This window comes from Oncorhynchus mykiss, chromosome 18 (genome assembly GCF_013265735.2).
Source record: "Oncorhynchus mykiss isolate Arlee chromosome 18, USDA_OmykA_1.1, whole genome shotgun sequence".
Lineage (NCBI taxonomy): Eukaryota > Metazoa > Chordata > Actinopteri > Salmoniformes > Salmonidae > Oncorhynchus > Oncorhynchus mykiss.
Window position 1 is genome coordinate 43948497 of NC_048582.1, and position 246047 is coordinate 44194543.

The window sequence follows — 246047 nt, forward strand, 5'->3', positions numbered from 1 at the left end:
GCACTTAGGTTGGAGTCATAAAAACTTGATTGCTTGTTTTTCAGATTTCTTGTTAACAAACTATAGTTTTGTCAAGTCGGTTAGGATATCTACTTTGTGCATGACACAAGTAATTTATCCAATAATTGTTTACAGACAGATTACTTCACGTATAATTCACTGTATCACATTTCCAGTGGGTCAGAAGGTCACATACACTAGGTTGACTGTGCCTTTAAAATTCCAGAAAATGATGTGATGGCTTTAGAAGTAAAATAAGAATTTGAATTTGAAAATAAGAATTTGTTCTTAACTGACTTGCCTAGTTAAATAAAGGTAAAATTAAAAAATTAAAATAAAAAGAAGCTTCTGATAGGCTAACTGACATAATTTGAGTCAATTGGAGGTGTACCTGTGGATGAATTTCAAGGCCTACCTTCAAACTCAATACCTCTTTGCTTGACATCATGGGAAAATCAAAAGAAATCAGCCAAGACCTCAGAAAAAAAACTGTAGACCTCCACAAGTCTGGCTCATCCCAGGGAGCAATTTCCAGACACCTGAAGGTACCACGTTCATCTGTAGAAACAATAAGTATAAACGACATCGGACCACAAACCCGTCATACCGTTCAGGAAGGAGACGCGTTCTGTCTCCTTGAGATGAACCTACTTTGGTGCGAAAAGTGCAAATCAATCCCAGAACAACAGCAAAGGACCTTGTGAAGATGCTGGAGGAAAAAGGTACAAAAGTATCTATATCCACAGTAAAACGAGTCCTTTATTGACATAACCTGAAAGGCCGCTCAGTAAGGAAGAAGCCACTGATCCAAAACCGCAATACAAAAGCCAGACTATGGTTTGCAACTGCACATGGGGACAAAGACGGTACTTTTTGGAGAAATCCTCTGGTCTGATGAAACAAAAGTATAACTGTTTGGCTATAATGACCATCGTTATGTTTGGAGGAAAAAGGGGTAGGCTTGCAGCCGAAGACCACCATCCAAAACGTGAAGCACAGGGGTGGCAGCATCATGTTGTGGGGGTGCTTTGCTGCAAGAGGGACTGGTGCACTTCACAAAATAGATGGCATCATGAGGTAGGAAAATTATGTGGATATATTGAAGAAACATCTCAAGACATCAGTCGGGAAGTTAAAGCTTGGTCGCAAATGGGTCTTCCAGATGGACAATGACCCCAAGCATACTTCCAAAGTTGTGGCAATTAAGGACAACAAAGTCACGGTATTGGAGTGGTCATCACAAAGCTCTGAACTCAACCTATCGAAAATTTGTGGGTAGAATTGAAAAAGCGTGTGCGAGCAATGAGGCCTACAAACCTGACTCAGTTACACCAGCTCTGTCAGGAGGAATGGGCCAAAATTCACCCAACTTATTGTGGGAAGCTTGTGGAAGGCTACCCAAAACATTTGACCCAAGTTAAACAATTTAAAGGCAATACTACCAAATATTAATTGAGTGTATGTAAACTTCTGACCCACTGGGAATGTGATGAAAGAAATAAAATCTGAAATAAATCATTCTCTCTACTATTATTCTGACATTTCACATTCTTTAAATAAAGTGCTGATCCTATCTGACCTAAGACATGGAATTGTTATTGTTAAAAACTGAGTTTAAATGTATTTGGCTAAGGTATACGTAAAAGTCAGACTACATCTGTATATTTATACCCTCCTACTAGGCGGAGTGAAATCCTTGCACATCTATACAGCCAATTCATCTCTGTTGATAGTCAGGAGCTTAACTGGTTCCTCTCATTGGTGTAGACTCCTGCTAGAACCGTCATGGGCGCGTAAATATGTGTGTGTGACAGGAGAGACTGTTCCTCCTCAGTAATCTAGTATGGCACTGTAACGGTACAGTGCATTCGTTAAGTATTCAGACACCTTGACTTTTTCCACATTTTGTTACGTTACAACCTTACTCTAGAATTGATTAAATTAAATTTGTTCCTCATCAATCTACATCCAATACCCCATAATGACAAAGCAAAAGCAGGCTTTTAAAAATGTGTATAAATGTAAAAAAAAATATATATATATATATATATATATATATTTATTAAAAAACAGAAACATTAGTTTTCTGACACTTTGCTGTGAGACACAAAATTCAGCTCAGGTGCATCCTGTTTCCATTGATCATCCTTGAGTTGTTTCTACAACTTGATTGGAGTTCACCTGTGGTAAATTCAATTGATTGGACATGATTTGGAAAGGCACACAACTGTATATAAGGTCCCACAGTTGACAGTACATGTCATAGCAAAAACCAAGCCATTAGATCTAACGAATTATCCGTAGAGGGTACCAAAAAATGTCTGCGGCATTGAAGGTCCCAAGAACACAGTGGCTGCCATCATTCTTAAATGGAAAAAATATGGAACGACCAAAACTCTTCCTAGAGGGGCCTTAGTCAGAGAGGTGATGGTCACTCTGACAGAGCTCCAGAAATCCTCTGTGGAGATGGGAGAACCTTCCAGAAGGACAACCATCTCTGCAGCGCTCCACCAATCAGGCTTTTGTGATAGGGTGGCCAGATGGAAGCCACTCCTCAGTAAAAGGCAGTGATGGAAAAAGTACCCAATTGTCATACTTGAGTAAAAGTAAAGATAGTTTAATAGAAAATGACGTGTAAAAGTCTAAAAGTATTTGGTTTTAAATATACTTAAGTATCAAAAGTAAATGTAATTGCTAAAATATACTTAAGTATCAAATGTAAAAGTAGGAATCATTTAAAATTCCTTATATTAAGCAAACGAGACATCACAATTTTGTGTTTTTTTAAATGTATGGATAGCCAGGGGTATACTCCAACACTCAGACAATATACAAACAAAGTATGTGTTGAGTCAGTCTGCCAGATCAGAAGCATTAGGGATGACCAGGAATGTTCTTTTGATAAATGTGTGAAATGGACCACTTTCTATCCTGCGAAGCATTTAAAATGTAACTTTTGGGTGTCAGGGAAAATATATGGAGTAAAAAGTACATTACTATTTATATTAGGAATATAGAGAAGTAAAAGTTAAGTACAGATACCCCAAAAAACTCCTTAAGAGATGGCAGTTTTGATAAATTAGGAAATCAGATTTTACGTGTCCATTTAAATAGTTTGTAAATACACTCCATAAATGGTCTATCAACTTGAAACTGTTTATTCATCAAATACATTACAATAATGAACCATGTTCCGTTTTGCGTTGATATCTTTAAAAAAAAAATGGACTAATTTTGACTATGTAACACTAATGCTTAAAATAAATCATATCAAATCTTCTCATGGACTAAAATTCAGATTCACTCCAAACTTGGTCCCTGGACTAGTCACAATAGTCCCTAAAGAGAAAATAACGTTGATACATTCAAAGATGGCCACACTATACCAGGAGATGCATATTAGCACATACGCCAAAATATTCTCACGAACCATAGGACCAAATTGGAACGTCTTAACTTAGTTTGAGAAAAGCAAAGGGATTGATCAAAAGATGGCTGAGTTATTGACAAAATTCTGACTATCTGTCCATTTAAACCACTGTATATCCACTACACAGTGGCCTACCAATTTTAAACTTGTCATAGCCATTATGAACATCCGTAACATGAACCACACTGCATTTGGTATTGATATCTCAAAAAACAAAACTATTAACAACTCATTCTTTGCAAATGTAATGCTAATATTCAAAGTCATCTGCAATCCTCTTCTCATGACTCATATGTCAGATTCACACTAAGACAGTTGTATGTTAAACGAGAGAATCAAAACTCAAACAGAAACAAACATACTAATGTAAAAACTTCAGAAAATATCAAAGTTGTATTTTAGATGTATTTTATTCCATATACAGTATTTATTTGGTGCAATGGTAAAACAAATACATCTCCAAGTAAAAGAAACACACCACTCCAAACAAAGTTGAAATAAATCATTTACGTCATTTTTAAATTACTCGTATTACTCATGTAATAGGTATATTCAGGTCTGCTGACTTGAATGGAAATAAAATTGACAAAAGCTTTGCCTTCATAACATTTTGTTGAGCATTCATACACAAAATTCATTTGTAAGCATTTGCCTTATGCTTGGGCAGAAAGTTGAAATTCTTGGGTACAGGTCCAAGCAGCATTTCACTGTGGAGAAGGGGAAAAAGACCATTACTAAAACCCCTTTTTCCATGAAACTATTCAGCATGCTGTGTGTAATTGGAACAGATATTCAGCCTGTATAAATACATTAGTATAGAGGTAGTCTATACTAATTCAAACCAACTGAGAAATGCTAATGGAACTATTTTTTAAAGTGCATTAACGCACTCATCTTATTGGCTGGTTAAGCTAAAAGCCACCATATAAAAGCCCTCAAGAATATGGATTGAGACACGAGACATTGCTCTTGCAACCTCCTACTATGCTATTTTTAATTGGAAGCTTCAACTACTGAGAATGATTCAAGAGGTCAGTGTGAATGAAAACCAGCATACATTGGCAGCCATAAGAACCTAGGTTAGGATAAGCAATAGTGATCTTCACCTGATCTTGATCCAGTCCCCTACGTGTTGACTTGCCATGAGAGACTCCAGGTAGTCCCTGCCCATGTAGTAGGGTGGTCGCTCGTTGATCCTCTGGGGCACTTGTTCCAGCAGCCCAACTGGTATGTACCTATAAAGGAGAGAGGGTAAGATTGACATGTCCACATTAAATGTGTTACGGTGTTAATGTTTACAGTTCTAAATGAATAAAGAACATTTTGAATTGGTTGAATTCTAGGTTTGTGAAAGACGGTAAATACAGAGAAAAATGATTTTCGGCAGTCCTGCAGGTTCTCGTTTGTCTTCACCTACATCAACATATTGATCAACCTATAAAGCACTAAAACAACTATTGTGTATGTTTCTAAGCATTATTACAGTGTGAATACCACCTGATACTTCGTGCCTATACGAGTACCCACCTGCACATGAAGGACAGCCATTCCAGCAAGAAGTTCCTGGTCTTCTCCAGGCCTTGGGTGTCCGAGCCCCAGTGCTCCAGGCCGTAGTGGGTGAAGTCCCTAAGGACATCCAGCCGCTCGCTGGACGAGATGTCCCAGTCCCGCCTCTCCTTGATCTCTGTGAAAACCCAGGGCTTGATGAGCGCGCCCCTGCCCGAGAGAAAAAGTATTACAACTAGAGCTGGAGTCGATTAAGGCAGGGGTTCTCAAACCTCCTCGGAGACCCCCAGCTGTTCCATGTATTTGAACTATTCACTGCTAACACACCTGATTCAAATGGTCAACTAATTATCAGCCCTTGACTAGATGAATCAGGTGAGTTCAGGGCTACAACAAGATTGTGAAATGTCATGGGGGTCCCTGAGGAGAGGTTTGAGAACCACTGAGATAAGAGACTGAATCTAAGGTGCTTCCCATCTCAAATCAACCCATAGCCCTTCATCAAGCCTCCCTATGCACTTCATTAGATCTGAAAGGGTTGGATAAAAAGTAAGCTATATGTTATCCACTCATCCTATCAGAGCGCACTACTCTGATCAGTCAAATTGTGTGAAATCAAAAGCATGTCTATTCTTTTCCATTAAGATACCAACCTTGCCAGCATTACACCTGAAACTTCAGTCTCTCTAGCCTTCATGGCGTCATAATAAGACAAAATGTCTCCATTACCTGCATATAAGAGAGAAGAAGTTTAACAGGTGCACACAGACACACAGAAAGAAAAACATGCACACACGCACGAACACACTAACTTTGTGAGATTGAGACGCGACCCGTCCTCCATTACCAAGCATACTACTTGCCAATGTTCAATCATTAAAGAATTAACTTAGTGAACTTAAGATTGAGGACCTCCTTCCAAATGGACATCAGATTCTACAACATACTTTGCTTTCCTCCGGCATACAAACTGATTATATACAATCAGTGGGTTTTACAGTTCATTGAGCGGATAGGAAGCGGGTTCTCTCTGGCAAGAACAAAGGCTTTATGACCAATAACAAGTGGTCCCACGGGGGAAACGCAGGAACTTCCGAGCTTCTGCTCTCCCGACTTGTAATACATGTCGCCCTGTTTAGATTCTGAGAGAGTTCTCTGGGATTATAGCCATGTATGTGTAAGTCCCGACACCAAAAATGCTCTCAAAGTTCTTCATTGGACCCTGAAAAAGATGGCGACCACATAACCGGAGGCAGCATTTGTCGCAGTGGACATGAACTAAATCAAATCAACGTTTGTCACATGCGTGTTTTTTATTGTGTATTGATTACTTACAGGCCCTAACCAACAGTGTGATTTTAAGTTAAAAAAAATAGGTATTAGGTTAACAACAGATGACTAAAGAAATAAATACAACAGTAAAAAGAGTGAAAAATAACCGTAGCGAGGGTATAACAGTAGCGAGGCTATATATAGGCACTGGTTAGTCAGGCTAATTTAGGTAGTATGTACATGTACAGTGGGGAGAACAAGTATTTGATACACTGCCGAATTTGCAGGATTCCCTACTTACAAAGCATGTAGAGGTCTGTCATTTTTAATCATAGGTACAATTTAACTGTGAGAGACGGAATCTAAAACAAAAATCCAGAAAATCACATTGTATGATTTGTAAGTCATTAATTTGCATTTTATTGCATGACATAAGTATTAGACTACAATGGGAAGCACAGCCACAAGCTTCCCAGTGACAGGAGCCTACCAGACAAGCTGAATCACTTATATGCTCGCTTCGAGGCAAGCAACACTGAGGCATGCATGAGAGCATCATGAAGTTCGTGCTCCTGAATAATCACATTGACGGTCCAACACGCGCAAATTCCACACTTGACCACTGCTACACCGCTTTTCGACATGGGTATTAGGCTCTATTCCATCCTCAAATCTAATCGCGACGCCAATTTGCTCCTACCCGCCTACATACAAAGACTCAAGAGGGATGTTCCAGTGGTCAGGTCTGTACAACACTGGTCCGATCAATTAGAATCCATGCTTCAAGACCGTTTTGATAACGTGAACCGAAGTATGTTCCAGATTGCCTCTGGGGATAAAATTAATGAATACACCGACTAAAAATGTGATACCAACAATGTCTTTCAAAACTTATCCAAATTAAACAGTGGATAGATGACACCCGTGTCAGGAAACTGAAGAATGGCCATTTATCGTGTTACAGTTGTCAATATGTATATATAATGTAAGGGATAATTAACGAGGGGCTATGCATTCACTGGAAAATAATGACGTGGAAGGTGTATGCTAGCGGATTGGAAATAACCTTTCACTGAGTTATTATAGAGCCCCAAGTTGATTATCCCTTTATACCATGGCTATAATTGAACACATTTACAGCTAGAAATTCATTAATTTGCAGGTAGAAATGTGTTCAACATCCAATGAAGTAGCTAGCAAGTTTACTAGTGTTGGATTCTGGGTAAACTTTGAACACTGATTTTCTAGAGACATGATAGATCAGAAGTATGGCATCTGAGGGATGATAATGGTTTTTACATCAGAAGTGAATGGTTATCTGTAGGAGTTAGGTGGCTTTGGGGATGTGTAGGGGAGACGGGTGGAGATCTTATAAACTAACAAGGTCACTGAGGGAGAGAGGGTGATGTATAAAGGTTACATTATGTCAGGATATGTTATTGCTAGCCATCAGGGATCCTCTGTGAAGAGAAGAGACACAGTCTGGTATCATTAACCATGACAGCCTTGAGTTGGGTAGCAGTGAGCACTTTTGGGTAGAGGTCAGGTTAGATGAAGTGAGGAATAACAGATATAATTAAGGTTCTGTCTATCAACAGAGGTGCATTGGCTGTTCAGTGTGGAGGAGACTCAACCTAGGAGAAAGTGTTAAATATCAGTGCTTGTGTGAAATGTGATGTCTGAATACAGCTGTGTCGACCCTTTGGGAAGAATTAAACTTGGTTAAGCTTCTCTAGTGTCCGCGAGTTATTTACTCTGAAAAATAAGAACCTAACACTAGATAGCGACAGTAGTTGCCTTAGTAACCAAACCATCAGTCCTAGCTTGCCATTACGGAAATCGAATTCAACGACGCCAATGTTTTCAATTAGACATCTTCTTTCAAAAGCAGCTCAAACATGTAAGAACTATAAGCCACTGAATTCTACCTTGCAAATACACTGTGCTTTATATAGAAATAATGCATGCTCTAGAACACATATGTCAGAGTCAAGGCCCGCGGGCCACATCCGGCCCGCAAGAAGGTTTTTTACGGCCCCTGGGATGATCTTGATTTATTATTAGAACCGGCCCGCAGCAAGCCGGCAGCCCGCAGATCTTTTACACGCACCAATACTACATTTCCCACAATGCAAAGGTGACGCACCGAGCAGTAGGCTGCTTCATTTCAATATTTATTGGCACAGCAGTCGTCAGCATCACAGTAAAATTAACTTTCAGATACCCATCAAAAATGGCAAAACGGAAGGTGGATACTGAGAACCGGGGGTTTCAAACAAGGTGGGAGTCGGAGTATATGTTCACGAAGGTAGCTGGAAAACCTGTGTGTCTTCTGTGTGGAGAAAGTGTGGCGGTACTGAAAGAGTATAATCTGAGACGACATTATGAAACGAAACACGCGGACAAAAACAAGAATATGGACATGGAACAAAGGCTACAAAAGGCAGAGGAATTAAAACGAGGCCTCAAATCTCGACAGGCTCTGTTCAAAAAAGCCAAATCACAAGGCCAGGCTGCTGTCAAGGCCAGTTTTATTTTGGCAGAAGAGATCGCTAAATCAGCCCGGCCATTTACGGAGGGGGATTTCATCAAAAACTGCATGATTAAAGTTTGTGACGAAGTTTGCCCAGAAAAAAGGCAACTCTTTTTAAACGTGAGTCTGAGCAGAAACACCATTGCCGAGAGAGTAGACCAGTTGTCCATCAATCTAAAAGAGCAGCTTGTGAAAAAGGGAAAAGATTTTATTGCATATTCCTTGGCTGTGGATGAGAGCACCGACATTTCTGACATTGCCCAGTTGTCAATTTTCATCCGCGGAGTGGACTCCAACCTAAGCGTGACAGAGGAGTTTTTGGCTTTACGTCCTATGCATGGCACAACTACGGGGCATGATTTGTATGAAGAGGTGTCAAGATGTGTAAATGAGATGGAGCTGCCTTGGGAAAAACTCGTGGGTTTGACAACCGACGGAGCACCTGCGATGTGTGGACACAGGAGCGGACTGGTGGCGAAGATACGGGAAAAGATGCAAGAGGAAAACGCGACAGGTGAGCTGACAGCTTATCATTGTATCATACACCAGGAAGCGTTGTGCGGTAAAGCCTTGAAAATGGAGCATGTAATGAGCATCATCACACGCACAGTTAACTTTATCAGAGCCAAAGGTTTGAATCACCGCCAGTTCAAGGCATTTCTGACGGAGTTAGAAACGGAGCATGGTGATTTGCCTTATCACACAGAGGTGCGATGGCTAAGCCAGGGAAAGGTGCTTCAAAGATGTTTCGAGCTTCGTGAGGAGATTTGTCTGTTCTTGGACAGCAAAGGGAAAGACACAACACAACTCCGAGACGAAATGTTTCTGTGTGAAATGGCTTTTCTGTGTGACATTACGAGTCATCTGAATGCAATAAACTTGCAGCTGCAGGGTCGGGATCGTGTCATCTCTGATATGTACAGTACAGTGAAGGCATTTAAAACCAAACTGACTCTGTGGGAGACGCAGATGCGGAAAGAAAATTTGAGCCACTTTCCCAGCTGCCAGACCATGAAAGAGAAGCTCTCTACCAGTGCGTTCCCGAGCACACAGTTGGCTGATAAAATAGGTATGCTTGCCGCTGACTTTCGACGCCGATTTGCTGACTTTGAAGCACAAAAAAGCAGGTTGGAACTGCTCGGTAACCCATTTGCTGTTGACGTGGAAAGCTCACCACCAAACCTCCAAATGGAGTTGATTGACCTCCAATGCAATGATGCACTGAGGGCAAAATATGCGGCAGTGGGTGCTGCGGAGTTCGCCCGTTTCCTCCCCGGCACAATGCCCCAGCTGCGCATCCAGGCTGCTCAAACGTTGTCTATGTTTGGCAGCACATACCTGTGTGAACAACTGTTTTCTTTGATGAACCTGAACAAAACATCACACAGAAGTCGACTTACTGCTGAACACCTCCACTCAATTCTGAGGATTTCTTCAGCTCAGAGCCTTACCCCGAACATTGATGAACTTGTGGAAAAGATGGGACACCACCAAGTATCACCCTCAACCTCAAACAAGTGAACATTACTGTGCAATCACATATTTAGAGTTTTTACTCAGTTCAAGTTTAAAAGTTAAAATTTAATATTTGTTTTCACTGCATGTTACTTCTCCTTAAACAAAGTGTTGTTTTTGATTAATAGATTTTTGCACTTTATTTTTTTGTATTTCAATCCAATTATATTTTAAAAATATTTCAGTTGAGTGGATGATAGAAAATTGCTATTATTGTTTTTTCTTTGAAGTAAATTTAGCCCACTTTTGCTAAAATAGAAAATATAGTCTACTGATGGTGCCTTGAATACCGGTTTCTTTCATTTAATGTTCATGTTATGGGGATATTTATATAAAGGAAATTTGTCTTTTGTGTCTGTTGAAAATTAAAGATTACTGACAGAGCCATAAGAAAATATTGCTTTATTTATCTGATCATATTGTAATATATTTGTTAGGTTTTCAGTAGGTTCAATTAGGTTCACTAGACTATATGCGTCATTTAAAATTTTTTCAATGAACATTCGAACAGTCCGGCCCTCGTCTTGTAGCTGATTTTTTTATTTGGCCCTCCGTCCATTTGACTTTGACACCCCTGCTCTAGAATGACCTTCAAGCCAATCAGAAATTAGTATTCAACAAAGCCAGTTTTTATTGTTTCATTCACTTCACTTTGACCTGCACTGTTGAATTTCCCTGTACCTTGCTAGATTTCCAACCCTGTGCATGTGACTAATAAACTCTCTAAATCCTACTTACCAAAGAGTGGGATGGGGCTGGCGAGTTGGGAGCAGGTATTGATGTAGTCCCAGTCAGCTGACTTAGTATAGCGCTGTTCCCTGGACCTGCCATGCAACTGCATAGAGACTTGAAATTACTCTTATGCTACACATCCCTGCCTGTGACGAAACCAACACAGAACAGTTTACTTAGGCTAGATCGATTTAGGATCCAGCATTACATTCTGACAGACGTACCGTGATCATGGACACCCCCCACTTCTTCATCTCTGGGATGAGTTTATGTGCGATGTTGGCCTTCTCCTGAACGCCGGTACGAATCTTGACAGTCAAAGGGACATCCAGAACCTGAGGAAAGAACAACAAAGTCCCTTTACATACCAGAGTTCAAGTAGTATTTGTTTTCTTTCAAATGCTTTGAGGGTTTTATTGAGCCTGCATTAGTGCAACATCTCCAATACCATAGCTGAGCAAATAAGGAATTCGCATCACTTACAGAGTTCATTCCTCGGATGATTTGCTCAAACTTGTTGGTGCGCGTCATCAGCCCACATCCTCCGCCCTAAAGAAAGGGAAAGGAAGATCATACTAATCATGTTTTAGAGGGCTGGTTTCCCAGACACATTAAGACAAATCCTGGACTAAAAAGTAAGCTCAATGGAGAATGTCCAGAAGAATACACCTTCTTGTATACAAGGTCAATAGGACACCCAGAGTTGATGTCCACAAAGTCCACGTCGATTTTGTTGTTGAGTAGCTCTGCACATCTGGTCATTGTGTCAGGAAAGCATCCCTCCACCTAAAAATGTAAATTATCAGACTTCAGGTACGGACCAAGCTAGAATCCTTAGTTGATATGTTGATATATATATATATATTATTTTTTTTCTTCTTTTTTTCTTATAAATGAATGATAAACCATTGAATCTTAAATAATATAAATTGTAAAGGCCTCATGAGTTTAGTTCAACTGTCACACCCCATCAGAACCCAAAATATAAGCTTGTTTTACTCCAACGTTTGTAAACCATGTAAATTTAAACAAACACTGTATAGCCCCAAAACATGGTTAAAACTATAAAGATATTATTTTATAATAATTTTGACATCATGGATGGTCAGTGCTTCCATCCATAGCTCTGTCTATGAATTTAGACCCATTCCTCATCATTTTTACCAAACATAGGTGGGGTGATGCTTTGTTATCGCTTCAATTAAGGATTCTACCTTTAAAATTGAACCGTTTCAAAGATCTTTACTTTGGGCTCAAATACCCTGGAGGTTCAATCTAAAATGATGGACTAAGATAATCCCCATCTTCCCCATTAATTCAGGATTGAGGCAAATAGCTAGATCTACGCAAATGAGGGACATAGGACTAAAAAAAGGAATTTAAAAAAATGTCTTGACAAATTTAGGAGTGATCTACTACCACTTCTATCACTTTTAAAACCACCATGGGGTGGAACAAGCTCAAGCACACTGCCCAGAACAGAGTACAATGAAGTGGAGATATCCCTGGGGAGCAATGGGCATAAGTATGTATTCAGATGTAAAAAAAAAAATAAAAATAAAATAAATTCTAGCACTTTCAGCCTGTTCTAACCTGCACGCCGAAAAGGTCCTCGCTCTCATGTCTCTTGAGGAGCGCCCATTCGGACGACTGGCCCTGCAGCAGGTTGGTACACATGGCCATCTCTCCACATGTAATGTCGGCGCCGAATCGTTTGCATATACGACGGAAAGGCAGGTTTCCACACTGAGACAAATGTATTCATTTTATTAGATCATTCTAAAATACATAATGCAGAAAACAACAATTCACACATAAAAAAATCATAGATTATATCTAACAAAGTCACTTATTTTCATTCTGGTCCTCTTTGGTGTATGAAATATCAAGCCATTAGTGTGTGCACATTGGGTCGCTTTCCCGAACCCAAAACAAGCTTATTCCTGGACTAAGAAACCCTATTAAAAATAGATTTTCAGTTGAGCATGGGTTTCAGTCCAGGAGTAGGATTAATCAGTCTGGGAAAGTGACCAATTCTGTTCCAAGGACCGACTTACCGTTGTTAAGGGAGCAAGATACAGCTTGTCTTTGAAGTCCACCTTTAGGAAGAATAAAAACAATTATTTCTATTCATAACGTTACTATTTGGTTTAAACAACTTCTTAATATTAAAAATGGGCAGTTAATATTTAAATGAGCTTAATATACAAAGTGCCACTCAGATGCCCGACATGCAAGACAAAATACCTAGCACTGTGTTTAAGTCAAGCGGCTCAAACATACCTGCTTCTTTTCACATTGTCGTAACTTTATAACATCAGCATCAGTCAACGGCCCAATGGTTTTCACTAGAGCCAGGTTCTCCTGGCTAACCTGCAATTTTCCAAAAGGTAAACAACTTGAGGAAAAACTTCGAGCCACCATACAGTAAATCCCAAAATAGCACAGATCTATTTATTATATTTCCCAGCCAGGCAGTTTTTCCCTTGTCACTGTCAACTCGTTGCTGTTAAGCGCTTTGTGACAAATGTAGTAGTAGTTGTAGAGTAATAGTGTTGCTACAGTACCTCAGTTCCCTGGTTGTCTGTTTGTAGTTTCTCCCCTTCAGAACACTGAGAGATCACCACCGCTGAACAACAGTTATCAACTAAGGGAGATAAAACATTGAACTATCAGAATAATTATCATCAACACCTGATTAGCGTGAAAATCAGATTATATAATAGCTGAATTAATCCATTTAATTTATTCTAACACCATCTCTGCACCTGACAAGTCTTTACAAACAGTAAAGGCACTTGAAATGCAGTTTGGCTTTGAGAGTGGTACACAAAGAAAACTGTCCAAACAAAAAATATGGCCAATTCTGCAACTAAAAACAGTGAAATTCCTGCGAATATCAGTCGCAAAACCACCAGGGATGTATTCACTAGTAACCAAACAGAAGCAAATAGGGAGGGACCTACCGGAATTTGCTAATATAAACTCTTGTTTCGTTGCAAAACTTTTTGCTACAGTGTGTGACTAATGAATATAACCCAGGCGACATATTGCTTCCACAAAATGGCAGACCCCGCAGAGCCTTACCGTTCTCTGCTGTTACAGCCTTTTTCCAGCCCTCTCCTGCTTTGTGTCCGCCTTTGAAAACGGTCTTCATGTAGGCGTCAGACGCTGTAAAGGGGACCACCTTCTTGCGGAGGCGCCACTGCAGGTCCTTGTCCAGGCTATTCCTCACGGGTGTTCTCCCCTCCATGGCTTTCACACGCTCCTCGTTAGCCAGGTTTTTTAGGTCAGCGCTGATGTGGGCCCGGGCGAATCGGCAGCTCAAGCCGTAGTGGCACTTCCCGAAGGTGTCATAGAGGTAGCAGTGCTCTCCAACGTCAGCGGGCTTTAAGGCCATGTACTCAGCAACATCATGGATGAACTTGCATTTGTCGCCGTAGACACATTTGGTCTCACGCTCCTGGGGGAGTTCAATGAGAAAATAGAAAAAACTATTTGGTGTTGATAAACAATTAGGTCTACAGGAAACTCAATTGAGCATGCTCCTGATAGGTAAAGGAAAAACATATTATTGAAATGACTTGGGGGGGATTTCAAACATGGCAAGTCCCAGGTTGCATGAAAAGCAGTTGGCCCTTTCATCTAGTCGCTAAAGTGACAGTCCTACCTGAATTATGGAAGGACACAGTCGTCTGTTGTCGTAGCTCGTGGGTTTCATATGCGGCCTAGACTTGTTCTGTCCTCGCATTCGCTTGCTGTTCCGTTTCTCCGTCCTCTCCTGCTCATCCGGGTCCACTTTAAATTTTTTCTCTTGAGGCTCTTCCAGAGAGTCTTCTGCTGTCTCTTTTGGTGCTGCATCGTCACTGGCCTTGTCATCGTTAGGACCCTTCCCTCCAGAGTCCAGTAACTCATGGAACTTTTCTTTGGTTGTGAGAAACCTGAAAACAGAGAATGCTGATCACATTCATATATAATTGATACAATTCAACAAGTAGGCCTAATACGTATAAATTTGGGCTGTCCCCGAATACAAAAAATATTGGTCGGCCGAGAGTCATCTGTTCTTTTGGTCGAAATTTTTAAATGTGAATTTTTCCATATGCAGACACATCCTATGTGTTTTAATCAAATCAACTATACTGAACAAAAATATAAACTAAATATGAAGGTGTTAGTCCAATTTTTTGGAGTTGTGTTGTATTCTAGCTTGAAATATATATAGTGGAGACAACAAGTATTTGATAACCTGCAAAATCGGCAATGTTTCCTACTTACAAAGCATGTAGAGGTCTATAATTTTTTATCATAGGTACACTTCAACTGTGAGAGACGGAATCTAAAACAACAATCCAGAAAATCATATTGTATGATTTAAGTAATTAATTTGCATTTTATTGCATGACATAAGTATTTGATACATCAGAAATGCAGAACTTAATATTTGGTACAGAAACCTTTGTTTGCAATTATAGAGATCATACGTTTCCTGTAGTTCCTTGACCAGGTTTGCACACACTGCAGCAGGGATTTTGGCCTACACCTCCATACAGATCTTCTCCAGATCCTTCAGGTTTCGGGGCTGTCGCTGGGCAATATGGACTTTCAGCTCCCTCCAAAGATTTTCTATTGGGTTCAGGTCTGGAGACTGGCTAGGCCACTCCATGACCTTGAGATGCTTCTTACGGAGCCACTCCTTAGTTGCCCTGGCTGTGTGTTTCGGGTCATTGTCATGCTGGAAGACCCAGCCACGACCCATCTTAGTGTGTTACTAATGGTTTTTTTTGAGACTGTGGTCCCAGCTCTCTTCAGGTCATTGACCAGGTCCTGCCGTGTAGTTCTGGGCTGATCCCTCACCTTCCTCATGATCATTGATGCCCCACGAGGTGAGATCTTGCATGGAGCCCCAGACAGAGGGTGATGGACCGTCATCTTGAACTTCTTCCATTTTCTAATAATTGCGCCAACAGTTGTTGCCTTCTCACCAAGCTGCTTGCCTATTGTCCTGTAGCCCATCCCAGCCTTTTGCAGGTCTACAATTGTATCCCTGATGTCCTTACACAGCTATGGTCTTGGCCATTGTGGAGAGGTTGGAGTCTGTTTGATTGAGTGTGTGGACAGGTGTCTTTTATACAGGTAACGAGTTCAAACAGGTGCAGTTAATACAGGTAATGAATGGAGAGCGGGAGGGCTTCTTAAAGAAAAACTAACAGGTCTGGGAGAGCTGGAATTCTTACTGGTTGGTAGGTGATCAAATACTTATGTCATGCAATAAAATGCAAATGAATGACTTAAAAATCATACAATGTGATTTTCTGGATTTTTGTTTTAGATTCCGTCTCTCACAGTTGAAGTGTACCAATGATAAAAATGACAGACCTCTACATGCTTTGTAAGTAGGAAACCCTGCAAAATCGGCAGTGTATCAAATACTTGTTCTCCCCACTGTACTTATTAATTTTACCATACTAGAACTACTTTACATGTATAATGTTATTGTTAAATCTCATGAATCCTATTAAGAGGGCCAAAGGGTAAAAGTTTGGTTTCAGTCACTGATAAGGTTGGATAGCCGTGGATTAGGGAGGAGTGAGGAATGTTGGCCGAGGTCAGGTCAGATGAAGTGACAAGAAACCATTCTATTACGCACACACCACCTACATTCCTGCCTAGCAATAGAGATGTATTGGCTGTCTGGATGTCAAATCAAATGCGCCGAATACAACATCTGTAGATGTAACAGTATACCTTCCGTCCTTCTCCTCGCCCCTACCTGGGCTCGAACCAGGGACCATCTGCACGCATCTGAAGCATCATTAACCACCCTCCTTTGTGGCCCTTTGAGAGCAAGGGGAACAACTACTTCAAGGTCTCAGAGCGAGTGACGTCACCGATTGAAACGCTATTAGCGCGCACCCCGCTAACTAGCTAGCCATTTCACATCAGTAACATAGACCTTACCGTGAAATGCTTACTTAAAAGCCCTTTATTCCTTGAACTGCATTGTTGGTTCAGAAAATATTTACTAAATAAAGTGAAGTAAAAGATTAAATATAAAGTAACAATAAAGAGGCTATATACAGGGGATAACGGTACCGAGTTAATGTTGCACACCCAATTTTTCCGTTTTTGATTTGTTAAAAAAGTTTGAAATATCCAATAAATGTCGTTCCACTTCATGATTGTGTCCCACTTGTTGTTGATTCTTCACAAAAAAATACAGTTTTATATCTTTGTTTGAAGCCCGAAATGTGGCAAAAGGTCGCAAAGTTCAAGGGGGCCGAATACTTTCGCAAGGCACTGTACCTCTGCTACAGAGGATAAGTTCATTAGAGTTAACAGCCTCAGAAATTGCTGCCCAAATAAATGCTTCAGAGTTCAAGTAACAGACATCAACTGTTCAGAAGAGACTGCGTGAATCAGGCCTTCATGCTTGAATTTCTGCAAAGAAACTACTACTAAAGGACACCAATAAGAAGGGACTTGATTGGGCCAAGAAACACGAGCAATGGACATGAGACCGGTGGAAATCTGTTCTTTGGTCTGATGAGTCCAAATATGAGATTTTTGGTTCCAAACGCCGTGTCTTCGTGAGATGCAGAGTTGGTGAATGGACGATGTCCGCATGTGCGGTACCCACCGTGAAGCATGGAGGAGGTGGTGTGATGGTGTTTTGCTGGTGACACTGTCAGTGATTTATTTATAATTCAACTCACACTTAACCAGCATGGCTACCACAGCATTCTGCAGCAAAATTCCATCCCATCTGGTTTGCGCTTAGTGGGACTATCATTTGTTTTTCAACAGGACAATGACCCAACACACCTCCAAGATGTGTAAGGGCTATTTGACCAAGAAGGCGAGTGAGGAGTGCTGCATCCAGATGAAATGGCCTCCACAATCACCCAACCTCAACCCAATTGAGATGGTTTGGGATGAGTTGGACCTCAGAGTGAACGAAAAGCAGCCAACAATATGCTCAGGTTATGTGGGACCTCCTTCAAGACTGTTAGAAATTCATTCCAGGTGAAGCTGGTTGAGAGAATGCCAAGAGTGTGCAAAGCAGCCATCAAGGCAAAGGGTGGCTATTTTGAAGAATTTCAAATATAAAATATATTTGAGGATCTGGGGGTTCATGCCAAATCTTTTCAGTCTCCGGAGGGGGAAAAGGTGTAGTCATGCCCTCTTCACGACTGTCTTGGGGTGTTTGGAACATGATAGTTTGTTGGTGAAGTGGACATCAAGGAATTTGAAACACTCGACCCACTCCACTACAGCCCCGTCGATGTGAATGAGAGCATGTTCTGCACCCCTTTTCCTGTAGTCCACCATCAGCTCCTTTGTCTTGCTCACGTTGAGGGTGAGGTTGTTGTCCTTAGCACTACACTCCCAGGGCTCAGACCTCTTCCCTATAGGCGGTCTCATCATTCTCAGTGATCTGGCCTACCACTGTTGTGTTGTCAGCAAACTTAATGATGGTTAAGAGTTGTGCTTGGCCAAGCAGTCGTGGGTGAACAGGGAATACAGAAGGGGACTAAGTATGCACCCCTGAGGGGTACCTCGAGACTTCTGTAATATTAGACATCGCGCACCAGCAGTTATTGACAAAAAGACACCACCACCCATTGTCTTACCAGTCATAGCTGTTCTGTCGATGCACGGAAAACCCAGCCAACTGTACATTATCCGTGTTGTCGTTCAGCCACGACAACCCAGCCAACTGTACATTATCCGTGTTGTCATTCAGCCACGACTCGGTGAAACAGAAGATATTACAGCTTTTAATGTCCCGTTGGTAGGAGTCTTGAATGCCGATCATCCAGTTTATTCTCCAGTGATTGCACTTTGGCCAATAGAACTGATGGTAGAGGAGAGTTACCCACTCGCCGACTAAATCTCACAAGGCACCCCAACCTCCACCCCCTGTATTTCCATATTTTCTTCACGCGAATGACGGGGATTTGGGCCTGGTCTCAGGGAAACAGTATATCCTTCACGTCAGATTCATTAAAGAAAAAATCTTCATCCAGTTTGAGGTGAGTAATCACTGTTCTGATATCCAGAAGCTCTTTAAGGTCATAAGAGATGGTAGCAGCAACACTATGTACGAAATAAGTAACAAAAAATTTGAAAAAAACAAAATAGCACAGTTGGTTAGGAGCCTGTAAAACAGCAGCCATCCCCTCTGGTGCCATTCCTTTATTAGACAGGAGACTCTATATATAAATACTTGTGCTGATGGAAACATGTCTTTGTCTTCTCAGCTCTTTGACCAAGTGGGTGAATAAACTTGGTTTGAGCTTTGACTAATTGTCCATTAGGTTCTGACACAGAGTGAAAAACTAACAGCTGAAATAAAAGGCCATTTTCAATACGCACAAAAAAAAAAAAAAAAACTCAAATTTTATGCACAAATTGTGTTTCTATCACTGTCAGTGGCCATTTCTCCTTGGTCAAGATAACCCATCTAGCTGACAAGTGTGGCATATCAAGACGCTGATTAAACCAATTGATCATTACCCAGGTGTACCTTGTGCTGGGGACACTTAGAAGGCCACAAAAATGTGGTGTGTTGTCACACAACAATGCCACAAGTTTTGAGGGAGTGTGCAATTGGCATGCTGACTGCAGGGATGTCCAACAGAGCTGTTGCCAAATAATTGAATGTTTATTTCTCTACCATAAGCCATTTCCAACATTGTTTTTAGAGAATTTGGCAGTACAACCTACTGGCCTCACAACCGCAGACCACGTTTAACCACGCCAGCTCAGTTGTAGTTCTGTCTGTAATAAAGTCATTTTGTGGGGAAAAACTCATTCTGATTGGCTGGGCCTGGCTCCCAGTGGGTGGACCTGGCTCCCAAGTGGGTGGACCTATGCCCTCCCATGGCTGCGTCCCTGCCCAGTCATGCAAAATCCATAGATTAGGGCCTAATGAATGTACTTGAATGATTTCATTATATTAACTGTTACTCAGTAAAATCTTCTAAATTGTTGCATGTTACGTTTATATTTTTGTTCAGTATATATGCACTAAGTGTGTATGACGCTTTAAGCACACATTTGATTGTGCCAGGCCAAGCTCAGACTTGCTGCCCTGTGTTAAAAATGACAGCGAGTGACTGTGTGACTAGCACCTGTTGTCTCTCGTCCCTGCTGCAGCGACCACCACAGAAAATCTGTGTTTATCGTGGTGTCCGTGTTACTGAAGCTGCAACATAATTACAGCCATTTCTTAATGAAAAGTTATGACCAAAATCCCAAATTTATTTAGGAAAAGCATTCCCTATTACTTCAACCCTTGCTCTCGTCACGTGACACATGTAAGGATGTGACAAATAGAGCCTGACTTTAGCATATCACAATCACATGAATAAATTGGTTATAACCAACTATGAACACCGTAACACATGTGATAGCAAAACGGATGCAAATGACATGACAAATCGGGGGAATGTTTGGTTGCTCAGGAGGTAAAGGGAATGTCAGATATAAGGAATAAATTTGACTAGTTGTGGAAAATACTGGAGCAAGTCCTGCATGCCAAACAAGTGCTGTTAGATTACAATATAATTCTGACTGTATTGGAACAATGTAAACACTAAATGAATGATAACCAGTACCAGCTGGCTGGTGTGTTTACAGACATATTCAATCAATCCCTATCCCAGTCTGGTGTCCCCACATGCTTCAAGATGGCCACCATTGTTCCTTTTCCCAAGAAAGCTAAGGTACCTGAACTAAATGACTATCGCCCCGTAGCACTCACTTCTTTGATCATGAAGTGCTTTGAGAGACTACTTACTTACTTGTCCCCATGGGGAAATGTTGTTGCAGTGTCATGTACACGTTTAAATTGGCATTTATATACAAAACAAAATGGACAATACAACTTTCATAACAGTTACATACCAATTCAATAAAAAATAAAAAAAATTAAAGACTAGTCAAGGATCATATCACCTCCACCCTACCTGTCACCCTAGACCCACTCCAATTTGCTTACCGCCCCAATAGGTCCACAGACGATGCAATCGCCATCACACTTCCCTATCCCATCTGGACAAGAGGAATACTTATGTAAGAACGCTGTTCATTGACTACAGCTCAGCATTCAACACCATAGTACCCGCCACACTCATAATTAAGTTTGAGACCCTGGGTCTCAACCCCGCCCTGTGCAACTGGGTCCTGGACTTCCTGACGGACCACCCCCAGATGGTGAAGGTAGGGAACAACATCTCTACTCCGCTGATCCTCAACACTGGGGCATAACAAGGGTGTGTTCTCAGCCACCTCCTGTGCTCCCTGTTCACCCATGACTGCCTGGCCATGCACGCTTTCAACTCAATCATCAAGTTTGCAGACGACACAACAGTAGTGGACTTGATTACCAACAACAACGAGACAACCTACAGGGAGGAGGTGAGGGCCCTCAGAGTGTGGTGTCAGGAAAATAACCTCTCACTCAATGTCAGCAAAGCAAAAGAGATGATCGTGGACTCCAGGAAACAGCAAAAGGAGCACCCCCTATCCACATCGACGGTACAGCAGTGCAGAAGGTGGAAAGTTAAGTTTCTCGGAGTGCATATCACCGACAAGCTGAAATGGTCCACCCACACAGATAGTGTGGTGAAGGCGCAATAGCGCCTCTTCAACCTCAAGAGGCTGAAAAAAATGTGGCTCGTCACCGAAAACCCTCACTAACTTTTAGAGGTGCACAATTGAGAGCATCCTGTCAGGCTGTATCACCGCCCATTACGGCAACTCCACTGCCCACAACCGCAGGGCTCTCCAGAGGGTGGTGCGGTCTGCACAACGCGTCACTAGGGGCAAACTACCTGCCCTCCAGGACACCCACAACACCCGATGTCACAGGAAGGTTGTAAAGTTGTCTCGCGCACCAATGCTGGTCATAAAAAAATCTAGCTAGCTCATGGATGCAAACAACGTTCTTCCCCAAAAACACAGCAAAAGGACAATCTGTTTCAGTAGCTATACTTAACTAGCTAACTATATAGCTAGGTGTCATCATCTAAAATAACCCTAATTTATAAGACAGTTCTTACTTGATCAACCCATCTATGTGAAGCTAGCCACAATAAGGATTGGCCACAATAGTGGACTTAGCAGTTAGCCTTCAAAATAAAGGTATGACAATTCTACTATTTGTATATATTTGCCCTTACTGTCAATGACATACTTTTATTTTGAAGGCAAACCACAAATTCCGCTATTGTGCCTAATCCTTATTGTGGCTAGCTTCACAATACATAACCGGTCCGGTCGAACCTCACTAGCCAGATGAAGCTAGCTGGATGCTTATAACTTTAGCTTTGGTCAACAGGGTTAAGTAGCAGGCAGGCAATTTATTTTCATGAACTGAAGTTCAATTTCAATAGGCGAACAACAAGTGGCATCCAAGCTAATACTTACAAGGATTCCTAAATCTTTGCTAAGAATAATTTAAATGACTTCAGTTTCTACTGGTCAGTGTTTTCAGGCTGGTTGTATTGGTGCTTTGGTTCTAGCTCGGTACCAAGCTAGCCACCCCAGAAGTTGCAGTCGAGCAAATTATGCTTTATTACCAACGCGGTATTGTAAACACATCGTTTGTGGCCGGTGTTTGCAAACTTTTTTGTACAGATTTGACAGTGCTACTGTATTTATTTTGACACGCAAAGACCCAAACGACGTTCCATAGTATGTATGTCGTGAAGCTAATATCAGTGACGCTATTACTGTGTAACTCCGGTAGGGCAACATCTGAAAAATAGAGCACTTGGTAGTGTGCACCGGTGTTTGACCAGTCGGCAAAAGCCAACATCACCCACGACCGAGAACGGTTGATTGTCAATGGCAATGAATTCCATGATCTTGGCTTTAATGGATTTTGCCTTTAGAGTTGTCTCGCTGAAATGTTCTTACTCTTTCAAATGACTGCTCGACTTTTTGACTGCTCGATCCACACAGCAGACATTGTGGGCTAGGTTAGGAATGCTGTGCTGCACATGTAGCGCAAAATTTACGTGGTGTCATTATATAGGTTAGCAAGTCTGCTTTGACATTAGTTTTGCACATCGGTGTTATACTAGATATCGGTCGATGCCGATGTTGGCATTTTTAGCTAATATCGTCCAATTCCGATATGTTCAAAGATATATCATGCCCCTAAAACTAACACTCAAACAGGCAACACAAGCAGGACCTGTCTTATTTCTGTAGCTAAATATATATGGATGATTTATAGGTCAGGCACAATTAACAGTTAGGCTGTTGATTATAGATCTATTTAAGTTGGTGTTTCCTCTCTCCTCACTTTTCTTAGACAATTAAGGTAAGGGCTGTTTTCTTATCTCATAACTCCACTGCTGCCTCCGCCGCATTGTTCTCAACACAAATATGCTGGGTGACTTTGCTATTACGCACATAGCAACATGTTCATTTAACAGCGCACTGATGTTTCAGAAGCGCAACCGCTATCAAACGTGGGAGGAAGCGCATTTGTTATAAAATAATATTTGTATTAGTGTTGCACCATTTGTTCTTATGTAAAATAACCATTTACAATTTCAGTAGCACGTCTTAAGGGGAGGGTTTCCCAAACTCAGTCCGGGGGCCTATCCTGGGTGCACGTTAAGTTTTTTGCCCTAGCACTACACAGCTGATTCAAATGATCAAAGCTTGATGATGAGTTGGTTATTTGAGTCAGCTGTGTAGTACTATGGCAAAAACCAAAACATGCACCCAGGGGTGGGGCCAGGTCAGGGTTTGGGAAAACCTTTATTAAGAGTGATCCCCACAGCCACCACAATGGATTAGTCCACTCAGACAAGCGCAAATCAAACTGCTCGACTAAAGAAATCTCGGTCGACCAACAGCCTATCGACCAGTCTTTTTTTAAATTGTATAGTTTCTCTCATTGAAGCCTGTTCTATCAGTACATGTCAGACGGGTGATGGTCTGGGGCAGGGGTGGCCAATTGTATCCACAGTTGTGTGTGCAGGATTTTTTTCCAACCAAGTAGCAACAGGAAGCAAACTTACTGGGTTTTAATGGCAGCTCTGCCTTTATCAGTCCCATTCATCCCATGGCTTTCTGTGGGTATATTTGGGGTTGTCTCGGTCTCCATAACTCCCTCTGAAATAAACATTGCAACATTAGTTGGTAAGTTAGCTAGCACAGTTGCTTGCTTGAACACTTAACGTTAGTCGACACTGGACTCGGATTTTGGCTGGCTTGAACAAGGGTGGTAACTTTACTTAATGCATTATGGCTACTGTAGCTAGCTAGAAAACAATGTCAGCAACAAAATACTACTGCAATGTTGCAGTAGCACATTAGGAAAAGCAACATTCATAGCTCTTATGATTAAATGATACACTTAGAGATAAATCCATGGAAACTTCATGACAAGTAAAATTAAGCAAGCAAAGCTACGAAGCTACACTTGGCGAGCTGCATTTTATGACAACCCATGCATGACAGCTAGCCGTGCACTGCAGCTAACTAGCAAATCAAGTTAAGCTGCCCGTAACGTTAGCTAACCATGTCGCTCTCGAATAATTATGCGTTAAGTGGAAGAAAGTCATTATACAAAAGTAAAATATCACTAAAACTATGGTAATATGCTGAGGTGACAAATCCAGTCGATGAAAAACTGAAGAGTACCTGATAATCCAAAACTAACTACCGCGGCAAGACAATCGACCCGTGCAACACCTTATATCGGTCCGTGTGACGCATTTTCTAAATATTTGGATCCAGGCAAATAAATAATTCCGTTAGAGGTTCAGTTGTCTTCAATCTTGCATATTTATTCATTGATACTATAATGTAAAAAATATATATAAAAAATAGTACTGATTAGATTATTAAAACCAACTGTCAAACACTTAGGTCATGTAATTTCAGGTAGAGATACCTTACAAAGCAACTACTCTCCTATCTATTTCGCCTGGTTCTATTTCTTTTATGTAGCAGGCTTGACTTGATGTATCTCTAGGAAACTGTGCATTGAGTCAACAATGCAGTTTTAAGAAAAAAGAGATAAGAATAACAAATAAGTAAAGAGCAGCAGTAAATAACAATAGCAGGGCTATATACAGGGTGTACCGGTACAGAGTCAATGTGCAGGGCGCACCGGTGTCGAGGTACTTATGTACATGTAGGTAGAGTTTTTAAAGTGACCATGCATAGATAATAACAGAGAGTAATAGCAGCATAGAAGAGGGTGGGGGGTGGGGTGCAATGCAAACAGTCTCGGTTGCCATTTGATTAGCTGTTCAGGAGACTTATGGCTTGGGGGTAGAAGCTGTTTAGAAGCCTCTTGGACCTAGACTTGGCGTAAAGTCACACACTGTGCTGGCTACTGTAAAGGCACACATACACTATAGCTGGCTGCTGTAAAGTCACACAAACACACTACACCTGGCTACTGTAAAGTCACACACACACACTTCAGCTGGCTACTGTAAAGTCACACACAAACTATAGCTGGCCTGCTGTAAAGTCACACACAAACTATAGCTGGCCTCTGTAAAGTCACACACACAATATAGCTGGCTACTGTAAAGTCACACACACACTATAGTTGGCCTCTGTAAAGTCACACACACACACACTATAGCTGGCTACTGTAAAGTCACCCACACACTATAGCTGGCTACTGTAAAGTCACACCCACACACTATAGCTGGCTACTGTAAAGTCACACACACACACTATAGCTGGCTACTGTAAAGTCACACACACACACACACACACACACACACACACACACACACACACACACTATAGCTGGGTACTGTAAAGTCTTACATTCACTATAGCTGGCTATTGTAAAGTCACACTATAGTTGGCTACTGTAAAATCACATACACACACTATAGCTGGCTACTGTAAAGTCACTCACACACACAGACACACGCACACACACACTCACATGCACACACACACAGCGTTTTCCTGTTTGCTTATGGCGAAATACAGCTCATTCAGTGCGGTCTTAGTGCCAGCATCAGTCTGTGGTGGAATGTAGACAGCTATGAAAAATACAGATGAAAACTCTCTAGGTAGATGTTGTGGTCTACAGCTTATCATGAGATACTCTACCTCAAGCAAGCAAAACCTCAAGACTTCCTTAGATATCGTGCACCAGCGGTTATTTACAAAAATACATAGATCAACGTTTTTATTTTCCAAAGATTGCACGTTTGCTATCAGAATTGGAAGGAAGTGGGGGTTTATTTGATCGCCGACAAATTCTCTCCAGTTCGTGGTGAGTAATCGCAGTTCTGATGCACAGAAGTTATAGCAGCAACACTATGTACAAAATAAGTTATAAAGAGAATTGCCCTATAACGGTGACAAACGGTGCCCACAACCTGTTATGGCCTACATAAAGCTGTCCCAACAGCAGTCCCAAAACCTTACCACTGCTACACCTGGCTATCAGAGGAACTGTGTCTGGCAGATAAACAATTCTTTCAGCCTCATTTCCTGCCTTTAAAAAACAGCAAAGCTGATATGACTGACTTGCTTAAACACATGTAGTGTCTAGAGACAATTGAGATGTACAAACTATGGGATAAGGGGACGACGAGCGCATAAGAGGCAATCCGTAATTTTGATTAAGACAATGTGCGAGCGAGGACAGATGTAGTCAATAAAACTATTAGTTCAGCACTTTTGAACAGGACACTATGTACAGCACAGTACAGTACAGTATTCTCCCTGTTCACCAAGTCAGAACAGTAGGATAAATAAAAGGGGCATGTAAGCAGACATTGAAAGTCTTACAAAATTTTGATGATGAAATTTCTTTAAAACAGGCTATAGGCTACATGTACACCACCAAGTCAGAACAGTAGTTAGAATTATGAGGGAAAAGGGATCAAATTATTAGGGTGAGGCTAACAGCTTACTACACATACACTTGATATTACTTTCTTAGTTACAGTATACATATCTCCCTGGCATATAACTTCATTTACGCAGCAGCATGCAATACATTTTTGGACTCACCTTGTTGTGCTGTGCTCACTTGAACAGGAAGGTTGTGTGGCTGTCCTTTGAGGGCAAATTTTGTCATCAAACTTTGTCGTCAAAGTCTGGCATTCTCTAGATTTATGGTACTTTCAAGACAACAAAGTTGACTCATGATGACATCAGTGACCTTCAGGCCCGAGTTCCCAACTTGAAATTCCAAGTTGGATGACCATTCAAAACCTATTTTCCCAATCAGAGCAAAACAAAATTGAGTTCCCAGTTGTCTTGAACTCACTGAAGTCTGAGATTTCCCAGTTCCGAGTTTCCATTTTTTTGAGCAAGGCAGAAGTCCTGCTGGATTGACAGCATGAGCACCGATTTGTTTTATCTATAATTTCTCTTCTTATTTTCTCTTCATATGACAAGGATTGAAAAGGATTTTCCAGTAGATTGTTGACTTGATTCATGATGATGAATGCTAGCTTGCTAGTTAACATTTTAAAAATATGATGTTGACATGATCAGTCCAATCAAAGCTACTGTAGATATAACGTAATTAGATTTTGTTTTGCACTTCTTAGCACTTCTAATGTAACTCTATGGCAGCACCTAAGTAGCTTGAATATTCGAGCTCTACCTGTAGATTTTGTGGTGACGTAGTGTCCCTATGAGTGACAGAACACTGAGCCAATCGTGGCGCAACTAGAGAACATTACCAGCCTCTACGCTCTGTATTTTCAGCTGGCTGCCCAACCACCACAGAAAGCACTGAGCTAAGCTGAAACACCTGCATTTTGGAGCTGCCTTACTTAATAAAGGAAAAAAGAGACCAAATTTGTATGCAACTTTATTAACTCAATTATTTAGCTCTTTTTTTTTACATTGTTTGCAAACTGATATGTGACAAGTATTAATGCCAAAATAACATGCAAAACAGGCAAACATATCTTTCTTTTTTTAAGTATAAATTAGTGGGGTTGACCCCCACTGAAGAGAATATACAGTGAATGGCACAAAAAAAGTGTTTTGGACAGAATTGACAACATTTTAAGTATGCATACATTGTGTTTACACAATGACATCGATCAAGTTTTTCTATCCTTACAAAATATTTATTGCTTTTTATAATATTTTAAATGATTTCAGAATCCCCTTTCAACACAGCCAGCCAGAACTTAAAAAGAACAGGAGATGCATTTCTTGCTTATAAAAAAATAAAAAGGCAGAAACTCCCAGTATGATCTGCAATGTTTTTCTCTACAAACTGGTGTGTGTGTTCACCGACAGTCCTTCAGGTGACATCCTTTTAACAAAATAAATGTTTTGAGATCGATTGACTCATCATGCCTGCATAGAAGGGTGGCAATTTTACGCTTGGTTGTTGGGTAACAAGACTCCATGCACAAGCAATTCTCAATTAAATTCTGTCTGATTTGCAAGAGCTACGGGCTAAAATGAGACAACTAAGGTTGCCGCGGAGACCGCCTGAATGGTTGCAGGCCTCCCATTGGTGAGGGGGATTGTTTCCTCCCAGCAGGTGAAGGACAGATCTGAAATGAGGACTAAACCCACTATTCACATGGCGAATAGGTTATACCAACATGGAGCAAGGCAAACTTATAGGGGCCACATACTGCTAACTTGTTAACCCAGTCCTGATTCAAGGATGGTGTGTGTGGGATTTTGATGATACATTCCTGTAAGAAGACTGGCTGTGAGGGTATGAGGGAACCGAGGTTCAACAAACCGCATGCTCCCAACACGGATAATTAGAGGATGAATTTCCAGGCCCCAAAAATATACCCTAATTGTTTGGCTAAGGAGATCTGCTTGGCAGTGAGGCTGTGGATCCAGATTGGGATCAGGAAAAGGAGGAAAGAGGCGTTGTTCCATCCCAGTTTGATCCACGGATTACTCAGTTTGGAGCCCCATGGGTTACGTGGCATAGATATCAGGAACATAAGTCATGGAGAAGAGTGAGAGGAAAAGTGAGGGATGTAAAACGTGTCCGGACATGTGGGTTCAGTGAAGGTACGCAAGTAAAAGCATGCATACAAATGCACACTCACAAACATCTTTTCTCTTTTTCTCTCAACTATCTCTCTCTCTCTCACACACACACACACACACACACACACACACACTGTGTGTGCACACCACAACATGTTTTACTTCATTTTCCACCTGGAATGAGAGAAGTAGCCAACTTAAAACCAAGTATTTTGGCAACTTACCACAAGAATACTAAATGAATATATATTTCCAATCATAGTGGTGGTTGGGCAACCTATTTCCATCCTGTCTCGGTGGTCTGTAAATGCATGCAAGCACATTTCAGAGCTGATATACTTTTCAAGTCTCCTCTTTAATTGTTATGCACACACATACATTCATTAAACTGACTGGGTAATTAGACAAGCACTGAGTAACCTAATTTATACACTAGAGACAATTTATACGGTTTGTACGGTACTCTTTTCTCCAATGGAGGCTGGTGGGAGGAGCTATAGGAGGACGGGCTCATTTCAATGGCTGGGACGGAATTAATGGAACATACCGTCCCATTAATACCACATACCGTTCCATTAATACCACAGTGTTTGACTCCATTCCATTAATTCCATTCAAGCAATTACAATGAACCCGTCCTCCTATAACTCCTTCCACCAGCCTCCTCTGCTAGAGTCATAGTAGTATTAACTAAAAGTTGACAACAAAATAAATAATCAATTTTTCTTCCTATTTCCAACAATAGGGTAAATGAACTGTTTGTTACTTTAAATAAACCCATATCTTATACCTCGGCTACTGTAACACACTCAATTCAACTGGACCTGCATTGCAGTATCTATTCTATGTTGTTCGACATCGTCTGAATTAATCTAAATCTCATAGCTGAGGTATAAGGATACAAGGAGTAAAGTGTCTCCTAAAGTAATTTTAAACCAAGGCACAGGCATAAACATTTGATACTTTGCATATGCAACAGACCCTACACAGTAATTGCTACCATCTATCTTGGCATTTAAATTCAACCAGAAAAATATCCCCTCTTCCAATGAATCTCTGTCCTTTTCTTACCTTCTCCCCCAGGACATGACCTAGTTGAATATAAGGGGAGGCTTTGAAGCAAACCTTTCATGAACCCTCTCTCATAATTCCATATGCTTGGAGTCTGAGTTGGCACTATATGTTTTCTGTAAATATGGCAATTCTTCATTGTAAATATTTCTCAGTTAGAACTGCAGTACATCTCCTCTACAGGGTATGAGATACAGTAGTTACAGTATTCCCATTGCCTTTCTGACATAGTCAAGAGGTGAAACCAGAAACAGTAGATTGTCTCAAACACTTTTCTGTACACTAGTTAGTAGACTGAACAGGGGTACAGTCAAAAATACACTGCCAGCTCAAAACCTTATACACAATACACTGATGAAAACTACTATGCTCTTGTTCACACTCATTAACTCTGATTTAGAACAGCAACCCCATGAGTCTGCTGTACTGCAGCTCTCCTTAACCAGTGTCCTCAAAGACCTGAGGAGATTCAACTTGATACGCGGTGTTCTTTAGAGCTCTATTTGTTGAAAATATCTGCAATGGGGGAGAGGAGAGGAGGGAGGGGAGAGTTTTCATTCTTGTCTGTCAGCTTGTTGCTCCAGGTATGAATGAGCTAAAATACCTTTCCCATGCAGCGTTGGTGGAAGTGGCGCTCACTGGTGGACTCCACTTCACACGCAGAATGCAGACTGGGAGACTACACTTCACACGCAGAATGCAGACTGGGAGACTACACTTCACACGCAGAATGCAGACTGGGTGACTACACTTCACACGCAGAATGCAGACTGGGTGACTACACTTCACACGCAGAATGCAGACTGGGTGACTACACTTCACACGCAGAATGCAGACTGGGTGACTACACTTCACACGCAGAATGCAGACTGGGTGACTACACTTCACATGCAGAATGCAGACTGGGTGACTACACTTCACACGCAGAATGCAGACTGGGTGACTACACTTCACACGCAGAATGCAGACTGGGAGACTACACTTCACACGCAGAATGCAGACTGGGTGACTACACTTCACACGCAGAATGCAGACTGGGTGACTACACTTCACACGCAGAATGCAGACTGGTGGACTACACTTCACACGCAGAATGCAGACTGGGAGACTACATGGTTGTGTTCAATAGGCAGCAAACAGAATAAAACTGAGTAAAATGGGGAATTACCTGGACTTGTCCAATGACAAATTCAAACGTTCTTATTATGTTGAATGCACCCTAATGAACACGCCCCTGAATTACCCCTGACCTTTAACCCCTACATGGGCAATGACCCAACAGGTTCAATAGCACAGATGGTATATGGGGGGAGCACTGTTCCCCGTGCGCCGAAGACGTGGATGTCGATTAAGGAAGCCCGCCGCACCTCTCTGATTCAGAGGAGTTGGGTTAAATGTGGAAGACACATTTCAGTTGAAGGCATTCAGTTGTACAACTGACTAGGTTTCCCCTTTCCCTTTCCCTTTCCCTTGCAGCAACCTAAAATAGTATAGAGGGGAGCCTGCCAATCAGAGTAACTGTTAGAATTTTATATTTGGTTTGGTACCACCACCAGCGTAGCTATGAAAATGTTTTCAAACATTCCCTACAGGCACCCAAATAATGATTCTCAACATTTTACCAGCATGTACCCTCTAATTTTGAAATGCCATTCTCTCTTTATTTCAACTCAAATTGAATTAGGAACTAATCCTTTCACAGCAGAAAATGCCGGGAGCTGAACCTGTGTTAATTTCCTTAGTTTGTGGCATTTTGCTTGCCGGGTCAAGGCCGATAGCCGGGACAAGCTGTGTTTGCACACTGGTATTGCCAGTGCAGCGGGACTAACCTGTGCCCCCGCACATTGACTCGGTACAGGTGTCCCCTGTATATACTGTAGCCTCGTTATTGTTATGCAGTTTTCTTGTGTTACTTTTTTATTTTATTTTATTACTTTAGTTAATTCAGTAAATATTTTCATAACTCTAACTCTTGAACTGCATTGTTGGTTAAGGGCTTGTAAGTAATCATTTCACTGTATAGTCTACACCTGTTTTATTCGGCACACGTGACAAATACATTTAGATTTTATTTGGTTTGTGTAATTAAAATATACTGTTGCTTAGTGTGGAGACAGAGTATAATGTGTCCATTTCAGAGTGAGTTCAAGAAACACAAGATACAAGTCTAGTTTTTGCTCCTCTCTCACTATTTGAGTAATATGCTAGTGGTAAAGGTGAACAGTATGACAAAATCGCACAATGAAGCTGTGAGGTTTGAAAATGGTTAATTAAAAGATCACCTTTAGCAAAAAAGCAGCATTCGAGGTACTGCCTGTACATTATCCGTTTTACACTGCTGCCCATTACAAAACAAAAGATTTGTTCTTATCTGTAGTGCAGAAAATTACTCATTGTTAAAAAAGTGCAAATTTCGGGCTTTTTAAGACCCACATCTGTTGGGAAGTGCTGACTTCCAAAGCCAGGACTGGGAGGGGGGACTGGGAACTATGCATAATTCAGTAGGAGGAGCCATGAGTTCAGCCCATTAAGGCAAGATAATGTGGCCAGATCCGGACTGCTGCTGGGACTGCAGTGACAAACATAGAAGGATAGTGCTTTTTTGCTAATATTCATTAGTGTGTGCTTTCGGTGTGTGTGTGTGTGTGTGTGTGTGTGTGTGTGTGTGTGTGTTAACGTATATGTGAACATGTGCTGCAATATTTCGCTTTCTCCACTTTTAATATTCCTTGGCTGGCATAGCTAAAGTCTCCCTAAACCTCCCTTCCACCAAGGCCACAGCAGCCTGCAGGGTTACTGGGGCCAGCTGTGAATCTGTCACTCCACAATCGGCTTTAATTTCACACCTTCTCTCCATCAGGCGTTAATCCGACCAGGGACAGTGGCGTGGTGCACAGCAGTCTACACTCCCAGCCTCCGAGGAAGAGGGAGGGTGCAACTTTCAGTACCCATATGATACGATAATGACATGGTGATGGTAGAGTAGATACGTAGATATAGTTTTCTCTCGAAAAATGCCAAATAAAATAGAATAGACCAAAAGAATATGCACATTTTTGGACCAAATATTAACAATCTTGTAAAATTGAGATTATTCTAAAAAGTAACCTACAGTCAGTTTCAAGGCTCCTCCCTCCGTGAATAGTGGGGGAGTCTAGAAACCGGACCGCAACCCTCACAGACAGTTGGAGGAGACAGATAATGGCTACACACTGACAACAGATGGATTTAAAACCTCTTCCGAGTATCCGAGGTAAATTGTGGAAGCGACCACACAAGGATATACTGTAATGTATGTAGCCTGTCAGAAAAGTATTGTCGTTTATGATTTTGTTTTATTCGGGAAAATAATCCCGTGGTCTCGAGCCTGCGTGTTTACGCGCAGACATAAAGTCGCGTGTTAGAATTAATTTGGAATGGGGAACAACCAAGTTTGTATTATATCTTCCCATTTGCTGGTTCTGATTATTCTTGCACTTCTACGGGGAGCAGATGGTCAGCATGGCCTCCGTGGAATGTCCGTTCCTGAACATGGCTTTTGCCAACCTATTTCCATTCCTCTCTGTATGGATATTGCCTATAACGAGACTATCATGCCAAATCTATTAGGGCACATGAACCAAGAGGACGCCGGGCTTGAAGTGCACCAGTTCTATCCGCTTGTGAAAGTTCAATGCTCTCCTGACCTGAAGTTTTTCCTCTGCTCCATGTATACCCCCGTTTGTACGGTGCTGGAACAAGCACTGCCTCCGTGTCGCTCGCTCTGCGAGAGAGCGAGGCAGGGCTGCGAGGCACTGATGAATAAATTTGGTTTCCAGTGGCCTGACAGCCTCGCCTGTGAATCTTTCCCTGTTCACGGAGCGGGTGAGTTGTGCGTCGGGCAAAACGTGTCCGATAGAAGCACTCCTATTAATCCTACCTCGGATGTAACAGAATCACCTTATGGGCAGCGTAGGACTGTAAAGGGACAGTTTCGATGCCCAGTTGCATTGAGAGTACCCCCCTATTTGAACTACCGTTTTCTTGGGGAGGAGGATTGTGGTGCACCTTGTGAGCCCTCAAAACCACATGGAATGATGTACTTCAGTGAGGCTGAGTTGAAATTCGCCAAGATCTGGATTGGAATATGGTCTGTGTTATGCTGCGGGTCCACTCTGTTCACATTTTTGACCTACTTGGTGGACATGCAGAGGTTCAGCTACCCAGAGCGACCCATCATTTTCCTATCAGGCTGCTACTCCATAGTATCATTAGCCTACATCGCTGGCTTCTTGTTGGGGGACAAGGTGGTGTGCAACAACCGCTTTGACAGCGACGTCAAAACAGTCATCCAAGGCACCAAAAAGGAGGGCTGCACCATTTTGTTCATGATGCTCTACTTTTTCAGCATGGCCAGCTCCATCTGGTGGGTCATCCTGGCCTTGACGTGGTTCTTGTCAGCCGGGATGAAGTGGGGTCACGAGGCCATCGAAGCCAACTCGCAGTACTTCCACCTGGTGGCATGGGCGGTACCCGCCATCAAGACCTTCACCATCCTGGCGGTGGGGCAGGTGGACGGCGACGTTCTGAGTGGTGTGTGCTACGTGGGCATTAACAGCGTGCACGCTCTCAGAGGCTTTGTTCTGGCGCCGCTCTTCATCTACCTCTTCCTGGGGACCTCATTCCTTCTGGCCGGCTTTGTGTCGCTCTTCCGCATCCGGACCATCATGAAGCATGACAGCATCAAGACGGAGAAGCTGGAGAAGCTCATGGTGCGCATCGGCATCTTCAGCGTGCTCTACACGGTGCCCGCCACCGTCGTCATCGCGTGCTACTTCTATGAGCAGGCGTTCAGGGAACAGTGGGAGAAAAGTTGGGTGAGTCGGACGTGTAAGAACTACGCAGTGCCGTGCCCTGGGCACGACCACCCGCAGATGTCGCCAGACTTTACCGTCTTCATGATCAAGTACCTGATGATGTTGATTGTGGGTATCACCTCTGGCTTCTGGATTTGGTCGAGTAAGACGTTGAATTCGTGGAGGAGATTTTATACGAGACTGGCGAGCAATAAACAGGGTGAGACAACAGTGTAAGACCTAATACTGTTTGTTGTCCCCTGAACACACACACACACACACACACACACAGATGCATGAACTGAAGAAAAAGCTACTGTGACACACTTTAAAAAAAAAAGTTACAAATAAGCTTTTTTGGGGAGACATTTTTACATATTTGTATTTAAAATAGCCCACACATCTGATTCTAATCTATCACACTTTGATATAAAAAGAAGGAAAGCTCTTATCTAGTTCAATGAGGAGAATTAGACTATCTGAACTTTTTCATTAATTCTATTTGTGCTCCATTGAACTTTTTCATGTCATCCTATTAGTGGTGTTTCATGTGAACTATGGGAAGATCTCAATTACGTACTCCTCGCATCCTCATCTCCTTCTCAAAAAGGAATTGGATGAGAGCCAGTGTTCACTCCCCTGTGCAATTTAGATCTTCCCTGTATTTGAGAAACAGTCATCAAGGTTCTGTTGGACTTTTGCTGTATTTTATGGGTCATAATAACCTTTTTCACAATCATTCCATAGACCACTATTTCAAAACTGGTTACTGGCCACTTCATAGTTTATTCTCGTTTTTATTGATGTTTGTTTTACCATGTGTTTTTATGGGATATCTGAGCATTCATTTTTCTTTCACCATGTGTATTTTGTGTTTTGGGGATATTTTACCATTAAAGTGAATGCAGACTTCTCCAAAGAAATATTAGATTAGGGGATGAGATCAATACCCCTATGTGTAAACAAAAGCCTGTCGCTATTGAACTACTTTGAATTTAGCACTCATTCAAAGGCCTTCTACTTACGGGGATAGATCCAAAATGATTACTTTCTGCACACACAAGCTATATGACTGGAATTGACTTTGACAATAATGGAATGCTCAGTCCAGTGCCTTTGTTTTAAGAGAGTATGGGTGGAGTTATTGTCGTTGAAGTCCAATAATCCAGCTGTCTACACAACTATCCATCCTCTTTCTAGTCACCAAGGGATTGTTTTCTGCTGACTCCAAGCACATTATTCTGCTTAAATGGGTGAAAATGGGTGAAAAATGTAGTAATACCGCACTTGAATGAAAAACATGCTCAACTTTAATGAGGAGTCCTCCTTAGAAATCTGTCACACTGTAGTGCATGTTGCGCATAATGTCATATTCGTTATTCTATAATTAAGGAATGAGGCACGGGGGTGTGGTATATGGCCAATATACCACGGCTAAAGGCTTTTCTTTCTGGATACAGGCCTTAGCTATGGTATGTTGGCCATATAGCGCAAAACTCTGAGGTATCTTATTGTTATTATAAACTGGTTACCAACTTACATAGAACAGTAAAAAAATATTTTTGGGTCATACCCGTGATATATGGTCTGATATACCACAGCTTTCAGCCAATCAGCATCCAGGAGCCAAACTTCCCGGGTTAGTAATACAAAACAAAGCTTGCATCTGAATTTTTTAGAGTCACAGCTCTATAATGGATGGTATTTTGAATCTCAATGAAAAATACTGATGAATTTTATAATTTCTTTGACAGAGATCAGTCATTGAGCTCTTGTTGCCCTAATGCACATGGAGTTCATTAGGCACCAAACAGAAGAAAACAGACAAACCGGGAGGGAATATATGGACTTGTCCAATTATCTTTTGCTAAATATTCTCTGTTGCATGGCCTAATGAACACGACCATGTTGTACACTTGTTCTTGATGATTCTTCATATTATGCATTGCTTCACTCCATTTATGCATTTTTGTCAAAGGCATCAACGCTGATATTGATCTTTCTGTTTTAGCGCTGTGGTATATTTTCTTACCCAGGGATTACATTTTCTTAATCAGAGCCATTCATTTTTTTATAGCACTATGTTTGTATTGAGGTCAATGTTGTTTGTATGCCGACCAATGTTTTTAAATTGTATATGACTTTCTAACACCCTTTTTCAGTCTACCAATGTGTATATTAAACAGATAATCCTAGCATACCATCATTTAAATGAAAATAAAAGCTACCTCCAATTTATTCACTATAATTGTGGTTTGGACTTAATCTTCCTTTGTGGTGAGAGTTACGAACCTTTTTAGATTTCGAAGACTTTCCGCTAAAATCTTGCCAATGTGGAAGTGTGCAGTATAGTGCTTTCTACTTTGCTGCAGATCCTGGTTGTCTTTTTAGTACTGTAGCTAGTGTAACACTAATCTATCAAATGTAAGCCAACAAAGGTTAACTCAAAGCTATTAGACTATTTGTAACCGCTGACAGTCTAGTGGATTTACTATTGGGTCGTGTTCATTACATACTAAATGGAAGAAAATAGGCTGAAACAGGGAGGCAAAACCAAGACTTTTCATTTTCTGTTGCAAAATGTTAACTGTTCGCTGTTGTGTGCCCTAATGAACACAACCCTGGTGTTACTGAACAGAAAACTATACATTGAAAAAAGGTAATAAAGTATACGGCCTAGACCAGTGGTTCCCAAACTTGAGGTGAAATTGAAATGGTGTCCCCTGAGAAAATCTGTTTATATTTTCAAACAAAATGTAAGAACTTTCTTCTCTTAAAATGGGTATAGAATACAAACGTTTAGTGTGTTGAAACAGCCTGCTGGACCTAAAATTGAGTGGATATGAAACACACAGTATTAACTAGGGTCTAGTGTCAATTTGGGGTTATGTGCAGAAAAACGTTAGGAACCCCTGGCCTATACTAAAGACCACTGTCATGCTTGTAAATACTGAGTGCAATAATGGCCTTGTATCTACACTGACTATACCAGACATTAGGGCCCCTTTTCCCATCAGAACAGCCTCAATTTGTTGGGGTATGGACTCTACAAGGTGTCAAAAGCATTCCACAGGGATGCTGGCCCATGTTGACTTCAATGCTTCCAAAAGTTGTGTCAAGCTGGCTGGACATCCTCTGGGTGGTGGACCATTCTTGATACGGGAAACTGTTGAGCGTGAAAAACTCTGCTGTGTTTGCAGTACTTGACACAAACCGGTGCCAAGTAAAATCATGCTTTATCCTGTCTCCTCCCTGATTGAAGTGGATTTAAAGGTGCAATATGCAAAAATTCTAATAGTTTGCCTAATTTCAGTTTGCTTGTTTTGTCACAATCGTTCTACCATCTAAATCATTGTTGCCCATGAAAGGAAGTTAGGCTAGCGAGCAAGCATTTTAGCCAGGTAGTTTAGGACAACAAAAACTAAAAGTGTGTACTCTATGACAGTCATAGACCGTTTAGGCAACATGAAAGAGGAGGATGGCATTGGCTATTCTCTACAAGTAGGGTGAGTGTTATTTTCTACTTGCAAGCGCACACAGACACAGAAATCAGTACCATGGACAGCTACATCATATTTCGCTTACGTTGATTGGACTAAGTTGTTTTTGCTCTCTTTAGTCACTGTATTGGACTAAGCATAGGGGATTAGATGATGTTGAAATGGAGCTAGAATTGAGGAGGCAGCGCCTGTTTTCTTTGCGACTTGCTCTGTGGTTCAAAATCAATAGTTGTTTAGTGGTCTGAAAATGGCGGAAGGATTCACTTTCTTCACCATGCTGTACGTCATGTAACTGTTTGTTACGTACAATATGTTTTGTGGAGTTCACCAGACAGATGTTGCTCTCCGGTTTTGTGATGAAACAAAGGTGTGGTTGAATTTATTCTGCCACTGTGTCTTCTTATTGTCTCGGCCTTATGCCTATATACCATGGTGGCAAAGGCATATGAACTAACCGGTTATAGAGCAAACAACGCAATTATCATAACACATAGGTTGCAATATGGAATTTGTTTCCTGGCTTGGCTTACCCCGTGATTTTACACATGCACCGCTACTGCCCAAAGGATATCTGTTACAATTTGTTTTCACTTTGCATATTTAAATGAGTATTATTGCACTTTTATGTAACTTGAATGTTTTGTCTCTATTTAAAACTTCTCCCTTAAACAGCATTGACGCCAGAGACTAAACTAAGAGAGGAAATACTTTGTAAAGCTTTTTTCAGACAAATAAATCGATACCGAGCCATCAGAGATGTGGTTTCAGGTTTTGTTTACTACATGTTTTGAAACTGAAAGTTGAAGGCGTTTTTGTTAACTTTTTGGTAGGTCCCATGTGTTCTGAACAAGAAGATATATCACAGGTTACATGTTTCATATAGATATGGGGATAACTGAGCATGGTTCACAGAAAGTTCCACGTACATCTTCATACTTAGAAATGTTACAGGTTGCTTCATATAGGCCTACTACTACACACCAAGCCTCTGCCTATTAGCCATAACTGTTATTGTAACCATGACCCGGAGAGAACAAGGAACAGACAGTTCCTGATCAGATGTGACTTTTTTTTTGAGAGCACAGCAAAACATACATTTTACATAACATGATGTTAGTAGGCTAGGTTTGTTATAATCTTGTAGTGTGTGTGTGTGTGTGTGTGTGTGTGTGTGTGTGTGTGTGTGTGTGTGTGTGTGTACATTTCCATAGATGTTTCCCATTCATTTACTACTTGTGCTACTGATGAATTAGTGCAATGTATAAGGGGTGTTTGTGTTGCCATGGTTGGTCTATAACCCTGCCACCGTACATCTAACACTCTGGAACACCAATCAGCTCTCTCTCTCTATGTTTGTTTACCTGAAGGTGACATTCCAGATGGCATCAATCATCCCAATTGATGTCTCCTTATGACATGTGACTTAGTATAATTACTTTTTGTCAGAAGATAATGTGCATTTTTGCAAAACTAGTTATGTACTTTCCTCTGTCAGATTCACAATTATTGGTTTTGATAGCATAGGGAAAATGAGAAACAGCACTGCAAATTATAATGTTTAATAATTTATTGACTGTACATACTGAATGATTTCCTGTTTTCCTACTGTATCAATGCCAATGAACCATGGGATTCTTCACCAACATACCTGAGGCATTCTCTGTCTCTCTCTCTATAACGTTGGATTGTGCTCCCTCTAGACAAGACAGCTACACACTGCTGTCTTGGACCAAAATCGGGATTTAGAATTCCCATGTCTCCATCATCTGTCAACTCCAGCATTTGAATTGATGAAATAACAGAGCGATTGTAACATACTGCCCCCTACTGAATCAAATAAAATAAAATAAAATGTATTTATATAGCCCTTCGTACATCAGCTGATATCTCAAAGTGCTGTACAGAAACCCAGCCTAAAACCCCAAACAGCAAGCAATGCAGGTGTAGAAGCACGGTGGCTAGGAAAAACTCCCTAGAAAGGCCAAATCCTAGGAAGAAACCTAGAGGAACTAGGCTATGTGGGGTGGCCAGTCCTCTTCTGGCTGTGCCGGGTGGAGATTATAACAGAACATTGCCAAGATGTTCAAATGTTCATAAATGACCAGCATGGTCCAATAATAATAAGGCAGAACAGTTGAAACTGGAGCAGCAACACGGCCAGGTGGACTGGGGACAGCAAGGAGTCATCATGTCAGGTAGTCCTGAGGCATGGTCCTAGGGCTCAGGTCCTCCGAGAGAGAGAAAGAAAGAGAGAAAGAGAGAATTAGAGAGAGCACACTTAAATTCACACAGGACACCGAATAGGACAGAAGAAGTACTCCAGATATAACAAACTGACCCTAGCCCCCCGACACATAAACTACTGCAGCATAAATACTGGAGGCTGAGACAGGAGGGGTCAGGAGACACTGTGGCCCCATCCGAGGACACCCCCGGACAGAGCCAAACAGGAAGGATATAACCCCACCCACTTTGCCAAAGCACAGCCCCCACACCACTAGAGGGATATCTTCAACCACCAACTTACCATCCTGAGACAAGGCTGAATATAGCCCACAAAGATCTCCGCCACGGCACAACCCAAGGGGGGAGGGGGAGGGGGAGGGGGGGGGGCGCCAACCCAGACAGGATGATCACATCAGTGACTCAACCCACTCAGGTGACGCACCCCTCCCAGGGACGGTATGAGAGAGCCCCAGTAAGTAAGCCAGTGACTCAGCCCCTGTAATAGGGTTAGAGGCAGAGAATCCCAGTGGAAAGAGGGGAACCGGCCAGGCAGAGACAGCAAGGGCGGTTCGTTGCTCCAGAGCCTTTCCGTTCACCTTCCCACTCCTGGGCCAGACTACACTCAATCATATGACCCACTGAAGAGATGAGTCTTCAGTAAAGACTTAAAGGTTGAGACCGAGTTTGCGTCTCTGACATGGGTAGGCAGACCGTTCCATAAAAATGGAGCTCTATAGGAGAAAGCCCTGCCTCCAGCTGTTTGCTTAGAAATTCTAGGGACAATTAGGAGGCCTGCGTCTTGTGACCGTAGCGTACGTGTAGGTATGTACGGCAGGACCAAATCAGAGAGATAGGTAGGAGCAAGCCCATGTAATGCTTTGTAGGTTAGCAGTAAAACCTTGAAATCAGCCCTTGCTTTGACAGGAAGCCAGTGTAGGGAGGCTAGCACTGGAGTAATATGATCAAATCTTTTGGTTCTAGTCAGGATTCTAGTAGCCGTATTTAGCACTAACTGAAGTTTATTTAGTGCTTTATCCGGGTAGCCGGAAAGTAGAGCATTGCAGTAGTCTAACCTAGAAGTGACAAAAGCATGGATTCATTTTTCTGCATCATTTTTGGACAGAAAGTTTCTGATTTTTGCAATGTTACGTAGATGGAAAAAAGCTGTCATTGAAATGGTCTTGATATGTTCTTCAAAAGAGAGATCAGGGTCCAGAGTAATGCCGAGGTCCTTCACAGTTTTATTTGAGACGACTGTACAACCATTAAGATTAATTGTCAGATTCAACAGAAGATCTCTTTGTTTCTTGGGACCTAGAACAAGCATCTCTGTTTTGTCCGAGTTTAAAAGTAGAAAGTTTGCAGCTATCCACTTCCTTATGTCTGAAACACATGATTCTAGCGAGGGCAATTTTGGGGCTTCACCATGTTTCATTGAAATGTACAGCTGTGTGTCATCCGCATAACAGTGAAAGTTAACATTATGTTTTCGAATGACATCCCCAAGAGGTAAAATATATAGTGAAAACAATAGTGGTCCTAAAACGGAACCTTGAGGAACACCAAAATTTACAGTTGATTTGTCAGAGGACAAACCATTCACAAAGACAAACTGATATCTTTCCGACAGATAAGATCTAAACCAGGCCAGAACTTGTCCGTGTAGACCAATTTGGGTTTCCAATCTCTCCAAAAGAATGTGGTGATCGATGGTATCAAAAGCAGCACTAAGGTCTAGGAGCACGAGGACAGATGCAGAGCCTCGGTCTGATGCCATTAAAAGGAAATTTACCACCTTCACAAGTGCAGTCTCAGTGCTATGATGGGGTCTAAAACCAGACTGAAGCATTTCGTATACATTGTTTGTCTTCAGGAAGGCAGTGAGTTGCTGCTCAACAGCCTTTTCAAAATTTGAATGGAAGATTCGAATGGAAGATTCGATATAGGCCGATAGTTTTTTATATTTTCTGGGTCAAGGTTTGGCTTTTTCAAGAGAGGCTTTATTACTGCCACTTTTAGTGAGTTTGGTACACATCCGGTGGATAGAGAGCCGTTTATTATGTTCAACATAGGAGGGCCAAGCACAGGAAGCAGCTCTTTCAGTAGTTTAGTTGGAATAGGGTCCAGTATGCAGCTTGAAGGTTGAGGCCATGATTATTTTCATCATTGTGTCAAGACATATAGTACTAAAACACTTGAGCGTCTCTGTAAGGGTTTTCCTGTGGTGAAATAGAGGCGGACCAAAAAGCAGCGTGATTATATTGATTCATGTTTAATAACAAAAAGGATAAACACGAACACTACAAAACAACAAATGTGGAAAACCAAAAACAGCCCTGTCTGGTGAAAAACACAGAGACAGGAACAATCACCCACAAACACACAGTGAAACCCAGGCTACCTAAGTATGATTCTCAATCAGAGACAACTAATGACACCTGCCTCTGATTGAGAACCATACTAGGCCGAAACATAGAAATGCCCCAAAACATAGAAAAACAAACAGACTGCCCACCCAACTCACGCCCTGACCATACTAAATAAATACAAAACAAAGGAAATAAAGGTCAGAACGTGATAGTCTCTCTTGATCCTAGGTCCTGGCAGAGTTGTGCAGACTCAGGACAACTGAGCTTTGAAGGAATACGCAGATTTAAAGAGGAGTCCGTAATTTGCTTTCTAATAATCATGATCTTTTCCTCAAAGAAGTTCATGAATTTATCACTGCTAAAGTGAAAGCCATCCTCTCTTGGGGAATGCTGCTTTTTAGCTAGCTTTGCGACAGTATCAAAAAGGAATTTCGGATTGTTCTTATTTTCCTCAATTAAGTTAGAAAAATAGGATGTTCGAGCAGCAGTAAGGGCTCTTCGGTACTGCACGGTACTGTCTTTCCAAGCTAGTCGGAAGACTTCCAGTTTGGTGTGGCGCCATTTCCGTTCCAATTTTCTGGAAGCTTGCTTCAGAGCTTGGGTATTTTCTGTGTACCAGGGAGCTAGTTTCTTATGAGAAATGTTTTTAGTTTTTAGGGGTGCAACTGCATCTAGGGTATTGCGCAAGGTTAAATTGAGTTCCTCAGTTAGGTGGTTAACTGATTTTTGTCCTCTGGCGTCCTTGGGTAGACAGAGGGAATATGGAAGGACATCAAGGAATCTTTGTGTTGTCTGTGAATTTATAGCACGACTTCTGATGTTCCTTGGTTGGGGTCTGAGCAGATTATTTGTTGCAATTGCAAACGTAATAAAATGGTGGTCCGATAGTCCAGGATTATGAGGAAAAACAATAAGATCCACAACATTTATTCCATGGGACAAAACTAGGTCCAGAGTATGACTGTGACAGTGAGTGGGTCCAGAGACATGTTGGACAAAACCCACTGAGTCGATGATGGCTCCGAAAGCCTTTTGGAGTGGGTCTGTGGACTTTTCCATGTGAATATTAAAGTCACCAAAGATTAGAATATTATCTGCTATGACTACAAGGTCCGATAGGAATTCAGGGAACTCTATGAGGAACGCTGTATATGGCCCAGGAGGCCTGTAAACAGTAGCTATAAAAAGTGACTGGGCACAGAAGACAAACATCCTAGAGAGCTAAACGGAAGTAACCATACCCACAACGAAAGTTATATTACAGGTTAAAGGTTATTTGAATTGAAGTAGGTATTGAGAATATTCCTTATGAACCAGTTGCAATCCTAACCTGAGTTATGACACATTTCAGAACACCAGGTTTGGAAGGTCTTGGGGATTTTACTGTAAAAGCTTTGAAATTAGAAATGGGCACGGCTATATGAATCAAATTAGAAGCCATGCCTGTACAGCAACAACTTGGAGCCTATTAAACACATGCTTTTGCACACATTGTTCTAAGACTTACATGATGATGGTGGTGATTCTGCACATTGAATCAACAAATCATGACGGATAATGCTTTACACATTACTTTTTCATGTGCAGTATGGGCCTGTGTATAGGAATGAATAGTAGTATTGGACAACATGACATGACCCATAATAAAGCCATGTACATGTCAGATACAGAATAACAAATAGCTGCATCACAAGGTAATTTAAAAAAGTCTAATAAGATTGATTTAAATTGTCAATCTTCAATAAAAAAAAGTAAGACCACAGGAGAGGACTGCAAATAGGGGGCAGTACTTCCTGGAATACACAAACACACACACAGAGAGGATAAAATAAAGTTACCAGGAAATATATAAGCCCCATCATTTCTATTAACAGATTATTGATAATAGTTTTACTTTGGACGCAGAGGGTGTATTAGCAGTTGTGAACTACAGTACCTTATTCCACATTTTGTTGTGTTACAGCCTGAATTCAAAATTGATTAAATATATATTTTTACACCCATCTACACACAATACCCCATAATGAAAAGTGAAAATGTTTGCAAATCTATTGAAAATTAAATACATTTACATAAGTATTCACACCCCTGAGTCAATACATGTTACAATCACCTTTGACAGTGATAACAACTGTGTATTTCTGGGTAAGTCTCTAAGAGCTTTGCAAACCTTGATTGTACAATATTTGAAAATGTATTATTTTTAAAATTCTTGAAGCTCTGTCAAGTTGGCTGTTGATCATTGCTATTCAGCCATTTTCAAGTCATGTCATAGATTTTCAAGCTGATTTAAGTCAAACCTGTAACTAGGCCACTCAGGAATATTCAATGTCGTCTTGCCCTGCTAAAAGGTGAATTTGTCTCCCAGTGTCTGTTGGAAAGCAGACTGAACCAGGTTTTCCTGTAGGATTTTGCCTGTGTTTAGCTCTATTCCGTTTCTTTTAATCCTCCCAAAAAAACTCACTAGTCCTTGCTGATGACATGCAAACCCATAACATGATGCAGCCACCACAATGCTTGAAAATATGAAAAGTGGTCCTCAATGATGTGTTGTGTTGGACCACATTTTTAGCAGTTTTACTTTAGTGCCTTATTGCAAACAGGATGCATGCTTTGGAATATTTGTATTATGTACAACCATTTCAAAGGTTTTACTGAGTTACAGTTCCAAGAAGGAAATCCGTCATTAGGCCGTAATCTATGGACTTCACATGACTGAGAATACAGCTATGCATCTGTTGGCCACAGGTACCTTAAAAGAAAGGTAGGGTGTGGATCAGAAACCCAGTAAGTATCCAGTGTGACCACCATTTTCCTCATGCAGCGTGACACATCTCCTTTGCATAGAGTTGATTAGGCTGTTGATTGTGGCCTGTGGAATGTTGTCCCACACCTCTTCAATGGCTGTGTGAAGTTGCTGGATATTGGCGGGAACTGGAGCACTCTGTCGTACACGTCGATCCAGAGCATCCCAAACAAGGCTCAATGGGTGACATGTCTGGTGAGTATTGTGGCAGATGAATCAGAATTAGTTGGGAAACATAGATAATGAAGATGTTTTATTTGCATAATATGCTTATGTGAGATACTTGTCATTAGAATGTATCCTTTTGAACTATAGTATTGGCAGTTGCACTTTTCCCTCAGCTAGGGCTCAGTCACCTAAACCATGTGGAGGGATGGTGTGATTAATGGGGAACCAATTACTTGTCTCCACAATGTCTGTGCGCCAGTCACTCCCTCCTTTTCCCATTGTGGGGAGGTGTATGGCAGTGTCTGGAAATATTGTATGTCCTCTCTGATGCTGCACTTATGCTGGGACAGTGTATGACCTAGAGGCTCACTCCCCTCAGTGAGCTTGTTCAGGAGTGGGGTCAAGAGGGAGTCTACTTGGGGCTATCTAGAGTTGACAATTGAGTTATGCCTTGGATGAGGTAATGGTTCTGTGCTATGAAGTACCAGGAACGAGATTAGAACCTCGTCTGAGGGACCAAACTCAACGATAATTAATAGTGAATGTTATCTGGCTAAGGGATACTCCTTTCTCAAGAAAAAGTATTTATTTGTGAACAGTTCCTAAGATCTGTGATTCGTCATGTAAGTTGAGAGGGGCGTATCTTGGCTATAAAAGATCTTTGTACATTTCTGTTGGTACTTTTCAATGGTTCATTAGAGATGGCGCATCATTGAAAGTCAATGGCTATTGCAAAGCTCTTATTAAACAATATGTAGTTTAGGTATAACTCTGACTGGTGTGTGAAGTTGGTAACTCTCTCCTCATTTGGTAAAGCAGAAAAATGCCACGACAGTATGCAGGCCATGGGAGAACTGGGACATTTTCAGCTTCCAGGAATTGTATACAGATCCTTGTGACATGAGGCTGTGTGCATTATCATGCTGAAAGATGAGGTGATGGCGGCGGATGAATGCCACAACAATGGGCCTCAGGATCTCGACACGGTATCTCTGTGCATTCAAATTGCCATTGATAAAATGCAATTATATTCGTTGTTCGTAGCTTATGTCTGCCCATACCCTAACCCCACCGCCACCATGGGGAATTCTGTTCACAACGTTGACATCCGCAAACCACTCGCACACAAGACGCCATACACGCTACACTGTCTGCCATCCGCCCGGTAAAGTTGAAACCGGGATGTATCCGTGAAGGGGACAATTCTCTGGCGTGCCAGTGGCCATCGAAGGTGAGCATTTGCCAATTGAAGTCGGTTACGATGCCAAACTGCAGTCAGGTCAAGACCGTGGTGAGGATGAAGAGCACACAGATGAGCTTCCCTGAGACAATTTCTGACAGTGCAGAAATGTTTCGGTTGTGCAAACCCACAGTTTAGTCAGCTGTCCGGGTGGCTAGTCTCAGACGATCCCGGTCCATTTTAAATTCAGTCTGTAACACAACAAAATGTGGAAAAGTCAAGGGGTGTGAATACAGGCACTGTATCTGCTGTGTCCATGCACTCAATTCATAGTATTCGCAGTAACAGTGAACTTAAAGTGACCTTGTGTTTAACCTTACAAATTTTGCCCAAGTCTGCTGTAGTGGTATAAAGCAACTTTTAACACTACTCATGTCAAATAAGGGAATGATCACTTTAATTGTGATATAATTCAGAATTTGCTTGACTAAATAGACTCTTAAACCACGTAAACAGTATATCTTCATATTGGTTACGGTTAAAGTCTGACAGTATTTCAGTCATCTGCACTATTGAACCCGGACGTGATGGCCTTTTATAGATGAACCTTTGAGCTGATGTGCAAGTGATATTGCAATAAACATTTGATCATCTCAAGTTGTTCCGAGAAGAAACGCCATTTCAAGGTGTAGACATGGCAGACTTTCTCCTTGAGAAATATCTTTGCTGCCATGTGTGTTCTGAGATTTATACAGACCCTGTGTCTCTTAGTTGCCTCCACAACTTTTGTTTCGGCTGTATTTCCAAGTTCTGGGATGAAACAAAAAATAGTAACTGTCCGATCTGTAAGAGAAAATCTTCCAAAGGGTGGATGCCTAACTTTGCCCTGAAGGACCTGGCAGACTCATACACAAAGAAGGAGAAAAGGGTATACGTCATTGACTCAATGACCGATGAAGTGATCGGGTCAACAGGCTGTGGCAAGGAAGAGAAGAGGGGTTCCACCAGCTCAGAGAAGGAAGAAATGAGGGCGTCCAAAGATTTACGGATGGAAGAAAAAAGGGAGCCCATAGAATCAGGTGTGGGAAAAAAGAGGGGTTCCAAAGGCTCGAGGAGGGAAGAAATAAGGGGGTCCACAGATTCAAGAACTGAAGAAAAGCACGTTTTTCCTGGCCTGGCTGGACAAGTGTTGTGCAGTAAACATGCAGAGAAGCATAAGTGGTTTTGTATGGACGAGGGGAAAGCTGTGTGTAACGTCTGTGAAAATCCAACTCAACACTCTGGACACAAGGTCATTGATATAGAAAAGGCTGTAGTTGACCTCAAGGTAAATGTGTGCACCTGTTTCAAATTTCTACATGTTACTGGTATAATTTTGACTTGGTTAGATTAAGTCACATACCCTCTAACCTCACCTGGTGTAACCAGGTGTTGCTTGCCAATGCCACCTTAGCTGGCTTTTATAAAATCAAAGATAAGTTTATTGGTTGCCTACACAGATGTGCAGGTATTATGGTTGTGCAGCAAAATGGTTATGTTACTAGCTCCAAGAGTACAGTAGAATGTCTAGCAAATACAATACACATACACAAATATTTTCGAAAGTCCAAATAACAATCCAAAGCAGATATATTAGGCTGAGCAGTGTCTGAATCCAGAATATTCAAATGTAGTATGTATTGAAAATCTATCATTTGGAGAAGAAAATGGTATGTACAGTAGTAGGTATATTAGGACGAGCTACAGTACCGTGCATTAAGAAAGTATTCACACCACTTTTTGTTGTGTTACAGAGTGAATTTAAAATGGATAACATTTAGATATTGTGTCACTGATCTACACACAATATCCCAAAAGGTTGAAGTGGAATTTTGTTTTAAGACAACCCCTTTGTTATGGCAAGCCTAAATAAGTTCAGGAGGACAAATGTGCTTAACAAATCGCTTAATAATTTGCATGAACTCGTTCTGTGTTCAATAATAGTGGGTAAAATGATTTTAGAATGACTACCCCACCTCTGTACCCCACACAATTATCTGTAAGGTCCCTCAATCGAGTAGTGAATTTCAAGCACATAGTCAACCACAAAGACCAGGGATTTTTTCAATGCCTAGCAAAGAAGAGCACCATTTCGTAGATGTAAAAATAAAAAAACGCAGACTGAATATTCCTTTGAGCATGGTTAATTAATCAATTAATAAATTATTAACTAAGCTTTGGATAAATACTCACAGTCACTAAAAAAAACAGGCGTCCTTCCTCACTCAGTTGCTGAACAGGAAGGAATCTGCTCAGGGATTTCACCATGAGGCCGATGGGGATTTTAAAACAGTTACAGAGTATAATGGTTGTCATATGAGAGAACTGAGGATGGATCAACAACATTGTAGTTTCTCCAGAATGCTAAGCTAAATGACAGAGTGAAAAGAAGGGAGCCTGTACAGAATAAAAATATTCCAAAACAAATATCCTGTTTGCAAAAAGACACTTGAGTAATGCTGCCAAAAATGTGGCAAAGAAATGAATGTTATATCCTGAATACAAAGCATTATGTTTTGGGGAAATCCAACACAACACATCACTGGGTACAACTCTTCATACTGTATTTTCAAATACGGTGGATGCTGCATCATGTTATTGGTATGCTTGTCATCAGGCAAGGACTAGGGAGTTTTTTTTTACAATAAAAAGAAACGGAATACAGCTAAGCTATGTTCCCTCTAAGCTGCCCACGATTGCCAATAGACCATTGCCACATAGGGGTCTATGTTATTATTTTTTAACTGCACTGTGTTTACAGCATCAATACAATCTCACACTCAATTCATGCAAATATGTACAAAAAGTATTTCAGCAGATTTTGTGAGTTTTTGTGTGGCTGAATTCGTGTGAAAATACATCAATTTTGTGCAACTTCGAAACAATCTTTTGAAAGTTAATGGAGCAATGCATTCTGGGAAACAATGTTCTACACTGCCTTTTTTATATTTATTTTAAAAATCAAACGCGTCAACAACCCTATATTGTTAATCAACCAGGTTATCACTGAAATACATATAATATACTAGTAGCCTTACAACTTTTTTATTTATTAAAAAAATATTTAACATTTTTTACCCCTTTTACAACTCCCGTACGGCCTCGACGAAGGTTGAAAGTCATGCGTCCTCCGATACACAACCCAACCAAGCCGCACAGCTTCTTAACACAGCGTGCATCCAACCCGGAAGCCAGCCGCACCAATTTGTCTGAGGAAACACCGTGCACCTGGCAACCTTGGTTAGTGCGCACTGCGCCCGGCCCACCACAGGAGTCGCTGGTGCGCGATGAGACAAGGATATCCCTACCGGCCAATCCCTCCCTAACCCGGGCGACGCTAGGCAAATTGTACGTCGCCCCACGGACCTCCCGGTCGCGGCTGGTTACGACAGAGCGCGAACCCAGGGTCTCTGGTGGCACAGCTGGCTTGCCAATGCTATTTTCTATGCTTGTTTTCACTTAGCACCCGTATCCCAAAGTATTATGTCGAAATTTATGAGGTTTGCCAGATTGGAATAAAATCTGTCTTTGTCTTTTTTTGTGTGAAATCGATGAAGGTATTTGATTGGGGAATGGGGATACATGTTCATGATGATCAAGCCTTACATAAAAAAAATGTGTTTGGTTTAAATTCCCCTGGTGCAACTGCAACAGTATTTGCATCTAGAACGAGTCTGGACTCTGATCAATTAAGCCATTCCAATACAGTTCAACAGGTTAATATAAATAATGAATTATGTTGGCTTATACACTAAACACCAAGGCAGTTTAATGATGATTATTATGGTCGTGTCAATAATGTTAAGGTGCCTTCGGAAAGTATTTAGACCCCTTGACTTTTTCCACATTTTGTTACATTACAGCCTTATTCTAAAATGGATTAAATAAATACAAATCTTCAGCAATCTACATACACTACCCTATAATGACAAAGCAAAAACAGGTTTATCGATATTTTGCAAATGTATTAAGAATAAAAACAGATACCTTTGTGCTTAAGTATTGAGACCCTCAGTGCTTTGTTGAAGCACCTTTGGCAACGATTGCAGCCTCGAGGCTTCTGGGGTATGACGCTGCAAGCTTTAAAAAAATATATTTTAGAATAAGGCTGTAATGTAACAAAATTTGGAAAAAGTCAAGGCGTCTGAATACTTTCCGACCGCACCGTATATACTTATGCTAATATAACAAGGCATATGCTACCGCCTCTTCCCAGAGACCTACTAGGCTTTCATGGCAACGACCATTAGAGTTCACTTTGTCCCATATGAGTCCCTGTTGCAGCGTTCACTTTCTTCCGCTACACTGGTGGCAGCATTGGGACCACTTCCTGCTCAAGGCTAGTTATGTGATCTAGTGGTGAGAAGTTTTCTGTTTTTCAACAATGTGTTGGGTGTAATTACATTGATATATCTAGTGAACAATGGATAAGCAACAATGGGTGTGAAGGACATAAGTAGGTGTGATCAAGACTTACGTCAAAGATGCCTGAAGCTGAAACGAAAGTGCTATGCCCTGACCAGTTAGTTATTCAGAAGAAAATCCTCTGACTGTCAAATTTACATAATTTAAGAAGGGACCAAAAACAAAACACATTCTACACATTTACAAACTACCTGTTAAAAGTGTTATTACAACCATGGTGTTCTTTTGTTACTGAAGCTTAAATATCTAATAACCTGACATTGGTCCATCCACATCATGTGGGTAGACAAATAATGTGTGTTATGCAGCAAAACACAACTATCCTTTTTTTTAGGATGCAAACCAATAATATGACTCACTGTTGATCCATCCTGTACTGATCTAATGAGGTGGATGTAAGATTTTCAACGGCCTAGAATCAAGGCCTTTCCCAGTCATGAAAGCTAGGCCCATCTTAGTTCTCATGGGCAAAGACTGAATTCAAGTTAGGGGTTGTATGTCAGACACTCCTATTCCACTTTGCCCAACATGTTATACCCCAGAGGTTGTAAATAAACGCTTTTAAAGGTGATAAATTGTATCATTTTTATAGCGCTGTGAAATCCATAGTTGAATGGCTTCAAACTGAGCATTTCTAACTAGAAATTGCTGCTGAAATTAAACATAGCTTAGGGTTAGGGTACTGACTCTCCTATGCCACTTTTTCCTACTTCTTATACCCCATCGGCTGTAAATAAACAATTTTTTAAGGTGATATAACACACAAAAACGCACAAAATCTGCAGAAAAACTTTTGTACATATTTGCACGAATTGAGTGTGAGATTGTGTTGGCATGAAAGGTCTTAAGTACAGTTGAAGTTGAAAGTTTATATGCACTTAGGTTGGATTCATTAAAACTAGTTTTTCAACCACTCCACAAATTTCTTGTTAACAAACTATAGTTTTGGCAAGTCTGTTAGGACATCTACTTTGTGCATGACACAAGGCATTTTACAGACAGATTATTTCACTTATAATTCACTGTATCACAATTCCAGTGGGTCAGAAGTTTACAAACACTAAATTGACTGTGCCTTTAAATAGCTTGGGAAATTCCAGAAAATGATGTCATGGCTTTAGAAGCTTCTGATAGGCTAATTGACATAATTTGAGTTAATCAAAAGAAGTCAGCCAAGACCTCAGAAAAAACATTGTCGACCTCCACAAGTCTGGTTCATCCTAGGGAGCAATTTCCAAACGCCTGAAGGTACCACGTTCATCTGTACAAACAATAGCACACCAGTATAAACACCATGGAACCACGCAGCCGTCATACCGCTCAGGAAGGAGACGCGTTCTGTCTCCTAGAGATGAACGTACTTTGGTGCGAAAAGTGCAAATCAATCCCAGAACAACAGCAAAGCACCTTGTGAAGATGCTTGAGGAAACAGGTACAAAAGTATCTATATTTGTCACGCCCTGACCTTAGAGATCCTTTTAATTCTCAATTTGGTTAGGTCAGGGTGTGACTAGGGTGGGCAATCTATGTTTTCTATTTCTTTGTTGGCCGGGTATGGTTCCCAATCAGAGGCAGCTGTCTATCGTTGTCTCTGATTGGGGATCATACTTAGGCAGCCTTTTTCCACCTGTAGTTTGTGGGATCTTGTTTTGGTACTGTGCTGTTTAGCCCTACTAAGCTTTACGTTTCATTTGTATTTGTTGTTTTTTCGGTGTTCATTGAATAAAATAAGATGTACGCCTACCACGCTGCACCTTGGTCCGATCTTTCCATCGACGAGCGTAACAATATCCACAGTAAAACGAGTCCTATATCGACATAACCTGAAAGGCCGCTCAGCAAGGAAGAAGTAACTGCTCCAAAATCGCCATAAAAAATTCAGACTACGATTTGCAACTGCAAATGGGGGCAAAGATCGTACTTTTTGGAGAAATGTCCTCTGGTCTGATGAAACAAAAATAGTACTGTAAGGCCATAATGACCATCATTAAGTTTGGAGGAAAAAGGGGGATGCTTGCAAGCCGAAGAACACCATCCAAAATGTGAAGCACGGGGGTGGCAGCATCATGTTGTGGGGTTGCTTTGCTGCAGGAGGGTCTGGTGCACTTCACAAAATAGATGGCATCATGAGGAAGGAAAATGATGTGGATATATTGAAGCAACATCTCAAGACATCAGTCAGGAAGTTAAAGCTTGGTCGCAAATGGGTCTTCCAAATGGACAATGACCCCAAGCATACTTCCAAAGTTGTGTCAAAATGGACAACAAAGTCAAGGTACTGGACAACAAAGTCAAGGTATTGGACTGGCCATCACAGAAAAACTGACCTCAATCCTATAGAAAATTTGTGGGCAGAACAAGCATGTATGAGCAAGGAGGCTTACAAACCTGACTCAGTTACACCAGCTCTGTCAGGAGGAATGGGCCAAAATTCACCCAATTTATTGTGAGAAGCTTGTGGAAGGCTACCCAAAATGTTTGACACAAGTTAAACAATTTAAAGGCAATGCTACCAAATACTAATTGAGTGTATGTACATTTCAACAATTGGGTTGAAGATGGGTGATTGTGGAAGCCAGGTCATCTGATGCAGCACTCAACTTTTTTTTACAAGGATTAAATGTCAGGGATTGTAAAAACTGAGTTAATGTATTTGTCTAAGGTGCATGGAAACTTCCGACTTCAACTGCAGATGCACTTGTTTTGAAATCAAAGCAAAAGCTGCATGTAGCCACGTGTGCACATTTGTTCATATCCTTTGCTAGTTAGTGAGTTATTAACCCAGTTATAGATCATTTGTTGTCAGCACTGGGGGAGTGACTGCTTCCTACAAGAGCAAAGAGCTCTTCAAGTCAAGCAAAGAGCTTTTTTGTCTTTAAGGGGCAGTGTTTTATTTTGAGACAGGCTTGAATAAGCTAAGTAGCCAATGGGCAGAGGGTAGCATAATTTGTCTGATTCTCTGTAATAATGGTACAGTGTGCATTTTATTTTGTAAAGTGGTTTCTTGCATCAAACAACACCTCCTTGTCTGAAGGACAAGTGAATTATCAGGTTAATGTTAAGCCCGGCATGTTTTTTTGAAAGGTCTCATGGAATGTAGGCCTACATTGAACACCACACATTGGCTGCTACTGTAGGCTGAATGATAGAACAGCTATTTCCATGTTGAAATGTTATGGGATGCATTTACTCCATTGTTTTTTATGGTAGGCCTACTTATGACCAAATAGCCACAAGAGCCTACTTTACCACTGAAACTGTAACTTAAAGCAAGTACAGCCTCAGTGTTCACAGTAAACCTGGGCTGGAAGTTGCACAGAATTTTCACAACCTTAAATTTTGCGCTCAGCAGCCTTGAAATGTTTTCAGTGCCTACACTTTTCTTTGAGGAACCATTGCAGCTAAGCGCAGGAAAAGTCCTTTTAGCTAACCCCTCACCTAACCCTGTAACCTATCTCCTAAACTTAACCCTAACCCCTAGTCTTTCTAACATTAGCCACCTAGCTAGAATTCGTAACATGCCATACATTTAGCAAATTCATAATATATACGTTTTTCAAATTCTTAACATATAATACGGATTGTAATTCGTAACATATCATACGAAATGGGTGATCCATTTCCATTTCACATCCCCAAATGAATACATACCATATGAAACAGAACATATACTAAATGGAGTGTCCTGGATTTACCTACAGAATAATATGAAATACTCTGAGACCAGGTTGGGCTATGTTAACAACCTGTACAATGTCACACAGGAAAAGCTGAAGCTGTACATGAAGCCTATGCAGGACAATCTGAAGAAATGTACTGAGACTGAGAGAAAATACAAGCATATTGTGCAACACACAAAGGTATGTGTATTGGCAATGGAAGTAACAAAATAAAATACAAATATAGAATTTTATCTGAATTAAATTGAACATACTTTTTTACTTTAATACTTTTGAAATTGGTTAATTTGTGTTTTCTATTAATTGTTCTGAAATGTTCTAACTATTCTTCAATTTTTCTACGTTTCTAACAAAATCATGACATCATTAGCCCCAACCAGTTATTTTTGCTAATTAAGATGCTTCATTGTCATAGACACAGTTGGTGGACACTGAGAGGCAGATAAAGGAGGCTTTTGAGAAGCTTCACCAGTTTCTGAGAGATGAAGAGAAGGCCAGACTAGGTGAGCTGAGGAAGGAAGAACAGCAGAAGAGAGATACTATGACCACAGAAATGAAGATCATTCACGACCAAATCTCATCTCTTACAACGGGTATCACTACTTTGGAACAAGACTTAAAGAAGCAGGATTTGCGCTTTCTGAAGGTATGAACACAGTAATCCCAAAACTAGACTGCAAACATTGTATGTTGCATCTGTTAGTTAGGATAACGGACATGCAATGCTAGCGGTTTAGCTTGAGGGTACGGATTAGATCATTTTACAATATCACCACCACAATATTGCAGTGCAATCAATGTGATTGTGAGTGACGTATACTCCCCAGGGTGCTGTTGCTGATAAGAATAAAAATACATTACTGCAGCTTTTGGGAAGGTATCCATTATGGTGATGGCTTTGATTCCTTGTCTAAGGTTTAATCAGTTGTTTTCTGCACAGGATATTCCAATGTGTTCTTGACTATATTCTAGCATAATATGATTAACATTCCGTTTTTCTCTGTCTTATCATTGCTAGAGCTACAAAAACATCCAAATGAGGTACGTCCAATATATTTTCTTTCTCAATATTATACGGTATCTGCTTGTTACTGATATAGAGAAATTACTCCTCTTACACATAAACGATATGGCCTAAAAAATAACATCTCAATATTTGAATGGATGGTGTTCATGGATTGCTGGAAGATCCTTGGTGTCAAACTCAACCCAAGTACAATTGTACTGGAACACACCAATGTGCATCATCAATGCATGCAATGATCAAGCAGAAATATGGAATCAAGCTGTCATATTGGATTAGCAATAAATCAAAGCATACTCTTAATTGATGTGCTACTCCTAACTTGACCAAAAACCTTAGAGACAGTAGGCACAATTGTAAAAACATATATGTAATATAACAACAAAACTTTCTGAACGGGATTGTGTAGCTCAATGACTTGGTTTAAAGCATCTCAGATTGTTTGGGCATTAATTTAAAAAAAATTGATATCAGGTTCATTGATTTCCAGTTTTTTTTTATGCTAACATTAGCGGTTACGAGGACTCATTCCTTGTCCATAGACTCCTTACAAGCTAAGGAGAACACTCACCCATTATTGTGATTTACAGTTGTAGGGCCCAGCTGCAGTGCACACCACAAGATCCTAAAATATTATCGGGAGTGCTCATAGATGTGGCCAAACACCTGGGTAACCTCAAGTTCAGAGTCTGGGAGAAGATGCTGGTGATTGCTAACCACAGTGAGTAACAGTTAAAAGAGAATATGTTTGTGATTAATATGTATTGTAGATGATAGAGTAGGTTTAACATAACATTTTATTTGTTGTAAAACTTGTCTTTATAGTCAGTTTTCATGATGTAGCTATACCAAAGAAAAGGTATACACTGTATAGAACTAACAGAGTATCTCCTTATCTTCAAGCTCCTGTGATTATGGACCCCAACACAGCTCCCAGCTTTCTCACTTTGTCTGATGATCTGACCAGTGTGCGAAACTCAGGCATGCAGCAGATGCTGCCAGATAATCCAGAGCGATGCACGTTTAACGCAAAAATTTTGGGTTCTGAAGGGTTCACCTCAGGAAAGCACAGCTGGGAGGTGGAGGTGAGGAACCACCCCAGCTGGAATTTGGGTGTGGCAAAAGATTCAATCAACAGAAAAGATAGGACATTCGCAAATCCTAAATATGGAATCTGGGCAATAGGTTTAGAAAACAGTGAGTATACAGATCCAGAGGCTAGGCTTCTTGCTCTGAAGAGGAGACCCCAAAGGGTTATGGTGCAACTAGACTACAGCGGAGGGGAATTGTCCTTCTATGACCCCCGTGACATGTCAAAAATCTACACTCACAAAGACACATTTAATGAGAGACTCTTCCCATACTTCTCTATTGGAAAATGTAAAGATGCCAGTGAACCTGGATTCATTCAGATCTGCCCCTCAAAGGTGTCTCTAAAAGTGATGTCATCGTAAATTTAACGAGGAATTTTTCATAGATAAAAGCATCATAGAAAGCCTTTATAGTGGGATATGGTACGTCATTCCTCGTAAAGACTGAATAGAAATGTTCATGATAGGTAGTATTTCATATTTAGTAGAAATTCAACAAATACATCATTTAGAGTCATTGAGGAATATATCATGAACATGTGGATATTCAAATATACAGAGTTGGTGTCATATTAGTATGCTAATTCAAATTGAATGACAATCTAATCTACTTTAACGACAATCAAAGGGCATGTTATAAAACCCTTAAATCAATTATTAAAATGTAATAATTAAATTACTGTGGGTAATGATTGACTCTTGTACCCAGCTCAGCTTTTAGCTGTAAAGCTTTTGACACGTAGCGGTAAAGTTATTGTAACCTTTTCTTGATCCAATTCTTCCTTGTGTTCTCAGAAAGGAGGATGTATACGTAAGGAAATCGTAACACATTTATGAAAGCAAGCATAATAAAGCTTTGGGTTGAAATAATCTGAGTTATTGTAGTACCGGATTCTAACACCAGAGGGGGCCTGTCCATCATTGGAAAAAAAATGTGTCCTATTCTCTGGCCTACTATGAATTAGATTTGCTCACCTCCTGCGTCCTCTCTCGCCTCCTTTTGAAAAAGGTCCAAATGAATCGGAGAGTCTGCGAGGAGAGTGAACGTGGATGGAAATCTGATTGCTTGAAATGAGACAGTCCTTCTCAACTCGCAAGTCATTAGGCAAATTACGTTTAAAGGGGTGGATCCCAAAATAAATGTGTAAAGTGATAAAAACTAAAGTTCATTTTTTAGATAAAACAACGTGTGCATATTTTTCTCCTCTGACAAAACAAAAGCTGATTCAAAGTGGGTGTGTCCGATTTAAAAACTTCTACATACAAGTGTATAGTGTTGGATTCGACATTTTGAACATTGACCCATTAAAGACATGATAGATCAGACGCATAGTATATTAAGGGGTGAAAGAGACTAGGTCTCTGTAGAAAGACAGATAGCTGTGGAATGTGTTGGGTGACAAGAAGAGAGCGATGTCCTGATACAGGGGAGACAGATGGACCTCTGTGGATTAGATGAAGGAGGGGTTAAGGTCAAGAGGTGGGGACAGATTCTCTTAAGGAAGTAATAAATGTTTGTTATCCTGTTACCCTCTTTATTATCTTCCTGTAGAGCCATAAAATGTAAGGATTGGAGAGAAGGAGGAGTGTCTTAAGTGGGATATAAATATCTGGATGGGACAAATGTTGGGTTTTCTGATTACAGCTGTCCAGAACTTTTAGGAATAATTAAACTTGGTTAAAGCTTCTCTAGTGTCCGCGAGTTATTTACTCTGAAAAATAAGAACCTAACAATAATCAATAAAAGTTGGCTATGGTGCTGGAGAGTAACTTTTACATTACTACATTCCTAATGAAAATAATCAACTTTTTCCTCAGTACATTTTCCCTGACACCCAAAAGTACTCGTTACATTTTGAATGATTAGCAGGACAGGAAAATTGTCAAAGTTACGCACTTAACATGAGGTCATCCCTCCTGCCTCTGATCTGGCAGACTCTAAACACAAACGCTTAATTTGAAAATGATATCCGAGTGTTAGTCTGCCACTGGCTATCCGTAAATGTAAAAAACAAGAAAATGGTGCCGTCTGGTTTGTTTATTAAGGAATTTTAAATGATTTATACTTTCACTTTTAATACTTATGTATATTTTTGCAATTACATTTACTTTTGATACTTAAGTATATTTAAAACCAAATAATTGAAGACTTTTACTCAAGTAGTATTTTATTGGTTGACTTTCAATTTTACTCAAGTCATTATCTATTAAGGTATCTTTACTTTTATTCAAGTGTGACAATTGGGTACTTTTTCCACCTACCAACAAATTGAAACACTCCTCGATCACATATTGGTCTTACCGAAACGATCATCTCCCGCTTTCATTCTCTTGTGTTAGCAGAATGCCATCCATTCCTCAGTTCAATGAAAATTGCACTGTAGCCTTTCACTGTAGAATATGGATAAAGTTATATTGAATACCATTAATTGCAGGTAGACTCTCTCTGCAGGTTTTCAGATAAACGCACTCAATTCAAGATATAGAACTTTCAAAATACAGAAAATGACATTTTAAATCCATAAGGTTAATTAAAGTATCAACTGTCATTTTATTACAGTTTATTGGCATATATTTGCATCAAACAGAGAACATACATAACTATTACTTATAGTAAACTGAATGCATAATTTTGTGATGCAATTCAAACAACCTTGATTTTTCACATATTCATTCATTCAGGCAGATTCAGTGCATTCAGAAAGAATTCAGACACATTGACTTGTTCCACATTGTGTTACGTTACAGCCTTATTATAAAATGGATTCAATAGTTTCCCCCCCTCACTAATCTACACACAATAACCCATAAAGATAAAGGAGCAACAGGTTTTTAGACATTTTTGCAAAATGTATATATAAAAAAAATGAAATATCACATTTTCTAAGTATTCAGACCCTTTCCTTTGTTAAAGCACCTTTGGCAGCAATTACAGCCTTGAGTCTTCTTGGGTATGATGGTACAAGCTTGGCACACCTGTATTTGGGGAGTTTCTCCCATTCATCTCCGCAGATCCTCAAGCTCTGTCAGGTTAGATGGGGAGCATCGCTGCACAGCTATTTTCAGGTCTCTCTAGAGATGTTCGATCAGGATCAAGTCCGGGCTCTGGCTGGGCCACTCAAGGACATTGAGACTTGTCCCAAAGCCACTCCTGTATTGTCCTGTTGGAAGGTGAACCTTCGCCCCAGTCTGAGGTCCTGAGCGCTCCGGAGCAGGTACTCATTAAGGATCTCTGTACTTTGCCCCATTCATCATTCCCTTGATCCTGACCAGTCTCCCAGTCCCCGCCGTTGAAAAGCATCCCCACAGCATGATGCTGCCACCACCATGCTTCATCAAAGGGATGGTGCCAGGTTTCCTCCAGACGTGATGCTTGGCATTCAAGTCAAAGAGTTCAATCTTGGTTTCATCAGACCAGAGAATCTTGTTTCTCATGGTTTGAGAGTCTTTAGAAGCCTTTTGGCAAGCTTCTAGCGGGCTGTCATGTGCCTTTTATTGAGGAGTGGCTTCTGTCTGGCCATTCTACCATAAATGCCTGATTGGTGGAGAGCTGCAGAGATGGTTGTCCTTCTGGAAGGTTCTCCCATCTCCGCAGAAGAACTCTGGAGCTCTTTCAGAGTGACCATTGGGTTCTTGGTAACCTACCTCACCAAGTCCCTTCTCCCCAAATTGCTCTAGGAAGAGTCTTGGTGGTTCGAAACTTCTTCCATTTAGGAATGATGGTGGTTAATGTGTTCTTGGGGCCCTTCAATTCTGCAGAAATGTTTTGGTACCCTTCCCCAGATCTGTGCCTCGACACAATACTGTTTCGGAGCTCTACGGACAATTCCTTCGACCTCAAGGCTTGGTTTATGCTCTGACATGCACTGTCAACTGTGGGACCTTATATAGACAGGTGTGTGCCTTTCCAAATCATATCCAATCAATTGAATTTCCACAGGTGAACTCCAATCAAGTTGTAGTAACATCTCATGGATGACCAATGGAAACAAGATGCCCCTGAGCGCAATTTCGAGTCTCATAGTAAAGGGTCTGAATACTTATGTCAATCATTTGTAATACAACTAAAAACCTGTTTTGCGTTGTCATTATTGGGTATTGTGTGTAGATCGATGAGGATTTGTATGTATTTAATCAATTTTAGAATAAGGCTGTAACGTAACAAAATGTGTAAAAAGTCTAGGAGTCTGAACACTTTCCGAATGCACAGTAAGCTAGGAAGAAAGGAGTTTGGCTGATTTCTCATCGGACAGCTCATCTGGCAAAAAATACGTTTGAGAATCTGTCAGTGAAAACAGTGTACTGATGCCTCTTGGTAGTTTACAGTTCTGTAAAACCATTGGTAAGTTCAATAAGGTGCCTCATAATCAATCATGAGAAATACATTGACACAGTACTACAATACACAGTTTGTTAGCTTACGTAAACATCTAAATCATAGTTCAAATATGATGACACTACTTTACATACTCTTTTTGGTTCAAATTAAAAATAAATGTTTCCTGATACTGACATGATTCTCATGTTTTTACCTACCGTATGTATACCTTGCTTATTACAGCTATGCACAATCAAATCCTATAGTTTAGGAGGAGGACAGTGATATGTAGAGGTTATGCTTCAGGTAGCAATGAAAAAATCTAGTGCCAAAAAATGTCTGATTCATTCTAAGCATAACCGAAATGTTGATACAACTCATTCCTCTGACGAGAGAGCCAGTCTTTCCAACTTGGCGTCGAAACGTTTTCGGCTAGAGTCCAGAATGTTGATGCCGTTCTTTTCAAAGTCATACCGAAGTTTATGCAGCTCCTCTAGTCGCCCTGTGATGTTCTGTGTGCTGTACTCCAGGACTTTAGGTTTCTCCAGTATCTGCCTCATAGTGATCCCTCCCTTTAATAGACAGTCCAGTTTTGAACTCAGCGTATCCGACCCGATGAACAGCACAGTGGGGTAGCAGACGATCAGTTTCTTGACGTCGACTTTCCGACAGCCGAGAGACGCCAGCTTCTCCTGAAGCATCTTGAGGTTTCTCTTCAGGTACTCGTTAGAGAGGTCCAGGATTTCTGCCCCAGCACCCTGCAACAGAGCCAGCAGCTCCGGATCACTCATCTTGAAAGTCGCCTTGAGGAAGTCAATGTTTGCCTTCACCCTCTTGGTGCTGCGGATGAGGATATAGAGGTTTCGGGAAATCACTACCTTGGCGAACTGCCCCGGGTCCTCTCCACCCAACTCGGCGCACACATCTTCCAGGAACTCCACCATCTGACGGTTGAGCTCGACACTGTTGGAGAAGGTCCGTGGCGCTGTGGTCAGCAGGCGGTGGAGGTCCTTGGCGTTGAGGCCCAGCGAGCCCAGGAACACGATGTTCTTCTCCAGGTTGTCGTTGTCGCTCGAACGGAAGAAGGACTCGGGCGAGCGGTCCAGAATGCTGACGATTTCGCTGTCGCTCTTGAAGACACCCCGCCACATCGCCCAGCGTTGCTCCAAGTGCTCACCCGAGCGAGTGATGGCTCGTGGGTACCGGGAGATGATGCCGGCCACCACTTTGCGGCTGGCGCCTTTGCCATGGAGAAAGTGAGCCAGACCTTGCTCATTGGTGATGATCTTGCGAAGCACTCCCGGTTGGCGCTGGCGCACCATCTTCACGTCCACCCCCATGAAGGTCAAGCTCTCCAGCAAGGACTCATTCTCAGGCCCCACTGAAGGCTTTGAGTCGCTGACAGTTGCAGTGACGGTGCAAAGCCCCCTGGGAAGACCAACAGATGTCAGCTGGGTGGGAGATGAGACAAAGCGGCTAAAAGCTGGTACAAGGGTTCTGTGAAGGCCTAGCAGACCCTGGACTCCTGGCATTAATGTCATATTCAACACTGTTGAAACATGACATCAGACCTAGAAGAAAAAAATACAAGAAAATATTATCAATAAATTCTACCTCAAGTGAAATTATAGTAGACATTTAAAGTCTACTGAACTCATTAATGATACTGATCAAAGTCAAGCTACTTTGTGCATTCTCTAAGCAGGAGGAGATATTATAAAAAGTTTTCTCCAAACAGCTGTGCAGAGAATACAGTCATTTTATAGGCCCTCAGTTTGTGCACCATTCAGCAGCACTGCAGTAGCTTCTAGCTATAATTAATACCAGTCCCACATATACAAGCTATCAGTGTTAACAATCTATTGTAAGTGTTTCATGGAGATAAGTAGCTAGTTATAACAGCCTATCTAGCTAAATGTAAGCAACCATTTAGCCTGCATGCTAGCTGACGTTGCTGGGAATTAGCTTGCAAAAAACGGAGCTAAATACAATTATATTTCAACTTACTCGGTCGATTGTCTATAAGCTTGATCCATATGCATTGGAGGAGACAAACATCTAATGGAACTTCATTACCAAACGTAGGCAGAGAGGAGGTAAATCTACAACAGACCCACGTTTGGAACGTTTTATAGAACATAAATTAAACAGATTATTTTTCTCAATTTCCCCCTGAATAAGGACCAAACCTACGGACAATCGGCAATGTTTAAATTTAATGTTCCTTAACTTCCGGCAGACTATCCGGATTTTTGTAAACTAATTCCAACGATAGTAGTGTGTAAATAATAGCGCTGCTAAAAGCAGTTACTTACTTACGTTAGTCATTAGCTACTGTAAATTATGCACTACCGATCCTTAAGAAGTTACCGGACATATTTGGTCTACTCTCCCATTGACAGTGCACGCTTTGTGCCACATTGAACATGCTTTTTAAATACATGAATTTGCTTGTGTACTATTACAGTAACTAACATTAGCTAGCTACCTAAACAAATCCTTATTGAAAGTTAGGTATTTGTCTTAATAACTGCTCACCCTTCTTTTGTTTGGTTTCTCCTCTACCACACACGGCATACCGTTTCCCAATGACCAACAAACGAGGAACAAGCAGATAGTTTGTTTACATTCATTTCCGGTAAAGCCTTTAGCGCACTCTTGCTGTGGGGGTGGACGTGCAGTTTGTAATGCCATGCAATATATAGCAATACGCTAGAGGGCGCCAGAAGTCCTTGGATGGCGCCATTCAATTTCTGCAAGAGGTGTATCGGAATAAACATAATATTTGTTATTCCTGCCTCCTGTAATTCTGCATTTGCTATCATATTTATATAATTGGCTTTCTTTACCATATGACAGAGTTATATAGGCATAACGTTATGTATGTTGTATGTTTACAGGCCCAGTGTAGTCAAAATTGTTATACGTTAACTGACTTACCTAGTTAAATAAGGTTAAATAAAATAAAATAAAATGAACAAAAATATAAACAACATGTAAAGTGTTGGTCCCATGTTTCATGAGCTGAAATAAAAATCCCAGAAATGTTCCATATGCACAAATAGCTTATATCTCTCAAAGTTTGTGCACAAATTTGTTTACATCCCTGTTAGCGAGAATTTATAATTTTCCAAGAGAATCCATCTACCTGACAAGAGTGACATATAAAAAAGCTGATTAAACAGCATAATCATTACATTATACAGGTGCACCTTGTGCTGGGGACAATAAAAGGCCACTTTAAAATGTGCAGTTTTGTCACACGACACAATGCCATAGATGTCTCCATTTTTGAGGGTGTGTGCAATTGGCATGCTGACTGCAGGAATGTCCACCAAAGCTGCTGCCAGAGAATTTAAATTAACATTATCTTCCGTAAACTGCCTCCAACGTCATTTTACAGAATTTGGCAGTACGCCCAACCCGGCTTCACAACCGCAGACCCCGTGTAACCACACCAGCCCAGGACCTGCACATTCGGCTTCTTCACCTGTGGAGTTGTCTGAGTGGGGTGGAGGTGTTGCTGAAGAGTATTTATGTCTGTAATAAAGCCCTTTTGTGGGGAAAAACTCATTCTGATTGGCTGGGCCTGGCTCCCCAGTGGGTGGTTCTGGCTGCCAAGTGGGTGGGCCTATGCCATCCCAGGCCCACCCATGGCTGCACGACATAACCTGAAAGGCCGCTCAGCAAGGAAGAAGCCACTGCTCCAAAACCGCCATAAAAAAGCCAGACTACAGTTTGCAACTGCACATGGGGACAATGGTCGTACTTCTGGAGAAATGTCCTCTGGTCTGATGAAACAAAAACAGAGCTGTTTGGCCATAATGACCATCGTTAACTTTGTAGGAAAAAGGGGGATGCTTGCAAGCCGAAGAACGCCATCCCAACCGTGAAGCACAGGGATGGCAGCATCATGTTGTGGGGGTGCTTTGCTGCAGGAATGTCTGGTGCACTTCACAAAATAGATGGCATCATGAGATAGGAAAATTATGTGGATATATTGAAGCAACATCTGAAGACATCAGTCAGGAAGTTAAAGCTTGGTCGCAAATGGGTCTTCCAAATGGACAATGACCCCAAGCATACTTCCAAAGTTGTGGCAAAATCGCTTAAGGACAACAAAGTCAAGGTATTGGAGTGGCCATCCCAACCCCCGACCTCAATCCCATCGAAAATGTGTGGGCAGAACTGAAAAAGCATGCGCGAGCAAGGAGGCCAACAAACCTGACTCAGTTACACCAGCTCTATCAGGAGGAATGAGCCAAAATTCACCCAACTTATTGTGGGAAGCTTGTGGAAGGCTACCTGAAACGTTTGACCCAAGTTAAACCATTTAAAGGCAATGCTACCAAATACTAATTGAGTGTATGTATGTAAACTTCTGACCTACTGGGAATGTGATGAAAGAAATAAAAGCTCAAATAAAAGCATTCTCTCTACTATTATTCTGACATTTCACATTCTTAAAATAAAGTGGTGATCCTAACTGACCTAAGACAGGGAATGTTTACCAGGTTTAAATGTCAGGAATTGTGAAAAACTGTGTTTAAATGTATTTGGCTAAGGTGTATGAAAACGTCCGTCTTCAACTGTATACAGATAAATAAATACAGAAAAAAGAAACAGAAGGCATTTTCATCCAGTCCGATACAAAGAGAAGATTCATATGGGAAACATATGTTACCAAGTTTCCAATTCCATGTCAGAATGATTCAAGAGTGTTTTACTGTTGATCATGGTTCTCATGGGGTACAATGTTAGGTTGAATGGCGGGAACCCGGTTTCTGAGATTTACCAGGATTTATCATCCAAAACCACTCCCCTTTCCCGGGATAAATTACTGCGAGCAACCAATAAATTATAAAAAGTTCTTTATATGAACAGCATGGCGTGAAATGGAACTGTTAAATGATATGCAATGTCTAAATCTGGCTTATCTATGGCCACTACACGATGAATCAACGCTCGGGTTAGGGACAGACCCATCTCAGTATGGAGCTTAGTTCACAAAGCATCTAGACCTAGCATCTCATCATGGTAACTTTTTTTCTTGTGACAGGTAGGCATACATTTGCTGCTAGCGTCTTTTGTGCTACAGTAATATAAATACCAAATGCGCTTCTAATTTACCCATCTGGCTTCACCTTGTTTTTATTGCAGCAGCAGAGTATTAAAACAGCCTATCACTCGAATGCTGTTGCTTTAAATCAGTGCACTGGCGAGCACTCTCTCGCAGTCTTTCTCTCTCTCCATCAACTCCATTCAAATTGCATCCAAAATTGATAATCCTGTTCTAGATTGATCTATAGCCCTATATATAGATGTCCTAGCCAGTGGCGATTTTAGCATGTAAATCTTTTTGTTTGTTTATGCTTGCCAGCAAAGCCACTAGACAACACAACACAATACTAAACAATACATTACTAGCACTATTACAGTGACAAACGATGCCCACAAACAGCACCATGGAGTGAATCCTTACCACTGCTACACCTGGCTATCAGCAGAGCCTTGTCTGGCAGCGAAACAGTTAATTTGCTTTCTACCTTAAAAAAAAAACATAGCTGATATGGCTGACTTGCTACTGACAATTGAGATGTACAAACTATGGCATAAGGGGATGGCGAGCGGATAAGAGGCAATCCGTAATTTTGATTAAGACATTAATGAGCGAGCTAGGATGGACATAGTCAATATAACTATTTGTTTTATTTTTGAAATGTACAGCGACAGAATTCAGAACATGGGCCGTTCTTACAGTATTCTCCCTGGACACCAAGTCAGAACCGTAGGATAAGTAAAGGGGACATATAAGCAGACAATGAAAGTTCTTACAATATTAAATTATTACATTTCTCTAAAACAGGCTATAGGCTACATGTGCACCACAAAGTTAGAATGAGAGGGAAAAGGATCAAATTATTAGGGTGAGGTACATGGGCTACTAACAACTTCCTACACAACATAGACTTAGTATTACTTTCTTAACAACAGTATACATATCTCCCTGGCATAATACATAATTTATGCAGCAGTATACAATGCATTTTAGGACTCACCTTGTTGTGCTGTGCTCATTTGAACAGGAAGGTGGCGCGGCGGTCCTTCTTTTGGGCAAATTTTGTCATCAAACTTTGTCATCAAAGTCTGTCATTCTCTGGATTTATGGTGCTTTCAAGACTACTGGAAACTCTGAAAAAAACAAGGTTGAATCATGACGTCAGTGATCTTCAGGTTGGAGCTCTAGAAAGAGGCCCGAGATCCCGACTTAGAATTCTGAGTTGGATGACCGTTCAAAACGTTTATTTCCAAGTTCCCAGTTGTCTTGAACTCACTGAAGTCTGAGATTTCCCAGTTCCAAGTTTCCAGTTGTTTTGAACGTGGCAGTAGTCATGCTGGATTGACAGCTTGGCGAATGTATTCAACATTTTCTGGCCCATTGTGTTGCATGTGATTGTTTATCCTTTTAAGCTTGGAAAATAGACCTTTAAACTCAGACTTGGACCATACACCCACTCCACTGAATAGCAGACTAGTGATTGCTTTGCAACTCTTGCAGTTAGCCACTGATTCCTTCCAAACCACTCATTGTTGAATTTGCAACTTCCAACTTGTTGTGTAACATTTATGTCCAATCGCCAATGAGCAGCGATACGTTTTATCTATAATTTCCCTTCATTATTTCTCTTCCTATGACAAGGATGGAAAAGGATTTGCCAGTAGATTGTCGACTTCATTCATGATGGTGACTGCTTGTCTAGCTTGCTAGCTAAGATTTTGAAAGTATGATGTTGACATGATCAGTCCAATCAAAGCTACAGTAGATATAACGTGATTAGACTTAATTTGATCTGTGGTCAATGACCTTGAGCCTTCTTGGAAGGGCTCTTTTAATGTAGTTCTATGGCAACACCCAAGGCTTGAGTTTAAGAGCTCTCCCCATAGATTTTGCGGTGACATGGTGTCCCCATGAGTGACAGAACACTCAGGCAGTCACGGTGCAACTAGAGAACACTGCTAACCCCTACACTCCGCATTTTCAGTTTGCTACCCGACCACCACAGAAAGCACTGAGCTAGGCTGAAACACCTGCATTTTGGAGCTGCCTTACTCAAGAAAGCAACCCCTGTTTGTATGTGGCTTTATTAACTCAAATTGTTATTTTTATTACATTGTTTGCAAACTGATATGTGACACGTATTAATGCCAAAATTGCACGTTTTGACGTGACTGGAAGTTAGCCGTAGTTGGCTAACTAGCATGCAAGAAATAAGAACATTATAGATACAGTACAAAAAGACTGAAGACTGGGTCGGGTTTCTGGCAACCAAACCGATAAATAAGGACTACCAGCAGGCCTGGGTAGCGACCCTATATTTGTGCCTGGACTATATCTTGTGGAAGGATTAAATAGTATGAATAAATCCATCAAAATAATGTTTTTAATTAAAATATGTAAATCATTATTTGAGTATGTTGGTAATATGTTGTATAAAAGTGATAATGCCCTTGAAATCGGTGTTTGGAGGATATATTGTCATGGTTTGCCAGCCCTCGACTTGGTCTCAGGCCTAACAACACCCATGCAAATATATCCTCCAAACACTGACCTCTTGGTCATTATCACTTAAGTATAATACAATACAGTGCAGTAAGACTATTGGGTCATTATCACTTAAGTATAATACAATACAGTACAGTAATACAGTTCACACTCAAAAAGATTAGCCTACTGGAGCTAGTTTCATTTATTTACCCAAGAGATGATATAGCTAGCTACTTCTATGGGCTTTTATGTTTTTTTTTTCATGCATAATGTGCAATAGCCTATATCATACAGTAGTCTATATGTATTGAATAACGGCAAAATCTTTTGGGCATTTTTGGGCTTCATTAAATGCAACTTCTTGTGTATTGAAGGCCATCATGACCATGGGCTCCTCCAATCAGCCCATCTCAAGGCTGGAGAAGGAGAACTATCAAGGTGTTGTTTGGCATTGGACAATGAGACACAAAGGCCCTTATACTTTATTCATGCCATCCATCTAAGTTTCAAGTTGTTATTGTCAGGTGCACAAGTACAGTGAAATGGCTTTCGTTTTCAATGCCCCAGCAGCCAGCTGACTCTGTGCACCTCTGTCAGCTGTCCACTTCAGTTGCAATCCTTGCAGCTCAAGAGCGCGACTGCGGGAAGAAGTATCATCCTCCATCTCTTCCTTGATGAGCCCCTGCGCTCATACATATTTTAATATGGCACATAGAGCTATCTTTATTATTCAAATGGTTTTTCTTCCACTGCAAGGAAAGATAATGCTTTGTCAAGGCGCCAGTCTCTCTACTAATTTAAGTCATGTCTGGCGTGAGAGAGGCTCAATATTACCGTTCTGTACACATAATCAGCAGTGCAGTATGTTTTTCATTATGATCGCCCTCGCTTCCTTATTCTCCCACTCGATCCACAGCTCATAAAGAGGGTCTCATCTGTGTCTCGTTACTGATGTGATGAACAGTTATTGTGTTGGCTTACACTTTTCTTTAGTTTGCTTGTTGTTGTTATGTTCATCCCAGTGCACATACACTTAAAATCAGAAACTTTCTCCATACCTTATGGTATTGCCTAAGTCTCCTGCTGAAATGTGACTGCTTTATTTGTATGCACACACTTAAAAAGCGAGCTTATTCATATTTTATCAGACACTCTTATCTAGAACGATTTACAGGAGCAATCAGGGTTAATGTGCCTTGCTCAAGCCTACATCAATCGATTTTCACCTAATTGGCTCAGGGATTTGAACCAGAGACCTTTTGGTTACTAGCCAAACTTTACAACTAGGCTGTCTGCCACCCCAGTGAAAATCGGTGGAATTCAATTTATAGAGAGCATAAAGAGTTTATTTCTTTTTACTTGACGTAGGCCTACTGTATTGGTGATTCAGAAAGGCACCTAACCAATACATTTGTTTATTATTGTATCCTATGGTTATTTATTCAAGCCTTGAATGCTTGTTTTGTTATAGTGCAAATCATGGTCTTGTAGCATTTTTTCCTCAAATGTATTTGTTAAGGGATTCTGTTGAGACCTCATAGGGCAGCAGCGGTATCTGATATGACTGTGCATATCCCATAATCCTAAAACCCACAGGAAGCTGCTGGGGGGAGAACGACTCATAATAATGTCTGGAACGATATGAATGGATTCACTAATTCCGCTCCAGCCATTACCACGAGCCTGTCCTCCCCAATTAAGGTTCTGCCAACCTCCTATGCTATAGCTGCCCCTGGATTGGTCTCTCTGATAATGGCTTTTAGCAGGATTGTGATCCTCAAGACTAAATCAATAGGGAAATAGATATTGACCAACAGTAATGTACCAAAGCCTATTTTCAGGCTCTTCTCAGCCCTCGTTGTTTCTTTCAAGACGAACTGGAAACAAACAACCTCTACCAAAACAACCGAACTCCTATATTTTAAATGTCTATGTGGACTCTATGAAAACTGCCACTGTGTTGACATAATCTAGATCAGTTTCCTGATCCTTTTGTTGATGCCTTGCAATCATGGTGGTGCTTGGGTTACTGTGCCACTGACATAGTACTCCTCAGAGCCATCCATTATTAAAAGCCTAAAACTTTCAGATGGGCAGCAGGTCTTGCTGAAGGTGCTGCACAAACAACAAAAGTTCACAGGTGGGATCTGAGCTAAGGATGTCGAAGAGAAGATGGGTGGAATTCAAGATCTGCCAGACCATAAGCTGCACAGCTCCCATCAGTCGAAGACACAGACCCCCTTCTCCTGCTGCTGCCGGTATGTAGGTGTCACTGTCTGTGTAGAAGCTTCAAAGGTTTGATGTTTCTTTTCTGTGAGCTTTCTTGACCTAAATCACATTTTCAATGCTGATTATCAGGGTCTGCATGGTTTTCCAGCGCAATGGAGAATCCAGAGAATGTTCCTAAATGCTATAAGTGGTATAATTTGTGATGCGGTTGGGTTGGAAGCATTGACTGTAAATGTCAGATGGACATATTCTATGATTATGTGCAAATTGTGCTCTCATTTATTATTAGTTTTAATACCAAAATTGCAGAAATAATCATTTGGAGAGACCACTATAAATTCGTCATGATATTATTATTAGAGTACGAAAACTTTATTTTAAAAAAACCTCTAAACTCAGTTTGAACAATATTGTGAATGTTTTAGATCTGTTCTTAACTGGGCAGTGTGAAATGAATCACGATTAGCAATTGTGCAACACATTGACCTTGTTTGCACCTCCACAGAAATTATTTTGATTTACTCACGCATATGATTTCAATCAATGTATATTTAATTTGTATACAGTATGTTTCCCTCTGTAATTTGTTTTAATCAAATGACACGTTTTGACATTTCCTGCAGTAAGATCCTAAAGGGGCGTAGCAGCAGAAAACAGCCACCTACGTGACGTCAACGCAATCGTGTTTACGTGGATAACATGGCGGCGGAGATGTGGTTGTAGCAAGGACTATGTCTTCTCCTAATGCAAGCCGGTCGCAGTGATATGAAACCATTACTAAACAAAGTGAATGTCAACAAACAGAAACTTCGCATGAAGCCCCTTTCCTCTTTTCTCAGCTACATACAACGGTAATGGAAGACGAAGAGAGGCAAAAGAAGCTCGAGGCCGGCAAGGCAAAGGTATGATAGCCTAGTACTAGGTATCTAGCCGAGGTCAATTATTTATTTGCGTTTCAAAGTTTCGGTTAGTCTGGCTTGGGAACCACATTCATTGCTGCACGTGGTTCCCGTTATACATGGGCTTACATCGTTTTATTTAGTAGCTGTTTCGGGAGCCCCTTCCGTGTTCCCCCCCCTGTCAGCTGTCACTGCTAGAAAACATGCACCCCCATGGCATGGATGACAGCCCGGGGGTTTTAGGTGTCTGTGTTAGCCAGCTAGCAAGACTTCCTTTGTCATGTGAAGTTCCATTGGTATCTCATAGAAACGTGCTGTTTTCTCCTAAAATGTAGCTACCAGTTTTGAAGAGAAGTATTAATTTGAACTTGGATAGTTAGCGAACCAATTCATCCTTTCCTGCCAGGCTTGATTAACACCACGTGATTGAAATATTGAAATTCTTGTGTGACAGGTTCAGGACATGCCCCTAGTTAGCTTGAGCAAACTCAAATGTTCCATACGTCACGGATTCTTGGTTTCCTTTTTTATGCACGCTAACGTTACTGTAACCACCAGTGCTACAAATGAGGTCATAACAGCCCTGCTGAATGATATGAAAAAATAAAAGGTGCCAACTGCTTATCTCATGCAGAAGGCGAGGTCACACAAGCTCTGCTCTTCATGAAATCAATCAATCAAGCTTTGCAATGCATCATATGCTCACCTCACGTACTATTTCAATGTATGATTTATTTTAATCAGAATTTAATACAATTTCTAAATATCCAGTGAACAGGCACAATAGCCTACTTTATGATGATACGAAAACCCACCCTCATAGTTAACTGAGAAGGATGATAGTGTAAAAATAGAATAGTCACTTCCCTGCTGGAGTCCCAAAATATATAAAAGGGTGCTTGTAGGCAGATGGAAAGAAAGTAGACTGGACTGTTAATGCAGGTTAGCCTCTACAAATCCGAGAGTGGAAGACTCTCTTACATGTAGGCTCACTTTTTGTGAACAGTCAAGTCACAAGTCAGACTATTGAATACACTTCATTTGAACATACTTCACCTGTTGTCTGCTGATTTTGTCCATATGTAGGAGGTAATCTGAGACAATATCCACAGAGTAGTGTTATTAACACAACTTTCTGTACGCTGGTCTGTATGTCGGTTTGTATTTTCAATTCTGACATAATTCGCACGAGATTTGCATATGTCAACAATGGCAGAGTTTAACTCAAGCACAGACCAAAATTTGTCCCATGCAATGGGCTAGCAAATTTCACAAGCCCTTCCAGCTGATTGCAAGGTAACGTGCTTTGGTCAACAATATTCGGCTATTTGTTTACATATTGTGCATCACGTGAAATTCATCGGGAGATGGAAAATACAAGCAACAGAACCGACTGGCGCTGCAAAAAAGTTGAGTAAACAACACTTTCCTGTGATTACCCTATCTCTACTTCCTACTGCCAGAAGGCCCAACAGCATGGACAATTGGTAATGTGCATTTTAAAAATGATTGTATTCAACATTCTGGCTTGTAGAGACTATTGCATTATTTTTACAGCGACTTCTTTCAGACTGATATCCATGGAGAAAGCATGGTAACAGTCGAATGTTTAGACAAACTGAAAGTCCATTCAGAATTTGAGGTTACCGACCTTTGCAGTGTCATTCCCCTGTCTTAGTCCCTTAACGAGCTTACGCCCTAATTAAGTTTATTTTGAGTCATGAACCTATCTATTTTGAGCCAGCAGTATTTATTCAGTATTTGAAGGCTAGATCTATTGAAAGGGAAAACACTTTTTGTGTCACCACACCTGAAACTCTTTTGGAACGTGCAAATTTAAACTAGACTGTCTCAATAATCAACTAGCAAGTCTATATTTAAATGCTCAGTAACGATAGCAGTAAGGCACCACTACATCGCAGTGTTGAGGCGCCACTACAGCCTGGGGTTCGATCCCAGGCTGTCACAACCGACCATGACTGGGAGCCCCATAGGGGGGTGCACAATTGGGCCAGCGCCGTCCGGGTTAAGGGAGGGTTTGGCCAGAGGGGGGCTTTCCTTAGTTCATCATGCTCTAGCGACTCCTTGTGAACGATGTTTCCCCTGACTCGTTGGTGCGGCTGACTTACGGGTTAAGCGAGCAGCCTCTTAAGAAGTAGGCGGCCAGGCGTTTGGAGGACGCATGTCTCGACTTTTGCATCTCCCAAGCCCATTGAAGTTGCAGCGATGAGACAAGGTTGTAACTAGCAATGGGAGAAAATATGTTAAACTACTTAATAAAATAAGAAATGCTTCAGAGTGGTTGCAAAAGTATAGGTCTAGGCCATCTAGGAGTCAAAAAAATGTAATGATTCTATGGGAGATTCTCAATTGGGGAAAGTCCGTCCTCTCCTCGACTCCTTTGTCCTCCTCTGATTGTGGGGACTTAGCAGGCCCCACAATCAGATTGAATGATTTTCTATGGAAAGGGGGGCATTGCTACTAATGTTAGCGCTATCTGTTCCCATAGACTTTCAATGCAGATAGGCTGGGTAGTGTAGTATTCCAGCATAGAGCTACTGTAGTGTTTTGCTACTGTAGAAATTGTTCAGGCTCCTGTTGGTTCTGTTGAGTAATTGAGACTCTATTTAAAAGCGTGTCTCAGCAGAAATATATAATTGTTTACATAACAAAAAAAAAAAATCTAAATGAATATAGGGAAAGCACTAAACTCCAAGACCTTGAAATACATCAAATCAAAATGTATGCTAATCAACCTAAGTGGAGGCTCAAATATCTTCCATGTTCTTGAGTGCGTGATCTTCAATCAAGCAGGATGTTTTCCTTTTGCGTGCCATCATTTAATCTGTGAATGCACACACAACTTTGCATCTGGAAATTGCGACATGGAAACAAGCATCACCACTCAACACTTAATTGCTATGATACATATAGTACTAGGCTTATAAGTCTTTCAAAGACACTCGCCAACTAGCCAATATGAGACATTAGTAGACCCAGACCTATCCTTTAGGTTATTGATGACAGAGGTACCCAGCATAACCTGCTTGATTAAGGATAATCCCCTGTCAGGACACAGGCCATGGCTTGACCTCATTCATCTAACTATAGGCTATATTATAGAACAAAACATCTTAAGTGTTGAAAGAAACATAGCTTATCTTAAACTTTGATCGTTTTTATCTTTCATAGAGCTCTCCCCCAGCTCCGATTCTCTGCTATATTAATGTTGAAAGAGGACTGCTAGGTTGATTTGGAATTTGATGGACCAGGGGTAAGAAAGACTGAAAATGGTTTTGTATTAGCTATATTGAAATCAGTTAAATCAGTTAATTTGCACATATCCACAAGTTGAATGATTCCTCAACAACAACAATAACAAAAAATTATTTTCACAAAATATAATCCATAGTAGGGTCCTTTTGGTGGAAGGATTTTTGACACATATTTGTATCTTAATAAATTGTTGAAGTTGGAATATTTGTAACATTCTGGCTTTACGCAGGCCTCCTTTAAGACTATAATGTTTCTTCTGTAGGTGCTACAAAGCAATAATTGGTGTGATATGAAGCTTTACCGCTTGCTCTGTATTATGAGTAGTATTTTGATATGACATTTTATACAATAAAATGGCCAACGTTCATAAAGATGGCAGAGTACAGATAATTATCCACATTTTTTAAAGTGACATGGTTCAATGCACCAATAAATCAGCACAATCTACTTTCTCAGTTTTTCAAATTGCTGACATCTTCGAGCTAGAATTGTGATTATGCTAATGCCGATACAAAAAGTAATGTAGAGCAATTTACAATCTGGCGAATTTAGCAAACGAAGGATTTGTGGTAGCCATCTTTATGCACGTTTGCCATTGGCATAGTAGACAATGTAACAAATCACCAGCAGAGGGCAAACATTTTGAATCCATTTTACATTTTAATTTTATTAATTTAGCCGACGCTCTTATCCAGAGCAATTTACAGTTATTGCATTCATCTTAAGATAGCTAGGTGGGACCACCACATGTCACATTTACTCTGTTGGTAGCCTAATGCTTACAAATTTGTTTGTAATAACTTTGTTCATTAAACAGACAATACACACCTACCCGATCAGTAAACACACATATACTTTATAGTAAGAATATAACTGAATAAAATACAAATAATATTGTTCCCACACAACTTGTCACAGGAAAGTGTGGAACCACTGTCATATATAAAAATAAAGTCATATTTTGAAATGGAGCCCAAGCACATACACACGCGTACAGACCAGACACTCTAACACACACATTATTATTTAGTTGTATTGTTTGTATTTTTGTTTTGTATTGTTTGTACAGTATATAGTTGTATTTTAAAATTGTGACTCTCCTTGTGTATCAGTGTTTTTCTTACTTGTTTTGTGTTTTTTTTGTGAACCCCAGGAAGAGTATTTACTGCTTCTGCAAAAGCTAATTAGGGATCCAAATATACAAATCCAAGCTCATGCTTTTTTGATCCACGTTTCGTCTTTCCCTACCCTCTCTAGTTTGTTAGTGAGCAGCCGTAGTGTTTTCAGCATGATACCGATAGAAAATACAAATCCTATTTTCACAAGCATGTGTCTCTCGTGTTCATATATCACAACCTCTGCGGACTTTTGTAGTTGCCGATACGAGATCGGGCAAAATAATAGGACTACACTTGATTTATGCTACATTATTGCATGCTAAATGTTTCTGATCAGTGATAAATGAGCAAACAATAGATTAGCTTATACCACCTCCATTTATTTGCCCAGTCAGAAACCAAATAGCCTATACAGACAGATACAGTGAAACAAATTCACATTGATTATCAGACAAGTCAGTGAATTCACAGGCTTTTGGTCGGGAGTAGCCCTAGGCTACCAAGCAACTGCGAGTGAAGAGTAAAATAATCCACTTGTTAAGCTACATAACATGCTGGCACAATTTTGTAATACATGAGCCAACTAGACAAGATGATCATGAGCAGCACTCCCCTGAACTTAGCTAACGTTTCCCCAATCTAATTGTAGCCTAACCAATATCTAAACGGAGATTCAGTGAAAACTCAAATCTGACCTTATTGATTTATCAAGGCGAATCCCCACCCTTGTCTCAAAGCAGTGCGATGGCACTGTCCCAATTAAAACAGTGCTGAAATGATCAAGTTGACCACTTAGGCTATTGCTTCAAATTTATTACAAGGATTGGGTGACTTTGGGAGATTCAGTAAGCAACAATTTGCCTAACCTTTCAGACATAAAGAAAAGGTGGAAAATGTTAACATTATGGTAAAGTTGGCAGAAAAACATCTTGATATGAAAGGCATATAGGTCATAAGATGGCTTTGAATTTGCCATAACCCCCTAACCTTTTCAGATATATGAAAAAGCTGGTATAAAAAAGCAGGCATGGTAAATTAGTGTGATTTTTGGTCTGTGTATGAAAATAATAATACAGTGATTTCCTTACCAATGCTATCCCTCACAGTTATGTTGTCTCACCTGAAGGAATTTGACCTCCATTGACTTCAATAGAAATGTTTTGAAGTTGGCTTCCATGGGGGCTGTTACAGGTTCCTCTGCACCCCGCCTTCAACATTTTGTTTTTAGGGAAAACATTGCCAGTGCCTTACTTTTCCTATTTCCCATTCACCCAGGTGGCTTTATCAAACCTCATGTGTTTTACTGAGCATATAGCCTAGCGTTGTAGTGAAATGCATTCCATCTTTCTGCACCTTCAACAATAACAGCCAGGTCGGTATGCATTTGATTTAAAGTGTGTACTTTTCACAAATGAAACAGCATGAACATCCTACAGTCAAGTCAACCCCTCTGCTCCATGGTGTTGTAATTGCGCCTCAATAGCTTCTCCTTTCACCATTTTTTTGCGCGTCCTAATATTATGCTAAATATTTAAAGGACTGGAGCCATCATGTAGTAAGTTTGTGGCTGAGAAGAATCATAAAACCCACCATTTCATATGTTCTCTGGAGCACAGAGGCCCAAAAGGCTCTCACTTAAAAATAATACAGAGGAGCCTCTCCACAGTCTGCAATGGAGATCTGTTGGAAACATGAGATGTCTCATTTCTTTTATTTCAATTGAAATACTGGCCTTTTCAGATCATTGACATTTTTTATTTTTCGCCCCTGTTAGATTTTTGCTGCCTGTAGCCTATGCTTTTTTTGATGGTGTCGGAATCACTATGTGTCATGACTGTGTTGATATGCCGACTTTTGATTGTCGCAGCACCAGTCAAGATGGCTGTCGGGCATTGTGCCAGCAACAGCAAGTGGCTTTCCTCGTCACTGGAACGACACTAATAGTGCTTTAGAACTCTGACACAGCCCACTTCACTGATCACGGAAATGGAGTTTAGGGCTAGTTGATTTTATTAATCAGGGATTTTTCTGCCATTGAAATCCTTGGGTGGGCCGCCTAAGCGTTTTTTTTTGTTGCATGGCCTAATTCCAAACTGTGAAAAAAAAGTTTGGGGTTACTTAAAAATGTTCTTGTTTTTCAAAGAGAAGCAAAAAAAAATAGTCAATTTTAAAATAACATCAAATTGATCAGAAATACAGTGTAGACATTGTTAATGTCGTAAATGACTATTGGAGCTGGAAACGGCTGGTTTTTAATGGAGTTTCTAAACTCAGCCCAAAAAAACGGCCTCTCACTGTCAACTACGTTTTATTTAAAGCAGACTTAACTTGTGTAAATATTTGTATGAACATAAGATTCAACAACCGAGACATACATTGAACAAGTTCCACATTAAGTACTGCAGTGCAGCAACTCCACATGGACTGCACCAGATTTGCCAGTTCTTGCTGTGAAATGTTACCCCAGTCTTCCACCAAGGCACCTGCAAGTTCCCGGAGTAGCCCTCACCCTCCGATCCAACAGGTCCCAGACGTGCTCAATGGGATTGAGATCCGGGCTCTTCGCTGACCATGGCAGAACACTGACATTCCTGTCTTGCAGGAAATCATACACAGAACGAGCAGTATGGCTGGTGGCATTGTCATGCTGGAGGGTCATGTCAGGATGATCCTGCAGGAAGGGTACCACATGAGGGAGGAGGATGTCTTCCCTGTAATGCACAGCGTTGAGATTGCCTGCAATAACAGCAAGCTCAGTCCGATGATGCTGTGACACGCCGCCCCAGACAATGACAGACCCTCCACCTCCAAATTGATCCCGCTCTAGAGTACAGGCCTCGGTGTATTGCTCATTCCTTTGATGATAAACGCGAATCCGACCACAACCTCGACTCGTCAGTGAAGAGCACTTTTTGCCAGTCCTGTCTGGTCCAGCGACGGTGGGTTTGTGACCATAGGTGACGTTGTTGCTGGTGATGTCTGGTGAGAAACTGCCTTACAACAGGCCTACAAGCCCTCAGTCCAGCCTCTCAGCCTATTGCAGACAGTCTGAGTACTGATGGAGGGATTGTGTGTTCCTGGTATAACTCAGGCAGTTGTTGTCGCCGTCCTGTACCTGTCCCGCAGGTGTGATGTTTGGATGTACCAATCCTGTGCAGGTGTTGTTACACGTGGTCTGCCACTGCGAGGATGATCAGCTGTCCGTCTTGTCTCTGTGTAGCGCTGTCTTAGGTGTCTCACAGTATGGACATTGCAATTTATTGCCCTGGCCACATCTGCAGTCCTCATGTCTCCTTGCAGCACGTTCACGCAGATGAGCAGGGACCCTGGGTATCTTTCTTTTGGTGTTTTTCAGAGTCAGTAGAAAGGCCTCTTTAGTGTCCTACATTTTCATAATTGTGACCTTAATTATCTTCCGTCTGTAAGCTGTTGGTGTCTGAAAGACAGTTCCACAGGTGTATGTTCATTAATTGTTTATGGTTTATTGAACAAGCATGGGAAACGGTGTTTAAACCCTTTACAATGAAGATCTATGAAGTTATTTGGATTTTTAAGAATTATCTTTGAAAGACAAGGGTCCTGAAAAAGAGGGGTTTTTTTTGTTGCTAAGTTTACATAGGCGTTCAGAGGCCCATTATCAGCAACCATCACTCCTGTGTTCCAATGGCACCTTGTGTTAGCTAATCCAAGTTTATCATTTTAAAAGGCTAATTGATCATTAGAAAACCCTTTTGCAATTATGTTAGCACAGCTGAAAACTGTGGTGCTGATTAAAGAAACAATACAACTGTCCTCCTTTGTACTAGTGGAGTATCTGGAGCATCAGCATTTGTGGGTTCGATTGCAGGCTCAAATTGGCCAGAAACAAAGAGTTTATTCTGAAACTGGTCAGTCTATTCTTGTTCTGAGAAATGAAGGCAATTCAATGCGAGAAACTGCCAAGAAACTGAAGATTTTTTAAATGATCAACTTGGATTAGATAACACAACGTGCCATTGGAACACATGAGTGATGGTTGCTAATAATGGGCCTATGTAGCTCCAATAGTCATTTACAACATTAACAATGGCTACACTGTATTTCTGATCAAATTGATGTAATTTTATAGGACAAAATTAGCTTTTCTTTCAAAAATGACATTTTAAAGTTGACCCAAACTTTTGAATGGTAGTGTATATATTTTCCGTGTTGGAAAAATGCTTTTAAATGACTACTACAACCATATATAAAGTACATAGAAAATACCTAATATATATTTTTTAAAGCTGCAATATGTCACTTTTTGGATGACTTGATCAAATTCACATAGAAATGAGAGTTATAGATCTGTCACTCATTAAATGCAAGTGTAAGTGGTAGATCTGTTTTATGTGCACTAATTCTATGTCTCCCGTTCTTAAGTTTTGTTTTTGCATCTTACTTTTGAGTTTTGTACACCTGTTTCAATCAGCTGAAAATACAATATGTTTAGTAATTGAAAATATATTTTACAACTGTTTAGATGTTACTGTAACTCTCTACACTATACATTGTTTTTTTTGTGACAAACTGAAATTAGTTCCAAATATTAGAATTTCAGCATCCATCAATAGACAGCGCGATTTCAGCAAATTGCACTTTTAATAATATTATCTTTGAGAATTTACAATCACCAAAATAAAAGCTAGACAGGGAGAACCCCCTCGCCCCCCCACACAAAAAAATACAATGTATTGATTTTGTTTGAGCAAATGAACACAGCATTAGCCATGGCAAAATGCATAGCATTGCATGAAATTTGCTTTCAAACTGCAACATTTTCTCTTAGCTCCATGGAGACATTTTTTGAATTGCAGGACATTTGATGAAAAATGCAAAAATGTCTCTACTCCACCAAGATAGGGGCCTCTAAACACCCACCACTTAAGCTCCTTTCTGCAAGATCCTTAAAGTAATAGACCTATCTTTACTTTGTGGGTGTATGACATTTTTTTTCTGCTCTTGGAGGTGGCACTTTGAATCAATCCTGCAATTCCTATAGTAAAACTGTCTGCTACTTCCGACTCGCAAGCAATTACAAGTTTGAATCAAGTTTTAATACCCCGTATGGTGGTCACACTCTGTTTAGTCCATATTGAGCGTACGTTCGGAGCCTTTGGGTAATTAATCAGTCTTGACTCAGCTTTAGACCGAAATGGAGTCATTAGCAATCTTGTGTAATGGTCTAGTCTCCAGAGCCAAGTGCCCTTAGTTCATCCACAGCCAACTGAACACATTCATGACCATTTGGAGGTACAAAACTTTTAGGCTACCAATACATTTTCTGTTTGTACACCCAGCTGTGGTTAGTGTATTGTTCTGCCTTTTGCCTTTGAGCATCTAATGCTATATCCTAAGTCATTCTAGTATTCATCTTGGCATTGAAGACGGGTGTTACAAATGTGATAAGGGTCCCATGTATTTAGGCCTATAACTACACTACCGCCTAATTGAATCTGCTGTTGATCGTTATTCATTGTCTTTCAATCAGTGCTTGTTACAACAACAAAAAATTCACAGTAGCCTAGTGGGCACAGAAAACAAGCTATCTATAGTGTGATCTGTCTAAGTGAACAATCATCACTCACATACAGCAAACATTACTCAATGTGTCATAATTGATCAAATAGAAAGCCTCAAAAAACACTGATCCTAGTATGGTACGGTGTTCGATGTTAATTGTGTTTATCTATTGTTGGTATCAGTGGGGGATAAGCAGTGACACTGAGTAACAGATAATCGCTCTCTTGTAACGGTGCCAGCGGCTGAATTAGCTAACCTAGACCTTTTGTGAAACAACTCAATGATGGAATGCTTGATGCAGAAATCTCTAGAATTATTATCCAACAAGCCAATGTTTTGCTTTGAAGTGCTTAGAGTAGCATAGGAATAAGCACTGAAGACTTAATTACCTGTCTGTCCTACATAAAGAATTTTTGCAAAACAATATCAGAGTTTCTCCATCTTTGAGACTGCAGATGGCATTATACACCTACGCAGGCCTCAGTCCCATGTGCTTGTCCAACTCAATGGTCCTTTGCCATATAGGGCAACACAGAATCATCTGCAATTGAACTCTGTGAAAGATTAGCCAATGATTCCAATTTACTTTAGGGAGAAAATGAATTGAATTTGTTTCTGCTGTGCAAATTAGAGGTCGGCCGATTAATTGGAATGGCCGATTTAATTAGGGCCAATTTCAAGTTTTCACAACAATCGAAAATCTGTGTTTCTGGACACCAATTTGGCCGATAACATTTTTATTTTCATATATTTTAATTGTATTTTTTTACACCTTTTATTTAATCATTATTTAACTAGGCAAGTCAGTTAAGAACACATTCTTATTTTCAGTGATGGCCTAGGAACGGTGGGTTAAATGTCTCGTTCAGCGGCAGAACGACAGATTTTTACTTTGTCAGCTCGGGGGATTCAATCTTGCAACCTTACAGTTAACTAGTCCAACGCTCTAACCACCTGATTACATTGCACTCCACGATGAGACTGCCTGTTACGCGAATGCAGTAAGCCAAGGTAAGTTGCTAGCTTGCATTAAACTTATCTTTATAAAAAACAATCAATCATAATCACTAGTTAACTACACATGGTTGATATTACTAGTTTATCTAGCGTGTCCTGCGTTGCATATAATCGATGCAGTGCACATTCGCGAAAAAGGACTGTCGTTGCTCCAACGTGTACCTAACCATAAACACCAAGGCCTTAATTAAAATCAATACACAGAAGTATATATTTTTAAACCTGCATATTTAGCTAAAAGAAATCCAGGTTAGCAGGCAATATAAACCAGGTGAAATTGTGTCACTTCTCTTACGTTCATTGCATGCAGAGTCAGTGTATATGTATGTATATGGGCCTCAAATTTGCCAGAATTTTACGGAATTATGACATAACATTGAAGTTTGTGCAATGTAACAGGAATGTTTAGATTTATGGATGCCACCCGTTAGATAAAATACGGAACGGTTCCGTATTTCACTGAAAGAATAAACGTCTTGTTTTCGAGATGATAGTTTCCAGATTCGACCATATTAATGACCTAAGGCTCGCATTTCTGTGTGTTATCATGATATAACTAAGTCTATGATTTGATAGAGCAATCTGACTGAGCGGTGGTAGGCACCAGCAGGCTCGTAAGCATTCATTCAAACAGCACTTTCCTGCGTTTGCCAGCAGCTGTTTATGACTTCAAGCATATCAACTCCCGAGATTAGGCTGGTGTAACCGATGTGAAATGGCTAGCTAGTTAGCGGGGTGCGCGCTAATAGCGTTTCAAACGTCACTCGCTCTGAGACTTGGAGTAGTTGTTCCCCTTGCTCTGCATGGGTAATGCTGCTTCGATGGTGGCTGTTGTCGTTGTGTTCCTGGTTCGAGCCCAGGTAGGAGAGAGGAGATGGACGGAAGCTTTACTGTTACACTGGCAATACTAAAGTGCCTATAAGAACATCCAATAGTCAAAGCTTAATGAAATACAAATGGTATAGAGATAAATAGTCCTATAATAACTACAACCTAAAACTTCTTACTTGGGAATATTGAAGACTCATGTTAAAAGGAACCACCAGCTTTCATATGTTCTCATGTTCTGAGCAAGGAACTTAAACGTTAGCTTTCTTACAAATTCAGAGCGAAAAGAATGCTTGAACTAATTGTTCTGACTTAACAGCAGTCAAGCACCCAAGCTAACGTTGGCTAGCTTGCTAGCTACTTCCAGGCACAAATGAGAGGACAGCTCACTCTGACCATTTTACTCGCCCTAGCAGGGCAGGTTAGGCTGTTTGTATGTTATCTAGTGTGTTGGTGACTGCAACTGCTGCTGGCAACAATTTATTTATGCTGTTTTGCAAACGTTTACTGACACATATTCAACGGGTGTTGAGTGTTCCTAAATTCGTCAGTTATTCTTCACTCTGGCACACACATACGAGAGTGTGCTGAAATCATAGTAGATAGCCAGAGCAAATTTACCAGCTACGTCAATCGACAGTTGTCGTAGTGACAACATAAACATTCTATTAAAATAGTTGAAGTCGGAAGTTTACATACACTTAGGTTGGAGTTGCTAACACTCCACACATTTCTTGTTAACAAACTATAGTTTTGGCAAGTCTGTTAGGACATCTACTTTGTGCATGACACAAGTAATTTTTCAAACAATTGTTTACAGACAGATTATTTCACTTATAATTCACTGCATCACAATTCCAGTGGGTCAGAAGTTTACATACACTAAATTGACTGTGTCTTTAAACAGCTTGGAAAATTACAGAAAATGATGTCATGGCTTTAGATGCTTCTGATTGACTCAAATTATGTCAATTAGCCTATCAAAAGAAATCAGCCAAGACCTTAGAAAAACAATTGTAGACCTCCACAAGTCTGGTTCATCCTAGGGAGCAATTTCCAAATGCCTGAAGGTACCACATTCATCTGTACAAACACTGGCACGCAAGTATAAACACCATGGGACCACGCAGCCGTCATACCGTTCAGGAAAGAGACTCATTCTGTCTCCTAGAGATGAACGTACTTGGGTGAGAACAGTGCAAATCAATCCAAGACCAACAGCAAAGAACCTTGTGAGGATACTTGAGGAAACAGGTACAAAAGTATCTATATCCACAGTAAAACGAGTCCTATATCGACATAAGCTGAAAGGCCGCTCTGCAAGGAAGAAGCCACTGCTCCAAAACCGCCATAAAAAAGCCAGACTATGGTTTGCAACTGCACATGGGGACAAAGATCGTACTTTTTGGAGAAATGTCCTCTGGTCTGATGGAAAAAAATAGTACTCTTTGGCCATAATGTCTATCATTATGTTTGGAGGAAAAAGAGGGAGGCTTGCAAGCTGACGAACACCATCCCAACCGTGAAGAACGGGGGTGGCAGCATCATGTTGTGGGGGTGCTTTGATGCAGGAGGGACTGGTGCACTTCACAAAATAGATGGCATCATGATGGAGGGAAATAATGTAGATATATTGAAGGAACATCTCAAGACATCAGTCAGGAAGTTAAAGCTTGGTCGCAAATGGGTCTTCCAAATGGACAATGACCTCAAGCATACTTCCAAAGTTGTGGCAAAATGGCTTAGGGACAACAAAGTCAAGTTATTGGAGTGGCCATCACAAAGCCCTGACCTCAATCCTATAGAAAATGTGTGTGTAGAACTGAAAAAGCTTGTGCGAGCAAGGAGACCTACAAACCTGTTTCAGTTACACCAGCTCTGTCAGGAGGAATGGGTCAAAATTCACCCAACACATTGTGGGAAGCTTGTGGAAGGCTACCTAAAACGTTTGACCCAAGTTAAACCATTTTAAAGGCAATGCTCCAAATACTAATTGTATGTATGTAAAACTTCTGACCCACTGGGAATGTGATAAAATAAATAAAATAACCTCTCTACTATTATTCTGACATTTCACATTCTTAAAATAAAACAGGGAATTCTTACTGGGATTAAATGTCAGGAATTGTGAAACTGAGTTTAAATGTATTTGCCTAAGGTGTATGTAAACTTCCGACTTCAACTGTACTTTCATAGCGGAGTCTTTTGTTTGGACGTGTAGTGAGCTAGCTAAACAATGAACCATAATCCCAACTCAATATGTTAATACCCTGCATGAATCTGCAGGTAGCTAACCAACCAGGTTCAATGTTAGCTAGCTAAGATTAGGCTATAACTAGCAATGCAAATGGCTCTGAGATATGAGTAATTTTACTACGCAGATCATACATGTAACGTTAGCTAGCTAGCTAACAGTACTCTTTCACTTGCAATGAAAGCAACTTTCTGACAAAATGAGAAACGTGTAATATCTGAAAATGTGTCTAGCTCGACTCTTACCGTATACATGGATGAGCGCTTCTCGCTCTCTATCGCGGATGCCATGGTTCTTCTTAGTTTGAAGATGTAATCCGTAGACAGGTGTTTTACAACAGCCTTCTGTGCCTTTTCGATTCCGTCTGCGTATTTGCAATCACATGCCAGAATTTTATCCATCTCCTTAGCTATCATACTCTAATTCCACTGATTTCAAAACTCGGTCCTCCAGAAAGTGGAGAGCAACATTTTTGCAATTCTGCTATGTGATATCTTTTAAAAAAGCTGCTTTAGAAAGGATAACCTATTCATACTGACCAGCTCATATTATAGAGTGAAGCGTGCTACATGGCAGACCAATGCAAACTCATCTCTCGGTGTACAGCCCAATCATTATCTCAGCCAATCATGGCTTGCCGGAAGGTTGGTTCCTTTTTCTGTGCCTAAACCAACTAAGCTCTTAATTTAACTATTGTATTCTTACTAACAGATAGGATATACAGTGGGGCAAAAAAGTATTTAGTCAGCCACCAATTGTGCAAGTTCTCCCACTTAAAAAGATGAGAGGCCTGTAATTTTCATCATAGGTACACTTCAACTATGACAGACAAAATGAGGGCAGAAAATCACATTGTAGGATTTTTTATGAATTTATTTGCAAATTATGGTTGGAAATAAGTATTAATAAGTATCTGTAAGGTCCTCAGTCGAGCAGTGAATTTCAAACAGGTTCAACCACAAAGAACAGGGATGTTATCCAATGCCTTGCCAAGAAGGGCACCTATTGGTAGATGGGTAAAAAAACAATCAAAAATATTAGTTACACTTTGGATGGTGTATCAATACACCTAGTTGCTACAAAGGTACAGGCATCCTTCCTAACTCAGTTGCCAGAGAGGAAAGACATTTCTCAAGGATTTCACCATGAGGTCAATGGTGACTTTAAAACAGTTAGTTTAATGGCTATAATAGGAGAAAACTGATGATGGATGAACAACGTTGTAGTTACACCACAATACTAACCTAATTGACTGAGTGAACTGAAGGAAGCCAGGCCTCCCGAGTGTGCAGCGGTCTAAGGCACTGCATCGCAGTGTTGTGGCGTCACTACAGCCTGGGGTTCGATTCCAGGCTGTGTCACAACCGGCCGTGACCGGAGGTACCATAGGGTGGCGCACAGTTAGCCCGGTTAGGTGAAGGTTTGGCCGGGGGGGCTTTACTTGGTTCATTGCGTTCTAGTGACTCCTTGTGGCGGGCTGGGTGCCTGCAAGCTGACTTTGGTTGTCAATTGAACTGTTAATCCTCCGACACATTGGTGTGGCTGGCTTCCAGGTTAAGCGAGCGGGTGTTGAGAAGCACGGCTTAGCGTGTCATGTTTCGGAGGACGCATGACTCGACCTTTGCCTCTCCCAAGCCTGTTGGAGTTGCAGCAATGAGACAAGATCGTAATTGGATTGAAATTGGGGAGAAAAAGGGGGAAAAAAATTAAAAAGAAAGCATGTACAGAATTTAAAAACAATGTTTTAAACTTAAATCCTGTTTGCAACAAGGCACTAAAGTAATACTGCAAAAAATGTGGAAAAGCAATGAACTGTTGTCCTGAATACAAAGTGTTAGGTTTGGGGCAAATACAATACGATACAAGACATTACAAGGGTACAACTCTCCATATTTTCAAGCATCGTCGTCGCTTCAACATTTTAATGGATATGATTGAAATCGTTAAGGAATGAGGAGTTTTTCCAGACACTGGGAGATGAGTTCACATTTCAGCAGGACAGTAACCTAAAACACAAGGCACAGTTTTGACTTAAATTTACTTGCAAATCGATGGCAAAACCTGAATGTTTATCTAGCAAAGAATGTGCAAATATTGTACATTCCAGGTGGGCAAAGCTCTTCGTCTCACAACTGAAAAAAATACTCACAGCTTTAATCACTGCCAAAGGTGCTTCTACGAAGTATTCACTCAGGTGTGAATACTTATCTAAATTATATATTTTTTTATTTATTTTTCAATACGTTTGATAACATTTCTGAAAACATGTTCTCACTTTATCTTAATGGGGTATTGTCTGTAAATGGGCGAGGGGGGATTAAAAAAAAATAAAAAATCAATTTTGAAATCAGGCTGTAACATAACAGAATGTGGAATAAGTTAAGGGGTATGAATACTTTCTGAAGGCTCTGTACATAATGGTATATGCAAAGGCTAAGGGCATAAACTACACAAGTACATTTTTGTCTTTATATATAGTACCAGTCAAAAGTTTGGACACCTACTACTTTTTTCTTTATTCTTACTTTTTTCTTTAATGTAGAATAATAGTGAAGACATAAACTATGAAATAACACATATGGGATCAAGTACTAACCAAAAAAGTGTTAATCAAAATACATTTTATATTTGAGATAATTCAATAAAAATAATAATAAAAAATAATCAAATGTAACACAATAACAAGGCTATATACAGGGTGTACCGGTACCGAGTCAGTGTGCAGGGGTACAGGTTAGTTGAGGTAATTTGGACATGTAGGTAGGGGTGACGTGACTATGCATAATAAACGAGTAGCAGCAGTGTACAAACCAAATGGAGGGGGGTGTCAATGTAAATAGTCCGGTGGCCAGTTGATTAATTGTTCAGCAGTCTTATGGCTTGGAGGTAGAAGCTGTCAAGGAGCCTTTTGGTCTTAGACTTGGGGCTCTAGGTCCAAGAGGCTTCTAAACAGCTTCTAACCCCAAGCCATAAGACTCCTGAACATCTAATCAAATGGCTACCCAGACTATTTGCATTTCACCCCTCCACCCCTCCCCCTCTTTTACACCGCTGCTACTATCTGATGTTATGTGGCCATAGTCACTTTAATAACTCTACCTACATGTAGTCACAGATTGTGGATAAAAACACCCTACTGCCATGTGTGAGGAATGCATTTCTGCATATATTTCTAAGGTTTCACATAATTTTCAATATGTCAACAATGGCTTCAGTAAAAGTCTAAAGAATGCACAAAAAAGCACACACAATGTAGTTAATGCACGTTTCTGAAGATGATATATCCATCACATCGTCGACCGTTATGGATATCATAACGCTGAAAAAGGATACTGACAATAAAAAGAGAAACCAATTATAGACCATATAAATCTTTATCAAAGTTAAGCATAGCAGAGAAAGTTTCAAAACGATCAATGTAAAGAGCATGTTTTCCAAAAACGTAGCAAACAAGGTGATCAAATACTTATGTCATGCAATAAAATGCAAATTAATTACTTAAAAATCATACAATGTGATTTTCTGGATTTTTGTTTTAGATTCCGCCTCTCACAGTTTAAGTGTACCTATGATAAAAATTACAGACCTCTACATGCTTTGTAAGTGGGAAACACTGCCAATTTTGCAGGTTATCAAATACTTGTTCTCCCCACTGTATATAGCTGCATGCACTAGGTAGAGCTGCATTGAGGTCTAGTGCTTTAGGATAACCTCAGTCTGGAAATGTGCCCTCTTTTAAGCTACGTTGTCTGACGGTGCAGTCAGCCCCCACCAGGTAAGTGGGGTGTAGTATCCTTGGCAACAGGGGCTACCTGTTGCTCGCCATGCCGTGTGACATCTGCTGCCCATAATAGCCTGCTGTGTGAGCTCCCCTGCTTTCACCCAGCTCCCATAGCCTGCCATTCAGTTCACTGACTGAACTCGCTCACTCACTTCACCCCACTCAGTGGCTGTCACCAGTCCTTCATCCATAATGGATATCAGGGCTTTTACTGTCCAAGTCATGTAATTAGTGCCAGCATTCACTTATGGCTATTAACTGTACAGACCCCCTGCTGTTGGTGCACAGAGGGAAATTACATTTGTGTGTTTGTGGGTGCGGACTGCACACTGAGGGAAGTTTGTGTGTGTGTGTGCACACAGTCGCGCATGCTCTGAGAGCTGATTTGTTTATTCTATGTCGGACTGTCCCTGGGAAAAAAAAAATATATATATATATATATATATACACACACACTGCTCAAAAAAATAAAGGGAACTCTTAAACAACACAATGTAACTCCAAGTCAATCACACTTCTGTGAAATCAAACTGTCCAATTAGGAAGCAACACTGATTGACAATACATTTCACATGCTGTTGTGCAAATGGAATAGACAGGTGGAAATTATAGGCAATTAGCAAGACACCCCCAATAAAGGAGTGGTTCTGCAGGTGGTGACCACAGACCACTTCTCAGTTCCTATGCTTCCTGGCTGATGTTTTGGTCACTTGAATGCTGACGGTGCTTTCACTCTAGTGGTAGCATGAGACGGAGTCTACAACCCACACAAGTGGCTCAGGTAGTGCAGCTCATCCAGGATGGCACATCAATGCGAGCTGTGGCAAGAAGGTTTGCTGTGTCTGTCAGCGTAGTGTCCAGAGCATGGAGGCGCTACCAGGAGACAGGCCAGTACATCAGGAGACGTGGAGGAGGCCGTAGGAGGGCAACAACCCAGCAGCAGGACCGCTACCTCCGCCTTTGTGAAAGGAGGAGCACTGCCAGAGCCCTACAAAATTACCTCCAGCAGTCACTCAAACGGTCAGAAACAGACTCCATGAGGGTGGTATGAGGTCCCGACGTCCACAGGTGGGGGTTGTGCTTACAGCCCAACACCGTGCAGGACGTTTAGCATTTGCAGTAGAACACCAAATTCGCCACTGGCGCCCTGTGCTCTTCACAGATGAAAGCAGGTTCACACTGAGCACATGTGACAGAGTCTGGAGACGCCGTGGAGAACGTTCTGCTGCCTGCAACATCCTCCAGCATGACCGGTTTGGCGGTGGGTCAGTCATGGTGTGGGGTGGCATTTCTTTGGGCTCACCAGAGGTAGCCTGACTGCCATTAGGTACCGAGATGAGATCCTCAGACCCCTTGTGAGACCACATGCTGGTGCGGTTGGCCCTGGGTTCCTCCTAATGCAAGACAATGATAGACCTCATGTGGCTGGAGTGTGTCAGCAGTTCCTGCAAGAGGAAGGCATTGATGCTATGGACTGGCCCGCCCATTCCCCAGATCTGAATCCAATTGAGCACATCTGGGACGTCATGTCTCGCTCCATCCATCTACCAACACCACGTTGCAGAACAGACTGTCCAGGAATTGGCGGATGCTTTAGTCCAGGTCTGGGAGGAGATCCCTCAGGAGACCATCCGCCACCTCATCAGGAGCATGCCCAGGCATTGTAGGGAGGTCATACAGGCACGTGGAGGCCACACACACTACTGAGCCTCATTTTGACTTGTTTTAAGGACATTACATCAAAGTTGGATCAGCCTGTAGTGTGGTTTTCTACTTTAATTTTGAGTGTGACTCCAAAACCAGACCTCCATGGGTTGATAAATTTGATTTCCTTTGATAATTTTTGTGTGATTTTGTTGTCAGCACATTCAACTATGTAAAGAAAAAAGTATTTAATAATATTTCATTAATTCAGATCTAGGATGTGTTATTTTAGTGTTCCCTTTATTTTTTTTGAGCAGTGTATATATCTTGGTCGACCGTAAATCATCTGTTCTTTCGACCTGTCTATTGGTCGAAATGTTTAAAAGTGTTTTAAAAAAAAAAATATATATATATATTTTTTTTTTAAAATTTTTTTAACATATGGACCTTATGTGTTTTAATAAAATCAACTATATGCATTGAGCTTGTCTGATGCTTTAAGCTTATGGTTTGATGAAATAAGACAGGCGCCAGAGATCTAGATATCCAGAATGAAAAGTAACTTAACCTGACCCAACTTTTCTCCTCCCGCTCCTGCTGGCTTTCACAGATTCTGCCTTTGCTCTCCTGACGTTGCCGCTAATGGGCTACACAAGGAGTCGGCAACCTTTCTCATGTGGAATGCCAATTTATCTTACCATTTCTACCGATCTGCGTGCCAGTTATGGTTTTCATATGCACATTTTCATTTAATTTATAATAACGTCTTCATATCTCAAAATAATTGTCATGTGGTTCATCAAAATTGTAACCAAATGAAAATGATACAAACCTAAAAAGGAACTTCTATTGCCATTACCAACTATGTAAAAATAGCCTACATAAAGCCAACAAATAAAAACATTGCAGCCTGCAGGTAGAAAATAGCGTGATTTTAAAAATAAATATCCTATAAATCACGTTGGCTACACATGGCCTGTCTGCTATCAACTATTAACTTGGGTCCGGCTGAAGCGTGCACTAGCAAACTTGCAACATTGTGTAAAATATTCTGGGCCCTCAGAGTTTCCTGTGCCAGTGAGCTCGGAACAGACACAGCTGTAGGCTATTTGCGCAGGGGATAAGAAGCAGTGCTTGAGTTGGCAGGAGTTTACCAGAGCTAACCATCGGCCCCTTAAATGTTCTACTGCTAGAGCTCCTGTTCCTTTTATAGACAATTAGCTCAAAAGACTTGTGGAGCACCTGCACCTAAATATAAACAGTACCAGCACCCAAAATGGGTACCAGAACCTATTTCAGTCCAGCACTCATAAGAAGTAATCAGGTAGTCCTATTTTATGACATTTCCACTGGATCAGAGCATGACATTTTTCCCTTTCATGCTGAGTTGTTATCGAAAGGGAGAGAGCTGGAAAGATTTTTCAAACACGTTGAGGAACTATTGTCATTCTCAATGGATGTAGAGAGATACTTTGTGTGCTTGCTGTTTGAAGTGAAGAAAACATTCCTTTGAGAAGCTCCACAGGTCATTAGTGGTGGTGCGTTAAAGCCTATCAGAAACACCAAATGGGCACATTTGTATGCCTACATTTGCGCGCAGCCACGGTAGCTTTTAGGCCTATTTCAATGAGTGCTTGTCCTAACTCCTGACAGGAGTGCTCCAAACAAAAAAAAAAGAAAACTGGCTAAATTGACAAAACTCGTAAATGGAATGAAATAAGCCTAAACTTGTTCCTCATAAGTGTAGCATAAGTTGTGCGCTCTGCAAAGAATGTGTCCACTCTGACAATGGTAAGGGGAAGACTGGAATAATAATATTGAATGAATTAACAGAAATTACCATAACCAAATTAACAAACATTGTAGGTTAGGAATTCATTGTAAATGTACTGCTGGTGATATATGTAATGGGGAGTTGATATACACTAACAATCAAATGCAAACAATGAACACAATGAAGTTATGAAACAATGAATGTGCACAAATTGGCGGGAGAGCGCATTCTGGAGAGATTGTGTGCATCTGGGCGCATGGTCTTTCCGATGGCAGCATTTAATGTGATATGGCCTCAGCGGAAGTCAGGGCATTCATACTTCTTGCGCTTGCTGAGCGGTGCAGAGTTGTTGTCAAGGAAGTGAGTTTGTGCTTTCTGCAGGACCTACTGCCTCCACCTACCTTCAACCAATCATGTTAATGCAGAGCTATACAGAGCCCTCCGCAGCCCTCCGCATTGTTCCAAAATTTGTGAGGTACATGGAGATTTGGCCTCTGCTTGCCTCTAGAGGTTCCGCAATTGCAACACATTCTTGGCCCAAGCAAGTCTCTATGGAGCCTCCAACCACATTTCCGGATCAAGTATTAATTGGATTTTAGTCTAGAGAGAGAGTGTATACATACATTACATAACATACATACAGTGGGGCAAAAACTTATTTTCCACCATAATTTGCAAATAAATTCATTAATCCTACAATGTGATTTTCTGCATTTTTTTTCCTAATTTTTTCTGTCATAGTTGAAGTGTACCTATGATGAAAATTACAGGCCTCTCATCTTTTTAAGTGGGAGAACTTGCACAATTGGTGACTGACTAAATACTTTTTTTGCCCCACTGTGCATAACTTACATACACATTAGTACCAGTGAAAAGTTTGGACACACCTACTCATTCAAGGGTTTTTCTTTATTTTTACTATTTTCTAAATTGTAAAATAATAGTGAAGACATCAAAACATAATATAACACATGGAATCATGTAGTCCCCAAAAAGTGTTAAACAAATCAGAATATATTTTAGATTCTTCAAAGTAGCCATCCTTTGCCTTGATCACCTGGAATGCTTTTCCAACTGTCTGGAAGGAGTTCCCACATATGTTGAGCACTTGTTGGCTGATTTTGTTTCACTCTGTGGTCCAACTCACCATCTCAAATTGGGTTGAGGTCGGGTGATTGTGGAGGCCAGGTCATCTGATGCAGCAATCCGGCACTCTCCTTGGTTAAATAGACCTTACACAGCCTGGAGGTGTGTTTTGGGTCATTGTCCTGTTGAAAAACAAATGATAGTCCCACTAAGCGCAAACCAGACGGGATAAATCACAGTGTCACAAGCAAAGCACCATCACACCACCTTCATGCTTCAAGGTGGGAAACACACATGCAGAGATCATCCGTTCACCTACTCTGCGTCCAAAGACACAGCTGTATTTGTTGTAACCAAATAGCTCAAATTGGGACTCATCAGACCAAAGGACAGATATCCACCAGTCTTAATGTCCATTGCTTGTGTTTCTTGGCCCAAGCAAGTATGTTCTTATTATTGGTATCCTTTAGTAGTTTTCTTTACAGCAATTTTACCATAAAGGCCTGATTCACGCAGTCTCCTCTGAACAGTTGATGATGAGATGTCTGTTACTTGAGTTCTGAAGGATTTATTTGGGCTGCAATTTCTGAGGCAGGTAACTCTAATGAACTTTTCCTCTGCAGCAGAGAACTCTAGGTCTTCCTTCCCTGTGGCCGTCCTCATGAGAGCCAGATTCATCATAGCGCTTGATGGTTTTTGAGATTGCATTTGAAGAAATTTCTTGAAATTTTCGGGATGGACTGACCTTCATGTCTTAAAGTAACGATGGCCTGTCGTTTCTCTTTGCTAATTTGAGCTGTTCTTTCTATAATATGGACTTGGTTTTTTCCCAAATAGGGATATCTTCTGTATATCACCCCTGCCTTGTCACAACACAACTGATTGGCTCAAACGCATTAAGGGAATAACTTCCACAAATTCACTTTTAGCAAGGCATACCTGTTAATTGAAATGCATACCAGGTGACTATCTCATGAAGCTGGTTGAGAGAAGGCCAAGAGTGTGCAAAGCTGTCATCAAGGCAAAGGGTGGCTCTTTGAAGAATTTCAAATATAAAATATATTTGGATTTGTTTAATACTTGTTTGGTTATTACATGATTCCAGATGTGTTTTTTCAAAGTCCTCACTATTATTCTACAATATAGGACATGATCAAAAATAAACTTGAATGAGTAGGTCTGTCCAAACTTTTGCCTGGTAGTGTGATATATATATGTGTGTATATATATATATATATATATATATATATATATATTAGTTAAATACAATTTATTTAACCCTTATTTTACCAGGTAAGTTGACTGAGAAAACATTCTCATTTACAGCAACCTGGGGAATAGTTACAGAGGAGTAGGATGAATAAACCAATTGTAAACTGGGGATCATTTAGATAATCCCAAAACCGCCATTCACTCAATTAGCATTTGGCCATCTTTCGAGACTTTTATAGATGCAGACGTGTTCAACCTTGCCGAGCCAAACAGTTTTTCTTCCCTTTGTTCCTAAAGACATCACTTTGCACACTAATATTTAGGTAAGGGAGGATCATTTGAAACGGCAAAAGCTTTACGGTGGGTGAAAACTGCGGCTCATCCATACACCCAATTACCCATGCGTTTCAGTCATTAGATGTTTGACGTCTAGGAAGTATATATTTTTTTAAATTGTCCTTTTTAATGGGTTTTTAAAAGATCAGGGGGAGCCACAACAGGAAGCAAACTGTTGTTTATTAGGGGCCTATGTACGGCAAGGATTCACATTCACATCGGAGGTTGATAGCTCCGGGACACACGCAATGTTTCACACCAGGTTTACCAAGTTATGTAGCACTACTGTAAGTATTATTCTGCTTTGCAATTTTTTTACCCCCTGACAATTATTGAATTTGAGTAGTAGTTGATTCTTGGGTAGGCCTAATCTTACAGAAAAGGCTAATTGAACTAATCATCAAAGATCATTTGAAGTTGATTGTGCTTGCTTTTTCGAGGAATGTGAAGTGTAGCATTTAGTATAGCATTTAGCGTAGTTTGTTTTGGTAAATAGTCAGTGTTCAGTGTAGCATAGCATCTGGCCTTAAACCTAGAATTTAGCCAAGTTTGTTGGACTGCCTCTTAAACAGCGCAGACACACTGTAATCTCTGTATTTAACCTCACTGACCCTGCCTTGCCTTTTTTTCTGTCCTTCTTCCCTGTTCTCCCTGTGTGACCCCAGTTGGCTGAGTACCGGCAGAGGAAAGCTCACGCAGACAGACAGAAGAAGCAGAAGAAGAAAAAGAGGCGAGAAACAGACGACGACCCAGGTGGAGATGGACCGGGGAGAGGGGAGGTCGAGCAGGAGTTGGATCAGTCGGTAGGGGAAGAGGTGTCAGGGAATAGGGGGGTGGTAGGAGGAGGAAGAGGTGAACCGGACCCCCCCACCACAGAGTTTACCTTCGCTAGGACCCTGCGTTGTGGTGAGCCGGTCAAACACGACCAGACGTACACCATAGAGGTAAGGCCAAAAACCACTGGACCATCCTTAACAATTGATTGCCCATTTTAATTGAGCTTCTCCTAGCGTGCAGCCTTGCTTGATTCGTTGAGTCTGAGTTGAATAGACTAGAGAAGAAACTGGCTAGGTTCAGTAGTGTGTAAAGGGAAGATAACTCATACTTCTCCTGGCCCTGAAATTACGTTTTATTAAAATGATATTGATATTTCTCTACTTGATCCTAGACAGGGTGAACTGATTGAGTTAATTAACCGCTCAAGACCTAGATTAGTTGAATCATGTACATTAGTGCTATGATCTTTCTTTTGCTGATACTATGGTAGAGAAGTATTGCAAGCAGTATTGGCCCGATATTTCTGTGGCTTCCTGTATTGTCCCATACTGATCACCTAGTAAAATATCATGGTAACTTCAATCACAAATATTAATTAATGCTAAATATACTATTTTATTTCTACAGTTTTAAGGTGCACATTTTTGTTGCTTGGCTTGAAAAAGTATGAAAATGTATACACTCACTACTGTAAGATGCTCCAGATAGAGTGTCTGCTAAATTACTAAAATGTCAATGTTAAATAGAATATTACAGTAGATAAATATAAATGCAAAATGTAGTGGTCCAAACATGACATAAAAAGGTTTTGGTTATCACGCATACAGAGATATTCAATGACGTAGACCCTGATAATCGATTCACATTTTGTTGCATCAAAGCCATTGTCTGAATCCATTTGAGCAGATATCAAACAACAGTCCCCTGAAGTAACCTATACAGTTGCCATGAGCTACTTTTGTGAGTGCCGATTTTCAATGGTTCAATATTAAACAGTGGAGTAGCCAATAAGTGTCCCTGTAAGCTCTTGATTTGCTGAATCACAACACCTTTTTAGCTGAATTTGAAGTTACAGCTGGCAAACTGCATTTCTTTCTATTTGTGAATATTGTTATTGTGCTGGGTTAAAGTATTATTTTGTGTGTTTTGTTTTTCTTCAGCTCTAGTTAGATAATGAGCAAAATAATAATTGTTCAGGCTGCTTTTCCCAGCTCTTCAGACATTTGTTTTTAATGCTTCATTGCAAGCTCGCTCAATCAATCTCTCCCTCTTTCAAATGACCGCCTTAGTCTGCCGTTATTAATTTAACTCGGCTCGCCTTTACATCGTCAATGTGAAATATTTAATGCGTTTCACAGACAATCGGGAAGCCCCTCACAACCTTGAGCTTATCCGCAGGTTTCGAACAAGGTGCATGTACCATGCCACCCCCAATTCCGCACTCCACCTACGCCGAACAATGCAAACTCCCCTTTCCTCCCTCCCTTCTGTTCTTTTGTAGCACTTGTGTCACGAACAGCATTAATAGTTTTCATTCCCTCTGTTGCTGAAAAACCACACCACATTTTTTCCTCCCCTTGTCGCCCGAATGTGACTGGGAAATTATGGGTTGCCATGGCAACGTACATTTGCCTTTAAACAGGTTGAGCCGCCTCATTGTAGTGTTGGAGAGCTTCGTGGCCTTGTAGCACAAAACGGACCCGGAGGTGATTGAATAGAGTGGCTGCTGCCGGTCTTTTCTTTTGGTGGTCAGTATTCTTGAGGTATAGCTCAGCACTTTTTCCATCGTGACTACCGAATTTCCGTCGGCATGCAGACATTTTTGAACAGCACCGTGCCTAACTGTTTGTCACAAATTGCCACTTCTGTCATTTTAATGATAAAATGTTCATAGGTCCAAGGTGCTCATGAGTTTGGACTCATGCCGTTGAATTCGGACTCATCTGAATCCATATTTGTAATAATGAGACTGATAAACGGTTCAAACATTTAGTTGATACTTTTACATTTTTTTGTCTGTCTTCTCACAATTTGTTTTCATACCCAAGACAAAGGGTGTAATTGGCCCAGGGCGCACCATTGAATTAACACAGACGTTCCTAGTAGCCATGCAACTTCCCTTGCAGTGAGGGGTTGCTGTGGAAACGCCAGCTTCAAAGTGTTCCCCTCCAGAGCACTTGTATAGATAGATGGCTTCACAGAGATCTGTGTGAGCACTAACCTGTTGTATTGTCTCTCACCTGCGCATATCTTAAACAGATGAACCGCATTTCCCATCTGACACAAGTGGTATAATAGAGTCTGATTATCTGATGTTTTCACGTCCTGATACAGTCAAATCCATGATAAGCTGCTTGACTATCTTTGAAATTCATATTCACGTTTCATAATTGTCAAGTGATATGCCTAACCTAGATAAATGTTATTCCAATCCCCCACAGGATCTTGGACATGTGATTTCTTAAAGAGAAGTGTCAAATTGTTCACGTTTCATGCTTGCAAAAAAAATGACATCTAGTGTTGCTACTAAGCTACATCCAATGCCGTTTCCTATTCTACCTTCCCTAGAATCACCAGAATTCAACAAGCAATCCAAGCAATATAGGCTAGACTATTGCCGATACAAAAGCCATTCTCGATCCTCAATGAAAAGGAACTATTGGCCTAATGTGCCATTTAACTCGGACAATAAAACCTCTCATTTAATTTCTCCTCGTCTTGCCCCATATAGTGTTCTAACTTTTTATCTTGTTAAAGTGAAATTAGCCCCTTTTATAGAATAGGCTCTAATGATCTGCCATTATTCAATTGAGTAAAAAGTAGGTTGCGCCCCGTAATTGAATGTGGCACAGCATGCTTCCAAAATACCCCATTGGATCTAGGTCAAAGGGGCAGACAGCATTTGACATCGCCATTATTGACTTATTCTTCTCCAGAAACTGACCAGAAATTGCCACACAAAGACAGAATGGAAATGAGAGAACAATAGGCTTGTCATATCATGAACTGCTCCCCCAGAATGTCCCCCTCCCACTGTACTTTCGCTCTTGAAGTAATGGGACTGTCAAGCAGAATACTAACTGTACACACAATGTTGACCTAGGATGGGCTTGTTTTAGCTAAAACTGCTGACTCGTGTAGTTATGGTCCTTCAGTTTTAATGCACTTTCAAGCTTTGTTTTTCCTTCTTCTTGTTGTATTGTAATGCAATCCACTCTGCTCCGCTGGTGGGGCTGTGTTTGTGTGGGCCACTTGTTCTGGTGACACACGGTGGGCCTATTATGGTGAGTCCCTCCCCATGCAGGGTCTGATGAATCCTCCTGTTGTTTCCTATGGCAGCCAGATAGTGAAGTGTCCACCACAGCCGAAGACTACTCCTCCGAGGTGAGTTACTTTTGTCATAGTTTACAACAAACAGAGAACACTCTTTTTATTGGTGTTAATATACTGTACTTGTAGGGATAGTTCACCCAAATTGCAAAATGTCTAATTTGTTTCCTCACCTTAAGCATTTGGTTCAGATTTGACAAAGGGTAAGCTGACCATAGATCTGTTACTGAGGGCTTCTGCTATTGAGGATTAGTGTTACGGTTCGGGGCTTAGATCCTGCCTTTTCCCAGGTTTCCTCTTGGAACAGACCACGTGACTCGGCTAGCTTGTTGCCAGGCACTCTCAGCTCTCCAAGTCTCCTTCTGTCATTTATCTGAACTTGACAAGTCAAAGTAGTCATGCCGCACCTCTCACCTCCCCCTCTTCTACATGGCCGCCATTAAAAGCTCTGCCTCTAACACCGAGTTTAATGGTTTGAAGAAGGCGGCAGTCATTACATTAAGTCTGACATGTACGACGGAACCAAAATACCACATTTAATTACATCCTTCACTCTGTGCTTTGTACATGAGTGAACAATGGGAAGCTGAACCAAGAAATCCTCCTGCTTTACCAAACAGTATTGTGAATTAACAGGTGAATGGCTGCCTTGAGATGACCGAGATCCCAATGGAGACTTCCAAGGAGTTTATCTGGGTACAGTACAACAATTGACTAGACAACGAGCCACTGTTTTTCGTTAACAAGCCAACTCACCTCTGCACTGACTGCACTCTTTTTTTTTTAATGTAACATGTTTTCTCTGTCTCCGCACTGCATTCTGACCTCCTAACCCTGAGATTTTCCTCAGACTAACTCACTAACCAAGTCCCTTTTATTCTCTGCTTCTGGGATCCTCAGCTTGTGAAGTGGTTTTAATTTGAAGGCGAAGGACTGCAGAGCAGCAACAGCAGCATTGTCGGCGGGCTGCTGCTGTCATCCTTCAACTTCCACTCCCCAGTTTAACAGCAGGGATAGGGAGTGGGGAAATTGACATTTCAGAGGTGCAAATTACTCTGGAAGTCAGAAGAGAAAGAGGAAAACGGGGAGGAAGAGAAGTAGAAAAAGAGGGATTGAGGATGGAGTGGTGAAGTGGCTAGAGAAGGGGGCGTTGGACAATTATACAAGAGCTGCTCATTTGCTAAATCACACGTAATCTTGCCATTTCCAGGTAAGAAGAGCGAGGGATGGTGAGAAAGAGGGGTTAGAGGCTGAGAAAAACAGCAAATTAAGTGATTGACTGTGTGTGATTTTGTTTGAGAGTTAAGAAGTTAAAACCATTCTGAGAACGAAAAGAAGATGGAACTAGGTAGAAAGAAAAAGGGAAGTGTGACAGATAAGGTAACAGTAGTGAAATACAGAGCTAATGCGAAAGAGGGAACCATTGCCAGCACTGTGCTCTTTAATGGCTGCCAGTTCTTTGGCAGTTTTGATGTTGACTTGTAAATGTATATAATTCCCCTCAGTTCTGTGACGGACTTGGATGCTAACTAATTGCTTCAGTGGTGGTTTTTGAGATGAGCTATTTGCTAAGCTAGCTACCATTTCGCCCTCAGTTCTGTGGCAGTCTTGGATGCTAATTTTTGCTAAGCAAGCTACAGGTACCATTTCCCCCCTCTGTTCTGTGGCTATTTTGAATGTTAGATTATTTCTCATCTAGCCATTGTCACCCCCCCCCCCACATGACAGGAGGAAGTGGACCCTGTGCAGCAGGAGGCGAGGGGCGGAAGGGTACAGGTCATGGAGGAAGAGCTGGCTGCCAAGACTCTGGTGGTGGAGGAGCTGAGCCGACAGCTGGAGGAATTTAGAGCGGCCTTCGGCACAGAGGGCGTGCAACAGGTAATGTGCTACAGTGCCTTGCGAAAATATTCAGCCCCCTTGAACTTTGCGACCTTTTGCCACATTTCAGGCTTCAAACATAAAGATATAAAACTGTATTTTTTTGTGAAGAATCAACAACAAGTGGGACACAATCATGAAGTGGAACGACATTTATTGGATATTTCAAACTTTTTTAACAAATCAAAAACTGAAAAATTGGGCGTGCAAAATTATTCAGCCCCTTTACTTTCAGTGCAGCAAACTCTCTCCAGAAGTTCAGTGAGGATCTCTGAATGATCCAATGTTGACCTAAATGACTAATGATGATAAATACAATCCACCTGTGTGTAATCAAGTCTCCGTATAAATGCACCTGCACTGTGATAGTCTCAGAGGTCCGTTAAAAGCGCAGAGAGCATCATGAAGAACAAGGAACACACCAGGCAGGTCCGAGATACTGTTGTGAAGAAGTTTAAAGCCGGATTTGGATACAAAAAGATTTCCCAAGCTTTAAACATCCCAAGGAGCACTGTGCAAGCGATAATATTGAAATGGAAGGAGTATCAGACCACTGCAAATCTACCAAGACCTGGCCGTCCCTCTAAACTTTCAGCTCATACAAGGAGAAGACTGATCAGAGATGCAGCCAAGAGGCCCATGATCACTCTGGATGAACTGCAGAGATCTACAGCTGAGGTGGGAGACTCTGTCCATAGGACAACAATCAGTCGTATATTGCACAAATCTGGCCTTTATGGAAGAGTGGCAAGAAGAAAGCCATTTCTTAAAGATATCCATAAAAAGTGTTGTTTAAAGTTTGCCACAAGCCACCTGGGAGACACACCAAACATGTGGAAGAAGGTGCTCTGGTCAGATGAAACCAAAATTGAACTTTTTGGCAACAATGCAAAACGTTATGTTTGGCGTAAAAGCAACACAGCTGAACACACCATCCCCACTGCCTGCTTTTCTTCAGCAGGGACAGGGAAGATGGTTAAAATTGATGGGAAGATGGATGGAGCCAAATACAGGACCATTCTGGAAGAAAACCTGATGGAGTCTGCAAAAGACCTGAGACTGGGACGGAGATTTGTCTTCCAACAAGACAATGATCCAAAACATAAAGCAAAATCTACAATGGAATGGTTCAAAAATAAACATATCCAGGTGTTAGAATGGCCAAGTCAAAGTCCAGACCTGAATCCAATCGAGAATCTGTGGAAAGAACTGAAAACTGCTGTTCACAAATGCTCTCCATCCAACCTCACTGAGCTCGAGCTGTTTTGCAAGGAGGAATGGGAAAAAATGTCAGTCTCTTGATGTGCAAAACTGATAGAGACATACCCCAAGCGACTTACAGCTGTAATCGCAGCAAAAGGTGGCGCTACAAAGAATTCACTTAAGGGGGCTGAATAATTTTGCACGCCCAATTTTTCAGTTTTTGATTTGTTAAAAAAAGTTTGAAATATCCAATAAATGTCGTTCCACTTCATGATTGTGTCCCACTTGTTGTTGATTCTTCACAAAAAAATACAGTTTTATATCTTTATGTTTGAAGCCTGAAATGTGGCAAAATGTCGCAAAGTTCAAGGGGGCCGAATACTTTCGCAAGGCACTGTATGTGCGCTCTGTGTATGTATGTATGAAGGAATTCAAATTGGTAGTTAAAGAAAAAAGTAAATAACCTGCTTCCCCTGTTAACTGCCAAAGTTCATATAACATTAAAAATGTTTGAGTCTAATTCATCAAGCAGATTGCATAAGGGGTTGGCCTTGCTTAGCCCACGCTGCTGGGCTGACCTTTGGTTGAGGATGCAGCTTAGAAATGGTTAGGGTAGCGAAGTTATTAGCAATATGAGAGCTCTCTTATGTTCTGATATTCAGAATACTACTCAAATATATGAGAGAACTCTGTAAATATCAAGTGAAATATATCACACATGTAACGTGCATATAAACTATTGTTGGTATTTCCCTTTTCAATGGAATACATCACTTTTCTTGTTTGGTTTAAAAACATTGATCTATGATCGTATTACCACCCATACTCCTTTACCCTCAAATATCCCAAACTAGCTACTTCCATTGTTGAAACCACACTTTGTCTTTGTCAAAGTCAAGCCAGTGTACGATTTTCTTTCTCATAGTAAAGTGTGACTTGTGAATCACTGACGTTGATTATGCAAGGTATACACAATGTACTCTTTTTGATCCTCCAGCTGCAGGACTTCGAGGCTGCCTTGAAGCAGCGTGACGGCATCATCACACAACTCACAGCCAATCTGCAGCAGTCTCGCAAAGAGAAGGATGAGGTCATGAGGGAGTTCCTGGAGATGACTGAGCAGAGCCAGAAACTGCACATTCAGTTCCAGCAGGTAAGACATTCTTGCATAGGCTATAACACTACCCTATAACATATTATCCCACCCTAGTCTATAATATAGTAAGAAAAATACATTAGGCAGGTGAGGTAGAAACTCATGACAAGCGTAGGGTTAGACTAGAATAAAAAATACAAGAAAAGAGTTGTAACTTTCCCATAATTAAATAAATAAAATAAATTTGATTGATTGATTAATTCCCAGGTTTTCCAGAGAACCTGGTTGGAAGATTCCCATAAACGGGTGTGAAAAAGCAGGAAATCTGGGTATCCACCATCTGGAATTTCTGGAAAACCTGTGAATTTTGGGAAAGTTACAGGAATTTTCCAACCCTAGGTTAGACATACGATATAATAGGACTGGTACAGGTATCTTTCCTATGTCATCTTATTGTCTCTGAATCTTTTCCCTGCTCTATCAACATTTTCATATATTTTATTACCGTCCTAATAATTATACAACATATGTGGTGGTGATGTTGTTTTCTGTCATTTCCACGGGAACATGAACGCCCTCTGGTTTGATTGACAGCTGCAGGCAGGTGAGACGCTGAGGAACACCAGCCACAGCAGCACAGCGCAGGACCTCCTGCAGGCCAAGCAGCAGCTTGTCCAATACCAGCAGCAGCTGGAGGAGATGGACGGCCAGGTCAGAGGGCACCATGAGATGAGCGAGGAGCAGCTGCTGCAGATCAGCCAGCTCCAGCACCGGCTCAAGGAGGCTGAGATGGTGAGGCGGCTGCCTAGTTGGTGTTAGTCAGTGCCTGTCATTCATGTGAAAACATCTGCTTCTATTGATCTATTTAATGGATCTGTTTTAAAGGTGGTTGATTACCAGGTGTGTTTTAAAATCTGATTTAGATTTCCTATTATTATTACCATACAAAAACACAATTTAGTTTAAAGGCTGTTTGTAGAATTATTTCAGCTGTTTAAATATGAGGCTTTAATACTTTTTCTCATAGGTGGAAAGAAGAACAGAAGACTCATTTGCACAAAGGTTAAATGAGAAAGACCTGCTGATTGCTAAACAGGAGAGAATTATGGCAGAGTATGAGCGTTCCCTAATGCAACTTAGAAAAGATCTCACACATGTGGGCAGAGGGGCTGAGGAGTCACTTGCCCAAAGGGTAAATGAAAAAGACCTGCTGATTTCGGAGCAAACTGCAATAATAACAGAACATGAGCGTACACTGACCATGCTCAAGGTGGAGCTTGCACAGGTGGGAAGAATGACTGAGGAGACTTTTGCACAAAAGTTGAACGAGAAAGAACTGCTGATCGCTGAGCAAGAGAGAGTCATGTCAGAACATGACTCCTCCCTCCACCAGTTAAAGGATGAGTTGACGGCCTCTGAGAAATGCTTAAACGACCTCAACCAGCAAATTACCGCAAAGGCCAAAGAGCTGGAGAGCTGTAAGGGTAACTTGGATAACTGTAAGAGGGACTTAGAGAGCACTACTAATCAGTTGAATAGCTGTAGGGTTGAGCTGGAGGGCAGTAAGGGTGAGTTGTATAGCTGTAGGATTGAGCTGGAGAGCAGTAAGGGTGAGCTGGATAGCTTTAGGTTTGAGCTGGAGAGCAGTAAGGGTGAGCTTGAGAGCTGTAGGGTTGACCTGGAGTCCTGCAGGGGCGAACTCTCAGCCTCCAGGCAGAAGGAGCGGATGTCCTCCAGCGAGATCCAGCAGCTGATGGGTACCGTGGAAGACCTCCAGAAGCGATGCCACCAGGGCAGCCTGTCAGAGTGTGACACCCTCCAGAGGATGGAGGAGGACTCAGCCCGCAGGCTGGATCATCTCAGGACGGAGCTAGACGAGATGTACGGTGAGCAGATAGTCCAGATGAAGCAGGAGCTTTGCTTGCAGCACTCTGCTGCTCTGGAGCAGGTCACGGCGCAGCATCGCAAGGAGCTAGAGCTTCTGAAATCCCAGCAATCCGTGACCAGACCTAGTCCCGAGGTGGTGATCGAGCTCAAGGGCAAGATCGTAGTGCTTCAGCAGAGGCTCCAAGAGGCCCAGGTGCTCCGTGAGAAGACCAGACAGGAGCTGTCCCAAGTGGCACAGGAGAAGCTCAACCTCCAGGGTCAGGTGGTTGACCACCTCCATGACCTCCGCTCAGCCCGGTCCAAGGTGGAGCAGGCCTCCCAGAACATCGCTGTCCATGAGAGTCTTCAGGGCGAGCTGCAGCGCCTCCAGGAAACCATCGATGACCTGAAGGACCAGCTAGCCACCGCTGCGGAGTCGGCAGTAGAGATCGAGGCCAAGCATGAGTCGGAGACAACCAACTACAAGATCAAACTGGAGATGATGGAGCGGGAGAAGGACGCAGTGCTGGACCGCATGGCTGAGTCACAGGAGGCAGAACTGGAGAGGCTGAGGACACAGCTCCTCTTCAGCCACGAGGAGGAGCTCATTCTCCTTCGGGAGGACCTCCGTAGGGAGAGCCAGCTCAACACCGAGAATCTCCTTAACGAGGCGTCCATCCGGCACGGCCGAGCTCTGGAGGAGTTGCGAAACGCGTACAAGGACGAGCGGGATGAGCTGTTGCACCAAATCTTTGCACTGAAAGATGACTTGAAGATGGCGCTGCACAGCTCGAAAGCCGAAGAGCTGGTGGTGCAACTCAAGGATCTTCAAGTTGAGGAATTGAGAAAGGGTGGAGAAGAAAGGGTCAGAATGGAGAGGGAAATCCAAATGCTGCTGAAAAAGAATGAGCTGCTAGAAAACCAGTCCAAAGAGCAAGAAAAGAGCTGGGACAATAAATGGAGGAAGCAGGAATCTGAAAAGAGGATTTTGATGGAAACCAACAACGCCATGAAAGAGGAAGTGGAGTCCAAAATGGAAAAAATCCAATCCTTCATGATAGAAAATGAACAAAAGCAGAGACAAGTAGTGGAGTTGCAAGAGGAGATTGAAAAGCAGAGGAATACATTCTCTTTTGCAGAAAAGAACTTTGAGGTGAACTATCAGGAGCTCAAGGAGGAGTATATGTGCCTTGTTGAGGTAAAGGCGCAGTTGGAGGAGAGGATTCTCAAGGAGACACTCGTGTATGAGTCTAAACTCGCTAGCCTCCAGTCGCAGATTCAGGAGCTGAGGGAGAACAAGGAAACTAACAAAATGGAGGACAAGTCCAAAGACAACTGCGGTGCGTCGATAGAAAAATACACTACTGAGCTGACGGAGAAGCTGAAGGTAGCTCTGGCAGAGAAGGAGGAACTGGCTATGAGGCTGTCTAAAGTTACCGAGCAGCTGACTGTTACAGAAGGTGAATTGGATGAGCTGGAAGGAGAGCTAAGTCAGGTCAGGAGAGAAAACAAGGAGGTAATCGCCCAAAATGAAAACCTGGAGGAAGAGCTCGAAAGAGAGCGGGAGACTCTGAAGGAGAGAAAGGGAGAGATAGAACTGCAGAGAGAGGAGGGAGGGAGAGCTGCTCAGAGCCAAGCGAAGCTCCAACAGAGAGGGCAGCCTGTTCAGTCTGCAGCCCCAGCTTGCTCCATCGAGGATCATCACCTCCAAATCGAATCTCTCCAAGGGGAGGTAGTGATTCTCCCCTCCTCCTTACAGGCCGCCGAAATAGAGCGAGACCGCCTCCGACACACCCCGGAGGCTTGGCACCAGAGCCAAACGCTAACTCTATCTGCAGCCCCATCTCAGGTCTCAACTGTTGGAGAGGGACCTGTTGAGTGTAGCTCCGCTTTGGAGCCTTCTGCCTCTGGGTCACACAGGCGCAAGACACAGCAGCGACGAGGAAAGAAGAAGCGCCAGAGCTCTGCCCAGACAAAAGAGAAGAGGGAGAAGGAGGAGGTGGCGGAGAGAAACAAAGCTGGAGGTGCTACTGCTGCAGCAGAGTGGGAGGCACGGGCTCGGATGGAGAGCCAGGTTCCGTCGATCTCGCAGCAGAGGACCGGGAAAGATGACGCCACAGACGGGTACCACGGTGACGGAGAGAGAGACTGCGTTGGGAAGCAGGTAGGCATTCACACACAGCTGCTGCTGCAGTCTCTTAGCTGGAATAGCCCCCGCTATGGAAACGATAATTGCCATGCCTTTTATTTTTTCCTCTTTCACTCTCTCTCTCTCAATCCCTGCATTTTCATAAGTCTGAAATTATCTTTCTGATTGAGCTGTTAAAATGTTTAATAGAGTATTTTCATTTTGGTCTTATGTTAATGCACTAATTGACTATTGTTGAAATAACCAGCAAACAATTGATCATGATCATAACCAGTACTATGTAACGATGTATCATTACTCCCTTGTTAAATCTTACAACTGTTGATCATTACTCGATGCAGGTGAATGGAATTTGTGTTCATACACTACACAGACTGAATCGAAGGCTTATTTAAAAACCTGGCTGAGGTGAGGTTTGCCTGTTTAGCACTGAACAGTTAAAAAAAAAAAGAAAAATCATCCAATCTGTAATGACTGATGGGCTTGATTACAAAGTGCCCGACAGAGGCTGGCTCTACTAGGCAGTGAATAACAGAAGTACATCCTTAGGTAAAAATATTCAATATTTTGTCTTTGATTGTCAGGCCACGCATACCACTCATTTTAAAGCAGGAGAGGCTGAATGGGAGGTATCAATTGGATCAATGCACAGAGATTCTGAGGACTGTAGGAGAGGCTGTTGCATGAACACACAGAGCATTTAAATTATTAAGTTGAAATCACCATTAAGCTTTACTCAAGCAGTTATATAAGAATTATAATCAGCCTTCATTGACTAGGCTCTTATCTTCAAAGCTAAAACGAGCCATGAAAGGACGTATTTTGTTATCTCTCATGAATATCCTTTTCTAGCTAAGGAACGTCTTTGCTTTTATGTAGAGAAACGTATACATTATAGTTTCTTTCTGTTCTGCAGGGAGTAAGTGCTCAAAGTTGAGAAGCCATTTTGTGTCATTGCCAGTACCAGTCAAAAGTTTTGACACACCTACTCATTCAAGGGTTTTTCTTTATTTTTACTTTTTTAACATTGTAGAGTAATAGTGAAGACAACAAAACTATGAAATAACACATATTGAATCATGTGGTAACCAAAAAGTGTTAAACAAATCAAAATAGATGTATATGTCCAAGGCTTCACATCAGTAGAGCAATGTCAAGGATGCATAGAATTTTGCCCTCATCTCGCATCAGTGCACCACGGTATGTTCACTTACTGGGAAAGACCCCTTAATAGCTTACATGAGTCTTTCTATAAATTAGGCCTAGGACTGTCTGTCCTTCAAGCAGGGTTCATACAGACATTGGCAAGTCAAATTCAAATACTTTCAGGGACTTTTTCAAGCACTTAATTGTGTTTTTCAGGGGATGTCAATGTTATACATTTGTATAATTTATATAATTAAGAATAATGCATTGATATTCCAATGAATGTTACTACGTTCTAAAATATGTGAGAATAATACGGACTTGTCTTACTAACTATAAATTAGATGCATGCATTGTGTTGTTTGCTCTATAAAACGTTAGTTCATATTCAAGTTTTTTTTCTCTAAATTACATTTTGCTTTTGGGGTGATGTGATTGGTCTGAGGCCAAATCCAAACGTAACACTTTTCTTTGGTGCGCCAGGATCATTCACAGTTGCGCTCACTCAGTTTTGCTGAATGCTGATTGGCTATAATTTCATTTATTTTCGTCAAGGGGGGCCAAATGTTTCGCTTGCTCGGATGCTTTCTCCACTCTTGCGAATTTAAGGAAGTTTATGAACCACAGCGGGACGAAAGATGATTATTTATTTAAAAAAATCATTTTTGGGGAAGCCTGGCTTCCCTTAGGCAACAGCAGTGGTGTGTATTCATGGATGCCAATGTGACCAGCGCAGTCACACATACTTTAATAAAGCCATGAGTAGTGGCAGCGTTAATCTTACCATCGTTGTTTTCATACTGAGAAAGCAACCAATAACCAGGTTCATTTTGTAAGGGAACAGTTTTCATGGAAAGCCAAGTTGAAGCCAGCATTAGATGTTGTTGTTCTCCATAATAACCACACATGGTTTTACCTCAACAGAGTAGCGCAACACCCATCAATTGAAGCGGTGGGAAACATCGCTTACAGAAACGGCTCAAAGAAAATCACTGATAATTATAAGGGATCAGAAGATCTTATAAATTGGCTACAATAATTACAAGTACTTTTCAAGTACCAAATTGAGGAAATGTATGATTTTCAAGGTAGGCCTATTCCAGTACTTGGATTGCTGAGGTAAAAAATTAGTGTTCAAATGGGCTATTTCAAGCCCCATTTGCATTGTTTATAAATGCAGGTGTAACATGGAAACCAAAATGTATTTGTCATGTTATTTCATTCCCAGATCATAGCCTAATGAGTTTCTTCAGAATATGTCATGTGTTGTCTTTATATCTAGAATAATGAATTGGAATAGTGTTTGGTGGTGTTCAATACATAATTGCTCACAGTAGACTCTGTCTAATTCGAGGCACAAAAACATGAACTCATTAACTTGATGCTTCTTCTGTTAAATCTGCTGTAAAGTAAGCAGACCACAACAGATGATCACATCGATTCGCTAGGGATTTTACATCCAAGCACAACTGTCTTCACCGACGTGAAGACACCAACATTTTAAGGACTTTCTTCGCAAACAACTTTGTTTCCCAACACCTGGCACATGCAACAGCTTATCACAACAGCTTTTTGTCACTTGACTGTCATTCAGAAAATTCCTTCTTGAATCAGATGATGATGTGTGAAAATATCATGGTGTAATTACAACTTGACACCAAATGCACATCCAACAAGTATTATGCATAAATATTGAAGAACCACGTTAATGACAGTATTGGTTTAGGTTTAAAGTATAAAGGTAAGATGACTTTTGTTTAGAAGCATTCGATTTTGCAATTACATGGTTTTTGGGGGATTTGTTTGCCCATGAAAACTGTTTTCACCCCATAACATAAGGAGACATGGAATGTTATGTAGTCACACTGCATTTCTGACATCTCTTTACAAAAAACTTTCCAACAGCTAGACCCGGGTATGTACAGGGTTCAAGTTCAATGTCTAATTGAACTGATTACATATTTTTATTTGACCTTTTATTTAACTAGGCAAGTCAGTTAAGAACAAATTCTTATTTTAAATGACAGCCTAGGAACATTGGGTTAACTGCTTTGTTCAGTGGCAGAACGACAGATTTTTACCTTGTCAGCTCAGGGATTTGATCTTGCAACCTTTCGGTTACTAGTTCAACACTCTAACCACTAGGCTACCTGCTTAATATATGATATAATAATATATATCATATATGCTTAAGATATGATAAAACAACAATTTAAACTGCCATAAATGCATTGACAGAAAAATGTTTTATGTCACACTATTTTGGACAAATCCGTCAAGACACCAACCATGAGAAAGGGTTAAACATGAATTTTAAATCAACTCATACATTTTATTGAATATAGCTAAGCTATGGTATGTTTCCCCCTTAATGTAATTACATTTTTAAAAATGTGCATATTATCATCAATTACTTATTCATATCTGTGACAACTTGTCCAGCGTAGGAAATCCTCACTGGTAGCATAGTTTATAAAAATACCCACATTTATAAATGCTTATATAAAAAACAAGAAAATATTGCTATTGCATCTTGTTCTTCGTATCAATAATATGTGCAAGTGAAGTACATAAGCATTCATTGCTATGAATAAATTGCAAATTAATATGAAATGCTTCCAAAGCGGTCTTAGTCTTTACAGTGTGGCCTTCTCAGTAAGTGTTTCATTGTGTTTTATGCCATACGTACTTACTGTACTGTTGTCGCCAGACCCCGTCAACATTGTTTTTTATTAACTTTTAATCTCTTCTGTTACAATGGCAACTTTTTTTCTCCTCTTTTCAGGGGAAGAGCGTAGATGGGATGGAGTGTTCGGTGGACTCTGTAGCGAAGCAAGAGGAGGACAGGGACAGCGAAACCACAGAGCATGTAAATGTCACCTGAGCTCAAATCTGCCTGTGCTTTTCGCTCCGGCCTGAGTTGCTGTCTTAGTACAGTGGGTTTGGAAGGTCAATCAACCAGTGGAACAACTTCATACAGAACTATGGGCACCCAGTAGTAAGGCCGTGATGACAGGCAAACCTTCCTTTTGTCACCCATTTGTATTATTATGAGTAATGCTTGGTTGTTGTGTCATCAAGTGTTATACTGCCCACACTGCTAATAATTAGTGTGAAATAACCAAAGTAAGAACTATGAATCTGTTTAGGAAGTTTCAGTATGCAGTTATTCATCCTTGCAGTATTTGCAGTGTCACATTCTACGTAGCTACGTGCATTAGGCTACTAAGCATGTGCTTGACATCAATTTGCTACATGTCCTACTGTAATATGTATAGTGCTTGAGTGGGCTGGATAAATTGCAATCAAACAAAGCGTTATGAAAGTAAGTGTTATTACCATTCCACACAAAAATGCATTGCACGCAGCAAATAGAACTGTCATCAAAGAAAAAAATAATGATTTCACGAGTGTAGCTGCAACACATCTGCGTTTCCACATCCATCCAAGGATGATAGGAAAGCCCTGCCGTATCCCCATTATTTTGGCTGTAGAATAGATAACAGCTGGCCCCTCGTTTGTTGTGCTAAAGCCCAGGTGCTCCACCCTGTTTCTCTTATAAAATTAGGGCAACAGGCATTCCCCATTTCCATTCAAAACAATGTACTGTGGTGGGTGGACTGGCCAACATATTTGGGGTTGCACCTTTTGGAATGTATGTTTAAATGTACACTCAAAAATATGGCATCATACAGCAGGCCGACTTCCTGCTTACAGATAAACAACAACTGGCAAGTACATTTGGAGGGGCCAATAGTGGTTGACAATCATCTTGTTGATATGTGTATGATGTCATATTGCTAAGAATACCTTAAATTCATCATGTGTAAGTTGCAACGAGCACATTCTATTCTTTGGAATTTGTTTGTCTTACTCCTGAAACAATCTCTATTGTGCAACCATAGGTGGACTGAGGGATTATGTCCATTTTGGTTTATGTAATTCTATGCTTTCTTTTCTCTCTCTCTTTGTGCAGGTGGAGTGCAGGCTGCAGCTGGAGGCCCAGCGTATCAGCCTGTCTCAGATGCACGCTGCACAGCTTGAGCTGCTCCGGGAGCAGACAGATGCCCGTGTCAGCACACTTGAGCAGGAGCTGGGTTTCTTGAAAAAAACATACAAAGGTATGTGTGTGGTTTTGAGTGCAGGTCGATGTATGGATGGGTTGTTGTCTGGTGGTGGGGTTGAGGTAGGGATATGGCAAGTGTGTTTGTGTGGTAGGAAACCTTGTGGTGGTTAGAGGTGTGTGTGTATATGTTTCAATGTGTGTGCACTCCGCACATGTATATTTAATTATGTATGTGTATCTGGGCATGTGGGGTTAGACGGGCCATGTTGAATTGGTTTATTTTGATCTATCATTCGTGATGTCATCCATGCTACAAACTGTAGATAGAAAACAGACTCACACGGAAGTTATTCAGTCTCTTTTGCATTCATCCTATTTTAGTAATTGAATGTTTGTGTACCATGTGTGCTCAATATAAGCCAATAATAATGTATGCTTTTGTTGTTTTTCTCGGACTTCACAGATGATCTCAGAAGCTCTAAGTACCAGAATGTGGTGCAAGTTGTGTCTGAAGAGTGCAAGCAACTCATCCTGGTAGTTAACATTCAACACACACAACCACACACACACAACCACACACACACAACCACACACACACACACACACACACACACACACACACACACACACACACACACACACACACACACACACACACACAAAAACAAGTATTGATTGTTCCTTTGCACTGTCAATTACTTTTGATATGAGAACGTTATTAGACAGAATTATTTCAGGTTCAGACATTGATTCTTACTACTCGAATGAGTGTTTTGTTTGAGAGCTATTTTGCTGTTATCTTTATACAGTCCTTTGCTAAACTTTTCGGAGAGGAGTTCTTGGAGTATCTCCACCCCACTGATGTCGAGGACTGGAAGATTCATTGGTTTGAGAAGGAAGAAACCAGGGATCCCAGTGCTGTTTTACAGGAGGCGAAAGGTGCTTTATTGGTTGTGATGTCTACCAAATGACAGCAATACTACATAAAGAACACGCAGCCTATGAAATGAGTGGCTGACTAATGAAAATGTCTAAATAAGTCACACGCCAATCTTGACTGCTGCATGATAAAATGACAAATTAGTACATGTTGTGTTTTGTGTTTTCCTCCAGTTTACATTTGCGTACGCACATCAAATCCAGCTACATCAATGATAAATGGGATCCCTTATAGTAGTGAAGATACTTCACAAACTGAGACTGCATGAGGATATATTTGTAATGGACATTTTTTCTGTCTGGTTTCTATAGAAATGTATAGAGACCTTCAGCAGGTGAAGCAGAGGATTGAACAGGAGCACGGTCGTCTCCTACAGCTCCAGTCCTTACTGAAGGCAGATGGCAATAAGGTAGGATGGACTGCTACATACTGTGTGTGTAAAACTGTTTATTTAGTTAGCTCTTTGTGTCAAACTCATTCCACGGAGGGCCGGGTGTCTGCATGTTTTTGCTCCTCCCTTGTACTTGATTGATGAATTAAGGTCACTAATTAGTAAACAACTCCCCTCACATGGTTTTTGAGGTCTTAATTGAAAAGTAAAATCCCAAAACCATCTGACACTAGGCCCTCCATGGAATGAGTTTGACACACCTGCTTTAAGGGGTTTAGGCCAAGAGTTTTTTAATTGGTGGGGGAAAAAACATAAGTCATTATTTCATTGGATATGTTTAGATGTCACGACACCAACCTCGTTATTGTTTGACATGTAATCACAGTATTATGACGGGGATGAAAAGCAACAATAATTTTTTGGCTACAGTAATTGCTAGGACACTAGCACTCAGCTTTTACATGTTTAACTCTGCTAGTTAATAATGATATGACGAATGAAAGCTAATTGGCTTTAATGATAACGCCAACAAACACTGCTGTCAAACTCTTATTGTCATTCTTAGATTGAGGTGATGCAGCTGATGTACGATGAGCTGAAGCGCAGCAGTGAGGAGAAGATCGCCAGCCTGCGCAGGCACATCGAAAGCTCCAGCATCTCTACACACAATCTCAAGGGTAAATTTAGATATATACTGTATGTCTAAACCAAAATGGTGCTGGGTTATGTGGTGTCCATCTTCTACACAATCTGTTGTGCATTTGGAAAGTCTGCGAGCCTCAATCCCAAAATGAATGGGAAAGATGGGCACTGTCTACCACCATCTACATAGTCATGCTAATGCTAACACCATCGCTCTCTACCCAGATCTGAGGGAGCCGACCGCGGCCTCGCCCTCCTCCCACACTGCTGAGGATATCCAGAAGCTGATGGCTGACGTCCATCAGCAGCGGGCCCAGCTGGAGGAATGCCACAGAATGGAAGTGGAGCGCCTCAGGGCCTACTACCAGCAGCAGGCCAAAGCGACTGAGGAGCACTATGCTACCGAGCTCATCATGCTACAGCAGCACCTCGATGAGGTCACGGGCACCGAGGCCCAGTTCAGGTAATAGTGATGATGATGATCATGACTATGGTGTAGAAGTGGCCCTACATAAATCACATGCAAGAGCTTCTCACAGTGTGTTTATACTAGACACTACAACCAATCGATTTCTGGACCAATCAGACTGTGTTCGCATTCGGTGTAGGATTGGGGAGGTACTCAGATCCAGACTCATTGCAGAGGAGAAACTAATGTTAGTGGGTGTGGGGTAATGTTTGGCTAGAGCAAGGAGTCTGGGTAGCCAGGCAAGAGGAAAACCCCATCATCAACCCTTTCACATGGCATGTAATCTTGACACAAATTTTAAACTCAAACTAAATCCAACTCATGAATCCAACTCAACATATGAATTGGTTAGTCCACAAGCACATCATAGACATACATAATATCGAAGAAAGACAGCCACCGGTGCACAAGTGAGAAAGTACATTTTCTCCTCCCCCATGGGAGTATTTGAAACAGTCATGAGAAGGATCCTACTCCTGTGTGTACGTGCGCATAGAAAGAGTGCAGCAGCACTTCTCAGATCACTGTGACCCGATACCACCGGGTATGAAATTCTACAGCTGCCATTCAGGCCCACTTTAATTGCCAAGGCATTAGCAAACTCCTTATTCCTTTGAAAGTAGATTTCAGTTTTATTCAATCCCTCCTGGGTCCATTACTATTAGCATGGCTTTAATCTCCTGATATCTCTCCCCAGTGGCACAGCAGTCTAAGGCACTGCATTGCAGTACTAGAAGCGTCACTACAGATCCGGGTTTGATCCCGGGCTGTGTCACTTCCTGGAGCTACCGGGAGACGCATGGGCAGCGCACAATTGGCCCAGTGTCGTCCGGGTTAGGAGAGGGTTTGGCCGGCTGGGATGACCTTGTCTAATCTCACTCTTGTGACTCCTTGTGGCGTCCGGGCGCATGCACGCTGACTTTGGTCGCCAGCTGTATGGTGTTTCCTCTGACACATTAGTGCGGCTGGCTTCCAGGGTAAGTTGGCAGTTAGTCAAGAACAGTGCGGCTTGACAGGGTCGGGTTTAGGAGGACGCATGGCTCTCGACCTTCCCCTGTCCCGGGTCCGTACGGGAGTTGCAGCGATGGGACAAGACTGTAACTACCAATTTGGATATCACAAATTGAAAAAAATAAATGTATCATCTCCTGATATCTAAATTATTTTCACTATATAAAAGGGATGTAACATTCACGCATCCATCCCAATTAAATGTCGGTTTTCGGAACCAAACCAATCCAAATCTAGCATGCATCCGTCAGAAAATCTATTCAAAAGTTATAAATAGCTTTCACAGTTTGTTTGGACTTGTATTTTCAGAATGTAGAAAGAATGTATTATATCTCGTCTTTTGTGACAACTTATGCGTCCTTTCCTTCAGTGTTGAACTGCATGTAACTGTGTTGAGTCATTGATCTACAAACATTTTGCATGCCGAACAACCCCAAGTAATACCAGTAGGCTAGACAAATTGTGCACAGCTTCGCGCCTGACCAAGGAGAGGTAAGCCTATTCCTGATCTGACACATCTGCGCGTCACCATTCAAATGTTTGTAAAATGGCTTCTGCAATATTAGGCTTTATTAGTTGAGTGACTACCAATGTAATTTGCTAGGTTGTTTTTATCAAATGCTCTGTTGAAAAGTTGTGTTTTACCAAAATAAAAGCAAGCTACTGGAGACCACTCTTGTGTGGCTATATACCTGCTAAACAGGGCTTACAATAGATTTTATTTTGATCAGGTTCACCATCAGCAATAGTTTTGATAATTTTGCTGTGAACAATCAATCAGTGTATGTGGTAATTTTTAGTTCTTGCCTTCAGAAAGTACTCATACCCCTTGACTTTTTCCAAATTTTGCAGTGATTTTTTTTCTGACCTATGTTCCCATAATGACACTAAAAACATATTTTTAGACATTTTTGCAAATCTTTACAAAAATACCTATTTACATAAGTATTCCACCCCTGAATCAATACATGTTTGAATCACCTTTGGCAGGGATTACAGCTGTGAGTCTTTCTGGGTAAGTCTTTAAGAGCTTTGCGGGCTTTGTGGGGCTTTGTGGGGATGAGGTAGGTAGTTGTTTGGATGGGCTATTTATGGGCTGTGTACAGCTGCATCGATTGGTAAGCTGCGCTGACAGCTGATGCCTTAAGTTAGTGAAGGAGCTATAAGTCTCAAACTTCAGTGATTTTTGCAATTCATGGCAGCAGTGAACTGGAAGGAAAGGCGGTCAAAGGAGGTGTTGGCTTTGGGGATGACCAGTGAAATATACCTGCTGGAGCGCATGCTACGGGTGGGTGTTGCTATGGTGACCAATGAGCTGAGATAAGGCGGAGCTTTACCTAGCAAGGACTTATAGATGACCTGGATCCAGTGGGTTTGGCGACAAATATGTAGCGAGGACCAGCCAACGAGAGCATACAAGTCGCAGTGGTGGGTAGTATATGAGGCTTTGCTGACAAAACGGATGGCACCGTGATAGACTGCATCCAGTTTGCTGAGTAGAGTGTTGGAGGCTATCTTGTAAATGACATCGCCGAAGACCAGGATCGGTAGGATAGTCAGTTTTACGTGGGTATGTTTGGCAGCATGAGTGAAGGAGGCTTTGTTTGCGAAATAGGAAGCCGATTCTAGATTTAATTTTGGAATGGAGATGCTTAATGTGAGTCTGGAAGGTGAGTTTACAGTCTAACCAGACACATAGGTATTTAAAGTTGTCCACATGTTCTAAGTCAGAACCGTCCAGAGTAGTGATGCTGGTCGGGTTGGTGGGTGCGGGCAGCGATCGGTTGAAGAGCATGCATTTAGTTTTTCTTGCATTTAAGAGCAGTTGGAGGCCACGGAAGGAGTGTTGAAGCTCGTTTGGAGGTTTGTTAACAGTGTCCAAAGAAGGGCCAGATGTATGCAGAATGGTGTCGTCTGCGTAGAGGTGGATCAAAGAATCACCCGCAGCATGAGCGATATCATTGATGTATACGGAGAAAAGAGTCGGCTCGAGAATTGAACCCTGTGGCACCCCCATAAACTGCCAGAGGTGCGGACAACAGAACCTCCGATTAGACACCTTGAACTCTGAGAAGTAGTTGTTGAACCAGGCGAGACAGTCATAAGAGAAACCAATGCTGTTGTCCTGCTGAAAAGTGAATTCATCTCCGTGTCTGGTGGAAACCACACTGAACCAGGTTTTACTCTAGGATGTTGCTTCATTCCATTTATTTTTTATCCTGAAAAACTCCCCAGTCATTGACTATTACAAGCATACCTGTAACATGATGCAGTTTCCACTGTGCTTGAAAATATGGAGAGTGGTACTCAGTAATGTGTTGTGTTGATGTGCCCCAAACAAATTTTTGTCCTTAATACAAAGTGTTCATTGCTTTGACACATTTTTTGAAGTATTACTTTAGTGCCTTGTTGCAAACAGGATGTACAGTTCCAGTCAAACATTTGGACAGACCTCATTCCAGGCTTTTTTTTTTTTTACAATTTTCTACATTGTAGAATTGTAGTGAAGATATCAAAACTATGAAATAACACATATGGAATCATGTAGTAAACAAAATCAAAATAGATTTTATATTTTATATTCTTCAAAGCCTTGATGACAACTTTGCACATGCTTGACATTCTCTCAACCATGCATTTCAATTAACAGGCGTGCCTTGTTAAAAGTCAATTTGTGGAATTTCTTTCCTTAATGCGTTTGAGACAATCAGTTGTGTTGCGACAATGTAGGGTTGGTATTTTGAAGATTGCCCTATTTGGTTAAAGACCAAGTCTGTATTATGGCAAGAACAGCTCAAAACAGCAAAGAGAAATGACAGTCCATCATTACTTTAAGACATGAAGGTCAGTCCATCCAGAAAACTTCAAAAACCATCAAGCGCTATGATGGAATTGGCTCTCATCAGGACCGCACCTCTACTGCAGAGGATAAGTACATTAGAGTTAACTGCACCTGAAATTGCAGCCCAAATAAATGCTTCAATAGAGTTCAAGTAACAGATGCATCTCAACATCAGCTGTTCAGAGGAGACTGCGTGAATCAGGCCTTCATGGTCAAATTGCTGCAAAGAAATCACTACTAAAGGACACCAATAAGAAGAAGAGACTTGCTTGGGCCTCGAAACACAAGCAATGGACTTTAGACCGGTGAATATCTGTCCTGTCGCCTGGAGTCAAAATTTGAGATTGCGGTCTCTTTGAGACGCGGAGTAGGTGAACGGATGATCTCCGCATGTGTGGCTCCCACCGTGAAGCATGGAGGAGGAGGTGTGATAGTGTGGGGGTGCTTTGCTGGTGACACTGATTTATTTCGAATTCAAGGCACACTTTACCAGCATGGCTACCACAGCATTCTGCAGAGATACACAGTCCCAAACCAGAATGGATGATCATTTGTTTTTCAACAGGACAATGACACAAAACACCTCCAGGCTGTGTAAGGGCTATTTGACCAAGAAGGGGAGTGATGATGTGCTGCATCAGATGACCGTGCCTCCACAATCACCTGACCTCAGCCCAATTGAGATGGTTTGGGAGGAGTTGGACCGCAGAGTGAAGGAAAAGCAGCCAACAAGTGCTCAGAATATGTGGGAACTCATTCCAGACTGTTGGAAAAGCATTCCTCGTGAAGCTGGTTGAGAGAATGCAAGAGTATACAAAGCTGTCATCAAGGCAAAGGGTGGCTACTTTGACGAATCTAAAATATATTTAAATGTGTTTAACATTTGTTGGGTTACTACAGTCGTGGCCAAAAGTTGAGAATAACACAAATATTAATTTTCCCAAAGTCTGCTTCCGCAGTTTGTATGATGGCAATTTGCATATACTCCAGAATGTTATGAAGAGTGATCAGATGAATTGCAACTAATTGTAAAGTCCCTCTTTGCCATGCAAATTAACTGAATCCCCCAAAAACATTTCCACTGCATCTCAGCCCTGCCACAAAATGACCAGCTGACATCATGTCAGTGATTCTCTAGTTAACACAGGTGTCAGTGTTGACGAGGACAAGGCTGGAGATCACTCGGTCATGCTGATTGAGTTCGAATAACAGACTGGAAGCTTCAAAAGGAGGGTGGTGCTTGGAATCATTGTTCTTCCGACGTCAACCATGGTTACCTGCAAGGAAACATGTGCTGTCACCATTGCTTTGCACAAAAAGGGCTATTGCTGCCAGTAAGATTGCACCTAAATCAACCATTTATTGGATCATCAAGAACTTCAAGGAGAGTGGTTCAAATGTTGTGAAGAAGGCTTCAGGGCGCCCAAGAAAGTCCAGCAAGCGCCAGGACCGTCTCCTAAAGTTGATTCAGCTGCGGGATCAGGGCACCAACAGTACAGAGCTTGCTCAGGAATGGCAGCAGGCCGGTGTGAGTGCATCTGCACGCACAGTGAGGCAAAGACTTTTGGAGGATGGCCTGGTTTCAAGAAGGGCAGCAAAGAAGCCACTTCTCAGCAGGAAAAACAACAGGGACAGACTGATATTCTGCAAAAGGTACAGGGATTGGACTGCTGAGGACTGGGGTAAAGTCATTTTCTCTGATGAATCCCTTTTCCGATTGTTTGGGGCTTCCGGAAAAAAGCTTGTCCGGAGAAGACAAGGTGAGCGCTACCATCAGTCCTGTGTCATGCCAACAGTAAAGCATCCTGAGACCATTCATGTGTGGGGTTGCTTCTCAGCCAAGGGAGTGGGCTCACTCACAATTTTGCCTAAGAACACAGCCATGAATAAAGAATGGTACCAACACATCAAGAGAAGATCAACTTCTCCCAACCATCCAGGAACAGTTCGGTGACGAACAATACATTTTCCAGCATGATGGAGCACCTTGCCATAAGGCAAAAGTAATAACTAAGGTGCTCGGGGAACAAAACAATGATATTTTGGGTCCATGGCCCAGACCTTAATCCCATTTGAGAACTTGTCGTCAATCCTCAAGAGGCGGGTGGACAATCAAAAACCCACATTCTGAAAAACTCCAAGCATTGATTATGCAAGAATGGGCTGCCATCAGTCAGGATGTGGCCCAGAAGTTAATTGACAGCATGCCAGGGCGGATTGCAGAGGACTTGAAAAAGTAGGGTCAACACAGCAAATATTGACTCTTTGCAACGACTTCATGTAATTGTCAATAAAAGCATTTGACACTTATGAAATGCTTGTAATTATACTTCAGTATTCCATAGTAACATCTGACAAAAATATCTAAAGACACTGGAGCAGCAAACTTTGTGGAAATTAATATTTGTGTCATTCTCAATAGTTTTGGCCATGACTGCACATGATTCCATGTGTGTCATTTCATGGTTTTGATGTCTTCAAGGGTTTTTCTACATTGTACAGTAATAGTGAAGGTGCTTCCCGAGTGGCGCATTGGTCTATCATTGCAGTGCTAGCTGTGCCACTTGAGATTCTGGGTTTGAGTTCAGGCTCTGTCTCAGCCGGCTGCAACTGGGAGACCCATGGGGCGGCACACATTTGGCCCAGCGTTGTCCGGGTTAGGGGAGGGGTTTGGCCGGCAGGTATGTCCTTGTCCCATCGCGCATTTGCCACTCCTGTGGCGGGACGTGCGCGGTGCACTCTGACATGGTCGCCAGCTGTACAGTGTTTCCTCAGACACATTGGTGCGGCCGGCTTCCTGGTTAAGTGGGCATTGTCGAGAAGAAGTGTGGCTTTGTTGGGTTGTGTTTCGGAGGACGCACTGTTCTCGACCTTCACCTCACGGCAGTTGCAGCGAAGGGACAAGACTAACTACCAATTGGATACCACCAAATTGGGGTACATGCGTCCTTCTTTTCATTGCGGTTAGTATTATGGAGTAACTACAATGTTGTTGATCCATCCTCAGTTTTCTCATATCACTACCATTAAACTCTAACTGTTTTAAAGTCACCATTGATTCGCCTCATGGTGAAATCCTTGAGCGATTTCCTTCCTCTCCGACAACTGAGTTTGGAAGGATGCCAGTATCTTTGTAGTGACTGGGTAGATACACCATCCAAAGTGTAATTAATAACTTCACCATGCTTAAAGGGATATTCAATGTATATTTTTTTACCCATCTACCAGTAGGTGCCCTTTGCTTTGTCTTTGAATCTACGGTGTATTCAGAAAGCTTTCAGACCCCTTCCCATTTTCCACATTTTGTTACGTTACAGCCTTATTCTAAAATGGAATAAATAAATATTTTTCCACACAAATCTACCCTGTAATGACCAAGCAAAAACAGGTTTTTATACATTTTTGCAAGTATTAAAAATAAAAAAACTGATACTTTATTTATATAAATATTCAGACCCTTCGATATGAGACATGAAATTGGGCTCAGGTACATCCTGTTTGCATTGATCATCCTTGAAATGTTTCTACAACTTGATTGGAGTCCACCTGTAGTAAATTCAATTGATTGGGCATGATTTGAAAAGGCACACACCTGTCTATGTAAGGTCCCACAGTTGACAGTGCATGTCAGAGCAAAAACCAAGCCATGAGGTCAAAGGAATTGTCTGTAGAGCTCCGAGACAGGATTGTGTTGAGGCACAGATCTGGGGAATGGTTCCAAAAAATGTGTGTAGCATTGAAGGTCCCCAAGAACACAGTGGCTTCATTCTTAAATGGAAGAAGTTTTGAACCACCAAGACTCTTCCTAAAGCTGGCCACCTGGCCAAACTAAGCAATCAGGGAAGAAGGGCCTTAGTCAGGGAGGTGAGCGAGAACCCAGTAGTCACTCTGACAGAGCTCAAGAGTTCCTCTGTGGAGATGGATGAACATTGCAAATGGACAACCATCTCTGCAGCACTCTACCAATCAGGCCTTATGGTAGAGTGGCCAGATGGAAGCTGGGGTGAAGGTTCACCTTCCAACAGGACAATGATCCTTAGCTCACAGCCAAGACAACACAGGAGTGGCTTCTGGACCAGTCTTGAATGTCCTTGAGTGGCCCAGCCAGAGCCCGGACTTGAACCCGCTCGAAAATCTCTGGAGAGACCTGAAAATAGCTGTCAAACAAAGCTCCCCATCGAACCTGACAGAGCTTGAGAGGATCTGCAGAGAAGAATAGGAGAAACTCCCCAAATACAGGTGTGCCAAGCTTCATACCCAAGAAGACTCGGCTGTAATCGCTGCCAAGGATGCTCCAACAAAGTATTGCGTAAATGGTCTGAATACTTATGTAAAATGTGATGTGTTTAGGTTTTTATTTGTTATCCATTTTCAAATAAATTAGAAAAACTTGTTTTTGCTTCGTCAATATGGGGTATTGTGTGTAGACTGAGGAATATTTTAAAAGTAATACATTTTAGAACAAGGCTGTAATGTAACAAAATGTGGAATAAGTCAAGGGGCCTGAATACCTTCCGAACGCACTGAGTATACCAATCATTAGGAGCACCTTCCTAATATTAGAAATATTTGCGCTCTGAGCAGCCTCAATTCGTTACGGCATGGACTGTGTCGAGAACATTCCACAGGAATGCTGGCCCATGTTGTCTCCAATGCTTCCCACAGTTGTGTCAAGTTGGCTGGATGTCCTTTGGGCGATGGACCATTCTTCATACACACTGGAATCTGTTGAGGGTGAAAAACCCAGCAGTGTTGCAGTTCTTGACACAAACCGGTGCGTCAGGCACCTACTACCGTACCCTGTTCAAAGGCATTTAAATGATGTCTTGCCCATTCACCCTGTGAATGAATGGCACACATACACAATCCATATTTAAATTGTTTCGAGGCTTAAAAATCCTTACTTTACCTGTCTCCTAAGTGTATTTAACAAGTGACATCAATAAGGGATCATAGCTTTCACCTGCTTTCACTTGGTCACTCTATATCATTGAAAGAGTTGGTGTTCTTAATCTTTTGTATACTGTCATTCCTTGGCTATGTCATAGCTAATTTGAAAAATATAAATACTGATACATTTACTAGCTCAAACACTTAATCTGCAAACATGGCAAGTTTAATTAGTGGGTGTTGGTGATTTCAGAACCAAAGTGGAGGCACAAAAAACAGGCTACATCATCCCCCTAATCTGATACTGGTAGATGCCTAGTCTCCCTTATGGCTCAGCTCAGGTGCCTACATACAGTAGTACATACACCATAGACATGCATCATTTACACACCACACACACACAGAAGTCGGCTCAGAGAGGCCCAGCTCATGAGCTCCATCAGTAGCAGATTTTATTTTAGAATGGAGAATGAATGTGTTTATGCAACAGATGTTAGTGTATCACATCTGTCGATTTGTTCTCTAATCAAACTGAATCGCAACTAATCGTTTCAAACTAAAACATATCATTCCTGTATCATGTCGGAGCTCACGTATCTAGATGCGTATCGAATCTTCTTGAAAGGGAAAGACGTACATCCCTACTATATAATGGTGTTGGTACAATTGACAATGAGGATCCATTTATTTATCCATTTAATGTTTTAAATCTGGATTATTTTGATATAAAAATTACCAAATTACCTGCTGTAGGTATTATCAGGCAGGTTTTAGCTTTTATTATTTTTGTTCGATACAGTATTCATTATTACATAGGGCTCTGATTATGTCTGTCGCAGTTGAATCTCATTGAATAAACTTTATTGATCCCCAGAGGGTATAATAAAAACAATAGTTACGCTTTCAGACAGTAGCCAATTTGAATGTTTCAGGTTGACCTTTTGATATACAGTGGGGCAAAAAAGTATTTTGTCAGCCACCAATAGTGCAAGTTCTCCCACTTAAAAAGATGAGAAAGGCCTGTAATTGTCATCATAGGTACACTTCAAAAAAAAAAATCCAGAAAATCACATTGTAGGATTTTTTATGAATTTATTTGCAAATTATGGTGGAAAATAAGTATTTGGTCAATAACAAAAGTTTATCTCAATACTTTGTTATATACCCTTTGTTGGCAATGAAAGAGGTCAAACGTTTTCTGTAAGTCTTCACAAGGTTTTCACACACTGTTGCTGGTATTTTGGCCCATTCCTCCGTGCAGATCTCCTCTAGAGCAGTGACGTTTTGGGGCTGTTGCTGGGCAACACAGACTTTCAACTCCCTCCAAAGATTTTCTATGGGGTTTAGATCTGGAGACTGGCTAGGCCACTCCAGGACCTTGAAATGCTTCTTATGAAGCCACTCATTCGTTGCCCGGGCGGTGTGTTTGGGATCATTGTCCTGCTGAAAGACCCAGCCATGTTTCATGTTCAATACCCTTGCTGATGGAAGGAGGTTTTCACTCAAAATCTCACGATACATGGCCCCATTCATTCTTTCCTTTACACGGATCAGTCGTCCTGGTCCCTTTGCAGAAAAACAGCCCCAAAGCATGATGTTTCCACCCCCATGCTTCACAGTAGGTATGGTGTTCTTTGGATGCAACTCAGCATTCTTTGTCCTCCAAACACAACGAGTTGAGTTTTTACCAAACAGTTATATTTTGGTTTCATCTGATCATATGACATTCTCCCAATCTTCTTCTGGATCATCCAAATGCTCTCTAGCAAACTTCAGACGGGCCTGGACATATACTGGCTTATGCAGGGGGACACGTCTGGCACTGCAGGATTTGAGTCCCTGGCGGCATAGTGTGTTACTGATGGTAGGCTTTGTTACTTTGGTCCCAGCTCTCTGCAGGTCATTCACTAGGTCCCCACGTGTGGTTCTGGGATTTTTGCTCACCGTTCTTGTGATCATTTTGACCCCACGGGGTGAGATTTTGCGTGGAGCCCCAGATCTAGGGAGATTATCAGTGGTCTTGTATGTCTTCCATTTCCTAATAATTGCTCCCACAGTTGATTTCTTCAAACCAAGCTGCTTACCTATTGCAGATTCAGTCTTCCCAGCCTGGTGCAGGTCTACAATTTTGTTTCTGGTGTCCTTTGGTCTTGGCCATGGTGGAGTTTGGAGTGTGACTGTTTGAGGTTGTGGACAGGTGTCTTTTATACTGATAACAAGTTCATACAGGTAACGAGTGGAGGACAGAGGAGCCTCTTAAAGAAGTTGTTACAGGTCTGTGAGAGCCAGAAATCTTGCTTGTTTGTAGGTGACCAAATACTTATTTTCCACCATAATTTGCAAATAAATTCATAAAAAATCCTACAATGTCATGTCATAGTTGAAGTGTACCTTTGATGAAAATTACAGGCCTCTCTCATCTTTTTAAGTGGGAGAACTTGCACAATTGGTGGCTGACTAAATACTTGTTTGCCCCACTGTAGTTCTTCACATGCAAAACACTGGGAGGGTCTAGTGAAGCAATGATAGCTTATCTGCCAGCAGCACAGCCCCGTTTATGAAATATTTACATGGTGTTTAAAAGCATGTTAATTACTAACCCACAAAGTACGCTTTCTCTTGCCCAACATCTCTAGGCAAAGAGCAAAAACATCCCTCTCCCCATTTGGCCATCCTCAAGGTGTTTCCATATCAATAGAAAATTGAAGGGATAATTCTCCCAAAATTGAAAATGATATTTGTTTACCCTGTTAAGTAGTCTATGGACACAGACTGCTCTGTCTTCACACTTTGGGGTTGTTGCATGTTAATTTGAGGTATTTTGACTTCCACTGGTGAGTAGTCTTGCTAACCAGCTACTGTAGAGGACAGTCTCACTATGATCACCCTTAGCGGCATTGTCATAAAAAGGATATTTCTGGCTTTTAGGGATACACTATTTTCAACCTTTTCCCCTGAAAAATGGAAGTAAGGAATCCACTCAAGTGACTTTCTATGCATGCTACGTTAGGTTATGCTATGATAAACCATCTTCTAATCTAATGGGTATGATTAACTGATACTACTGCACCTTGCTGTTAAATTATATTAATACTTTGAGCCTTTTGGTATCGAAGCCTGATGACTTATTCAGGGCAGGGCTAGGTTACCTAACGTTCAGATAGAAATGTAGTATGTACAAAAATGATTGCTTATCTGAATAACCCTCAGAGTACTTCTCTGTCATGTAGAATAATAGGGAATTGTATGTCGGTTCTATGCATTACATTTCTATCCGCAAAGTTTCAAATATTACAGCCCACTGTACATGCCCCATGATGACATTGATTGATAGAATGGTGCCAGTTAGCTAATCCCAAAGGGGAATTTAGACAGGGCACTTTTGCTGTGCAATTCAACTGAACTGAACTTCAGACTTAAAGTAAATCATGACTTTCAATCTCCTAAAAAAAAAAAGTCAGATGTTGAAAAATAATACTAGTAGATTCACTAGTACGCTGTCTTCAGTATGGTGGATGTTTGTTTACCCTTTACCATTCACTAATGTTTTCGGTCTTTATATTTAATTCTGCCTTGTCTTTCAGCCTGTCCAGTGCTTCCCAGCTTGGCTTGCGGACCGAGGAAGAGGACACAGAGGAACTACAGGTTTGCTCCCTTCTCACTTAGCCAAATCTTCTCCTGTCACACACCATCTCTTCTCGAGGCAAAAACCCTGATTTGAATTAAGACACTCCATTAGCCGTCACTACGAGCGATGGAGGAGGGGGATGAATGGAATGCTGCCTTTGGCTAAAATCTTCCCCAGATCCCTGGGTGGCAGGCTGCAGTGAAACGCCACGCATTTAAACTGATTTTTATCCGAGGGGAAGTTGAAGAGTCGAGGCGCCGATTATGTAAGCGGTTAGCATAGCGTGGATGCTAGCGTTAGCTACAGTTGAAGTCCGAAGTTTACATTGACTTAAGTTGGAGTCATTAAAACTTGTTTTTCAACCACTCCACACATTTCTTGTTAACAAACTATAGTTTTGGCAAGTCGGTTTGGACATCTACTTTGTGCATGACACAAGTAATTTTTCCAACAATTGTTTACATGCAGATAATTTCACTAATAATTCACTGCATCACAATTCCAGTGGGTCAGAAGTTAACATACAGTAAGTTGACTGTGCCTTTAGACAGCTTGGAAAATTACAGAGAATTATATCTTGCTTCTGATAGGCTAAATGACATCATTTGAGTCAATTGGAGATGTACCTGTGGATGTATTTCAAGGCCTACCTTCAAACTCAGTGCCTCTTTGCTTGACATCATGGGAAAATCTAATGAAATCAGCCAAGAGCTCAGAAAAAAATTGTAAACCTCAAAGTCTGGTTCATCCTTGGGAGCAATTTCCAAATGCCTGAAGGTACCACGTTCATCTGTACAAACAATAATACGCAAGTATAAACACCATGGTACCACGCAGCCGTCATACCGCTCAGGAAGGAGACGCGTTCTGTCTCCTAGAGATGAACGTACTTTGGTGCAAAAAGTGCAAACCAATCCCAGAACAACAGCAAAGGTCCTTGTGAAGATGGAAACTGGTACAAAAGTTTCTATATCCACAGTAGAACGAGTCCTATATCAACATAATCTGAAAGGCTGCTCAGCAAGGAAGAAGCCACTGCTCCAAAACCGCCATAAAAAAAGCCAGACTACGGTTTGCAACTGCACATGGGGACAAAGAATCTACTTTTTGGAGAAATGTCCGCTGGTCTGATGTAACAAAAATGTAATTGTTTGGCCATAATGACCATCGTTATGTTTGGTAGAAAAAAGGGGGAGTCTTGCAAGACGAAGAACACCATCCCAACCGTGAAGCACGGGGGTGGCAGCATCATGTTGTGGGGGTGCTTTGCTGCAGGAGGGACTGGTGCACTTCAGAAAATAGATGGCATCATGAGGGAGGAAATTTATGTGGATATATTGAAGCAACATCTCCAGACATCAGTCAGGAAGTTAAAGCTTGGTCGCAAATGACAATGACCTCAAGCATACTTCCAAAGTTGTGGCAAAATGGCTTAAGGACAACAAAGTCAAGGTATTGGAATGGCCATCACAAAGTCCTGACCTCAATCCTATGGGAAATTTGTGGCCAGAACTGAAAAAGCGTGTGGGAGCATGGAGGCCTACAAACCTGACTCAGTTACACTAGCTCTATCAGGAGGAATGGGCCACAATTCATCCAACTTATTGTGGGAAGGTTGTGGAAGGCTACCTGAAACGTTTGACCCATGTTAAACAATTTAAAGGCAATGCTACCAAATACTAATTGAGTGTATGTAAACTTCTGACCCACTGGGAATGTGATGAAAGAAATACAAACTGAAATAAGTCATTTTCTCTACTATTATTCTGACATTTCACATTCTTAAAATGAAGTGGTGATCCTAACTGACCTAAGACGGGGAATTTTTACTAGGATTAAATGTCAATAATTGTTAACTGAGTTTAAATGTATTTGGCTAAGGTGTATGTAAACCTCCGACTTCAACTGTATATACTACTACGGTAATCAAGTCTTCGCCTGCATTAAAGGACGATTCTCTCTACATGAGTGACCCGGTCCCGTTTCAGTCAAGTCTCACGATCAATTCACCTCCCGCTTGTTCACTTGCTCTCGCTACCTCCCTTGCTTTCCGGTCTAGCAGCGTGAGACGCTGATTCTCACATCAGAGAAGAAAGCCGGAGAATAGAGGAGCGCAGCGATTGAGGGAGACAGAAAGAAAAGACAGAAATAAAGGGTTAGAGACGGAGGAAAAATGAAGGGCTGTCTGGTGAGAGAGAGAAAGATGTAGAATGCATGGAGTAGACTGAAAGGTGGAGGGAAAGGGGGAAGTAGATGGAGAGAAGAGGAGAGTGATAGAAATTGAGTAATCGAGAGCAACCAACACCAGGCGCTATTATAGCACAATAACGATTCACTAATTGAGAGGCATAGCTGTAAAAAAGAGTTAAAGGAAAGACTTACCATTGTAGCTTGACGTAGTGGTGCTCTAGCCGAACTGAAACTCTACTCTATAGGATGTCTGTCTGACTTCTATTTATCAGTGCATCTTTCAGCCTTAAAGGCATAGGAAGTAAAATCATTGAATTTCTCTCCAGCGGGTTGCTGAGGAGGAAGGGAGGGGGCACACACTCTGAAAACCTCTGGATCTTTCCCTCTTTTCTCCTGACTTTTGCTCAATTCCTATATTTTTCTTGCCTCCTCTCCTATTTTTCTTCCATATACGTTTCCCTCTGGTTAATTTATTTTTATGTCTGTGTCTATCCTTTCCCCATCCTATTCCTTGTCCACTCCTCCCCCTCGTCTCTAGCTGGTGGAGGAGGATGCGTTGTTGGTGGGTCTGGACACGGAGCTACGCGGGCCAGCCAAGTCTATGGGCATGATGGCGCTGCTGCAGACGCTGAGGACAGCTCTCTACCACAAGTACCACCAGGAGGTGGCAGCGCTGAAGGAACAACACTGTGCTGAGCTCAGCAGACTCAGAGAAAAGAGGGTGCAGGAAAAGAGCGAGAGAGTGAGGGAGGAAGGAGAGGAGGACGTGCGGTTGCAGGTGAAGCTGGACCCGGAGGGCATCAACGGGAGCAAATGCTATATCGAGGGACCCAGCACGGAGGACCAAGGCGTGCAGGAGAGGAGACATCAGGAGAGGGTGGAGGAGGAGATAGCTAAGGTAAGAAGTTAACTGCCGAACAGGGACAATTATAAACCCCCCCCCCCGAAAAACAGAGTTATTGTAGGTTACAAACTTAGGTATGAAAATCATGTTTTCTACATAGGAAATTACGTTTTTTTTAAACTAACGACGAGCAATTTCGTATTCTGAACGACCTCCATTCCTGATGCGTTTGTATCTCTGAGGTCCTATTGTTCTTTGAAGAGTATGACCAAAACTGGTCTTGCCGAATGACTTAAGACTAACAAGCAAGAAAACATATCCATATGCACTAACTGAAATTAATTGTGTGGATTTTTTTCCTAATAATAATGTAAAATTAACATCTGTACAGAGAAACTCATGTGAAGGCCAAATTACAGAGGAGGAACTTCTTGATGCAATTAAAGCCTTTGAGGCTGGGAAAACTCGAGGGCTGGATGGCATACCAGTGGAAGTATACACAATTTAAAAATATATATATTTAGAGGACCATTATTAGCATGTTTTAACCACTCCTATATAAATGGTGTATTATCAGACACGTAACAAGATGGTCTGATATCATTATTACTGAAACAGGACCCAAGTGGTAGATCCAATCCATTACAAAATTGGAGACCTCTTACACTTCAGTGTTGTGATGCAAAAATCATAGCAAAATGCATAGTGCATAGAATTAAAAAAGTATTGTCAAATATTCTTCATCCTAATCAGACCGTTTTGGAAACAATAGAATACTATGAAATATCTGGGACTCAAGGCCTGGTTTTCATAGCTGATTTTGAAAAGGCACGACTGGAGTTTATATATAAATGCCTAGAATATTTCAATTTTGGGGAATCTCTTATAAAATGGGTTAAAGTTATGTGTAGGTTCAAAATGGCTACATCTCAAAGTTTTAAACTATCTAGAGTAAAACGAGGTTGCCCACTATCGGCATATATTATATATATTTTAACCTTTATTTAACTAGGCAAGTCAGTTAAGAACAAATTCTTATTTTCAATGACGGCCTAGGAACAGTGGGTTAACTGCCTGTTCAGGGGCAGAACGACAGATTTGTACCTTGTCAGCTCGGGGGTTTGAACTTGCAACCTTCCGGTTACTAGTCCAACGCCCTAACCACTGCCGCCAATAGTGGACAACCTTGTTTTAAGATATATATATATATATATATATATATATATATATATATAATTATTGCCATCGAAATGATAGCTGTTAAAATTAGATCAAACAATAATATTAAGGGAAGCGTGGCTTAAAAACTAAGGTGTCATTGTATGCTGATGATTCATGTTTTGTTTTAAAACCATGATTAGAATCTCTCCACTGCATCATAAAGGATCTAGATACTTTTGCTATCCTCTCTGGATTAAAACCATTATTCTTATGTATTGGATCACTAAAAAAATGCTAATTTACATTTCCGTGTAGTTCTTACCAATTAAATGGTCTGACGGAGATGTGGAAATACTCTGTTTACAATTCCCAAAATAAAGAAATTCTCTCCAGTAAATGTTTATAGAAAGTTAGCAAAAATAGATAAGATCTTGCTACCGTGGAAAGGAAAAATCATCAAATCAAATGTATTTATATAGCCCTTTGTACATCAGCTGATATCTCAAAGTGCTGTACAGAAACCCAGCCTAAAACCCCAAACAGCAAGCAATGCACGTGTAGAAGCACGGTGGCTAGGAAAAACTCCCTAGAAAGGCCAAAACCTAGGAAGAAACCTAGAGAGGAACCAGGCTATGTGGGGTGGCCAGTCCTCTTCTGGCCACCCCTGATTAACTCTTTAGTCATATCACAGTTTACCTGTTTGCTTATGGTTTTGTCTACACCTATTGACCTGCTTTTTTAAATTATATGAACAAAAAATATTCAATTTTATTTGGAATGGCAAGCCAGACAAAATTAAAAGGACCTATTTATATAACGAATATGAATTCGGAGGGCATAAATTATTAAAGCATTAGACCTCTCACTAAAGGCATCAGTCATAGAAAAGTTATATTTAATCCAAACTGGTTCTCTAGAAAATTGGTAGGAATGTCTCATCCTATGTTCAAGAATGGCCTTTTCCCTTTATTCAGATTACACCTGCTCATTTTCGGTTGTTTGAAAAGGAAATAATCTCCAATATCGTAATTTTTTAAAACAAGCCTGAGAAAGTTGGTTGCAATTTCAGTTTAATCTACCTGAAAAGACAGAAAAAATAATGCAACAAATATTGTGGTTAAACTCAAATATACTAATTGATAACATTTTTAAAAAAGTATCATTTTTGTGAATGATATCATAGATAGGACTGGTGGAGTTATGTTACACATGCAGCTAACACGGACATATGGGAATGTCTGCTCTACCCAAAATTACAACCAACTAATTGCAGCATTACCAGAAAAATGGAAGAGGCAAGTAGAAGGGGAAAAAAGTAAGGAACTTGTTTGTCGGCCCTGTATTAAAGAACATAAATGGTTAAAGAAAAGTGTGATAAATAAAAACATTTACCAATTTAATTTAAGGACCAAAAAACTGACAGCTGTGCCATATAAATTGCAAAATAGTTGGGAAGAGATTTTCAATGTAACCATTCCATGGCACATGGTTTATGAATTGATACGCAAAACAACGACTGATTCAAAACTTCAAATTTTTCAATTTAAATTACTATACAAAATTCTTGCAACCAATAGAATGTTTTTTATATATATATATATGGGGATACAATCTTCCCAGCGCTGCAGATTTTGCTGTGAGGAGGCAGTCATTAGATCATTTATTTTGGTATTGTTCATATGTAGCTCGTTTTTGGTCACAGATCCAGGAATGGCTGAAGAATTGCAATATTTGCCTAGAGCTAACCCTGCAGATAGCAATACTGGGGGATTTGAAAAGCCATAATCAAACAATCAATAATATAATTATTTTAGCACAAATGTTTGTAAATGAAAAATTATCTGTAGAAGCTCTGTATTTATTTATTTATTTATTTGAAAATATACATTTTAAAATGTTTTGCCCTTCACTTGTCAACATTACATTTAAACCATTCCACTATGATTGGCTCATACGCATATCTCCTAGGTCATAGTTCAGATGTCGGTGGAGTTTGCTCAGCAAAGCGAATTGGCCCGAATCACGAAGAGCGCCCGCGAGACTACCTCAGCCATGCAGACCCAGTCCGAGGAGGACGAGGCAGGGGTGGAAGAGGAGCAGCAGACCCCTAGGAGCTCACTCACCAAGGGCATCTCTCTGGAGGAGGTGCAGAGGAGGATCGTGGAGGAAAAAGAAAGGCTGGAGAAAGAGCTGGAGGAGAGGACTGCGGAACTCCATGGGATTAAAGAGAAGCTTCTCTGCAGAGGTCCAGGATCTGAGCAGGTTAGCATTGGGGGAGTTCTGGATAGTATTTGATTTGCACAGTAGCATGTGTTCATTGTTTGTATTTGGGGTTATGACACCAAGGTTGGCATTAGTTTCTAAGATGCACAGGCTTAGGATTTGGATGAGTTTTTATGCTCTTCGAAACATGCAATCTAACCACATAAAACCACTCTCCGTAGAAGCTGAATGTAGTTCTGTGTTAAATGACGAGTTTGAAAATGAAGTGGAGTGATTTTCATTCACCAGCCAAGTATTGTCTCGTCTAACCCATTGCTCCTCATATTGAGAAGCACTTAGTGGGTTAAACCACTTGATCGCCTAGGGAGGGATATTATTATACCTCACATGGGGTGGTTTGCTTTGTACAAACCCTTCAGGGGCCTTTTGAAGGATAACACTGTGTCCTTACACTCGTTGTCTCCCTCGCTCCTTCTCCTTCTGGCTCTTTTTCTCAAAACTTCTTTAGCCTAAGCCATAGCCTACTATCACGTCATGTCCAAAGTGTTCCTATTCGAAGAGGTTGTGACGTCAAACCGAAGGTGCTTCACTCGGCTGCAATATTGGCTACACCCACAGGGTGCTTATTTTCATTTCTGAAGACCGTAGCCTGTTTGCTAGCATTGTCACCAAAAGTATGTATGAGACATAAACTAACGCAACGCCAAAAAGTATATGCCATAGTAACTTTTCGTTTGGATTTTTGGCGTTGCTAAAGGGCCTCGCAAGCCTCAATGTAATGGTGCTTGGGTCGGGGCGGCAGCGTAGCCTAGTGGTTAATGTTGGACTAGTAACCAAAAGGTTGCAAGTTCAAATCCCGAGCTGACAAGGTACAAATCTGTTGCTCTGACCCTGAACAAGGCAGTTAACCCACTGTTCCTAGGCCATCATTGAAAATAATAATTTGTTCTTAACTGACTTGCCTAGTTAAATAAAGGTCAAATAAATACTTTCCCTGAAAGCTTACAGTAGATAATTCTATGTCCTCATAAGTGATAAGTGAGGGAGAAAATATAAGCGGTGTGGTATGATCTGAGTACTTGAGCTGTCATTCGAGCCCTGTGTTTTACACGCTTGAGATACAGTATTTATGCTGAATTAAATATTCATTTATTTTGAAAGCTCACTGTGTGGATGTCCTGCCCACACTCATGGTGTGCTGCTGACACACACACACACCCCTTGCAACGCCAGGCTTTTCAAAAAACATTTATTGCATGATTAGTCATTACTTGCATGATGACATTGGATGCCGGGTTGTTCATAATGTGACGAGAGTCCTCCTAACACACACTAAAGACTAATCCTGTAATGTTGAAGACAACTTGGAAAATTAGTTGTTTACAGTTGAAGTCGGAAGTTTAAATACACCTTAGCCAACTACATTTAAACTCATTTAACAATTCCTGACACTTAATCCTTGTAGAAAGTATGGGTAGCCTTCCACAAGCTTCCCACAAAAAGTTGGGTGAATTTTGGCCCATTCCTCCTGATAGAGCTGGTGTAACTGAGTCAGGTTTGTAGGCCTCCATGCTCCCACACGCTTTTTCAGTTCTGCCCACACATTTTCTATAGGATTGAGGTCAGGGCTTTGTGATGGCCACTCCAATACCTTGACTTTGTTGTCCTTAAGCCATTTTCCCACAACTTTGGAATTATGCTCGGGGTCCTTGTCCATTTGGAAGACCCATTTGCAACCAAGCTTTAACTTCCTGACTGATGTCTGGAGATGTTGCTTCAATATATCCACATACCTTTCCTGCCTCATGATGCCATCTATTTTGTGAAGTGCACCAGTCCCTCCTGCAGCAAAGCACCCCCACAACATGATGCTGCCACCCCCGTGCTTTACGGTTGGGATGGTGTTCTTCGGCTTGCAAGCCTCCCCCTTTTTCCTCCAAACATATGGTCATTATGGCCAAACAACTACATTTTTGTTACATCAGACCAGAGGACCTTTCTCCAAAAAGTACGGTCTTTGTCCCCATGTACAGTTGCAAACCGTAGTCTGGCTTTTTTATGGTGGTTTTGGAGCAGTGACTTCTTCCTTGATGAGCGGCCTTTCAGGTTATGTTGATATAGGACTTGTTTTACTGTGGATATAGATACTTTTGTACCGGTTTCCTCCAACATCTTCACAAGTGCTGTTTTTCTGGGATTGATTTGCACTTTTCGACACCAAAGTAGGTTCATCTCTAGGAGAATTAATCTTCTTCCTGAGCGGTATAACGGCTGCATGGTCCCATGTTGTTTATACTTGCGTACTATTGTTTGTACAGATGAACGTGGTACCTTCAGGCATTTGGAAATTGCTCCCAAGTATGAACCAGACTTGTGGAGATATACCATTTTTTTTTTCTGAGGTCTTGGCTGATTTCATTAGATTTTCCCATGATGTCAAGCAAAGCGGCACTGAGTTTGAAGGTCGGCCTTGAAATACATCCACAGGTACACCTCCAATTGAGTCAAATGTTGTCGATTAGCCTATCAGAAGCTTCTAAAGCGATGACACAATTTCCAAACTGTTTAAAGGCACAGTCAACTTGGTGTTTGTAAACTTCTAACCCACTGGAATTTTGAAACAGTGAAATAATCTGTCTGTTAACAGTTGTTTGAAAAATGACTTGTCATGCACAAAGTAAATGTCCTAACCTACTTGCCAAAACTGTAGTTTGTTAACAAGAAATGTGTGGAGTGGTTGAAAAATAAGTTTGAATGACTCCAACCGAAGTGTATGTAAACTTCAGACTTCAACTGTAACTGCAATTGCCTTATTGTTCATAGCTGGAGTTTGCATGCATTTAGGCTACTTTTCCCCCTTGCGTGTGTGTGTGTGTGTGTGTGTGTGTGTGTGGGGGGAAGAGGTTGCATGTATAGAGACATTCACCACCAACTTGACAAACATGCACAGGCGATGGTAGGGGTTTGCTTAGCTACCACATAGTGTTCACGCCACTGCATCACAAATGTTTTAACATTTTGAGTCGAAGCATCAAACAGCCATTTTATGTTATTGTGAATGTTATCATTTTGGTCATTGAATAAATTAAGGCTACTTGCTTTTTTATTGCAGATGGGATATTCCTCTGAGGGAGAGAGTGAGAGGAAAGCAAATAGAAAGAAGGAAAGTGCAAAAGCGCAAGTGAAAAGCGTCTCACAGAAAGAAAGAGTCTCACAGAAAGAAAAGGTAATGTTTTTGTTTTACAGTTCAGTTGCACCTCTGCTACTTTCCACCTCAGTGTAAAATACATCAGAGTTGAGCCATCAGAGACATCAGAATCCTTAGTGATGATGCAGTTTTTCAGTGTTTGATGGAGACTTACTCTCAGTAGTGCTAGTTGGAATTTCTTCGGAGTTGTTTTCAGAATCCCTAAATGTCATTCAGTGTTTGATGAATGGAAACTCACTTTCAGTAGTGTGAATTGAAATGTCTTCAAGCTATTTTTATGCAACCAGCCCCGAATGCCCATGATGGCTGTCGCTTTTGGCACCTTGATGTGTGTAGTTATTAATATGTTATACCCTCAGTACATTAAATCCTGTTAATCTATTGACTGCGTTTACTGATGTTCAGTTAGGACTATGTGCTCTTTGCATAATAGCCTAACTTATTATGACATGAAGAGTACCTACTCTTTTCGTTTCTAATTTAAATGTCGTACTGTTAAATCTCAACCAAATTATGAAATATAAAGATTGAAGCTCAAAGGTAAAGAGATTGTGGCAGAAACCTCATCAGCCTTCACCAGTACACACAATGCGTTCATTTAGGAATCATCATGAACATCTTTAGATTAGTATTCTATCTGAATGAGCAGCATTTCTGTTCCCTCACCATGAGAGGGAGCCACTCTACTTCCTGCATCAGCCCTGGACTCTGGTGCACCTGTTGCCATAACAGCACAAAGATACTAGTGTTTCCTTAGCTTCCATGGATTTGTGTAAGTGTGTGTACTGGTGCGCGCTGCGACTCTCGTCTGATTTGAATCCACTTTCCATGTAATGATCATGTCTTCAGCTCGCCTGGCCATCGCCGTCTCATGTTTCCAGGAATCGTCAACACAGTGTGAAAGTCTGTGCTTGTCTGTAAACGGGCGATAATGACAGGGCTGTTGTCGTTCTTCTCCCTCCTGCCGGTCCATCCACTGAAGAAGAGGGTAGAAGAGGAAGGTGAGAAAGATGAAGAGGTCAGGAGGAAGAGGGCCATGGGTGGAAATATCTCGTCACAAGATAGAGAGGATGACTCTTCTTGTCCAGATCATCAAGTCATCACTACTGAGAGGTATGACTAGAGAATGATAGAAATGTTCTGTACTTTCAGTTTAATTTATATTGTAGAGAACATAATTAACTCCTCTGCACGTGTCATGATTTTACCTCTGCACATTTATTGTATAATTTTTACCAGAGAATTGTTTCATTTTTTTCATTCATTCAGTGCCTTTGGAAAGTATTCAGACCCCTTGACTTTGTCCATATTTTGTTATGTTACAACCTTATTCTAAAAAGGATTAAACATTTTTTTAATCCTTAGCAATCTACACACACACTACCCCATAATGCAAAGCAAAAACAGTTTTTTTGATTTTTTTCCAAATGTATTAAAAATAAAAAAACACATTATTTACTTAAGTATTCAGACCCTTTGTTACGAGACTCGAAATTGAGCTCAGATGCATCCTGTTTCCATTGACCATCCTCCAAATGATTGCCTCACCTGGTTTACCAGGTGTCAAATCGGAGGGCCTGTTGTCCGGACCTCTGGCAGTCTCTATGGGGGTGCCACATGGTTCAATTCTCAGGCTGACACTCTTCTCTGTATACATCAATGATGTCGCTCTTGCTGCTGGTGATTCTCTGATCCACCTCTACACAGATTACACCATTTTGTATACTTCTGGCCCTTCGTTGGACACTGTGTTAACTAACCTCCAGACGAGCTTCAATGCCATACAGCTCTCCTTCCGTGGCCTCCAACTGCTCTTAAATGCAAGTAAAACTAAATGCATGCTCTTCAACCGATCACTGCCCGCACCTGCCCACCTGTCCAGCATCACTACTCTGGATGGCTCTGACTTAGAATATGTGGATAACAACAAATACCTAGGTGTCTGGTTAGACTGTAAACTCTCCTTCCAGACTCACATTAAGCATCTCCAATCCAAATTAAATCTAGAATTGGCTTCCTATTTCGCAACAAAGCATCCTTCACTCATTCTGCCAAACATACCCTCGTAAAACTGACCATCCTACCGATCCTCGACTTCGGCGATGTCATTTACAAAATAGCCTCCAACACGCTACTCAGCAATTTGGATGCAGTCTATCACAGTGCCATCCGTTTTGTCACCAAAGCCCCATATACTACCCACCACTGCGACCTGTACGCTCTCGTTGGCTGGCCCTCACTTCACCCTCGTCGCCAAACACACTGGCTCCAGGTCATCGACAAGTCTCTGCTAGGTCAAGCCCCGCCTTTTCTCAGCTCACTGGTCACCATAGCAGCACCCACCCGTAGCACACTCTCCAGCAGGTATATCTCACTGGTCACCCCCGAAGCCAATTCATCCTTTGGCCGCCTTTCCATCCAGTTCTCTGCTGCCAAAGACTGGAATGAACTGCAAAAATCACTGAAGCTGGAGACTCTTACCTCCCTCACTAGCTTTAAGCACCGGCTGTCAGAGCAGCTCACAGGTCCCTGTACATAGCCATACTGTGAACAGCCCATCCAACTACCTCATCCCCATACTGTATTTATTTATTTATTTATTTATTTATTTATCTTGCTCTTTTCCACCCCAGTACCTCTAATTGCACATTCATCTTCTGCACATCCACCATTCCAGTGTTTAATTTCTATATTGTAATTTCTTCGCCACCATGGTCTATTTATTGCCTAAACTCACTTATCCTACCTCATTTGCACTCACTGTATATAGACTTTTTGTTTTCCTTTTTTGTCCTACTTTCCTACTGTAATATTGACTGTATGTTCGTTTATTCCATGTGTAACTCTGTGTTGTTGTATGTGTCGAACTGCTATGCTTTATCTTGGCCAGGTCGCAGTTGCAAATGAGAACTTGTTCTGAACTAGCCTGCCTGGTTAAATAAAGGTGAAATAAATAAAATAAAAATTCTTCACCTAGATTGGAGTCCACCTTTGGTAAATTCAATTGATTGGACAATATTTGGAAAGGCACACACCTGTCCAAGACTCTTCCAAGAGCTGGCCGCCCATCAAAACTGAGCAATCAGGGTGCTCACCAAAAACTTGGTCATTCTAACATAGCTCTTGACTTTCTATGTGGAGATGGGAAAACCTTCCAGAAGGACAAGCATCTCTGCAGCACTCCACCAATCAGGACTTTATGGTAGAGTGGCCAGACGGACGCCACTCCTCAGTTAAAGGCACATGACAGCCAGCTTGGCACCTAAAGGACTCTGACCATGAGAAACAAGATTCTCTGGTCTGATGAAACCAAGACTCTTTGGCCTGAATGCCAAGCGTCACTTCTGGAGGAAACCTGGCACCATCCCTACAGTGAAGCATGGTGGTGGCAGCATCATGCTATGGGTATGTTTTTCATCGACAGGGACTAGGAGAATAGTCAGGATCAAGTGAAAGAGGAATGGTGCAAAGTACAAAGAGATCCTTGATGAAAACCTTCTCCAGAGTGCTCAGGACCTCAGACTGGGGCGAAGGTTCACCTTCCAACAGGACAACGAACCCTAAGCTCACAGCCAAGACAACGCAGGAGTGGCTTCGGGACCAGTCTCTGAATGTCCTTGAGTAGCCCAGCCAGAGCCCGGACTTGAACCAGAGGAATCATCGCTGGAGAGACCTGAAAATAGCTGGCCAGCAACGCTCCCCATCCAACCTGACAGAGTTTGAGAGGATCTGCAGAGAAGGGGAGAAACTCTCCAAATACAGGTGTGCCATGCTTGTAGCGTCATACCCAAGAAGACTCAAGTCTGTAATCGCTGCCAAAGTTATTTCAACAAAGTAATGCGTCAAGGGTCTGAATACTTATGTAAGTGATATTTCAGTAAATGTTGTATTTTTTATGAATTTGCAAAAAATACTAAACCTGCTTTTGCATTGTTCTTGTGGGGTATTGTGTGGTGATTGATGAGGGGAACGATTTAATCAATTTTAGAACAAGGCTGTAATTTAACAAAATGTGGAGTGGAGTGGTGTCCGTTTGAATACTTTCCGAAATCACTGCATAAACAGATAAAAGGTTAGACGGACAAGGGACCCGTTCTATACTAACATGTCTTAACTATAAGTGTTTTTGTATGTGTTTTTGACTGACTATGACAATGTAATACTTTTATATAAGTGGGTTAATTCAGCAGGTGCTCTTAGAGCAAAATTAAAAGATTTTAGCTACTTTATTTTTATTGTTCGACACACAAATGTATTCAAAAAGAGATGTATGCAGTGAATATGACCAAGCACCACGTTTCAAGAAAAAGTTTGTGATTTCGGCATATATTTGTCGTAAAATTTGATCTGATCTTCATCTAAGTCACACCAATAGACAGAGTGTGCTTAAACTAATAACACACAAATTCTTGTATTTTTCTTGTCTATATTGATTACATAATTTAAACATTCACATTGTAGGTTGGAAAAAGTATGTGAACCCCGAGGCTAATGACTACTCCAAAAGCTAATTGGAGTCAGGAGTCAGCTAACTTGGAGTCCAATCAATGAGATTGGAGATGTTGCCCTATAGAAAACACTCGCAAAATGTTGCTATTCTTTAGTTATTTTTAAATAAAAAATGTACCTTTATTTAACCAGGTAAGCCAGTTGAGAACAAGTTCTCATTTACAACTGCGACCTGGCCAAGATAAAGCAAAAAGTGTTACAAAAACAGTTATCACATGGGATAAACAAACTTAGTCAATAACAAAATAGAAAAATCTGTATACAGTGTGTGCAAATGAAATGGGGAGGTAAGGCAATAAATATGCCAATAGAGCCAAAGTAATTGCAATTTAGCAATTTACACTAGAGTGATATATGTGCAGATGAGGATGTGCAGGTAGAAATACTGGTGTGCAAAAGAGCAGAAAAACAAATATGGGGATGAGGTAGGTAGTTGGTTGGATGGGCTATTTACAGATGGGCTGTGTACAGCTGCAGCGATCGGTAAGCTGCTCTGACAGCTGACACTTAAATGTAGTGAGGGAGATATAAGTCTCCAACTTCAGTGATTTTTTTCAATTTGTTCCAGTCATTGGCAGCAGAGAACTGGAATGAAAGGCGGCCAAAGGAGGTGTTGGCTTTGGGGATGACAAGTGAAATATACCTGCTGGAGCGCGTGCTACGGGTGGGTGTTGCTATGGTGACCAGTGAGCTGAGATAAGGCGGAGCTGTACCTAGCAAAGACATAGATGACTTGGAGCCAGTGAGTTTGGCGACGAATTTGTAGCGAGGACCAGCCAACGAGAGCATACAAGTCGCAGTATATGGGGCTTTGGTGACAAAACGGATGGCACTGTGATGGACTGCATACAATTTGCTGAGTAGTGTTGGAGGCTATTTTGTAAATGACATCGCCGAAGACCAGGATCGGTAGGATAGTCAGTTTTACAAGGGTATGTTTGGCAGCATGAGTGAAGAAGGCTTTGTTGCGAAATAGGAAGCCGATTCTAGATTTAACTTTTGGATTGGAGATGCTTAATGTGAGTCTGGAAGGTGAGTTTACAGTCTAGCCAGACACCTAGAATATGTGGCCAACTATAAATACCTAAGTCGGAACCACAAGAACCTCTATTCACAAGAAGCATTGCCTGATTTGAACCATGCCTCGGACAACAGAGATCTCAGAAGACCTACGATTAATAATTGTTGACTTGCATAAAGCTGGAAAGGGTTGCAAAAGTATCTCTAAAAGCCTTGATGTTAATCATTCCACGGTAAGATGAATTCCCAAGTTTATTAAGACATTTTGCAGGAGAATGTAAGGCTATCTGTCCGCCATTTGAGGCTCAACAGAAGTTGGGTGACGCAACAGGAAAACAACCCAAAACACAGAAGTAAATCAACAACAGAAGAAAATACGCCTTCTGGAGTGGCCCAGTCAGATTCCTGACCTCAACCCAACTGAGATGCTGTGGCACGACCCCAAGAGAGCAGTTCACACCAGACATCCCAAGAATATTTCTGAACTGAAACAGTTTTGTAATGAGGAATGGTCCAAAATGCCTCCTGACCGTTGTGATCAGCAACTACAGAAAATGTTTGGTTGAGGTTATTGCTGCCAAAGGAGTGTTTTTAAATCTAAGGTTTCACATACTCTTTCCACCCTGCATTGTGAATGTTTACATGGTGTGCTCAAAGACATGAAAACGTATAATTGTTTGTGTGTTATTAGTTTAAGCAGACTGTCTAATGTGACCGAGATAAAGATCATCAAATTTTCTGACCAATTTATGCAGAAATCCAGGTATTTCCAAAGGGTTCACATACTTTTTCTTGCCACTGTACGTACATATGTAGTTAACCAAAGGACTTGTGCGGTATGAGTCTTGCCAACCTCACCCGTAACAAAAATATTTGTTTGAAGTGAATGAAAGACCATAATCTTTGCTCCCACCAACATTTCATATTTTTGTTTATTTTATTATTTCCACAGGAATCTGCTGCGTAAGGCTAACGAGAGCCTCCGACAGGTGCTGAGTGATGTGCTCAAGACCACAGCAGCCGCTGAGGAGACCATCGGGTGCCATGTGGAAGGGCTACTGGTATCCCCCTCCTCCTCACAGAGACCCACCTGGCAAAGAGCAGCTGGCGAGCCCTTTAGGCCTGCCACAGGGGCAGCTGAAGGTTCGTTGAGTAGCCAATTTCAAATCAACCCCTACCACCTATGCGTGTTATGAGGAGTAAAATGGGGTCAACAATATTGCTCCTCCGGGCCTTACTGGTGTCACAGTTAAGCTACATCTCTAACAAACACATCCGATTACACTTAACTGAATTCCATGATTAGTAGTTAGGGCTGCGACAAACGTGTGACACCAATTATTATTTTATTTTACATTTATTTAACCAGGAAAGTCAGTTAAGAACAAATTCTTATTTACAATGACGGCCTAGGAACAGTGGGTTAACTGCCTTGTTCAGGGGCAGAATGACAGATTTTTACCTTGTCAGTTCGGGGATTCGATATAGCAACCTTTCGCTTACTGGCCCAACGCTCTGAACAGTAGGCTACCTGACGCCCCTTCAAGCCCCCTTGGGGATCGGAGTCTTGGAAGAGCACAATAGCACTCCATCAAGATGATTTAGATTTCATTAAATAGAGCCAGACAAAACCTAAACATACAATGAAGTAAGGGAGAGAAGAAGAGGTGCACGGGTTGAGGTCTGGGTGTGTGACAGACATATACACAGGAGAGGAAAGAAAGATGGAGACAGAATACTTATTGCCAAAAATGCCCATGGTAAATATCATAATTAATGAAGTCCTGCCAGTTTCTAACCATTATTGCCAGTCTAAAGAGGTCCTGCCTGACTGGTTACATGCTGCCTTTCTTTATGGAACCTTTTTTTCTTTGGGACCTATGCGTCACATTGAATGAATTGTTGATGTACACTCACCCCGTTCATGAAATTAGTTAGCTCCTATAGACAGAGAGTCACGTGGCTGTGGCTTGCTGTATAAAACAGGCAGACAGGCAGTGAGGCATTCAGTTCCTGTTCGATTGAATGTTAGAATGGGCAAAGCGAGTGACCTCAGCGACTTTGAGCGTAGTGTGATCATCTGTGTCAGGCGTGCCACTTCCAGTATCTCAGAAATGGTCAGCCTCTTGGGCTTTTCACGCACGACAGTGTCTAGGGTTTACCGAGAGTTGTGTGACAAACAAAAAACTTCTGGTCAGCGGTAGTCCTGTGGGTGAAAACCGCTTGTTGATGAGAGGGCGAAGGAGAATAGCAAGAATCGTGCAAGCTAACAGCGGGGCCACAAACAGGCAAATAACGTTGCAGTACAACAGGGATGTGCAGAATGGCATCTCTTGTTGGTCCTTGTCACGGCTGGGCTATTGCAGCAGATGACCATGCCGGGTTCCACTCCTATCAGCTAAAAACAAGAGGAAGCTGCTCGAGTGGGCACGCGATCATCAACAGTAGACAATTGAGGAGTGGAAAGACATTGCCTGGTCCGATAAATCCTGGTTCCTGTTGCATCATGCTGATGACAGAGTAAGGATTTGGCGTAAGCAGAATGAGTACATGGCCCCATCCTGCCTGCTGTCAATGGTACATGCTGCTGGTGTGGGAAATGTTTTCCTTGCACTCGTTAGGTCCCTTGATATCAATTGAGCAACATTTCCATGCCCCGAATATTTCTGTCTGTTCTCTGGGCAAAGAGGGTTCCAACCTGGTACTAGATGGGTGTACCTAATAAACTGCCCACTGAGTGTTTAGTGTTAACTTTGCCAATATTCAAAACTTGTATACAGTTTGTGTGAAAGTCAGCTGCATACCCAACCAAGCTGCTAAAGATACAGGGGGAAAATTCCTATACTGAACAACAATATAAACGCAACATGCAACAATTATTCCGATTTTACAGAGTTACGGTTCATATAAGGAAATAAATCAATTGAAATGAATTCATTAGTCCCTAATCTATTGATTTCAAATGGCTGATTAGGGGAGCCGCCAATCAGAATACGTTTTTCCCGACAGAAATACTCCTCAGCATCCCCACCACCCCTCAGATGATCCCGCAGGTGAAGAAGCTGGATTTAGAGGTCCTGGGCTGGCGTGGTTACACGTGATTGTTAGGCCGGTTGGACATACTGCCAAATTCTCTAAAACTACATGGCTTATGGTAGAAAAAATGTACATTTAAATTCTTTGGCAACAGCTCTGGTGGACATTCCTGCCAATTGCACGCTCCCTCAACTGGGGACACCCCACTGATGTGGCCTTTTATTGTCCCCAGGACAAGGTGCACCTGTGTAATGATCATGCTGCTTTTGTTTGTATTTATTTTTACATTTCATGGTATCCAATTGTTAGTAGTTACTATCTTGTCTCATCGCTACAACTCCCGTACGGGCTTGGGAGAGACTAAGGTTGAAAGCCATGCGTCCTCCAAAACCCAACCAAGCCGCACTGCTTCTTAACACAGCGCCCATCCAACCCGGAAGCCAGCCGCACCAATGTGTCGGAGCCTAGCATCGCCCTAGACCACTGTGCCACGTAATGATCATGCTGTTTAATCAGTTTCTTGATATGCCACACCTGTCAGGTGGATGGATTATCGTGGCAAAGGATAAATGCTTACTAATAGGAATGTAAACAAATTTGTTCACAGCATTTGAGCGAAATAAGCTTTTTGTGCTTATGGAACATTTCTGCGATTTAAAAAAAATATATTAATATATTTTATTTTTTCAGCTTATTAAACATGGGACCAACACTTTACATGTTGCGTTTATATTTTTGTTCAGTGTACATTTAATATCAATGCAAATGTATCTTTATTGTACCAAGCTTTCCGTCAAACTACCCTCGTCAGGGTGACCAAAACTTGATCTCATCTGTATATTTTCCTAATTACAGCCAATGGCTGCTAAGTGGACAAGAATCAGTTTCAGTGTGCAGACTGAGAGAGCAATACATAATAATATCCCCAGGGACTATAGCATTCATGGCAATTTCATCCCAGCGCCAAACATTATTAAAAGTCAAGTTCCCACAGTTACCAGAGGAAAATCAGTCCAGCCAGACTGACACTCCTGTCAATAGTAGGCAGTGTTTCAGAATCACGTGCTGAAACTAATAAATCATAGGAATTAATGTAACTCTGGAGGTGACATAGCAATCCTTAGCCAATACCTTTTAACCAGACTCGTATTGTAGGGCTCAGAGTTTTTCCAGGTCGCTGCCCCGTACAACTACCTGGTATTAACAGAATGTATAATTTCCTCCCGACAATACTTGCTCATAAACTTAATTTCACACATCATAGAATTATACGACTAGATAGCTGAATTAAGCTATTGAAGTCAGGTGCACTTGCTCAAGGGCACAACAGCAGTATACCCTACCCTGGAAAATGTTATTGTCCACCCATTCCACCAACCACTCCCTAACTATCAGACAATAGTGGTAATACCATTACACTCCTTAGTGTCTGTATACTCATCTCATCTCTTGGTATGTGGCCTGAAGGTGGAGTCCCCAAACATGACAAGTATGTTTAAGACACAATGCCATGCCAAGCTTAACAATATCCCTCTCCCTTATGTGTCTACAAGCTTAAGGGGATACTGCGAGGCATTTTAAGTGCAATGACTGGAAGTCGACAGGTACAGTAGTAAAGGTAGTTAGCAAACTACTGCTAACTTCCTTCAAACTGCACGCAGATACATGAACATGTTATTCACAAGTTCATCTGGCTCTGGGTAAGTGGATAAATGCCAGAATCTTGCAGTATCCCTTTAAGTGGTAAAGTCTGCTCTAGTGTGGGAACATCTCTCCCAATTTAAACTGCCTGCCCTCTGTACACACATGAGACACACACACACACACACACATACACACACACACACACACACACACATGCGTGCTTGCATAACTAGGGTTAATTATTGTGGTTAGATTTTACAGTTCAGAGAACTAGTTAGTTAACCAACTGCTTGACTATTTTGTTTGTTACCTTTTTCAAACGCTCTGGTATTTTATCAATGAAGTATAGCTGTTGACGGCTTATTTGACTGTGACGTGAACTGAAAAATAATCAATGTGCACAATAGTACTGACTCCTTATTGAGATTTTGTTTTCACAAAGTACATGACATTCAGGGTTCTCCTCTTCCCCCTTCACCTTCACCTCATACTCTTGTATCAACCACACATATCCTGTGGCATGTGTATTTGCATTCAAATTCGGTTAGCAGTCATGATAGAAGATGCCCACTGATCCATCCTCTCTCCCTCTGCATTCTCTTGCTAGAAAAGTGTGTACCAATGCACTCAAAAGAGATGTGTGTCCCTCCTGAGAATAAAGAGGCAATTGTGGATCATTCAGTAACATAATGTCTGTTCTTTCCTGTTTAGTTCTGTGTGTGGTGGTACTACCAGTCAGCTAGGATTGAGACTGTAACGCCCTGTTTTCATGTGATATTGCAGCTGGGGATTTTAACAAAGCAAATTAAGGATACCGCTACTGGAGTTCTATCAACACATTACCTGTAGTACTCAAAAACGCTCGACCATTGTTACTCTCCCTTCCGGGATGGCTACAAGGCCCTCCCCCACCCTTCCTTCCGCAAATCAGATCACAACTCCATTCTATGCTGAAGACACATTTGACCAGCTGGCTGGAGTGTTTACGGACATATTCAATCTCTCCTTATCCCAGTCTGCTATCCCCACATGCTTCAAGATGTCCACAATTGTTCCTGTACCCAAGAAAGCGAAGGTAACTGAACTAAATGACTATGCTGTGCTTTGAGAGGCTAGTTAACGATCATATCACCTCCACCTTACCTGCCACCCTAGACCCACTTCAATTTGCTTACTGCCCCAATAGGTCCACAGACGATGCAATCGCCATCGCACTGCACACTGCCTTGTCCCATCTGGACAAGAGGGATACCTATGTAAGAATGCTATTCATTGACTACAGCTCAGAATTTAACACCATAGTACCCTCCAAGTTCATCAGTAAGCTTGGGGCCCTGGGCCTGAACCTCGTCCTGTGCAACTGGGTCCTGGACTTCATTACGGGCCACCCCCCAGGTAGTGAAGGGAGGAAACCACACCTCCACTTCGCTGATCCTCAACACGGGCCCCACAAGGGTGAGTGCTCAGCCTCCTCCTGTACTCCCTGTTCACCCATGACTGCGTGGCCATGCATGCCTCCAACTCAATCAAGTTTGCAGACGACACAACAGTGGTAGGTCTATTACCAACAATGGCGAGACAGCCTACAGGGAGGAGGTGAGTGCCCTGGCGGAGTGGTGCCAGGAAAATAACCTCAACGTCAACAAAATGAAGGAGCTGATCGTGGACTTCCAGAGACAGCAGAGGAAGCACGCCCCTATCCACATTGACGGAACTGCAGTGGAGTAGGTGAAAAGCTTCAAGTTCCTCGGTGTACACATCACTGTCTGAAATGGTCCACCCACAAAGACAGTTTGGTGAAGAAAGTGCAACAGCGCTTCTTCAACCTCAGGTGTCTGAAGAAATGCAGCTTGGCCCCTAAGATACTCATAACATTTACAGATACACAATAGAGAGCATCTTGTTGGGCTGCATCACCGCCTAATACGGCAACTGCACTGCCTTTCAACCGCAAGGCTCTCCAGAGGATGGCGCAGGCTGCCCAACGCATCACCGGGGGCACACTGCCTGACCTCCAGGACACCTACAGCACCCAATGTTACAGGAAGGTTCACCCCACTTTCATCCAGAAGGTGAGGTCAGTACAGGTGCATCAAAGCTTGGACCGAGAGACTGAAAAACAACTTGTATCTCAAGGCCATCAGACTGTTAAATAGCCCTCACTAGCCGGCTACCACCCGGTTGATCAACCATGCACCAGTAATTACATGTACATAGACATGGAATCACTGGTCACTTTAATAATGGAACACTAGTCACTTTAATAAAGTTTACATGCTGTTTTACTCATTTCATATGTATATACATAATTCTAATGTATTTTAGTCAATGCCACCCCAACATTGCTCATCCTAATATTTCTTTATTCCATTCTTTAGATTTGTGACTTGTTAGATACTACTGTACTGTTGGAGCTAGGCACAGAAGCATTTCGCTAAACCGCAATAACATCAATAACAGATGATGCAATCTCTATTGCACTCCACACTGGCCCTTTCCCACCTGTGTGAGAATGTAATTAATTGACTACAGCTCAGTGTTAAACACCCAGCGTAGGACCCTGGGACTAAACACCTCCCTCTGCAACTGAATCCTGGAGTTCCTGACGGGCCACCCCCAGGTGGTAAGGGTAGGGAACAATACATCCGCCACGCTGATCCTCAACACGGGGGCCCCTCAGGGGTGGGTGCTCAGTGCCTTCCTGTACTCCCTGTTCACTCATGACTGCACAACCAGGCCCGACTCCAACACCATAATTCAGTTTTCCAATTGCACAATAGTGGTAGGCCTGATCACCGACAACGACAAGACAGCCAATAGGGAGGAGGTCAAAGACCTAGCCATGTGGTGCCAGGACAAGAACCTCCCTCAACGTGATCAGGACAAAGGAGATGATTATGGACTAGAGGAAAAGGAGGACAGAGCACGCCCCCATTCTCATCGACAGGGCTTTAGTGGAGCAGGTTGAGAGCTTCAAGTTCCTTGATGTCCACATCACCAACAAACTAACATGGTCCAAGCACACCAAGACAGTTGTGAAGAGGGCACGACAAAGCCTATTCCCCCTCAGGAGACTGAAAAGATTTGGCATGGGTCCTCATTCTCAAAAGGTTCTACAGCAACACCATCAAGACTGGTTGCATCACTGCCTGGTATGGCAACTGCTTGGCCTCCGACCACAAGGCACTACAGAAGGTACGGCCCAGTACATCGCTGGGGCCAAGCTTCTTGCCATCTAGGACCTCTATACCAAGCTGTGTCAGAGGAAGGCCTTAAAAATTGTCAACGACTCCAGCCATCCTAGTCATACACTGTTCTCTCTGCTACCGCAAGGCAAGCGGAACCGGAGCGCCAAGTCTAGGTCCAAGAGGCTTCGAAACAGCTTCTACCCCCAAGCCATAAAACTCCTGAACATCTAATCAAATGGCTACCCAGGCGATTTGCATTGCCCCCGCACACCCTCTTTTACACTGCTGCTACTCTGTTATTATCTATGCATAGTCACTTTAATAACTCAATCTACATGTACATATTACCTCGACTAACCGGTGCCCCCGCACATTGACTCTGTACCGGTACCAATGTACAGTCGTGGGCAAAAGTTTTGAGAATGACACGCATGTTAATTTCCACGAAGTTTCTACTTCAGTGTCTTTAGATATTTTTGTCAGATGTTACAATTGAATACTGAAGTTTAATTACAAGCATTTCACAAGTGTCAAAGGTTTTTATTGACAATTACATGAAGTTGATGCAAAGAGTCAATATTGGAAGTGTTGACCCTTCGTTTTCAAGACCTCTGCAATCTGCCCTGGCATGCTGTCAATTAACTTCTGGGCCACATCCTGACTGATGGCAGCCCATTCTTGCATAATCAATGCTTGGAGTTTTTCAGAATTTGTGGGTTTTTGTTTGTCTTGCCCGCCTCTTGTGGTTTGACCACAAGTTCTCAATGGGATTAAGGTCTGGGGAGTTTCCTGGCCATGGACCCAAAATATCGATGCTTTGTTCCCCGAGCCACTTAGTTATCACTTTTGCCTTATGATACTGGAAAAGGCATTGTTCGTCACCAAACTGTTCCTGGATGGTTGGGAGAAGTTAATCTTCTCTTGATGTGTTGGTACCATTCTTTATGCATGGCAGTGTTCTTAGGCAAAATTGTGAGTGAGCCCACTCCCTTGGCTGAGAAGCAACCCCACACATGAATGGTCTCGGGATGCTTTATTGTTGGCATGACACAGGACTGATGGTAGCTCTCACCTTGTCTTCTCCGGACAAGTTGTTTTCCGGATGCTCTAAACAATCGGAAAGGGGATTCATCAGAGAAAATGACTTTACCCCAGTCCTCAGCAGTCCCAATCCCTGTACCTTTTGCAGAATATCAGTCTGTCCCTGATGTTTTTCCTGCTGAGAAGTGTCGTCTTTGCTGCCCTTCTTGACACCAGGCCATCCTCAAAAAATGTCTTCATCTCACTGTGCCTGCAGATGCACTCACACCTGCCTGCTGCCATTCCTGAGCAAGCTCTTTACTGGTGGTGGCCTGATCCCGCAGCTGAATAACTTTAGGAGACTTTTTTGGGCACCCTGAAGCCTTCTTCACCACAATTAAACTGCTCTCCTTGAAGTTCTTGATGATCAGACAAATGGTTGATTTAGGTGCAATCTTACTGGCAGCAATATCCTTGCCTGTGAAGCCCTTTTTGTGCAAAGCAATGATGGCACGTGTTTCCTTCAGGTGAAAATGGTTGACGTCGGAAGAACAATGATTCCAAGCACCACCCTCCTTTTGAAGCTTCCAGTCTGTTATTCAAACTCAATCAGCATGACAGAGTGATCTCCAGCCTTGTCCTCATCAACAGTCACGTGTGTTAACGAGAGAATCACTGACATGTCAGCTGGTCCTTTTGTGGCAGGGTTGAAATGCAGTGGACATTTTTGGGGGGATTCAGTTCATTTGCATGGCAAAGAGGGACTTTGCAATTAATTGCAATTCATCTGATCACTCTTCATAACATTATGGAGTATATGCAAATTGCCATCATACAAACTGAGGCAGCAGACTTTGTGAAAATTAATATTTGTGTCATTCTCAAAACTTTTGGCCACGACTGTATATAGCATCGCTTTTGTTATTTTAATGCTGCTCTTTGATTATTTTTTACTTTTATCTCTTATTCTTATTTTTTTGTGGGAAATATATTTATTTTTAACTGCATTGTTAGTTAAGGGCTTGTAAGTAAGCATTCCACTAAGGTCTACACCTTGTGACAAATACACTTATTTTTCAAATTAAATTGTATGTGACCAATAAACATAAGGACAGTGCTCATACTACTATGCCAAGGAAGGGATGGGCAACTCCTCGGAAGCCTTGTGTGATTAAGACCTGGGATACCATGCCTTATATTATAATTTTTGATGAATGCTTTGCCATAAAATGGATGAAAATGATTAAATTAATGACTGGTTGATATTGGTGACAATGAAAACAATATTTTTTCCAATGAAGTGTATTCTCTTGACAATTAACTTTGCCCTCCATTTTTCCTGCCCAGATGCGTCGACCACTGAGAGTTGCCAAGGCAGCGAGACTGGGGCTGGTGACGTGAGCGTGTGGTCGGGTGAGACAGAGATGGACGAGGACCTGGAGTTGTCCCAGCAGATGATGACTGACTGCCACATCCTGTTGCCAGGAGCGGAGCTTCAGCTGGAGAATGAGGAGTACCTCATGAATATTAGCTCCCGCCTCCAGGCCGCCGTAGAGAAACTGCTGGTGGCCATCACAGAGACGACCAATCAGGTACGTCACAGCAAGGTTCACTTAGTAAGAGCGTGGTATGCTCAGCACAAAGGTTGTGGACCACACAGAAAATGAATCTGTTCTATAATTTTGTATTATCTTTTTCAAGTTGATCGTCATTTAAAAGGCTGCTGTTGATTAAAGCATTGTGGTGCAAACTAAAGCCTCTGCTGTATCTAGCGGTAGGCTACATACTATAAATACACCATTCCGTGAACTGTGTGTGAGCGAAATACCAGTGCTATACAACGGTTGGAAATGGATTAATCACCTAAACATTCTCTTGTTGACAGTCCCGTATTGTTGCTTGTTGCTGTAAAGTTTTAGAAGTTACAATGACATTGGCTACATGCGCTCTTTGTCAAATACATAAATTACATGCATGAGGTTATTGGCAAACATGTAAATGGCCACTCACTGATAATACACTATTTTACACAATCATAACCCCCTGGGGTTTTTTAGTCTATTCACACATAGTCCCTTTAGATATGAGATTGCAGAATCCTATTCACTATTAGATAGCCGGAGCTAGAATTAATTCACCACACAATAGGGCTGGTTCAATCCCAGCGGTTGCCTACAGATGTACGTGGATTTGCATAGAGCGTTGTCTCGCTTCCTCCCCCTAGCCTATTATAATCCAGCTGGACTCTGATGACTCCTACCCCTCAGGCTACTGCATCGCAGTGCTAGAGGTGTCACTGTTGACCTGGGTTTGATCCCGGGCTGTATCATAACCGGCTGTGATCGGGAGTCCCATAGGGTGGCATGTAATTGGCTCAGCATCGTCCATGTTAGGGGAGGGTTTGACCGGGGTAGACAGTCATTGTAAATTAGAATTTGTTCTTAACTGACTTGCCTAGTTAAATAAAGGTTAAATAAAAACTAAAGGCTACTACTGCCCATTCACTGTGTGTGTGCCCTCTGCCAGCCTAGAGATACTTTATACATCATTAAAATGTGGTACAGTTTCTGCATCATACCGCATCTTCTGTTCTGTTTGTCCTATATTCAAGCATTACTCATGGTGTAGTGGTTGTGCATGTAAAAATAGCTCAGAAGAGATTCAAGGAAATGCACTGACTTTTAAATATCCCTATGTGGCTAGTTGGGAGCATCTGTAAATTACACAATGTACAGTTGAAGTCAGAAGTTTACATACACCTTAGCCAAATACATTTAAACTCAGTTTTTCACAATTCCTGACATTTAACCCTAGTAAAACATCCCTGTCTTAGGTCAGTTAGGATCACCAGTTTATTTTAAGAATGTGAAATGTCAGAATAATAGTAGAGAATGATTTTAATTTCAGCTTTTATTTCTTGCATCACATTCCCAGTAGGTCAGAAGTTTACAATACACTCAATTAGTATTTGGTAGCATTGCCTTTAAACTGTTTAACTTGGGTCAAACGTTTTGGGTAGCCTTCCACAAGCGCCCATAATAAGTTGGGTGATTTTTGGCCCATTCCTCCTGACAGAGCTGGTGTAACTGAGTCAGGTTTGTAGGCCTCCTTTCCTCGCACACGCCTTTTCAGTTCTGCCCACAAATGTTCAATATAATTGAGGTCAGGGCTTTGTAATGGCCACTCCAATACCTTGACTTTGTTGTCCTTAAGCCATTTTGCCACAACTTTGGAAGTATGCTTGGGATCATTGTCCATTTGGAAGATCCCTTCAATATATCCACAGAATTTTCCTCCTTCGTGATGCCATCTATTTTGTGAAGTGTACCAGTCCCTCTTGAAGCAAAGCACCCCCACAACATTATACTGACAACCCCGTGCTTCACTGATGGGATGGTGTTTTTCGGTTTGCAAGCCTCCCCCTTTTCCCTCCAAACATAACGATGGTCATTATGGCCAAACAATTCCCTTTTTGTTTCATCAGACCAGAGGACATTTCTCCAAAAAGTACGATCTTTGTCCCCATGTGCAGTTACAAACCATATTCTGGCTTTTTTATGATGGTTTTGGAGCAGTGGCTTCTTCCTCGCTGAGCAGCTGAGCAGTATGACGGCTGCGTGTTCCCATGGTGTTTATAATGGCGTGCTATTGTTTGTACAGATGAACGTAGTACCTTCAGGCGTTTGGAAATTGCTCCCAATAATGAACCAGACTTGCGGAGGTTTACAATTTTTATTCTGAGATCTTGTCTGATTTCTTTTGAATTTCCCATGAAGTCAAGCAAAGGGGCACTGAGTTTGAAGGTAGGCCTTGAAATACATCCACAGGTACACCTCCAATTGACTCAAATGATCTCAATTAGCCTAACAGAAGCTTCTAAAGCCATTACATAATTTTCTGGAATTTTCCAAGCTGTTTAAAGGCACAGTCAACTTCTGACCCACTGAAATTGTGATGCAGTGAAATAATCTGTCTGTAAACAATTGTTGGAAAAATGGCTTGTGTCATGCACAAAGTAGATGTCCCTAACCGACTGGCCAGAACTATATTTTAACAAGAAATTTGTGGAGTGGTTGAAAAACGAGTTTTCATTACTCCAACCTGTATGTAAACTTCCGACTTCAATTGTTCATGGGACAATGTAAAGATTCCAATAACTCCAAATTTCCATAACTTATAAGCCTTAAACCAACCAAGTTGGAGAAATTCATATACACTTTTTGAAAGCATTTAATGATAATGAAAAGGTGTGCAACATGAAAATATTCTCATTACATTGTGTAATTTGACGGTCACTAACTTGCCCCGGAGATAGGCTATCCAAAGTCAAACCAACTCGACACGGTCGGCACACCAGCCGGCAGAAGCTAATTGGCAAAATAATTTGGCTAACTCTTCCCACCTACGAACACACACAGTAGACACCCACACAATGATGTGTATAAACTCTGGATGACTGACAGGAGGCACTGTATTGTAGCCACTGCACAGCCAGCTTGGCAATCCTCTGTTAAAAAAAAGATTTTAGAAGTTATTGAAATGCATTTCTTAATGTCTACCTTTTTGTTTTTGACACATTTCTTCTATTACTGACACTTTGATGCATATGTTTTAATTATATTATGTGAGCTAAACATACAAATGTAACATTTCTATTAAAATATAACATATATTTTAGTGCTAATGTTAGTGCTAATGTTACTGTCCCCGCTACAACGAGCAATAGTTGTAATTTTGTTCTTGAAACATTTAATTGAAATACTGTAGAATTCCATTCATTCTTATGAATGCTCCCACTGGAGAGTGCCACTGGAAAGTGCCACTGGAGAGTGCCAATATGGCTGACGGGTGCCTTCATAGCCCTCCAATGGCCAATACATAGCATCAGCGTTTATATATACAGTACCAGTCAAAAGTCTGGACACCTACTCATTCAAGGGTTTTTCTTTTCTTTTTACTATGGTCTACATTAGAATAATAGGTGGCAACCACATGAAGGTGGTTGAGAGAATGCCAAGTGTGCAAAGCTGTCATCAAGGCAAAGGGTGGCTACTTTGAAGAATCTCAATTATAAAATATTTTTCGATTTGTTTAACACTTTTTTGGTTAGTTCATGATCCTGTGTGTACTTTCATAGTTTTGTTGTCTTCACTATTGTTCTACAATGTAAAAATAAAGAAAACCCCTTGAATGAGTAGGTGTGTCTGAAGCTTTGACTGGAACTGTATATATAGTGCATTCGGAAAGTATTCGGGCCCCTTGACTGTTTCCTCATGCAAAGGCTGAACTTTGCATGCAACCTGTGTGGTGAGAACTTCTATTGAAGCATGTTGTATGATATACGGTAGGCCTATTCCAATACACATGTAAAAGAGGTGATTGCATCTATCAGGCGTTTTAAAGACCTAACAAGCCACTTGTAACCTTCGTTTTTTTTTTATACAGACAGATAAACTGAGTGTCTGTGTGTGGAGGTCAATGCAATATCTCTTGCTCCCTACCCCGGACAGCCCAATAAAAGTCACCGGTTTGTGTACTCTGAATCAGTGGGTGAGTGTAAAGTTGCCAACGGTCCAACCTTAAATCAATAAAAAGCCTATTTTATATTTGGAATGTTGACCAGGGTATACTCGAATACATGTCAAACACTGTCACTTCAAACTGGGGATTACTGCCTAGTGATGGGAAGCCAAGCTCTCAAGACCTAACGTTACTGGTTAATTTAAAGGGATATTGGGGATTTGGGCAATGAAGTCCTTTATCTACTTCCCCAGAATCCGATGAACCTTTGGATACCATTTGTATGCCTCTGTGTTCAGTTTGAAGGAAGTTGCCAACTAGCATTGGTGCAATTGCCAACTTTCGTTGGTGCAATTGCCAACTTTCGTTGGTGCAATTGCCAACTAGCGTTGGCGCAATGACTGGAAGTCTATGGAAACACCTGGCATGCTAGTTAGTATTGGCTCACGTTCTTCTTATCTTGTGTGAGGATAATGTTCTGTACACTGATCTTTACAGGTAACCTACTGATCGTAACTGTTTGAGGGCTGATAGTTGTCTCCCGCTTCCCTTGAAAAACAAAATTCAAATGATCAGATTAATTCTGCCATTGAGAAAATTCTAAACAAACCAAGACATTATCTTTTTCAAGGACAGCCTCGCAAAAAGAAGCATTCTTGTTTTCTAACTACCCGCTATTCAAAGTTCTCTGAGCAAATTAAGGGACTTGTTCACAAACATTGGCACATTCTAAGAGCCGATGACCGTATCGGTAATGTGTTTTCTGACCCTCCCTTGGCCGTGTTCTTGCGGGTCAGAAATCTCAGAGATCAATTGGTAAACTATGATTTACCACCCCAAGATATCCCTGCACAATGTCTATTTGCGCCCCTACTGGATGAAAACTACAAGTGTAATGGCTGTGCTCAATCCAATGGCACTTATAAATGTAGAGCCTTCAAACACCGCCAAACAGGGAAACCGATCCCAATCAAAGGTGTTATCATGTGCTCCACTAAGGCCGTTGTTAACCTTATAACTTGTCCTTGTGGTGTAAATTATATGGGTAAACAAAGTGCAATTTAAAAGTATGAATCTCGGAGCATCGTAGCACCATTAGGTGCAAAAACTCGACTTACCCAGTTGCAGCCCTCTTTTTAGAAGCAAACCACTTCGTCCCCACATTATATCGGCATCGAACACGTCACCCTCCTTAGAAGAGGGGGTGACCTTGACAATTTATTGTTAATACGTGAGGCTGCCTGGATCTTTAATTTAAAGACACTTGCCCCCTTCGGTATCAACGTAGACTTTGATCTGAAGCCATTCTTGTGATTATTGTGATTTTGCTATTGTAAATGTTTGTAGGCCTATGTTGCCAAATTGTATCTATGATCGTATGCTATCCTTTCGTGTTTGTGGTATGTTATTTTATATCTGAGAATGAACCAATGATATCAGGCCACACCCGGCAATGATTACAGACACCTGTGTTTGTCCTTTGACACTATATAAACTAGTCACCCTGTAGTGTTTGTCATTTTACCCTGATGATGACAGCTTGTTTGTCGAAACACAAGTTATTAAAATATTGCATCTGAGCTCCTAGAGTGTGTGGCTCTCCTAGAATTTCTCAAGTATTGGCTCACGAAACTACCTCTTAACTTCCTTCATACTGGTCACAGATGCATAAAAAATGTATACGTGTTCATATGACTGGAGAAAATCCCGAACTACCCATTTAATGGTTTCTTTCCTGACAGAATTGACTAATTAGTTCTTTGTGAGTGAATGATTGTGGATCGTTGTTTCCTGTCTGTAGGGCCTGGTCGTGTGAATTATGCTTGATTGTAATGTGTTTTTCTGGAATGTTAAGTGTCTTGTCGGTTGGCTTTGGAAATAATTTGCTGTAGCAGGTGTTGCTCACTTACCCTTGTATTATACATAGATCAGTGAGTGACATTTAAGGCCAACGTGTTGATTGTGTAATTCCATGACTGTTTTACGGTTCACTTGCTCGCGAGACCAGGGCGGCTACGGCGGTATTTTTAGGAATCCTGTCTCAGTCAGTTCATTTGCACTGACGGAATATCAATCCTGTTTGACAAGCTCCTCCATAAAGGATATGTGTGTGTGGGAGAGGGAGTGTGTGTGTATTTGCAAAGCTATACCTGCCCCATTAGCCCGGGGGGGTTGAAATTACGCTGACTATTCCCTCCCCCTTTTCGCTGAACAATATCCTGCCCATGCTATCAATCCGGAAGTGAAGAGGGAGAGACTCTGCCTGCCTGCTGCAAAACACACTGGGAGAACAATTTAGACCACAACCTTCTTTTATGTCTGTTTCGAGAGGGATAGAGCGAGACCGAGAGAGACATTGACATGTAGGCTGGTGTATAAGGAGAGACCGGGAGAGAGAGAGAGAGGGAGGGACATGAAACTAGAATGAGCTAGAAAAGTGTGGTGACAGAGACTAGAGGGGGCTACAGGGATAGATCAAGAATGAGAGGGTGGCCGAAAGAGGGGGAGAGATACTGAAAGGAGAAGGGCAGCGAGAGCCCCACTGGACCGGGCGGCTTCAGAGTTAACACTTGGTTGGCTGCTCCATGTGTAAAGCAATTAAGGGGGGACCGGGAGGCTTCCCTTCCCTGCGGGTCGGTGTTGCGTTGCCGTGGCGGCATGGAATTGTTAATGAGCTTCCCGAGGGAGAAAGAGAGCGAGGGAGTGGGAGTGAGTGCTGCTGAGGGGCAAGGTCACGCTGTGCTCTGAGATGGTGAGCAAAACAGACAGAGAGAAAAGTCTGTCAGAGGTGCACAGGATATTAAAGCTAGGTCTTGCTTTATTTTACCCCCCTCAATCACTGCCAGGATTCAGGAATGCCTTTTTGTCCCAGGTACAATATGTGACTTTGGACTTTCTACCCCACAAAGGATTACTTTTCTCCTACACAAGGAGAAGCACTACCGGTATCTTTTCTTTTATGACTTGAAACTTTGTTTCAAGGGAGGACCTAGTTCTCAGTATTTACTTGGGACCTTTTATTGTCTCTTCAGCACGCTATGTGTGTGGTTCTGAACTGAGACGCCAGTGTGTTTCCCCAAGGCTCTGTGCCTGGCAGCTCTGTAGAGACTGTTGTCTAGAGCCCGGCTACGTAGTCGGGACTCATCTGCCCTCTGCTGCTCTTCCCTCTTGGGCTCTCCCCCTGCTTTGCTAGTCTCAGCTGAAGACTCCATCCATCGCAGCAGGTGCCCTGTAGATGCTGAAAGGATCACCGGCGAATTCATACAATCCGTGGAAATTTGTAGGGAAGGGAGGGCGCTACAAGGATACACTAGTTGGTAATTGAAAACCCTTAAATTGTCCACCACAATGGATTCCTACCGCTCGTACTGGAATTCGAGCCACCAGGCAATGTGGGTGGAAGGGGAAGATCAGGATGTGTACGAGGTGGAATCTCGCGTGCCCCTGCCCCGACCTTTCCCCCTCTCCAGCGTCCTCAATGAGAAAAACTCTGTGGTGGTACAGACGCAAATCTCGCACGTCAACCACAGGACCAATGGTCACCTCCTTAAGGTGATCTCTAAGATCTCCCTGCCCACGCCACCCTATACAGTAAGTTTATGTTCAGCTGCTGACCTTCCATGTAACCTATACGGAACTGTATAACTAGTGAAGTAAATATGACTCAGTCTGGACAGTTACTCTTTCTCATTAATCTGAAAGTGTCTTTCATTTGGCTGACTTGATGTTCTAAACAGCAATTTTGGCCATTATTGTATACATAACATGACCTACATACAACCCCTCCTATATAGGAGTCTACACTAGTGCGTTATACAGCTAACTTGCTTGACAGTAGTATTTTTTTGACTGGGCAACTTATACAGTGAAAAACACAGTGAGTAGCCTATACAGTCCAAGATAGGACGGCGCACAATTGGCCCAGCGTCGTCCGGGGTAGGCCATCGTTGTCAGCTGACTTGCCTAGTTAAAATGAAGGTTACACATCTCCCTACTCTGCTTTCATCTGAGCAGGTAATCACGTGACGTGAGCAAAAAATTACTCCAAGATTTCGATGTGGCATGATTGTGTGACTACTTCCTGGTTGTCATAATGTTGCAGTATGACTTTTGCTGCTGTGGGAGATATGGAAGTCTCGCTATGTAAAACCAACTGCATGTGAATTGTGGTGCTTATACACTACATGACCAAAAGTATGTGGACACCTGCTCGTCAAACATCTCATTCCAAAATCATGGGCATTAATATGGAGTTGGTCCACCCTTTGCTGCTATAACAGCATCCACTCTTCAGGGAAGGTTTTCCACTAGATGTTGGAACATTGCGGTGGGGACTTGCTTCCATTCAGCCACAAGAGCATTAGTGAGGTTGGGCACTGATGTTGGGAGATTAGGCCTGGTTCGCAGTCGGCATTCCAATTCATCCCAAAGGTGTTCGATGGGGTTGAGGTCAGGGCTCTGTGCAAGCCAGTCAAATTCTTCCACAACGATCTCTACAAACCATTTCTGTACGGACCTCACTTTGTGCATGGGGGCATTTCCTGGAACAGGACAGGGCCTTCCACAAACTGTTGCCACCAAGTTGAAAACATTTAATTGTCTAGAATGTCAATGTATGCTGTAGCGTTAAGATTTCCCTGCACTGGAACGAAGGTGCCTAACCATGGAAAAACAGCCTCAGACCATTATTCTTCCTACACCAAACTTTACAGTTGGCACAATGCATTGGTGTAGGTAACGTTCTCCTGGAATCTGCCAAACCCAGATTTGTCCGTCGGACTGCCAGATGAAGCGTGATTCATCTCTCCAGAGAATGCGTTTCCACTGCTCCGGAGGCAAGCTTTACACAACTCCAGCTGATGCTTTGCATTGTGCATGGTGATCTTAGGCATGTGTGCGACTGCTCGGCTATGGAAACCCATTTCATGAAGCTCCCGACGAACAGTTATTGTGTTGATGTTGCTTCCAGTGGCAGTTTGAAACTCGGTAGTGATATTGCAACCGAAGACGGATGATTTTTGGCAAGCTTCAGCACTCGTCTGTCCCTTTTCTGTGAGCTTGTGTGGTCTACCTCTTGTTGGTCCTAGACGTTTCCAATGTTGGTCCTAGATGTTTCCACTTCACAATAACAGCACTTACAGTTGACCGGGGCAGCTCTAGCAGGGCAGAAATTTGACAAACTGACTTGTTGGAAAGGTGGCATCCTATGACGATGCCACTCCGAAAGTCACTGAGCTCTTCAGTGAGGCCAATGTTTGTCTATGTAGATTGCATGGCTGTGTGATTGATTTTTTTATACACCTGTCAGCAACTGCAGTGGCTAAAATTGCCGAATCCACTAATTTGAAGGGGTGTCCACATACGTGTGTGTATATATTGTGCAAGTCAGTGGTTTATTGCAGAAGAGCAATTCCATGCTAATTCAGCCAGGATAGAAGGCTTTTGTGAACACGGCACAGTGCAACGTCTACTAGACCTGTCATCTGTTTTCAAAGTTAAAGGGCTAAGAATTAAATGACAGGTCATACATGTTGTTAGTTTACTAATTTTAGCTATGCAGGTTCTGTATGTGAGTATTTGAAGCGAGTGAGAAAATATTTACACTGTCATGTTGTGCCACTGTACAACTCAGGACTTACCACTGAACTGTATACGGCTAACCTTCTCCACACCTCTTTGTGCATTGCCCTGTAGTTGTTTTTGGATTCCCTACTCATTTAAGCATAGTCACACAGGCCGTGTGTGTTGTGAACCCTCTGTGTATCTTATGTGCTAGTGTAGTTTTGTTTCACCCATTATCCTTAAGTGGGCCTACTGCTTTGATTGATTGGTCCTCATTTTTTACTTTCACTTTGGACACTAACTGGAAACTATGACTGGTGATCATAAAATATTCCCATTATACCTACTGTCACAAGGCTCAGCATATTGTCCGTAGAGAGAGGTTATGTCCGTAAATGACAGCAGAGTATTCATTCATTCATGACATGGGATATATTTAATAATATGCCATGTGCCATTTTAGCAGATTATTTTATCCAAAGCAGTTTACAGTGCACTGAGTGTATATACATTTGTTTGTACATGTGATCCCAGGAGCATTCGAACCCACAACCCTGGTGTTGCTAGTGCCACACTCTTACAAACTGAGTCAGTCTATGTGGACAAACTTACTTTAAGGCTTTGTGTATCTAAATTTTTTTATTCAGAATTATTCTCCACCTCAAGTATTTCCTCAAATGCTCTTTGATCACTAAAGTAATGGTCTTTGTCTCGCCACCTATCTTCCCAACCCTGATCAGCTGGAACATGCGCAGATCACCCAGACGGAGCTGATGCGCGAGTCCTTCCATCACAACCAGGAGATTGGCGATCTTCTGAGGCGGCAGGAGGATCTGCAGGAAAGGCTGGGGGAGGAGGGGCGTGCCCGTGAGCAGCTGGCCCTGGAGCTCCACAGGGCAGAGGGTGAGTGGGGGGGGGTTGTTTTTAAATTTGGGTGGGTGGGTGTGTGGAGGGCAGTGAAAGTGTGTGTCTGGGGTGTTTGTGGGGGATGGTGTGTTTTGGTGAGTCAGGTGGCTAGGGAATCTGTGGGTGAAAGGGAAAGTGAATATATGGGGTGTGGGTGGGTGAGTTTGTTCAATCCCCAAAAGTCCCCTCAAGGATAGTAAAACAAGGAAAAACATCTGATACGTCTTCATTTGACATGCGACTCGCAGTAAAAAAAAATGTATTTAAAAAAATATTAAATACACACAGTCAAATGTAGCTGGCCAAATAAGATAGTAAATGTTGCTGCCTCCACATTTGGTTTGCATTAGCTTTGTTTCTTGACTCACACACAGGGTAGAAGGACATTCTCATTCACGGACTCGTACACAAACAAAACATCACCCAGATTTCACGTGACCTGCAGCATTAGCCTACATATTTCAACATGCATTTCAGGCTTTCGAAGATGCCTCCAACCCAAATGATGCCTCGTCTTCCTCCGTTGTGTTTGCTCTTCCATCCACGTATTCAAACATTGTTAATGTCAAGCCGAAATAATGCCCTCCTTTTGTCCTGTCTAATTCACTCTGTAATACCTAGCTCCTGGTGTGGTGTGGAAAACTGGTTTCAATGAAGATTGAGGAACAGGCTTGCTTTTGCTTGAATTCTGAATAATGTTCCATTCTGGCAGAAACCATTAGCCAGGCTCTGAGGCCACTCAAGTCTCTCAGGGGGAGTTAGGATGTATTTCTGTATTATGTTTTGCAGAGGATAGGTTTACCATAGAGCATTAGAGAGAGACGTAGGCATATAGGAAATGTAATGGCATCGTGATGCCATTGTGGACAATTGTAGCAAGAGGGGTGTGTTGATACAATTCTGAGCAAAGATTACCCATTTGGTAAAAGAGTGTTGGCCTTTTATAAAATTGTCTTTAATGCAAGAAAGGTGATGTGTGTGGCAGGGTCAGCACCGTGGTTAGTTTGTTTTGCAGCTTGATTGATGGTGTTCTGTTTGCACCTAATTGTACTCAATCGGTTTCCATGAGACAGAGACAACAGATTCTCTCATGAGACTAGGAAAGGAAATGGGATACCTAGTCAGTTGCACAACTGAATGCATTCAACCGAAATGTGTCTTCTGCGTTTAACCCAACCCCTCTGAATCAGAGGTGCAGGGGGCTGCCTTAATCAACATCCAGGTGATTGGCGCCCGGGGAGCAGTTGTAGTTGGGGGTTGACTGCCTTGCTCAAGGGCAGAATGCCAGATGTTTCCACCCTCCACCACTGGCTCTGGGATTTGAACCTGTAATTTTTAGGTTACTGGCCCAAAACTCTTAACTGCTAGGCTACCTGCCACCCCTAGAGCCTTGTGCTTTTCATTCTTAAGGGATTCCATCCCAAAGGTGAGAAAATGAGATTTGATCAGTCAAGGAAATAAGTGCTAAAAACATGTTGGCTCACTATTTAAAAAGAAGATTGAAAACAAGTGATAAGATGACAAATAGCTGAGTTTTGGCGCCGGTACAGACGACTAGCGCTAGCTAACGCTACCTAGCAACAAAACAAATAATTATAATATATAATATATTTGAGTCAAAGTAATATATATGGTCCAAAATAATATTGTGAAATGTGTGCTGATGACACCCCCCCCCCCATCACTATCCAGAGGGCAAAACTGCCATTTCTAGTTGGAATGAGATCACGTCAACCAGTTTTGACTGTTGCTGTACCAGGTAGGAGGGTGAAGCCAGGAGGCCATCACAAGCTTCCAGTGTTAGGCTATATCAGACATAATCGGATATTATCAAGATGTGTACAGGCTTCATGACTGTGGCTTAATACAATGACGCGATACTTAAGACCGGAGCCATCTCATCAGTAGTCAAATATCACCTTTTATTTTTGTCAAGATTTATTATGAAAGATAACTTCCTTGAGAGAGTGAATTGATGGTTGGTGGATTGATTCTGACAATCAACATCTTATGACCATCGGAATGCAGATCCAAGAGTGCTGAGTTTCTGGTGAACGGCCAAGTTCTCATCTTGCCACGAGCTGCAGCATTCCAAGTTTCAGCGTATGAGTTAGTTATTATGAGTTATTGTTTGAACTACTCTGATGTGGTTTTAGTTCTGGTTGCTGACATGGAGCATAGTTACAAGTGATCAATTAATATACTGTTGTTGTGCTTGTGAAACTTGACAATTTAACACGCAAACAACATTTATAAAGATGACGCTAGCTAGGTTTCCATCCAATTGGCAACAGATTTGCATGCGAATATACATAAAAAACAATATGCACATTTTCCCACCAGAGAAGTTCCATCAAATTGAATTGTTGCGGATAAAAGGCTGCGCGTGATGAGTTAGTGGGCATAAAAATAACTTTTACGGTTATATTTCCATTTACCGAATTAAAAAAAATAATAATATAGGTTAAATGAGTTTCCACTATGGTTTTGTCACAAAAAATGTTGCATTGGTCTTGGCATGTAATAATCAGAACTTAAATAGTAATTGTAAGTAAAAATGTGTTCTTATGACTCGCCTGGATTAAGGTTCAATGAAAAAAAAAAAACATTTGTATTTTGTTTTGTCAACATTTGTAAAGTTTACGGACAAATGTGTTGTTTCCATAAGGGCTGTTTATTCAATATGTACTTTACTCACATAAAAAGGTTTGATGGAAACCTGGTTAGTGACAGCATTATGCAGAAGGCTTTCTTGGGAGTGGTCTCATCCACTGCAAATTGTGAATTTTGGGGATGGTACTAAGGTACATTCATTTGTTGTGAAAATGTGTTTACCACTATAACGTGGGCTCGTATACTTTTGTAGTAATAACATCATTCACAAAGACACAAGGGTAGAGCCACCCATTCAAATGATTTGTTGAGTTTACGGTAAACAAAGAGATCAGAATGAGGCGCAGCAAGCTTAACACACATCAGCACAACATTGTGATTGGAAGAACATCAGACAGTCATCTATGATTAAGCGTATTCACTTCACCTATTTAGTCTAGCTGCTACATACTAGTACTAGATAGAGATTACTAATGAAATTCTATCAGATCTTTGGGAACATTGCTAGTGTGCAGTCATGTCTTCCAAACAGATTTATCATCAACTGAATTTACATGCCAGTAGTGCATTTATCTAGTGACCTGTAACAAGGGTAATAATAGCATTTTTAAATGTGTTTGTTGGCAGCATAGCCCTCTATAGTACACTCTGTCAAGCAAAATGGGTCAGGACATTCTGCCTGTGTTTGTTTGTTTGTCTGAATATTTGTTTGCGTTAGGGCTTGGCGATGATATCAAATTCATTTGATTAGTTCTAATTTATGTTTTAGCGTCTTGTTCCAAATGCCTGTATTACAAGAATTGAGGTTTTACTTGTTTTAAAGTTTGTATTTTTGAGTGTGTGTTTTTGGTCTCGTCTCTTTCACTCCTTCTGTGTTGTGTGCTCTGTGCACCTACCCACTCGCACACAGACACCCCTCCCCCTGTCACTCACAACAACAAGAGATTAAAGATAATTTATTTCTCTGACAACAAGCAGTTTCAACTCGCTATTTGTAGTTGAGGTTTGGTCCGACATAATCGGTCATATGTACACCGAAAAACATTGAGACATTTTACTGTATTAGAGGAGACCCTTAATAACAATATCCTTTTTAGGTCTCAACTCTAATGTTGGAACAGTACAGACCCTACTTAGACAGGAGTGTTAATGCACATGATTGTGGAAAATTCATACTCAGTTTCTGTCACACGCAGTTGTCTAGTTTTTGTTTTATGAATGTGCAATGAGAGAATATTTTTCTTATTTGAACATGTTTTTAAAATAAATGACTGAACCATTATTTAACTAGGCAAGTCAGTTAGAACAAATTTTTAGGAAAGGCCTCCTGCGGGGACGGGCCTGGGATTAAAAAATAAATAAAAATATAGGATAAAACACACCTCACGACAAGAGACACTACATTAAGAGAGACCTAAAACAACAACACAACAACAACATGGTAGCAGCACAAAACATGGTACAAACATTGGGCACAGACAACCACACAAAGAGCAAAAAGGCAGAGACAAAAATACATCATGTGAAGCAGCCACAACTGTCAGTAAGTGTCCATGATTGAGCCTTTGAATGAAGAGATGGAGATAAAACGGTCCAGTTTGAGTGTTATTTGCAGTTCGTTCCAGTCACTAGCTGCAGCGAATTAAAAAGAGAAGCGACCCAGGGATGTGTGCGCTTTGGGGACCTTTAACAGAATGTGACTGGCAGAATGGGTGTTGTATATGGAGGATGAGGGCTGCAGTAGGTATCTCAGATAGATAAGCGGGAGTGAGGCCTAACCAGTGGGTCTTGCGACAAGTATACAGAGATGGCCAGTTTACAGAGTAGTGTAGAGTGAAGTGATGTGTCCTATAAGGAGAATTGGTGCCAAATCTGACGTCCGAATGGAGAGCACCCTTACCTGCCGATCTATAAATTGTGTCTCTAGCATTGGTAGGATGGTCATCTGAATCAGGGTGAGTTTGGCAGCTGGGGTGAAAGAGGTGCGATTACGATAGAGGAAACCAAGTCTAGATTTTAACCTCAGCCTGCAGCTTTGATATGTGCTGAGAGAAGGGCAGTGTACCGTCTAGCCATACTCCCAAGTACTTGAATGAGGTGACTACCTCAAGCTCTAAACCCTCAGAGGTAGTAATCACACCAGTGGGGAGAGGGGCATTCTTCTTACCAAACCACATTACCTTTGTTTTGGAGGTGTTCACGTGTTCAGAACAAGGTTAAGGGCAGAGAAAGCTTGTTGGACACTAAGAAAGCTTTGTTGTAGAGCGTTTAACACAAAATCCTGGGAGGGGCCAGCTGAGTATAAGAATGTATCATCTGCATATAAATGGATGAGAGAGCTTTCTACTGCTTGAGCTATGTTGTTGATGTAAATTGAGAAGAGCGTGGGACCAAGGATCGAGCCTGGTGGTACTCACTTTGTGACGGGCAGTGGCTGAGACAGCAGATGTTCTTATCCAGGGAGGCAACTTGAGTTCAACATCTAAACAGGCTATGTTGTTAAAACAGTTGGAGATGGACAGGAGGGTGTATTCTTCATAACAATTTAACTGTTCTACTTTGTTAGCAAGCAAATAGATCTAAGTTGGCTAGACTTTAAATATAAAGATTAGCTGGCTACTCACTTGCAGTTGGCTTGTGCTTGAGAGATTGTTTGGGACCTGTGTTAAATTTATATAATGCCTGCTAACAGAAGTTGGTAATTATTAGTGAGTGTGCATTGTGCTTGGTTCTGGTGAGATTTGTAATTTAAAAAAAAGGGCATTTTCATATATAGCTGTGAAAGTCAGATCAGTGATTATTGCAAAAAAACAGCTTAAACTATTTTAATAAAATAATTACATTTGATAAAGACCATTATTATTGGGTCTTATGGTTGAAGGCTATCATTTAGGATAATATACTTTTACAAGTCCAGAATTCATTTGATTATTCCTGACGGTTTGAAATGCAGTGAATTGACCTTTAATTGTGCAGCAAAGCTTATTTAGAGAGAAGAACAAAAGGTGTGTGTGTGTGTATGTATGTATGTATATATGTATATATATATATCGTAAATTGCCCATAAGCTTGAGAAAATCGAGATATGATTTTTAGGCCGTATCGCCCAGCCCTTGTTTGTGTACTTATCTTACTGATATCTGCCTATCTACTGTTTTACAGTGAGAAAAATGTAAAAGTTAAATTTTTTCAGAGTTCTCAAATTGACATCCAAAATAGCAATTGTCCAAGAAATATACATCAATTGTTGATTTCTTACTTTGTGACAAAAATGATGCATCATGAGAATGGCTGCAAGTATTCAGATAATCATGTGGTTCCCTTTTTTCATTCTATTTATTGGATATTGGTAGAGGTCAATATCGTCCGATAGTACCGGTGAACCGATATATTGGTTGGGCTCTAACTGTGTGTGACGTGTTAACGTGTCATTCAACGATCGCTAAATCTATATATTAATACTCCCTCTCCTCTCTCTCTCCCCCTTAGGCCTGATCGATGGCTACACGGGTGAACGGGCCGCGCTGGAGGAGGAGTTGCGTCAGAAGGAGGAGCTACAGCTAAGCCTGGAGCAGGAGCTGCAGGTGAGACACAGGCCCAGTCTACAGCCACCATTATCGCTGTGTTTTATAACTGTTGAGGGTGACGTGCTCTGTCCACTACCCAGCTAGCAGTCTTTGTCATAATGATGAAATTTCAACCAGTAATGCCTGCTAGGTAGGATTGCAATGCTACTGGTAGTTTACCAAAGTTGCCGTAATCTTCAGTAAACCTTGGTAATTTATACTTGAACTTTTTTTAAATGTATTTATTTATAGTGTTCTTTTTTTATATCAGCCTCCATATTGTCCATTAGTTTCTAATAGATAGATCATATGGTTGAAGAGAAAATAACATAATTTATTGAAAAAAAGCTTCTAATCAGCAATGGCATTATTTTCAATTAACTCTGCAACTCTTCCAACTATTTACTTTTTTCACTGAAACCGTAATATTAAGTTGATGGTTTTAAGTTGATGGATTTATATTTAGGATGATATTTTACAGCTTTCATTATAGTTTTTATTTGAAAATCATCGTGTTTAATTTAATATATTTTACATGTGATAAAGACATACCGTGGGCCAGAGATAATTAGAAACCTGTAAAAATATGAAGTACCCAAAAGGGCCACTAGATGTCCTGTGATGGATTACATAAAATCCTTGAAAGATACCAAAATTCTGCAGGTTAACTGGTAAGTTTCCATTAATATACCCTACATTTGCAAACCTAATACTAGGTAAATATTATTTGTCCAATATATCTCAACCACTATGCAGATTTAAAGAAAACGTTGGACAATTATGTTTCAAATTGTTTCCCCATCTGTTTAAAATGTTACCGGGATGTCGGGCAACTTCGCACACTGCAAAGGCAGTTTTTGTGTGTCTGAGTTAGTATTTTTAATTGGCTAACCACATTGTCAACCTGCCTCTAACTAAATGTCATTGGCTCCTGCAGGTGACAAGCAGCCGTCTACACGAACTGGAGCAGGAGAGGCTGCAGATGCAGGAGGAGCGAGAGATACTGTCACGGCAACAGGATGCCATGAGGGAGCATGCCGGCCCGCGCGAGTTACGTATGTACCCCACCACTTATTTTCTTGTTGGATCTGAATGGAACAAAATATACAGTTTGACAAACATTCAAATATTGCTTGTGTTCACCTAATACCTTTTTGCAATGTTGGTTAGAGCCTGTAGGTAAGCATTTCACTGTAAGGTCTGTATTCGGCACAAGTGACAAACTTTGATTTGATTGGTTTTCTAGACCGTGAAATAATGGTGAGAATGTTATCTTCATATCATGTAAAGTGTATTGGATATGCGCAATGCCTATTCCAATAGAGATGCTCAAAAACATGCAGTTGGTGATACTCAAGAGCTATGACTACATATTTCTATGACATCACTACTCCAAAGAGTGGGCAGAGTGGAGTGGGGGTTGTATCATTGAAATAGAAATACTAGCATTACTGAGAGAAACCCCTCAGGCCATGGCAATTTGACATGTCCGTTCTAGTAATTATATTTCTGTGGGTCTTATGACGAAGATAAAACAGGCCCATGTTATTTTGCATACAGAAGGTTGGTGTATTTCCTTGATTAGATCTACATTTGATTATTTGTGTGACTCATTGTCATCATCATTATCATCACACACTGTGTCAGCTTAAGAGTAGCCACTCATTGTTATCATCTTATCACTCAATGACTTTTTAACGAAATCCTTGTACTTTTAATTTATATACTCTGTTATTACTGTGCTTTACTGAATTCCTATAGAAACGGTGACCGTGGTGATTCATTCATGTTGTAATGAAGTTTGCAATTGATCATTGTTTTTGATGGAAATCCTCTGGGATAAAACGGAATCCTGGAACACATGTACTGTAACTGACAAAAGTCTCACCTGGGTTGTGTTCATTAGGCACCAAACGTAATGAAGTGGACTGAAATGGGGAGGAACTACCTTGATTTGAACAATGACACACTTGTTTTCCTTTGCAAAATATTTTTTAAGCATTTTCCGATGCATTACCTCTTTCCAGTACTATTTCAAGGTATTCCATAGGTTAATGAACAATCCATAAGGAAATGGCAAGTATACAGCAAGGACATGAATTCAATGTACAGGGAGCCATTTCAGTAACACCTCACTCCTGCTCTCACCTCACTGCATTGGCTTATCCATCCTCTTCCGACACAGCTTTAACCAATACCATGACAGCACATGCAGGGAGGCCCCGCCCTCTTGTTTTCACCTCTCGCATCCTTTCTCCTCCAGTCTTCCTCCTTTTTATGACAAAACAAGTGCATGTTGAAATACTGTGCTTTCTTATTCCTCCCATAGGCCTAGTTGAAGCTGCAGTCGATGCAGCACCTGAAGCAGGTGTGTCCCACATCAGAGCATGGCCAGTCTATCTATGTTACCTTTTAGTCTCTAGTCGATTGGCACTTATATATATATATATTTTTTAACCCCCAAATACAGCAACTCACAAAAAAATGTTGGCGCTTGCTATGGGCTCACTCACTCAGTCACTAACCCTTGCTTACGCTTTTTCTTTTTTGATTCACTTTTCTACGTCATGGTTTGTCATGTTAATGTCTTATGGGTCAGTGTGATCATTCTCATTTGATTTATGATTGAGCATGATTGAAGGAATCGGATAAGCTATATTTTGATACGTTGATACTGTAAGCGTAAGTATTTCCTCATTGGCAATCATCTTTGCTCCTAGAGTTTAGCTCACCCTAACCTTACTTCACATTATCCATGCTAACATCGGGACAATGTCCACTACCTTTGGAGTTAAGATGATTGCTCAATTAGGAATTTGTCCCACCCCTTGCCTGCAATTGCATATGAGGCATGGATATTGCAATGTCTCAGCACTGTCTATGTGCTTGGTCTGTGGTTTGCACTCTCTTACCCTTTTATCTGTTGAACTAATACAATGAGGGTTTTGATCTCCTGGGTGAAGCAATGTTGGTTGGTTTAATGTTGGTTAAATGATAGCATCGGATTAGTATATGTTGGGAAGATACTGGGAGTGAGATTGATAGATATGTTATACGTGATGCTGAAATGGCAGACTGTTTTGGGGGCATTTTGTTAAAAGCGGCCATCTCAATAATGTCATAATTTTAAAATGAATAAAACACAATTTTATAACTTCTGAGACAAAAACCGCTGAATATACTTAGGTTTTACATTAATAGGCTGTAACTGAGTCCACAATAACTCCATCTCAGCATCCTGTCCATTGATCGAATGAAACCTGTCCAAAATCATTGACTCCTCCCCTCTAAAGCGACCTTATGTGTGACGCCTTCTGTCCTTCCCTCCCTTCCCCCCAGACCTCCTGGAGGAGACGGAGAAGCTGATGGCTGAGAAGGTAGAGGTGCAGCGGCAGGCAGAGAAGGAGAGTCTGGGCCTCCTGCACCAGGTGAAAACACTGGAGGCTGAGCTGGAGGAGCAGGTCAACCGGGTCATCGAGCTGGAGCATGCCCGCAAGACAGAGACCGGCGACCTGCTGCAGCAGATCCAGGCCCTGGAGAAACAACTGGAGAAGAACCGGAGGTTCCTGGATGTAAGAGAAAGAGGGGAAGGGAGAGATGAGGGAGGGGGGATGGATGCATGACTGGATGGATGAATATGGATAGAGAGATGGGAGAGATGGATTAATGGGGAGGGGTGGATGGGGGAGGACCTTAGGAATTACGTTGTTTTAAAGTATACAGATTTACACAAATGTTATATGAATGTGCATGTTGGTTATTGGGGATTAGGCAGTGCATAAGGTATTTCCCTTAGGCACTCTCCTTTAAAGGTTTGGTCTTAAAATCTGATCCCCAGGAGCAAGCCATCGACCGGGAACACGAGAGGGATGTCTTCCAGCAGGAGATCTTGAAACTGGAGCAGCAGCTAAAGAACAGCCAGAAGCAGCAGCCCGGCTCTGAACAAAGAAGCAGAGAGGTAACAATTCAGTTCCGCAATGGCCCCAGCATTGAGCCCTGTGGGACCCCACAGTCAGTTTCTCCCTCCTTTTGTTCTGTCACAATGGGAAAGGCAGTAATGTAGATGCTCAGCTTGTAAAAGTGGACTGTTGTAGCTTTTTACATGAGGACTCAGTGTCTTCCAGGACAATGGGGAGGTAGAATTTCCTATGGTTACCAGAATATGATCCCAGACTAGTTAAACTGGAACTGTTGCATCAACATGTATTGTGAAGGAAAATGTACGTATAGTATTTGCTGGATGGGGCTGTTTTTGTTGTGTTTTTTCCGGGCGAGGGTTGATTTGTCGATCATCACCATGGTAATTTATATTGAACTGAAAGGGGGTTGTGGATATGATGTGATTTGTAATGCATTTTGTAAAACTGTAGTATTTAAGGCTTTTTAATTGAATATTTTATTGGACATAATCGGTTTTAAGTGGTTTTGTCCGTGTCACTAAACACTTAATATATTTTGAGTCTTTCGAAAAAGCAGATTTCATGGCGAGGTTACTCTCACACTGTGTTGTAGCTACCTTTCTCAAGTAAATATCATTAGTTACAGTGGGGCAAAACAGTATTTAGTCAGCCACCAATTGTGCAAGTTCTCCCACTTAAAAAGATGAGAGAGGCCTGTAATTTTCATCATAGGTACACTTCAACTATGACAGACAAAATGAGGGGAAAAAAAATCCAGAAAATCACATTGTAGGACTTTTTATGAATTTATTTGCAAATTATGGTGGAAAGTAAGTATTTGGTCAATAACAAAAGTTTATCTCAATACTTTGTTATATACCCTTTGTTGGCAATGACAGAGGTCAAACGTTTTCTGTAAGTCTTCACAAGGTTTTCACACACTGTTGCTGGTATTTTGGTCCATTCCTCCATGCAGATCTCCTCTAGAGCAGTGATGTTTTGGGGCTGTTGCTGGGCAACACGGACTTTCAACTCCCTCCAAAGATTTTCTATGGGGTTGAGATCTGGAGACTGGCTAGGCCACACCAGGACCTTGAAATGCTTCTTACGAAGCCACTCTTTCGTTGTCCGGGCGGTGTGTTTGGGATCATTGTCATGCTGAAAGACCCAGCCACGTTTCATCTTCAATGCCCTTGCTGATGGAAGGAGGTTTTCACTCAAAATCTCACGATACATGGCCCCATTCATTCTTTCCTTTACACGGATCAGTCGTCGTGGTCCCTTTGCAGAAAAACAGCCCCAAAGCATGATGTTTCCACCCCCATGCTTCACAGTAGGTATGGTGTTCTTTGGATGCAACTCAGCGTTCTTTGTCCTCCAAACACGACGAGTTGAGTTTTTACCCAAAAGTTCTATTTTGGTTTCATCTGACCATATGACATTCTCCCAATCTTCTTCTGGATCATCCAAATGCTCTCTAGCAAACTTCAGACGGGCCTGGACATGTACTGGCTTAAGCAGGGGGACACGTCTGGCACTGCAGGATTTGAGTCCCTGGCGGCGTAGTGTGTTACTGATTTTAGGCTTTGTTACTTTGGTCCCAGCTCTCTGCAGGTCATTCAATAGGTCCCCCCGTGTGGTTCTGGGATTTTTGCTCACCGTTCTTGTGAACATTTTGACCCCACGGGGTGAGATCTTGCGTGGAGCCCCAGATCGAGGGAGATTATCAGTGGTCTTGTATGTCTTCCATTTCCTAATAATTGCTCCCACAGTTGATTTCTTCAAACCAAGCTGCTTACCTATTGCAGATTCAGTCTTCCCAGCCTGGTGCAGGTCTACAATTTTGTTTCTGGTGTCCTTTGACAGCTCTTTGGTCTTGGCCATGGTGGAGTTTGGAGTGTGACTGTTTGAGGTTGTGGACAGGTGTCTTTTATACCGATAACAAGTTCAAACAAGTGCCATTAATACAGGTAACGAGTGGAGGACAGAGGAGCCTCTTAAAGAAGAAGTTACAGGTCTGTGAGAGCCAGAAATCTTGCTTGTTTGTAGGTGACCAAATACTTATTTTCCACCATAATTTGCAAATAAATTCCCAAAAAATCCTACAATGTGATTTTCTGGATTTTTTTTAAACATGTTGTCTGTCATAGTTGAAGTCTACCTATGATGATAATTACAGGCCTCATCTTTTTAAGTGGGAGAACTTGCACAACGGGTGGCTGACTGAATACTTTTTCCCCCCACTGTATTACATTATGATATTTCTGCTGAGCATCATCGTAATCTTGACCACGGAGGTCTGTCTTTGCATTATCATGGCATCTGCTGTCATAACAGCTGTGACATATTGCTTGTCTCTGGTTTATTGTACGTCAATTGAGTTGTTGTGGCTTGTTTCAGCTAAAAGTCATTATCATAGCTCCACGTCTCTTTGACATGCTGTGGCAGTGTCTCTGCTTGCTGTTGCCATCAGCTGTGTTTTACATTAGTTACCATGCTGCTGTTCGTGTTCAGAGTCTTCAGCCGTATTATAGTGGCATGTGTTGTGGAAACGTTTCACTAAAAGTCACTCAGAGTTAGTTGAATTTAATTATAGTTGTCTCTTTTTAAACATCATTGTAGATACTGCACTGGCCTGTTTTTGCTAAGCTAAATGCATTTAGCGTTATCTCAGCAGCCTTTCTCTGCAATCATAATCTTAGCGCCATTCCTTCTCCCTCCACCTTCTCCTGTTAGTCACTGCTATGCTCATTAAAGGCCATTCTCTCTCCTTCTTTCCTCCTCTTCCCTCCTCTCTCCCTCTCTTTGCCTCTCCTATGGCAGGTGGATCAGCTGACCTCCCAGGTATTGCTATTAGTTGCATTGAAACAGCCTCTCTCATTAGCGAAACTCCATCAGTTGCATGGTAGCAACCTGTCATTGTAAACCACGTCAGATCCCCCCACTTTCCCTTCCTCTGCTCTCTTTCTCCTTTTTGTCCCTTTAAATATTCCTCTGTTCACCATAGCAGGTGGATCCGCTGCCCTCCCAGCTGTTAGTGCTGCTAGCATCATTGAAAAGGCTCTACTAATAAATATCATTAGCTGCACTAAAACCCCACCTCTCCCTCCCTCTTCCCCTATTTTTCTCCCTTTCTCTACCATGTAGCAGGTGTGGATCCTCTGACCTCATAGAATTGCTCCCGCTTACATTAATACTGCCGTTGTTCAGCCGCACCATAGCCAAGCCATCCTTGTTTCTCCTTCCCTTCTGCTCCTCCCCTCTGCTCCTCCCCTCTCCCACACGGCAGGTGGCTCAGCTAATCTAACAGCTATTGCTAGTAGCTAACATATACTGAAATGTAGCTTCTCTCATATTGAAGCATATCATCTATTCTGCATTTTGATTATTTTTTTAATCTAACTAGGCAAGTCAGTTAAGAACAAATTCTTATTTACAATGACGGCCTACCAAAAGGCAAATGACAGGTAGACTTTCTTTGCCATCCTCGCTGAAGCTCTCCTCATTCCCTCTACCCCTAGTGATGGAGGGGGAAAATCGCTACATTTAATTATCGTAGTATACTTTTTTTATATCAATGCTTAGACTCCAAGTATCGATTTGTAAAATACGCAATTTAAATTTTAATTTATTTTGTTACTTAGCATTAGCTAGCACTATTTGGCTCTACCTGTGCCAAAACTCTGGTATTTTTCATCCTATAGCTTCTTCTACATAGCTTCTTTCTAAATAGTGAGCCAACATGGTTCCAGCACTTTTATTTCCATGAACAATCAAAATCAAAATGTTCTCATGCGGTCTTTGAGCAATATGTTTGGAACATCAAATTGCAATTCGATTACAGTATCGAATAGCCATACAAATAGAATCACGAGAATTGCAATATATATCGTATCGGCACCTAAGTATCTGATAATATTGTACCGTGAGGTCCGTGGCAATTCCCAGCCCTACTACCCCCTCTTTCCCTCCCTCTTTTCCAAACGGCAGGTGGATCAGCTGACCTCCCAGTTACTGTGTTGTGTTGCTACTAGCTAGCCACATTGATACATTGAAGCTACAGACTGTACGATCCTCACTGAAAACCCCTCTTTCCCTCCTTCTCTCCTCCCGCTCATTTCTCCTCCTCAACCCTATCCTCTCCCAGGTGGATCAGCTGACCCAGCAGCTGAGGGAGAAGGCGGACTGGTGCAGCGAGCTGCTACTGGCGTCTGAGCAGCTGCAGCGCGAGGCGGGCGAGCGCAACGAGGAGATCGACAAGCTGGAGGGCCGCATCCGCGAGCTGGAGCAGGCTCTGCTGGCCAGCACAGAGACGGTGAGAGAGACAAAGGGGGGAGGGGTGGAGAGAGACAGGGAGGAAGATGAAAAAGAGAGGAGAGGGACAATGGAGTGGGAATAGTTAATGATGCTGTGTTAATGTTAGCGGGGGTGTGTGAGTGAGAGAAGATGGAGTGTGTGACTGTTTCAGAATGAGAGTTTGTATGTTCTGGTTGAGTGTGAGAGAATGACAGCGTGAAGCTACATGTGTATATGGGTGTTTGTGTGTGTACATTAGTAAGAAAGGAGACTGTACAGACAGTCCCTGATGTCAGGGCTGAGAATGTGTGTGTGCGCCCATAATAATGAGTACTGCACCCAAGTACTGCACATATCAAACTCATTCCACGGAGTGCCGAGTGTTTGCTGGTTCTCACTCTACCCTTGTACTTCATTGATTAATTAAGTTCACTAATTACTAAGGAACCCCCCTCACCGCAGACACTCGGCCCTCCATGGAATGAGTTTGACACCCCTGAAGTACCGCAACCAATATCACTGTTGGCAGGCTGAAACACTGAGCAGTGAAAGAAATGTCCCCATAACTTGCTACTGCACAGATGATTAAGTGTATGAGATTGCAGCTACTGTATATGATGTATGGCTGTGCAGTTGTGTGTGTGCTTGCGTGTATTATTGTGTGTGTTCGCCACGCATGACCTGGTTGCTAAATAATAATATTGTGGCGTTGCGTGCATGTGTGTTTCAGGTGGAGGATAAGAGGCAGGATGTGTCTGTTAGTGGGCCTGGTGACTCCTCACTGGAGGCTCAGCTACAGACTGAAAGAGAGGCACTGGACAGGAAAGAGAAAGAAGTAATGTATTAGACTTATGGGGGGTTTCTTTCTTTCACATGTTTGGAAGGGAATATATAAGTAGCCAATCCAGCAAAGTGTCAAAGCTAGCCAGCAAAAATCTTGATTGGTTATCACGCCCCCAATGATTTACACAAAATGGGCCATTCCTCTGCTTGTTGCATCCCTTTGCCTGCCATCTTTCACCTCGCCTCAAATCACACTCCTTCAATTACCAATGATGTACACAAGACAGGTCCCCACTTGGATTTCAAGTCCCCTGTTCATGTGTCGATGCCCTGGTCCTCAGTTAAACAAGAACCCACAACACGCCAGCCTGACTCCCCCCTTCCCACTCTTCCCCTCCAGATCAGTAACCTGGAGGAGCAGCTTGAGCAGTTCCGGGAAGAGCTGGAGAACAAGAGTGAGGAGGTGCAGCAGCTCCACATGCAGCTGGAGATCCAGAGGAAGGAGCTGAGCACCCAGCAGCAAGACCTGGAGACCAAGGACAGCATGCTCCAGGTAACCGGCCAGTACATAGCTAGGCTAGCATGTAGGTAGCCTTTGTCCCCATACAGCTAGGCTAGCATGTAAACTCAGCAAAATAAGAAAAGTCCTCTCGCTGTGAACTGCATTTATTTTCAGCAAACTTAACAGGTGTAAATATTTGTATGAACATTACAAGATTCAACGACTGTGACATAAACTGAACAAGTTCCACAGACATGTGACTATCAGAAATGTAATAATGTGTCCCTGGACAAAGGGGGGGGGGGGGGGGTCAAAATCAAAATTAACAGTCTATCTGGTGTGGCCACCAGCTGCATGAAGTACTGCACTGCATCTCCTCATGGACTGCACCAGATTTGCCAGTTCTTGCTGTGAGATGTTTCCCCACTCTTCCACCAAGGCACCTGCAAGTTCCCGGACATTTCTGGGGGGAATGGCCCTAGCCCTCAACCTCCGATCCAACAGGTCCCAGATGTGCTCAATGGGATTGAGATCATGCTCTTTGCTGGCCATGGCAGAACACTGACATTCCTGTCTTGCAGGAAATCACGCACAGAATGAGCAGTATGGCTGGTGGCATTGTCATGCTGGAGGGTCATGTCAGGATGAGCCTGCAGGAAGAGTACCACATGAGGGAGGAGGATGTCTTCCCTGTAACGCACAGCGTTGAGATTGCCTGCAATGACAACAAGCTTAGTCCGATGATGCTGTGACACACCGCCCCAGACTGTGACGGACCCTCCAGACACAAATCGAGTACAGGCCTCGGTGTAACGCTCTTTTTTTTCCTTCAACGATAAATGTAAATCCGACCATCACCCCTGGTGAGACAAAACCGCGACTCGTCAGTGAAGAGCACTTTTTGCCAGTACTGTCTTGTCCAGCGACAGTGGGTTTGTTCCCATAGGCGAAGTTGTTGCCAGTGATGTCTGGTGAGGACCTGCCTTTACAACAGGCCTACAAGCCCTCAGTCCAGCATTTCTCAGCCTGTTGCGGACAGTCTGAGCACTGATGGAGGGATTGTACGTCCCTGGTGTAACTTGGGCAGTTGTTGCTGTCCTGTACCTGTCCCGCAGGTGTGATGTTCGGATGTACCGATCCTGTGCAGGTGTTGTTACACGTGGTCTGCCACTGCGAGGACAATCAGCTGTCCGTCTGGTCTCCCTGTAGCGCTGTCTTAGGCGTCTCAAAGTACGGACATTGCAATTTATTGCCCTGGCCACATCTGCAGTCCTCATGCCTTCTCGCAGCATGCCTAAGGCACGTTCACTCAGATGAGCAGGGACCCTGGGCATCTTTCTTTAGGTGTTTTTCAGAGTCAGTAGAAAGGCCTCTTTAGTGTCCTATGTTTTCATAACTGTGACCATAATTGCCTACCGTCTGTAAGCTGTTAGTGTCTTAACGACCGTTCCACTGGTGCATATTAATTTATTTATTATGGTTCATTGAACAAGCATGGGAAACTGTGTGTAAACCCTTTACAATGAAGATCTGTGAAGTTATTTAGATTTTTACAAATTATTTTTGAAAGACAGGGTCCTGAAAAGGGGACATTTATTTTTTGTTGCTTAGTTTAGGTAGCCTTAGCTCCCTCACAGCTAGGCTAGCATGTAGTTAGCCTTAGCCACCACACAGCCAGGCTAGAACAGTGCATCGGAAAGTATTCAGACTCATTGACATTTCCCACATTTTGTTATGTTACAGCCTTATTCTTAAAAAATAAATCCCTCATCGATCTACACACAATACCCCATAATGACAAAGCAAACCATGTTTTTATAATCTTATTCCATAAAAAAAAAATATATATATATATATATATATATATACCTATATACAGTACCGTTCAAAAGTTTGGGGTCACTTAGAAATGTACTTGTTTGTGAAAGAAAAGCATTTTTTTGTCCATTAAAATAACATCAAATTGATCATAAATACAGTGTTAACATTGGTAATGTTGTATATGACTTTTGTAGCTGGAAACTGCAGACTTTTTTATGGATAATCTACATAGGCGTACAGAGGCCCATTATCAGCAACCATCATGCCTGTGTTCCAATGGCACGTTGTGTTAGCTAAAACTAAAAACAGTTTTCAGCTGTGCTAACATAATTGCAAAAGGGTTTTCTAATGATCAATTAGCCTTTTAAAATGATAAACTTGGATTGGCTAACACAACGTGCCATTGAAACACAGGCGAGATGGTTGCTGATAATGGGCCTCTACACCTATGCAGATATTCTATTAAAAATCAGCCGTTTCCAGCTACAATAGTCATTTACAACACTAACTATGACTACACTGTATTTCTGATCAATGTTATTTTAACGGACAAAAAAATCTGCAATTCTTTAAAAAAAAAAAAATGTTAAGTTGTACCAAAGGATACAAAATGTCAGAATAATAGTAGATAGAAATATTTTATTTCAGCTTTTATTTCTTCACTGATTTCCAGTGGGTCAGAAGTTAACATGCACTCAATTAGACCTCCTTCCCAATGAATGTGATCCTGGATCAGTTGACATGCCGGTAAGTGAAATCGAACAGCTGATCAAGCTGTCGTGACCGAATGCTGCAGACTTAACGCATTCACAGGTCACTACGGAGGAGTTTTGGTTCCTGACTCAAAGGGAATACCTTGACGTCTCCCGCTGAGCATTAATGCCGGGTTCAAAACAACCGGGAGCTCGGAACTCAAATATCAGACTTCAGTACGTTCAAGACAACTGGGAACTCGGAAAGAACGAGCTCCGACTGTGAAAAAATTGGAAATCCAACTCTGGCCTCTTTCTAGAGCTTTGACTATTCGACCTAAAGATCACTTGCATCAAGATTTGACCTCCTATCCTTCAGGTTTCCTAGTTGTTTTTAAAGCATCATAAAACTCATCGTTGGCTGCCCTTTTTGTTAGCTAATGTCTGTGTGATGCTGGATTTAGTGCTCTCATTTGCATTAAAACCAAATGGGCCTGTCGATCCAGGTTGGATGAGACAGCAGAGATGCGTGCCCACTTTCAACCACGCCCCCTGACTTTGAGAAGCTCCGACACGACATGCGTCAAGCGCACCCATCTCTAGTGGTGGTGAGATAAGAGACATTATGTCAGACTAATTTGCAATTGACTGCCTCACATTAAAAGTATGTGATGGTGAGTTGAGGACAATCAGAAATACTGTTAGAATGTTTTTCAATTGACTGCCATAGGAATCCCTGTACTATAGGTAATCCTTAAAGCAGCAAGGTTGACACGTGGTATCCATCTGCTAAACAAAGCTACATAAAGATATATCAAAGGATAAAACAAGTGTGCTATTAACCGTTGCTACACTTCAAAAACATATTACGATGTTTATCGATACTGAAAAACCTGCTAGTAGATTAAGACCAATCATTTTATGTAGAATGGTTCATGTAGACTTCTCTTTTGGTCTAACTGATAGGTCTGCACCTGGGCAATGTTTGCAGCTAGCTAATAGATTAAAAAGAGTGTTAAGTGATAGAAACATTACATTTAACCTTTTTTTACATTTCTAACTTACCTTTTGGTCTTTCTTTTTAACCTTTTGGAAATAAGTGTTAACAGACTGCACCGGTGCAAACTGGCCCCAATCAAGTGAATAGTCCGCTGTGACACTAACATAGTCCATTCTAAAAGACAACCCAACTTTAAAAATGGCTAATATGGACTCCTCTAGCTACAGTATATTACATAGACATTTCAGTTCCAATTTTAAATGAAAAATATACTTTTAAGATTTAATGTAGCTTTCATAAACCCGTTAGTTATAATGCCTGTATAGATGCTACAGAAGTAATTTACAAGCAAATGCTATATATATGCCACATTAGCCAAAGCACCAAATGTGGTACTTGTTGGGCTAATATTGTAGGGATAGGTAGTATCCCCACCCAAAGATAAAGACCCCCCCCCCCCCTTTTAATGTTCCCTACTGTTTTAGTCCCAGTTTAAGGGTGATATTTTTTGTGTGTTGAGAGCCTGCAGATTATAATCTCCGACATATGATAAACTTTTGAAGGTGATGGAGGAGAAACACAGGGAAATAGCTCTTCTTAATGAGCAGATGGCTAAGCTTCAACACACGGAAACAGCCCCTGACAACAAGGTAACCCCATATACATATACGTTAGACAGACCACTTGTTCTTCTGTTCACATATATGTATATCTTTGTGATAGTGGATAAGTGTTTGTGTTGTGTGACAGCCGTTCCTTTTATTTAGTATTTTTGTTGTGGCGTAACCCACCATTTTATTTTAGGTTTTGGTAAGTAGGCCTCTGTTGTGTTGTGAATTTTTCTTTAAGTTGGCTTACTAAAGAGACACTTGGAACACCCTAGAATTGTCCAATGAATCATAATTGGTACCTGAAGTACCATTATTACAGTTGTCTCAACCAAACATTTTACCTGATTGGCTGAGACTCATATATTATCTATCACATAAATATTATCAATAACTATAATGCCGTGGCACAACTGTGTCTCAGAGGTTTAACAGAAAGCATGAGCCGGTCTTTTTCCTCCACACATTCGTCCTTATTCCTACATTCACTGCTCTGTCCTTCCCTTCAGGAAATCAATGCGAGGGATGAGCTACTGCGAGATCTGGAGTCCCAGGTGGAGTGCATGCGGAGCGAGCAGCAGCGCCTGAAGAGGAACAGCGAGGAGGAGTTGGAACAGCTCAACGCCGTTATCGACAAGCTCCAGGAGGAGCTGGCCAACATTGAGCGGAAGCAGTTCTCAGAGATGGAAGAAGAGCTCAAGCGCCAGTTGAAGAGCCAAGTCGAAGGTCCCAGCAAGGAGGAGTATGACGAAATGAAGCAAAAGATGGACCTGGCCACACTAGAGCTGGACACCATCAAAGCCGAGCACTGCTCGCTGCTGGAGAGGTACCGATGCTTGCAGGAGAGCAGACTAGCATTAGCCGAGTCGGAAAAGGAGCTGTCGGACGACATGGCGATGGAGCTGCAAGATGCCCTGAGGGATAAGACGGCGGCGTTTGTAGTGGTGCAGGCTCAGATCCAGGCACTTGAGCAGAATGCCACCTCCAGGGTGAAGGAGCTAAGCCTTAGCGTCCAGAAACTTGAGGCCTGTGTCACAGAGAGAGACTCTGAACTGACCCGCTGCCGGTTCCTGGTGGAGCGGGCCCAGGAGGACGCTGACGACCTCCAGCGCAAGGTCCAGGACCTGGAGGACAAGCTGAGGGAGAGGGTGGCCACCGCGCTTGTCAGCCAGGCCCAACTGGGCGCCATCCAGCAACAGCTGCATCAATCGCAGCAGTCCAAGGGCCAGAGAGCCAAAGAATCCGTCCATCAGGATCCCAGGGGACAGATGGAGGTACCAGGCTTTGGGTTTGCAGGAATGTCCCGAGCAGTGGAGATCCAAGGAGCCAAACATGGCCCCACTGGGAAGGTGGTCCTCCTGACGGAGAAGCTCCGCGAGCTGGAGGTAGGCCTGAGCGGCATGCAGAAGGACCAAGAGCTGCAGAAGCAGTTACTCTCCAGCTCCGAGGAGGAGGTGCTGGAGTACGAGAAGAGGCTGGTCTTGCTCATGGACCTGCTCAATCAGATGAGGACGACCAAGCCTGTTGGACGCCAGAGAACATTTCCAGCCACAGAGGTAGTTAACTTTAGCCTTCACTATTGTCTCTGGGGTTAAGTTAGCTGTAGCCTGCACCGCATCCTATGAATTAGTTTTTGTGGGGTAGAGTTAGCCTGCTCTAGTTTCCATGGATGAATAAATTTGCTTACACCTACACTGCCTGGAGACGTTTTTCACAGGTTAAATGCTGACAAGCTGCTGTCTCTTTGAACTCTGAACCAGACTGCATCTTCTGGAGGCAACGAGCTGGCTGTGTCTGAGATTCTACAGGAGCTACAGAAGGTCAGGGACGAGGCTTCAGCCACCAAAGAACAGCTCAGCAGTTACAAGGAGAGCAGCAATAAACTCCAGCAGGAGCTCAAGGTATGTAATATCACCCTCAACAACCATGTTAGATTAATCCTCTGTTATTATTGCATGAGAGGGTGTTACAATTGTCACGTTTTACTTTTTTAGGCAAAAGAGGTCGCAATAGCCAACCTTCAAGAAGACCTTCAAAGGGTAATTAACTAATGTGAAAGGGAGTTCCTCCGATTGCCAGACACAGTACAATTCTACTTTGCCTCAGATTTGCTAAAGTATTGCAATACTTTCTTGTTCTTGACATTATCTTAAATCCATTGTCTTGAAATCCAAGTTTTAGAATTTCTAACATCTAACTATTCCCCAGGTGTCATCGGGAGGCAGTGAGGCGAAGATGTCTGAGCTCCATCGGGAGCTGAAGGAGGTCAAAGAGGAGCTCAGCAGCTACAGGGAAAGCTGTGACAAGCTACAGGAGCTTCTACGGGTATGAACACAGTCAGATTCAACCAGTGTTCAGCAAAGGAAAGAACTATGGGAGTCACAGTCTTCCAGTGCCGAACTTCATTTGTTGATTTATTAATTGTCCATTTTGTGTGGATAACAGTACATTTTGAAAATGTTGACAATTTTAGTGATTAACCAATCTGACCATTTCATTTTTTTAAATTGTACCAAAGGAGGGAGAGATGACCATAACACATCTCAAGGGAGAACTCTACCGGGTAAGTACAGTTGAAGTCAGAAGTTTACATAAACCTTAGCCAAATACATTTAAACTCAGTTTTTCACAATTCCTGACATTTTAATCTTAGTAATAATTCCCTGTCTTGGGGCCTCCCGGGTGGTGCAGTGGTTAAGGGTGCTGTACTGCAGCGCCAGCTGTGCCACCAGAGACTCTGTGTTTGCGCCCAGGCTCTGTCGTAACTGGCCGCAAACGTGAGGTCCGTGGGGCGGCGCACAATTGGCCTAGCGTCGTCCGGGTTAGGGAGAGGTTGGCCGGTAGGGATATCCTTGTCTCATCGCGCACCAGCGACTCCTGTGGCGGGCCGGGTGCAGTGCGCGCTAACCAAGGTTGCCAGGTGCACGGTGTTTCCTCCGACACATTTGTGCGGCTGGCTTCCGGGTTGGATGCGCGCTGTGTTAAGAAGCAGTGCGGCTTGGTTGGGTTGTGTATCCGGAGGACGCATAACTTTCAACCTTCGTCTCTCCCAAGCCCGTACGGGAGTTGTAGCGATGAGACAAGATACCACGAAATTGGGGAGAAAACGGGGTAAAATTTTAAAAATTCCCTGTCTTTAAAAAAAAAAATATATATATATATATATATTTATTTATTTATTTATTTATTTATTTATTTCACCTTTATTTATTTAACCAGGCAGGCAAGTTGAGAACAAGTTCTCATTTACAACTGCGACCTGGCCAAGATAAAGCAAAGCAGTTAGGCACATATAACAACACAGAGTTACACATGGAGTAAAACAAACATACAGTCAATAATACAGTAGAAAAATAATATATACAATGTGAGCAAATGAGGTGAGATAAGAGAGGTAAAGGCAATAAATAGGCCATGGTGGCGAAGTAAATACAATATAGCAATTAAAACACTGGAATGGTAGATTTGACAGTAGATGAGTGTGCAAAGTAGAAATACTGGGGTGCAAAGGAACAAAATAAATAAATACTGTAGGGGAAGAGGTGGTAGTTTGGCCTATTTATAGATGGGCCATGTACAGGTGCAGTGATCTGTGAGCTGCTCTGACAGCTGGTGCTTAAAGCCAGTGAGGGAGATTAGTGTTTTCAGTTTCAGAGATTTTTGTAGTTCGTTCCAGTCAATGGCAGCAGAGAACTAGAAGGGGAGGCGGCCAAAGGAAGAATTGGCTTTGAGATATACCTGCTGGAACGCGTGCTACGGGTGGGTGCTGCTATGGTGACCAGCGAGCAGAGATAAGGCTGGACTTTACCTAGCAGGGTCTTGTAGATGACCTGGAGCTAGTGGGTTTGGCGACGAGGGCCAGCCAACGAGATTTAACTTTGGATTGGAGATGTTTTATTTGAGTCTGGAAGGAGAGTTTACAGTCTAACCAGACACCTGCAACAATTTCTGCAGATAATTTTAGAAAGAAAGAGTCCAGATTGTCTAGCCCGGCTGATTTGTGGGGTCCAGATTTTGCAGCTCTTTCAGAACATCAGCTGACTGGATTTGGGAGAAGGAGAAATGGGGAAGGCTTGGGCAAGTTGCTGTGGGGGGTGCAGTGCTGTTGACGGGGGTAGGGGTAGCCAGGTGGAAAGCATGGTCAGCCGTAGAAAAATGCTTATTGAAATTCTCAATTATAGTAAATTTATCGGTGGTGACAGTGTTTCCTATCCTCAGTGCAGTGGGCAACTGGGAGGAGGTGCTCTTATTCTCCATGGACTTTAAAATGTCCCAGAACTTTTTTGAGTTTGTGTTGCAGGAAGCACATTGCTGCATGAAATAGCTAGCCTTGGCTTTTCTAACTGCCTGTGTATATTGGTTTCTAACTTCCCTGAAAAGTTGCATTTCACGGGGGCTGTTCGATGCTAATGCAGAACACCACAGGATGTTTTTGTGTTGGTTAAGGGCAGTCCGGTCTGGAGAGAACCAAGGGCTGTATCTGTTCCTGGTTCTAAATTTCTTGAATGGGGCATGCTTATTTAAGATGGTGATGAAGGCATTTTTAAAGAATAACCAGGCTTCCTCTACTGACGGGATGAGGTCAATATCCTTCCAGGATACCCGGGCCAGGTCAATTAGAAAGGCCTGCTCGCTGAAGTGTTTCAGGGAGCGTTTGATATTGATGAGTGGAGGTCGTTTGACCGCTGACCCATTACGGATGCAGGCAATGAGGCAGTGAACACTGAGATCTTGGTTGAAAACAGGTGAATTTAGAGGGCAAGTTGGTTAGGATGATATCTATGAGGGTGCCCGTGTTTACGGCTTTGGGGTTGTACCTGGTAGCTTCATTGATAATTTGTGTGAGATTGAGGGCATCAAGCTTAGATTGTAGAATGACCGGGGTGTTAAACATGGCACAGTTTAGGTCACCAAGCAGCACAAGCTCTGAAGATAGAATGGGGGGCAATCAGTTCACATATGGTATCCAGAGCACAGCTGGGGGCAAAGGGTGGTCTATAGCAGGCGGCAACGGTGAAAGACTTGTTTTTAGAGAGGTGGATTTTTAAAAGTAGAAGTTCAAATTGTTTGGGTACAGACCTGGATAGTAGGACAGAACTCTGCACGCTATCTCTGCAGTAGATTGCAACACCGCCCACTTTGGCCGTTCTAGCTTGTCTGAAAATGTTGTAGTTAGGGATGGAGATTTCATAGTTATTGGTGGTCTTCCTAAGCCAGGATTCAGACACGGCTGAGACATCCGGGTTGGCAGAGTGTGCTAAAGCAGTGAATAAAACAAACTTGGGGAGGAGGCTTCTAATGTTAACATGCATTAAACCAAGGCTTTTACGGTTACAGAAGTCATCAAAAGAGAGCACCTGGGGAATAGGAGTGGAGCTAGGCACTGCAGGGCCTGGATTCACCTCTACATCGCCAGAGGAACAGAGGAGGAGTAGGATAAGGGCATGGCTAAAAGCTATGAGAAATGGACGTCTAGGACGTCCGGAACAGAGAGTAAAAGGAGCAGGTTTCTGGGGGAGATAAAATGGATTCAAGGTATAGTGTACAGACAAAGGTATGATAGGATGTGAATACAGTGTAGGTAAACTTAGGCATTGAGTGATGATGAAAGAGATATTGTGTCTAGAAACATCATTGAAACCAGGTGATGTCATCCCATGTGTGGGTGGTGGAACTGAAGGGTTGGATAAGGTATAATGAGAAGGGCAAGAGGCTCTACAGTGAAATAAGCCAATAAATGTTAACCAGAACAGCAACAAAAAAAACATCCGCACCACATTTGGTGAGTCGGGTTAGAGGAGAGTGTTTTGAAGTTGAGTTTTTAGAAAAAAAATATCTAAAAAGTTACATGAAGAAAAATATATAAAATATATATACACAGGACAAGACGAGGACAAGGGACATCTGACTGCTATGCCATCTTGGAAAATAATCTTAGTCTTAGGTCAGTTAGGATCACCACTTTATTTTAAGAATGTGAAATGTCAGAATAATAGTAGAGAGAATGATTTATTTCTTTCATCACATTCCTAGTGGGTCAGACGTTTACATACACTCAATTAGTAGTTGGTACCTTTGCCTTTAAATTGTTTAACTTGGGTCAAGCTATTCAGGTAGCCTTCCACAAGCTTCCCAAAATAAGTTGGGTGAATTTTGGTCCACTCCTCCTGACAGAGCTGGTGTAACTGAGTCAGGTTTGTAGGCCTCCTTGCTCGCGCACGCTTTTTCAGTTCTGCCCACACATTTTCTATAGGATTGATGTCAGGGCTTTGTGATGGTCACTCCAATACCTTGACTTTGTTGTCCTTAAGCCATTTTGCCACAACTTTGGAAGTATGCTTGGGGTCATTGTCCATTTGGAAGACCCATTTGTGACCAAGCTTTAACTTCTTGACTGATGTCGTGAGATGTTGCTTCAATAAACATTCGACTTCTACTGTACATCTTGCTGCAAAGCAGAATATTCCAACTTTACTCAGCAATATGGAAAAATATCTGACTATTGACATGTCTTCACTTGTATGGGTCTTTGATAAAAATCTGTCCTTTCACCTCCCAGGCCTCATTGGAAGGTGACGGTGCCTCCACATCCGAGCTTCTCCAAGAGCTCCAGGAGGTCCGAGACGAGGCAGCCGCTACCAAAGGACACCTGAACAGCTTCAAAGAGTGCAGCGAGAAACTCAAGGCCGAACTCCAAGTCCGTGACCTGTCAATCGCGCAGCTCAAAGAGGAGCAACAACAGCTCAGAGTAGCCTTGGCGAAATCCGCGGAGTCACTGTCAACACTATCCCCAGTATCACCATCTCAGTCTCCCTCACTTGATCAGCAGCAGCAAGCACCACCCTCCCATCCAAAAAAGAAAGGCAGCAAACCGCAAAACCAACGCCAGGGGTCCAAGGGAAAAATGGCTGCCAAAGACAAACCATCGCTCTCCAGGAAGAACTCTGCTGCGGCAAACCAAAAGTCTTCCGACAAATTGTCCAGTCAATCGTCTGATCTTAGTGGATCTCAACGTCCGCCACATACAGACGCTGACACCCAGACAGAGAAATTTTCCTCCCAGACATCTGGCCAGCCCAGATCTGTTTCAGAGGAGGAAGAGGTGGAGATGATGATCGGGGAGTACCAGGAGAAGATCGTACAGATGCAGGAGCTGCATGCGGCAGAGATCCTGGACATGGAGGCCCGGCACATCGCAGAGAGCGAGGCCCTGAAGCGGGACAATCAAATACTGGAGGAGGAGTGCAAGGCTCTCAAGACCGTCATCGATAAGCTGCAACGCTCCCACAAAGTAAGTCCATTGGACGACATCAAATCAAACTCTTTGTCACATGCGCCGAATGCAACATGTGTAAGCCCTAAACCAACAGTGCAATTCAAGAAAGAGTTAAGAAAACATTTACCAAGTAAACTAAAGTAAAAGATTATAAAAAAGTAACACAATTAATTAACATTGTCCATGTCCATGTGCAGGGGTACAGGTTAGTCAAGGTAATTTGTACATGTAAGTAGGGGTGAAGTGACTATGCATAGATAATAAACAGCGAGTTGCAGCAGTGTACAAAAACTAATAGAGGGGGTGTCAATGTAAATAATCTGGTGGCCATTTGGTTAATTGTTCAGCAGTATTATGGTTTGGAGGTAGAAGCTGTTAAGGAGCCTTCTGGTCCTAGACTTGGCGCTCCGGTACCGCTTGCCATGCGGTAGCAAAGAAAACAGTCTATGACTTGGGTGACTGGAGTCTTTTACAATTTTTTGGGCTTTCCTCTGACACGCCTAGTATATAGGTCCTGGATGGCAGGAAGCTTGGCCCCAGTGATGTACTGGGCCGTACATACTACCCTCTGTAGCGTCTTACGGTCAGTTGCCGAGCAGTTACCATACCAGGCAGTGATGCAACCGGTCAGGATGCTCTCGATAGTGCAGCTGTAGAACTTTTTGAGGATCTGGGGACCCATGCCAAATCTTTTCAGTCTCCTAAGGGGAAAAAGGTGTTGTCGTGCACTCTTCACAACATCCCAGCAGAAACCCGGTTTCAGTCTGTTTTCTTCTGTTTGGTGCCTAATTTAACATGACCCACATGATTTAACATGATGAGCTTGACATTTTTATGGGGGAGTAGGCCGTTTTTGGAACTCAAACTCTTCTGTATACTGACCTGGTTTCATGCCCTCTAGGCCCCCTCATCGAGACCAGAGCATCCCGCAGGATCGCAATTCAAAGACGGCTACACCAGTGGTAAGTTAATGTAGTGTCACATATCCCACCTCCATGCCGAATTGTTCTTGAGGTCACGTGTTTTCCCTAGTAATCACAATACCCTAGGCCAGGGATCATCAACTAGATTCAGCTGCAGGACAATGTTTTCTGAAGCGGATGGTCAGGGGTCCGGAACATAATAATAATTAATAATTAATAATAATTTGTTGACTGCAAATTGACCTCAAGTAGCCCAAACAGATATGTTTGACAAAAAACATAATAATTTCAAACCTTGCTTACATTTGAATACGATCATGTGTCTCCCTGTTATGCGTAGGAATACTTGGGAACAGTATAAAACCACCTGTTAGCTAAATTCGCCCCCAGTTGGGGAACCCTGCCCTAGCCTATAAAACACTTTCACCATTTTTGGACCGGGTAACCTAACCTTTACACAAATGCAGAGTAATATATATAGCTTACGCTCAGTCATGGTTGCGTCAACCCCTCTCATGCAGACCAAGGCGCATCATAAGCCACCCTGGCTTTATCCTGTCATTATCTGCACGTGGGCTGTTGTCTTAACCCCACCCTGGCTTAGTTTCCCAGTGGCAAGGATGATTTTGAGACAATGAGGGATTTTTCTACTCCTAAGCTTTCTCTAGTAAAACACATTCCTGGCTATGTAATGCAGAATTTAACTAATTTGTCAGCTCAAGCCATCTCCAGTGACCATACGCCCAGATTAGCTGCAAGGAACTAGTGGCACCCATGAAAACGGACGCTAACAGGACAGAAATGTCTTACTATTAGTTAAATATTAATTGTTAACCATTAATATTAAAAAAAGGTAAATACGTAATGTTTTTATCACAACACTCTTGGCATTCTCTCAACCAGCTTCATGAGGTAGTCACCTGGAATGCATTGCAATGTGTGCCTTGTTAAGTTAATTTGTGGAATTTATTTTCCTTAATGCGTTTGAGCCAATCAGTTGTGTTGTGACAAGGTAGGGGGATATACAGACGATAGCCCTATTTGGTAAAAGACTAAGTCCATATTATGGCAAGAACAGCTCAAATAAGTAAAGAGAAACGACAGTCCATCACTACTTTATGACATGAAGGTCAGTCAATACTGAAAATTTCAAGTTTCTTCAAGTGCAGTCGCAAAAACCATCAAGCACTATGATGATACTGGCTCTCATGAGGACCTCCACAGGAATGGAAGACCCAGAGTTACTTCTGCCGCAGAGGATAAGTTCATTAGGGTTACCAGCCTCAGAAATTGCAGCCCAAATAAATGCTTCAGAGTTCAAATAACAGACGCATCTCAACATCAGCTGTTCAGAGGAGACTGTGTGAATCAGGCCTTCATGGTCGAATTGCTGAATAAAATCTCTACTAAAGGACACCAATAAGAAGAAGAGACTTGCTTGGACCAAGAAACACGAGCAATGGACATTAGACAGGTGGACATTTGTCCTTTTTGTCTGGAGTCCAATTAGATATTTTTGGTTCCAACAGCCGTGTCTGTGATCAGCGGTGTGGGTGAACGGATGATCTCTGCATGTCTATTTCCCACCGTAAAGCATGGAGGGGGAGGTGTTATGTTGTGGGGGTGCTTTGCTTGTGACACTGTGATTTATTTAGAATTCAAGGCACACTTAACCAGCATGCCTACCACAGCAATCTTCAGCGATTCGCCATCCCATCTGGTTTGGGCTTAGTGGGACTATCATTTGTTTTTCAAACAAGACAATGACCCAACACACCTCCAGGCTCTGTAAGGGCTATTTTACCAAGGAGGAGAGCGATGGTGCTGCACCAGATAACCTGGTCTCCACAATCACCCGACCTAAACCATATTGAGATGGTTTGGGATGAGTCGGAGCGCAGAGTGAAGGAAAAGCAGCCAACAAGTGCTCATCATATGTGGGAACTCCTTCAACATAGTTGGAAAACCATTCCAGGTGAAGCTGGTTGAGAGAATGCCAAGAGTGTGCAAAGCTGTCATCAAGGCAAAGGGTGGCTATTTGAAGAATCTCAAATATAAAATATATATTTTGATTTGTGTAACACTTTTTTGGTTACCACATGATTCCATATGTGTTATTTTATACACTGCTCAAAAAAATAAAGGGAACACTTAAACAACACAATGTAACTCCAAGTCAATCACACTTCTGTGAAATCAAACTGTCCACTTAGGAAGCAACACTGATTGACAATAAATTTCACATTCTGTTGTGCAAATGGAATAGACAACAGGTGGAAATTATAGGCATTTAGCAAGACACCCCCAATAAAGGAGTGGTTCTGCAGGTGGGGACCATTGACCACTTCTCAGTTCCTATGCTTCCTGGCTGATGTTTTGGTCACTTTTTAATGCTGGTGGTGCTTTCACTCTAGTGGTAGCATGAGACGGAGTCTACAACCCACACAAGTGGCTCAGGTAGTGCAGCTCATCCAGGATGGCACATCAATGCGAGATGTGGCAAGAAGGTTTGCTGTGTCTGTCAGCGTAGTGTCCAGAGCATGGAGGTGCTACCAGGAGACAGGCCAGTACATCAGGAGATGTGGAGGAGGCTGTAGGAGGGCAACAACCCAGCAGCAGGACCGATACCTCTGCCTTTGTGCAAGGAGGAGCACTGCCAGAGCCCTGCAAAATGACCTCCAGCAGGCCACAAATGGGCATGTGTCTGCTCAAACAGTCAGAAACAGACTCCATGAGGGTGGTATGAGGGTCCGACAAGTGGGGGTCTTGCTTACAGCCCAACACAGAGCAGGACGTTTGGCATTTTCCAGAGAACACCAAGATTGGCAAATTCGCCACTGGCGCCCTGTGCTCTTCACAGATGAAAGCAGGTTCACACTGAGCACATGTGACAGTCTGGAGACGCCATGGAGAACGTTCTGCTGCCTGCAACATCCTCCAGCATGAACGGTTTGGCGGTGGGTCAGTCATGGTGTGGGGTTGCATTTCTTTGGGGGGCCGCACAGCCCTCCATGTGCTCGCCAGAGGTAGCCTGACTACCATTAGGTACCGAGATGAGATCCTCAGACCCCTTGTGAGACCATATGCTGGTATGGTTGGCCCTGGGTTCCTCCTACTGCAAGACAATGCATGTGAGACATGTGGCTGGAGTGTGTCAGCAGTTCCTGCAAGAGGAAGGCATTGATGCTATGGACTGGCCCGCCTGTTCCCTAGACCTGAATCCAATTGAGCACATCTGGGACATGTCTCGCTCCATCCACCAACGCCACGTTGCACCACAGACTGTCCAGGAGTTGGCAGATGCTTTAGTCCAGGTCTGGGAGGAGATCCCTCAGGAGACCATCCGCCACCTCATCAGGAGCATGCCCGGGCGTTGTAGGGAGGTCATACAGGCACGTGGAGGCCACACACACTACTGAACCTCATTTTGACTTGTTTTAAGGACATTACATCAAAGTTGGATCAGCCTGTAGTGTGGTTTTCCACTTTGATTTTGAGTGTGACTCCAAATCCAGACCTCCATGGGTTGATAAATTTGATTTCCATTGATACATTTTGTGTGATTTTGTTGTCAGCACATTCAACTATGTAAAGAAAAAAGTATTTAATAAGAATATTTCATTCATTCAGATCTTGGATGTGTTATTTTAGTGTTCCCTTTATTTTTTTGAGCAGTGTAGTTTTGATGTCTTCCCTATTATTCTACAATGTAGAAAATAGTAAAAGTAAAGAAAAATCCTTGAATGAGTAAGGTGTTGTAAAAATGTTGACCGATTTGATTATAGAAAAGTATGTGGACACACCTTAAAATCTGTGGATTTGGCTATTTCAGCCACACCCGTTGCTGACAAGTGTATAAAATCAAACACACAGCCTTGCAATCTCCATAGACAAACATTGGCAGGAGAATGGCCTTACTGAAGAGCTCAGGATGTCACCTTTCCAACAAGTAAATTCGTCAAATTTACACCCTGCTAGAGCTGCACCGGTCAACTGTAAGTGCGGTTATTGTGAAGTGGATGCGTCTAGGAGCAACAACGGCTCAGCAGCGACATGGCAGGCCACACAAGCTCACAGTATGGGACCGACGCGTAGCACGTAAATATTGTTTGGCCTCGGTTGCAACACTCACTACCGAGTTCTAGTCTTCCCCTGGAAGCAACATCAGCATAAGAACTGTTCGTCGGTTGCTTCATGAAATGGGTTTACATGGCCAAGCAGCTGCACACAAGCCTAAGATCACCATGCACAATGCCAAGTGTTGGCTTGCTACCATTGGACTCTGTAGCAGTGGAAACACGTTCTCTGGAGTGATGAATCACGCTTCACCATCTGGCAGTCTGATGGACGAATCTGGATTTGGCGGATGCCAGGTGAACGCTACCTGCTACCTGCCCCTATGAATAGTGCCAACTGTGAAGTTTGGTGGAGGATAAATAATGGTCTGGGTCTTTCATGGTTTGGGCTAGGCCCCTTAGTTCCACTAAATGGGAATCTTAACGCTACAGCATACAGTGACATTCTAGACAATTCTTCGCTTCCAATTTTGTGCCAACAGTTTTGGGAATTCCCTTTCCTGTTTCAGCATGACGAAGCGAGGTCCAGAAGTAGTTTGTCGCGATCAATGTGGAAGAACTTGACTGGCATGCACAGAGCCCTGACCTCAACCCCATCGAACACCTGTGGGATGAATTGGAATGCAGACTGCGAGGCAGACCTAGTCACTCAACATCCGTTCCTGACCTCACTAATGCTCTTGTGGTTGTCCCTGTAGCAATGTTCCAACATCTAGTGGAAAGCCTTCTCAGAAGAGTGGAGGCTGTTATAGCAGCAAAGGAGGGACCAACTCCATAATAATGCCCATGAGATGAGATGTTCGACGAGCAGGTGTCCACATACTTTTTTAGTCATATAGTGTATATACCATACTGTTTCAACAAACACAGAATTTTTTTGTCATGGCATGACTCTTTTGAGTTGATGCACATGTTTTCTGCTGTTCATAATGATTGATGCTTTGTCCATTCAAAGAAAGTGTTTTGCTTCCATTGATATGCAATGTTAACCTTGTGTGTACCCTACTGCAGACAGCAGTTCTGAATGGAGTCAGCGGACAGGCTACGACCTGCCTAACCTGCAGCAGGAGTTCAGGACCACACCAGAGGGAGCCAGAAAAGAGACAGACGATGCACTGCCTGACAGAATTAAGGTACAAGAACTGCACTTGGCAATGTAAAGTTAAGCAATCAAATGAATTTATAAAGCCCTTTTTACATGTCACAAAGTGCTATACAGAAACCCAACCTAAAACCCCAATCAGCAAGCAATGCAGATGTAGAAACACGGTGGATAGGAAATACTCCCTAGAAAGGCAGTAACCTTGGAAGAAACCGAGAGAGGAACCAGGCTCTGAGGGGAGGCCAGTCCTCTTGTGGCTGTGCCTGGTTGAGATTATAACAGAGCATAGCCAAGATGTTCAAACGTTCATAAATGACCAGCAGGGTCAAATAATAATCACAGTGGTTGTAGAGGGTGCAACAGGTCAGGTCACCTCAGGAGTAAATGTCAGTTGACTTTTCATAGACAATCATTCAAAATTAGAGACAGCGAGTGAGGTAGAGAGAGTCGAAAAACATCAGGTCTGGGACAAGGTAGCATGTCCGGTGAACAGGTCAGGGTGCCGTAGCTGCAGGCAGAACAGTTGAAACTTTAGCAGCAGCATGACCACGTGGACTGGGGACAGCAAGGAGTCATCAGGCCAGGTAGTCCTGAAGCATGGTCCCAGGGCTCAGGTCCTCCGGGAGGGAGGGGGTGAGGACACCGGATAAGACAGGAGAAATACTCCAGATATAACAGACTGACCCTAGCCCCCCGACACAAACTATCGCAGCATAAATACTGGCGGCTGAGACAGGAGGGGTCGGGGAGACCCTGTGGCCCTGTCCGACGATTCCCCCAGACAGAGCCAAACAGGCATGTTATAACCCCACCCACTTTGCCAAAGCACAGCCCCCACACCACTAGAGGGATATCTTCAAACCACTAATTTACTACCCTGAGACAAGGCTGAGTGTAGCCCACGAATATCTCCCCTACGGCATGAACACAAGGGGGGCGCCAACCCGGACAGGAACATCACGTCAGTGACTCAACCCACTCAAGTGACGCACCCCTCCTTGGGACGGCATGGAAGAGCACCAGTGACTCAGGGTTAGAGTCAGAGAATCCCAGTGGAGAGAGGGGAACCAGCCAGGCAGAGACACCAAGGGTGGGTCATCGCTCCAGTGCCCTTCACCCTCACACCCCTGGGCCAGACTGCACTCATAGGACCTACTGAAGAGATGCGTCTTCAATAAAGACTTAGTGTCTTGCTTAAGTATTCATCACCCTTTGCATTTTTCCTATTTTGTTACATTACTACCTTTAATTTAAATTGATTTTTATTTGGATATCATGTAACGGACCTGCACAAAATAGTCCAAATTGGTGAAGTGAAATGAAAAAAATAACTGGTGCGTGCATATGTATTCGCCCCCTTTGCTATGAAGCCCTTAAATAAGATCTGGTGCAACCAATTACCTTCACAAAATGTATATATCACACAGGTGGACATTATTTAAGTGTCACATGATCTCAGTATATATACACCTGTTCTGAGAGGCCCCAGAGTCTGCAACACCACTAAGCAAGGGGCACCACCAAGCAAGCGGCACCATGAAGACCAAGGAGCTCTCCAAACAGGTCAGGGACAAAGTTGTGCAGAAGTACAGATCAGATCAGGGTTGGGGGTTTAAAAAATATCCAAAACTTTTTTAACATCTCATGGAGTACCATTAAATTCATTTATAAATAAAATGGAAAGAATATGGCACCACAACAAACCAGCCAAGAGAGGGCGACCCACCAAAACTCACGGACCAGGCAAGAACGGCATTAATCAGAGAGGCAACAAAGGGACCAAAGATAAAGCTGCAAAGCTCCACAGCGGAAAATTTGAGTATCTGTCCATAGGACCACTTTAAGCTGTACACTCCACAGAGCTGGGCTTTATGGAAGAGTGGCCAGAAAAAAAGCCATTGCTTATGCCCCAAAAGGCATGTGGGAGACTCCCCAAACATCTGGAAGAAGGTACTCTGGTCAGATGAGACTAATGTAGCTTTTTGTCCATCAAGGGAAATCCTATGTCTGCCTCAAACCCAACACCTCTTATCACCCCGAGAATACCATCCCCACAGGGAAGCATGGTGATGGCAGCATCATGCTGTGGGGATGTTATTCTTCGGCAGGGACTGGGAAACTGGTCAGAATTGAAGGAATGATGGGTGGTGCTAAATACAGGGAAATTCTTGATGGAAACTTGTTTCAGTCTTTCAGAGATTTGAGACTGGGACGGAGGTTCACCTTCCAGCAGGACAATGACACTAAGCTTACTGCTAAAGCAACACTCGAGTGGTTTAAGGGGAAACATTTAAATGTGTTGGAATGGCCTGGTCAACGCCCAGACCTCAATCCAATTGAGAATCTGTGGTATGACTTAAAGATTGCTGTACACCTGCGGAACCCATCCAACTTGAAGGAGCTGGAGCAGTTTTGCCTTCAGGAATTGGCAGAAATCCCAGTGTTTAGATGTGCCAAGCTTATAGAGACATACCCCAAGAGACGTGCAGTTGTAATTGCTTCAAAAGGTGTCTACGAAGGTTTGACTTGGAGGGGGGGGGGGTGAATAGTTATGCACGTTCAAGTTTTCAGTTTTTTGTCTTATTTCTTGGGGTTTTTTTCACAATAAAACAAATATATTTTGCATCGTCAAAGTAGTAGGCATGTTGTGTAAATCAAATGATACAATGATACAAAATGATACAATGATACAAAAATCAATTTTGATTCCAGGTTGTAAGGCAACAAAATATGAAAAATGCCAAGGGGGGTGAAGACATTCGCAAACCACTGTAATGGTCGAGATCGAGTCTGTGTCTCTCACATAGATAGGCAGACCATTCCATAAAAAGCCCTGCCTCCAGCTGTTTGCTTAGAAATTCTAGGTACAATAAGGAGGTCTGCGTCTTGCGACTGTAGCGTACGTGTAGGTATGTACGGCAAGACCAAATCGGAGAGATGGCTAGGAGCAAGCCCATGTAATGCTTTGTAGATTAGAAGTAAAACCTTAATGTCTTTATATGGCAATTTGAGTGTATTGGTGAAGATGTCTAGTTTGCACGTGGTTTAATGTTCATGAGATGAATGTCTGTACATGTGTGTCCACTCCAGAACCTGCTGCGCGAAGTGCATCAGGAGGGCATGCAGGTGCTGTCCCTGTCGTCGCTTCCAATCCCAGAGGGCGAGGCTGACCCAGCCAGCCTTTTCCACCATTCCCAGGGCTGGCCCAATGAGAGAGAGGCCTTGCTAGCGACCGTGGAGTCCCTCAAGGCCCTCATAACCCAGATTCAGGCACACAGCAGGGAAACACAGGTACAGGACTGGTAGCATCTGTACATTGTAGCATGGATACCTTGTGCTGGTAGCCTTTCTTAAATACAGTAGAGGTTTTGTTGGTCGCAGTTTAAATTAAACATAGCTTTTAAGGCTTAATTGAGCCTTCAGAAACCCTTGTCTCTCATTTTAGTTAAATAGGCATGTCTATGTGCTTGTGTATGTTCAGACCCCAGGTAGTGCGGACTGGCGTGGAGAGCTGCTGCGGGCAGTGCAGCAGGTGTTTGTGAGGGAGCGGAGTGTGCTGAAGAGTGCTGCCTATGCCCGACTGGACCTGCTGGACACTAGCGACGCAATCATCCACCTCAACCAGCTGGAGCACAGGCTAGCCGAGCAGGTCACTGAAAAACGATGTATACTTTAGCCTAACTGCTGGCTAACCTTAGCATTAGCCTCAACTAGCTGGAGGACAGGCTAGCCAAGCAGGTAGCAACAAACACTTAAAACTCAAGTTAGCGTTACCTGCTTATGTTATTATTAGCATATTAACTAGCTGGAGAGGGGGAAATAGCCAACAGGTAGCAGAAAAAATATTGAGCCATTTTAGTATAGTGCCTGTTTCTCCACTTGTAGAAAAACTTGGTCATATGTATTCGTGTACAGTTGTTTTTAAGTTCCAAGGCTAAACTGTGGCTGTGTGTATCTATAGGACACCCATCACAGAGATGCCATGGGGATGCTCCAGACTGCAGACAGAAGCAGTTTGCTGACAGAGGTCCGGCAGCTCCGGGCCCAGCTAGAACAAATCCAAGGCCAGGAGCCTGGCAGGAGAGGCAGATCCAATCATGGTCTGTAGTCTGGCTCTCCAGTGGTTTCTTCTGCCATTTGTGTGTTAGTTGTAAGGACACATAGGGATGATGGATGAATGGCTGGGGGGGCTGAATGAGTGGAAGCTGGATGGATGGATAAATTCATTGATTTATTGACTGACTAATGTCTATAGTAAATAGACAAGGTCACAGTTATTCAACTCAGTGCAACCGATATCATTTAATAATCGTCCCACTCAGGTGTTGAGCAGCAGAGGGAGAGAGGTGGTGTTCCAGAGCCCCACATTCTGCTGCAGGCTGACAGGGCCCTGGAGGAGCTGAAGGGAGAGCTGGCCCAGACCAAACTAGAGCTGGAGACAACGCTCAAGGCCCAGTACAAACACCTGAAGGAGCTGGACACAGTCAGGTAAGGTTTTAATGCACGCTCACACACAGTTTGACGCATGAAAGAGCAGAACATTGTCAGGTATGACTATTTAGGGATACAGAAACAAACATTGACTCTCCTTCCCAGCCTCGGTATTACACGCGTGTCGTTTACCTTTCTAGTTGCTGTTGGATGGATCCAGCCCAGTGTCATTGTCTTTGTTTCTAGAACGGAGATGTCACACAAGGCTGCTGAGGTGGACACCCTGACGGACAGACTGGCAGACGAACAGAAGAAGGCCAGAGAGCTGCAGTGGGCCTTCGAGAAGGAGAAGTGTAAATCAGACAAGAAAGAGGAGCTGGAGAGAGAGGAGCTGGAGGTAAGACAGTTTGTAGTGAAGGTAGAAGACTACTGTCCCAGTGTGTTCAGGTATAATTGCCTACTTGTTTCCACATGTCTTCACTTTAGTGTGTGTTCACCTTAGTCACTGGGGTATTATCTACTCAAGTGTGTTTCACAAGTATCTCTGTCTTTACACCCCTTCCCTCCAGGATCTCAAACTGGCCCTGGAGGAGCAGCAGAGTCTCGTAGCCCAGCTGACCTCAACCCTAGGCCAGGAGCGCCAGTCCTCCTCCCAGCTGTCCCTACAGGCCGAACAGGAGCGCTCCAGGCTGCAGACCCAGGCCTCGCAGCTCCACGTCCAGTTAGTGTCGGAGCGAGCCCGGGCCCAGGAGCTGAGTAACGCCCTGGGGAGAGAGAAGGAGCATCGCCACTACGGCTCCTCCTGGAGAGAAAACCCTGAGAAGGGGGAGGATGGAGTGGTGGGAGGCGCGATGTCATCCGAAGGTCTGCTGGAGGGTCTGCAGAGGGAGCTGGACAAGAAGCATGCTCAGGTGGACCGTTTGTTTGTAGATGAAGCAGACGCACACCTACATACACACTAGTTACAGCAAGTCGTATGATGCTCTATGGGTATGTGATACAAGGCACTATCAATGTAGTCTGGCTAACGCCTAACTCAGTCCGCCTGACTTTAGTCTGGAAAGGCTGTTTTGATGTTGTTACGATGTGTCGATAATGAAGGGGGCTGTGTTTATCCTGGTTGGTTCCTCCTCTGTGTCTTTCTCACTCCAACACTCACAGGCACAGCCACACATTGCCCCCCTTCTATTACAACTGTTGGCTTTTCAAATCCAAACAAGAGGTCTCAAATTAACATTTGAGAGAACCAATCAATGAGTCAGAATTTCAGGGCAGAATTTCTGAGCAAATATTGCATTAACAAACAGCCTCCTGTCCCGACCAGTGAGTCACAGCTCTTCCTTGCTGTTTGGCTACGTGGATGTCGTCAGCCAGTCTGCTATCAATGCCCTGCACACAGGAGATTCACATAAAGTGCTAGTGAAAATATAGTGCTGGCAGTGTGACCAGTTATGTGATGTGATTCTGCACCCCCACTAAATTGCACGACAAAGTGGCTCATCAGATGGTGCCTATGCCTTTCTCCAAACTGTCATGACGACTTTACATAGGCATTACTGCTATAGTGACTATATTTACCTTTACTACTTCTACATTCCCACTAAATCCTGTGACCATCTATTCCCTCTTCAGGTGGTTAGTCTGCTGGACGAGGTGGAGGCCCAGAAGCTGGCGGCGGTGCAACGGGAGGAGGTGCTAACCTCTGCAGCTCAGAGGTCATGCAAGGACCAGGAGGCTCTGCGGGAGGCCAAGAGCCAGCTGGAAAGCCTGGGGGAGCAGGCACGGGAGGCCATGGAGCAGCTGAAGAAAGAGGTGCAGCAGGGGATGCGGCTGGAGCAAGAGAAGGAGAGGCTCCAGGAGAGAGTGGTCCAGCTGGGAGAGACGAGAGAGGGGGAGAGGAGCGGGACGCTGCAGCAGCCTGATAACCAAAACGTAGGTCACATTTATATATCCTACATTCATACACATTGAATGAACCAAATACAGCGCTTTAGTGTCAGATAGTACAATTTAATTATGCTTTAGAGAAAATATGTTTTAGCTATTGATACTACGATATTGCATCTATTAGCCTGTCTTGTTGTTAGAACCCAGCTATGTATGATGATAAAATATTCTATAGTACATAGCCTTATTAACTCTGTTGTGCTGTGTTGCTCCAAGCAACAGGCCCTGTATGATAATCCATTATAGATAATAATGTTAACGTGGTGCTGTTTTACACTCAGCAACAGAATAATAATGTAGGATAATCCACAATTAGGGCCCGTTATTAGTTATTTAAACTATGTGCTATGTGTCTAGGGGTGGCAGGTAGACTAGCAGTTAGAGCATTGGGCCAGTAACCAAAGGGTTGCTGGTTCGATTACCAGAGCCGTCAAGATAACAAAAGTCTGTCTGTCCTTGAGCAAGGCACCGCACTGGCTCCAGGCACTGTACTACTATTGCTGACCCTGTAAAACAACACATTTAACTGCACCTATCCATGTATGTGACAATCAAGCATACAGTGCATTCGGAAAGTATTCAGACCCCTTGACATTTCTTCCCTCACCAATCTACACACAATGCCCCATAATGACAAAGCGGAAACAGGTTTTTTGAATTTTTTGCAGGGCCAGTTTTTTTTAATTCAGACCCTTTACTAGGAGACTCAAACTTGAGCTCAGGTGCATCCTGTTTCCATTGATAATCCTTGAGATGTTTCTACAACTTGATTGGAGTCCACCTGTGGTAAATTCAATTGATTGGACATGACTTGGAAAAGCACACACCTCTCTATATAAGGACCCACAGTTGACAGTGCATGTCAGAGCAAAAACCAAGCCATGAGGTCGAAGGAATTGTCTTGGGTCCCGAGACATGATTGTGTCGAGGCACAGATCTGGGAAAGGGTACCAAAAAATGTCTGCAGCGTGGAAGTTCCCAAAGAACACACAGGCCTCCACCATTCTTAAATGGAAGAAGTTTGAAACCACCAAGACTCTTCCTAGAGCTGGCCGCCTGGCCAAACTGAGTAATCTGGGAAGAAGGGCCTTGGTCAGAGAGGTGAGCGAGAACCTGATGGTCACTCTGACAGAGCTCCAGAGTTCCTCTGTGGAGATAAAGAACCTTCCCACCTTCCAGAAGGACAACCATCTCTGCAGCACTCCACCAATCAGGCCTTTATGGTGGAGTGGCCAGACGGAAGCCACTCCTCAGTAAAAGGCACATGACAGCTTGGAGTTTGCCAAAAGGCACCGAAAGGACTCCTAGACCATGTCACGTCTGGAGGAAACCTGGCACCATCTCTACGGTAAAACATGGTGATGGCAGCATCATGTTGTGGGAATGTTTTTCAGCTGCAGGGACTGGAAGAATAGTCAGGATCAAATGAAAGATGAACGGAGCAAAGTACAGAGATCCTAGATGAACCTGCTCCAAGGTGCTCAGGACCTCAGACTGGGGCAAATGTTCACCTTCCAACAGGGCAATGACACTAAGCACAAAGCCAAGACAACTCAGGAGTGGCTTCGGGACAAGTCTCTGAATGTCCTTGAGTGGCCCAGCCAAACCCAAGACTTGAACCCGATCAAACATCCTTGGAGAGACCTGAAAATAGCTGTGCAGCAACGCTCCCCATCCAAGCTGACAGCTTTCGAGGATCTGCAAAGAAGAATGTGATTAACTCCCCAAATACAGGTGTGCCAAGCTTGTAGCGTCTTACCCTAGAAGATTCGAGGCTATAATCACTGCCAAAGGTGCATGGGGAAACATTTAAGGGGTCTGAATACTTTCAGAATGTCTGTATATTTAAACAATAAGGCCCGAGGGGGTGTGGTATATGGCCAATATACGACGGCTAAAAGCTGTCGTATATTGGCCATATTCCACTGAGGTGCCTTAATCCTAGTATAAACCGGTTACCAACGTAATTAGAGAAGTACAGATAAATGTTTTGTCATAGCCGGGAATATGGTCTGATATACCACGGCTGTCAGCCAATCAGCATTCAGGGCTCGAACCACCCAGTTTATAATTTTTTATAACCTTCAGGCTCTGAATGGTAAGTGATCATAATGACATTTCTGTACTGTGTCTGTGACTGTAGCAGGCTGTGTGGCAAGGCGAGCCCACAGACCGGACCAGAGACTGGGTGTTCAAGCAGAAGTCTGGCGACACGCTGACTGTCAACCCCAGCGCACCTTCCCTCCTCAAAGTCACTGGGACAGGGGGCAACCTCGCCCCCCACCATGACCCCAAACACTCAGACAAGGTCTTGGGCAAACTGCAGCTCATCGCAGCCAAGATCCGAACCATGGTCATCAAGGGCTCTGGCAGGTATGTCACAGTTTCTTAACAAGTTTCTCAAAACATTTGTACATATATTCACGACTTCAACATTTGATGTGAACTGTTGTAGAGACTGGTAAATATATGTGCAGGTGTAGATTTATGTTGTGGTTGTGTGGATTGATGCTTGTGTGTGCAGGCTGACTACGGAGGTGGACAGTGAAGGACTGTCGTGGCTGCAGTCGAACATTGATGAGGTCATCACTATGCTGCAGCAGTCTCCAGCACTCCCCTTGGTCCCCTTGGTGAATTGACACTTCTCATTTCAGACTACTTAGATTAGATCGATGTTTATTGTCCTACAAAAATATCTTAGCACAGCTCCCACATTATACATAAACCACATAGAGAACCCAACAGGAAACAAACTAAAGTTTTAGTCAAACTTAAATAGTCACCCCCTGCCCATCACCTGCACATGTAGGAGGAAGCTACTCTACTTGATGTATAGAGTATTTGTATGACTTCAGTGGCTAGTGAGTATTTGGTATTTGTTCTCTGCTGTGTCCACAGAGCACCGCCCTAGTGGCGGGAGGCCAGTCCAGCTCCCTGACAGAGCGGCTGCTGAGGCAGAATGCTGAGCTCACAGGCTTCGTCAGCCGTCTAACAGAGGAGAAGAACGATCTGCGCAACCAGACCCTCCGCCTGGAGGATGAGCTTCGACGTTACCGCCAGGCTGGTCTGGGATCAGGGGGCAGCGTGAGTTACAATACTAGAACTAACGCAGCTAAGGGCTAGTGACGGGTCTGGGATCAGTACAACACTAGTCAAATACTATATAAGGCCAGTGGCAGGTCGGGAATTTAGGGACATGGGACAGAGTACATTGCTGGATTGTGGAGGCACCTAGAAATGGCAGAGAAGTAGCTTGTGGAGACATTGCTTTAATTTACACCAACCTAACACGACCCCTCTCTATCTCATTCCCTCCAGTCCAGGAGAGGTGGCGCGGACAAGCAGCAGGAGCCGGCCAGCGTTCTGCTCTCGTCGGAGCGCGAAGCCTGGACCAGGGAGAGGAGCCGGCTGGAGAAGGTCCTACGTCTAGCCCAGGCAGAGGTGACCCGACTCAGAGGAGAGATCAGGACAGAGTCCCTCAGAGACATGACCGGACCGGAGACAGACAACTCCACACTGACGGTGAGCTCAAATCTGCCCTGCATTTCTCCATGACACTTACCTCTTTCAAATCTACCGCTTTTCCACTCTTTGTCGAAGTTGAATAGCAAATACGTTGTTGCACATCTATACAACCCACTTAACTATCACACCTTTTCAACCCTCCTTTCTCTCTCTCTTATTCCCCTTCTCCAGAAGATATATGGCAAGTACCTACGCTCTGAGAGTTTCCGCAAGGCCCTCATCTACCAGAAGAAGTACCTGCTGCTGCTGCTCGGCGGCTTCCAGGAGTGCGAGGAAGCCACGCTGTCGATCATCGCCCGCATGGGCAGCCGGCCATCCCACTGCAGCCTGGAGTCCCCGACACAGCACCGCCGAGGGCTGACGCGCTTCCGCTCGGCCGTCCACGTCTCCATCGCCCTCTCCAGGTAAACAATTGGAACTGGAGTGGTAGGATGGCGTTGCACCTGTTAGAGGCTATAGGATAGCTGATTGCTTATGATCATATGGGTTTTATTGTTAGCATGTCGCCCTCTCCTGGTAAACAGAGCAGCGTAGACTGTTGTTGTGAGGCTATAGCTGCTAAATTATAATGCTCTGCCGTTTAAAGACCTTTATGAGGAGCTTATAGCTAAATTATACTTTAGGTTTATTTAAGTTTATAGCTGATTAGTTAATACTTCAAAACAGGTGTTGGATTGTGAACGCCTGTTATTATGAGTTCATACAGCATCATATAAAATCAGTAGTTATTTTAATAAACACAGATGGATTGTTCTGATTGTACTGTAGGCTAATGGTCCTCTGTAATGGAGTTGTTAAACTCATTCTATGCAGGGACTGTGTCTTAATTTCGATAAGGACCTAGATAACCAGGGAGGGGAGGTTCTTACTAATCAGTGACCTTAATAAATAAATCTAGTATAAGGGAGGAGTGAAATCTCGCATACACTCGGCCCTCCGTGGAACGAGTTTGACACGTGCTGTAGCACATCTTTGAATCAGACTGTTCTGTTCTTCCAGAATGCGTTTCCTGGTCAAGCGATGGCATAAAACTACGGGGATGAGCTCCATAACATCTGTCAACGTGAACAGAAATGGCCTGGGGCAGTCAACGGGTATGGAAATCACATTTCCTCACACTATCCCAACACCAGGAAAATATACTGGGAGAATCACATGGAATGAATGGACTGGTTGAGTTAAATGGTAAAGAACCAAGCTAGGCTAACCTAGACTTACACACTTGTAGTCAATGAAGTGCTGATTGATCAGGTGGTCCACAATGTTAGCTAACCTAAATAAATAACCTGAATATTCTAAAATGCCAGGTTCAATGCAAAGCAGAAATGTATAATTACCTTTTCGTTGACTGGCTCATTGATCCTGTTTTGTGAGAGAAAACAGAGGACTGACAACTGTCTCTCTTCCTCTTCAGGTAATGAGGTGAGGACAGACTCACCCTACCTGCAACCGGGGAGTGTGGAGGTGTACGGAGAGAGGAGTGGGGCCTCCCCCAGGTCCGCCCTCTCCTCTGCACAACACAGGTTCCACATGGCTGGGGACTCTGGCCCTCTGACCTGCTCCCACCTCCAGAACTACGACCCTGACCGAGCGCTCACCGACTACATCTCCAGACTGGAGGCCCTGCAGAGGAGACTGGGGAGCGTGCAGTCAGGTAACAGACACGCACACACTTCCAACCGTACTACTTCACACCATCTAGAGTTAAATAATGTAATGCAAAAGCAGAAATTGCCCTCTCATTCAATCACCCAAGACAATATGTGCAGATGATGCTTGAAATGTTATTGTCAAGAGTTCAGTCTTGGGATCTAAACCACTTCATTTTGCCCTTCCTAGGTTCTTCTTCATATGCTCAATTGCACTTTGGAATAAAAAGATAGAAGTCCATAAATTACTTTGGAACTGGCTTGAAGAAACTCAGTTGCCTTTTCTTGTGCTGAGCTTCGGTATTTTGTATCATTCTGCTGTGTACAGTATATTACGTGGGGACCAAAAAACATTTTGTTGTGTGTAGACATCTTATAATCAGGCTTTTTGTCGCCAGCACTTGAAACAGCTTCTATGTTTGTAAACTTTGGTCTGCCTCTTTGTTGTGGGTGAACAGAATCGCGTTAAATGTATATTTGTGGAATGCTAATTTAAATGAAAAACCTGGAATAATTTAATTTATACTGTGTATGTTACTTTGTGTGGGTGGAAGAATACGTTGAGCAGGCTTCTCCGGAGAACTCCAGCCCTGGATAGGAACCGGGTGGGCGTGCAGGTCTTTGCGCAAGCCCAGCACTAACATGCCTGATTAAAGTAACTGGTTTCTTAAATGGAAGTCCATGATTGATGAATTATTGAAAATGTTGGTTAGTGCCGGGCTGGAACAAAAGCCTGCACACCCAGTAGCTCTCCAGGACGGGAATTGGGAGAGCTCTGCCATGGAGAATTTGACTTTACTGTTGAGGCTGCTACATGATCTATATACACCACACTGTGTTTTATTAGAATGGTTTCTTGGACAGACTACAGAGGACAATTTGTAGAAGACATATTTTTGTAAAGGTAGGAGCTTTGAATTTTCTGGGTATTTTGTCAAAACCGAAATAAAATGAATTTTAACACTTGAAAGATGTGGTCGCACTGTTTTTTTCTCAATTCAACTCCACTGACACAACAATTTGATTTTACAGGTACACGTTTAATTAGTTCTAACAGTTGTAAAACAAAATAGAACTTGAGCTAAAATGTGAATCTGGTATGGGGGAGATGTACAGTCAATAAAATTATGGTGTGAAGACAAATTGAACATGATATTTAGATTTTTTTTTAAATATAAATATATACAACGGACCTATGTTCACAACACTAGGCTTCAAATAGTCAAATCAATCAAAAACAACATGGACTAATCATTTTCCATTGTCAAGGCACTACATGGGTCAAACTGACCCATATTACCCTGACCGTCCAACATTCCCACCCAATACACTTAGTCGTGTTTATTAGGGCACACAACAGAAAACTGAAATTTGTCTCATTGAGCAAGTGCAGGTTGTCCCTCCATGTTTCAAGTCTGTTTTCTTTGTTTGACCCAGCCCAGGTTCTCTATCTTTGTACAATTATATGAATGGACAGTAGTACATACAAAGTCAGTGCTCGTCAGTTTGATCACTGATCTCTATGAGTCGATGGATAAGGATCAGTGGTTTGACTATTTCTCACTGCTCTGTAAAAGGCAGTGCTTTTTACTCCAGTAATATCCATCCTTACTGTAATAGTGTCACTCATACACACAGGAGACTTATCACATTTCACACAGTGGAAGCTTGAAAGCCTACGCTAAGCACCAAACGTATTGGGACAGTGACACATTTGTTGTTTTGGCTCTGCACTTTGGATTTGAAATGATTCTATGATATTTATGCCTCTTAACTGTCTCACTGATTATTCATGATTGATTCAGTATGATCTGTAATCATGTTAGCATCCACATTAATGTATAAGTGTTTAGAAACATTCTGTTTTCATTTACAATAAATGTGACTCCAAAATGACAATACATTATCTACCATTCATTTCTATTGGGCACAAAATGATCTGAAACACAACCAGAATTATTAGCAAGTGCATCTAACAAGTTTGCAGTCACAAGCTTAATGTAATCTTTGCATGCTAATACTAAACTTTCGACTACTTTAAAACACACGAGAATTTCTCCCAATACTTTTGGTCCCCTAAAATTGGGGGGACCAAATTAAAGCTGGAAGTCTGCACTTTAACCTCAAAGTTACAGAGGCATAAATATCATAGTTATTGTATTGTTTGTAGTGTTTCAGAGCCAAAACAACAACAAAACATTGTCACTGTCCCAATACTTTTGGAGCTCACTGTATATGTATTACCATGACAGTTGAAATAGAATGGACAAAAGATGAAGCTTTTGGCCAGATCTGTTTGTGCTGTATACTGTAGCCAAATCCTATGGCCATTGGCATGACTGCACAAACCGATCTAATTTGGGATTAGACTACTACAGAGAAGCCGTTAGTGAAGAAACAAACTGATTCAGTGTACATTCTAACAACTAAACAACAAGGCACACCTAAGGTGGGGGAAACACAAATTAAAGTTGTTTAATTTCCAGCCAGAACTCTGTGCATTAACTTGCACAGTTCCTAAATTGAAGTACAATAATTTCCTCTAAATCAAACCATTTAAGGTAAGTTAGGTTGTTTGTTGGGGGAAAACTGAAATGGCTCCCTATTTCCAATATAGTGCACTACTTTTGGTCGCACCCCTATGACGCGCTGGACAAAAATGACTACACTATAGAATAGGACGCCATTTTGGACAAAGCCTTGCTCTTCTGGGTGTAACCTCTTTTCTCTGCTGTGTTTTGCGCTCAGTGTCTCTTAGTGTTGCCTCCTCTTGTATCTGATGACGGGGTTGTGTGGGGTGTGGATCATGGTTGTGTAGTTGATTGTGGGGAAGTAGCCATCGACCAGGTCAAATTCGAAAAGGCGCAGCATGGTAGACCAGATGGTCTTGATCTGAACGTAGGCAAAGTTCTCCCCAATGCAGCGGTGACGGCCTAGAAGACAGAGAACATCAGTGTTTTTTAATGATTCATGGTAATGAGGGTAAAATAAGGTGATACTTTGTGGCATGAGACAGCTTTGTATGGTAGTAAAGTCCATATTTGTATATATTGAGCAAGAGCCCCACCTACTGACAAAATACTTATTTACACATGAAAACACACTGTATGACAGCTGTTTCCCCTACCATTGTGTATATGCTTTGACACTTCTGTTTTTTCTTAAAGATGGCAGATCACCTAACTTATTACATACTGTTAAAAGGGAGGAAATAACAAGAAAATATTCTTACCGGCTCCAAAGGGCACATAGGCAAATTTCTCAACTGCGGCAGGGTTATCATTGAGGTAGCGGTCAGGCCTGAACTCCATCCTCTCTGTCCAGGTGTCCTGCAGACGGTGGTTGACCGTCGGGGACACGCACACCTGGTGGCCGGCTGGGATGGTGTAGCCTGCTGCAGTCTGGGGGTGGATGGAAGTAAAGGGTGAGGGTCGTTCAATGGTCACTGACCTATTATACACATGCATTTATCTGGGTTGGGGATCCATTCCATTTCAATGTAAAAAAAAATATATATGGACCATTTACATTCAGTGTCCCAAAATGTTTGTTTTTTAAATTGTATTTACTGATATAAGGGAATTGAAAAAATGTCTATGAAGGTAGTAGGAATAATTTCATGGGCATTTGTAACCGCCCAACAAATAATGACATCGATCTTACCTGAGGAGAGCGTGCCATTCTCATCATGGTCATGATGGGTGGACGTAGTCGGAGGGTCTCTTTCAAACAGCGGTCCAACAAAGTCAGGTCCTTCAGCTGATGAATGAACAAGAGACCAGGTAAGTAAAGAGCATGTCAAATATTTAGACAATAAAAACCGTCCAAATGAATAGCTGAACGTATGGTTTAGCAGTCTAGAAAAACGGTTCTAAACTGAAGTTGCTCACATACAATATCCAATTACCCAGTTTTAAATAGAATATGGTCAAAAAATAAACTATGATCTTAATAAGTTTTAACAACATAATTGATAAAAATTAATGTACATTTGTAAGCCAATGTAAAAACATTATTCATATTTTCAACAACAAAGTTCTAGTGTAATCTATGGCCATTTATGTGCAGTTGGCAAAATGTCAGTTATGGATTCTGACCTGGTCAAAGTTGAGTGGGGGCAGGTCTTCTCCACATGCTGTTTTCTGTTCAGCGTAGCAGCGGTCCTGTAGGGCCTTGTCTTTGCCCAGAAAGAAGCCCAACCAGGAACTAGTAGTAGAGGATGTGTGCTGTCCAGCCAGGAGTAGACCAATCAGCATGCCTGCTATCTCATCATCATTCAGGGGCCGACCATCCCTTAAAAAAAGGCAGAAATAGTTAGGCCTGAAATGAGGAGTCAGTCTAAAATGGTTCAACAGTTGTAGAACACCTTTAAACCAAACGCTCATTCACTTCAGTCCTGTGGGGAGGCATAGATGCTTGTCCCATATGTATTACTACTGGCATCTGTCCCACTTATGTCTTACTTGTAGGTGGCATCTATGAGGGTCTGCAGCATGTCGTCCACTTTCTCTCCAGAGCTTCTGCGTTTCTGGGTGACTTTGTAGAAGATGTTCTTGATCTCCCTGTGTGCTCTGTCCCTTCGTCTGTACAAAAATGACAACTTGTTTTTTTTCCTGCCTTAATTAGCGAAATAAGACATTCTCGTATTGCTATTACAGAATGAATACAGTAGATTGAGTTGGAATTCATTCTATCACCCAGAACCCTAACCTGAGGATAGAACAATAAGACAGTATAAATGAAGTTTCAAGAGTATTAATTTCCAGCAATCATTCTGGTAACTTAGTTTAACTTGGTCTTTCACACAAAAAACCTAACCTGAAGGTGGAACAGTTTGAATTGACCCTTGGTTGAGAGGACAGTATGAATGAAGTCTTTCTCTTACCTGAAACTAGGCAGCGGCAGCCAGCCGGGCAGCAGCCAGGCAGCATGGCTGAAGCCCCCGTCCAGGTCTGCGTAGAGCTGGGCCACCTTCTCGTCCAACATGCTGCGGATCTCCTTCCCATGCAGACAGGCACTGGCCGTCAGGATGATCAGCTCCGACAGGGCCTCAAACAGGTCTGAGAGAGGGAGGAGTGGAAGAGATGGAAAGAAAGGAAGGAGTGGGAGAGATGGAATGAGTGAGAGAAAGAGAAAAGAGGTCAGAATTGCAGACTGGATAACTTTGACTGTGCAGTACGGCTCAAATGTTATGACGTGTAACAAGTGATATGACGTCTTCATAAACAGCAACGCCTCGCAAACAGATTCTAGCAAGAGTGTGAAGCAAAAGACTGCAGTCATTAGCAACCCATTAAGCATCTGTGCATGGGAGATCAATGCACTCTTGAGCCACGTAATAGCTACAGTACGTGACAACAAATGTTGACTAGATTAGCCTCTTGCTTCTTACTCATGTCAGAAGTCGCTCTGTTAAACACTACTTTTGGTAATGTCATATTACCTTTTACAGGAAGAAAAGGAACTATCTTAAAATGGATGGCAAGGTTCAAACTGTATTCAGGAGTTACAACACATTGATTACATGTGTGTTGTTTTGTATTGCTAAGTATTACTGAACTGTTGGTGCTAAAAAAAAAAAAAGCATTTCGCTGCACCAGCGATAACATCTGCAAGTCTGTGTAGGTGACTAATACACTTTGATTTGATTTTGTTATAATTTACTTGAGAACTTGTTGATGGGAAATTGTGCAGAATTTTCTTAACAGTTGACATTGTACTTCACCCAAGTCCCTACCCCGTGAGCTCTTATAGGTCTGAACGGATTAGATAAGTATACTGTACTAATAATTCCACTTTGCAATCTGATAGGCCAAGTGGAAAATGTGTAATTCTGCTAACATCTTTTCAATCCTTTTAGGTCTACATTAAGTGGCTACAGTAGGGACTAGAAGTCGATTTGGAGCTGGGCATTTGGATTTAGTTTCTACAGTATTCCATGCGAAAAGATCAGACCGTTTGTAATGTCTGTCATCTTACTTTCTTCCCCGCTGTCTCCCCATCTTGAAAAGTACTCTTTAGTTTCCTCCTCGATGATTTCAACGTGCTGTTTGAAATGGGCAATGTTCAGTCCTGTCTTAAACATCTTCTTCTGTTCCAGGAAAATCTACAAAAGAAAATGAGTGGCAAAATATTCACTGAATTCACTAAATCAATACTTTGTTTCAGCTCATAAACCTATCATAAACTTCTGGCAAGACTTCTTTATGTGGGGGGAAATTCTCTATATTTGTGAGTGTGAATGGGAGTATCTGAGTAAGTATTTATTTGCTTACATGGTTAGGTACATCGTATGCAACCCCTTTGCCAAAAACTGGTGTGGTCAATCGAGAATAGACATCCTCTGCATTGAGATCTTCGTTCTTGCTGTTGAACATCAGTGTGGCTGCCTCACTACCCAGAAGGTAGGTAAAGGTTTTGCCCACCATGGTAAAGCTGACAACGGGCCCATACTGTGAATATAAAGACAATAAACCTTGTTTTAGCACCTACTATAACGGGCACTTTCAAATGGCACTATACACCAGTAAGATTCAGAAGCTGTATGATAGGAAACGCGTTACTGTAACATTTTGTAAACAAAAGTAAGTAGCACTTAGAGCACTAACGTATACTTTTCAGCAGTACTGTAGTCTTACCTTTTCATATGCATCCTCCAGAAATTCAATGGGACTTTTCCCGAATGCTATGGCATGACCCAGAAATGGAATGCTAGAAGGTATGTATGGTGGGTATTTCTGAGAGAATAAAATACACAAGGCAATTGATTATGCACAATATGCAAGTCTATGAATGCGGCATGAAACTATAACATTCACTGTCGCAGCCCTAATAATAATGTAATATATCTCAACTGATGTGTTGCTTATGCACATAACGTACCTTGTCTTCGTCGGAAGAAGATTGTGACTGTTTGAGCACCAGTTTAGAAATATATCCCAAAGTTAGGGTGATCACAAACACTGCAAGAACCACCGATGTCACGTTGTCACTAATTTTCCCGACGGTATTTTCTAGTAGCATACTACTAACTTGATATAAATGCATAGCCATTGTCACGTCTTCTGTTTGTTTCAATCCGTTGTAAAATATTACAGGCCACTGCGACAGACTCCTTGCGTTTGAAACAAATAAAAACAATTGTCACTTCTACACCATCTAAATCGGTTTTCTACAAGGCACGAGGCTTTGTATAAACGGAAAATAGTGTTCCCAAAAGCACAGTCAAATCCTTCTTGATTCCAATATCATAGTGTATTCCCCTATAACGCTAAATGATAAGTGACGGCTAGTACTGTAACCCAGCATCTCTACCTGTCGATATTAAGTTATTCCTGCCCCCGCCTGACAAATAAAGGCATTTCATTGGCTATTCGCTGTGTGTCCATCAGCTCCGCGGCTGCCTTCCTGAACTCTGGTTGGCTATCACTACCTGGACTGATGTCTGGCTATATGATGTCATAGCAGAGGACAAGTCGACACATTTTAACTACTCCTCCACATTTACCGGATTGGTTCAACCGTGCCGAAGAGACCCTCCCCCGAAATAGTTTATTTTCTTCTCAAAACAGTGAGATGCTCGAGAGTATCAAAACGAATGTTTCGATTGCTGACTAACTGTCCAACAAATCAGCTTGCGTCCAGTAGCGATGCATGTTTTATCCTCCTGCTGTGTCCTGGTCGAATTGGACCGATTTACAAGTTTTCTCTCTGAAAAATGTAGTTCATTTAATCTGATTGTCATAATGTTCCAGAACTTTGTCCACACAGGGCACATGAACACACAAAATACATTTTTAAAATGATTTTCATAAAATGTTGTGTTTTATTGATTTTTTGTACACCTGTGGTGTTCCCGGTCAAAAATGACGTCATTAGAATTAAAAGGGCGAGACTTCAATTAGTGTACAAAATTGAGTTCCATTCATCAGATGGACACTTACTCTCCCAGACCCCCACATGCATGTGTGTTTGAGAACATACACACCGCGCTCCCCTTCTTTGCTTCCATGGCAACCACCACAAAGCAAAAAACATTAAACAGATACATGACCTACAGCATGGTCAAGCGCGTTGATGTTTCTGACATTTTCAGACTACTAAACGAGGATTGATTTAGAACCAAGTCACAAAGAAAACAAGAGCTGCCTCCACTATTCCAGCACATTTCAACATCATCAAATCACCTATGTTTAGTCTAATAGAGTGACAACTGAAATATACCAAAAACGATTTAGTTCAATCAATTTAAGCTAAATATGATATCCTTGATTCTGATTTCTGTGTGTGTGCATGTGCCTGCGTCTGTGTGCGTGCGTGCGTGCGCGTTAGTTCGGGCAAGTACATGTTGACTCACCCTACTTGTAGAGAAACACCATTGCCACCCTCTTTCATGTTGACCAAATGGTCAATCACTCTGTCATACAGTAGATACTTTTAATTTTTGTTGTCCTAGGTTACCTGGCTAAAATGCTTAATCACTAGCCTAACTTCCTTCCATGGGCAAAGATGAGCCAGCTAAATGACCCAGCCATCTAGCTACTGTACATATCGAACTTCCAATCCTCTCAGTCCGGGGGCACAATGTATACTATACATTCATGGTTGGATCAGAATCACCATTATATTCCAGGGCCAGTACGGAGAGTTAAGTAAAACCACAAATCCAAATCCCAATCTCCATCCATGGTTAATTTAGGAAAGGGACAATTTTAGCTAGCTGTCCACAGGACAACGACACAACCGAGATGCAACAATTCAAGTGTTTCTGTCAATTACGTTTTGCTTTTGATGTAATTGGTGTGAAGACAAATCTAAATTGCCTTCCCTTGAACTTTTTTTTGGTGCGCCAGGACCATTCACAATTGATCTCACTCAGTTTAGCTAAACACTGATCGGCTATTATTTTATACTTTTTTTTTTTCATCAAAGGAGGGCAAATGTTCACTGACTTCCCTTGCAATCAATGCTACAGGCAGCACAATGTCATACTCTTTTTGACCAGACAGCATCAGATAGATACCTACACATACAGAGATAGAGGGGCTCTGTTTCGCTCACTGGGATGCTTTCTCCAGTGAGGTACATTCAGCGTCTTGCGAAATTAAGGCAAATTATTAAAAAACAGAGACAAAATATACAGTGTTGGAAAAAGTACTCAATAGTCATACTTGAGTAAAAGTAAAGATACCTTAATAGAAATTGACTCGTGAAAGTCACCCAGTAAAATAGTACTTTAGTGAAAGTCTAAAAGTATTTGGTTTTAAATATAATTACGTATCAAAAGTAAATGGAATTGCTCAAATCTACTAAAGTATCAAAAGTAAAAGTATAAACCATTTCAAATTCCTTATATTAAGTAAACCAGACAGCACAATTTTATTTTTTAAATGTATTGTCGGTTAGCCAGGGGCACACTCCAACATTCATTTGTGTTTAGTGAGTCCGCCAGGATGACCAGGGATGTTCTCTTGATAAGTGTGTGATTTGGACCATTTTGCTGTCCAAATGTAACGAGTACGTTTGAGTGTCAGGGAAATGTATGGAGTAAAACGTACTTTTAAAGTATTTCCCTTAATAAGTACCTTACACCACTGGAGAAAAAACATGTTTTTTTTGGGAGGGGGGCTGGCTTCCCTTGGAAACTATGGATACACGCCACTGCTTGCTTCATAAATAACTACTCATTGTTTGCAGATCAATAATAAAAATCACGGGTTTTATGCTCTCGAACACAGCCAATATGTAAGGGATCTAATTTCCGGGTTTAATTTTACAGATGCCCGAGTGGAGCAGAATACCTCAAGAGGAGAATCACATTGGTTAAACAGACTAGAACAGGTCTGGATGTCTCAAAATTCATTGGCTACTGTAGTCTACTAAAACCGTATGCAACAAGGGCGTATTGATTACGCCGATTCTATTGCAAAACGTTTCTTAAACGGAAGTAAAAAGGAACGAAAACGCGAGGGACCTACCTGAATTTGTCCAAAAGAAAATCTCGTTTTGCTCTGTTTGTTTCCTCAATGAATACGCCCGTCGTGAAATCATGAAACTTGACATTTCAAACAAAATGGTCAAATGGAAATCAAAATTGTTATACCAGTGAACGGTTCAAAGCAATATTCATAGATGTAGGCTATTTTAATGTCGTTTACACGGATATACAGTGTCTTGATTAAATCTATATTATACATTATTTCATAATCCATCAATACCCACTCTCATACAATGTTGAGACATATCCAATTGAATTTATTCACATGGTCAAACAATAACCATTATTTCGTTATGGACTTCCCTTGGTAAATGTACAGTACCAGTCAAAAGTTTAAATACAGCTACTCATTCCAGTGTTTTTCTAAAATACAAATTCTACATTGTAGAATAATAGTGAAGACATCAAAACTATGAAATAAAATAGATTTTAGATTCTTCAAAGTAGCCACGCTTTGCCTTTGACAGCTTTTCACAGTTATAGTTTTCTCAAGTGGTTTGAAATGAATGTACTGTTGACAAGTTAAGTAATTTATTTGAGCAGAGTGCCCTCATGTGGCAGCTACTGCTGTTACCTTGCCAGTCCTTGGTCTGATTTCTGACATTTTCAAGACAAATTGAATTGTTTTGGTCACATGCGCCAAATACAACAGGTGTAGACTTTACTGTGAAATGCTTACCTGCAAGCCCAACAATGCTGAGTTAAAAAGTTTGACAAATATTTGCTAAATAAAAAAGGAAATAGTAACACAATAACGAGGCTATATACAAGGAGTACCAGTACTGAGTCACTGTGCAGGGATACGAGGTAATTCAGCATGTACATGTTCGTAGGGGTAAAAGTGACTAGGCAATCAGGATCGTAGTTTACAAAACATTAATAACACCTTATATTGAGTGCGCTCAGTATTGCCCAGCCTGAATTCGTTGGGTCATTAACTCCACAAGGTGTTGAAAATGTTTCACGGGGATGCTGGCCAACGTTGACTCAAATTAATTTTATTTATCTGTTATTTTACCAGGTAAGTTGACTGAGAACATGTTCTCATTTGCAGCAATGGCCTGGGGAATAGTTACTGTTGAGAGGAGGGGGATTAATGAGCCAATTGTAAACTGGGGATTATTAGGTGACCGTGATGGTTTGAAGGCCAGATTGGGAATTTAGCCAGGACACCGGGGTTAACACCCCTACTCTTACGATAAGTGCCATGGGATCTTTAATGACCTCAGAGACAGGACACCCCATCCGAAAGACAGCACCCTACACAGGGCAGTGTCCCCAATTCTTGATACACACAGGAAACTGTTGAGTGTGAAAGACCCAACAGCAGTTCTTCACACTACCATACCCTGTTCAAAGGCACTTAAATATTTTGTCTTGCCCATTCACCCTCACCTTACAAAAAATGCGGCTTTGAAACTGTCGTAAAAGTGCAGTAACTTGAATGAGTAGGTGTCCAAACTTTTGACTGGTACTGTGTGTACACACACACACACACACACACTCTCTCTCTAAAGGGGTTCAATGTAAATAGTCCACACTGCCATGTTATTAACAGTTCAGCAGTCTTGTGGCTTGGGGGTAGAAGTTGTTCAGAAGCCTTTTGGTCCCAGACTTGGCGTTCCGGTACCGCTTGCCATGCGGTAGCAGAGAAAACAATCAATGGCTTGGGTGGCTCAAGTCTTTGATCATTTTTAGGGCCTTCCTCTGACAATGCGTGGTATAGAGGTCCTGGATGGCAGGGAGTTATGCCCTAGTGATGTACTGGGCCATACGCACTACCCCTGTAGCGCCTTGTGATCAGATGCTGAGCAGTTGCCATACCAAGCGGTGATGTAGCCAGTGATGATGCTCTCAATGGTGCAGCTGTATAACTTTGAGGATCTGAGGGCCTATGTCAAATACACAACAGCCCTGTCACTGTGAATGGGGGCGTGTTCAGCCCTCCATTTCCTGTATTCCACGATAAAGCTCCTTTGTCTTGCCCATGTTGAGGGAGAGAGGTTATTGTCCTGGCACCACACTATTTTGATTGACTTTAATTTATTAGGCATAATTAATGTATGTTTGCTTTGCACTGCATGCACACAGATAAAAATTTTTAAAAATCTGTTAATAAGACGGACTTGTATTTTCAGCAAAACAAGGAATTACTTGCACTCATATTATTAATTTTATTAAGATGAACCATTAAATACACATTATTTACAACCATGAAATGTTACAGAAATCTGAATATCAAATAAACAAAATGTGAAACAAAAAAAGCAATGGTCCAATACAAGAAAGCAAAGCAATCGACAAATAAAGTACATAGGAATAATATCGTCTTTGAAGGTGAGTCAACCATATGCATACTTGTCCGTTAAACTTCTGTCATTTGGAGTAATTTGTCCACTCAACTTCATTAACAGTTTAACAATAAGGCCAGCCTATTGAGAAAAAGAGAAGCACATGAATAACAAATTTCATGTAATATTGCCCAGATTGAACTCTAAAGTTAGAGCTGTACGCTACGGTTAACATTTTCTTACAAATCATACAATCTGCACTGTTTTCCAGGCTACAACACATGATTGAAGATAATCACAGGTACATCCATAGGAATGACTTGGGAAAGGTCCTACAGTTACCTGTTTGGTGTGCACAATGAAGTTCATCTTGTTTTCCAGACTGTGAATCTGGAAGTACTGATCAGCGTGCCCGAGCTGCCACATGAAAGAGCCATACTCCAGACTGATAAGAAGGACCTACACAGTAGAACATATGCACAAGTATCAGTAAAAGAGGGCATTTTACATGAACACGTAAAAAAATATACAAAGCTTTTAAAATCAATACTTTTGAGGCGCTCTTTTACTTTCTATATTTAGATATTTACATCCATGCTTACTTTGTGACCAGTAGATAAGAATGTATCTGTATTTATTAGGGATCCCCATTAGCTGCTGCCAAGGCAGCAGCTACTCTTCCTGGGGTCCAAACACATTATTGCACTTGCATTACATATGAAAAAAAAAGATAAAACAGTGCATCATAACATTTATTACACCACTACATATCTACAATCTGCATAATACCACAATGTGTATCTCTTCACAGTCCCGCTGTTCTATAAGGTGTATTTGATATGTTTTTTAAAATCCTATTTTACTGCTTGCATCAGTTACCTGATGTGGAATAGAGTTCCATGTAGTCATGGCTCTATGTTGTACTGTGCGCCTCCCATCGTCTATTCCCCGACTTGGGGATTGTGAAGAGACCTCTGGTGGACCTCTGGTGGTCTTGTGGGGTATGCATGGGTGTCTGAGCTGTGTGCTAGTAGATTAAACAGACAGCTCTATGCATTCAGCTTAAGTATGTTTCTGAAGTATGTTTCATGCGTTTTAGTATACTATTGTATTCTGTACACTGCATGGTTAAACAAGGTTCTCTCCAGTGATGTAAAATAACTTGAAAGTACTACTTCAGTCATTTTTTGGGGGTATCTGTACTTTACTATTTCTATTTTTGGCTACTTCACTACATTCCTAAAGAAAAGTATCTACTTTTTACTCCATACATTTTCCCTGACACCCAAAAGTACTCGTTACATTTTGAATGCTTAGAGGGACAGGAAAATGGCCTAATTCACACAATTATCAAGAGAATATCGCTGGTCATCCCTACTGCCTGGCAGACTCACGAAAAACATGCTTTGTTTGTAAATTATGTCTGAGGGTTGCAGCATGCCCCTGGCTAGCCATAAATTAAAAATAAAAATATAAACAAAATATGGTGCTGTCTGGTTTGCAATGATTTATACTTTTACTTTTGATACTTAAGTATGTTTAAAACCAAATACTTTGACTTTTACTCAAGTAGTATTTTACTGGGTGACTTTCACTTCAGTCATTTTCTATTAAGGTATCTTAACTTTTTCCACCATTGGTTTTCTCTGTATACATATACTCTGGTCCCAACAAACAAATAGCCCCGGGGCACCTTGGTCTCCATGTTCATGAGGTGCAGGCCCTTGGTGTTGACACCCACGAAGACGCGGATTACTTTGTGGTTGCTGGAGCTAGCCTTGGTGAAGACCTGGCCCGTGAAGAAGGCAGCACCATATGTTGGGATGTCCCAGCAGTTCTGCAGGAAGAGCCTCTGGAGGTGGTGCATCTCTTTGCTCACACCCTCACTCATACTGAGGTTCTGTGGCAGAAAAGATGAAGTAAGGGTAAGAGTTTGACCCCACAGATAAATGTATATTACACAAAAACTAAATAATGAAAATAAACCTGACCTTATACTCATGAAGAATCCTGTTTGTCCAATGATGCGCTTTGCTTTTCACCTTGGATATCGGGACAATAGATTTCAGGTTTTCCTCACTGTTGAAAACAAAACATTTACGGTTATGTCAATAGTATATCATATTACCACAGGTTTATGTACTGTACCTTATCTTCAAATACCATACCAAGATTTCACCAGTTTTAAAGAAGAGTATTATGCTAAATTGATTCAATTCAGGTACCGATTTAAGATATTTACTTAAGGAAACCCTGCTTGTGCTTCTTGCTCTCATAGTTTCCATAGATGATCTGCAGCAGAAGGCTGGCCAGGGTGATCAGCTTGCTGTCTGGGGAGGGGAAGAAGCCCTTGAGGAGGCAGTGTCTGGCCTCGTCAAACAGGATCAGGATGGACAAGGGGTCCTCAATCTGGGGGAGAAGATTCAAGCCAATCATGGATGGATTAACTTGAACACCAAACCCTTGATCAGTTTAATCAGGTGTATTATTACTGGGCTGGAACAAAAGTATGCACAACCTCTGGGTCTCACTTAACCAGAGTTGAGAAACATGGATCTATTCAATATCCCAAATCCTTGCTTTACAAATGCAGAAATTCCCCAGGGGGATAATCAAATTCAAATTGGTTACAAACCTTTTTCTCAATGTCGAGGGGCAGACGGACATCTCTACGGAGGAAGAGCTGTGGGTTCTCCCTCTGGGGGTCCAGGACAGTGAGGTCAGTGACGATCTCGGTCCAGATACGCAGGTGCTGCAGTGGCTTGTGGTAGGGCTTCAGCTGCAGGTCTGATGGAAGACAAGACACAGAAACACACAAAGGGTATAATAAGCACAGGTAGCCTGGAAATAAGATACTACAAATACAAGCATATACTACCTAAGCCTAGATATTGTGGCGGCCATTTTGAATCTGTGTATGTGTGACTCACTGAGGTTCTCGGAGCAAATCCAGATGGTGAAGTACTGCTGGGTGTCCTTGGAGAGCCGCATGCCCTCCATGATCTGCTGCACTGATGTGTTGTTGCCGTGCTTCAGCTCCACCGAGCGGTACGAGCCATCCATGCGGTAGATGCGCACCTTCTCGTACTGCAGAAGGAAAACACTGTTTTTTGTATACATTTCTAAACTTAATCAATGCCTTTGTCAAGTCTGTTGGAGTAGCATACATGCACACACACTTCACACTCACTGGTTTGTTATTGGCTTGCTGTAGGAGTTTCACTGTCTCCTCCCATTCGTTCTGCTTGTTCTCTTCACAGATTTGCATGGGCGATCTCTTTTGCTGATCCTCTATGTGCTAATAAAAACAAGCAAGCAAAGTTACTTTCTAACTGCTACTTACTACTGGAAACATATTGAAGTCCTAAACTATGATGTTCCACTGGTACCAGCACAGTATGTGGCCATCATGCAAACAGGATGGGGGATATACTGTATTCAACCAGGCTTCTCCAATTCAGGTCTTGGAGAGATACTGGGTGTGCAGGCTTTTATTCCAGCACATTAAGGTGTTGAATTTGGAATTCAAACGTGTTAGAAATAGGTTTAAACCATGCTGACGGCCTTCTGCTGAAGTCTAACCCTAGTCATAACCTTAGCCATGAGATAAAGACTATTTTCACGCCATTTCGATACCGAAGTTACTTTTTCATAACAAGTTAGCAAAACTTAGGCAGCAGGTTAGGATAACTAACGTAGCAGATTAGGAGTATGAGGTTAACATTAAGAAAAGGGTTAGGTTTAGCAACCCCCGTCTCAGTCTTACCCGGTCTATCTCAGGATGCTGGAGCAGAAGCTGTACTATCTGTGAGTGGCCCCCTCCAGCAGCAAAGTGCAGCGGGGAGCTCAGCTGGCCATTCAGCAGGTTGGGGTTACAGTTTCCCTTCTCCAGCAGTAGCTTGGTCGCCTCCACTTTACCATACCTACATTCAAAACAACACCAAAGTTTGACTCTTATTTGACGATAGCTGTTCGATTAAAAAAAAGATAAATAGAAACATTATTGTCCGTAGAGGACTTAAGATTTACTTTAGGGACTTGGTTTACAATCTGGGATTTGTTTTTCAGCAAAATGGCAGCCCCGCCACTTGTTTTGGTCTACAGCTGTGCTAAAACACAACATCCCTCGTATGAGACGTACCAGCAGGCGTAATGGATGGGGGCCCAGTGGTCGCTGTCCAGCTGTTTGACTGAGAAGCCACTTTCCAGGAGCTTGGTGAGCAGCTCTGTGTCGCCTTCACAGGCACTGCGGTGGAGGGGGAAGTCATCCACCCACTGACGCTCCCTAGGGAGGAGACAGAGAATAGGCCCGTTGAAATCACGGACTTCACAATGTCATGAAGCATTTGAAAAGGCCCAAACTCCAGAGAATGCCAGACAGAACTGGGCTTGATTGAGGTTGCCTGGTGCAATGGAACAGATGGAATTGTCCCAAATGTGCAAATGTTGCCCATTTGGCACTTCAGACACGCTCAAACTATTTGAAGGAAAACATATTCTCTTTGAACCCTGTTCTGGAAAATGCATGAAGTTGTTTTGAAGTTAAATGTTGGGATGCTCACTCACTTGTCCTCTGTCACACTGTTAGAGCCGTGCTGCCACTTTTCTCTCTTAGGGATCTGGATTTTAGAGTAATCCGGAGCACCAAGGCCAAAGTAAGGGTTGATGATAACTTTGTCCACCTAGAAATGGCAAAAATAGAGAGGATACGTAAACACTAGTTTATGTTCAAATATTTTGATGATGATACAAAGTATTACTGTGTAAAATAAAAGTATATCAGTGCAGGGCTAAAACAAAAATGTGAACTGTCTTGTAAGTAATCCCTCAGGAGAGGATAAGGATTGGAAAAAACGCTATCATTAAAGACAAATTGGTTAAAGTAAATTGTGATGAATAAAAAATATATATACCAGTTTCATTTAAAGACCAAAAAAATTACAGCTGTGCCATATAGATTGCAAGATAGTGGGGAAGAGATTGTTTTGACGTACCGATTCCACGGCACTTGGATTATGAACTGATACATAAAACGAAGCTGTACTCAAAACTTTGAATTTTTCCATTTAAATGATTATACAAAATTCTTGCAACCTATAGAATGTTATATATATGGGGGATACAACCTTCCCAGCTCTGCAGATTTTGCTGCAAAGGGACAGAGTCATTAGATCATGTATTTTAGTAATGTCCATATGTAGCTTGTTTTTGGTCACAGGTCCAGGAATGGCTGAAGAATTGTAAAATTTACCTGGAGCTAACGCTGCAGATAGCAATACTGGGTGATTTAAAAAGTCACAGTCAGCCAATCAATAATGTAATAATACTTTTAGCAAAAATGTTTATCTTTAATTTATGAGAATATAAAGGTTCAGAACTTTTGTTAATCATCACAGCACAGTTGAAAAATATATGGCAAATAGAAATCCAATATGGATGGTGTTAAGAGATAAATGGGAGGAGTTGAAAAAATAAACGTCCTCACTGTGAACTGCATTTATTTTCAGCAAACTTAACATGTGTAAATATTTGTATGAACATAACAAGATTCAACAACTGTGACATAAACTGAACAAGTTCCACAGACATGTGACTAACAGAAATTGAATAATATGTCCCTGAACAAAAGGGGGGGGGGGGGGGGTCAAAATCCAAAGTAACAGTAGTACTGCAGCTCATCTCCTCCTCATGAACTGCACCAGATTTGCCAGTTCTTGTTGTGAGATGTAACCCCACTCTTCCACCAAGGCACCTGCAAGTTCCAGGATATTTCTGGGGGGAGAATGGCCCTAGCCCTCACCCGCCAATCTAACAAGGTCCCAGACGTGCTCAATGGGATTGAGATCCGGGCTCTTCGTCTGGTGGCATGCTGGAGGGTCATGTCAGGATGAGCCTGCAGGAAGGGTACCACATGAGGGAGGAGGAAGTCTTCCCTATAACGCACAGCGTTGAGATTGCCTGCAATGACAACAAGCTCAGTCCGATGATGCTGTGACACACCGCCCCAGACCATGACAGACCCTCCACCTCCATAAACACGAATCCAACCATCACCCCTGATAAGACAAAACGGCAACTCATCAGTGAAGAGCACTTTTTGCCAGACCTGTCTGGTCCATTGACAGTGGGTTTGTGCCCATAGGCGACGTTGTTGCCGGTGATGTCTGGTGAGGACCTGCATTACAACAGGCCTACAAGCCCTCAGTCTAGCCTCTCTCAGCCTATTGTGGACAGTCTGAGTACTGATGGCGGGATTGTGCGTTCCTGATGTAACTCGGGCAGTTGTTGTTGCCATCCTGTACCTGTCCCGCAGGTGTGATGTTCAGGTGTACCAATCCTGTGCAGGTGTTTCTACACGTGGTCTGCCACTGTGAGGATGATCAGCTGTCCGTCCTGTCTCCGTGTAGCGCTGTCTTAGGTGTCTCACATTATGGACATTGCAATTTACTGCCCTGGCCACATCTACAGTCCTCATGCCTCCTTGCAGCATGCCTAAGACACATTCACGCAGATGAGCAGGGATCCTGAGCATCTTTCTTTTGGTATTTTTCAGAGTCCTTGTGACCTTAATTGCCTACCGTCTGTAAGCTGTTAGTGTCTGAAAGACCGTTCCACAGGTACATGTTCATTAATTGTTTATGGGTCATTGAACAAGCATGGGAAACAGAGTTCAAACCCTTTAAATGAAGATCTGTGAAGTTATTTGGATTTTTACAAATTATCTTTGAAAGACAGGGTCCTGAAAAAGGGACGTTTCTTTTTTTGCTGAGTTTATATATGTTGAGAGAAGAGTGTGCCAAGCTGTCATCAAGGCAAAGGGTGGCTACTTTGAAGAATCTCAAATATAAAATATTTTGATTTGTTTAACACTTTTTTGGTTACTACATGTTATTTCATAGTTTTGATGACTTCACTATTATTCTACAATTTAGGAAATAGTACAAATAAAGAAAAACCCTTGAATGAGTCCAAACTTCTGACTGGTACTGTATATATTTATAAATAAATATATATATATATATATATTTATAAATATATATATATATATATATATATATATATATATATATATGGGGGATTGAAAATGATGTAGACAATTACATTGATGGAAGCTACAATCTATCTGTAAAGCTGATCTACCCCCTAAAAATAAAAAAACAGTATGTGGGCAAAGGCCACTCACCCGGTTGGTATACTGCAGGTCTGAGCCGTAGAGAGGATTCTGAATGCACATGTCAGCCTTCTCCAGTGACAGCATCTTGCTCTTGATCTCCAAGGCAGTGTAACCCATGTGCAAACCCCCGTCACTGGGTTTGCCCTCTCTGATGTAGGCAGGGTTACTCACGTTGGTCTTGACTCGGTCCGCCGGCGTGGGCCGGAACAGAGCTGGAACAGCGTGAGGCATGGTGTGCTGCTCTGCCAGCCACCTGGATAAGGCAGGTGGACAAGTTCAAAGGTCAAGGTTTAGTAGGTAACGTTCTGGTAAGGTTAACCAATGTCTCTGTGGTGGGTGAATTATCTACTATGTGCCACTCACTGCACTGTAAATCGCTTTAAATATATTTTGTTATTCCCAATTCCAACTCCCCGGACACCACAAACTCACAGGAGGCTGGAAGCAGCACAACGACAGTCACAGTGCAGCGGGGTTAAGTGCCTTGCTCAAGGGCACAACAGTAGTGGATAGTATTAATGATCTGAAACCAGCAGCCCTTCAGTAACCAATCTAGTTCCCCACTTTTTTCATCGTCCGGCCCGAGAATTAAACCAACAACCTTCCTGTTACCGGTCCACCTCTCTTACCTCTGGGCTACCTACCGACCCTGAAGTGGCCTAAATACAACAGACATGCAGATGGTACAGTAAGTGATGCTACCATATACACTGATTTTCAGCTCTCTGATACACACCAGAAACAGTAAGTCACACTGGATCAGGGTGCCTGCTAAATGACTTCAATGTGAAATCATAGACAAAGACTTACTTGTCCAAGGCCAGGAGCATCTTTGAGGTGATGGGGGAGAAGTGAGCACTGGTCTCGCTACACACGCGTATGATATCCTGCAGGCAGTAAAAACTGGGGCTACCAGGGCTGTAGATAGGCTTGCTGTTATCTGTTCAGAAAGACCAGTAAGCAGCACCCAACAATAAAGAAAAAACATTGCTAGCTAAACTATATTATTAGGAATGGTTTAAAAAGTACACCAGACAAAAGTGGACTAACACTTTCACTTACAGTGGGGTCCGGAATTATTGTATCCCTCGATAAAGAAGCAAAAAATATGTTTTTTATATAGTATTAAATAATACAAATACTGAGCTATATTGTATGCAAAAAAAAATATATATATATTATTTTATACTAATACAATTGCTAATACAATATTTGTTTAACAAATAATAAAAAAATACGTCAAAATTATTGGTTTTTGATGCGTGCTTGGGGTTATCGTCTTGCTGGAAAATCAACTTGCAGACAAGTTTCAGCCTCCTGAACCTGGTCATATGACACGAAAATAAAGGTCTTTGGCCACGCACACCAGCGGTGGATTTGGCCTTTGAAAGAACAATGCATAGACAGAAGATTCCTCATCCTAAATGTTAAATATGGTGGATGATCTTTGATGTCATGGGGCTATTTTGCACTTGTTAAGGTCAACGGCATCGTGAACTACCAAGTACCAGGACATTTGAGGCAAAAACCTGGTTGCCTCTCCAAGTAGGCTGAAACTTGGCCACAAGTGGATCCTCCAGCAAGACAATAACCCCAAGCACACATCAAAATCCACAAAGAAATGGTCAATTGATCAAAGTCAACCTTTTGCAATGGCAATCCTATTCTCCAGAATTGAACCCCATTGAAAACCTTTCTTTTGAATTAAAGAAGGCAGTCCATAAGCGCAGGCAAAGGATATCTAGAATCTGGAAAGATTCTGCATGGAGGAAGGGTCTAAGATCCCTCCAAATGTCTTCTCCAATCTCAAAAAAACATTTTAGAAAAAGGCCCAGTGTGATGTCCTCGCAAGGGGTGGGTGCTGGAGTATAAAAAACAGCAGATCCAATAATTCTGACCCCATCTTTGAGATTATTTTTTTTATTATTACTTAAACAAAATCTATTTATCTGAGTAATTTGTATAAAATAATCAAATGTTTCCTTTTTTTTAGCATACATATACAGTGGGGCAAAAAAGTATTTAGTCAGCCACCAATTGTGCAAGTTCTCCCACTTAAAAAGATGAGAGAGGCCTGTAATTTTAATCATAGGTACACTTCAACTATGACAGACAAAATGAGAAGAAAAAAATCCAGAAAATCACATTGTATGATTTTTATGAATTTATTTGCAAATTATGGTGGAAAATAAGTATTTGGTCAATAACAAAAGTTTATCTCAATACTTTGTTATATACCCTTTGTTGGCAATGACAGAGGTCAAACGTTTTCTGTAAGTCTTCAAAAGGTTTTCACACACTGTTGCTGGTATTTTGGCCCATTCCTCCATGCAGATGTCCTCTAGAGCAGTGATGTTTTGGGGCTGTTGCTGGGCAACACGGACTTTCAACTCCCTCCAAAGATTGTCTATGGGGTTGAGATCTGGAGACTGGCTAGGCCACTCCAGGACCTTGAAATGCTTCTTACGAAGCCACTCCTTCGTTGCCCGGGCGGTGTGTTTGGGATCATTGTCATGCTGAAAGACCCAGCCACGTTTCATCTTCAATGCCCTTGCTGATGGAAGGAGGTTTTCACTCAAAATCTCACAATACATGGCCCCATTCATTCTTTTGTTTACACGGATCAGTCGTCCTGGTCCCTTTTCAGAAAAACAGCTCCAAAGCATGATGTTTCCACCCCCATGCTTCACAGTAGGTAAGGTGTTCTTTGGATGCAACTCAGCATTCTTTGTCCTCCAAACACAACAAGTTGAGTTTTTACCAAACAGTTCTATTTTGGTTTCATCTGACCATATGACATTCTCCCAATCTTCTTCTGGATCATCCAAATGCTCTCTAGCAAACTTCAGACGGGCCTGGACATGTACTGGCTTATGCAGGGGGACACGTCTGGCACTGCAGGATTTGAGTCCCTGGAGGCGTAGTGTGTTACTGATGGTAGGCTTTGTTACTTTGGTCCCAGCTCTCTGCAGGTCATTCACTAGGTCCCCCCGTGTGGCTCTGGGATTTTTGCTCACCGTTCTTGTGATCATTTTGACCCCACGGGGTGAGATTTTGTGTGGAGCCCCAGATCTAGGGATATTATCAGTGGTCTTGTATGTCTTCCATTTCCTAATAATTGCTCCCACAGTTGATTTCTTCAAACCAAGCTGCTTACCTATTGCAGATTCAGTCTTCCCAGCCTGGTGCAGGTCTACAATTTTGTTTCTGGTGTCCTTTGACAGCTCTTTGGTCTTGGCCATAGTGGAGTTTGGAGTGTGACTGTTTGAGGTTGTGAACAGGTGTCTTTTATACTGATAACAAGTTCAAACAGGTGCCATTAATACAGGTACCGAGTGGAGGACAGAGGAGCCTCTTAAAGAAGAAGTTACAGGTCTGTGAGAGCCAGAAATCTTGCTTGTTTGTAGGTGACCAAATACTTATTTTCCACCATAATTTTCAAATAAATTCATTAAAAATCCTACAATGTGATCTTCTGGATTTTTTCCCCTAATTTTGTCTGTCATAGTTGGGGTGTACCTATGATGAAAATTACAGGCCTCTCTCATTTTTTTAAGTGGGAGAACTTGCACAATTGGTGGCTGACTAAATACTTTTTTGCCCCACTGTAGCTCAGTATTTGCATAATTCATTTTATACAGTCTTTTTTTGCTAATCTTTATCAAGGGATCCAATAACTCCGGACCCTACTGTATATAATTAAAGAGCATTTATACCATTTCTAATCATTTGTACACCTTTATGTGTTATGTGCTGACAAGTTAGTGGCAAGTCCTACCTTTGACATTGACTGGCACAATAAAGAGGGAGACCTCTTTCCCTTCTTTGTCAACATCGAGAGGGAATTTCCTCATGTGCACCACACGCTTTCCTGTGATGAACAACAGGATCAGTGCTTTGACACAATTTGTTATTTCAAATGTCTTTCTACTCTTCATAAATCTTTTACATTAACAAACGATTCACATCCAAACCTGGAAAGATACCATAATTACAGAAAAGTAGCAAAGATGTATTTATTTACCAATAAAACCCTGGTTGTTAGATATGGGTTTAGTCATTTCGTCTACATAATCCAAAATGGATCTGGCTGTGTCCCCACTCGCTTGGATTTTGGTCGCCAGTAAGACTTTCTTCCGTTTCTTCTCTTTTCCTTCCAAAGGAACTTCTATCAACAGGATCTAAAGGATGGGTAATAGGGTTACACATGTTGATGGGGAACATAAACTGAACGAGAAATCAAACCATAAGCTAATAAATTGTAATTGGCCATGAACAATATTTGGGTTAAAGTAAAATGATATTGAAGCAGATTTGGGGTTGATGATATGGTAATATTTGTATATTTCTTATTTAACCTTTATTTAACTAGGTAAGTCAGTTAAGAACAAATTCTTCTTTACAATGACGGCCTACACGGGCCAAACCCTCCCCTAACCCGGCTGACACTGGGCCAATTGTGTGCTGCCCTATGGGACTCCCGATCACGGCCGGTTGTAATACAGCCCGGGATCAAACCCGGGTCTGTAGTGATGCCTGTAGCACTGCCTTAGACCACTGCGCCACTCAGGATCAAGCCACAAACCAGAACTATGAACTTCCAAGGAACTTTGCAAAACTGAGCCTCCTTACACTAAATGTACTAATAAAGGCATTGACACTTTGCATTAACCATAGTCTGCTACTCGCAGTGTAACTTAAACGTGTATATGAAATGTGTATCCCACTTCTGAAACCAGTGTAACAAATTCAGGAGGTAGCCCAGACTGGGACACAAACACAGTACTCTGCGACTGTCATTCCAAACCCTTGCTGTTATGCAAAGAGATCCTAACCTCTGGATGAGGTTGCTAGATGTTGCATGGTCGCTACTGTATCATATGAAATATACTGTAGTCTTACCTCATAGGCTTTAGCCCGATATTCCTTAGAGCTCAGACTGACTTGATTCTTTGGACGAATGACAGCAACAAACACATCTTCCAAGTTGTCTTGGTTGCCCATGGCGTTGACTTGCCTTCAATCCCTTTCAAGCATCCTACATAAGGACTGATTTATGAGGAATGTGAGGAGCACCATGCCTGAAATGTTACAAATAATACATCAGAATCTAATTGGGAGACAGCAAAACGTGATTATTCTATTAATAATCTATATTCTATTCTATTGTAGAGTGTCTTTTAATTATTAAAAAATAGTCTAGGCTATTACACATTATATGGTTCTCATCACTGATCAATCTTGAAAAGACAAGACTTTTAAATTGTTAACTTGAAATTAATGACTTAATATCTACGATCACATAGGCTGTTACTTTAACGCATTCAAATTAAATAGCATAATGATAGTAACATAATTATGGCGAAAATCTTTTCAAAAGGCAAATTTGATTGCGTTCAAAAGTCTAAAGTTATGTCCCAACAACAGTCACGCCCCGGAAACCAAGCATACTGTTGCCTTCCTCTAGAAGACTGCTGATATCACATACAGTATAAAATACAACATGAAAAGTACTATGCGGCACAAATTTTCATTTGAGCTACATTGTGTCCTTTGAAGTAGATGTGAAACTTTACGTTAGATAACTTGAAGGCTTGGGTATCGCACTGTTACATTTTGAGAAACGCTTTCAAACATACCTGAAATTATGAGCTATCACAAACTTCAAAAAGTATAAATTGTCGGTGTTTTCATTTTCCCGGGTGTAATAAGGCATAGACACGAAGTAACAATAAGCTCGGCAAACTTCTAAACAGATATTTGTGTGTTTCCTAAAAGCATAACATCGGTTGCCGACCACAGCAAGTGAAATGGAAGAGAGTCACATTGCGCCTATACTGACTAGTTTTGACAACAGGGAACTCTGCTGGTCGGGTGGACTTAGTGCGCATATTTTTTTCTTCTGAAAATGTAGACAGATGGAAATAAATTATACAGAAATCAAATCGGATGTGAAATTAAATTGCTTTGGTATGAAATAAGGCCAAGTGACTTTTAACTCATAACTTTTGTTCTGAATTCATTTGATTGCATTCAGCTAATCCTGGTATAAATTATGAGTACGGGCATGTTTCCTAATATTTGTATATTAAATAGTCAATTCCAGGTACACTTTTGCTAGTTTCAGATTATGTATGGCAGGTGTTCCAAACCTTTTTTTACACAGGGCACCCTTTTCACATTTGAATCAAACACCAGGTTGATTTTGTTTAATTTGAGGGACCTATGATTTTTTTTATAGACTAATTTCCTGCAATTATACCAAGTTTAACAAGACGCATTATATATTTTAGATAGGCTATTTGGTGATAATAATGATGTTAATAGATAAGGAAAAAAAAGTCTAGACCCGATTTCCAGAAATCTTATTCTGCTACCAAGTGTTTTAGTATGATAATTTACATGAACACTCAACTTAATTATACATATTCTCTTACAGAAAGTGCTTTGATCAATTAATAGTCACCTATTGTGCAAGATTACTTCCCAAAGTCTAATTTCTTTGACTCCTCAACTTTAGGTCGTAGCTCCGTTTCTGAATATCAGAGACAAACAAAAGAGAATAGTGAATGGCGGCAAATGTTTTACTTTTAAACTCGGACAAAACAGAAATGTTAGTTCTAGGTCCCAAGAATCAAAGAGATATGCTGATTGATCTGACAATTAATCTTGATGGTTCAGTCGTCTCAAATAAAACTGTGAAGGACCTCTGCGTTACTCTGGACCCTGGACATCTTTCTTTTGACAAACATATCAAGAATATTTCAAAGGCAGCTTTTTTCCATTTTCGTAACACTGCAAAAATCTGAAACTGTTTGTCCCAAAATGATGTAGAAAAGCTAACCCATGCTTTTGTCACTTATAGATTAGACTGCTGCAATGCTCTACTCTCCGGCTACCTGGATCAAGCACTAAATAAACTTCAGTTAGTGATAAATACAGCTACTGATATCTTGACTAGAATCAAACAAAGGTATCATATTACTCCACTGCTAGCCTCGCTACACCGGCTTCCTGTTATGGCTAGGGCTGACTTCAAGGTTTTACTGCTAACCTACAAAGCATGAAATGGATTTGCTCCAACCTATCTCTCCGATTTAGTCCTGCTGTACATACCTACAAGTACGCTACATGGTCACAAGACGCAGGCCTCCTTATTGTCCCTAGAATTTCTAAGCAAGCATGCTGGAGCCAGGGCCTTCTCCTATAGTGCTTCATTTTCACGGAATGGTCTGTCTATTCATGTGAGAGACGCAGACTTTACTGAAGACTCATCTCTTCAGTAGGTCCTATGAATGAATGTAGTCTGGCCCAGGGGTGAGAAGGTGAATGGCAAGGCACTGATTGTACGAATCGCCCTTGCAGTCTCTTCCTGGCCGTCTCCCTTTTTCCCACTGGGACTTTCTGCCTCAGACCCTATTACGGAGGCTGATTCACTGGCTTACTAGTGCTCTTGCAGTCCCTAGGAGGGGTGCGTCATGTCAGGCTTTTTTCCGCTATACTCGACTTGAGTGGGATGAGTCACTGACATGATCTTCCTGTCTGGTTTTGCACCCCCTCGGGTCGTGTGGTGGAGGAGAACTTTGTGGACTTTGTGGACTATACTCAGCCTCGTCTCAGGGCAGTAAATTGGTGGTCTGTTGATATCCTTCTAGTGGTGTGGGGGCTGTACTTTGGCAAAGTGGGAGGGTTTATATTCTGCCTGGTTGGCCCTGTCCAGGGGCCACAGTGTCCCCCAACCCCGTCTCAGCCTCCAGTAGCTATGCTATGTGCCAGGGCCAGACTGTCCTATCTGGTGAAATGTTGCTACCTTGTACCAGACCTGCTGTATTTGACCCTCTCTCTCCCTCACCTGCTGTCTCAACCTCTGAATGCTCAGCTATGAAAAACCAACTGACATTTACTCCTGAGGTGCTGACCTGTTGCACCATCTGTGATTATTATTTGACCCTGCTTGTCATCTATGAACATTTGAACATTGGTCTGGCCTTAATGGCCATCCACTCTTATAATATCCACCCGGCACAGCCTGGCCACCCCTCAAAGCCTGGTTCCTCTCTAGGTTTCTTGCTTTCTAGGGAGTTATTCCTAGGTTATTTATTCCTTATTCCTTTTTTTTTTACCTTTATTGAACTAGGCAAAATTCTTATTTACAATGACAGCCTACCAGGGAACACAAAGCTGCCTTGTTCAGGGGTAGAATGACAGATTTTTCCCTTGTCAGCTCAGGGATTCAATCCAGCAACCTTTCGGTTACTGGCCCAGCGCTCTAACCACTAGGCTACCTGCCGGCCCCAAATGTTATAAAAAAAAAATATATATATATTTTTTTAAAGCCTTTATAAAAGCCTACATTTGATTGATTGATATTCCCATGTGCATCAGTCTTCATCTGGCATTGTACCTATTGTTTCTAGCATAAAGCATCACAGATTTCTGTGTCGTTTTAGATCGGTATAAACAATTATGAATTGTACCCCTAAAATGAAGGAAGGTCCCTAGGTTGGGAACCCCTGATGTATGGTGACATCATTGGCCACATAGCCAACAGAGCGAGAGAGAGATACTAGTGTTTCAGTCAAATGATTATTGTGCATACTGTAATATGGGTCATAATTTAGACTTGTTTATTGAAGACAGTGTATAAAACATTAACGGACAGTCAGAGAATGTATTGACTGGTAGGCTAATATAAGGCAGCTGTATGATCACAAGTTCAAATTAGGAACTATTGCCACAACAACAGAGTTCAGTTGACCCAAATAAATGACAATACATTTGATTGCTTTTACTGTGAATTTAGTTCCCCATCTATTCATAATACATGATTTCCTTGCTTTACTTGGTCCACTTGAATGAGTCTGGTCTTGAGAAAGTGGGAACGAACCACTTCTCCACAGTTTTAACGACCAAACTCCACTTCACACCCACCTAACCTCCCCTCAAATCGTTGTCCCTGTCAAGAATCAACCCCTAGCCCCTACCCCTTGGCACTTGTGTTGATCAAAGTAAATTGGACAGGACTAAGAAATGTTTGGCAAAAAAATCCACCTTGCCTCTCATAGAGCAAGGTGGAGCTACAGCCATATTGCTTGTACCTATCCAGTTCTAAAAATGAGTTAGAGCAGGGGTGACTTTTTACTGAATAGCTACTGGGTCTGCAGGCTTTTATTCCATCCCTACTCTAACATATCTGGTTCAGCTAATTAGGCCCATGATCAGCAGCTGATTAGTAGAATCAGATATATTAGAGCAGGGTAGGAACACCCAGGACATACTACACACCCGGTAGCACTCCAGGACTGGGAGTAAGGGTAATTTCTGGACAGGGCCCCCACCTCTCCCCTTCCCCAAGCTTTAGGGAAGACTCCTCTCCTACTCTTTGCACTGACTCAAAACCTCCTGCATCTTGGCTTGGATGTCCTCCACACGCTTGGTCCACTTCTCTCGCACCTCGTCCTCGTCGTCCTCTGTCACCGCTGTGTAGGCCATGAGGGCGATCAGGCCGATGTGGAACAGGTGTCCCACCTGGGAGCACCAGTGCTCCATGACCCTGCGGTCTCCGTTGCAGTGCTCCAGGTACACCTTCAGCAGGGGCCTTCCGAACACCGACCCGGTGCCCATTACTCCCCGGTAGTACACGTCCAGGCTCAGGTCGCTCTTGTCCTTCTCATAGACCCACTCGAATTTGGCCATGTGGCGCCGCGCTCCCTCTGGGTCCTTCCTCACCAACGCCACCATGGAGCTAAAGGCGGCGTACTGGTGCTTGATGTACTCCTCGTACTTACCAAATGTCTCATTGACCTCGTCCACACGAATCTGCCGCAGGCACTGGCGGTTCTTCGCAGAGATGCTCTCCAGCTTGCCGTGCACCACCTGGAAGTCCTTGTCCAGGGCGTGCGCCTCATCGCCCACCAGGCCTATGCGCACCACCCCCACCAGGGAGGAGACGATGCCGAAGAGGGGATTGATGGACGAGGCGAAAGAGGATACTTTCTCCACGCAGCCCAGCACCTTGACCGCTGTCTTTCTGATTTGCCCGGCGTCAGCCATCGCTGTGAGCTTCTGACTTCTGACAAACAGTGAGCAAGACAGACAGACAGACAGACAGACAGAGCAGAGCAGAGCAGACACTGTCAGGCTGTTGTGAGAGTAGACAATGAACTGAACTGTTTCTGTTTTTCTTGTAGATGGGGGATTGACCAATGTTTCAGTAGAATTCAAATCCTATACTTTTAATGCTGCAGGCAAAATCAGGCATCTTAGTTCAAGTTACAATCTACATATGCATTATGTCACTGTGTCTTTTAGCTTCAGGTATCAAGTTACAGTCATAATACTCCTGAGTGACACCACTCATAAAGCCCCTAGTTGTGTAGCAAGCAACAAGTCTATAGGCCAGGGCAAAAAGTCACTAATTACTTAGATTTAGAAGCCAAGATGAACTGTTATTTCATATTTGAAAGAGAAAGCGAGACATATTTCATTATCAAACTTTTCATTTTCATATTTATGGCTATGAGCGATCAGTTCTAATCAAGTATTTCATTCAAATACAGGGCATAGAATGCTTCTAAATTCAAAACCCCACACAGACATCCATTTGGGTAACTGGTTTAAAGGGAGTGGCTGCTGTCCTGTGTATGTACACCAACTGATCTGTGTGGCTGTGGACAAACACACAAAACATTTATAATCATAGTTCATAGCTTAGCTCTTACTCATCATGCCCAAGCTGGCAATGCAGAAAAAAAATCAGGAAGATCAGTGGGTGTCTCTAGGGTACGTTAAGTACGATCATTGACCTCCTATTACAGTGCAAGTTTTTCTAAAGATTAACAAAATGATGAAGGCCCATGCCAATCTTCATCAATTCAGAGATCCCTTTGCCATTAGTAAATCACATTCATTTTGGTCTAACTAAATTCATTTCCTGTATCTCCAACCACAAACGTGTATCATGAACCACTGATTTCCCTTCTGAATTAAATATATCTAAACAGTGTTCCTTTTCAGATAAACCCCCAAAAGATAATACAAAGCCAAATGTATTACTACATTTCTTATTTTTACCTGAATTCAAGCTATTGTTATACTTCTCTTCACACAAGCTGTCAGTATTTCCAAGCCACCATTTTCCTGGAGTCCCAGCCTACTTCTGCCATATAAGGACAGAGGAACGAGGAAACATGACTCTTGTTCGGGCTGTGCTGATTGGATGGAGGGGAAAATGCAGCTGACTGCTTTATGGTTGTAACCCAAACAGAGGACAGGCAGGGTGTCTATTGTTTTAGGTATATCAAATACGTCCACACCTTCAGTAGCAATAATTGTTTTATAGTGTTGTAGGGAATGTAGGGATAAGGGTAGGGGGAATCCATCAGAATATAATATACCTATGTTCATATTTGCATGGCAATTCTTTATTTTCTGCTTTCACAGTACTCAACCAACACACCACACCACAACTTTCTATCTCTCTCTCTCACACACACACACACGCCAGTAGAGTAAAGTCCTTCAGTAAAAATAATTTCAAGTACTACACATGCACTTTAATATTTCTATTTTTGACAACGTTTACTACTACTCCACTACATTCCGAAAGAAAATAATGCACTTTTTGCTCCATACATTTTCCCTGACAATCAAAAGTGCTTGTTACATTTTAAATGGCTGGCCCGCTCCAGGAGTCTGAGGACAGGAACAGGAAAATGGTCAAATTCACACACTTATCAAGAGAATATCCCTCGTCATCCCTACTGCCTATGATCTGGTGGACTCACTAAACACAAATGCTTTGTTTGTAAATTCTGTCTGAGTGTTGGTGTGTAAATGTTGGATCCGTAAATAAAATTGAAAAAAAAGAAAATTGTGCTGTCTGGTTTGCTTAATATAAGGAATGTGAAATGATTTATACCTGTAAGGGGTGCGTACTGGCGGCAGAGAAGTCAGGCGCAGGAGAGCAAAACTGTGTTACAACGGGACAGTTTAAAAATGAAAATCACCGTAAACAGAACAATCAATACAATGGTTACAAAACTCGACGCACACCAGAATAACGTGCATAAGCACTTACAATAAACAATTCCAGACAAGGACATGGGGGGAACAGAGGGTTAAATACACAACATGTAATGATGGAATTGAAACCAGGTTTGTGGGAAAACAAGACCAAACAAATGGAAAATGAGAAGTGGATCGATGATGGCTAGCAGACCGGCGACACCGACCATACGAACAAGAAGAGGATCCAACTTCGGTGGAAGTCGTGACAGTACCCCCCCCCCCCCCTTGATGCACGGCTCCAGCAGCGCCAACACCGGCCTCGGGGACGACCCAAAGGGCGAGGCGCAGGGCGATCCGGACGAAGACGGTGGAACTCCTGCAGCACTGAAGGGTCCGACACGTCCTCGACCGGAACCCAGCGCCTTTCCTGTGGACCGTACCCCTCCCACTCCAGGAGATACTGAAGGCCCCTCGCCCGATGCCTCGAATCCAGTATGGCGAGAACGGAGTATGCCGGGGCCCCCTCGATGTCCAGAGGGGGCGGAGGAACCTCCCGCACCTCAGACTCCTGGAGCGGGCCAGCAACCACCGGCCTGAGGAGCGTCACATGGAACGAGGGGTTAATACGGTAATCGGGGGGAAGCCTATAACAAATCTCGTTCACTCCCCCCAGGACTTTAAATGGCCAAACCAACCGCGGACCCAGCTTCCAGCAGGGCAGGCAGAGGGGCAGGTTTCGGGTCGAGAGCCTGAACCAGTCGTCCACCGCAGGAGCCTCGGTCTGACTCTGATGCCAAGGCGCCAGAACCAGCTGATACCCCAGTACGCACTGGAAGGGAGAGAGGTTAGTGGAGGAGTGGCGAAGCGAGTTCTGTGCCATCTCAGTCCAGGGCACAAACGCCACCCACTCCCCCAGCCGGTCCTGCCCACATCCTGGTTTACTCTCTCCACCTTCCCATTACTTTCGGGGTGAAGGCTGATCGAGACCCCCAGATGTTCCATGAACGCCTTCCAGACCCTCAAAGTGAACTGGGGACCTCGATCAGACACTATATCCTCAGGCACCCCGTAGTGCCTGAAGACGTGTGTAAACATGGCCTCCGTAGTCTGTAGGGCCGTAGGGAGTCCGGACAGAGGGAGGAGACGACAGGACTTAGAGAACCAATCCACAATGACCAGGATCGTGGTGTTACCCTGTGAGGGGGGAGATCGGTAAGAAATTCCACCGACAGGTGCGACCAAGGCCGTTGTTGAACGGGTAAGGGGTGTAGCTTCCCTCTGGGCAGGTGCCTAGGAGCCTTGCACTGGGTGCACACTGAGCAGGAGGAAACATAAACCCTCACGTCCTTAGCCAAGGTAGGCCACCAGTACCTCTGTAGGAAAGGGTGAACACAAAATGGGTGGAAAAACATGGCCCACCTTGCCTGGTGAAGGTTCAGTCTCCTCGCTGGCCAGATGTACTCCAGATTGCGGTGGTCAGTCCAGATGAGAAAAGGGTGTTTAGCCCCATCAAGCCAATGTCTCCACGTAATTCAAGGCCTTGACGACAGCCAATGGCTCCCGGTCCCCCACGTTATAGTTTCACTCCGCAGGGCTGAGCATCTTCGAGAAGAAGGCACAGGGGGCGGAGCTTCGGTGGCGTACCAGAGGGCTGAGAGAGCACAGCTTCTATCCCAGCCTCGGACGCATCCACCTCCACTATGAACGCCAAAGAGGGATCCGGATGGGCCAGCACGGGAGCCGAGGTAAACAGAGCCCTCAGGTGACCAAAAGCCCTGTCCGCCTCAGCCGACCACTGCAAACGTACTGGGCCCCCCTTCAGCAGTGAGGTAATGGGAGCCGCTACCTGACCAAAACCCGGATAAACCTCCGGTAGTAGTTGGCACACCCTATGAACCTCTGCACCTCCTTTACCGTGGTGGGAGTCGGCCAATTACGCATGGCTGAAATGCGGTCACTCTCCATCTCCACCCCTGAGGTGGAAATGCGGTACCCTAGGAAGGAGATGGATTGCTGGAAGAACAGGCATTTCTCAGCCTTGACATACAGGTCATGCTCCAACAGGCGACCAAGCACCTGTGCACCAGCAACACATGCTCGGCGCGTGTAGTGGAGTATATCAGAATGTCATCAATATACACCACTACATCCTGCCCGTGCAGGTCCCTAAAAATCTTGTCTACAAAGGCTTGGAAGACTGATGGCGCATTCATCAACCCGTACGGCATGACTCATAGTGCCCTGAGGTGGTCCTGAAAGCCGTCTTCCACTCGTCTCCTTCCCGGATACGCACCAGATTGTAAACGCTCCTCTAGTTTGGTGAAGAAGCGTGCCCCATGCATTGACTCAATTGCTGTGGCTATGAGCGGTAGCGGGTAACTATACCTCACAGTGATCTGGTTCAGACCTCGATAGTATGGGCGCAGACCTCCCTCCTTCTTCTTCACAAAAAAGAAACTCAAGGAGGCGGGTGAAGTGGAGGACCGAATGTACCCCTGACTGCAGGGATTCGGAGACATATGTTTCCATAGCCTCGTCTCTGCCTGTGAGAGGGGATACACGTGACTCCTGGGAAGTGCAGCGTCTACCAGGAGATCTATCGCACAATCGCCCCGTTGATGGGGTGGTAATTGAGTCGCATTCTTTTTGGAGAAGGCGAGAGCCAAATTCGGCATATTCAGGGGGAATGCACACGGTCGAGAATGCACACCTGGTCTGGACTTTCCACCGTAGTAGCACCAACGGAAACCCCTAAACACCTCACGAGCACTCTCATGACCACCCAGGGAGAGCCCTCTGTTGCCAAGAAACAAGCTAACCAGGGTAAGCCTAGCACCATGGGAAATGCAGGAGAGTCAGTAAGGAAGAGACTAATTCTCTCCTTGTGACCTCCCTGCGTCACCTTGCCCAGAGGAGCGGTGCAATCCCTAATCAACCCTGACCTTAATGGTTGATTATCTAAGGCATGAATGGGAAAGGCACAGCCACGGGAACAATGGGGATCCCTAAACTATGGGCGAATGATCTATCTATAAAATTCACAGCCGCACCTGAATCGACGAGCGCTTTATGCTAGGAATGCAGGGAATACTCAGGAAAGAATGACATACAAAAACATATGTGCAACAGAGGGCTCTGGTTGAGAATGGTGCCGACTCATCTGGGGTGACGCCAGAGTGCCCTGCCTGCTGCCTCGATACCCAGAGGAACCAACCCGGCACTGACCGGCAGTGTGACCTCTGCGGCCACAGATGGTGCATGAGCCGGAACCCCCTCTGGTCTCCCTGCGCACCGCCCCTCCCAGCTCCATGGGTATCGGAGAGGGGGTGCGGGGGGATGGAACCAACAGACCCTGATCTGAACGTCCACGGGTAGCCAGCAGGTTATCCAGCCGGATGGACAGGTCCACCAGCTGTTCGAATGTGAGGGTGGTGTCTCTGCAGGCCAACTCCCGACGGACATCCTCGCACAAACTGCAGCAATAATGGTCGATCAGGGCCCTGTCGTTCCATCCTGTGCCGGCAGCCAGAGTCTGAAACTCCAGGGCAAACTCCTGGGCGCTCCTCGTCCACTGCCTCAGATGGAAGAGGCGTTCACCCGTCGCTCTACCCTTGGACGGGTGGTCGAAGACTGCCCGGAAACGGCAGGTAAACTCCTCAAACTGGTCCAACGCTGCATCTCCCTCTCTCCACACAGCGTTGACCCGCTCCAGGCACGAGACTAGGGCGGACACCCTCTCACGGCCCGAAGGAGCTGGGTGGATGGTTGCCAGGTATAGGTCGAGCTGCAACAGGACCCCCTGGCAGTTGGCAGCCGTGCCATGGTATTCCTGGGGAAGGGAGAGACGAATCCCACTGGGACCAGGAGAAGGAGGGGCGCGTAGTGGAGACCCCGGTTGTGCTGGTGGAGGCGCTGGTAGAACTCCCTGTCACTCCCAGCGGTCCATTATCTGGACTACGCGGTCCATGGCGGTGCCAAGATGGTGGAGCATTGCTGCCGTTTCCGAAGACTGCCCGAAACGGCAGGTAAACTCCTCAAACTGGTCCAACGCTGCATCTCCCTCTCTCCACACAGCGTTGACCCGCTCCAGGCACGAGACTAGGGCGGACACCCTCTCACGGCCCGAAGGAGCTGGGTGGATGGTTGCCAGGTATAGGTCGAGCTGCAACAGGACCCCCTGGCAGTTGGCAGCCGTGCCATGGCATTCCTGGGGAAGGGAGAGACGAATCCCACTGGGACCAGGAGAAGGAGGGGCGCGTAGTGGAGACCCCGGTTGTGCTGGTGGAGGCGCTGGTAGAACTCCCTGTCACTCCCAGCGGTCCATTATCTGGACTACGCGGTCCATGGCGGTGCCAAGATGGTGGAGCATTGCTGAGAGCTCCCGGACGCGCTCCTCCACCCCTATACCCGAGGTACCTGCTCCTGCTGACTCCATAAGTTTGGTCCGGAATTCTGTAAGGGCAGCAGAGAAGTCAGGCGCAGGAGAGCAAAACTGTGTTACAACGGCACAGTTTAATAATACAAATCACCGTAAACAGAACAATCAATACAATGGTTACAAAACCCGACGCACACCAGTATAACGTGCACAAGCATTTACAATAAACAATTCCGGACAAGGACATGGGGGGAACCAAGGGTTAAATACACAACATGTAATGATGGAATTGAAACCAGGTGTGTGGGAAGACAAGACAAAACAAATGGAAAATGAGAAGTGGATCGATGATGGCTAGCAGACCGGCGACGCCGACCACCCGAACAAGGAGAGGAAACAACTTAGGCGGAAGTCATGATAATACCTTTACTTTTGCTACTTAAGTATATTTAAAAACAAATACTCTTAGACTTTTACTCAAGTAATATTTCACTGGGTGACTTTCACTTTTAATGAAGTCATTTTTTATTAAGGTATCTTTACTTTGACTCAAGTACTGTATGACAATTGGATACTTTTCCCACCGCTGACACACACACACACACACACACACACACACACACACACACACACACACACACACACACACACACACATAAACACAGAGAGAGAAAGTGAGAGCAGCCCCACTGGATGAGTTTTGGGGGTTAGGTGCCTTACTCAAGGGTACAATGGCAGTAGGTAGCACATAGGATATTAGTGACAGCAACCCTCTGGCTGCTGGAACACTCCCAGTGTCCTGTCCTATATTAGGAATAGAGAGAAGATGGGTCCTAAAACAAGCAGCCCTATGAGATCACAGGTTGGAATTAC

The 246047-nt window shown here is 42.3% G+C and overlaps 8 protein-coding genes across 18 annotated transcripts; 3 read left to right on the forward strand and 5 right to left on the reverse strand.

Moving 5' to 3' along the window:
• Nucleotides 1-3821: 3821 nt before the first annotated feature.
• Nucleotides 3822-25045, reverse strand: dus3l (dihydrouridine synthase 3-like (S. cerevisiae)). Its single transcript, XM_021572160.2, has 16 exons — nt 24660-25045; nt 24035-24128; nt 14659-14929; nt 14076-14451; nt 13556-13635; nt 13272-13361; nt 13046-13087; nt 12582-12734; nt 11658-11774; nt 11472-11537; nt 11213-11323; nt 10995-11091; nt 5590-5665; nt 4958-5146; nt 4537-4665; nt 3822-4137 (listed from the first exon to the last, which is right to left on the reverse strand). Exons 2-16 carry the CDS (start codon nt 24118-24120, stop codon nt 4065-4067), a joined length of 1956 nt encoding a protein of 651 aa, XP_021427835.2. The 5' UTR covers nt 24121-24128; nt 24660-25045; the 3' UTR covers nt 3822-4064.
• A 7530-nt stretch (nt 25046-32575) lies between these two features.
• LOC110496337 (frizzled-1-like) lies at nt 32576-37142 on the forward strand. The gene has a single exon (XM_021572161.2). The coding sequence runs from the start codon at nt 33476-33478 to the stop codon at nt 35129-35131; it is 1656 nt and encodes a 551-aa protein (XP_021427836.2). The 5' UTR covers nt 32576-33475; the 3' UTR covers nt 35132-37142.
• Nucleotides 37143-47787: 10645 nt separating this feature from the next.
• LOC110496338 (zinc-binding protein A33-like) lies at nt 47788-59082 on the forward strand. Its single transcript, XM_021572162.2, has 6 exons — nt 47788-48470; nt 55372-55467; nt 55703-55933; nt 56306-56328; nt 56902-57032; nt 57215-59082. Exons 1-6 carry the CDS (start codon nt 47838-47840, stop codon nt 57763-57765), a joined length of 1665 nt encoding a protein of 554 aa, XP_021427837.1. The 5' UTR covers nt 47788-47837; the 3' UTR covers nt 57766-59082.
• A 2433-nt stretch (nt 59083-61515) lies between these two features.
• LOC110496339 (transcription termination factor 1, mitochondrial) lies at nt 61516-64395 on the reverse strand. 2 transcript variants are annotated; one of them, XM_021572163.2, is made up of 2 exons: nt 64259-64395; nt 61516-63291 (listed from the first exon to the last, which is right to left on the reverse strand). In XM_021572163.2, the coding sequence occupies exon 2, from the start codon at nt 63259-63261 to the stop codon at nt 62098-62100; it is 1164 nt and encodes a 387-aa protein (XP_021427838.1). In that variant the 5' UTR covers nt 63262-63291; nt 64259-64395; the 3' UTR covers nt 61516-62097. The 2 variants fall into 2 exon arrangements, with proteins under 2 accessions (XP_021427838.1, XP_036808807.1); XM_036952912.1 differs by lacking the exon at nt 64259-64395 and adding an exon at nt 63728-64187.
• A 7752-nt stretch (nt 64396-72147) lies between these two features.
• On the forward strand, nt 72148-210295 carry akap9 (A kinase (PRKA) anchor protein 9). Of its 10 annotated transcripts, none has more exons than XM_021572164.2 (56): nt 72148-72397; nt 96927-97205; nt 100378-100422; nt 101005-101064; nt 102097-102246; nt 104447-104602; nt 105140-105337; nt 105573-108575; nt 112492-112575; nt 113683-113827; nt 114236-114306; nt 114582-114711; nt 115024-115121; nt 115669-115780; nt 115971-116208; nt 128542-128602; nt 131314-131673; nt 134749-135042; nt 138116-138229; nt 139194-139324; nt 144693-144883; nt 153976-154220; nt 164451-164613; nt 170719-170813; nt 171733-171850; nt 173125-173163; nt 174135-174367; nt 174634-174753; nt 177518-177538; nt 178842-179009; nt 179721-179825; nt 180174-180326; nt 184352-184438; nt 184906-185952; nt 186157-186297; nt 186391-186435; nt 186605-186721; nt 186915-186959; nt 190956-191687; nt 192574-192634; nt 197683-197804; nt 200864-201064; nt 201255-201422; nt 201735-201873; nt 202096-202261; nt 202451-202601; nt 202774-203115; nt 203837-204136; nt 206295-206524; nt 206676-206781; nt 207050-207235; nt 207470-207673; nt 207848-208080; nt 208676-208770; nt 209091-209330; nt 209516-210295. In XM_021572164.2, exons 1-56 carry the CDS (start codon nt 72350-72352, stop codon nt 209557-209559), a joined length of 12630 nt encoding a protein of 4209 aa, XP_021427839.2. In that variant the 5' UTR covers nt 72148-72349; the 3' UTR covers nt 209560-210295. The 10 variants fall into 10 exon arrangements, with proteins under 10 accessions (XP_021427839.2, XP_021427840.2, XP_036808799.1 ...); XM_021572165.2 differs by having other exon boundaries at nt 139197-139324; XM_036952904.1 differs by having other exon boundaries at nt 138116-138208; nt 139191-139324.
• A 51-nt stretch (nt 210296-210346) lies between these two features.
• On the reverse strand, nt 210347-216643 carry LOC110496341 (lanosterol 14-alpha demethylase). The gene is made up of 10 exons (XM_021572174.2): nt 216208-216643; nt 215964-216062; nt 215601-215777; nt 215305-215431; nt 214211-214385; nt 213789-213908; nt 213423-213618; nt 212989-213084; nt 212558-212726; nt 210347-212258 (listed from the first exon to the last, which is right to left on the reverse strand). Exons 1-10 carry the CDS (start codon nt 216376-216378, stop codon nt 212080-212082), a joined length of 1509 nt encoding a protein of 502 aa, XP_021427849.2. The 5' UTR covers nt 216379-216643; the 3' UTR covers nt 210347-212079.
• A 4829-nt stretch (nt 216644-221472) lies between these two features.
• LOC110496342 (krev interaction trapped protein 1) lies at nt 221473-234645 on the reverse strand. The gene is made up of 17 exons (XM_021572175.2): nt 234427-234645; nt 233690-233868; nt 232812-232968; nt 232566-232658; nt 229598-229727; nt 228797-229040; nt 226180-226295; nt 225755-225898; nt 225380-225536; nt 224804-224911; nt 224544-224700; nt 224249-224400; nt 223856-224022; nt 223605-223692; nt 223307-223513; nt 221956-222072; nt 221473-221754 (listed from the first exon to the last, which is right to left on the reverse strand). Exons 2-17 carry the CDS (start codon nt 233789-233791, stop codon nt 221665-221667), a joined length of 2229 nt encoding a protein of 742 aa, XP_021427850.1. The 5' UTR covers nt 233792-233868; nt 234427-234645; the 3' UTR covers nt 221473-221664.
• Nucleotides 234646-237391: 2746 nt separating this feature from the next.
• On the reverse strand, nt 237392-240012 carry LOC110496343 (protein rapunzel). The gene is made up of 2 exons (XM_021572176.2): nt 239861-240012; nt 237392-238859 (listed from the first exon to the last, which is right to left on the reverse strand). The coding sequence occupies exon 2, from the start codon at nt 238838-238840 to the stop codon at nt 238163-238165; it is 678 nt and encodes a 225-aa protein (XP_021427851.1). The 5' UTR covers nt 238841-238859; nt 239861-240012; the 3' UTR covers nt 237392-238162.
• Between the last annotated feature and the right edge of the window lie 6035 nt (nt 240013-246047).

What these genes read in the sequence shown, in the direction of transcription:
- LOC110496339 (XM_021572163.2), bottom strand. Translation starts at nt 63,261, where the DNA reads ATGACATTAATGCCAGGAGTCCAGGGTCTGCTAGGCCTTCACAGAACC.
- LOC110496341 (XM_021572174.2), bottom strand. Translation starts at nt 216,378, where the DNA reads ATGGCTATGCATTTATATCAAGTTAGTAGTATGCTACTAGAAAATACC. An exon ending in GGGAGACAGCGGGGAAGAAA is followed by an intron (nt 214,386 to 215,304) that starts GTAAGATGACAG and finishes TCCCTCTCTCAG; the next exon opens with ACCTGTTTGAGGCCCTGTCG. An exon ending in CTATGTGCCCTTTGGAGCCG is followed by an intron (nt 212,259 to 212,557) that starts GTAAGAATATTT and finishes TCTGTCTTCTAG; the next exon opens with GCCGTCACCGCTGCATTGGG.
- LOC110496338 (XM_021572162.2), top strand. Translation starts at nt 47,838, where the DNA reads ATGGCAGACTTTCTCCTTGAGAAATATCTTTGCTGCCATGTGTGTTCT. An exon ending in ATATTGTGCAACACACAAAG is followed by an intron (nt 55,468 to 55,702) that starts GTATGTGTATTG and finishes TCATTGTCATAG; the next exon opens with ACACAGTTGGTGGACACTGA. An exon ending in GCTGGTGATTGCTAACCACA is followed by an intron (nt 57,033 to 57,214) that starts GTGAGTAACAGT and finishes CTTATCTTCAAG; the next exon opens with CTCCTGTGATTATGGACCCC.
- LOC110496343 (XM_021572176.2), bottom strand. Translation starts at nt 238,840, where the DNA reads ATGGCTGACGCCGGGCAAATCAGAAAGACAGCGGTCAAGGTGCTGGGC.
- LOC110496337 (XM_021572161.2), top strand. Translation starts at nt 33,476, where the DNA reads ATGGGGAACAACCAAGTTTGTATTATATCTTCCCATTTGCTGGTTCTG.
- dus3l (XM_021572160.2), bottom strand. Translation starts at nt 24,120, where the DNA reads ATGGAGACCGAGACAACCCCAAATATACCCACAGAAAGCCATGGGATG. An exon ending in GGGGGGTGTCCATGATCACG is followed by an intron (nt 11,092 to 11,212) that starts GTACGTCTGTCA and finishes GTCTCTATGCAG; the next exon opens with TTGCATGGCAGGTCCAGGGA. An exon ending in GGGGACTGGATCAAGATCAG is followed by an intron (nt 4,138 to 4,536) that starts GTGAAGATCACT and finishes CCTTCTCCACAG; the next exon opens with TGAAATGCTGCTTGGACCTG.
- LOC110496342 (XM_021572175.2), bottom strand. Translation starts at nt 233,791, where the DNA reads ATGGGCAACCAAGACAACTTGGAAGATGTGTTTGTTGCTGTCATTCGT. An exon ending in AACAGTGTGACAGAGGACAA is followed by an intron (nt 225,899 to 226,179) that starts GTGAGTGAGCAT and finishes TCTCCTCCCTAG; the next exon opens with GGAGCGTCAGTGGGTGGATG. An exon ending in CACAAGCAGGGTTTCCTTAA is followed by an intron (nt 223,693 to 223,855) that starts GTAAATATCTTA and finishes TGTTTTCAACAG; the next exon opens with TGAGGAAAACCTGAAATCTA.
- akap9 (XM_021572164.2), top strand. Translation starts at nt 72,350, where the DNA reads ATGGAAGACGAAGAGAGGCAAAAGAAGCTCGAGGCCGGCAAGGCAAAG. An exon ending in ACAGCGAAACCACAGAGCAT is followed by an intron (nt 112,576 to 113,682) that starts GTAAATGTCACC and finishes CTCTTTGTGCAG; the next exon opens with GTGGAGTGCAGGCTGCAGCT. An exon ending in AGCTGCAACGCTCCCACAAA is followed by an intron (nt 191,688 to 192,573) that starts GTAAGTCCATTG and finishes CATGCCCTCTAG; the next exon opens with GCCCCCTCATCGAGACCAGA.